At 41.5% G+C, this 288,358-nt stretch overlaps 5 protein-coding genes across 21 annotated transcripts; 4 read left to right on the top strand and 1 right to left on the bottom strand.

Annotated features, from left to right (window-relative positions):
- Positions 1–85,918: 85,918 nt before the first annotated feature.
- Positions 85,919–86,421, top strand: LOC127225578 (ubiquitin-40S ribosomal protein S27a-like). Its single transcript, XM_051189074.1, has one exon. The coding sequence runs from the start codon at positions 85,944–85,946 to the stop codon at positions 86,409–86,411; it is 468 nt and encodes a 155-aa protein (XP_051045031.1). The 5' UTR covers positions 85,919–85,943; the 3' UTR covers positions 86,412–86,421.
- A 2,922-nt stretch (positions 86,422–89,343) lies between these two features.
- On the top strand, positions 89,344–177,321 carry Prickle1 (prickle planar cell polarity protein 1). 3 transcript variants are annotated; one of them, XM_051189724.1, is made up of 8 exons: positions 89,344–89,492; positions 166,042–166,227; positions 167,994–168,107; positions 168,761–168,898; positions 169,472–169,675; positions 171,410–171,596; positions 172,594–173,457; positions 175,104–177,321. In XM_051189724.1, exons 2-8 carry the CDS (start codon positions 166,096–166,098, stop codon positions 175,958–175,960), a joined length of 2,496 nt encoding a protein of 831 aa, XP_051045681.1. In that variant the 5' UTR covers positions 89,344–89,492; positions 166,042–166,095; the 3' UTR covers positions 175,961–177,321. The 3 variants fall into 3 exon arrangements, with proteins under 3 accessions (XP_051045681.1, XP_051045683.1, XP_051045682.1); XM_051189726.1 differs by lacking the exon at positions 89,344–89,492 and adding an exon at positions 158,690–158,845; XM_051189725.1 differs by lacking the exon at positions 89,344–89,492 and adding an exon at positions 158,968–159,087.
- A 9,273-nt stretch (positions 177,322–186,594) lies between these two features.
- Pphln1 (periphilin 1) lies at positions 186,595–263,550 on the bottom strand. 12 transcript variants are annotated; one of them, XM_051189718.1, is made up of 10 exons: positions 263,491–263,550; positions 252,547–252,638; positions 241,796–242,002; positions 238,810–238,871; positions 227,276–227,487; positions 220,140–220,196; positions 216,776–216,855; positions 212,218–212,337; positions 208,690–208,830; positions 186,595–188,961 (listed from the first exon to the last, which is right to left on the bottom strand). In XM_051189718.1, the coding sequence occupies exons 2-10, from the start codon at positions 252,616–252,618 to the stop codon at positions 188,767–188,769; spliced, it is 1,146 nt and encodes a 381-aa protein (XP_051045675.1). In that variant the 5' UTR covers positions 252,619–252,638; positions 263,491–263,550; the 3' UTR covers positions 186,595–188,766. The 12 variants fall into 12 exon arrangements, with proteins under 12 accessions (XP_051045675.1, XP_051045674.1, XP_051045666.1 ...); XM_051189717.1 differs by lacking the exon at positions 263,491–263,550 and adding an exon at positions 263,334–263,443; XM_051189709.1 differs by lacking the exon at positions 263,491–263,550 and adding an exon at positions 263,251–263,398.
- Positions 263,551–263,577: 27 nt separating this feature from the next.
- Zcrb1 (zinc finger CCHC-type and RNA binding motif containing 1) lies at positions 263,578–278,397 on the top strand. Of its 4 annotated transcripts, none has more exons than XM_051189719.1 (8): positions 263,579–263,732; positions 264,715–264,800; positions 266,778–266,806; positions 271,957–272,068; positions 272,365–272,472; positions 276,257–276,369; positions 276,458–276,533; positions 278,211–278,397. In XM_051189719.1, exons 2-8 carry the CDS (start codon positions 264,717–264,719, stop codon positions 278,340–278,342), a joined length of 654 nt encoding a protein of 217 aa, XP_051045676.1. In that variant the 5' UTR covers positions 263,579–263,732; positions 264,715–264,716; the 3' UTR covers positions 278,343–278,397. The 4 variants fall into 4 exon arrangements, with proteins under 4 accessions (XP_051045679.1, XP_051045676.1, XP_051045678.1 ...); XM_051189720.1 differs by lacking the exon at positions 263,579–263,732 and adding an exon at positions 263,865–263,883; XM_051189722.1 differs by lacking the exon at positions 272,365–272,472 and having other exon boundaries at positions 263,578–263,732.
- Positions 278,398–280,890: 2,493 nt separating this feature from the next.
- Dppa3 (developmental pluripotency associated 3) lies at positions 280,891–282,237 on the top strand. Its single transcript, XM_051189116.1, is given in 5 exon segments — positions 280,891–281,044; positions 281,691–281,765; positions 281,768–281,999; positions 282,001–282,066; positions 282,068–282,237. Coding segments are annotated over 5 exon segments (621 nt in total). The 3' UTR covers positions 282,162–282,237.
- Positions 282,238–288,358: the final 6,121 nt, after the last annotated feature.

Raw genomic sequence — 288,358 nt, 5'->3', positions numbered from 1 at the left:
GGGGGGTGTTAAATTTAAATTTGTCAGCTGGTAGCTTAGCAAAGGAACTTGACTTCCTTCCCAAAAGGACAGACAGAAGTAAGACCCTTATCTACTTGGTGGACAAGCTTCTCTTTGAGACCTTAACTCTTGAGATACAGTAGTTAGAGTTACTTAAAAATCCCAACTTAAGCAAGAGAAACAGCTCAGGAGTAGTGCTTGCCTTACACACACACACACACACACACACACACACACACACACACACACAGTGAGGGTATGCAACTAACTTAGTTCTTAGGGATTCAAAACTGTCAAGAATCCATCAGGAAAATCAGGACCAGAAGAAGCCAGGCTAGGCTGGGACCTGAGCACAGGACAGTCACAACAGCTTCAGTAGAGCAGCCAGGGATGTCCTGGGGAAGCTGGAATGGACTTCACAGGAATCCATGCAGTCCTGGCCTCCACTCTCATCCAGCTGGCTCTCCTTTTCAACAAGGCAAATTCCATCGACTGAATCCAGCAGCTGTGGTAGCCTGGAGGCTCCGTCCCATACAATGCAGCAGGCAGGCAGCCAGTTCTGGGCTGACTGCTCTCTGTGTGATGATTCAGCTCTGCCCTGGAAAGGGAACCATGTCAGCATGTGTAAGGTCTCCGGGCCATATGGATCCCTAAATGCAGTCTCTTCACCTCAAACTTCCACAAGAACACCACTGTCATTGAGAGCCTCTCAATTCACAGAGAATTCATTCAGCAAAGGACAAACTAAACTGAAACCTTATGCACATAGAAACTAAAATTTTAATTTATCCTAACAAAGCTGTTAGCTTCCTTGTTGCTGTGACAGAATATCTGGAAAGAACAACTCAAGGGGAAGGACTTGCTTTGCTGAGAAGTTTGAGAGTTCAGTCCATGCTCACTTGACTCTATGTTTCTAGACCCAGGGGCAGAAGAATATCATTATGGCAGAAGCATATGGTCACATCACAACAGACAGCAAGAAGAGTAGAGCCATAATGGGAAAGGGCCAAGGCAAGAAGTAGCACCCAATGCCTGCCTCCAGTGATGGACATTCCCCAACTAGGCCCCACCTCCCACATGGTCCCACCACTTCCTAAAAGTCTATTCACAGTTTTAAATCTATCGTTACACTAAAGTATTAATTTGGGCAAAGCCTTCATGATTCCATGCTGCTGGAAACACCCTTTCAGATATACTCAGAGATGTGCTGCACAGAACTCCCAGGCATTTCTCAACCCAGTTTCACTGACAATCAAAAACACCTGGCCTAGCAATGCAGATCTCTAATCTCAGCCACTCAGAAGCTATAGCAGAAGGATTACAAGGTCAAGTCCTAAATGGGCTACAAAATGATTTCAAGGGCAGCCGGAGCAAAGTAATAAGTTAATGTGGGGCTGAGGATACCTCTAACTGGTAGAGCATTTGCCTAGCCTGTGTGAGGCCCTGGGTTTAGTTCTGAATTCTACAAACAAATAAATATTAACAATCATAACTTCAACCAGAAATACAGCAGTGAATATTGTAAATGACCTAATATTGTAAGTTATCTAAAACCCAAACAGTACTAGGATGGTTAAATAAATTTTAATATGTTCATTTGGTGTCACACAAACAACCATTTTTGATAATCACAGTAAATAAGAATCCCTAGTTATTTCATTTGGTGCAATATAATAAATGGGGAAAAAGAAAGAAAGAAAGCACCATGCAAGATACCTTCAACTTTTTAAATGGAAATAAAAAGCTTATGTGCACATGGAAACAATTTGAAGTAATATAAACAAAACGTTAACCACAATTACCTTTGGGTGGTGAGATTTGTAGTGACTATATATTTTCTTTGTGTTTTCCACAAAAATTCATTTTTGTCCTATTTCTACACTAGGTAAGTGTCTTGGTCAAATACCAAGCCCTTGTCGAATAATCCAATATTAGGAATTTAGAATGGAGAACTACCTATAAAGGTTTTAGAAGAAATAATAGGTAGTAGGTCTGTTTGTCCAAGCTGGTTCTCATTCTCAGCCTGGCTTAAATATTTTACCCAAATACAAATGTAATCTTCTTGGTACATTGGAAGAAGGTAGCTCACTCTTATACCAAGTATTCAAGTCTCAGCCAATCATAAGCTGACAACTATCCAACCAAGATAGCCATGAGCTCCAGCCAGTCCAACTAGCTTTTCACCTCACCGAAATTCTCTGTATGTCATTTCCTTTTCTTTGACTGTTGTCATATATGGTGGTAGGGAGGATGCTTGAGTCATTTCTGGTCTAGATTGCAGTTAGAATTTAGGATCAGCCATAAATTATAGTAAAGCAGATTTGGCATAGTTTTATTTTGTCTTTCTACATGGAACAGTGAGAGAGTCTAGCAACTTATGGCATCCAAAGCTAGTACCAACTGGGTGTGTGGAAACAGTGCCCAGGGTCTGTAGTACACTCTGTGTCTGTGGTGCCCAGCTGAGAGACAAGGCCACCTGTGGAACAGTACTTGAAGAGGGGAAGACACATATTGTTTTTTTTTTTTTTTTTTTTTTTTTTTTCTGTACTTCACTCCTTCTAGTCACATCTAAGAAGCTGAGTCTGAAGTGACTTGGCAAAGGATCCTGGGAAATGTCTTCTGAATGGGGCAACCTCTGATACTGTAGAACAGTCTAGAGAAGGGTGGAAACTACAGGAAGACACCCAGGTTACTGACCCAAAACTGTTGCTTGAATAATAGAACAACAGACACCATGTTTTTCTTCTTCTTAAGAAAAATATGGTGTATACTTTCAAATCTTCTTCCTCCTGCAATTTAGCCACATTTAGTGAAGCCCCTTTTGTTTGCCACAGAGTCATAATAAACATAGTCAGAATGAACATGGTCAGAATACCGAAGGTGTTAGAGGAAAAAAATACAAAATCTATGTTCTAGTTTGCTTTCCTATTGTTGTGATAAATGTCATGACAAAAACCAAGTGGGTAGGGAAGGGTTTATTTCATCACACAACTTGCAGCCCATTATCTAGAGCAGCCACAGCAGGAACTCAAGGCAAGAGCTTAAAGCAGAAATCATAGAAAGCTGCTTGCTGACTTGTTCCCTAACCTCTGCTCTGCTAGGTTTCTTATACAAACCTAACATCCTGCCTAGGAATGGTACCATCCACAGTGGGCTTCATCCTCCTGTGTCAATTAGCAATCAAGGAAATGTCCCATGGACATGCCATAGACCAATCTAATATAGACAATTTTTCTACTAAGACTCTGTTAGATAACTCTGGGCTGTGTCACGTTGACAGGCCAGGTAAGTGGGGACTCCAGAGGTTCTTCTTGCCCCAGGACACCTCACACCATTGCCATTCTTCTTTTTTCATTTGAATTCTACCACCCACCATGACTGTTCTTCCTGTCACACACACACACACACACACACACACACACACAAAATCTACTTGCTCAGCTGTCACCATCTTACAATCAAAGGAAAGTGAACCACAAATGTCATGCCCCCTGTGATATGGGAGTTCTTGTTTACTTTGCACCTCCCATTCATTTTCAATCTTCTGAAACCTTCCAACTAGATCTATGGCTGAAACTGCTCTCATCTTTCCATAGCCAAGGCCAGCAGATCCCATGCAGTACTTTGGTTATCATCTCTCCTTACCCTATTCCCCTCCAGTTCTCTTCCCTCCCTCTGCACAGCTCATTCTCTCTGGTTCACACTTCGAACATGGATGCTTCACATCCTTCGTCCTTATCTGCACACTCTCGCCTGACACTTTCATCTTATAAAATCCAACTGACTTCCATTGTAATCCATGTCTAACTGAGACCCAAGCTTACCTCCCAGAGCCATGGATGTCTTCCCTGACAGTATGCTTGAATCATAAGCATCCTGTACTGTGCATACTCAAGCTCTTCTCCTTTCCTCCAAAACTGATCCTATGTCATCTATCCCCATGAAGGACCCTCTCTCTAAATTCAGTCATATACTATCAGCTCGTTCTTGAGTCTTCCTTTTTGATAAACACTCAGCCTCACCCAATCTACCCTGTCTAATGTTGATCCCATTATTATTGTCCTAAAACCAGCTCCCTGGGCCACACATGCCACATCCAGTGCTTACACTGAACCCTGAAGTGAGCCTGCCTGGATGTGCATGAACCTTTACCACTTGCCATCAGTGTTTCCTTGGGGAAAATGATTTTATTACTCTGTGTCTCAGTTTCTTTATCTAAAATCTGGAGGTTAGAATAATAGTGTCTATGCCACAGTTCTATACAGAGATGTAGAATCCTTTCTGATACATAGAGATTCTCCTCTCAAATGGTAACTGTGATGACCAATATTCATTTCCCACAGCTTCTGAAAAAGACTTTTCCAACTTTTCTGTATAGGATAGGAGCTTTCAACTCAACCCAGACATCCATCTACCCTAGAACACTCTATACTATGTGTCTACTTCTTCCACAAGCCCCGTGAGAGTGGGAATTCCCTTACCAGTCCTACTAGTATCACACAGGACTGGCTCAATGCTCAGTCAATAGTTGTTGTGGGGTAAATGTTGGCAGAATGCACAGGAGGATTAATGGCATGGGGATGGCACACTGTGAACATTTGTGCAAGTATTCACAGTGCCCTAATTGACATATTTTTCTCTAATTTGTTCCTCAAGCTACCTTACACAGTAGGGGTGCTATGATTATTAATTATCTCCACTGTATAAATGCACCATGCACAAGGTTCTTAAACCAGTAAATAGATAGGAGCTAAAGTGTCTACCTTCAAATCACATGACTTCTCACGGCATGCGGGACACTGTAGCTGGGGGATCGTGAGAGGGAGTTCAGGCCTAGATGTGCAATGCTGTGGTTGATGGGCAGAGTCTGAATCCAAGACAAGGTACCAGCCAGTGACTCCACAACAAAGACTACACAACAGGACCACAAAGCAGCAATTTTAGAAATATTTCATCCAGCTCTACCCCTGAATCAACCAGGAACTGTGTTCAACTGTTAGAATCCTCCCATCTTAGATACCTACAGTCATCTTCTCATCTGAATAGAGCCAGGACCATGAATATAGTGGGTCTTACCCTGAGATCCTATTGCATTGTAAGACAAAGAGGAATAGAATTTGAAGCTAAGTTAAAGTCAGTTGACTTTAACTGAATTGGAAAGTTTATTCTGATCCTGGAGTCCTCAGAGTCTCCAGCCATATGTGAGAGGGTTGGGCTGTGTCCAGAATGTGAGGACAGGCTCTAGGAATTGAGTGTAACAGTCCCCACCCCACCCCACCAATGCCAGCAAGAAAACACAGGTCATTTCCAAAGGAGCCAGGGATTGCGTTCTGCCAAAGTGTGTATACACCAGGAGGAGGAACCAAAGGTCCAGTCCAGAACACAGCCTGGCAGATGCCCCATTTCAGCAGAGACCTCAGCTAACCCCTTACCCAGATCCTACGCACACACAGAGGAAGACAAAAGATCTATGTTGCTTTAAGTTACTGAGTGTGTGGTGATTTGTTCCACAACCATAGAAAACTAATACATCGTGTACAATACACTAATACCATTCTGTGTTATAAACCAATGCTCCAGGAACTAAGGCTTCTGGTTTTTAAATCCATGACTTCTCCACAGCATTAGAAAAAACTGCTGTCCAGGTATCATAAGAAGCAGTGGAGAATTGTGTGGGGGGCAGGTAGGGATGAGTATTTCTGTTCATCTCACCTCACACACAGTCCAATTAACCACTGGGATGCCAGACTCTGCGTTTTGGGCTGTGGGAAAGAAAAACAGAGAAAAGGCAACCAGAGAGCTGCCTCCCCACTCAATTATCTCTATTCTAAAGAATTCCCACACAGAACTTCACCTAGACATCCTAAACCAGATGTACACAGCTGGGGCATGGAAGGAAATTGTCACCATCAACAATAGAAGGATCAAGGTTTCCCGCTACTTAAGCCATTCTCTCTAGGAAAGAATGAAGCTCTAAAAGGTTGCCCATGTGACGGAGTTCTCTCATAACCAGGTCTTAAAATATCATAAGCCCAGGATTCTGCCTCTCCAGCCTCAATCGGGGAGAAGCTCTGAGAGGTTTGGGAGATGGCCTGCTGCCTGCTGCTTCTCCAGCTGAGATCCACCCCTTCCTCTCATAGCCATCGACACTGCCCCAGAAGAGAAAGGCAATATAGCACAACTTTGTAATAGGGTTTTGTAGTGGGATATTCACTTTGGCTCCTCCTGTGGCACTGACCACACCCATTGGGGGTGGAGCCAGGGCGGAAGTGACCAGTGGAAGGAGGTCTGAGGAGGAGCCGGGGAGGCTCTCTTGCTGGCTCTCTGAGAGGAGTGCATCCCGTGGAACTTGATGGTGTTCATCTGCCTAGGTTGTAAGTTATTTCTCCCTGAATAAACATCTATTCCGCTTATTTGTTTATCCTGATCCTTATTTAACCGCAATAGGGTTTTGTTTTTAACAGAGGTGGGGCAGAGTGCAAGGGGGGGGGGGCACTGAAGAGAGAGAGAGTGAACAGTGGCAGCCGGGAAAGAGGAAATACTAAGTCTATACAAAGGCTGTAACTCTGAGCCAGTGAGTCTAAGAACCAGACAAAGGAAGAGTTGGAGACGATTTTAGTGACATCACAGAAGCCAACAGATGCAGACCGGACATCTCGAAGGAGAAGGCAGGTGAGAACTGAGGCACTCACAGCACACAGGAGTTCTTCCCAAGGAAACTGGAAAACTGAGTGCCAGAAGAGCTCAAAGGAAACGGTCCATCAGTCACACTCCACAGACAGCAAGAGCCCTTCCGTCCCCTAGATAGGGGAGGAAAGATGCAACCAGCGATTATGCAATAGAGAAACTGGAGGAGACAAGGAAGGCTGGGTAATCATTCATGTACACAACTGTGAAAGCTATCTGGCTGTACTAAATCCTAATAGCTTCACCACTCCATGGGCTGCAGCACTGCAGATGGAAGACAGTTATCATGGTTCCATCAATTACAGACCAGCACTTCCCTAGCCACTAATGAGAACCCTGCGTGAATATCTAGATTTGCCACACTTCATGGACTTTGGTAATCTAACGACCCTAGTTCCTTTAGCACCAGTTATTCCCTCCAAGAAGTAAATACCTTTCATGTGGCAAAGCCTACCCTCACCTACCTGAAAGAATTGATGTTAGCTTCTCATGGGTCTGGCATGGCGTGCTGAGATTTTCAATGTCTTCATGACTCTCTCTGTAAACATATTATCTCTATGTGTGTACACATCACTTGGTAGGCAGCCCTAAAGGTGGTAATAGAGAACACAGAAAGAAATTGCAAAGACTGATAAAGTCAAGCCTTTCCAATAATTATATGAACAATTCACCACAGCAGAACCACAAAATCCAAAAACAGCCAGGAAGTGTTTTGGAGTGTAAGTTTGAGAGTAAGTCCAATACTTAGAAACCTAAGCAGTGTGCTCCATTATTAAAGCTGAGGGAAGTTACCTATAAATGATGATAGCAACAGCACCCACCTGAGAGGGATTTTTGAGGACCAAATGAAGTAATGCCTTCAAGCACTCTCAGCACAATGTCTGGTTTAATAGGCATTCGGCATTTGCCATTACTCTCAGACCTGCCTCAGTTCCTTTTTGGCTATTATTCCCAAGTGCTAAGCTCATTTCCTTCCATGTGAATCCACAGGCCACAGCAATACCCACCAGCCCACATGTATTGCTGAAACAGTGTTCCCAGCCAAGGCTGTACAACCAAGAATGTACAAGACCCTCTGGGCAGCAGCATCATGGAGAAGTATACATAATTGAAAACCAATGACCTATTCAAAACTTGCCATTGATTGAGAAGTACATTTAGGCCAAAAATATGAAGAGCTTGTAAGGTTCAAAACCATTCCCCAAATCCATTATTTACAGATCTAACTCCAACCTGAGCCTGGAAGCCACACGTCTCTACTCTGAGCACTATTGGCTCTATTTCAGACTGCCTTATGGAATTCAACAAGAATTTCCTGAGAAACCACACTAGGGGTTATGAAGAGAACAAGATGGTGGTCCTGCCAAGAATGGCACAGCAGCCTCTTCAGGGAAACAGGACTCCATGGTGCTAAGACTCTGAGTGGAGTGCCAACAGTGTGCTAAGGGCTGTAAGTATTGCTTCCGTTTCCTAAAGCTTGTGAGGGGAACAGTGGGATTGCTTCTAGACTTCAGACCGTGGTGAGTGAAGAAAGATAGCTGGGATAGATGAAATCACATTGGCAAATGTCCAGATGTTGAGAAGGAGACAAGGAGATGAAAAAGAAGAAGAAAGAGGAACTGAGAGACCAAGAAAGAAACAGAAAGACACCTCAAAAGCTGAACATATAAACAATAGAGCTGAATTATGACACACCAGGGTTCAGAAAAAGTGAAACACTGAGAATGCCATTTATCATTACAAGGTAACACAAGTCTTGAAATGGCACAACACCCCCTGCTGTCTCCACCCAAGTCTCAGATCACCTGCCTTGAACATGCTATGACTTCTTAAAGAGAGAATAGCAGGAAGAGAAACAGTAAGAATGGCTCTTATGGGGAAATCCCTCTCAGAAAACATTCCCATTCCTGGGGAAGGAGAATAGAGCAAGAATGTACCAGTCTCTACTCACAAGCTGAGGAGGTAATGATGGTGACTGATGTCATTGTATCTGAGCCTACTTGAAAAGAAAAATGAGCTTCCATGTTCCTTAATTTCTGCTCTGCTCTGAAGTTTCAGTCAGCGCTAACCACAACTTTCTATGAGGCTGAAAGGATGCCTGAGCGATAGAAATGACACTGCTCCAATTTCCTTTACAACCGTGATAGGTTTGGAGTAAATGAATCATCCTGCCTCATTCTGGTTGGCCGTGTAATAAATCACCCCCAAACTGGATGGCCTGAAGCAAATTTTACTACACTCATAGGTTCTGGTGAGTTAGAAAATTGGAGAAAGTATATCATACATGGCACATCTCTACCCCATTCCCCCTGGGGCCTGAGCTAGGCACACTCAAGGCTGAAAGGTGGAGTCATTGGGAGGTCCTTTTACTCTAGGTTGATGTTGGCTGTCAACTGAGATGTTAGAATGTGGCTATCATGGGAGGCAGTGGGGAGACCTGTACCTGCTCCCTGCTTCTTATAGGCGAAGGAGGAAGTTCTCGTGCTATTAAGACTGTTATAAGTATGCCAGCACAAGATAGCAAGCCAAAAGGCAACACAACCAATCAACAAGGTGCAAAGCAAGACAAATCCCAAAATCATACTGGACTGAGAAAGCTCTCATCAGTCACCCATTGCAAAGAGTATCCTGCATCCTCCGCCCACTTGCTTAAAACTTCCACCAAAGGAGAAATCAGAGTTTCTGTTTTAGACATTAAATAAAATAAAACAGCATTCAAGTAGCACTCCACATTTTTTCAGATCTTCACGGCATCTAAAATAACCCTTTGCAGTAATTTTTCTCACACCATTTTACAGATGGAAAAGAAGCAAAATAAAAAGGTATTATAAGAGCTCAACAAATGTACCTGGGAGATTAAACATAGACTCAGAATTTAAGCTCAGGATTTCAGTTTCCTAAGCCTACATTATTTACACACACACACACACACACACACACACTTCAAATAAGTGAAGACAGGTTTATCCAATGGTTGATGACAAATGAAGAGTGTCAATTAATTAAAAAAAAAAAACCAAATGAATGTGTCAAGTATTCAAAAGTTATGTAAACAGTAACAATTCCAAAACTCATTACAAGAGTGATTCCACTATTTTATTGAAGTCTAAAGAAACAGGACTGTGATGAGGTTAGTGTCGATGAACAGGAAAATCTCATTACAATTGAGCCCAAAGGAACTCAAGAGCTGAAAACTCTAAGGGCCACCAGCACAGAGCTATTCAACCAGTGCAACCAGCCCTCAGCACTGCAAAATACAAGTATAAATTGTTCTCAACTGTGGGTAGGTACATCCTACCCACTTTGCCATGACATGTTTGCGTGGTCATATTACTTCCTGATTTCCTTTACTGGTAAAGTAAAGGTAACACACACATTTCCAATTGCAGTGCGCATAACTATCCTCAGCACCGTGTATGAAGGGGCTGGATTTTACCTTTGATTCTTGTGTACTTTTCTTCAGCTACACAACACTGATGAAAATGATATGTCTAACCTAGAATGTGCACAATTCTTTCTCTGCTCTTTCCATCACTACTTCCCAGCATTATCCCAGGAGACATTGGATCAAACATGTGAGGAAAACTATCTAGTGATCTTGCCTCATTTTTAGAACTAATTAAATCTTTCTTGGAAATTAAGTCCCTGAATCTTCTTTTTAACTCAATTACGATGAAAAATAATTTAACCATTTAAGGCAGTGGTTCTCGCCTTTCTAACTCTGTGACCCTTTAATACATGTCCTCGTGTTGTGGTGACCCCCAGCCATAAAATTATTTCATTGCTACTTCATCATTGTAATTTTGCTACCATTCTGAATTGTAATGTAAATATTTGATATGCAGGATATCTGATATGCGACCTCATTGCTGTGAAGAAACACCATGATCACAGTAACTCTTATAAAGGAAAAACATTTAATTGGAGTGGCTTACATTTTCAGAGCTTTAGTTCATTATCATGGTGCAACATGGTGGTGTGCAGGCGGACATGGTGCTGGAGAAGTAACCATGTGTCCTTCATCTTGACTTGTAGGCACCGGGAAGTGGTCTGTCACACTACACATGGCGTGAGCACATATGAAACCTCAAAGCCCACATCCTCAGTGACATACTTCCTCCAACAAAGCCATGCCTCCCAATAGTGCCATTCCCTATGAGTTTATGGGGACCAACTACATTCAACTACCACAGACCTGAAAGGGTTCACAACCCACAGGTTGAGAACCACTGATTAAAGTTGCCTTTAGAGTATAGTAAAGAGATTAACAAGTAAAATTTCTATGAACGAACACAGTCAGAAGAAAAAATAAAATCTTCTGTATGAGCTAGGTGTAAATCAATATGGTAGAATGGCAGTTAGATTTCTGGAGTGCGACTACTTTTCACAAAAAAAAAAAAAAAACTTTGCCTTTCAGTAACCTTGCTTTTCCAGGACATGCCTATAATATTAAGGAGACTGAATGATGGTCACTTATGTCATCTCAGTATTTATAAATCTGTCCCAGATAGGTGCCAGAGAACAGAGACCAATTCAGTTCACATAATTCAATACAATTCTCTTTACTTCTCAGCTGAATAGAGAAATAGTCACTCAGGGAAATTCAGTCTCTGGTTTAAGTGGGCCATTAATGATTTACAAGGGTGACTTTTTTCTTCTAAAGAAAGAGAGATACAGTTTTGCATGGGTTCTCTTCAGGGCTGGCTTTTAAAGCATTGATATGAAAAGTTGTAAAATACTGTTCTTACACAGAACAGGGTTTGCCCTCTCCTTGGATTCCTGGCCTCTTTGCAGTCTGCTATTCACTTCCTTCTTTAATTACTTCTTTAATGACAGCCCACTACCCTTCCTTCTTTTCCCCAAGCCCCTCTGGGCTTGAGTCTGAATCTTCAGTCTACTCTCCTTTGTTACTACATGAGATTTATGGGATATATACCACAAATAGCCACAATTCTACCTCTTAATGGTGGTCCCTTACCAATCACGCCATATTCTCTCTACTGGCTTCCCTCACTTCAGGAAGAGTTTAGTAAATGTTTATAAATGAATAAGTAACAAATTAAACCAGGGGCTGATACATCTCCTTGTCTGAATGTAGACTCTAAATGCTGCTTCAAAACAATACCCAATGTCAGCAAAGGCTGAGCAGCCCACCCCAGTACATGTCCTATGCCTCTTTTCTTGTGTATACACTGGTGTCATTCAATAGCTCTGCAATAGCTCTGTTTATAGCTCTGCAAATGGACAATAGACTACTGCTTTTTCCAGGCACTCACGAAACTTCCAGCACCTAAGAGATATTACTGGGCTCTAGTCACTACTCAATAAACTGATGTTGCCCTTAGCTTTCCATATGAATAAAATGTGTGCTTCCTTGATTCATTGGCCCCAGCATGCTTAATACAAAGCATAACAGAAAATAAGTAACCGAACTGGCCAGGTGTGGCAGGACATGCCTGTAAGCCCAATACTTGAAAAGTTGGGCCAGGAGGATCAGGAGTACAAGGTCATCCTCAGCTAAATTACAAGTTCAAAGCCAACCTGAAGTAAAAGAGACCTTTCCAATAAAAAAGACATCCATATGTAAATACATCACACAAGAAAAGTTACGTATATAATGCCCTTCAAGAGAGAAGACAGAAAAACAAGTATATGATCACAGAAGAAAGATATTAGTAGACCAAGAGCAGTAAATACAGAAAATTGGAAATGCCCTTGGACCACTTTTTTCTGGCAGAGTCACTCAGAGAAACAAACAATGGGAAGACAAACCCATCCACTAGTACTGGAGGAATATTCTTGACATAAAACATGAACCAGGCAGGCATGTCTTATTTCTTCCCAAGGTTGGTCTCATATTAGCAGCGTGGCAACATCTTCCCAGTCATGACTGAGTCAGTTTCACCTCAGCGGCTAACATCTGCAACATCTGGAAAATCTGGAAAATCATTCAGAACATGTGAGGACAAGATTGTCTTAGAGAAGAGAACTCCCCGTTCAACTTGCCTGTGTTACATTCTGATTCCTAGTTCAGTAATGCAGCCTCTTCACAATGGGGGAAGGGGAATAAAAGGGAGGGAAGGGGGAGGCATATGGGGTGAGGGTAACAAAGAGAATTTGAGAATTACAGAGAGGATTTTATAAAGATTAAAATTTCCCAAAGTACTCCAAGAACAGCATTCAAAAATATTCACTGAGATTGAAATATCTTTCCTGACCTCCCTCTCTCTTCCTCTCTCTCTTCCTTTCTCTCCCCCTCTCCCTACTGCCCTCTGTCCATCTGAAGTTGGCCAATGTATTCCCAACAGACTCTAAAGCACAAGGGCCTGGGCAAGCATCTTCCTGCTGTATTCCCACACTTGGGTTTCTTACCATGTGCTCTTACCATAAGATCCCCACTAATTTTGTAGCTTTAACTCTAACTTTGAGCCATCTGTGGCTCTGTGTATGTGTCTGTATAGGTCTACTCTCTTACTTTATTTCATGGGTCATGAACTTGATAAGCCATGTGTAATACACATTTAAAAATTGAGAATCTAGGCAGGCAGTTGCAGTGTGCATCTTTAATCCCATCACTCGGGAGGCAGATCACTCGGGAGGTGGATCTCTATCAGTTCGAGGCCAGTCTGGTCTACAAAAGTGAGTTCCAGGACAGACAGGACTGTTACACAGAGAAACCATGCCTCAAAAAACAAAACATGTAATTCTACACAGAGGGTGAGGCAAGAGACTGGCTGGGGTTTCAGAGTTTAATGAGCAGATCTTCACTCTTTGGATAGATACCACACAATAGCACACAAACATTTTCCCTGCCAGTCCACCTCAGCTGAGGAGTGATACAATGGCTCCCTTCTGTGCAGGAGGGAACTTTAAAGTACTCTAGCACAGCACTTGTCAACCTGTGGATGATGACTCCTTTGGGGATCAAATGACCTTTTCACAGGGGTTGGCTAAGACTATTGGAAAACACAGATATTTACATTATGGTTCATGACAGTAGCAAAAATTACAGTTATGAAATAGAAACAAAATAATTTTATGGTTGGGGTCACCACAACATAAGGAACTATATTAAAGGGTCACAGCATTAGGAAGATTGAGAACCACTGAGCTATAACAAATGTCCAGTGTCTTCCTCACTGGACTGGAGAAGCTGACTACTTCTCAGGCCTCGGTTCCCACTGGCATTTCCTCAATGGAGAAAACATTCCTAAATAGCCTCTGTACAATAAGCAGCCCTCTCCCTTGTCTCTTATTAGGCTCTCTCAGATTTCTTCTCCACATTTATCAAAATGTACAATTGCCTGCTGTTTGCTTTGACTTTCCCAGTAGAATAGTAGCTTGGTCATGAAGGGACCATCACATTTCCAAATTGTAACTGCTTTTCCTAGCACAGTGCTTGGCATGAATTTGACTCACATCTTGAACTGAGTGAAATGGATGTTGAGCTGGACTTTCATAAATGGCTTAGGGGTGGTTCAGGTTTAGCTGTCACCCTGCCTACTGTATGACTTTAGGTAAGTCATTTGCTCTCTCTGCTTAGTTTTCTTACCTTTAAGTAGATGGTCACAAACACAGTAAATTGTCATGAAATGTCTGATGTGATTCAAATAATTAATAAATAAGCATCCATTCTCTTCCATGGAAGCAGAAGAAGTTATGATAATGGTTACATTAACATGGCCAGTGTTCTGGTTGTCTGTGGTTATGTAACACATCACAACAATTATTTTGCTATTGTTCACAGTTCCCTGGAGTTAGGAATTTGAAGGAAGCTCCACTGGGTAAGTCTGGTTTGTAACCTCTCATTTAACCAGATGTGGTTGGATACAACCAGAAAAAGAGAAGGTCCTGAGCAGCTGAATTTGGCTGAATTCTCTAACACACACACACACACACACACACACACACACACACACACACACAGCAGGGCATTTACCCTTTGTCTGGAAAGAGCAGGATCCACTCTAAGTGTCCCATCCAGCATCCTTGCTGTCTATGATCTGACACTGTTTTAGGTCATACAGCATCCTTCTGTTCTACCCTGTGATCAAAATAGTTTCAAAAGCCAGCCTAGTTTTGAGATTAAGAAGAAAGGAAGAAAAGAAGAAAGGAAGAAGCTCTCTTGAACAGAAAGGGCTATAGTGTTTTCACATGCATTTCAAAATGACTGCAGCTCAGTGTCCACAATTTAGACCCCTAACACATGCAAAAAATATTCACTGCCTTGTTAAGGCCTGTATAGTTGTATTTCATTAAGCTATCAGACTGGAGATTTAACATCTTATCATCAGAATCAAATCTCAGTGTGGGTGGTATACACTGGGCACAGTTTGGGGGGTGGCATGGTCCCTTTAGTGTGTGTCCCCCCAATCCAAAGACTAATCCACTACACCAGGTTCTGTTCCACACACCAGCCACACAACAGAACAGGAGAGGCTACACCAGAGCCTCACTTTCATTCACAGAAATGCAAGACATGCATGGCAGTCATCAGTCCACAGGCATCCTGGAATCACCTATACAATTTAGCAGAATCACTGTATTGGGGTAGATGTTAGAATGGGCATCAGTGTTTTAGCAGTACTTTGACCTTGGCAAATCCTTGTGGAAAACAGTGATGGTTTTCTGTGATTCGTAGGATTGTTTTATTGAACATTGCATTGCAGCCATACCATGACTTTGGTCACAAGATGCCTCAGGCACATCTGAAGCTCTTGTATTGTTGTGTGTTGCAAACGATATAATAATGAAAGATTAGAGTCATGAAGACATGTGATCTCCTTTAGTAAGACATGTAAATTAGATTATGGGCCTTGCTATAAGTAAATACTCTGTGCAACTTTCACTAAGTATGCTTTTGTATGGCTGTTTGGGGTCCGTTCAATTTATCAGACAGGCTAGGCTTTCCTGCTGCACACAGGCCTTAAAAGTTCATCTTCAAGCACCTTCTTTCTTCAACAGACCTGTGATACATGATGCAGCCAAGATGTGTGTGGCCAGCTCTTCCCCTAAACACCATGGCTCTGCATCCAAGGGCCGATTCTCTGCCTGTGCTTCTGGTGTCACCCTCTCTGTCTTTTTGTTGTTGTTGTTGTTCTATACAACAGAGTATATTTTGGTCTCCTTCCTGCCTACTTTAGTCCAAGAGAAAAAAGACATCTTTTCATTTTATTCAGTTTCTGGTCTTTTTAGATCACAATTAGCCAGTACTTTTAAAACTTCTCTCATGAAAATTTTCAATGTGAAAGGAAAAGTTTTGGGGAAGTCTTCAAGCTGGGCCCCAGGGCTCCCTATGAGATCACAGCTGCAAATCTCCCAGAGTCGTAGAAGTCCGTTTTTCAGTCCTTGGGATTTCTAGGAAACTTCCCTCTATTTAAAAAGCCGGTGGGGACTGCCTGACATCTTTTTGAAGACCTCAAGTGATCTTCCAGGACAGCTCTGGATGATTTTGTTCCAGGGAACTAACCCTTGAGAAGTTTGCTGGCAAGTGAAATCGCATTAAGAAAATTTTCTTTTCCAACACACTTAGCATTTTTAAGAGTTTGTTCTGAAAACGGAAGTGCATCTTTGGCTCCTCCCTCAACCTCGACCTTAGCCCTACACAGCTAATAGAAAGCAGGGCATGGGCTCACTGCTCCGAATGCAGCATTCCCATTTGTACATTCCTTTTGCCACATCTGCAGCAGTTGGCAGACTGCAGAAACAATCTACCACTGCCCAACAAAGGCCTTCCTCCCTTCCTAACATTTTCAGTCAAGTTTTCCTCCTGCTCCTTCCTTTACAACTGATTCTTCGAGGCCCTGCTAACAATTTCTTCAAAGCACATCTGGTACCTGCCTGCGGCCCAGATGCAATGTGACTTGATGTGCGGTTCCATTAGGGCGGCAGCTGTGAGCTACTATAGAGTCACAAAACCTCTTCCATCTTTCTGAGTGGTAACAAACCTACCCAAGAGGTAATGTTGTAAAAGGACAGGAAGCATTCCAGTCCCCTGCTGTATCTGCAGTCACCGCTTCACAAGGTGTCTCTGACTTATAGTCCTCCTGTGTTTTGACTGTCTCAGCACTGCAACTGGAAAGCTAGGTGGTTTGCGGTATCTGAGGGATGACCGGGACTATCTATGTAGGCTCTTACATAGGTTTGTCTCTTAGCTTGTGATAATGTACAGCATCTCTATTGGGAAAAACAAACAAATTCCTGCCACGTTAAAAAAAAAAAAAAAAAAACCCACAAACCTGACAATCTGATGAGAAAAGAGCACTATCCCAGTAAGTACCAACTGAACTGTTTTCTGTCATTCATTGTTGTATCTCCATTATTTAGTGTGAAATATTATAAAAGATGCTCCAATAAGATAATGTGGATTAAATGCACGAGTAAATGAGAGTATTGTACTGTTGCCTTATTTTGTACATTATCGTATTTATGAGCATTGAAATTTAATATTCTCTATTAAGTAATGAATAGCCAAAACTAAATTTATAAGTGTTTTTTATTCCCTGTGTCAAAATAAACAAACAAATTGTTGCTGTGAAAAAAGTTAGCCAGACCTGGTGTGTCACAGGTCTGTAATCCTAGCTGCCTGGGAGGCTAAAGCAGGAGCATTACAAATTATAGGCTAACCTCAGCAACTTAGCAAGACCCTGTCTCAAAATAAGTGTAGAAGAAAAGCTGGTGATATACTTCTGTGATGTAACACTTGCCTAGAGCATGCAAGGTCCTGAATCCAGTTCCCAACATGGAAAGAAAGGGTGGGGGCAATGATGAATGAATGAATGATTATGAAGAAAAAGTTGACATCATAATCTATACTGTCCTGATTTTTATATCACATATTGAACCACAATGTATGTAGTCATTTAATACACGTAGACCAATGTGAGCAGCACATGGTGCCTCAGAGGCCAAACAACTAAAGGAATCATGGATAATACTTCCAAAGGAAGGCTTGCCTGACCAGAGCATTGGACAATATTCAGCATGGATGTAGCAGCAAGAAAGCAAACCAGCCAATAAATGGCAACTTTGGGGGCCAGGGACACTCAGGGTAGAGGTGCAGCCATCATGAGGAAGAATGGCAGGAAGCAAACCAGCAAATGGCAGCTGAGGAGAGCACCAGCTATTTGGGGAAGAATAAAAGATGTCACTAAGCCCCTCTCACTACAGGGTAGAGGACTCTTGTGTCCTTGCCAAGGTATGTACAAAACCTGGGACGGGTGAAGGACTCAAAGGACTTGAAGGATTAGCAGATTGATGAGGCTAAGAAGTGACTAAACGTGAACAGGAATGACACTATAAAATTGAACTGTATCTTTCCACAACAAATCTCTGTTTGCTGAGGGTTATTTCCTACCCTTGAGGAAAGCATTTGTGTCCTCACTATTCAAAAATTAAACTGCACTGGTGAGATGCTCTCTCATGCGTAGAGGGCTTTGACACACAGGCTTGACCACCTGAGTCTCAGAACACACAGCGGAGGGAGGGAGAGAACTGGCTCCCAAAAGTTGTTCTCAGACCTCAGCAAGCATGTGCGGTATGTGTGTAGCTGCACTCACATATATGTTACACACACACAGAGGTTTTAAAAAATTTAAAGCAAAAAATATATAGAAAATTATCTAAATAAACTATGACATCCAATATCATAAAAATGAGCTGTTTGTGCGTGCGTGCACGTGTGCGTGAGAGAGAGAGAGCAGTGAGATCAGCAGAGCATCCATTGTACTGCAGTTGAGCCCACATGAGCATGGCAATGTGGTGTACACTTGTAATTCCTACACTGGAGATGGAAAGGAAGTCAGGGCAACCCAAGTTCAAGCCCATCTTAGCCCACAGGGACTGATGGAGTCACTGGAAGACACCTTGTGACCCAAGGACTCACATCATTTGTTTCAACCTCTGATCAAAACAGCACCTCCATCAAACCCCCTGTTTTTCCACTTTGTTGCACAACAATCCATTACAGCAGGAGGATCTATCAGACTAGCCATCTGTGCAAGTGTTAGTTCCTGAGATCAATCCATTCATTTGGCCTGATGAAAAATAACATAAAACAATGGCTTCGGGAAAAATTTCCAATGTCCTCATGCAAGTTGGCACCGTGTCATTGTAAAGGCCAGGGGGGTGGTGTAGCACTTTACCACACTACAAATCTTTCCCTGTGAACAAGAGAAGAAAGCAAAACACCAAGTCTTTGAAATGAGGGCCTTTTCCACCTTCTGACATTCCCCCTTCCTCCACAGAATGTAAAGGCACTAACACAAGCAAAACACTTAAGGGTCCTACATACAAGCATCTCTTAGGTTTTTCCCAAGTTTTGCAACTGTAGAGATAGTCTTGGCCAACACAGGCTGGCAAGTGATTCACCTTCTCCTACAGCAGCAAGCTGTAAGAACCAAGACTGAAGAGAAACAGTCTATGCAAGAGGAACAATGCTGATGTGCCAGGCCAGTGCTCTCCCACCAAGCAGCATCCACTACACCAAGAAACAAAAACCCGAATTCTATGTATTGGTCACCAGAAATTTAAAAGAGTCAAGTTTTTCTCTTAGTATTTTGAAGCATGAAAGGATTTAAAGTAGCTTTTGGGTTGGAAAAAGTTGTTAAGAATACATTCTGCTCTTGAAGAGGACCTGAGTTCAGTTTGGTTCCCAGCATCCCCATAACATTGGGTAGGTCACAACTACCCATAATTCCAGCTTTAGGAGACCGTTCTGACCTACACAGGCACTTGCATTCAAGTACACACACACACACACACACACACACACACACACACACACACTATTAAATATTTTTTAAATCTTTTAAAAAGCCATTTTAAATTTTGTGTCTTGGGAAGTTTTCTCTTGATAACAACACTTAGAAAATAAATTTCTGTGAAATAAAAAAAATGGCTAGGTTTCAAATCAACAATGAGACATTACTTAGAATCAAAGTAAAATGGCAAGGAGGGGTTTAAAAAGGAATGCTCGTGTGTTTCTCTCACTACCACATACTGGCAAAATTACTTTTGAAAGTGGTTTGGTAGCCAGTATTGTGATCCATAAAACAAGTTTATACTGTGAGGCCCAGACCTTGCAATTTGGATAATCAATTTGAAGCAAACAACTTTATCATGTATGGAAAGTGATGTTTTCTGTGACATAATTTATAGTTACATGAATCAGGAATTGTTTCAATGTCCCAAAATTGAGGGAATAATTATATAATTTGAGGTTCAGCCAACAATATGGTAATGGTTAAATAAATAGTTGCACTGTTAAGGCGAGAAAACAAAGGCACATCTTTCCCTTTTGCTATATTTGAAAGTGATTATGATATAGTTGTGTTGTTAAGTAGTATTTTCAAACCCTGAAGCCCCACCACGCCCTGGAGAGTTGCAATGGCTTTCACTCTTAAGGCACTTTTAGGAGGTTCTCTGAGACAGTCCCCCAGGGAAAATGATCTGATTCTCTGTGTCGCTGTGTTTGAAACACCGGTTCTCAACCTGTGAGTCTTGACCCCCACAGAGGTTGCATATCAGATTTTTACATTACCAATCATAACCATAGCAAAACGACAGTTATGTGGTAGCATCGAGAAAGTGTTATGGTTGGGGTCACCACAGCATGAGGAACTATATTAAAGGGTCACAACATTAGGAAGGTTGAGAACCACTGGTTTAGACTATGCAGCAAAAACTTGAGAACTTAGTGAAGACGACAGTCACTTCTATGAGTCCTGAGGCCAGAGGGACCATAGTAAAGGAAGATGCCACTGGACTATAACCCCAAGTCAAGTCTAGAGAATGGAGAGGAAAATAAACTGAGGAAATCTTTCTTTATCAATCAAAGTGCCTTAATGGTCATTCTTCATTTTTGGTTACACTGCAGAACATAGGATATCTTGTACCCTGCTGTCTAATCTGAACTTTCACCATTAAAAAATAATAATAATAATATTAAACACCATTTCTTTGCAAATGAGACATCACACATAGACAATATCCCACTGAAAGTCTACAATAGAAACAGAGTCTGCAGCTGCCAGGAGGTGGGGCCTCATCACAGCATCCTCATGGAGCTGAGCCTATCATCTTTGACATCCTTGTGGTCATTTATCGTCTTATTCCTTTGAAAGAAACTTACTAGTGGGTCCATATGCCAGTCAGGTGGTGTCTCTGTCCTTGAGGTGCTCACCCCCAGCCCCTGCCACCATCCCTCAGCCAACAAAAAGAATACACAGTTAATGTGGCTTCCAAGCTGGTTGTCTACCCAAAACCCTTTCAGTCTCCTCTGGCTTCCCCTCTGCAAAGAAAGAAGAGGCTGAACTGCCCATGCCAAGATGTCTACCCCACTAGGCTGCTCACCGTGCCTGCCACTCAGCCTTACTCACTGACAGAAGAGAGCAGAAACTGCCCATTCCTGTGCATGGCCTGCAGCTCACGGTCTCCACTGTGACTGCTACAGCCCTGTGGGCTCAGCCTTAGCCCAGTTCCCACTTTTTAAAGAAAAAAAAATACCAGAAAAGCACTACTATTCACTAAGGTCACACAACTACTTAAGGACAAACCCAAGTTTAACCCCAAGTGTGCAGTACCCAGAATGTTCAATGCCACATTTCATATGGCTCTTGGGTGGTCCCCCCACCCCCGGCCATGTGTCCTTCAGTCCTTTCGCCTTTACTGAAAGCTGGGTAGTCAGAGGAGCATTGTAAAGGACAGACGCTCAGAGCTTAAGGAGCTTTTGCTTCCCATGAAACCCAGGAGTGACACATCCCTTATCTTAACGAATGCCTAAATGTTCCATTCAAAGATTAACTGGACTTGAGGGCTCTAACTAGTGTATAAAGACAAGGCGTCTCCCTGAACATCTACAATGGGAAGCATCTGAGTTAGATTATAGCAAAGCATGTGTTGGGCTATTTTTGGAAGAGGCTGTATATAGGACATAGTTTTCTGGTTATGTCACAGCCTTGCAGGTGGGCCCTCTCTTCACATTCTGGATAAAAATAGATGCATACCTTAGTGATACAGAGACAAATACATACAGTGTCTGCCCTTGGAGTGTTCTAAGACTAGTTACAGAACCACGAAAAGTAGAAATGAATGAAAAAAATCATAATTGGGGCTGAGGAGTTGCAGAGAGCACAAACTTAAGGCACCACACTTACAGTGGACTTAACTGTGCAAGAATCTAACCAAGGGCAGGGCAGCAAAGCCAATCATGCACCAGGACAGGCTTGGTTTCTGTGCCAGGGAGCCTCCATCCTTGTGAAGAAACCACAGCTGGTCTAACGAGGGCATGATAGCAGATCTGTGCTGAGCGGAATACTCTGAACTACACAAGTGCTGCTTGTGGAAGACGACTTAACGAGAGCCGGGATGTGCGGCTTCAGGGTAATGTACCATGCCATTAGGCAACTCGCACTCTCTCCATAGCTATTTGTGATGACAAGAAAAGCACAGAATTGGGACAAAAAAAAATCAAGTCAAACAGTGTCAACTCATATTTGCTTCATTTAAAACAAGTCAGCATTTTTTGGTTCATGGAAATGTTTTGTTTTCCGTTACTCAGAACGTATTTTTAAACTCTTTAATCCCTTTTCTTTTCCAAAGGTTTGTGGTCAATATTTGCCGTCAACATCTGGAGAAACCTGTGCTCTGTGGCACAGGACTTTAAATGAACTCTAACAGTCATAGCAGCATCTTTATCCATTTGAAAGATAATCCATACCCTTTTTCCATGCGTAGGACCAAGTTTGTGTCATATATATAGAAATGTCTTGGCCTCTAGTTTGGAAACCACCAGTTTAACTTTAATTCTGCAACTCTGATCATTTCTTAATTTTCAGTAAGAATGGTTTTGATCTTTCTCTCTGATGGAAGCAATGCAGGGATAGCCTCTCTTGCCTAATACTGAACAAAAAAATTAAAAAAAAAAAAAAAAAAAAAAAAAAAAAAAAACTCTTCTCTGGGCATGCAAAGCCAGTGGGGAAACTCTGCCTGCATTGCCTGTGATGCAGTGAGATTCTAAACATGTGTACCCTGCAGCTGATTAACAGTCCCTTTAATGTGTTCTCTAAGCTTCCGGACCCTCTTACAGTCAGCTGTTCTGAATCTTGATGTCATCAGCCTTGATCTTTCTACGGTCCAGTCTCTGTCAGTTTTGTTCTCTGGACTCAACAGCTACCCCAGAGCTCCAGGCCAATGACCCCCAGCATTGGAATTTTAGCAGACAGCTAGCTAGCTTTGCATATTCAAATGCTTCTACAAACAGGATGGCGTTAAGATCCAGATGATACTTATGGCCCAGCCCTGAGCCAATCACTACAGATGGGGTAGAAGGGCAAGTGTCACCGTCCATGCACCTGAAAGTGGAGAAGCAAGGAAAACTCATAAAGAGGCACAATGGAGAGGGGGAAAACAGGTGCTCCATAGACCAAAGCAGCATCCTTAGTGTACTCTGGACTTAGGTTTTTTGAAGATTGATAAAACAAAATTTTTGGTCTGAAAAAGTTTTAAACTGCTCATATAACTGAAACCTCCAATGCTAGTTTGATCTCTTTCTGGCCTAAAGAAGTCCTAATTGGCTCACATTACTGAAAACTCTGTTATTTATTGGTTTGGTCCCTGGCTCAGCTAGATTCAGGAGCTGAAATAGTCACCAATTCTGCCCTCCTACTCTCTCTCCCCTTCAAGCAGACTTTCTCCACAAGGAAGTCTGTAGGATCTTTAGAAATCTTGATGTATATGATTGGGCTGGCTAGTTTATGCCAACTTCACACAAGCTATAGTCATCTGAGATGAGGGAAACTCACCTGAGAAAATGCCTCCACAAGAGCAGACTGCAGGCAGGCTGAGAAAGCCATGAGGAGCAAGCCAGTAAGCAGCACTCCTCCACCGCCTGTGGATCAGCTCCTGCCTCCAGGTTCCTGCCTTGCTTAAACTCCTGTCCTGGGTTCCTTCAATGGTGAGCTGTGATATGGAAATGCAAGCCTTTCCTCCCCAACTTGATTTGGTCATGGTATTTCATCACTGCAATAGTGACCCTAACTGGGACAGTGATCCTAGCTCCAGAGAAGAGAATACACTTCTCTTCCCCCCACATCAGCCTCCAGAAAAGGTCTCAGAATAGCCCAGCTGGAACTGTGTGTCCACCTAGCATCGGTCATCCTGACTAGAATGTGAGGCTACACTGAGCCCACACCTGAGGGTAGGAAGGAGGGAGACTCAAATCAGCAGACTCACAAAGCATAAGAGAAAGTTTCTTGAGGCAAATTATCAGATGTAAACCAAAATCCAAGAGGAGTGTCAGCAGGGCAAATACCACAGCTGTTGACCTCCAGTCTTCACTGACACTGAAAGGTCACACATCATCGTGGCTGCACCTGTCATTTCAGCCACTGATGCTTGCCTTCCTCCTTCTTTCCTGGATCACCACATTCCTGGGAAGCTCTCCATGGTTACTCTTGCTTTAATCTAGCCTGAAGACCCCAATTTTCATTTTCTTCTAAGGAATGGTCTCTATTCCAGTGTGTATAATGGAAAGAAAGAAAGTCAAGAATGGTAGTATAGTCAGTTCTAGCTGTCAACTTGATACAACCTAGAAATACCTGGAAAGAAAGTCTTAACTGGGGCATGTCTGCAAGGGTTTTCTTGATTGTTAATTGATGTGGGAAAACACAGTCTACTGTGGGTGGCATCATTCCCTAGGTTTGGGACCATAGAGAGGAGAAATCAAGCTGAGAACAAGCAGTAAGTGAACAGGCAGTATAAACACATTCATCTTTAAGTGCTCTTCACTGGTTGCATGAATCCTTACCCATACCTCCCTAAAACAATGGACAGTAGCCTAAAATTGTAAGCTCACTACACCTTCCCTCCCCTTGGTTCCTTTCTGTCACAGCAATAAAAATTAAAAAAAAAAAAAAAGCAAGAGATAACTCCAATGAAAATAAAATCATCTAAGAGTGAGAAGAAATGAAGCCTGCCATTGGGGGTGTGATGGTTTAAGTGAGAATGTTCCCCTTAGGCTCAGCTGTGAACACTTGTTCACCATGTTGTGGAATTAGTTGGGAAGGTTTTGGGGGGGTTGATTTTGATGGAGGAAGTAATCACTTGGGGTGGGCTTAGTAGTTTAAAGACCTGAACCATTTCTAGTTCACCCTCTTTGCTCCACACTTGTGCTCAAAGATGTGAATTCTCAGCTTCATGTTCTGGCCCTCATGCTCACCCCTTATTGCCATGCCTCCTTACCATGATGGACTCTCATCTCTAAGTTAATTTTGGCCATGGTGTTTTGTCACAGCAACAGAAAAGTAACTAATACAGAGAGTGCTGTTAGTTTTAAGGGATTGTGAAAAGCAAAGACAAAATGTTGTGCAAGTAACAGCAGAAAGAGGAGAGCCACCCATAGCCCATTTCTCAGGGTATAGTTCCTGGTGTGGTCATTACAGCTCAGGAGCAGAGAGAGGGGGAGATTGCAATGCACCCTTCTACAATACTTGGTGCCAGTCCTGTGCTAAATTACTTAACATCAGTGCACATGTTCAGTCCTCAAAGTAGCCCTGCCAGCAACTACAATGCTGTCAGCAGGTCAAAGAGACAGTCATCTACATAGTATCAATCTGAAGCTCAGCAGCAAAGTCCAAGTACCAATGCAAGTACCACCTTCTGTCTTAACTCAAATCCTAACCACTTCATTAGGCAGGATTCAGTGATATTTGTAAAGCATCAAGTAGATAAAGTGCCATAGATGAGCATGCCAGCAAGAGGTAGAGCAGAGGCATTGAAATAAGTGTGTAAATGGAAAGAATGGAGCTACACAATGGAGTTTGGAGAGGGGTAGAATCAAGTGGAAGAATCCGAGCCCAGGGAAGAGAAGTTGAGAAGGAGCTAGCTCATAAGCAGAGTCCAGAAATGAGTTCAGGAAATAAGTGAGTAAGAAATGGCAGGACAGATGCAGTGAGGCAAATATCTAAGAAGGGCAGAATCCTAAGGGGAGGTGCTGTAATCTGAATGTGACTCCCAAATTCATATATTGTCACTTAATCACCAGTGTGGTGGCATCAAGAGGTGAAACTTTAAAGAGTTGATTTGTGGTAGGGACAGAGCCCTGGCTGAAATTAAGGCCCTTATTAAAAGTTTGAGGGTGTAGATTTGGTCTCACCAGTGATATACCTACCATATGAGGGACAAGCTGTCTTCTTCTCCCTGACGTGCAGCAATGAGGAACCATTTTGGAAAAAGAGAACAGCTCTCAACAGACACCAATCCTGCCTATTTGTTGACTTTGAGCTACTTGGCCTATGAGAAACAACAAAATCACCAAGCTTCTGGTACTCTGTAACATCGACACAAACAGAATATGACAGAGGTCATGGGGGCCAATCCATAGAGCCAGTAAGAAGTGAGTTTAGAAAAGAGGTAAGGTCAAGAGAGAAAATAGAAGGTGTGTGAAAATAAGGAGAGTGAAATGAAAAGACAATCTCTTCTCCCAGGACATCCCAAGTACCATCAAGCCCTATGTCTTCCACTACAGTAACATTCAGAAAACATTTTAATAAAGAATGTGGTATCAACTTCAGGACACAGACATGAAAACATCCATCAGGAGAATGAAGTGATCTGGTTCAGACAGCATCTCTTCCATATCTATTGGTCCCTGACAGTTTATGAGCTTTCATTTCTCAGACAACGGAAACACCAGATTGGCATTCCCAGTCTGGCCCAGTCAGTGGCACAATCCCAGAAGATGGAACTGCCTTCTCTACCCCCGGAAGGAGCAGAAACTTATAGTACAGGACAGTCCAGCTGGGCATGGGCTGAATTATTGCAGTGAGACAATAAGGAGAGTCCTAGGCTCTGTGCTGCAGGTATCTGGGAGTGCTGGAGTCCCCAAATATGACTGAAGAGCCAAAGAGATATTTAAGTACAGCCTGCTTTTCATCCAGAGAGGTAGGAATAGCTCTCTACAAGGAATTTCTGAAGGAAGGCCAAATGCAAGGCCTTCCATTCAGTTTAGAGGCTGGTTTTTCCAGGGCTTCCAAGTTTACCTAATGTTAGCAATTGCATTAAGTGCCCCTCCCTAGTCCAGTGTTTGCTATAACCTGCATCTGGAGACCCTGAGTCAGTAGATCTACATGGGGCCCAGGAATGCATCTTTTGGTGTGATGGTTTTGAGAGACACTGATGTTTGAAGAGAAAGATGTTCTGCTCCAACACTCTCGTTTCTTTCTTACCCACCTATGCTGGCTTCTAGGTTCCCCCAACTTCTGCCCACCGCATACCCTGTCCTCCTGAAGTCCTAGCTGTTGTTCAGAGTGGAATCGTTAGGCTTTCCCAGTTTGGAATGGGGCCTTCCTCCTACTCTCATCCTGGTATCCTACCTTGGCTTGTGGGTAGATGAGAACTAGACCTTCCAATAACCCCAGAGGTATAAAGCTTTTAGTACTTGCTTAAGATACCTCATCTCTTCAGAAATGTGATCCCACTTCTCTTTTTCCTTTTCATAACCCTTCAGCAATGTGTTGTGTGTATCATCTATTTACTAAAATACATTAAATAAATGAATGACTGAAATAAAAACTTGTGGGGAGTCTTTGTGATGCTTGATTTCAATGAAACAAGATTGGGTAAAAAAAAAAAAAAAAAAAAAAAGGCTTAGTAGCAGTCACAAAAAGAGGAACATGGTATGTACTCACTAATATATGGATTTTAGACATAGAGCAAAGGATCACTAGCTTACAATCCACACCATCAAGAAAAACTAGGATACAAGGAGGAACCTAAGAGATTCACACAGAAGAGGAAAGGAACAAGATCTCCTGAGCATATTGGGAGTGGGTGGTGGGGGTCAGTGAGTGGAGAGGGAATTAGGAGAAAGTGAAGGAGAGGAGAGGAGAACATGTGAGACCAGGAAGATTGAGTTGAGGGATGAATAGACGAGAGCAAAAAACCTTACTCAAAATGACTTGATAGATTTTGATGACCCCTCCTGGAAGGTATCACCCTCCCTGTGGAGTAGGGGGGAGGGGAAGGATTGGGGGTGGGGATAAGAGGGAACTGGGATTGATATGTAAAATAAGAAAAAATAAGAAATATTTTTAAAAGGCTTGGTAGCATTTAGCACTTCCCAGGTGAAATGAGGTGTTTTTTTTCTCTAAGCTGCTCATAAATTACATGACTTAAGTTTATAAGCCATTCCAGTACTACACACATTTAACTGAGAGCTGAGGATATACATAAAAGTTCTCAGAATGCTAAAAAGTATACAAAATAAACGGGTAATTTCTACTTTCCCTTTTAACATAAAGAAACAAAGCTACAGGTATCTTCTGGCACAATTCTCGTATTTATCCAAACTGCTTCAAACTTGTCCTCAATTCATAATTACCACAGAGATTAACATTTTATAATAAAGTTTCTAGTTAATATTAAATTTACTTAAATATACAAATCCAAATATTACATTATAAAGGTAATAACTATTTTTAATATAATTGCTATTTATATAACCTCTTTTATTAGAATACTTTCATATTACTAATTTTGTAACAGGTTAATCCAATATTCCATTGATCACCAACTGTCCCATTTGCTTGCCAGGGGTCAACATTTCGAGCCAGTCCCCAGTTCTATGTTGACATAGAGTCCTGGCTTGCTACTGTGCTCCCCTCTGAAATATCTACTTAATGAGGAAGTAATCACGTGCCCAGGTGTTAGACTCACAAACAGCCCTTACACAACTGGATGCAATTTCAGCCAAAATCAGGAAGTCTACATAAAGGGAGATCTTACCCAGGGGGCATTTCTGAGACTAGGTCTATAATATAGTACCATAATATAAATGCAAAAGAGCTATGTTATGATGGTGACAACATGGTAACAAGCATAAACTGTCATTAAAAAAATGAAGTACAATCAATTTTCCAAATGTTTCTTGATATGCAGATGTTTGGCAATACAAAAGCAAAACATCCGGGTAATAATTAAATGGTTTTGTTGTTGTTGTTGTCACCAAGATGTTTTGCCTTTTATAAGGCTGTATAGTCTAAGGCACAATCAACTCTTCCCTAGCAACACTTCCGTGCTTGAGGTAATAAGGGTCACGGAATCTGAGACATGAGTTGTTTCCTACGCTGTTGGCTCGGACCTTGTATGAATGCATAGCTTGTAAATTTCTTCTGAATGCCCTGCATTCCGATCTCACAAGTGGGGACTTTAAATAGCAGCTTATCATTGTGTCAAAATTCCTCATTGCTTTTACACCAAAAAAAAAAAAAAAAAAAAAAGGAAGAAAGAAGGAAAGAAGGAAGGAAGGAAGGAAGGAAGGAAGGAAGGAAGGAAGGAAGAAAGAAAGAGAAAGAAAGGAAGGAAGGAAGGAAGGAAGGAAGGAAGGAAGGAAGGAAGAGAAAACGTGTATAAGGAAAATCAGAAATCAAGTTGTCCCAGCCCATCACACTACTGTGTATGTCTGTGTATGTGGTAAATGGGACACCCAGTGACCTCTTAGAATTGCCATTATCCAGCTATTCAAGACAGCTGGTACATTTTAAAAGATGAGCTCTTTTGAGTTGGTTAAACAAAGATTCACTTGGAAGAGTTCTGATGCTTCTCTGTTACATAATGTCAGATATGAAAAGCTTCTATGCCTGTGCCCTGTGGTGGGATATAAAAATAGCGTCTCTGCAACTTGATGGGACAAGGGTACCAAAATTGAAAGTATATAACAGGGAGGAATAATGCATGACTGTGCGGCTTTAAGGACGAGGAGGAGAATGAAGCCCTGGGAACTCCTTCTGGCTAGCAATCAGCCTCCTTTCATTCACTTTAATTATAAATAAAGAGAGAAGAAAGGAGAGAAAAGACTGGCAAATGTCTTACCTAGATTAATTCCAGCAGAATGCGACAAAGTGTGTGTCAGACTCGACCGTCGTTAAACCTGGTGTGTAATTATAGCACCATGTCTTGCAGGATCTTGAAGCAATCATTTCCATTTTTCATTCTTGTGTGGTGACTAAAAATTACCATTTCAAATTGCAGTGAGTAAGCCGCATCAGTATGGGATTTTTAAGAAATCATCCAGACCCAAAGATACACACACAAGAGCATTCGGGTGAAGCTGTCTATGGATCATGGCTATGAGACGCTGCTTGCCTACTTTGTTTAGAAGGATGCACAGGTGGCGTTAGAAGATACTACATACCCTCTCTCATTGTCAAGCACGTCATCTACAACAGCAGTCATGGCTGGGCTTGCTGTAACACAGAGCAACACAGCTCAAAGCCCCCCTACCAGGTCATCTTGTCTGCATAGTTTGCTGTTGGCCTCTGCACCTAGAATACCTGGCACATTAATAGGGCCTCACTAAATGCTTTTAAATGGATGGCTAAATTCCATCTTTCTTAACAACATTTCTCCTTCTAAGGGAGAGATCTATTAATGTTTTTCCTAAGCAGTCGTATGGTCAAACGGCCTTCTGACTATTTGTGTTTAGAGCCACAGATTTGTGCTGCTTCTAGCCTTGGCCAAGGATGCTTCTTACTGCAGCGGGTAGAGGTTAACACAGAGAGTCATTGTAGCTCAAGCTCCTGACAATAAATGACTGAGTGCTGAGCCATAGATGGAACATCTACAACAGTCCCTGCCAACCCCCCAACCTCCAGCTCAAGGCTCAGAGAACATCTCAGAAAAGAGGGAAGAAAAAAGGCCAGAAGAAGGGGTAGAGTGTTGTGAAAAAAATGTCCGCAGAACATGGCATGACTGTTGCACACACGGACTCATAGTAGCTGTGGTTACCTACACAGACCTATACAAGATCAAGCCAGTTAAAAATTCTAACATAGAGCCAGGTGGTGGTGGCATGTGTCTTTAATCTCAGCACTCAGGAAGCAGAGACAGGCAGATGTCTGAGTTTGAGGCCAGTCTAGTCTAGACAGCAAGTTCCAGGACAGCCAGGGGTACACAGAGAAACCCTAGGTGTGTGTGGTGGATGGAGTGGGGGAGATCTAGCATGAAACAGAGAGGGGCTCCCTCCCAAGGGCCTCAGCCCTGGCTGAGTAACTAACTATTGGTAGTTGATGGCTGCTGGGGGATGGAGAGTTACTTTTCTTTAGGGGTGTGGTTACTCTAAGGTTTCCCACATCCTAGTGGATGACTACACCACACAGCCATATGAATATGGACAATAGTAACTGGATTCAGTGTGTCTAAAAGATATATATGTATGTATGTATGTATACATACATACATACATACATACAGGGAGACATGATGGGAGTTAGACTAAGGAAGTTATGGGTAGATATGATCAAGATACATGGGATACATGTATACAATTTTCAAAAATTGGAAAAAAAAAGATGATGAGACATCAAAAAAAAAAAAAAAAAGCTATAAAAAACAACCCAGGGATATCCAGGGCCTTGAAGAGCAGAGTGCTAGAGGAGGGGAAAGCTACAGACAACCCTAGTAAAATCAGAGATGCTCACCCATCATAGGAGCTATACCTGAATGCATCTTGGACAGTTTGGGAGATGACAAGATGGCAAGGAACTAGCAAGATTTTATCCAGAGGTGTGAGCGGCCATTGCTTTTAACTGTTTGGCTCTCCAAGCTTCTGGTGTCTGTCGAGGCCATAGCTGAAGTACTACTACTCTAAAAGATGCTGTTCTGTCAATACCAGAGAGACACAAGGGAACCCTTGTTCTCAAAAGACTCCAGTCCAGATTTTCCAGGGCCTGAGAAATGACTCTTTGGGTAGCCATCAACACAAGCCAGAGCCCCAGCCTCTCCAAGTGCAGCTTATCTCCTGCCACAGTTCTCATAATGATGGGCTAGTCTGATATGAATCCATTATGTTCTTTCCACATATATCAATTCTTAGGCTTTGTAGTTGTGTTAGAAGAGATTTAAAACTGGGGTATTAGAGAATTTAAATAACACAAGTACACCAGAATCGCCTGAAATGTGTACATGCCCTTTATAACACTCTGATTCATTCACTGGGTTTAACACAGTGGGGTGTGCTAAAATACCAACAAAATGAGCTCTTTTTTTTTCCCTCTGTGATTAGGAAAAAGCTTCTCCTGAGATCTGTTTAACCTCTTGCTGTGTGCAACTGCTGGTGGATTCCATTAAAGGGCCCATTTGATACTAGCAGAATTCCAAGCAGCTTTGGAAAAGGAATTGTTTTGGGCACTGGGATCCATCCAAAGAGACGGTAGAAAACAGAAAAACTGTGCATCCTCTCCAGGATGCATTTCAGAAGCAGCAGTCGCTCCTGTTTAACGCTAAGTTTACCAATGTCTGACACCACGTTTTCTGTACCATATTTAGTATACCAGTATCCAACATCATGTGGTCTGCTGAATGCTTAACATGCCAATGTGTGATGCCATGTTGCCTGTTGGATACTTATTAGTTTCCACACTGTCCAAGCCCTGTTGTCTGTTGAATGTCAGGATATCCAATGCTCAGCCCCATGTTGGCTGTAGAACCACAGATGTGTGTCTGTCCTCTGAGCTTAAGCAAGAAGTCCCCCTTTGCTACTCAGTAGTAGCCCATCAGCTTCTCCTAATTCTGCAGCCACTGTTTGAGTAGCTTTCCACCTCAGCATTGCACACCTCTGGCTCAGCACCTATGCAGGGCTTGTAATTCAGACACCTATGCAAGGCTTGTATTCTCCAGGGTGAGTTCAGCAGGAACAAAATGTCCCATAATGTTTCTTGAAGAAAACTTGGCCTTTTGCTTAAAGGTTGGTGAGCTTAGAGGTTCTACAAAATCTGATTAAATAGCATTGTCTGTTCTGGAACAATGGAGACTTATTTAACAGTCTCTTGCAACTGTTTGTATTTTTTACTACTGGGTATACTAAGCAATCAGCAACTAAACAGCTATGGTGAATGTTCCAACAACCATGGTGGATACTGGTCCAGCTATCTCACTCAAAATAAATGAAAAGCTTAAGCTTATGCAAAATTGTACATACCTCTTTTCATAATTACCAAAGCAGACAATTCTAGTATTATTCAGCAGACAAGGTAGATGCCCAGTGTATGGAATACTATTTAGTCATTTTTTTTAAAAGGAAAAAAGAATCACTGATATACTGTGGTTGCATCTCAAAGGTATCATGCTGGACACTAAAGGGAGCCAGGATGAGAAAACAGCATACTGTGTGATTCTATTTATATGACATTGTACAGGACAACTGTGTGATCCTGAGAACAGTGGAATGACCACATATCCTGATTATGATGGTGACCACACAAATCTATGCAAGTGTTAAAATTCCTAGGATGTCTTCATGGATTCCTTGTCCCTTCTTGAGGGACAACCTTACCTGGGGTGATAGCTGCTCTGACTTCAACTGATTCCCACAGTCTCCCTTTCCTGGCATCTCTCCTTGTTTAGCCTTTTATGCCAGATACCAATGATACTGTTTATTAATAGAAATGATATGCTAGTAGCTAACATTTGAAGTGCTGACAGCAAAACTTTTCCAGGACTCCCCCTCAATTCTCCATGCCCAGAGCAGGAGCTTGAATGTTGGAGTAAGTATACAGGCCTTCTGTCTATTCCTGGAGACAGGCTCTGGGCCAGCACCATTTATTCCAAGCATAGAGGGACCCAGAAATTCATACCCTGGCCTGTGTGACTCTTGACATCATTAAGCAGGTGTATTTGCTGCGCCCTTGCAACATAAATATATTATCCAGGAAAAAGACACCAGCAACACCTAATAAAAGAAATACTGAGGAAACAGCATATTGGACATGGCATTTGTGGAAAATAGCAGAAAAAGATAAACAAGGACAGGTACCAAGAAAGGGAGACTTTAGGAATCAGCAGAAGTCAGAGCAGACATCATCTCAGGTGAGGTCATTCCCCAAGAAGGGACAAGGTGGCCATGGAAACACAACTCAGTTCCCAGGGCAGTAAGTACCACATCTGCATCACCAGCACTAAAATGAACCCAGCCTTCATCTTTGTCCAGATGTTTGGTCCCATAACTTAAAATTGATTATTTCTGAGTTCCTGGAGGAAGGACCAGCTTATGTGAGCCTGTCCTGGAAATAGCTCTGTAGACTAGGTTGTCCTTGAACTCCTTTGATGCTTTTTAAATGTGGGGGCAGGTTGGTCCGGAAGTTCAGACCCTTCCCAGTCCTTCCGGAGGAGAGCAATAACAGAGGTTTCCCTCTCTGGTTGGGCACAGCTTTTACCAGAGCACATCTTACTCCTCTTTAACAGTCCCTCGACCTGCTTTCTCTCATCTCCTCCCTTGTTGAAAATCCACCTTGTTTTCCTCAGGCAAAATCTCTCAGGCCAGAGAAGAACAGTGCTCAGGGCCCACATTGCTTTTTAATTTTTTAATAAGTTATTTTTATTTTATGTGCACTGATATTTTGCCTGCACGTGTGAGGGTGCATGTCTGCCATGAGGGTGCTGGGAATGGAACCTGAGTCCTTCCAAAGAGCAGCCAGTGTTCTTAACCACTGAGCCATTTTGTCTTCAGCCCCCAGCCCACATTTCTGAATAACAATGTGAATGCAAACTTAACTCCCTAGCTGTTTAAGGTAACTGGATGAAGGTGTCATTTCCTCTGTTCTGGAGTTAGTGTCCTTTTCTAAACTTCATGACCATATCTTTGTTCTTCTTTTTTTTTTTTTTTTTTTTTTTCTAACAGTGACATCAAAACATCTCATTCACTATTACACAGATGCACAAATACATGTCACAGATTCCTTTGTCTCTTATACAATTTAGTACAGGAAGCCATTGTCCAGACAGAAAAGCCAGTGAGTAGACAGAATTTCACCTCTATAAAGTATTGTCTGGGAACTTTTTACTATCAGTCTTTACTGAAATTACAATTTCATGCATGCATGAAAACTCACATGAGAATTTGTAATTCTAAGACTTCTGCACAACTCAGAATCATGGAAATGCTAAGCAGGCGTGAGGAGTGGGGGGGGGGGGGGTGCAGCAGCCACATAGTGTTCTTTTCATTAAAACAGAATTTTTTCAGCAGTCGGAGCGTGGCAGGACCCGAAGGAGGTCCAGCCCTGGCATAGGAGTGCACACACAGCTCTACTGTTTAACACCGAAATGCTATTTATTAGATAAACATTACATTGAAATAGCCCAGGAACATACAAGGCCATTGCAAAAATGAACTCTTTTTTTTTTTCCCCTCCACCACTTATTTCTTTTTATGTTATCTCCTTAAAGAAGGACTTTCATACCAGAGCAACCTTGAGGAAAATGAGACCACAAAAAAAGCATTCATGGTGGTGATATTTCTAGACCTCCATTCTATTCTTTGGGATATTTCTTCTTGAACGTGGGCTTGCTTTCCCACAGCTATGCCTGGCCTCCTGGCTTGCAATGACGTGATGTCTGTGTTGGTGACTTCCCCAGCTGCCATTGGGATAACTAGTGCCACACATTTAAAATAAAGAGCCCAATTCCAGCCTCCGGTCTTTTCACTGTATTCAGGACTCTTTGAGTAGACATTGTTTTCCACTATTTGGGAGATAGACAAAATAAAGGTAGAAATAAAAGCTATGTGCCAAGTGGGTAGAATGGCATCCAGTCCCTCCCACTTGTAAGCCGTGTTTACTGGACAATTCCTGCTCTAATGACTGAGAAAACAGAAGTGATTCCTTCAAAGAGTTTCCAGTGTGGTAGGAGAACAGAACAGCACACTTCCAAATGTGTACCAAAAGAAACTCATAAATAAACAGAAACAAGAGAAATCACTTCCAGAAGAAGATGAAGATGATACACCAAGGGCTCTTTAATGAAGAAATATTATTTGGGCTTAGTCTTAATGACTGGTTGAAAGTGCACAGGGTTACTGTGGACAAATAGAGGAAGGGGCATATGCACACATCAAAAACCAAGGAAATGAGAAGCTCCTGTGTACAACTGCATGACGGGATGGCTACACTTAACAACAATAGCTATGTATGTGTAAAAAAAAAAGTGCACAACCAGATTTACATTCTTTTTAACCATAAAGAGATAATAAATATTGGAGGAGGTGGATATGTTAGGTTTGACTTAAATGTTAGCCCTATATACATGAGTCAAATCATCACATGGTACCTATTAGATACAAGTTAGAAAAAGCTAAGTTTAATTCAGATTTCTAGTAAAGAAACCAGGAAATGAGGTGCAAGTCTGGAAAATGGCATGTAGCCGTGTCCAGTTTGAGTAACATGGGTGGCAGTGATGACCCGCTTTTCTTGGGCTGGGCTTTGTCTTATCGTTGGCTGCCCAGCTCCACCTCTCACCAATGAAAATCCCAGGCTTGAAGGAGATTGTTTGTTTCACCAACCCTGACATCCAAGGGCGGGAAGAAATCCTATTCTAATCTAAAAGATCAGAAGTTAGATGACAACAGTGTCAAGAAAACTGAACTCATGTTCCTAGTGAAGGTGGACTCCAGGTTCCCAGAGTTTCACATTCAGTGTAAAACTCTGTAAGGACCAAGCAGTCTGGTGGGCTGGTGAAGCCTGGACTGAAAGTTGGGAGAGTGAGAAAATTAAGTGTTGAAAGTAGCAGAAGTATTAGATTGGAATTGATCTGTTTAGAAATTATGCCATTTCAAAGTTGCTGTACTTTTGCCAATATGAACATATTTAGGGATAGTATACTCATTTGGAGATTTGCATATTCAAATGCCTGGTTTTGGGGGTCAGCTGCTTGCCTGCATGCGCTTAGGCCCTGCAGAGAGACGGACATTCTCAGAGTAGCCCATGAACCATCTTAGCTCATAGCTGTTGAAAACCAGAGCTGTTTTCTTTTTCTTCTTCTTAAGTTCTTAACTTTCTTTTTAGGCTTCCACTTTTCAAGCTGAAATGCTGTAACAGTACTTGTGCTATAATTTTCTAATATAATCAAGCAACATAGGAAAGCCTGGTTGCTACAGAAGACACAGCTCATCACTGTTCATTCCGAAAGGACCAGGTAAATGGAAAAGGTAAAATCTATTTGTTTCTAAGGGAAAGCTTTCTTCGCTTCCACTTTAAGAGATGATTAATGAGAGTGATTTTCTCGTGCGTTCTGCTGATCTTGCTGAGTTGCCTTTGCTGAATTCAAGTTGAATTTGGGACTAAATAACATTATATCTTCTGGCATCACATGTCCCGCCTCAAATGCAATTACAAGTTTTGAGAGGCTGAATATAAAGAACTCATTTAGAACTGCTGTTCAGGTTATTTACTGTGAACCATACATACGGTTACTCAGAACTATAAAATCATTCAGTCACTAATAGGCCTTTTTTAAAAAAATGAATAAACCTCTTGAAACAGGGTGGTTTTACTTTAATCAGTACCTCCATGTTAAATTTTGCCGTTAGACCCCAGTCGGAAACTGGGGTTTGAGTCTGTGCCATAACAGTGGAGTGGCTCACGGGCTGCCTGTTCACACCGACTCGCTTCTCTGGTGCTCACTAAACTGCCTCGGTGGCTGACAACCAGAAATAGGAAGAACCTTGTTCTCTGCCAAGGAAGAATGACAACTGTCAATCTGGAGCTGCTCTCACAGGGAAGAGCCTGGGGCCTGTGCAACCGGTTCAAAGCAGCCATGATCCCAGGAAGCTTGTCACTAGCTGGTGCCTTCTGTGTGTACTGACCTTGGACTGTGTCCTATTTTGTGCCCCCACTCATCAACCCTTTGTCCTGTGCTTTCCTTTAAACAACAACAAAAATAAATTGCAGATTTTCCTATTCCCTACCACATTTTAGGAATCAGATGAGTTGGGGGTGTGACACAAACGAATGTGAAAGTGGGCAGTCTCGAAGAGTGCCTGGGATTCTGACAGGCAGCAATAAAATGACCTGAAGTAAACGCCACTGCGGTTTTATGAAATTGTGTTAGTTTCTAATATGCTCTTCCTTGAGACATAAGCAAGCGATTTTATTCTTTTTCCATGCACTCCACTCCTGCTGTCAGGAATAAAACAGATTCTCACGGCCTTTATCTACCCGTGGCCCTTAGTGCACAGCTCACTCATATCAGGGTCAAAATTATGAAGCGGGTATATCTTCAAATACACTATTTCTATAAGAAACTGTGAGACTGACTAGTCTGGCTGATAAATGCAAAGGGAATCCATTGCATAACAAAAGGCATCTAACATTTCTAATATTCTAATATTCATGTGTGGTTATGAGGCCCTCACCACATGGACAAAATATTTTCTAATAATGATCTCCCTGAATGACTGCCACCAGGTAACCCTAGTGCAACAGGGTGTGCAAAAGATTCACACATCTGTACATCTTCCCAGTGGGGAAATCTGTTCTCAGTTCTGACTGCAAGCAGAGAATGTTTTCCTGCCAGACAAGGTCTCATACTCCTGTCCCAGTGCTTTGGCACTCAGGACACTGCTTTCTTAAGGGCAACATCAGAACAAAGGGAGAACACTAACTCCCACCACCCCTGTCCATAGGAAAAACAATAGTCAATGTTCATCCAGCATGTTAAATAGCCCAGGGGTGCAAGAACCCATGAACTAAGAGTCAGTGAAAAGAAAAAAAAAAAAAAAAAGACCTGAGGATAATCTGTGATGGTCCTTGACAGATAACAAAATCTCATGAGCCTGGCACAATGGCTACAGAGAGACCAGAACCATTTCCTTTGTCAACGCTTATTTAATAAAGAAACCACAAAGTGTTGTCAGAAACAAAATCAATACAGAGAAAATAAACACTTTATACAAGTAAACAATGACAGGTGCTACTGGAGAAAACAGAGCAGACTCGTGTTTTTAAATTTGGCTGTGAAGGATGTCAGCTAGCTTTCCATGGCTGTCATAAAGTTCCTGAGATAGTCACCTAAGAAAAGAAAAGGTCTGTGTGGCTCATGGTCTTAGAGAGTATGGTCTATGGTCACGTAGCCCCATTGCTTTGGGACATACTTTGACAGTTCATCATACGGGGGTTCATGAAGACAAGCCCACTTAACCTATGGTCAGAAGGCAAAGCAGAAGAGAGAAAGAGGTCAGGGTTCCATAAGGCCCTTTGAGAGCACTGCACCAGTGACCTAAAGAGCTCCTGTTGATGCCACTCTGGAAACAAAGCCTTTGGCCTGTGGGGGTCTCTCCATCTCCAGCCTATAGCAGAACAAGCACACTGATTTCAGCTAAACCCACTGGAAATGGCTCGGTGAAGAGGGGGAGGGGTGTTTGCATTGAACCTGTAATCAAAGACTCCCAAATGGAAGCATTTTGTTTTTAAAGTTCCTGGGGCAAAAAAAAAGGCTACCCTGACAACCATTGTGCTTTGAGTAAGTAAAGCAACAAAAATTGTTTTCTAGCAATACTGGAGGCTAACTGGCCAAGATCAAGATACTAGCCGACTTGGCTCCTGGAAGCATCTCTCCATGGCTTGGAGATGACCAACCTTCTTTCTTTTTGTGTCTTCACATCCTTGTATGTGTCCAAACTCCTTCTGCTATAAAGGGTAGCTATCATGATGGATAAGGACCCGTGTGAATAACCTCACTTCACCTTAGTTGTCACTTAATGGAGTTTATCTCCAAATTCAGGCACACCCTTGGGTACTGGAGAAAAGATACTGGGCTGCCCTGTAGGAACTGGAGCAAGAGGATTAGGGCCCAAATACAAGCTAAGGCTCTTTTGTGATTTTAGTTTGTTCAGTGTATTTTATTTTCAATAATGTTTAGTGACTTATATACTGTACTAACTTAGTTTGTAGCTTTATGCATTTCTTAGCTTTTTGGTAAACTTTTCATAAAAAAAACTTGCAAGTAAAAAAAAAAATCTCATGCTATAATTAATTAGACCCAAAGGAACTTCTTCTATACAGTTAGAATAGCCATTTCAGCATCATTTTTAAATTGTTGGCAGTTAGTAACAACTAAGTAATTCTTACCTCATTGGATGGCATGTAGGCACCTAACTGGTGTCTCAACCTTGCTAATCATTCAAAAGGGCAGCTGCCTGCATCATCATAGGAAGTCAGTACCATATCCCAGGCAGGAGCAATGTATCCCCTTAACTAGCAAAAGGAGGACAACTGGAGGCTTGTTTCCGAAGAGCCTCCTCAGACACTTCCTCCAGTTTTCCCAGGGGTCCAGATGGTGGTAATTCACCACACAGCAAGCTCAGAACCTGAACTAATAGGATGTGCACTGCGCCTACGATACTGTCAAAGTTAAGCTTGCTCTGTAAATGGGGAGCATGTATGAGGTTATCTACAGAAGCACCAACTTCACATCGGTCTGTAGATGTCCCCTCCCTCTCCCACACTGCCTAGCTGCTTCTCCTTCCTTCCTCACTTTTCTTGCTGTAAAGTGTGCCTTTACTTATGCCTATGTCATTCCTACATAACACAAGGTAAAAATAAGTATAAGATGAAAGGGAGGTGGCTTTTTTGGCTTCTTTTTTTTTTTCCTCCCCCAGTTGCTAAAAATAAATGGCCTCAAAAAAACTTGGAGAGCATTTACCAAGCATGGTGAGCAAGTAAGGCTTACAGCTTGCATGGACCCTGGTGAGAGCACCTAATGACGAACGAGTCACCACTGGACCCCTGGGAAAACTGTAAGCAGACCTGAGTCTCCCAGGAGTTGATTGAAGAAGAGGCCCACAATTCCTCCTCCAAGCTCATCACAGTCCTCTGCCCTCCCTCAGTCCTGGCCTTTATCCTACTTGAAACTGTCCATGAATGGGAAACCGAGTCTCCACTCACTATTCCCAAACTAATGAGGAGTCAGGAGAGACAATAACAAAGATAGGGAGGAAGTAAGGAGATTGGAACAGGTAAGGAGACAGGAAGGCTTGTTCCAAGCATCTACTTAGAAGCTCTGAACATGGTGAGCCAGAGCAGTGTTTTCCTGGTGTTGTGTCAGATAGACTCATCCATGCTCTCACAGAGTAAAGCCTGAAAGAGCAAAGACCCTTTCACTGCAGGTCGTCTAACCTCTGGTAGGCCTGGAACCATGACCCCATACATGGCACTGCATCTATGGGAAAAGACACTATGATTTCTCGAAGGAAAGAGTGACTACAGAATGTTTTCTTTTCCTGACCCACAAAGAGAGTCATGTTCCTTGAATCAGCATCTGTTATTGCACCTGGCAAAAGGGACGTGGCAGATATGGTGAAGGGATGGGAAGATGGTCTGGAATTATCTAGGTAAATCCAACCTAATCATGAGAATCCTAAAAGCAAAGATTCATTTCTAGCTGAAACAGGCTAATAGGAGATAACAGACAGATGGCCAGCGTTGTGACATTACTAGTTTTGAAGAAGGCCACAGACTAACAACTGAAATCAGTGAGAAAATGTGTTCTCTTCCCTGAAAGCTTCCAGAACAGAATACAGCCCTCTGGGCACCTTGGTTTTACCCTCAGGGGACTCCTACAGTACCATAAACAATACATTTGGTGCTATTACTAAGTTTGATATAATTTGTTATGGTAGCCATATAAAATGACTACAACTCATTCTTAGACTTTCAACTGTGATAAATACTGAGAAAAAAACCCAAGAAGGGTGTGTATTTTGCCACATGGTTTCAGAGAAGCTCAGTTCATCGCCCCTGGCTCCATTGTGTCTGGGCCAATGGTTAAGTGATCTGTCATGAAGAAGAGTGTGCCGGAGCAGAGCTGCTCATAAAACAGCCATGAAGCAGGAACACAGGAAACAACAGGGAAAAATAGTGGTCCTGAGGCCTTGCTGCCTGGCTCCCTACTTCACCAGCTAGGCCCCACCCCTATGTTCCCACCCCCCCCACACAAAACAGGTGCACCAGAAAAAGACACAAGAGGTGTGCGACTGGAGGGAAGTGTTTCACGTTCAAACCAAAGTGTCATTGAAGTGATACGTAGCCATTTGAGGAACCTAGGAAATCTGAAAACAAGGAAATCGCTTTAAATGGAACAAAAAAAACATCCATGGATCTCACTTACAAAAATAATTTTTAACTTTTTGAAACACATGATTCTTTCTTGAAAAATTCAAAAGCACTGTTAAACATTGTTTTGTTTGTTTGTTTTTATGCTGGAACTGAGACTTTGGCTCTATTTTCTGCAGTGAGATATCCACCCTGCCTGCACCTGTTGCACTGACCACACCCTTTGGGGCGTGGGTACAGGTGCTGGCATGAACAAGGGGGACTAGGTCTGAGGTCCCAGACCCCAACTCGCTCTCTTACCTCTTGGTTAGAGACAGAGAGCATCCAGAGGCATCCTTGGGAACGGGAATCTGCGGCAGTCATCTGTTTCTGGTGTAAGTGATTTCTCCCCAAATACATCAGCCTATCATTTCCCAGATTATTGTTTACCAGGCATCAATTTTCACCCTTTATTTGGAATACAGGGCAACTTTGCTTTCAGATTTTTTAAAAAATGAACACACATCTGCAGATTAAAGTGTTGAAAATAAGTATGACCTGAATTTGAAGAGTAAATGGCTTCTAGGTTGGGGGAAGAGATTGAACTGGCGAAAGATCATCTCTAAAAGAGAGAACACACTGAGTGAGCCACCAAAGGGTTTGGCTTCCACTCACCAAGAGCAAGCAGTGGGTAACCATCTACAATCTTCATCACAGAAAACCAAAGTCTCCATTGTTCAAAGTAATTGGAGTTACAAGAGAAAGAGTAGCTCCAGACTAACTTATTAATTGATCTGGATAGCTATAAAATGTCCCCCATTCCTGAAGTGGCAACATGCTCAGAGTATGGCATGGTAACAGGGAGTCTTTCATGTGCTCCCAGCTGTATGAGACACATAGAGGCTGGTAAGCGCTAGTCCTGCCAGGCCACCTTGTGCTGTTCCTCAAAGAGCACCTGTATGTTTGTACAACACACTACTGTGTTCGGGTCATCTTCTGCACCCGGTGTTTCCTCAATGATAACATCAAAAGGCATTGTAATTTTAAGACCATAAATCCAAACTTTTCCTCATCAAAAGTGGAGTTGTCCTTCACATATTCTTCCTGTATTGTAGGGCTATTTCTTATGACAATTATAATTTTTATAGCAGATTATGTCAGTGGTATAATTAATTATATTACAAATTTTAATTGATAGTGTTGTAGTCACCTATAAACTTATAATTACAGATTGTGTGTAATTTTTATTTTTGAGGTTATAATTTAATTACATTTTCCTCTTCCCTTTCATCCCTTCAAACACTTCCACATACCCCTCCCCAATCTGCTTCAAATTCATTACCTCTTTTTTCACTAATTGTTATTGCATGCAAATATGCATATGTATATAGATATATTGTTAAATATGTTAAAGTATATTATTATATAATATGATGCAAACATGTTGTATTCACTAAAAGACCCATAATACATTTTATCACATTTATTTTCCCATTGTTTTATCTTTTTTTCCTCCAAACCTAGGGACTTGGCATTCTAGTCAAGAGCTATATTTCTGATTGTCCTGTCTTTTCTTTTCCCACCCAATGACCTCTCCATTTAGTAGTCATGGATGCATCTGTCCTGATGCTTGTCTGGCAAGTATCGGGACAGAAAGAACTAGAAGTCACACATTACCACACTGGAAATAACCCTGTTATACTAGAACTTATTTATACCTATGATATTAAGGAGTCTCCCTGTGGAAAAGAGATTTAATTACATATTTTATCTAAAATAGAAATCCATTAAACTCTGTCTCTGGCCAACAGTGATACAGTCTTTGCCTAAACATCATCAATGAACAGGAGTTCTAAGCAGTTTCTTAATAGAAAGACAACTTCTGGGTGTAGCAAGCAACACCTTCTTGAAATCCAAGGCCAGCTTGCCTCTAATTCTATCCTTGTCAATCATACACAGCAGCAACCCTACACTGTCTTCTCCATGCTGTTGCTCAAATACTACAAGACATTTGTAATCTGAAGTGTATAGACATCCTGAAAGAATTTTGGAATTTTGAGATCATAATGTTCTCTCTCAAAGATATGTTGTATGGACATCACTGATAATGTAAAAGGCATCATAGAGAGAGAGCGAGAGAGAGAGAGAGAGAGTTCCTGTCTCTGTCTCTCTGTTTTTATCCCTGTCTCTTTCATCTCTCTGTCTCTGTCTCTCCCTCCCTTCCCCATCTTGGTTTCATTTTCTTGGGTCTGAATCTTAAGATCCTGTGGCCACTGAGGATAGACAAGGGCTTGGGAGTTAGAATTGGTTTCTTCCCTGTGGAGGAAGTCCAAGAGATACACAGTCAATACGGCTGAGAATCTCAGGTCTAGGATGGGTCAAAAAGCAAAGGGCAGGTTGTCTGGTTTTCTATTGCTTTATCTCCATGTTGCCATTCACTTATCTTTATAAAGCTTTAATAGCCTCATCTTGTCTCAACAGTTTCTGGGGATGAGAGAGTTATTCCTAGATGGATTATAGATTCCTTTCGTTGGTAAAGGAAGGAATCGCTCTTATTGGGACGAGACTTATAAAGCAGTTACTAAAGTTAGGTATGGTCTTCTTTAGCACCGATGTTAATCAATTAGAAGTTGCCTCCTGGAGCACAAGTTGAGAAAACATCTGAGGCCACACCCAGATTCATCAGGAATGAATGGTTTGATCACAGTTACTGCTATCAGTCATGATTATGACACAGGACAAGGCAAGTAGGTGAAGGGTGAAGTGTGTCTCTGCACATTAATGCTGGGCTGGACCCCTGAAGGATGTGACTTTTCTTTAGACAAAAGAAACTCTCAGTATTAAGGAAGAAATTATACTAGGAAATCTATTGTTGATCTTGCAACTTCACACTATAATTTCTCCAGGCTAATTGTTCCAACATTTCAGTGTCACCTATCAGTGTGGTCTGCAGATCTTTGGGCATCCTGGTTGTGCTCCATAAGACACATTCTGACTTATGTCCACTCTTCCTAAAACATTATACTCCTTGGAAAGCAGTGGAACAAAATGCATAGTTGGCCAGGTGGTGATGGCACTGGGAGGCAGAGGCAGGTGGATCTCAATGAGCTCTGGGCCAGCTTGGTCTACAGAGAGAGTTCTAGGACGGCCAGGGATTAAAAAAGAAAAGAAAAGAAAAAGAAAAGAAAGAAAGAAAGAAAGAAGAGAGAGTGAGTGAGAGAAGGGAGGGAGAGATGGATTAAGGGGGGTAGGAAGGAAGGAAAAAAAAGAGAGGAAGGAAGAGAAAATGTAAATATTATATACATATTGTAACATGTATATAATAAATATACAGGCCTAAGACCCAATTATAAATGTTCAACATATTCTTGGACTTTAATTACTTTTCAAATGGACATGGGAAAGGAACAATCATAGAACTGAGAAAAATTTAACATTAGCTCTCTTCCTTCAGAAAACCACTCGGTATCATCAGACACAGATGGTCTGCCTACAGGGACCAACATGGCCCCAGAGATGTCTCTCTTAGCTACACATTAGAAATACTTGGAGAGTTGCACCATTTTGTCCTTATTGCTTCTTTATTGATTAGTTCCAAAGTTGGTCAATTAAAATGAGTATTTCTGGGAAAATGGTAAAACAAGCAAATTACTCTCTTGAGGGGCCAGATTAAGTCCTGCCCAATTTCTAACACTCTTCTACCTATCACCTTCACTCCTTGGACAGCTACTCACCCCAGAAAACAAGCTGGTAGAATAAAAACTGGCCATGAGCTAGGAAAATTAAATTCTTCTGGCTCTGCTCTTACCAGACAACTTCTGTTCCCAGCTGAGTCATGAGCCAATACATTCTCATTTATGCAAATTGTAGATGACACTTCCAGGCTGGGAAGATGTAAGAGAAACCAGGTGCCAGACAAGAGCTTAGAGGTGAGACATGTAAGTCAGAAAATGTACTCCTTCAGTAATGTCTAGTCCATAGCTACGAAGACTTGGTTCCGAACATGCATGTGCTTTCCACTATGGAAGAGCATTTGGTACATGTTTAGGTATATGACAAGATAAAGTCCATTTGCTTAAGAGGCCATTCCTTCTTTGATGTGGTTAATTATGGTCTCTTGAGGAATATGCCAACCTTATCAAAACCCATCTATATGGTGTTCTCTTGGAAGCAACCTTCAGTCACTTTACCACAAGTATGGCAGTAAGACAGGTTCTATGTCAATGACTGGAAGGCCGACTGACATATGGTTCCAGTGTGAAGGTGGATGAGTCTCAGAACTAGATGGCTCACTCATCTTTCTTCATCTTCTTTTGCTGCCCATGAATACACAGGCTTTAACTTTTTCTTGCTATTTTTTTTTTCTTCTGTGTTAAAAGCTGGAATTTACTGTTTTGAGAGTGAAGATTTTCCTCTTAGAAGCCAAAATAGATAATGGAAAAAGTTGAAGTTCTCTCTGACCAGTTTCATAATTAGCAGTGTGCCTTACTCTAGCACTTTCTCTCCTATGCATATACTGTGTATAACTCTTGGTGCTGGCTTTTGTTAGGACTCAAAATGGCTTTATGTGAAATTAGTTTTATAAGGATCTTTAGGAAAGGAGGTCCAAGTAAATCTGGTAGATCCAAAGGGGGAAACAGAAAGAGAAAGAAATAAAAGTAGAAAATATGAGGGGAAAAAATATGCCAATGAGTGAATAATTAGAGGAAACCCGAAGAGTTAAGCCACTTACAAAATGAAAAAGAAAACCTCAAACAGTATTATGTTCTAAGTGAAATACAAAGGTATAGCAAATAGGAAGCTGAATAAATATTTACTGAATGAATAACGGTGTTCTTGCACTGTAAAGCCTAGATCAAGTCAGAAATAATAAAGATAGTGACATTTATAATCTTTAGTGAAATTAATCATATATTTCTCATTTTATATTAATGTAAAATGGTACTGAACACTTGTTTATACTGTATATCAAAGAGAGGATACAGGGAAATATATATGGAAAAGCCAACAAAGTGTAGTCATTATAACAAATTAAAGGGGAGACAATAAAGTATTTTTTGGGACGGAGCCAGACTGGAGGAATTAAATACCCAGGGGAATGAATAAACATTTGAGTTCAAGCATGTTCTAGATTCATCCGATTGAATGCTCTATTCATCTGCCAATGACTCTGCCAGAAAATTAAAGATGTGGAGAACTAGACATGGTGGCACATGCCAGTAATTCCAACTCCTCAGGAGGCTGAGGCATAAAGATTCCAAATTTTCAAAAATTATACACAGGGCGCTTTGTTTGATCCAGTGTGTGTGTGTGGGGGGGGGAGAGGTAGCCAGGTAGTAGTCACACACACCTTTAATCCCAGCACTTGGGAGGCAGAGGCAGGCAGATCTCCAGGTTCAAGGCCAGTCTGTTCTATATACAGAGTTTCAGGACAGCCAGGGCTACATATTTTGTCTTGAAAAACCATAGATAGACAGACAGATGGACAGATGGACAGACAGACAGATAACAGACAGACAGGAAAGGCAGGCAGGCAGGCAGACAGACAGACAGACAGATCCAAGGCTCAGAAAATGTTCGAATCACAAACCTCTTACTAATAAGTAGCAGAAATGAATTTCAAACCAAGACTTTGGTCTCCTCAGCCAAGTCTCACTCCAGTTGTCCAGCACTTTCTCCAGAGCGACTTGCTGTTGGAATGCTCTCCCCCAACATGGAATGATGACAATGAATCTCACCTCTCAGAACATGCCACAGGGACACACGATTTTTGTTCCACTCCAGGATTACAGAACCACAGCTGCACATTAACAGGTTTGAGAAATACTGCAAATAGAGGCTATTTTTCCAGAACTCAGCATCACCTTCTTGAGAAATTTTCAAAAATTCCCCCCAAACTAAAAACAGAAAGCTAACTACTTCCCATTAACTCTTACCAGTTACCCACTAGACATCACTCATTAGCCATGAGTCTTGTTTATGGACATGGAAACATTCAGATAGCATGTTGTGATTTGGATAGCATGCTTTGTTTCCGAGAGTTTGGAGCATTGGAAGCTTAGCCATTGGTGGGGCAATACTGAGCAGTGACAGAGCCACTGAGTAGTGACGCTTGGTGAGCAGTAATTAGGTCATTCGTGGGTATTTCCTTGGACATAATTAATCCTGGCCTCTCGGAGCAAACAGTTCCTATAAGTTCATTATGAAGAAAGTATGTCTGGCTCAATCCCAGTGTCTAGCTCAGTCTCACCATGTCCTCCCTCCCACTCATGCAAACTCTTGCCATGATACCATCAGCTATATAGCCCTCACCAGAGCTGCAAAAGCCAGGGCCATGCTCTTGGATCTCCAACACTGTGAGCCAAACACATCTTCACCTATCACTCAGTCTTGAGCATTTTGCTGCAGCAAAAGGACAGATAACTACATGGTAGAATAGAATGGAACAAATCAAAAGAAAGTTGGACATGGGAGAAGCCAGGTTTTTTTGTTTGTTTTTTTATTTTGTTTTTTCAGCAGCATAAATAAAAAAGCCAATTCTCTGCCAAGTGCTTCCTCCCTTTGCCCATTCAAAGACACCAGACAGCTGCTACTAGCCTGTTTCTGTCACTCAGACTTCAAAAACAAGGGGTCTCAGCTCATGCAGTTACACAATGGGGAAGAAGTCTTTTCTGGAGATGTGTTCTGAGTTTTTCGCAGGGTTAGAGTTAAAGTAAGAACAAGATGACTGAGGGGCTCTTCCAGGTATGCCCCTCCCACTCAGCCCCAAGATCACCTGCTCTACACAGCTGAAGCCATGCCACTCTTACGACTTCTAGCTCTACCAACCAGCTACCCAGTGGCCTTGAGAAAGTCACAGTCCTTTCTTTGCACCCCCCCCCCAATAAACTATGCCTCGACTACTTCACAGGGAAACCAGGAGGATTAATTAGTGTTTGTAAGGCTTTGAGATTGCCTAGATGAAAGTGGCTATATGAGTATAAATGATTATTATTATCATCATCATTATTATTACATGAAGTACGGATGGCAGTTTAAGCACGGGGTTACATGTCACCCTGCTGGGACTGATGGATTTCTGGATAAACAAAGAGAACTGTAAGCTGTTATTATCCACCTGCCTTTCCCATGTCTGCTCAGGAATGTATCATCAAGTTTGCCAGGCTGGTAATACAAAAAGAAGGCCTCCTTGGTTCACTAGGGAGGAATTCAGATGTCATGGTAATGACCTGGGACTGTAAATGTCTTGTGCTGTGTGTCTCCGTGATCAAGCCATCCTGCTTCCCATCTGAACTCTGATGGCACGGTTCAGAACCTAGCCTGCCACTTAACTTAATTACCAAGGCAATTCAATTACAAGCTTGCATTTTCTTTTCAGGCATATTGTAAATGAAATTGTGAATAAACGCTGAGAGAATTTTAAATTTCCCCTAGATGACCCCCACTACACAACCACATCAAAGACATTGGGAGTGGGGAGAATTAAGGCCACCTCTGTCCACTCTGATTAAGCTGGAATTGGCCTCACAGCAAGTGTAATCCCTCCATTCTCACAAGGCCGGGTTCTATAGCATGTATGCACTGGGAGAAGTCCCCAGGAGCCAATAAAGCATAGTTGCTTTGGTGACAAAACCAGAAATTGTGAGAACGGCTAATTAAAAGGCACCCTGTGGCTTCCAGAGTCCTGAACATCCTGGAAGAGTCCACAAGGCTTTACAGGTGTGTGAATTTCTCTAAAGGTTCACAGCTTTCAGACCCCCTGTGACCCACAGGATTAAGGTCCAAATGTGTTCCTGGCCATGAATTTTACTCTTTTGGACCTATACTTGTTAGTGGTCCTAAAGTCTTAACTCATGTTAGTCCCTTCATGGAACTGCTTACTGCATGTGATCATGGCTTCCCCTATAATTCCCCTCCCCTGACACGCTGTCATCCTCAGGAATGTTTAAGCCAGTGTGAGCCTCATACCCAAAGCCTGTTTGTCATTAGGGACACTCGGTTACTACAAATCTATTTCCATTTGGAATGTGTGCTCTCCTCTCCAACTTCTTGGCTGTCCCACTTCTCACCCTGCTTGCCCAAGCATCCTTTCCGTGAGTGTTGAGAAGACTGCAGCTGAAATTTGGTGGAGGGAGCTCGAGCTGAGAAAGTATGAATCTTAATTTTATTCCAGATAAGATCTTGGAAACCGTCCATGTTCTCCAAAGCCATCAGTCAGAATTCACTTGGCAACCGAGCACTCCCACAGGCCCCTGCTTCTTTCCTGTGTGATTTATGAGAACCCCTCTTCCCAATAAAGTTGCAAGGACCCGGGAAGCAGCTTCTTGCCCAACATTTTGCATCTGAAGCTCCTAAGCTGAGCCAAGCTTTAAGGAAACATAAGTAAGAGGCAAAAATCAGGAAGGAAATGGCTGTGGAACAGATTCTATTTAAAGGGAGAACATCCTTCTTCAATCACTGTAAATTAATGACTGCACTTTCCATTGATGCAAATATTGGTTCCAATGTTGGCTTGTAGTTTGTTTTAGAAGTGTCATGGCATCATTGAGTAACATGGAATTGTATTATCATCATCATCATTACTATTATTATTATTATTATTAAAACCTTAAGAACACGATGTTGGGAGCCCAGAGCCCTAAACCATGACTTTTTCTTTAAGTATCTACCAATTTCTTACAGTGGCCTCCCCTTCTCCATGGTGGTTACAAAAGCCCCAGTAAGTGCCTAAAAATGTGAATAGTATCCAACCCTATATAGACTATGGCTTGTTACATAGATTCATCTATGGTAAAATTTGATCTATTCATTAATCACAGTAAGAGGTAAATAATGAACTGGGCTTTATAAATCAGTAAAGTTGTCTGAATATGTTCTCTTCCCTCTCTCAACATTTTCTTGTGAGGAGGGGAGAGCAAACCATGCCCTTTTGAAGAGAGGAAGTCAAGGTGGGGGTGAAGCAGGATTTGTGTAGTGTGTTAGACTTCTACATAATGATTACTGGAACACAAGCCCGCAATATCAGGGCAGTATGACTAAGTGACTTTGGTGCAGCAGCAGCAGGTGCAATGTGACACAATGATCAAAGGAACAGTCTACATCCCAAGTGGGTGAAGTGAATTGATTTAAAATCTGTGTACTGTTCATTTCTTGAAAGTTCCCAGTTAATAGTTCAGGATGTGTGTCCAAGCCATGGCTGAGTACATGTAACTGAAACTGGAAAACAAGAACACAGACAGTGGGGGGGGGGGGGAGCAGGGCATTTGTAAAATGAAGAGGCAGAGGGCACGGCTGATCGGCTGATCGGCTGATCGACAGCTCTGGAAGTTTCTAAGAGCACCACTGAGTGCTCTGAAGGTGATTAAGGGACATCCTGCTGAGGCTATTGACCTCCCTGGCTTTCACAAACAGAAAATGTTTTAGGCTAGGATTTGACTTTCAAGTTAAGTAGACAATGTCTTTGCCCCCGACACATCTCCCAACTCACTACATAGCATTAAAACACTCTGATGAGGCTAACCCAGCAGAATTAGAAAAGCTTGGCAAGAACATGGTGAGGAAAAGTCGGGGGGGGGGTTGTTTTGATATTTGACCAAGTAGTCCCCACAAGCAAAGTTTCAGAGACATGAACTCCTGAGGAAGCCAGGAAGGAGCCAGGCCTGCCTCCCACCCCACTCCCAACTGACTCAGCCCTGAGGTCCAGAAGGGAATGCAGAGGTCTCCCATCTCTCACCTCCCCATCCATCTGAGCCCATTTCCTTCATTCCAGACCTATCTTCTGCCCCCACCCCACCCTTCAGCTCTAGAGTTAAACTAAAGCAAAAGAGAGGTAACCGCTGAAGACTCCAAGGTTCGAGGGCCTCATTTATAGATACCTGACGCCCTCCAGCTCCCTGTGTTCTGTGTACCCAATAGAAGGAAAGATGAAAGTGGGAAAAATGGCAGGGGGGGCAGCTTTCCACTCTCTCCTCTACAGCGAAGAAATATTTCACCCCACCCAAGTTCCTGTGCAAATGTGCTTACTTCCTTTCCCATTGTTTCAACTTGAAGAGCTCCTTGCTCCTGCCTCTCCTGCCCATTGTAAGATGGGGGTGGCCAAGCGAGAAGGCCAAATGAACAAAGCACTGTGAGACAAGTATCAATGTATTGCTCCTCATGAAGGATGAGGATCTAAAACGCTTGCCGCTTCAGTGGCTTTTCTGGTAACAGCTCTTGGTTGTTCTTAACTCTTTCTTTCATCCCAACTCCTTTGGGATTAATGGTTACCATGTGACCATTAGGAAAGAAGGAACACAACCCAAGTCTCACATAGACCTTCTCCTCCTGTCCATACCAGGAAACTGCATTTGGCTCACTGGTATCCAACTAGCAAACAGCTGTAACAACCTGCAGTTCCTCAAGGGTCAGAAAGCAAACACAGCAGGGTTTAAGCCTTTGGAATCCACAGCATGCAAAATGGGCTACAATTTAGAAAAATGCAGGAAGTACAGACCAGACTGGAGAATATTACACATGTCTCCATTGACCTGCTCTGGATCCACTCACTAGTTAAAGAACAGCACCTGGGATGCTCATGGCAGAGACTGCTGGGAATTGAAATTATTGTTTCAAGGGCAGGAGAACAGTATTCTCAGCAAGCAAAGCAACCGTGTGCATGTTGGTGTGAGCATGTGAATATGTGTGAGCATGTGTGTGCACATGTGTGTGTTTGTACAGACACACATGATGTGTTATGCTTCTGTGCATACATTGTGTGCACATATGGACCCCAGAGGTTGACATCTGGTATCTTCTTTGGTCACTCTCCACATTATTTTAAGACAAGATTTCTCCCTGGCTTGTAGCATTTGATTTCCAAGGTAACTGGGAAAACTCACTGGCCAGCAAGACCCAGGATCTGCCTGTCTTCAGCCCTAGCTCTTGGATTACAAACACACCACCACACCCAACTTTTATGTGGTTGCTGGGGATTTGAATTCATGACCTAATACTTGCACAATGAGTAATTTATTATTAAACTCTATATTTTTACAAGCTCTGTATGCTGCACTGTAACTGTATGATCATGTTACAATACCCGAGAATAATCAAGTTATTTTTTAAAAGTAACTTTTTAAAAAGTCCTTAGAAAACCAACTTAAAGATTAGGTGAGATAAGGTGACATTTAACAAAGAAGAGGAAAGGTCTCATAGAACAGTATTGGAATTAATAACAAGCTTATTTCATCTGCCTTGTCGTTTGTAAACCAATTATAAAAACCGTTAGTACTTACATTATATATATTTGAACATTAGAGAGACAACACAATTAGATGTAGCCCATTCCTGACACTGGAGGTTTCACTTGGTGGCAAAAGGTGTCTAGCTGGGGCATTCTCTCCTGTTATTTTCTATCATATGTATTTGGGGGAAGGGCTTTTACATTACTAGGTTTCCACATGATCCCTCAAATGGCCCTTAGTGTTAGCTGTCCCTCTGATGTAATTGTTTTTAAAGAGGCTCATGAGAGAAAGATGCCATGTGACAGAGTTCAAGTGGAGGTTGTTTTTTTTGTTTTGTTTTGTTTTTAATTAGGGAAAAGGATCATAAAAAGTAGAAAGGGGAGGGGGAGACCAGCCTCTGGGGACAGGAGCAGGGGGAGAGAGGAAAGAGGGGCTGAGAAACAGAGAGGAGGGGTTGAGAAAGAAAGAGGAGGGTGGGAGGTGGGCAGGGAATGTAGTGGATGTGCACAAGTAATGCTCTGTGGCTGCAGCTGAGCGCACACCCTGTCAGAACCCTAAGGACAGAAATGGAGGATGTCATTCCGTAGGCCGTGAATATGTTTCTCTTATTGGTTGATGAATAAAACTGTTTCGGCCAATGGACAGGCAGGATTTAGCTAGGCAGAAAGTATAGGTGGGACAACCAAACCAGGAGAATTCTGGGAGAGAAACACAGAGTGAGTCACAGGAGAGTCGCCACCGAAGGAGTAACTTACTGGAACACTATGGGTAAGCCACAGCCTCGTAGCAATAGAACCTCCATCTACAGGACAAGCCATTACCGATGCCTGAATACTAACACCCTCTGCGTGTTCCATCCATCACACCCTCTTCTTTCCTCCCCATTTTATCCCCCCACTCCAGTCTCCCCCATATTCCCCTTCCATGGCAGATTTTCCACACTGTCCTCATCCCTTACTCAACATCTAACCTCTGTGATTATATGAATCATAGCTTGCTTATAGAAGACTTGAAAACTGACATCTAGATATAAGAGAATACATACAATATTTGTCTTTTTTGGTTTGGGTTATCTCAGTTAGGATGACTTTTTTTTCCCAGTTCTATCAATATACCTGAAATTTTCATAATTCTGTGTTTTAGCAGCTAAATAATATTCTATTGTATACACATACCACATTTTCATTATCTATTCATCAGCTGATGGATATTTAGGGTATTTCCAATTTCTGATGATTTTGAATATAGCAGCAGTGAACATGATTGAGCAAGTATCTGTACTAGGATGTTAAGTCCTTTGGGTATAAGCCCAAGAGTATATATGGTATAGATGGATCTTGAGGTAGATCTATTCTCAGATTCCTGAGAAACTCCCACGCTGGTCTTCATAGTGACTGTACAAGTTTGCACCTCACCAGCAATGCCTGAGTGTTCCTCCTTCTCCACATCCTTGTCATGTGGAGCTGTCATTTGTTTCCTTGATCTTGGCCATTCTGATTGGGGTAAGATGAAACTTCAAAGTAGTTTTATTTCCATTTCCTGATTGGCAGGGGTATTGAACATTTCCTTAAGTGTTTCTCAGCTGTCTGAATTTCATCTTTTGAGAACTCTCTGTTTAGTTCTGTGCCCCCATTTCTTTAATTTGGGCTACTTGTTTTCTTAATGTCTAGTTTTTTTAGTTCTTTGTATAGTTCAGATAATATAACTGCTATTAGATGCATAATTGGTAAAGATTTTTTTCCTATTCTGTATCCAGTGACTTTGTTAGAATGTTGGTGTTCTTTGTCATACAGAAGTGTCTCAATTTATTAAAGTCCTGTTTATTATTGATTTTAGTGTCTGTGCTATTGGTATTCTGTACAGAATGTGTCAATGTGTTCAAGACTATTTCCCATTTTCTCTTCTGTCAGATTCAGAGTATGTAGTCTTTGGTTGAGGTCCTTGATCCATTTAGCGTTGGGTTTTGTGCAGGGTGATAAATACAGATCTATTTGTATTCTCTACATTCAGTTATATAGTTTGATCTTCACATTTGTTGAAGGTACTGTCTTTCCTCCCATGTGTATTTTTTGTTTGTTTGTTTCTTTGTCAAAAATCATATAGTCATAGAAGTGGGATCTTCAATCAGAATCCATAGAGCAACATATCTGTTTTTATGCCAATACCATATTTTATTGATATAGCTCTATAGTACAAATTGAAATCAAGGATGATACCAACAGTAGCTCTCTATTAGTAAGGATTACTTTAGCCACTCTGGATTATTTCTGTATCCTTATTAGGTTGAAAATCTTATTTCAATTTCTGTGAAGAATTATGTTGGAAATTTGATGGTGATTGTATTGAATCTGTTCATGTTCACTATATTAATCCTACTGACCATGAGCACAGGAGACCTTTCTATTTTCTGGTGTCTTTGCCAATTTCTTTCTTCAATGTTATAAAGGTTTTAATATACAAGTCTTTCACCTGCTTGGTTACTTGTTATTTTGAGGCTATTATTAAAAAGTGTTGTTTCCTGGTTTCTTTCTCAGTTTATCATTTGTATATAGGAAGGCTAGTGATTTTTGCCTGTTAGTTTTGATCCTGCTACTTTGATGAAAGTGTTTATCAGCTGTAGAAGATCCCTGCTAGAGTTTTTTTGGGTCTTTTATGTATAAAATCATATCAACTGCAAATAAAAGTACTTTGATTTCTTCCATTCCTACTTGAATCCCCTTGATTTCCTTCAGTTGTCATATTGTTCTAGCTAAGACTTCAAATACTATATTGAATAGGTATGGACAAGTGGACAGCCTTGACTTGTTCTAGATTTTAACCAAAATGCTTTGAGTTTCTCTCCAGGTTGATGGTGGCTGTGGGTTTGCTGTAAATTGCCTTTATTATGTTGAAGTATGTTCTCTGTAAACTTAATCTTTCTAGAACATTTATCATGAAGGACGTTGGATTTTGTTCGAGGACATTTCTGCATCTAATGAGATGATCATGTAGTTTTTGTCTTTCAGTCTGTTTATGTGGTAGATTACATTTATTTATTTGCATTTGCTGAATCATCCATGCTTCCCTGCGATGAGCCTACTTGATCATGGTAAATAATCTTTTTAATGTGTTGTTGAATCCAATTTACAAATATTTAACTGAGCATTTTTACCTCTATGTTCATAAGGGATATTCAATGATGATTTTATTTATTTGGTCTTTGTGTGGTTTAGATATCAGGGTAATTGTGGCCTTATTTAAAAGATGTGGAAATGTTCCTTCAGTTTTTATTTTGTGGAACAATTTGAGGAGTACTGGCATTCGTTTTTCTTTGAATATCTGGTAAAATATCTGCACTGAATCCATCTGGCCCTGGGCATTTTTTGGTTGGGAGACTTAATCTCTGCCTCTATGTCACTAGGAGTCATGGGTCTGTTTAAATTGCTTACCTGATCTTTATTTAACTGTGGTAGGTTGTATCTATCAAGCAATTCATCCACTTCTTTTGGGTTTTCCAGTTTGGTGGAATACAGAATTTAAAGTATGTCCTTATGACTCTGAATTTCCTTAGTGTCTGCTGTAATGTCCCTATTTTTGTCTCTAATTTTATTAATCTGTCTCTTCTCTCTGTGTCTTGTAGTTAATGTTGCTAATGGTTTATCAATCTTGTTGATTTTCTCCAAGAACTAACTCTACAACTCTACATTTAATGTATTATTTCTATTGTTTTTGTTGTCTGTTTGTTTGTATCTTATTAATTTCAACTCCAAGTTTAATTATTTCTTGCCATCAGTGCTATGAACTTGTCTCTTAGAGCTGCCTTCATTGTATACCATAGGATTGGGTATGTTGTGTTTTCATTTCATTCAATTAGAACAAGTTTTTGATTTCCCTCTTGACTGCTGGCTTGATGCATTTTTAAAAATTCTGTATTGAGTTGTTCAGTTTCTATTAGTTTGTATAGTTTCTGTTGTTAATATCCAGCTTTAATCTATGGTGATCAGATAGGATGCATGGTGTTATTTCAATATTCTTGTATCTGTTGAGACTTTTGTGTCTAGATATGTGGTCCATTTGAAAAGGCTTCTTGAACTGCTGAGAAGAAAGTACACTTTAGAGTTTGGAGAAAATGTTCTGTAGGTGTATGTAGGTTCATTTGATTTATGGCACCACTTAGCTTCAACATTTCTGGTTAGTTTTTGTCTAATAAGTTGTCTGTTGGTGGGAGAAGGGTATTGAAGTCACATACTATGCGAGAGTCATTATATGATTTTAGCCACAATAGTGTTTTTCTTTGTTTGTTTGTTTTTTTACTTAGGTACCCTTGTGATTAGTGCATTAATATTAAGGACTGCAATATCTTCTTTGAATTTTCCTAGGATGAGTATGAAGTGGCCTTCCCCATTCTTCTGATTAGTTTTGATTTGAAGTCTATTTTGTCAGACATTAAAATGACCACACCTACTTTCTTCTTGGGTCTATTTGCTTGAAAGATCTTTTTCCATCTATTCTTGATGTTGATGTGTATTTCTTGTTCCAGACCAATAGATCCTGTTTTATAATCCAATCTGTCAGTTGTTGATGGCAGATGTCTTTCTGTATATATGTTCCTTGTATTGGTTGATGAATAAGACACTGATTGATCAGTAGCCAGGCAGGAAGCATAAGCAAGCAGAGCTACCAGACCAGGAGAAGGTTGGGGAGAGGAAGACAGAGAGAAGACACCAGACAGAGATGCAGAAGGAGTAACATGCCATGGCACTACTGAGTAATCCAAGAGCATGTGGAAATACTTAGATTAATAGAAATGGGTTAATAATTAAGAGAGAGCTAGCCAATAAGAAGCCTAAGCCATCGAACAAACAGTTTATATTAATATGTATCAATGTGTTTAATTGGGGCTAAACAGCTGCAGGACCAGGCAGGGAAGAAACCCCAACAACAGTTTAGATCATTAATATTGACAGTTATCAAGGAGAAAGACATATTTACTGATTCCTATTGATTACTTTTGTGATTATGTGGGTTCCCCCATTCTCTCCCTCTCTCTCTCTCTCTCTCTCTCTCTCTTTTTTTTTTTTTTTTTTTTTTTTTGCTGTTTTGAAATTATTTATTCCTTCCATCTTCTTGTGTTTGATTAAGTACTTCAGATTGAAGTACTTTCCTTCTAGCACCTTCTGTAGACCTGAACTGGTAGGTAGATGATTGCTTAAATTTGGTTCTATTGTCAAATTTCTTTCTTTCTTCATCATTTTTTATTGGTGATCTTGCTGGGTATAGTATCCTGGGTTGGCATCTGAGGTATCTCAGAGGTTGTAAAACATCCATCCAGGCCCTTCTGGTGAAATTTCAGAGTCTCCATTGAAAAGTCAAGTGATATTCTAAAGGGCCTGCCTTTATATATGACTTGGTCTTTTCTTCCTTACAGCTTTTAATATCCTTTCTTTGTTTTGTATATTTAGTTTTTTTATTATATGTCTTGGGAAATTTACTTTCTGGTCCAGACTATTTGGTGTTCCATAAATTTTTTGTACCTTAATAGGAATCTTCTTCTTTAGATAGGGGAAATTTTCTTTTATGATTTTGTTGTAAATCTTTTCTGTGCCTTTTGATCTGGGTTTCTTGTCTTTCCCCTATCCCTATTCTTGGTAGATTTAGTCTTTTCATAGTGTCTCAGATTTCCTGGATGTTTTGGGCCTGGATAGTTTTTATATTCTACATTTTTTTGAGATATTCATTTCTTCTACCTGTCTTCAACACCTGTGAGTCCCTCTTCCATATTTTATTATCTGTTGGTGAGGTTTAGCTGTAAAGTTTGTTTAAGATCTTAAGTTCTTCATTTCCAGTTTTAGTTTTTGCTTAGTGATTCTATTTCTTTTTTAAGTTTTATTTTCATGTATTGAATTATTTTCTTTCTTTTTTATTTAACTGTTGTAGGTATTTTCATGGGTTCATTAAGGAACTTATTGACATCCTTTCTAAGATACTGGAACATATTCATAATTGCTATTTTAAAGTCCTTGTCATATGCTTCAGCTATATTGTACTTCTCAGGGCCTACTGCAATAGAGTTGCTGATTTCTGGTGGAGACATGTTATCTTGCCTGTTCATGTTTGTGTTTTTGCACTGGCATCTAGGATTCTGGAGTTATGATGGGGGTGGGGTGCATTTCTTTGTATCAATGTCTGAATTGGCTTTGTTAGGTGGATGTTCCATTCTTTGGTTTTCGCTGCCCTCTCTGGATCTGAAAGGCAAGTATGGTGGTTGTGGGGTTCCTAGCACAGATTGTTTCTGAGTCAAAGACTCAGTGGGGCCAGTGATGGTCCTTGGTAGAAAAATTGATGAGTGACAGAAAGAAAATGGGAAATAGGCTAGAAGAGGGGGCTGAGAGGGTCAGTGGGAAAGAGTTAAGTAGGGTCCTCACCAAGAGATAGAGCTCCCCAGGAATCCACTATAAAATATTTTTATTTGATGTCTCTTCAAACACATCAACTCTGGGCATTCAGATATTTAGCGAACTAAGGATTTCCCTACTTATATATAGTTTTGTAATCCTATATTATTAGAGCTATAAGAGGATCTTTGTGATCATAGGGACCTTACTATGGAAGCTTTCATCCCTGGCTTATAGAAACCTAATGTGAGTTAAGCCAGTTTCTCATCCAGCTAAATACCCACTGTTCACCTGACATTAAGAATCTAATTACTGGGCTAATAGTTTGGAGTGCTTTCCTAGCACGTGGGAGGCTCTAAGTTCAATTCCCAGCACCAAAAAAAAAAAAAAAAAAAAAAAAAATATGAGTTGCTTTTGGTCTTGTCAGCTGTGCTCATTAAAACCATATAGAAGGGGAGTCCAGAAAAAAAGTCCCCAGAAGTCTGGAAGGAACAAAAACTTTCCGTTCTGCCTTCGTCTCTGCTGACTTCCACCAACATCACTCTACTTCCTTCTCCCCAGATGACCGAATGGTCCAGCAGCTACTGCAGTACTGTTCTGTAGGAACCTAACAACACAGTGAAAACTAATCCGCCTTTCAACAGTTGCAGCTGCAGTCATGACCAAAATGGCTTCCCAGGAAAAGACAAAAAGCATGCAAAGTAACATTTGCAATTTCCAGGGTCAAATTCAGCCTACCAAGATAGAGACCATTAAATGGGAAGAGATGTACAGAGTCCATCACACAGCTTTTCCACCATGGAGATGTGGGGCACACAGGTAACATCAAGAGCATAGTCATATGAAATACAACACAGTAACTGAAAGTGGTGAGTTTTGAACTTTTATCATCTCTGTCTCAATGTAATTTAATTATAAGTTTGCATAATCAATAATGGCTGCATGTCACAAATTATTACAAAATTAGAAAGTTAATCATTTCCATTTGCAGACCAGTATGAACTAGCATACTTCCAGTCCTAGCAAAATAATCTAGAAGCATGGTTTTACAAGAGGCTGGGGTCACATGCCCATTTTCAGTTTTATCTCTGTATCCATAGGGATGTCATGTAGTATTCTGATTGGCCATGTGCCTTAGGAAGGCATCAGACCACCCATGTGTAGTTTGACATTGGGAAAAGTAATGAGTGGTTCTGAGATGGAAAATGAGGGCAAGGAGGTTGGGCCAGGACCTTTCTAATCCTTTACCAACTCAAGGAGAGATAAATAGCATGGACATAGAATTTATTGTGTACTTGGAGAAGATGGTGCTTAATTATTCGTCCAGTACCACAAGTACACAGAGCCCTGTCTATGAAAATCCAAGACTAGGGCATGGTAATTGGCTGGCTTGGAGTCCCAAACATTCAATGAGCCTCAGAGCCAGGACACGGAGCAGATATTTGCAATGGACTATTCGGCCGTATCTCCTTAGGAAAAATACAGAATTCTAAAAATAATTTGAGAAGACTAACAAACACCTTAAAATGATATTTGACCAAAAAATTTAGCATTTGTGAGCTAGTTTCTAGACAGATTTGTTCAGTGGTCTCTTTCTATGAATGTATTATCAAAAAAGATTGGAGATTATTTAAAGAAATGCTGGTAAACAAATAGTTAAATAATATCTATAATTTTTATGTCATGATTACATAATTCATCCTAATATACCTCCTGAAGAGGAGAGAAACAAAGTCTGTAATATAGGGTATTTTAGTGCTCTTAAGTTATATTTTATTGATGTGTTTTCATTGTACATAGTGATGGGTTTCACAAAGACAGTGCCCTTCGAACATACTAAGTACTTTGACTGTACTCATTCTCCCTCCCTTCCATCCTCCCTCCCTTAGGTAACTCACTAGTATCCTTCTGCCAGGTTCCTCTTCTGCATCCATGCCACACATGGAAATGATTTTATGTGTCTCGATAAACATATAGGATCCTATTCTTTATACCGAAATAGAAACGTGTCTGAAAAGACATAACATACTAAAATATTAACAAGGGTCATCCCTACACTGAACAAAAACTGACTTTGTGTCTTTTAACAATTATTATTTTTGTATTTTTTAAAGATTGTTTACATATTCAACCCACTACAAGAACTGAGCCCTGCCTTCAGTCATTGTTAGTCTTGTAATTATCCTTGTTTAAATCCTATAGAAACATCCTGCTGGAGATTGGCAAATAGAAAGGAGGGGAGGGTACTAAATAGGGAGAGGGGCCCATATACCAGCCTCTAGCACCAAGCACTGTTATGTTTAACTCTGTGCGTGCTAACTCTTTCAAGCTTGTTCTAAATTTGTGAAGAGCTGTCTGCTTTGCAAAACTGCTGTAAAACAGCAGAAATGGTTGTCAGCTCGGACTTTATCCAAGAATCCTCCGCTTTCCCATTTCAAGAACAAATTCATAGTCATCAGCTTTTGAATCTCACTCCAAAATGCAGAGCAGAAAATCCAGAAGACCTGGTTTTGATATTTATATGACTATAGGAAATTGAGGACAAAATGAGGTGAAGAATGTGAAATAGGATGGACAACTAAAAATAGGAAATTAATTTCTTCCACATCACTCAAAAGAAAGCTCATGGACATACATTTTTAAGTATATATTTTTTGCCAATCGCAGTGGTTTTTAGATGATCCAAACTCACAAAATTGCATATAAACAATCGCCAAATCAATACACATATCCAGGAGAGCTCCCCACCCAGGTAGAATTCTACAACTCTAGAAAAGCCTTCATTTTACAAGGAAAAGAGAGAAATAAGACAAAACCACAGCTCTTCACAAGTGTTACCTCCAACGCCCAGATATCAATGTTACAACTACTGCTTTGGAAAGAAAACTTTACTTAAAAATGGAGGGTGTGACTTTTGGTCTGGCTCTACAATCTCCAGGCTCTGGGATGTGATGGGGCTGTGATTTAGAGCCTCTAAAGCCAGTATTTTGGTCTGTAAATACAAATAGCAGTGTAGCAACACAATTATGAGCGCAGTGGCTAGTAGAGGTGGGATGCTGAGTAATTATGTGGTGAGTTGGTCAATGGTATCAAACTTACTTTGCAAACTTCAAAATAATCCCTCCACAGCATTCAGTACTGCCTAAGACCGTAGCATATTCTTTGGGGTTTTACATTTTACTATCTTAAATAAATGCAAGCTTCATGAGGGGAGGAACTTTGTCTTTTTGCCATTTATTGCTGTGTCTCCAGAGTCTAAGACAGTGCCTTATTCGTATTAGGCCCTTACTTAATATTTGTTAAATAAATGTGTGAAAGTACCTGTCACAAGTTAAGCCCATAATGAGAAGCAATGTTACTACTTGCTTATAAAACATGAGTGAATATTAAAGACGGTGTGTTCCCAGTAGTCCTGAACTACATCCTACATCCTACTTGTTTTGACTTTAATCATAGGCTAACCTTTACTCATGATCTACTAGATCACCAGAAACAGTTTTTCTGGGGGCCTCCTAAAGTCAACTCACATGAAGAGACTGTCTAAGAAATAAGTCCCCTTCATTAGTCACTTCTGTTTCTAGATGGTTTTCACCTTCGTGGATGTAAAACAAAGGCTCAGGGTGAGATGCAAATGGTATCTCTTCTCATATACTCCTGACCGTCAGATAGCAAGATCTACAGCACAAACGGCTCTCAGCACTGAGTTGCAATTGGCTTTGGATCATGAGGACCACTTTCCTTGGTGAGAATTCTGCCCATTTGCTGCATCAGTACCTAACATTGGATGAAAGAATAAAGATGACATAAGGCAGACCCACTTACATTTTACAGAAATCTAGAAGCAGACTCTGTGTCTCAGGAGCAGCTACTCTAGAACAGCAGGGTATTGTTAGTGCTTGGGACACTCTTTTGTCTAGCACCTCACACAAAGCCTATAGCATACTGTCCTTCATTTTCTTTAATTAAGTAAGCTATTTAATATTCATGAATGTATATCGTGTGTTTGGAGTCAGTCCATCCCCATTGCCCCAATGTTTCCTCTACTCCCACAACCTCATATGCACCTCTCTCCAATTTTATACCCACTGAGTCCACTTAGTGTTGTCTGTATGTACATGGGTATGGGATTATCTGCTGGAGGATGGATAGCCTCTCAGGGCTCAAAGCCCTGGAAAGAGTCACTGTAGCTCCCCAAGTAGCCATCAGTAGTCAATGTCTCCTCAGAAGGTGGGATTTCATGAGCCCAACCCATGCTAAGATTCTGTCTGACTTGTTCTTGTGCAAGTCCTATGCATGCAGTCCCAGCCATTGTGAATTCATGTGTACAACTGCCCTGCTGTGTCCTGGAAACACTGCCGTTTGCAGGAGGGAGCATGATAGAAATGTCCCATTTAGAACTGAGTACACCACACTTTCTGATTTTTCTACATGTTGACCAGCTGTTGGTCTCTGTATTAACCATTGTCTACTGCAAAAAGAAGCTCTTCAGATGAGGATCAAAAGCTGTACTGACTTATGTGTATAAAGATAAAAACTTAGGGTTCAGTTTACTACTATGTCCATTTAGCAGACTAATAGTACTAGGTACTCTAATGGGACTTATGGCATAGTCATCTGCAGTTAATGATACAAGGCATGGGTTCCTTCTTACAGAATGAACTTTAAATCCAGCCAGAAAGTGAATGGTTGCTCCTGTAATACTTATGCCATTATTGTACCAGTGATCATATCTTACTAGGCCAGTTGTTAGAGCTCACAGGGTCTATAGCTGTGAGGAACCCCAGAGCAAAGTTAGCATCTCGATAGCCTTTCCTTTCTTTCCTACAACTCTCTTAGATACTAACATACTGGTAATTTTCAATCCCCCTATGACTATTCTCCTGTTAAACATATGACTGCAACCTCACCCTGAAAGAGTCCCAGCTGCAGGCTTATCGTATAGCAACTTATCTTGTAGCAGAACACCGGCATTCTGCTTAGAAGGACATTCTGCCTCCCGCACATACTCCCTTTGGCCCATTCCCTCATTTCTCTACTGCTTATACCCTGTGGTTATATTCAATAAATGAGACTTGGTCAGAATACAGTCTTGTCTTCATCTCTTGTGTCTCTTGTCTCCTCATTCTTACTCCCTCCCTCAGGGTCCCCATCGGGCCAGGGCATACAGCTATATAACATTGATGATGAATGCACAGAACCTTCTAGCACTATCAAAGCTAACCAGCAAGAATAAATATTCCAGGTTGGTACCCCCTTTATTTCTCCATGTTCTTCCATTAAGTATGTGGCATCTTCAAGTATAGGGTCTATAGTGATTTGATTGGAAGTGTTCCCAAAAGCTCATAGTTTTGAATACATAGGCCCTAATTGGTGGAACTGTTTGAGAAGGATTAGTAGGTGTGGTCTTGTTGGAGGAACTGTGTTACATAGGGCTTTGAGTTGCTGCAGACTGGAGCCATTCCCAGTGTGTATGTGTGCCTCTCTCTATCTGCTTCCTATTTTCAGATCAATATGTGAGCTCTCAGCTACCACTTCAGCACCATGGCTAATCCCTGCTATAGTGGTCATGGACTCCAACACTCTTAAAACATCAAGTCCTGGAGGGTAAGCAAGAGCAAAGGCAACAGTCTGTAATGTTTGGAGGTCTACAGGGTATCACTGACCAACAGCTCAAAAATAGATAACTCACACCTGACAGTCGGCCTTTCATTTTATAGCCAATGGTGTCTAAGGGCATTGTCTCCCCTCCCCATTATAGGATAATAGGATTTAAATCTCTTTTATAAGGGTATAGGTATATATTTTAGGAAGCTTCTAGAGTAGCAGAATGTTCAAAGGTCTTTAGTGTTAGTTATCTTTCAGAGGAAGATTCTTGGTCTGGTTAGCATTCAGAACAGAAACCTGTTCTTAGACAGTGGAAAAGCAGGTATGTGAATAGGGCTGACAGCCCCAGAGATGGACATCACAAACTTAAGAAAGATAAAAATGGGCTGGTTGCAGGGAAATGTAACTAAAAAGGCGCAAATGTGTTTGATCATGTCATCGTCCCTCAGAAACAGCTACAGTGTGTACAGAGAAGTGTGCCGGATAGTGCTTGCAGGCCATCACTGATTTTTTTTTTTCTCAGTTCTTACACTGGGTCCAATGGAAGCCACGCTAAAGTTCTATATGATCCTTACAAGGAAAGTCAGCTGATAAAATATGAGGCATATCCACCTGTTTGTGTGTTATTCCTTCTTTCTACCTTTTTCTGCCTGGAGAGCCAACCTGCTCTGCCCAACTCATTGTTCTACCTTAGAGAGAAATGGTGCCTGGTGGTAGGATTGCTAATAAAAACCAACTGGATTTTTAACGTGAGTGCAAGGAGGGAGGGAAGGATGGAGGAGGGGGGAGGTAATGGTAGAATCCTAAACCAAAGTGAACAATCATAATAATGTCAGTCAATAAGAATTTTTGACTTCTGTGTTTTGAAAGGCAGTTACTAAAAATTGTCAACCGTGCCTCAAATAATTTGTTCTTTGTCATTTACAATAATTATAGCAGAGGAAGGGAAAAACATTAAAATCAAATTCCCCCACTCTGTCCTGAAGAAGCTTCATTCTTCCCTATTTCGGAGGCATTTCGTGAAGAAAAAAAATTTTTTTTTCTCTCTCAGACAAGTACAATTGTCTTATGAATCTTTCCCGTGTATTCTAACTTTGACAGATAATTAAACAGGAGTAGGGAAAGAACTCGTCCAAGTGACAAGCTACTTTTAAAATACCTGAAAGCCATCTCTCATCTCAAAAGTGGCTTCCTCAGTTTCCCTCTTGTCAACATGAGGCAGTAATTGAAGTTGTTGCCCAGTGCAGAGCTGTTAAGAGCCGTGTTCTCCGCCTTCCAAGCAGGAAAAGAACATCAAGTTGCATTCCCTTTCAAACCCAGTGCAGCAGGCGCCTAATAAAGCCTCCTATAAAATGGAGAGCCAGGAAAGGCTGGGAGTTCACAGCTGCATGACAATGTAAGGAACTAAAAGAAGGCCTAAGTGACCCATCCTGCTGGCAAGCTGTAATCCTTTATCAGCACTACAGAAGGTAGAATGCTTCATTTATTCTTAACTTTCTAGAGATGACAACCCAAATCTATTTCATATAGATGGAATGCATCTGGCAATTTTTCCAGAGAAAAAGAAAAGAGTTCAGTTTTGAAATGAGTTGGCATTATTTAATGAGATGGAGAAAATGGAAGCCCATTGGCCAAACTTCCATCTGCATTATTGCAGTGTAGACAGGGATTCCACGGGGGATGTCATTTCTAACTGGCCAGAGGAAACAGCCAAGCAAGACGTGTAAATAACAAGTACTCACACCAACAGCTACAGGAAGAGAGCTGGATGTCTTATTAGCCAGGATCTCACCCAAAGAACATCTCCACTGAGGCACTCTGAGGCCAGCTGCACATTCCAAGTCAAGCCCACCCCTCCAAGGAGTGGGGTGATTTCCAAGGCTCAGCAAATCTCAGACGTAGGTCTTGAAAAGCTAAAGGGATGGGGGTAGGATTCATACCATAAAACACAGAGCTTCATCTATCTCAAGAAATACATTACAAATTCAATTTTCTCCTAGAAATGTCCTGTAATTAAAGAGTCTGCCTATAATTAATCATTATACCCAAGTGGACTGTGAATTATCCTAGCACAGATAATGTCTGAAACATTTTGTTGTGCTATGACAAGTCAGAGCTGTGAGAAAGAAAACATGACAATGCTTGCTGCCACTACCATGGAGCTGGGCTCTATAGGTGATGACAACTGTGCCACAGTGACTGTGAGTGGCAATCAGCCCACCACTACATAGTTCTGTGCGATTTATTTGAAAGACTTTTAATTTGAGAGGGAGCGATGTCCGTGACATCCAGCACCCTTCAATTTGTGTTTTACTTTATTCTCTGTATTGACCACTCTCTAGTTGGTAGAAGGGTGAACCATTGGCTTCCTGTCTACAACAAGTATCTGAATACAAATATTTATTTAGTGATTTTATTTTCAATTTACTTTTAAATTAAAAAGTAATGAGGAGCATTTCTTCCAAGAAGTGTAATAAAGTAAAAGTCTTCATTTGATATGTGTAACAAAGTACAAAAACACTAAGCTAAGTTCCAAATTACACCCCTGTCTTACTTTCACCCATGGCTAGGGACTTGAAGCAATGACTAAACAAAGGTATGTAATGGCATGAAAACTTACATAGAAGAGTAAAGAAATAAGTCGCTGAAAGAGATTACTCCTAGATTTGGAATAGTCTATGCCCAATTCTGACCTTTAGGTTTATACAAAGATTGGCTCTGAGCCAGTGGGAATGGAGCGATCAGAGCCTTTCCTCAGTAAGTCTAGATCTAGCTACTGATTACATGTGTGATGAAGTCATGGTCTCTATAAACTCTACAAAATTATGATGAAGATTCTGTAAGTTTAGGTATGTGAAAATACCATGCAAAATATGAACTGTCTGAGGGAGGATGCTAAAGTGTTACTGAGGGCCCCATTCATCTGAGAGACAGTTAGGACATACTGGCCAATGCCTCACCATCACAACACAGTCTGAGTGGGCTCAGCCTCTCAGAAAAATGTGAAGTTCTGTTAGCTGCAAAGAAGACACATGGCAATGCTGAATAAGGGACCAAAGCCAGGGCTCCAGGGTTGTCTTATAAAGCAAAAATCAAATTTGTGTTTACTATGCATTTTAAGAAGCATTTTGTATATATTAACTTACAGATGTTGATACTATCATGATCATTCCAGTTGAAAATTAAAGGGGGTATGGGGGACAGAATGTATGGTCAATTGATTCAATAGATACAGAAGTCAAATGGAAGCTCTGAGACTCAAAACCCTGTTCCTAACACCTTCCATTCTCACATTGGCATGGAACAAGGAAAGCCTCAAGGGCTGTGTAGCTATGAAGACCTGAGCAGTCCTGGAGACCTGGGGTCTGAGTACAGTGTGCCTGAGGCTTGGGGGCAGAGCTGAGAAGTGGAGGCAGAGAGAAGGGCATTGACTATCAGTGCTAATAATGTAGCTGGGGCCAATCACAGTGCAGAAGAGACAAGAAGGCAGACTCAAGGCAGGGGCATGAAGTTAGCAGATGTAGCGAAGACACAGGCTGATACACAGGGCAGGGATGGCAACCCAGGACCAAGCGCTCACTCTGTTGCAACCCACCATGTGCTGTTAAAGGGGAAGTGGGCAAGGAGAATCACACGACACCATGGAAACGAAGAGACTCCCTTACTGAAACTGACAAAATCAAGTGTTCCCTTTAAGCCAGGCATTGGGGCTCATGCCTATAATCTCAGCACGTTTGAGAGCAAAGCAGGAGGATCATACTTCAAGCCTGGGGCTAGCCCTGGCTAGATGAGACCATCTCAAAAAACAAAACAAGTAATTTTCTTTCTTAGGAAAACATGAAACTACTCTGGGCCCATGCTGAAAGATAAAGCCACTTCCCAGAGTGTACGTCCTCGGCATCATCCACATGTCATTCAAGAGTTGTTCCTCAGGGGCACCAGGATTGCTTCTGTGTTCTTGTATGTAGTAATATGTCAATAACTCTTACCACTCCAATCACTCTTTAGCATTGTACTGTCTAAGGTCATTAAATGAATAAAATCTTAGTTGAGAAATCTACTTAAATCTGTTCATAGAGCATTTTCTTAATTAGTGACTGGTGAGAGAGGGTCCAGCCCATGGTGAGTGGGGCCATCCATTGGTCTGGAGGTCCTGGGTTCTATAAGAAGGCAGGCTGAGCAAACCATTTGGAGCAAACCAGTAAGCAGCACCCTTCCATAGGCTCTGCATCAACTCTTGCCTCCAAGCTCCTAGTCTGTTTGCGTTCCTGCCCTGATTTCCCTCATGATGGACTGTTACCCTGAACTATAAGTGAGATAAACTCTTTCTTCTCCAAGTTGCTTTTGGTCTTGGTGTTCTGTCACAGCAACAGAAACCCGTACTAAGACAGGCTTCTATCCCTCAATTAGCTAGATTCTCTGTGAGGTTAGCTTTGTCTTTTTCTGCCTTACTCTCCATGCTTATCATCAGGCCCAATGTACAGCTCACACTTAGTAAATATTTGACTGACTACACAGTGTGTTCATGTTAACCCCAATGTATACACATTGCAGATAATAGAACCAGTGGGGAATATAAGAGCACAGCTCAGTGGCTCCAAAAATGGTCTTTTCCCTTTACCTAGCAGCATGCAGATAGAGCATGAATAATAAAAACCCAGAGACAGATATTGGGGTTAAAGCTGAAGATCAAGGAAGCAAAGCAGCCAGCCACTGGAGAGTCCTCACCTCTAGCTATGCTCAGACAGAAGGGACGATCCACCGAACCTCAGACTGCATCCGACTGCACTGCTCCTCAGACTCTCTGAGCTCCAGTCTCCTCGTGCCTTATATTCATCTCTAGTGCTGGGATTAAAGGTGTGGGATCCCAAATGCTGAGATCACCTTTGTGTGAGCTCTGTTTCTCTTTTGGAGTGGTTCATTCTTGTGTAGCCCAGGGTGGCCTCGAACTCACAGCGATCTTCCTGCCTCTGTCTTCCAAATGCTGAGATTAAAGGTGTGCGCCACCACTGCCTGGCCTATATGGCTAGCTAGCATGACTACCTTCACACTCCCATATTCAAGCAAGCTTTATTTCTTAGATTATAAACAAAATATCAGCACATGCAGACATAGCTAAAAAGTGAAATAAGTAGGAAAAATCTCTGACCAGCTCTGCTCAATCTCTGGGAGTACATGGGCGCTTTCGAGGAAGAATTTTAGAGAATGGTTTGGAGACCACATATCTAGACCAAGCACTTCATTTTTCAATTGAGGCAATTGAAGCCCAGAGTGGTTACAGTTCTCAGAACTCACTGCCCCAAAGGGCTTTCACAGGAACTGCAGTCTAAATGAACGCCATGCCGTGTTTGCATGTTACCCATTTGGTATCAGTCCAGGTGAAGCTCCTGCTCCCAGAAGTTCGAAATTTGTCTGTGCTCCCTACCTGCAGACTCCAAGCCAGTGGAGTTTCTTGCATGTTACAAATCAGAGCTCTTAGTAAGGAACCCCACTTCTTGCCGCTCTGTTCAATGAATAAAGCTTCGCACAAGCCAAATTTCCTGTCTTCTCTAGCAGTGCCCACTACAAACTCTTGAACATTAGCCTCATCTCGTCTTGAAGTTCAGTGCTTTGCTCTTCCCCCAGTCTCTCCTCCTCCATCCCAGTTGTGCTCCACATCTGTCAAAACACCCTGCCGCCACACGCTCCAAGCACTTACACCGCTCTGAGTGTGTTTGTGGTACTACCCCCCCACACACACACACAAAATCACCCAGGCCTCACTGCAGTAGGATTTTTCATGAAGTTCTTGGCAATCCAAGCCGTTAACTTGGCCCTCCTCCTCCCTCTCCTTCTCTCCTCTTCCTCTTCCCCCTCCTCCTCTTCCCCCTCCTCCTCTTCCCCCTGCTCTTCTCCTTCTCCTCCCCCTCCTCCTCTCCTACTCCTTTCCTAAGCCCTGCTAGGCCTGGCTCATTTGTTACTTTACTACTTTCCCTGGTTCCTACAGTTGACAGAGGGAGTGGGATCATCGGTCATGAGGAAACAAGTAGTATGTTATTACGGAAAATTCTCCTCTACATGAAACCTAGCCATCTGGCAAACTGTATAATGAGGGGAAACCAATGCAAGAAGGGAAAACCCATGAGACCCATACTCTTTTCAGGTAGAGAAGGAAGACAAGAACAAGGAGAGAACCTGCTTGAGCCCATTGCTAGTTAACCCAAAACTCATGTGAAAGGGAGCAGTTGAGATGAGTGAGAGAACCTGTGCCCGGGCCATGTGCAGAATCCGTGTCCGGGTCATGTGCAGAAAAGTGACCAGGCCATGTGCAGAACCTGTGTCCAGGCCGTGTCCAGAACCTGTGCCCAGGCCGTGTGTAGAACCTGTGTCCATGCCAGGACAGAATCTGTATCTGGGCCATGTGCAGAACCATTGACCATGCTGTGTGCAAAACCTGAGTCCATGCTGTGGGCAGAACACCAAGAGTCCAGATCCTGAGTAAAACAGCACAAGGAAAACTTGTAGGAGAAAGACTATATAATGACATTCATCAAGGATACAACTTGTACCTCTGTCTGATAAATAAATGCAATATTTAACTGCCTTGTTCTTCCTAAATAAAGTTGCCACGTGGAAGATATTTAAGTTAGGAGTAAGGAGACAGTTTACGTGTGCAGCACTCGCCTCACATGCATGCAACCAGCACCACAAGATGAATAAAAGTAAATACTGGCATCACCTCCTGTTACACATGTATTTCCAAGAAGTATTTGCCTCATGCAACCTGGAATCCAACATGGAGTCAACGGATGGAGCTGCAGGCGTCACAGATTCCTTCTCATAAAAAGCTAGCGACTGACCACAGAGAAGATTCTCCCACTTCATCTCACAGAGACAGAATGTTGGCACAAGGCAGAGTAAGAATGTGCTTTATGGGAAGCAGACAGCACTGAATTCCCCCAAACTTGGCTCAGACAGGCCGCAAGTTATTTTCTAATAATGAAAATACAAGAATATTTGGGTTTGAATAATAGTCGTATCTGAGTCAGTCAAACCATAAGCGGCACATACGTTATCTGTGTCAAAAGAGGCAAGGGGACTGGTGATTGTTGAAGCAACTTTCAGAGCCCTCATTTCCATCTTTGGTGTGTAAAACAATGATGACAGACACACTTCAAAACATCCTGAAATGTATTTTAGAGATAGATGATCCTGTCTCCCATCAACCGTCTATGTTCTGGGAAGGCTCTGGTCCCACATTTCATCTGCCTGAGAGGACCAAGGTCTGTGTGAAACTCCTAAAGCTGCCTCACATCTTACAAGCTATTTCTAGGGCACAGCAGCAGCACCTGTGGTTACAGCACTCGGGATCTGGAAACTCAAGGTCATCCTCCATTACACCAAACCTTCCAGGGAGACCTTGTCTCAAAGTGCACGTTCATGTGCGCATGCGCGCGCGCGCACACACACACACACACACACACACACACACACACACAGAGAGAGAGAGAGAGAGAGAGAGAGAGAGAGAGAGAGAGAGAACACGCTCTTGGCTTTGTGTTTGTGGCCACATCGTGCTCTTCGTCATTCATTAGTCTCAGGTAATGACTCTGCTTCTCTAACATACCCTAAACTTTCCAGAAATGAAAAAAAGAAAAGTTCCCATTTCCCAGTGTGATGACCGTATGTATATACACTTCTCTCCTTTCCTCTGTGTGTTTACCCTGCTCCTCACAGCAGCAGCTGTTAGCACTGTTGGGCAGAACAGACTACCTGAGTCTCTCTCCATTAAAAGCCACTGATTCACAGAGGTTCCGCCCCCCCCCCCCAAAGAGGGGAGGATGGGTGACTTTATCACATAGCCGAAGCACAGGAACAGAGGACCAGAATGGGAGCAGGGGGCTCAGGGTCTTTCCACACTTGTAACAATTCCCCGGGTTTTTTGTTTGTTTGTTTTTGTTGTTTTGTTGTTCTTGTTCTTACATAGCTGTTCTTTGTCTGTTTGTAAGTGTAAAATGAATGCCTGTGGCTCCCAAATTCAAATGTTAAGGTTTGTTTTGGGTTTTTGGGTTTTTGTTTTTTAGATATACAGAATCCCCCTTCAAAACCCAAGGAAAGAATTCTAATTGGCCCAGCTACACATCTTTAACCTACAGAAATCATAGGGCCTGGTTCCCTTTGAGCTTCCGGGAGCCAACCGTGAGGAGGGAAGTGTTCTGGATGATGAGTGAGTGGTGACCTACTGGAAAGATGGAATGATAGTGACTGCTCGGTGACTAAACCAGAAAAATCTAAGTGGGAGTAGGTATGGCCACAAGCAAAAAGCCAGCATCTTGTTAGATATGAGAGAGACAAAGGGAGAACACAGCATGGAGGCTTAAAGGGGGGGGCTATGAAGGTCAGGAAGAGGTCTGAAAAGAGAAAAGCGGAACAAGAACAGGAATAAACTGTATTTGACATGAAAGCAGAGAGAGCATTGTATGGAGGAGGATCAGCGGGGGGGGGGGGGGGGGGACCAGCAAGGGTGGACGAGGAATAAGGAGGACAACATAGGAGGTAAGAAAACCATTAAAGAGTAATAGATTTCTTAATTTATTATAGCAATAAATAATAACAAAATTTAAAAAAAAAAAAGAGGTATTTATGAGAGCCAAGACTTGAATAATTGTAACTGCAGAATCCCAGCCTGATAAGAAAGAGCAGGCTGAACGGTCCTGGAAGCCACACTTTTTGCCTGTTTTGGAAGATGACCCTGCTGAATTACAGCCCCTACGTCAAGGCTCCGTGCCCTCTCAGATAACTTTCTGCAAATGTTCCATGAGGTTGGGTTAGGCAGTGGGAAGAGGAGGCTTGACTGAGGGGGAGCCAGTGCCTCTCCTCAGGGCTACAGGAAAGCCTGTGTCATCAGCAGAGCCAGCGTCACTGCAATCTGCTTCTTTGGCTATTGTTCCTTCTGCCTGAAGCAAGAAACAGTTTAAAGCAGGCTCTCAGGGGAGACAGCTCTCCTCTTTAACATCTCCCAGACACAGAGTCCAGCGCCCTGGGTGTTGTAAAGTTCCTGTGTGTCTGTTATATATCACCACAGCCACCGTGTCTCCTAAATATAAACGATATGTTGAGAAAACGAAGTGTCCTTGCAGAAGTGAACGATGCATGATGAACCGCTCAAAGCAGGAAGTCTGTATTAGCACTGCTGGGAGAGTATCCCAGGCTTGGGCCTAAAGGCCAGAACTCAGATGTGAAACTAGAGTAGAAGTCTGTTTTGAAGAAAGAGAGGCCTTAGGGTGTCTCTAGGTACCAACATAAAGGCTCTGAGTGTACATTTAACATACATGAAGCATAGTCCCATCCTAGAATATTCATGCCTAAAATTAGAGCCCCCAGAACAAAAAGTCTGCAGCCAGCAGCGGCATTGAATTTAGCTCAGAACAAGTTTGCCAGGTCTCCCACATAAACCACAACCCACTCCCGGGCCTCTGGAACACTGATGTGTCACCTTCTTCCAATCTGTCCCAGAACACTCGTCCTCTATGAAAACAGGGCAATAGCAACACAACCCCCACACACACTTCTCCTTCGCCCACAGCCTTCAATTACAGGAGAGAAGAAAGAGGGATTGTGGGAACAGGACAAGCATGAGCTCACTTAACGCATGATACGCATGATGTTGCTGACTTCAACACCAAAGCCAAAGTGTACAAATGACATAGCTAGGTCATTCAGTAATGCAAAACACACGTTTAGTGTGTAAACTCCCCACGGAGGGAGATGAGCTTCGTGGGTTTACTGGAATTCTTGCCAAAGAATTTTCCAAAGATTAGAGGACCATTTATCTCCAAAGGGAATGCCTTTGAGCTCATCCTCATCTTCCTTGATGGTGTTCATGAAATTTAAGACTACTCTTTAAGAACCATCATTCCTTTCTTCCACCAGTCATTCATTAATTCATCACTACTTTGGGGATTTATTTATTTAAGTCCCCATCACTGTACTAGATTCAAGAGATACAGAAACTGTTTTATATACTGACACAGCTTAACATTACATCACATACCTCTCAGTGAATCCATTATGCCGCTAGTTTTAATCCAAAAAAAAAAAAAAAAAAATCAAATTGTTTTCAGTAAAAACAAAATAAAAATTAAGAAAATTGGCAGTTACCTAGACAATTTCACTTACATTGATAATACTTAGGGCATGAATAAAAACATAATTTGGTGATAGTCTGATAACTTATGCCACTTACATAAATGAATGATCAAATTCATTTACTCAAGAAAAGTCTTCCAGATACCAATGTTGGCACTGAGCCATTGGACCAACACAATCCTACCTTGTGAAGCCTGCAGCATGGTGGGAAAAACAGACAATGAGTGAATGATATGTGAGTGTAAAAGATGTTGAAGGTAATGGTGCACCCAGAAGGAAAGGCTGACGGTGATGCTTGGGCTGCCACTCCTCTTGGAGAGGAGTACTGAGGCAGAGGTCAGTGTAAGGTGAATAATAAAATCCCAGAGACAGATATTGGGATCCAAGCTGAAGATAAGAGAAGCACAGCGGCCAGCCACTAGAGAATTCTCATCTCTACCAATGCTCAGACCAAAGGGGTGATCCTGTCCTCTGATTGCATCTCCAGAGTGCACTGCTCTCCACCAAGCCTCAGAATCCTAGACTGCTGCCTCTCCTCAACATGGCTGGAGAAAAACTGCCTAAGACTGATTTACTTATTCTTTATATACCTCACTAGTGCTGGGATTAAAGGTGTGTTATCCAAGTGCTGAGATCACCTTTGTGCGAGCTGTTTCTCTTTTAGACTGGATCAATTTCATGTAGCTCAGTGTGGCCTCGACCTCACAGAGATCCATCTGCCTCTGTCTCCTGAGTCCTGGAATTAAAAGTGTGCACCACCATTGCCTGGCTCAACGGCTATGAATGGCTTTGTGCTTTGATCCCCAGTGGCTTTATTACTAAACAATACACACCACAGGTCAAAGTGAGACTTCAAGTGTTTGCTCTACAGCGAAGCTTCTCACTTGAGTTTCTGCATGTAGGGATTGAATGATGATAGCATGGCAGGGCAAGAATGAGTCGGGAGCTGCCCTGCACCACTGTAGCTATGTAGCTAAGTTACTTCTCATTTCTGAATGACTGATGGAGAGAAAGGGGGGAAATGTGATAAGAGGGTGACCTTCATAAGTCCAGCAGCTGTAGAACACAGGTCTGTTATTACTCCACTGTAGCCGTCAAGTGCTAGGAGGGTCTTGGCTGGTAGTTACTGAATCTCCAGCATCTTGTGTAGTGCTGGGGACCCAGCAGACCATACAAAAGTATTGATGAATGAAAGACCACTAGAAAGAGGAATGGGAGTTCTTAGATAAAGAGCACATTCAAATTTCATGAACACAGACATTAGCCTTGCACAGTTGTATGTACCTCCTGCCTCTGGGTGTTATGGTTCTGCCACCCAGAGTGACATCACATATACAGTCAGGGTTCAGTCATCCACTCATCCCTGGGAAGAAACTTCAGAATAAAAACTCCTTTCACAAAAATTCTGAAAAATTAGTGGAGAAACATCAATAATTAGCTAAGCAGTGCCCATCACTATGCAAGTGTATTACAAAAACAATCATGTTAAGAGAGAGCAAATGTTCATTATATTATAGTAAGTGAAAAGCAAATTTCACTTTTCCAGGATGATCACTTTGTCAAAATCCAGAACATTTTAAATATTTCTTCAATATTCTTATACTAAGGGCCTAGGAGAGGGCTCACCACAGGCAGAAGTGCTTGCAGAACAAGCCTGACAACCCAAATTCAACCTCAGGGACCTTGCTGTAGTTTTGTAAGCACAGAGTGAGAGAGAATGCTCCGGTGAAGGGATTTTTTATTATTATTATTATTATGGGAAAGGGGGGAGGGGAAGGAGGAGACCAGCCTTTGGGGACAGGAAACAGAAAAGAAAAGAGGAGGGGGCAGACAGAGAGACAGGCAGAGAGCAGAGAGAGGGAGAGAGAGAGAGATTGAGAGAGAGAGGAACAGACAGAGATGGGAAGTGAGCAGGGCCCTTTTAAAAGGGAATGTAGTGAATATGCACAGGTGGTGCTCTTAGTGGCTGCAGCTGAAGGTGAATCCTGTCAAGAACCCCAAGGGCAGGCCCTTACAGATGCCCAAGTAAAATGTTGGATGTGGAGCTTGCATCTGTAATTCCAGTACCACTGTGCTGAGATAGCCAATGGAGACTTGAATAGTCATCAGCTTCTGGGCCAGCTAGCCTGGCTTAGGCTTCACAGAAACAAGGGAGATGTGCCTCAAAGTGGAAGGCAAAACCAACTCCTAAAAGCTGCCCCCTGACTCCCACACAGGTATGCTCCCCACCACACACACATACACACACACACACACACACACACACACACACACACATTGAAGTAACAACATTTTAATTCTTGAGGGCTGGAGAGAAGAGGCAGCGTCTCTTCCAAGGGATCAGAGTTTGATTCTCCACATCTGGAGACTCCTGAGTGCCTTTAACTCAAGTTCCAGGGGGATTCTAGACTCCCAGCCTCCATGGCTACCTGTGGTCATGGGTACAGACCCCTCCATCCACATACATATAAATAAATAAATAAATAAATAAATAGTGACTTTCCTTAGAAAAGAAAACTTCAACTGGAATGGATGTCATCAATACATTGCTCCTTTTAGAGTGGCCTGTTCTCTTCACTTACCTATTCAGATTTTTTTTCTTGTGAAATAATAGCTCTATCACAAAGCTTTCAGCCACACACTGCAGTCATATCTACCATGTTTTGCTCTCTTGCCTGGTTGCTAAGCACCTGTCCTTATGCCCAGCTCCCCAGGCAGGACCTTAGTCATAACTTAAGAGTCACAAAAGGGAGACCAAGCATGTGCTTCCCCAGAGCCTGGAGAGCAGTTGACTCCTCACTACCTAAAGCAAGGAAGACGCTGCTCTACTCATTGAACACAGGAAAGAATGAAAGGTTAGAATAAAATGCTTGAGTTTAATGGCCGCCCTGTCACCATGAGGAAATTGGAACCCATCTCATTTGAATTTAACTGGAAATCTCATCAGTGCTCAGTGTGACTCAGGCCAGAAACAGCCCTAGAGAGCACTGACCTAGTAAACACATAACAGGGCAAGTGCCTCTCCATCACTCCAAAGCTGCTTCACGCTATAGCAACCTTGCCTGCCGGTGTGGGAAAAGAAGACCCGGTGATTTGTTCACAGGTAACTAACTATTTGACTGAAGGAAGAGTGGGTCAGGGACCTGGACCACTATGCACTAAAGATCAGTTCTGCATGGAGACAGTGTCTGGCACAGAATCCTGCCTTTCTCTTCTACCTCGTGTCTGCCACCACTCTGTCAGCAAGAACACACAGGCAGATGAGCAAGAAAAGAGTCTTACTATGTTTCTGAGAAAGCACAATGAGGTCATTGTGAGGGCACTGGTGGGACGCCTGTCCCTTAGATTTAACAGAGGGCTGCAGTTGGTAGAACTGGAATTGCAGGACCTTGTCAGAGTTTGTCTCTGCTGTTGCAAGGGCAATATGGGCCCTTGTTTTGCAGATTGCGGATTACTCCTTAAGAGACAAGCCTTTATTTTATTTTATTTCTGTAGAAATAACCATATGCCTCATTAACTTGATGGACCTAAAGACTATTAAAAACATAAGAAGAACCCAAGGACAGGAGGTTCAGGGTTAGCTCTCACAATGTTTGGGTTTAATCTCTAGCACCAGAAGAAAAGAAATGAAGGAAAGAAAGAAAGAGGGAAGGAAAGAAGGAAGGAGGGACTGAGGGAAGGGAGGAGAAAAGAGAGGAAAGGAGGGAGGGGGGAGGGGGGAGGGCAGACCTGCTAAATTGAACTTTTCTCATTCACTCTAAGCTGTATGGAGGGCTGGGTTCTTGGTCTGCTGCCCTCCCTGAAGGGCAGACTGGTTTTCAGTTTAATTGTTCAACACTGCTTTTTCTGCTTTACTAAATGACATTTTAAATTTTTCTGGCAATTATTGATCCAATGTCAGTTCTTCATTTCGCAGGCAATGATTTATGGCCAGATTGCATGTTATACATTGACTCAAGCCTCTTAATACTTCTCTTAGATTGTCTTTCTGATAGGTTGAGACCCACAGCCAGAGGGATATACTACCTGCATCTGCCATAGCATCACTGCTAATGATATACATGGAAGTCAATCATGACCTCCTTTCAGTTTCAACTTGTACCCAGACCATTTGGTACCAGCCTCATGTCTAAGATGACAAGCTTGGCCAAGAAAACAGAAGGGTCCTTCCTGTACAATTATAGGACAAGTTATACCTTCTGGGAGTGGCTTCTAGAAGCAGTTGGACCTGTTGACCGATTACTGTCTACAACAACACACATAGTCATTTTGTCAAGCTTAGTTAGTTAGCTCTGTCCTGTGTCAGAGTCATGTGATGTGGACAAGGGTGATGCTATAGGAAGCCCTGAATGATGGAGACCCTGAGTGAACATGTGTTGTTTGACATGAGCACGACTATATCAGGGAGGAACCCATGGAGGAAATATCAAAGCCTTCCTCAGGGGTGAGGCTCAGAGAAACAGCAAAGCTTTTCTCAGGAGTCTGAGTGTCTGTGTCAATAGTATGCAGGAGTTGGACAGATGATGGCTCAGTGGTTAAGGGCACTGACTGCTCTTCCAGAGGACTAGGGTTCAATTCCCAGCACACACATGGCAGTTCACAACTGTCTGTAATTCTAGTTCCAGGGGACCTGATCGTGTACATAAAATGTCCAGATAGTCTTTGCCTGAAGACTGTTCCCTACAGAGACTGCTCCCACAAGATTAGCTGAATGCATCTCCTTGATCCAGCTGTGTGCCATAAACCCTGCCTCTTTATTTATATGTAATAACCGCCTCCTTCATGCAACTCCATGCAAGAACTCCACCTCTCTGTGTTCAAATTTATACCATAAACACGCTGAACTTCTGGGTGCCGGAGTTTCTTCATCAGAGAGTCCAGTCCACCTGATCCCAGGTTTTCTTTTTGTCTCTGTGTGTTTGTATTTTCTCCATTCCCTCACTACCCCAGTCAGGTCCATCCATAGAGCAATGTCAGGACCTGACACAACACTAACAAACTGATCTAAAACACATCCCCATTCTGTAACTCAAGGCCTCATTCTGAGACCAAATAAATGATCTTGAAGGACAAATGAGATGGCAGTCTTGCTCAAAATCGAACATGATTAGGAAGTGAAATTAAGATCCCTATTGAAAAAAAAGTAAATGAGGATTTGGGTGATTTCTTTTTAAAAAAGACTTTATGCTAAAAATCTGTGCTGTTTCTTTTTTTTTTAAACTGGGAGCAAATTTGAAGAATTAACTAAGTTTTTCTTTAAATTCTTAAATAGATGAAGCACTGAGAAAAAATAAAGTCCTCTAGACTGTCCACAGATACTTCTGGATCTACTGTCCATTCTTTTTAACAGCCTCTTTTGGTTATTGCTCTGACAAACCTTTTGGGAGCTTAAGAGTTTAAAGTCTTTTGTGATACACTTTAATCACTGAAAGCTTCGAACTTGTCATTTTTCTTGCCTTATCTTGCCAACTATAAAGTGTGGTTCTAAAGTGGAGAACTGAGGGGCCAAGAGTAGAAGGGAAAGTTTTCATGGGACTACATATTTCACCTGTAGAAGGTTGGAACTTATCATGGTGGCAATTCAGAAGACTGATTCTGTCACAATCCCTTCCCAGTTTGGAGTGAGAATTACTGGGTTATTTGGTCTTGTCCAGTTTACTTTTATAATCTCCTTGCCACATCATTGCCTCATATTCTCTTTGGAATTGGTCTAGATACAAATGTCCAAATATACACACATGCAAACACGCTGTTGTAAAATATTTGTGTACACTGTAAAGATGTGTCTCTGCCTAAGGTGCCTTCTGGTTGGCTCAATAAAGAGCTGAAGTCCAATAGCTAGGCAGGAGAGGATAGGTGGAATTTCCAGGGAGAGAGAGGAAGATGGGGAATCTAGGAGCATGCAGATTTTGCCAGAGACTCCGGAGGATTTGGGTGTATATTACAGAACAGAGGAAATCGAGTAATGTGACAGAAGATAGATTAAAAGAGAAAGGTTAATTTAAGTTGAAAAGTTTAAGGCCAAGACAGATTAATTTAAGCTAAGGCCAAGGTTTCATATTTAATATTAAGTCTCTGTGTCGTCAGTGGGGAGCTGAAGGTCCCACAAAAGATAGTCTGACAAGAAAGTTTACTACAACGCACTACCCCCACACATAGTCCAATCTCTGTGCTGAAAATCCTTGGGAAATTTCCACTGTCATCACCTCACATGATCTGTTAATGGGGTGCCTGGACCCAGAACCCATGTCCCCATAATTTGCAGTGTTTTGCTCTTTGTGTGCACTTTGAAGAGGTTTGAAAGTCAGCCAGCTGAGTGCTTAGACTCTAAAAGCACAATCACAAACTGCTTGTACAACCCTAAGGACTACAAACCAAAAGGTATTGTCAAGAGCTGATTTTCATCTTTATTGGAAAATGATGAGTGGTACTGTTTCCGGTCAGAACCAGGTTACCCTGAGAAAATACTCATTTGTGTAGTCTGTTAATGCTCTGCCAGTGCCTTCCTTATCACCATAATGGAAGGTAAAAAAGACACAAGCCCCTGGGCCCAGCATCTTGCGATTTCTACCCTCCTTCTCTCACACTAAACCACTTCTGTGTTCCTAGACATACCTCATAATGTCTCCTCCATCAGGTCCCTCTACCACTGAACCCCCTCCTTCAAACAGACTGTACACCTCTCCGAAATCCTTAGTCAACTTTTTCCTTGCTGTCCCATTAATAATTTGGAGATGTCTCTCATTATAAGGAGAAAGTTTAGATTTATCTTTCTAATAAAATGTGAGCTCACCTAGAAGTTAGAAGGAGATGCCAGGAATCCTAGCACTTCAGAGGTGGAGGAAGAGGATCAGGGCTTCAAGATCATACTTGGCTACATAGAGAGTTCAAGGCTAACCCAGGCTTCATAGGATTTTGCTTCAAAATGAAATAAATACACACAGACTGTATGAGAACATAATTTACCATATGAGATTATACACTGAATAAATATAACAGCAATAATTGGTATTTACTGAAACCAAGTTATCTACAGGTATAAGACAGGGCTTTGAGAGATCTACAAAGCCTAAGAAGTGAGCAGTGGCCTTCAGGAGCCAAGAGGATAATCAGAACTTTAAAGCATCACGGAAGATACATCAAACATTGTGAACATATGTGCACAGTGCAGGTGAGGGTTTAAGATGATAACATGTAGATATCACATAGAGGAATGCAAACAGAACCCCCTCTGAATAAGGAGAGAAGGAACCCCTGACAGTAATACCACCTGCTTCCCTGTCCGTGTTGTGTTCATAAATCAGTGAAGAAAGCAAACTGTGGGCTTCTGCTACATGTTTTAATTTAATTACATTTACTTAGTTAAATTAATTCTGCCTTTAATTTAAAATGTGAGAAGAAAATAGAGTGTCAGTTCAGCTATTAGCCCCTAAGACTCTAATAAAATTATGACAATAGGATCATTTGCCAAGTGCCAGTCACTTAGTTGATGGGTGGTTGCACTATGAGCAACTGAATCACTTATGAATGTTTCAACAACCTTGCTCCATTAGAAAACATCCCCCTGACAGCCACACACCCTCAATTGTCAGGCTAAAATAGCATCAATATCTTCCCATTCTGGTTGTGACAAGAATTTCATTTTCTTTGGCTGTATTTTGAAAAGCACTCCTTTTCCTTTTCCTCCCAATACTTGTCACCCCCATACCTTTCCTGAACCTTGCAGAGCGAATCAGTGACCAAAGATGTAAGCATACTACCATATCCTGATTTCGGGTTTGTCTACATATTTTCTCCCATTGGACCAGATGGGAAGGAGCCCAGATCTGTAACTGATAACTGACAAATTCTACTATCAAATGAAACAAGATTCCATGCAAACTTGCAAAGGCGGAAGATGAAGTGGCAGGCAGAAGGCAGGGCTGCCATTTCACCAGCCCAAGTCACTCACTCAAGGACAATGTATTCCTTTGAGATGCTTTTAGCATCTTTGTGGATCCCTTTTTCTTCTTCATACTGAATTTCTTTGATTTTAGCCAAAATAGACTTTTTAGCAAGAAAAGAGTGGGTTTGCACTCAAAAGTTCTGGACTACTAGTCATGTGACACATTGATTTCCTCCATTTTTCTGTAAGGTTCCTCAAACTTCATTCTTCTGCAACATGAAAAGTAAATTAAGAGGGAAATTTGCTGTCAGAGAACTTATCCTTTGATTGTTGTTCCAATCTCCATTTGCCTTTTAACCTAATAGAGTTAGTAAACTAATTTCCTTTGGGCATTTTGTTCAATCACATCATGAGTGACACATCCTTTTGCTAATGCTCCAGGACAGTCACACAGGGTCACATGGCTAGCAACCTAACATAAAAGGGTAATTTCCAGGCCATCAATGCCTCTCACCTATGAGAAACCACATCCTGCCTGGATATGGCTGTTGTGGGAGCAAATTCCCAGGAGCTGGAGAGAAAGCACTGGCCCGGGCTTCTCCCAACCCCTTGCTACCATTTCACAGTCTTATCTGAATTCTTGCAGTTGGTTTGCAAAACCCAGAAGGGGATTGGCAGCCTATCTCCCCATCTAGTCAGAGTCCAGGAAAAAAGGCAGTGTGAATCTAGCAGTTGTTCCTTTCTTATACTCACAGCCCATAATAATACTATTGGACATTGTTGTAATATTTTCTTACAGTTTGAGTCTTAGTGTCCCACAAATCTTGGGTTTAAGTTGGGGGTGGAAGTAGAACTATCCATACCCAGAAGCCTGGGGGCCTCTGACCTTTATTACGCAACAGCACTCTGGAGGGGAAAGCTGTGGCAGACACCACAAGTTATACTGAAAGATATTTGTGGAATGCCATGTGCTATCTAAAGAAGATCTGCAAGCCTGGGGCCAAAGGGAGCAGAAACAGCAAGAGTCTGAAGCAGGAGTTGGTGTGGTTTGTTTTTGTTGTTTTGTTTTCTTTCTCTCTCTCTCTCTCTCTCTCTCTCTCTCTCTCTCTCTCTCTCTCTCTCTCTCTCTGCCTCTCTGTCTCTGTCTCTCTGTCTCTCTGTCTCTGTCTCTCTGTCTCTGTCTCTCTGTCTCTCTGTCTCTGTCTCTCTCTTTCTAGAAAGGCAAATATACACAAGGCAGCTAAGATCTAGCCTTTCTGGGGTGGAGAAGAGATTTTGATCTTCCTTTCTTCCTTCAGTGAGTTCACTCCACATTCCAGAGTCCCTCGTAGGTAAAAAAAAGAGAAGACAAGACACCTTTAGAGGGTTGTTTCCAGAAAGGGCACTTGAAGCCATCAGGTCACTGTCTTAAGCTTTTAGCATATGCCAGAACTGGACAAAGAAGAGGTGAAGCTCAACAGAGAGCGTTGTAATAGCTGTGCATAAAAGACACATTCACTTTCCCCCTTTCTTATTCTTGCAGATTCACAGGCATGTGAAACTGATAGTGTCGAGTCTGGGGTGTAAATAAATAAACCAGATTCAGGAAACAAACAGGTGTAGTGGGGCATACCTTTAATCCCAACACTCAGAGCTGAAGCAGGTGAATATCTGCTTGAGTCTAACCTGGCCTACATTCTGAATTCCAGGACAGCCAGGGCTTCTCTCAGAACAACAACCAAAAACTCTCCGGGCAACTCTCCAGTCTCAGCATCTCCATTTTGGTGGTGCGGGGCTAGAATTTGGGACTGGAGAGGTGGTTTAGTCAGTGAAGTGCTTGATATATAAGTATGTACATTACAGACTACCAAGAAGTATGTGTTTAAGCAAAGGTTTTAAGGACAAAAAAGAACTTGCTAATAAAGGCAGTAGTGATCTGGGGATAACTTTCCAAGTACCATCAAAGCACAGAGTTCTCTAAAAGCTTGATGCTTTTGAAGAACTGTAAATAGCTGGTACAATTATTGCAAACCCAGATGAGGACAAATAGGAAATCCACATCATTCAAACACGAGTACCTTCTCTCTACTCTGAGGATGATGAGCTTTGTCTAAAATGCATAGGATGTCCACCTTGGACTGCTAACACAGGAACATGCCTCCTAAGCTAGCTGTTCAGTGCCAGCTCAAGATCCCTGTACTAGACTGAGTCTGTGGGTCATGGAATGTTGGAGATTTGGGGAGAACAAAAACCACTTAAAAGCAATCTGACCCAAATGTGAAGTTAGGATGGTCAACACTCCTGAATTCTTGCTTAACTTGGTTCTTTTGTCTGAACTGCTGTGACTTCTTCATCTTCAGGAAAACCAAGAACATTCATAGCATAACTCCTTGGGTACCACATTTGGTGACTGGTGCTGCCACAACAAAAATGACAGGGGGGCTAGCCTAAACAATGGAAATACATTGGCTCATAGTTGAAGAGTAAAGAAGTGTGAGATCAGGTTAGAGGTGCAGTTGGTTTCTCCTAAGACCTGTCCCTCACACAACTGGCTTCTGATCATTTGTTACAATTTGTTAAGTCCCTTGGCTTATAAAATATTGTCACACTCTCCACCTTCACATTTGTGGCTTCCTTCCTGAATACCAGTTTGTCTCCAATTTTCCTTTCCATATAATCAGTCATAGCAGGCATGGTATAGAAGATGAAGGCAAGACAATTAGGGGTTCAAGGTCTTGGATACATAGCAAGTTCAAGGATGGCTTGGGTTACATATGACCCTAGTCTCAGAAAAACAAACAAATACAAGAAAAACTCAATGATATGGGGTTAGGACTCAATCTAGTAGCCTTGACCTTAATTTCACTTGATAATAACTGTAAAGAACCTGTCTCCAAACAAGGCTACACGCTGAAGCAATGGAGATAATGATTTCATCGCATGAAATTTGTAACTACAGCTCAATACACCAGGGTATAACTTTTCTAAAAATTGATATCATTGCTTTAAAAGGATTCTGAATTGATTTACATATAAAAAGTGCGGTACCCTGTTCATGTGACAAGACAAAGAAGAGAGAGCCCCATTAGTAAGAGACCAAGAACAAACCAGTAGTTCACAATGGAGCCTACGTTTGATCTCTTAAACTATATTTTAAAATATATTTTATGCTTTCCACTCCGCCATCGGTGGTGGGACCGCCACCAAGATGCAGATTTTCGTGAAGACCCTTACAGGGAAAACCATCACACTCGAGGTTGAACCCTCGGACACTATAGAAAATGTAAAGGCCAAGGTCCAGGATAAGGAAGGAATTCCTCCTGACCAGCAGAGGCTGGTTTTTGCTGGAAAGCAACTGGAAGATGGCCATACTTTGTCTGACTATAACATTCAAAAGGAGTCTACCCTTCATCTTGTGTTGAGACTCCGTGGTGGTGCTAAGAAGAGGAAGAAGTCTTATGCCACTCCCAAGAAGAATAAGCATAAGAGAAAGAAGGTTAAGTTGGCTGTGCTGAAGTACTATAAGGTGGATGAAAATGGCAAAATTAGTCGCCTTCGACAAAAGTGTCCATCTGATGAATGTGGTGCTGTAGTTTTCATGGCTAACCATTTTGACAGACATTACTGTGGCAAGTGTTGTCTGACTTATTGCTTCAACAAACCAGAAGACAAGTAGTTGTGTATGTTGAATAAATAAAAAGACAGGAACTGAAAATAAAATAAAATAAAATATATTTTATTATTTGCTTATGTGCATGTCTGTGTGAGTGAATTCTTTGTGTGTATGGGTAACGATGGATGACAGAAGAGGCCAGACATTAGATTCCCTGGAGTTGGAAATTGAGGCAGTTGTTAAGTCACCTAATGTAGATGCTGGGAACCAAACTCCAGTCCTCTGAAAGAGCAGTAAATGCCCTTACCTGCCGAGCCATCTATACAGTTCTAATGCACACTGAACTTTAAAATGGTATCCTACTTGTCTTATATCAGGCATGGTGACATGTGGGCCTGTACCCATAGCTCCTCGGGAAGCTGAGTAATGATCTCAAGTTCTTCAAAGTGAGCCTGTGCAACACTGAAAACATTGACACAAAAGTAAAATTAAAAGGTCTGTGATAAAGCTCAGTGATACAGCTCTTGCCTAGAATGCATTCAATCCCCAATACTGCCAAGGAGGGGGTGTCTTTTTCTAATTTGTGGGGTTTTCAATGGAGGCAGGAGTAAGGAAAGGTTGTTGAGAAAAATATGATATAGAAATGTCATCCATAAAATCTTTTAACTAATTGAAAGTTTTCTTCAGCCTAGGAACCCAATAGCTCTCTCATTTGAATATTATCCTCTTTATGGAGGAGGAACTGAGGGCCAATGATGCTAACAACATCCCTTTAGGGTCCATTTGGCAAATGATGGAGCTTGAGATGTAAAATTCATTCTATTCCAATCTCAGACCATCACTTGAAATGCCTGAGTAATTTCTTGAGCATCTTGGTTGAAAACCAAGCATTTGCTACAAAGATGTTTCCGATACATTGCCCAAAAAGGTAGCCCCTTGAGAGAATAGTGGATAACCTGTCTGCACCACAAATAATAGATGCTCTGTTTTAACAAAAGCCTCTGTGAAGTCACAGCTGCTATGATACCCATATCATACTATAACATACTAACATTCTTTCCATTTGATAGGGAGGTCCAAGTGCAGGCTATACAAATATCCTTTTACAAGCCTGTCCCACCCATGTCTCCTGCAGAAGGTGACCCTCTCATAAGACAAGACTGTGGGGAATAACAGACATCATCCTCCAAGCCATCCTTCCAATTCTATTTCACTACATTACTTAGTTTTTAATTTTTGAAAACACACTTCACTTTGAAGCTTTAAGGAGAGAAAACAGACAGGAGTCGAAGATGTTAATGAGAACAGTAGATCCACCCTTTAAAGTATTAATTGCCACTATGCCTGGAAATGGAATGAGTCATTTTTTGCCAGTTTTCTTGGTCAGGAAGGTTAGTTCGTAGCTCCTAATAGAAGTATTTGTATACTTGACAAGATGCAACTTAAGAAGACTTAGCCAATGAAATACTGAGGAGCAAGAAGGCTTAGGTCAGTCTTGCTCAGTTTCTTGTTGTTGCACACGTCACTAACAAATGGGAGGATTTCAGTAGTAACAGCCTTGTCTCCTGTGCCGTCAGGGGCATCCAGGATGTCAATAGAGTCAGAGGTTGTGAACCCCTGTAATAGACCAGGCAAGCAGTCTCTAGCTTTGGCACTTTCCCTCCTCTGCTTCTCCTTAGCTATTAGTACTTCACATCTTCCTAGTCCCTGATTGATTCCATTTTCATTTGCTTTACCAACAAAGAAATGGAAAATATTTGCTACCGGAGAAAGTCCTAAAATGGACAGCTTTGGTTTTTCTCAAAGGGATACAAGTTCATAAACATCACCTCCTTACTCCTAACACACATTCTCTCTCTCTCTCTCTCTCTCTCTCTCTCTCTCTCTCTCTCTCTCTCTCTCTATCTCTATCTCTCTCTCTCTCCCCCCCCCCCTGCAAGATGCTACTTACAAAGCATCTTGGAAGGTTTAGAAGCCATGGAGAGTTCTACAAAGGTCCTGCATTGCAAAGACATCTGTCAGGTTGGCATTACCAGCGGCTTTAGGGTCTGCCCTCTGAGGTCTGGGGTCACAGTGACCACAGTGTGACTCTACGGATCCGGAAGTAGAGAAGGTAAGGAGCTTTGAGGTTTAAGGGGACACAAATGTCAGGGCAGAACTTTCAGCAGGGCTGAGTCCCTGTTGAACTGAACGTGGGCGACTGATCCTGACAGCCCAGCCCTGGGAACTGGGCAGCGTGAAAACACGGAGAATGGCTTGGTCAATGAAAAATTATCTTTATGATGGAATGAAGGCTTTGGACCCTCGCATCTAGTGGTCCGGCCTATGACCTGGCCCCAGACACCGCGGTTCCCAGATGTTCCTTGGCTGCAGCCTTTTCCTTGAGACCATCAGTTTGAGCTTCGAGCTCTGAAATCTCACCTTTTTGGCTGCGGAGCAGACTAAGGCCAGCCTGGGGGGGGATTACACGAGATAGGATCGAGTTCAGGTGGGTTTACCAGGGGTGAGAGCGCCGGAAGGAGTCGAGTTTAATTAACTAGTGTCCTCCTTACCCGCCCCAAAGGAAAGGGAACCCAAATAGGGACCCCGTCAAACTGTTTGATCAGAGGAAATTGGGTTCGCCTTTTCCTCCCCTTCACCCTTCCTATCTCGCAATCAATCCATCTGGATTATTGGCTGAGCCACCGCCACAGCATTAAAAAGGGCATAGCATCGGGGGCGGGGCGGGGCGGGGCGAGGCGGGAGGGGTGGAGACTCGCGGGCCTGCAGACTGCAGCCCCGGCGGGTGCAGCCTGGCGGGAGGGATCGCGGCCCCGCACTGTGCGCGTGGGCGAGCCGAGCCTCCTGCATCCTAGGCGTCCGCGCTCCGGGATTTCGCTGGCGCCCGCTCGGCGGCCGGGGGCGGGGTGCTCTGCAGCGGCCCGGGCTGGAGCTCGCACTCAGCCTGCAGCCGAGCAGTGGCCGGGGAGCCGCCACCATGCCAGCCCTGCCCCGACTGCGCTGACCTGGTACGGTGCGGCCGCAGCGCTCCGGGCCCGGCTGCAGACGCTCCTGGGGCTGCGCACGCGGGAGCGCGCCTGACGCGGAGGACCGCAGCTCCCAGCGCCTCCGAGGAAGATCGCGCGGCCGCAGCTCGCGCGTGGGGTGAGTGGCTCGGAGTTCGGGCATAGGGTGGCGGGGGGGTGTGAGGAAGCGCTGCGGCTCCGGCCCCGTTGTCACGGCGCGGGGTGGGACGTCCGGCGGTTTGGGAGCGCTGAGGGCTGCTGGGTTGTGACTGCGCAGAGGCTGGGCGCCCGGCCCCCTAGTGCTTGCTGCGTGGCAGCCGGGTCGTGCAAGCTCTCGCACCCCCACCCCCGGCGCCGAGACCAGCTGCATGGCCCCGAATCGGGCCACGCGAGAGCGGGGAGACGAGGGTGAGTGGCTGAGGATCGCCTGTCACCTACTGGCGTCTGCGGGGAGGCTCGGCCCCTAGCGCGCCCGGGAAGGGCCGCCTGCCCTGGCGAGGCAGCCGCAGCCTGCCCTCCGTGGAGACCCCACTCTGCACGCAGCTCACCCGTGGGAGAGAAGGGGAGCCGCGGCGTCCTCCCTTCTGGCTGAAAAAAGTTGAAGAAACTAGGTCTGTTAATAATTAGCAGGAGCGGGACTCGGGATGCAGCAGAAAAGCTGTTGAGTTTTCATTGCCCTCTAAGAAAAACAAACGGCATCGCCAACGACTATTGGCAGGGCCGTGTTATTTTTGGGACTTTGGGAAAATTGTCCACAGATTGCGTTCGGGAGACTGAAGGCGGGGGAGGGGGGCTGTACCCGGGAGGTCGCGGGGACGACTGGCACCGCTTTGAGTTCCAGCCAGCCCCGGGAGGACTTAGATTCTTAAGCCTGACGCACTTGGTTCCTGGTTTTAAAACGTGTCAGGCAGAACTGCAGCCACGATCAAGGAGAAGAACGAACCGCGAACCGTGCTAAAGGAGCATATGTAAAAATCTCTGGTGGGGCCCAAGTGCACTTGTGCTGTTTAAAAAAAAAAAATGCTGCATTTGTGGCTTTTAGGGTAGGTTTTATGAATGACAAATTATACTTGAGGAAATTGTATCTCCTATCTGTCCCTGAACAGTTCTGTCTGCCGCCTGGTTTTAATCAGCGCTTTGGGAAGGCAGTGTCTGCGCTGATGTTATATAATTGACGTGGTTCACCATCAGATATTTTTAATGTACTTTTGGAGTGAAGGGGACTTCCATGTCAGACAGGCCCAAGGTGTAGACGAGTGAGGGCTGTTAAGGTTTGCCCTCCTCTAGCTCCAGATGTGTGAGCTCAGCTGTTGCCTGTCACTTAGGTGACAACTGGCCTCCCCCCCCCCCAAGCCTTTGCTGTCGCCATTATCCTCAGTGGAGTGTCAGTGTTCGGCGCCTTCTATTACCAGGAGTGGGACCATGTCCCTCGGGAGGTGTCAGCGTGTTTGACCATCCCCAACAATATGTCTGTTTTTAGAGTGGAAAAGGGGGGAGGAGAAAAAAACCAAAAACCTTGACAGCAAGATAGATACATTTTTAGATTAGGACCAACCTAATCTAAAAATTCTGTCTTAATCAAGACAGCTCCGTAAGGATGACGCAATGTTTGTCGAGCCTTTTTGCCTAGAACAATATTTACTCCCACCAGGGGATTTAAAACTTAAACAGCAGCCATTTATCTTGCTGTCTGGTGGAGCTGGGTTCATTTCACCTCCAATATGGTCCTAACCTAGGTGGCTGGGACAAGAATCTATCATTGTATCCAGCTGGAGCCTAAAGAAAGCAAAACACAGCACCTGCTGGTACCAGAGAGTTCTAAATGCCATCAACTGGCGAGTCAGAAAACACAGAAGGAGATATTCAATAAGCTCTCCCAGGAATGTTTATACAAAGGATTTAAAAGTTAACAATGCTAGGGCTATACAAAAGGCACTAGAAATAAATGGATGTTACCCTCAGTTAAGAGTTAGCACAATTTCTGATAACTCAAAATAAATCATGTCTAGCATGAATGAATTACTCATGCTTCTAAATAAGCCTTAAAAAGGAAGGGAAAGAGGGACAAAATGATGTCCAAAGATGGACAGGTTGATATGAGTGGATAAGGTTAGTGATTTAATTTTTCCATTCTTAATTTGGTACTAATTGGAGAGTTACCACTGGGTGAGGCTGTTGATTCATGAACTTTTTTTTTTTTTTTTTAAGAGAAAACTGCTATATGTCACTAAAATGACAGATTCAATTGGTTCTGCTGGCAGTACCAAGGAAGCTTCAAAGGTTGACTGCTTTTTGTAACCAAGGACCATGGATCTACTTTTCCTTGTAATGAGTCAGCTTGGGTGATGAAAGGAAAACCTAATACAAGCTAGAGAGAAAAAGAAACTTGGTGGTTAGTAGTTAGACTATGATAGAACTGCCCCCATAGTCTCCCTTAGTAGAACTCTGAAAAGACTAAAAGTTAAGGATTTCCAAATGTAAGCTGGGACATAAGTTTTTAAACATCAGGAATAATCTCTTTAAAGTCTACAGTAATTTGTCGGTGGAGCACAAAGGTTAAGCTCTGTAAGTGATGTCTTTAAGGTACTGGGGAGCAAACCTGACCACATTTGAGGCTCCACCAATGTGCCACTGGAGAAATAGAATGAGAATCTTTAAAAATTATTTACCAGCAAGAAACTCTCACACTAACCTACCCTGTATGTTTGAATTATCTTATATTAAAGGAAACAATTTTCAGTCAAGATTATCCTTTATTGGTATTTTAATTACAGCAATTAGTTCCCTGAACAGAGTAGCTTATAATGGATAAATTTTCTATTTTAAAGAAGTAGAATTTTAAAAGTCAAAAACTGGATAGTTCAATTGGTAAAGGGCTTGTTATACAAGTATGAGGACTCTGGTTCAGATCCCAGGACCCTTGTAGAAAGCTGAGCATGGTCTATGATCTCAGCACTAGGGGAGCAGGGCAAGCAGATCCCAGAGCACTCAGGCTAGCCAGCCTAGACAGTCAGTGAGTTCTAGGTTCACTGAGAGACTGTGTCAAAACACAAGGTAGAGAAACATAGAGGAAGATGGCTGACATCAACCTCTGACCTCCATGCAGACACCACACACACACACACACACACACACACACACACACACACACTGATTCTCATGTATGCATAGGAATGTTTATTATGTCATCTGACCAAGATAGACTCCTCCCCTCAGAAAAATAGTTCTGTGTTTTCCCCATGTTATATAAAACAGTGTTCACTGTTCAACACTTATGATTGTGAGAATATTAAAATGGTATAAATCCAGGTGTGATGTTCTACAGTGAAGAGGAATAAGGAAAGTGAATGAGGTGTTTTTTGGTGGGTGGGTGGGTGGATATGCCAAGGGACCATTCTTTATTTTTCTCCTGGTTATTGGATAAGGAATTATGGCATTGCACAATGATGCTTTTAGAAAGTAGGTATGAACAAATGAATGGGAGCAAGGCTGGGGGGCGGGGGGGAAGCAGACTTATCTGGAGGCCAAGTTGTATACTGACTGCTACAGTGTCTCAAAACCTCCATAGCATAGCATAGTTGAGCTGATGCTTAGTGTCAGGGACCAGGATGGCCTGAGGGGCAGCACAGAGACCTGCCCTTCTGGACTCCTCCTTTTGGACATATGAAAAAGTCATCCCTTAGCACCTTGGCAACCAAGAAATGCAAGGCCTTGTTTACAGTGGTGCTGAGCAGAAGTGGAGTGGGCCCTGCTGTGGGCTAGTGTGTGAGCATCCAGGAGCAGTGGGAAAGGCTGGCCAATAGCAGCCAGGAAGCCTCGAAAGCAGCTTTCCCCTGACCTTCTGAAAGAGGTTTGCTTTACAGTTCAGAGCATAGCTGATGTCATGATACTTCTGGCACAGAGATAGAACAAAATAATCAGATCCCTCTCTGTGTGCCAGAATGACATGATTTTTCCACGAGCTGTTCCTGAGCCGCTGGTCCACGGGCATGGGCTGTTTCCAGTTACTTGAGGGATCAGACCTCTCAGACAGTTCAATAATTCTGCCTGTGTCTGTCTGTTTGAACTAAACGCTCATGGTCACATGTGAAGGGACTTCTCAGAGAACACAAAGGTAGTACCACCTTCCGTGATCATTTTCCTATAGGTGAAAATGTCAAGACAGGCAGAAACCAGTGTGAACATTGGAAAACAGCACTGCAAAGTGAGCCAATAGCTGTCATTCACCTTTTTGTAACTCTTCTCCCCAAGTTTTTCCTAGGGGATCTTAAAAATCAACTGGCCAGTTAAATTGAGGTTGCATTTTTCTCCATGGGGAGATCGGAGAGATCCTGTTCATTTCCAGCTTGTTTCATAGTTGTCAGAAAACAAGTGAAGGCTGTGCTGTTTCACTTGGTACTTGGTCCTGCTTGTGGATTTACAGCTCCCACCAGCTTTACTGTACTCTTCTGTTCTCACCAGATGTGCCAGTGAAGGGTGACATTCTGCATTAAGATGCCCCCAGTGCCCGAGTCCCCTTCCATAGTTCCGCTGCCCTTGTTTTATGGAGGGACTGAGCTCACGGCTCACAATTATGGTCTGTGACTTTAGTGACAATTCTGTTTGAAATGTTTCCAATTACACATAAGATTGGCCCCACGCAGCAGCTGCATGCCAAAAACATTTCCTAGTGAGCTCCAAGAATCAGCCTGTGATTGCTTTTAGTTTAAATAAAGGCTATTTGGTTTCCTGTGATGTTTTTCATAACCACCTTTTCCTCCATTTGTGTTGCCTTTAAAAAAAAATTTTTTTTTTTTAAGGCCAATATAGAGTAGCCACCACCTAATGTGATGTGAGCCTAGTTTTCTCCACACCATTTGTTTTGGGCAAACATCATGGACTTAATAATGTAAAGAAACATTGTGTGCCATTGGGTTTCCCCAAAGAAGGGGCAAGGTTATCTGGTAACATATTGTAAGCAGCAATGTTTTCAAGTTTTTCTTCTTTCTTTAGCGACCTATCAAATTATCCTTTTAGTTCATGGGATATCTGATACATTGCCTTTTATTCAGATTATTTCCTTTTGCCTTTTGAAGGACCACAAAGAGCTGTTTTAAACAAAAATACTAAAATGCTAGAGACGTTAAAAAACAGACAAAAGAAGAGACAGCAAATAATTTCATTATTCCATAGCCACCAGTGCTTTCCAGGCGCCTCCTCTGGGGGCTTCCAACTTTCTTCAACACCATGGTGGCTCCAGGCCTCTAATAGCCAGCAGATATATTTGACATACTGAACTTGAAAATAAGAAAATACACAGTCTTGGGACTTGGCTTGTGTGGACTGGGATCAGACTGGGCGGGGCTCTGTTTCCAGAGTAGTTTTTGCCTTCCTCCCCCTGAAACACAACACCCACTGCCAGAGGGGATCCGATGGGTGAGGTGCTGGGCTGGTCCCCAGGAAGGATTTTCACACAGGCTCTTTCACTACCTCCAGAACATCCTGGAGAATGCAGTGCTTCTTTGGGTTCAACAGTAGTTGACTTGCATAAATGCCAACATCTCTCCTAGCACTTTTGGACCATTTCCACCATGCAATAAATAGTGCTGTTTAGTCCAAATCTGTAAATGCCATATTTCATGGAGCCCCTGCGGGAACAGCAGAATCCTGCTGAATCCTGGAGGTTAGGTTACTGCCTAAGTCCCATGTGTGTCCAGTAACTAGGTCTACTGGGGACCTTTCATCAAGTTAGAAGGAGGTGGGCAAGACTGGGCTGAACAAGACAGTGAAAAAGCTTCCTGTGGCTCCTGCAAAGGGTCTTTTTCCTTTCATTCCTTTTATCTTTGGGTGCTGCCTTTCAAGTAAACAAACCTCCTTGGAGGACATTGGTTCAGCTAGAGGTAAAATGAGGACTGTTACTGCACAGCTGAGCACCCAGGCTGAAAGACACACCCATTACATCTGGGCCCTTTGATCCAGAACTACAACTAAAAAAGACTGACCAGTTCTCTGTCCTTGGGAAAATACTGAATGCATGCATGTACACGTGTATATACACACACACACACACACACACACACACACACACACACACACACACACAGGGCATATGTGCAGGCACACAGACCCAGGCATATATGCATGCATAGTAGCCTAATAGTAATACTGGACTACTTCACTTTAGTAAAAGAAAACTGATTGGAACTGTGTTGTATCTGCACCAGAGTCATTAGTGATTTATTATTATTTTAGTTATTACAAGCAAAAGGCATGGTAATCTGAAGAAATCCATAACCTGGTACGTGTAATTGATATCTCCACTTAGTCTGTCTACATGCTTGAATAGTCTAAGTTCCTTGTCTCTGGGCTGAAAGGAGGCAAGATAGTATGGCACTTTGCTTTAAAAGGCCTGTGACAGACCATGTTAGGCTTCATGTGAGAAGTCTGCCCAGAGCACACATGCTGGAACACTTGTATAACCTCTGTCAAGAGAAATGACATGTTCGATTCTTCTGTGTCTGTGTAATTAACAAGTATGGGTAGTGCTTGGAGTTTGTGCACATTACATAACATTTTGAAGAAGATAAAGTGAGGTCTGAAGTACACGTAGCCGCAGATGTTTCTTATAGAACTTGCAGATGCGTTGTGGGAATTCTGCCCCGCGTTGTTTAACTTAGCTTTGTTCATTTCAAGGATTGTATGAGTAATTCCACCGAGCTGCCTCAGCTCCCATTTGCACACAAGTCTTGAGCAATGGGCTGAAGTGATGGCTTGACCCCTCACATTGTTCTGAAATGCTTTAGTCTCCCCCCCCCCTTTTTTTTTCTTTGTGACTATGAAGGAGGGAAGAAAATATACATAGATGTTTAACTTAACCCATCTATGTTCCCGTTGTGGGCCGTCTATAAACGTGACCAGCTAAGCGGGCTAGTAGCCAAAAATATGTCCTTCAGCCCTGCCAAGTGTGAGAAAGGCAGGCCAGCTTTCTCCATTCTGAAGGATTGGAAAGTGTACTTTCTTAACCTTCCTTTGAATTGTAAGGACTTAGCCAAGAAAATCGTTTCTTTCCCCTCCTCTTCCTGACCCATGGAAAGCAAACAGCAGTGCTGTTGGGATGCGCTGCGTGCGCTTTGCACAGCTGACTTGGCCGTGTGAAGAACAGGTGACCAGGTCGTCAGAGTGCCATGAGCCTGCTGGGCTTTTTGTGATTGTGCCACCTGGAGACACTGGCTTTTTTAAACAATTGTTCCAGTGATTTTTGAGAGACGATTTTATACACGTGTCGCCGCCTTTGTTCTCGAGCAGGGATTCGAGGACGGACAGCTGGGAGTGCACGAGGAACAACCATGCAGAAGAAGACTGTTCCTCTGAAAAATCACAAAAGTGGGACTGTAGGCCAATAGCTGTGTGGCGTTCAGTTTCTCCACACCTCTGGGCTTCAGTTTCCTCATATATACAATGATAGAATTAAGCTAGATCGGCATGGAATTAATGAATTTAATCATAAACACCTGTGGAACCTTGTCATCGGACAAATAATGCAGAGAGATTTTTAAAGGCGTGCGTGCATGCGTGCGTGTGTATTTCTCAGTACTGGATATTGAATCCAAGAAAGGATGGACCTGTGTGGGTTCACCGCTAGCCATGCCCCACCCAGCCTTTGGAACCACTGAATTAGATGGTGTCAGAGATTCCCTGTCAGGACCACAGTTGTGCCCGTGCCCCACAGCAGAACTCTATGCTGTGGCCTTTTTTCTTTCACTGTCCATTCCCATCTTCGTGGTCCCTGTCTGCCCCCTCCATCTTCCTCTTCCATCCCTCAATTCTGAATGGCTACTTTGATTCTATCTCTGACAAACTCTTGTAGTGTTGCCAGGGTCTCCGCTGTAATTCTGGTCCAAGGTGAGCTATGTCACAGGGGAACCAGATGCCTACCTCTGCCTGGCATTCACTGCCAGCCCCTCAACAAACACACATGCCTGGTGTCAAAGAGCTTTGTGAAAATATAACTGAGTTATGGTTCCCAGCAATATACCAGCTATATATTTTGTCGCCTTTTAGGTAAACTATCTCCGAATTTAAAACAGTTAACATAATCGTTCACCAATCTGAAAAATGACAAAGTAAGTATATTATTTTACTGTACATTTACCATGCTCCAAGGCCTACTTATTCTAATTTGTTCCAGATTAGCAGTTGGCCCATTGTTTTAAACTTGGAAGAACTCTACCTGAAAGGGTATTGGGAAACTGGGGCCAGGAATGCATCATATTCCAACGTACAAGTTGTTCAGAAAATTTGCATACTGTTGAAAAACAACTTTATCCTATGGTTTTCTTATATCATGAACTCCTATAGTTGTTTATTAAATAAATTTCAGGTTTTGTGATCATAAAAATAAGTCAATTTAAGAATTATTACCCAAATGTAACACTATAGAATTTTAAAAGCTTACCTGACAAATTTTGAGTTCATTACAATTTTATTTACAATTTTACATCCTACTTTTAGATATGTGACTTATAACATCAGACATTTTAATAAAACTTTATTAATATGAGTTTTTAGATAAACATGTATACATAGAGACAGGTCTGCCCTTTCAACAGTGGGAATGCTGGTTCCCATTTCTAGTTTTCTTTAAAGATTTATTTTTATGTGCATTAGTGTTTTGTCTATGTGTGAGGGTGTCAGGGCCTCTTGGGACTGAGTAACAGACAGTTGTGAGCCGCAGTGTGGATGCTGGGAATTGAACCCATTTCCTCTGGAAGAGAGGCCAGTGCCCTTAACCCCTCAGCCATCTCTCCACCGCCTTTCTATTTTTTAAGATTTATCTCCTTTTCATGGGGGCAGGCAGGAGGAACATGGATATGTACACATGCAGGTAAAGTAGGTGTAGAGGCCAGAAGATGGCCTCAGCTCCCCCTGGAGCTAGAGCTGTTGTTATGGGTGTTGTGACACACATTACATGGGTGCTGGGAACCATGCCCAATCTTCTGGGCATGTACCCCTCCTAGCCACTGGACCATCCCTCTAACCCAGTCCTCATCTCCTGGACTAGTGGAGCAGTCTTTAAACTGCCTAATTATAGTTATTTTTATAGCCAGTAATATTTTCATCCTTGCTCAGACATAATTCTACATATTTTCCATGACATGAAGTTCTTGATAACCATATCTATGCTGTGCATAGAGGCTCGCATCAAAGAGTCTCAATAAAATGTAACAAATACATAGTGTTTTTCCTAATTGTGATGTCTGAAAATGTTCTTTTCAAGCATGAGGAAATGAGTGATTACATAGTTTTGTGGAAATTGATTAATAGGATTTGTCGCCCCTCTGATTTCTTTGCCTTTTCTGTTTGAAATTTTGGTTGCCTGTGTTGTTACCCAGTATGGCCATTGCTTCAGACATACACAGGCTGCATAGAGCTTGAAAAGTCCACTGTTGCGCAGGTGACCAGCAGGCATAAGTCCCTGGGTCCCTTCTCTGACACAGTGAATGAATGAATGAATGAATGGTAGTCCACATCACTAGTGCTTTGTCTGCATAGCAAAAATCAAAGAGGATGCCAGATGCTTTGTTTGGTTGCTATTGTGTTTTTAATTCAGTTTAGTTTTCTTTATTTTAAAGAGGCTTTTAAGCTCCCTGTTCTAAAACCTAACCTTCCAGCATCTCTTGCACTTCTCACTGTGTAGGTATAACCAACCAGTTACAAAGTCGACTTCTGCAGCACCTTGTCCTGTCAAATACACATAGCATAATCAAATATCCCAGGGCCTCAGTAGACATCTCTACACTTAGGTTGTTAACACAGTGTAATTGAGAGCTCTCACTTCGGGTCATTTTGTGAATGATGCAAGGCACTGAACACAGGAAGAGTTAAGCCATAGCTAACATCGTTGAAGGATCATTGGGAGAGCAAGCTAGGGCTGCCTTCCAGTATCGCACAAACCTTTGTGTTTGTGGGTTTAGCTCTCCTCAGGTTTCACAGCTAATCCTGTGTTTGTGCTGTATTCCAAACTCCTATAAAAAGGCACACAGGATAGAAGCTCACTGTATCGCTCATGTCACTGCCCAAGGGATCAGAGACAGGTTACAGAAACAGAAGATAATCTTTCTCATCCATGGGATCAGAAGGGTATCCCTGCTCTGGCTTGGGAGGCCCAGCAGCAGCATCGCTCCATTCCCCAGTACCACCCACCACCCCTACTTGTGACACTTCTCCACAGTCCTATAGACCTGTCTCTCTGCTTTCTTCTCTACAGCCCTGTCCCCAGCTCAGAACCCCTTAGGGAACATGGTAGGTACTCAGTAGCCCTGAATGGAGTGAATCCTTGCTGTAGTGCTCAAACAAAAGCTTCACTATGATTTCTTTCTGATACTAAGGCTTTAAAGTTAGCAGATGACGTCCTTGCTCTACAAACCTAGTCCTTATGGACCATTTTATAGATAACATAAAGACAAAAAGAGCCAAGATTGTTGGGTTTTTGTTGTTGTTTTTCTGAGTCTTTCTTGTTTGGGACTTAGGTTGTTTTGTTGTTTTTGTTTGTTTGGTTTGGTTTGGTTTAGTTTAGTTTAGTTTTTTGAGACAGGATTTCTCTATGTAGACCTTGCTGCGTTGAGTTCTACCAGTTCGGTAGATGAGACTGGCCTAGAACTCAGAGATCTGCCTGCCTCTGTCTCTCAAAGACTCGGATTACAGGCATGGGCCACCACACCTGGCTAGGGTGTTTTATTTTACAGCTGAAGTTTCTGAGAAAAGTCCCTGTCATTTAAATAAAGCTAGATGGAAGGTAAGAGTGATGGGCAGGTGCTGGCCACCCCTTTCCTCCACCCCACAGTGATTGATGAACTAGGACCATACAGCAGGGAAGAATTTGGTCCTCATAGATGAACATCTGCAGGAAGGAAACTCCATGGCCTTCCTCTTCGTTATGAGCCACACTGCCTACTTAGGAGAGAGATGGAGCAACATCTCCAGACAGGCTTTGGGGCTTCTGAAGGATGACAGGCTGTCATTTAATCTTGATCTAAATGCCATGGCTGAAAATGTAATCCTCTAAGTGATCCCATCCAGCTTGCTAGGAACCCTAGTTGCTTGAGTTATTATTTTAATGTCTCAGGTTCCACCAACTAATTGGCAGTGGATCAACTCTTTAAGGAGCCTAGCCAACTTATTTGTCCAGAAATGATCATGTTTTAATTTGACACTTTTTTTTTATAACTATAGTAAGACAAATGCCTCCCAAGTGCAAAGCACTTTTAGATATACTTTATGCATATTTACTCTGGCTTTGTGGAGGGGGCTTTCCCAAGGTTAATCCAACGTACTGATGAGGAATCCACTTTGGTTCAAGACTCCAGTTGCTAGGCAGCTGTGGCTTGGCAGTTCCTAAATAGAGCATGACTGCAGTTGAGGTTTTCAAAAGAAAGAATAGCAGGAAGATTGAGTGAACATCACTGTTGCTTACCCAACATGGTTGATGTCTGTGGTCTCCTGCACGTGACTGTCCTTACACATATATGTCCTGTGTAGGAAATGCTTTTAAGTGACTGGTGACACTCACTAACTTGGGAGTTGGATGCGTCAATTGACTCTCTAGACTTCTTAACTCTATTCTGCCTCTGTGGCCTCAATTAGAATGTGAAGGTCATAGAGATATTTTTAGTTCATACTTTATTTGACTCCAAAATACCAGAGTTAGAGGCTGTCTCTTCAGGGGGCTGTATGATAACTAGCAGGTTTGAAGTGGTATTTAGTAGTCATCACAACCTGAATGGGTGATGAATTATTTTACAGTCCATTCAAAGATACTCCTATTAGCAAGGTTCAACTTACAGTTTTATTCATTCTTCCTTGTGGCCAATTCCAAATCTGGAAATTGCTATGTTTTGAAGAGCTCAGAGATATATTTACTTCCCAAACCCAAAAGTTGCTTTAAATAGGTTCCTTACAGTACAGTATGATAGCGAAAGATAAAATAGAACTGGGTGGTGGTGCACTCCTTTAATCCCAGCACTTGGGAGGCAGAAGCAAGTGGATCTTTAGACCTCTGTGAGTTTGAGGTCTATACAGTGAGTTCCAGGGCAACCAGGGCTACAGAGAGAAACCTTGTCTCCAAACACATAAAAAACAAAATAAACAGAAAAGCAGGGCTGTTAAATAGAAAGTTACCAATGCAATGTGTGTACAACAATGACTTCCTTTTCTTTAAAAAAAGAAAAAAAAAAGATAACTGTGAGCATTGTGTTCATCATGAGAACTATAGAGGATTTAAAGTATGGACCTTCTGAATGCAGTGCCCATGTATATTTGTATAGTCACATAGTAATAATAGCTATGTTTAAAATGTCCATGCCTTTTGACCAAGGTTTGATTGGTCAAAGTAGCATTTGATTTGACTGGTAATACCTTTAAGAACCCTGGTTGCAGTCTCATTTATTTCACAGGTGCATTAGGCAGACGTTAGGGTATGCAGTCAAATCCCATCTGTATTGTGTTAATCCTGGTCAGTACAGGTTGCATATGTGACTAGACCCAGCTGAAAGTACCATCTAATACATCATCCTTAGTTTAGCCATTAACTTTTCAGCAGATCCTTGGGACCTCCAACGCCCATCACATCCTAATGAGGCCAGGCTCAATCATAAGCCCACACTGGGAAGCATGCAGCCAGAGTAGCAGAGTCTACAAGCCTATTGGCGTAGCATCTCCCAGCAGGTTCCTAAGTGACTCCGATGTGCCATGTAACAGGAAGGACTCTGTGAATGTGACATTAATAATCACCAGTTTGAATCTGGGTCACCTCAGCCATGACTCAAAGATCAAACACCGCCCAATGGTAATGAGTGTGTGAAAGTACAGCAGAAAGGCACCGGGCTTCCTAATGACACCTTTACACCTCTTTAGAGTTGTTAGGGGCATAAGGGAAATCAAGCCGTCTGAGCCTTCGGTCTGGAGGCCAGCCCTTCAGGGTATAGCTAGCACACTTTCATGGGGACTCTTGAGGGATGTCACAGGACTTCTGTTGTCCTAGCTCCTTAAATGGTTACCCAGACCCTTTCATCTTTCCCTGACCATGCCGTCACATCAGAGCATCGATGCCTATTTTGCATATTCTCTTGTCATCTTGTCTTTTTTCTGAAAAGGAAAAGTATACTATACTCACATTTGCATGTTAGCCTTTAATATTTAACATTGCTGTGTGTATGTCAACTTGGGGACATGACTTCTTTGCAATGTGCCTTTATTGTTGGGTTGTGTCGTTCCAGGCACAGGGTAAGGCCCCTTGAACAGGAGTGAGTGTGTGTGTGTGTGTGTGTGTGTGTGTGTGTGTGTGTGTGTATACATATATTTATATACATACATACATCATACTAGCACCTGTGTGGGTGATGGAAAGTGTCAGGAAGGAAGCAGAGGTTAGCTGGGTCTGAAGGATGAGCAGAAGTCGGTTATGTTATTAGAATGGGAGACTGAGTCATTGTAGATACTAGACAGGGATACAGAAGATGGGAGAGAAACATGAGGTCCTTGAGTGGACAGTCCCTCTATGTGGCACCAACTTTGATTTTGTTGTTTATGATAAGTTTACCCCTCTGTAATCAGTCAGCAGTATCAACTCAGCAGTAAAAGTTTGACAGCCTTTCCTCTGAGCTTTTCTTTCTCACATGTGGCAGCCTTAAGCTTATGAACAGGCTACTTCCCCTTACAAGTTGAGAACAGCTGGTCCTGCTACCAAGTATGCACACACGTGTCCTTTGTCATATACATGACAAAACTCTTCATGTTCACTGAGAGGTTTGAATCTCCCCTGGGAAAGCACCAAGGGATACAGGTTATGCTTCGGGGATGTTAGTCTCTGATAGAGATTCTATGGACTCTAAGGGCTGGGCAGAAAAAACCTGAGTGTCACAGACTAGCCTTAGATTGAGATTTGCTATGTTGCTATCTCTGTTTTCATGAAACCCCTTTTAATGTTAAAAAAAGAAAAACAAAATAAAACAAAAAAAGAACCTTACTGGGGCTGAAGAGATGGCTCAAAGGTTAAGAGCACTGACTGCCCTTCCAGAGGTCCTGTGTTCAATTCCCAGAAACCACATGGTGGCTCACAATTACCTGTAATGAGATCTGGTATTACAGATCTGCCCTCTTCTGGTATTCAGGCAGACTACTGTATACATAATAAATAAATAAATAAATCTTTTTTTAAAATGTACTGAGTATAAATAGTAAACAATAGACTTATAGGAGATTAGGAAATGAACTGCTTCCTTCTTTTCAAGCCACTATGAGTCTTACTATGTAACCCTGTCTGGCCTGGAACTCATTATTTAGACCAGGCTCACAGAGACCCACTTGCCTCTGCCTCCTGAGTGCTAGGAGTAAAGGCGTGCACCACCATGCCCAGGTCTTCATTGGTTCATATTACTGAACTCCTTTTTTTTATTGTAATTTAGCAAAACAGGCTTCACAAATTACAATTCAGCTCTTAAAATAACAAAGGTTGGGTGGTGGTGGTGCATGCATTCAATCCCAGCACTGGGGAGGCATAAGTAGGTGGACCACTGTGAGTTCCAGACCAGTCTTATCTACAGAGCAAATTCCAGGACAACCAAAGTTACACAGAGAAACCTTGTCTCAAAATAAATAAATAAATAAATAAATAAATAAATAAATAAATAAGAAAGATAAAATAACAATATAAACTCCTATATTTCATTTGAAAGTGAATCATGTTCACCTGTCTGTTTTGAAAGGTAAACTCTTAGAGCTATGGTCCTTCAATGGGGAAATTTAAGTTTTTTGCTTAACATTTTAGAATTTCTTGTCTCCTAGTTTCTACTGATCTTGTTTCCAGGCAGGCTGGCATGTGATAAATATTTTGTAGCATATGTGGCAGAACATGCCAATTTCAAAGAGCTTTACAAGCTTTAATTAATTTTCCCAGCATCCAGATGCTCTTGGTTTATTGATGGGAAATCCACAGACAGCGGGGCTCAGACGTGTTGCCTGAATTCAGCTAGCAAAGCGGTTTTCAAACTTTGATGGCATCATAAGAGGAGCCAAATACTTCATGCAAACACCAGACCACCTGGAACCCAGCATATAGAGTTAGGTTGCCATGCTGGGGGGCAGGAAAGTGGTTTGTGTCAGGCTTCATGTTCACCCAAAAGAAAACCCCTCCCGCGATGCTAGTCCAAATTGAATTTCAGATAACAATACCTTTTTAGCACAAATGTACCCTAACTATTGCATACTGAAAATTACTGTTTATGTGAATTCAGGTTTAATTGGACATTCTGTGTTTCATGTGGCAACCAACTCCAAGCTGGTGGCTGTAGCCACTCTCCCAGCTCCATTGTCTCCTGGACTGGTGAGGTTCCTGTATTCCTTGAACACATTTGAAGGGCAGGAGCAGTCTGGGCGAATACTGAGGAAGAGTGAGCAATGCCTTCCATGTCCCTGAAACTCTGGTAATGTGCCATCAGTGCACATGATATTTTGAGGGTGATTGCTTTCACTTCCCTTTCTCTTTCCCTCAATCAGATCATTCGGTCCCCCAGTCTTTGGCAACAGTGTTTGCTGTCTCCCTTATGTGGAAGAACTCCTAGGAGTAGGCAGAGCCCAGCCGGTGATGAATGTGTGATAACAGGTTGCTGGCACCGAGCAAATAAAGAGATGTGAATAGGAGCTGTGGGAATGGTCCTAAGGTGACCATGACCGAGGTCAGGGGTGGGACTGGCTGTCATGGAATCCCCCTTGTCTTTTGGTCTGGATGGCAAAGGCCTTCAGAGGCCCTAGCTTGCTCTCGGTGTTCAGCCATGTGTGTCTGTTTTCACGCTGCCACATCTTAAATTGGGCTTTGGAAGTTGTCCTCATTTTTCTAGCCAGCTACTCCAGAGTATTTTTATTTATTGAGCCATTCGGTTCCTCAGTGTGAGCGACTATGGAATGTTTATCAGTCCAAAGCCACTGTGTTTGTTTTAGGGGAGAAACTCCTTATTACCAAGGGGACTCCTTGATTAGTTGCTGAAAATATTTTAAAATATAGAAGAGCTGGGAGGCAGTGCAGCATGCCTTTAATCCCAGAGGTAGAGGCAGAGGCAGAGGCAGAGGCAGAGGCAGAGGCAGAGGCAGGCAGATCTCTGTGCATTCAAGGCCAGCCTGCTATACAAAGTGAGTTCCAGGACAGCCAGTGCTACACAGAGAAACCATCTCAAAAAACAAAACAAACAGCATAGAAAGAAACGGGGGTCCTGGGATTGCCTTAGGTTTGCTGTTCTGTATGGATGACTAGCCAGCTGTGAAAGAGTTTGTCTTTAGCTATGATTTATTCTTTGTTAGATGCATTGATATGGTGTGATTTAATTCTTTCAATTTTTCTCTGTTTTTCCAGAATTTGTACTATAAGCATGTTACTTTTAACAACATGGAAAGGAAATATTTGAGATCTAGTTTTATCTACTTTCTATGTGTTACTTATTTGCAGTGCCGGGAATCAAACCCAGGGCTTTGTGCATGCCAAGTAAGTACTCTCCCACCCAGCTACCATAAACCATGCCCCAGACATTTTCAGCAGCTGTAGATGTCAATCCAAAGTTGTAGGTGGCGATCTTCTGGGATGGAGATCTTTTCTTTTTTGCCTCTGTTGTTTGTTTTGAAACAGGGTCTCACTGTGTATCCCTGGCTGGTCTGGAACTTGATATGCAAAGCATTCTGGCCTCAAACTTACAGAAATCCTCCTGCCTCTGCCTCCTGAATACTATCATTAAAGACATTCATGACCACACCATCTTGCAATGTTTATGTGTCTTCCTGGCGTCGTTGTTATGTGAAACCTGCTCAAATTGTTCAAAGTTAAAAATGCATGTCATCTTCTTCGATTTATCCACCACAGAATTGTTGAGATAGTCCTTCATGTCATAGGACGAGGCAGTGGTTAGAAAGAACAGGAAAGGGGAGGAGAAGCTACAGGGAAGGCTCTCTTTCCTTCTTTAGGACGTGTGTGTGTGTGTGTGTGTGTGTGTGTGTGTAGGGTGTCCTTCCAGTCACTCTGGGGACGGGAATGGCAGGCTTCAAAGTAAGTACAAGCTCCCATCTCAGGCTGGCCTTGAACTCACAGAGATATGCCTGCCTAGACCTCCCAAGTGCTAGGATTAAAGGTGGCCACCACCTCCACCCAGTCAGTGATGTGGACCTTTAAGCCATCAAACCCAAAGCCTAAACCCAGGGAACTTGTCTGCTGCATCCACGGAGGCCAGTGCCAGGCAGGCCTGGCTGCAGACTGAGGCCAGTGTCTGGCCAGTGTTTGGTGTGACCTCACTTGTGCAATGGCTTCCCTTCTATAGGCTACTTTCAAGGAATCTATTTTTCATCAACTATATAATACAAGCTACGTGGCCATTTTCCTTTTGTCTCCTTCTGTTGTCTGCTTTTAGCTTTTCTGTATTCTCTTAGAAGTGAAAATAGCCTGTAATTTCATTCTGTGAATTCCTCCTTTAAAAACTGTCTCCCCCTGTGTTTGCACACCACTCAGGGGACAGTGCTTCCTGGGATTTGCCTTGGGAATCGCCTCAATGTGTAACATAGTGCAGGGGAGGCTGAAATACATGAACTTTCTTCTCACTCTGATATTTATGTTGGAATGCTACAGAAGCATGGGGGGCATGTTTCTCTCCGTCGGCGGCTAGATGAAAGGAGAATTTGTTGGGCAACTTGTGGGGGATCTGTGTGACAAAGCCTATTACCCTAAAAGGTTGCATACTTGCTGGGACAACTTCCTGAGTCAAAAATAAATGCATCCAAACTATTTCATGTTAAATATTAAGCTATTATTATTGATACTGACTTGTAAATACTCATGAAAATAGTCTCCTAGTCATAAAAATAATTTGATCATTGAATAAGCATAAAGGAGACTTCTAAAGGATTTGCATAATCACAAATAAACTGGATGTTTTGGAGAGATAGCTGTGCTGTTCCCAGTTGGCAACTCACGGTCCATAAGCTGGAGAAGTTGGATATGTCTCCCTCTGCTGAGCTGACACATTTGATTTAAAACTGGGGCTAGGGGCTGGAGAGATGGCTCAGTAGTTAAGAACATTAGGTGCACTTCCAGAGGTCCTGAGTTCAATTCCCAGCAACCACATGGTGGCTCACAACCATCTATAATGAGATCTGGTGCCCTCTTCTGGCCTGCAGGGATACATGCAGACAGAACAGTATATACACAGTAAGAATACAAAACTTGAAAAACTAAAACTGGGGTCAAAGTTTTTTAATATTTTAGGACGCCTGTGAATTTGATCACAAAGACACTTCATGACCCATTTGGAAGACAATCACTTAAGTAAGAGCTCATATAACCATTTAACAATGCATAGTAAAACATAGGTCAGAGATGACTCAGGAAAGGGAAGTATACAAATTTAATCCCAGCACTTGGGAGGCAGAGGCAGGTGGATCTCTGTGAGTTGGAGGCCACCCTAGTCTTACAAAGTGAGTTCTAGGACAGCCAGCACTGTTACACAGAGAGACCCTGACTTAGAAAGGGAGGGAGGGAGGAAAGGAGGAAGAGAAAAAGGATTAGGTGGATGCAGCCACCAGGTGTCTGGGCACTAGTCTACCTCAACTGGCTTGATGAGCTCATGAGGCTGAGTCCATTAGCACGGTGCCACCAAACACTACACTGGGACACCGATGACAGATGATTCACAAAGGAATGCCCTGGTCAGATCCCTGCAGATCTCTGATTTCACAGTTGGCTTTTTAGCTTGCAGATATAGCAGCCAGCAGACTTTCCAAACGTCATACCACTCATCTTAAGCATGAAGACCTTGATAGAATTGTGTGTCCTAGGATTGATCCATCTGTTATTCCAGGGACTGTGTCACCATGGAGAAGTCAATTTGTCTTGTTTGAAGGGTCATGTTTAATTGCACAGGTCAATGTTAAAAAAAAAAAAAAAAAAAAAAAAAGTTAAATAACTATTTTTTACTTTTAGTCTGTGCCTAGCATTTTGTCCAAGACAACAGAACAGTGCAATCAATTTCCTTAATCAATACAGCTGGAAACATAAGCATTCGATATACTGTGATCTAAAACCTGAGTTAATGAGCGCAGTGATAGACCGACCGTAAAGTGTTTATAGAAATCCTCCCACAGCCAACAGGAAGAAATGAGGCGCTAGGTGGCAGTCTTTAACTAGAAATGACCTTTTCTAAACCAAGAAAGCCCAGAAGTTCCTACTTTTGACAAAGGAACATGGCTTCCTAAGCACATCTAAGAGCAATGTAAAGCTTTTGCATTTTGTTTTTAAAAATTAAAGGCAATTCCTTATTAACACTATATTAGGTCTCTTGCTGAGCTGGTTTTGTTACTGAATTATTTTAGTGGCTGCTTTAGTGCCACATTTAAAGAAGGCTAGCAGAGAGTTCTTTTAGGCATTAAAGCAAAGGAGGAATGGTAGTATGCCTATAAAGTGGTAAAAGTGTGTACCTCCTAAGAACTAAGAATATAGAGGGAAAGTCTTATGAAAAAATACACAGGATATATTTAAGTGGAAAGAGAAGGTTATGAAAGGATATGTATAAAGTGGTTGTTCTTTGGGGAAAAATAATATATATTCAACTGTGTTTATGTACTTGTCCTTGGCAGTCTCTGGCAAACAGGATTAAGGATTTATTTTTCTTTTTGGTCATATTTACTGTTAAAATAATATGCTGGGGGATATATGCTGGACATAGAATTCTACGCTTGGGAGTTTGGAGACAGTAGTTCAATTTTATCCTCAGCTCCACAGCAAGTTTTAGGCTAACCTGAGATACAACAAGACCTTGTTTAAACAAACAAACATGGCTGGGGAGATAGTTCATTTGGTAAAGTGAAAACATGAGGACCTGATTTGATCCCCCCAAACCCATGCTTTAAAACACACACACACACACACACACACACACACACACACACACACACACACACACACACTGAATTGGCGGCAAAAGAACTTGTAGTCCCACCTGAGGAAGCAGAGACAGGCAGACTCTCTGGAACTCCATGACTACTGCAGGCTAGTCTATCTGGAGAGCTCCTGGGCTAGTCTAGTCTCTTTGGAGAGCTCCTGGCCTCCTGGCCAATGAAAGACATTGTTTCAGAAAGCAAAAGGAATCTCTCTTTCTCTCTCTCTCTCTCTCTCTGTAGATAGATAGATAGATAGATAGATAGATAGATAGATAGATAGATAGATAGATTTATTTCCTGGCTCTCTCATGCAGTGTACACACACATATCTCATCGTTTATTTCATGCTGATTTATATAATGCATCTTCATTTTCTTTATGACCTTGAAAAGGTGCCAAGGAGTGGGGTGGAAGTGTTTCTTCCCATGCCCCTTCCCCACTGCTCCATCCTCAAAGCACACCCTTAGAGAAGCACTATGTCAGTTCCTAGGCTCATGTGGCTCTTTCCTCCAGACCTTGCTTTGCCCACAGCTCCTGCTTTGCTCCAAGGTGGGATCCACTAGCTTGGGGAAGGTCCTTACTCCAGGGGCCACAAATCTGTGTCCAGGTTCAGGGCTGTGTCTCCACAACAGAACTGCTCCCTGGAGGTAGTAGCTGAGTTCTGCAGATAGGGGTCTTCAATTAACCTATAATGTTTTTATTGCTGTCTGACTGTTTTCACCTGGGTGTTCATGAATAATGTAGATCTCTCTAAACTCTTATACTTTTTGTTTACTTCCAGTTTGCTAAAGCTAATGTTCTTGTCCCCAAATACTAATATAACTTAGTCATACAAATTAAATATAAGTTAATCCCCTGTGCCATAATTGAATGGTTGCTGTCTGTTACCAGTAGAGTTGAACTCTATATCTTGTTATGCAACAGTAAGCATATCCTTTTGTTCTTGTTTACATTCCACTAGAAACTTTTGGAATACAATCATTGAGACAGCAGTGCCCCACCACCACCACCAAAAAAGTCCCCAAACCTAAATCCTTCTACAACAGAGTCTTTCAGATACATGTTAGTATAGTGGTAAAGTTGACTTGAAGCTTGAGAAGTGTTAGTATTCATAGATTTTAAAATATGACCCCAAGAAAGATATCAATACTGTTAAGAAACATGTTTAATTATGAAAAAGATATGACTGATAAGTCAAATTTACTTATTCTTTTATTTGTTTGCTTGCTTGTTTTCCTGAGATGGGGTTTCTCTGTGTAGCCCTTTCGGTCCTGGAACTCACTCTATAGACCATGCTGGCCTCAGCTCAAAAATCCACCTGTCTCTACCTCCTGAGTGCTGGGAATAAAGGCATGGGCCACTACTGCCTGGCTGGCCTGAAAGTTTGTGTAGTTTTGGCCTTGAATTTACAGAGATCCACCTGCCTTTTGCTTACTGAGTGTGGGATTATAGGTGTACATCACCATACTCCACTCCCTAATTCTTGTTTTTAAGATCTCTCCCAGCTGGGTGGTGGTGGTACACACCTTTAATCCCAGTACTCTTGGGAGGCAGAGGCAGATGGATTTCTGTGAGTTCCAGGCCAGCCTGGTCTACAAGCACTACACAGAGAAACCCTATCTTGAAAACAAAATCTCTCCCCTAAGTGCTTTCATTCAGAATTCACTGTAGTTAATGCTTTATCAGTCAATTTCAAGTACATTCATATCTTTTTAAACTTCCTATAGTTCTAATATGTATTATTATAGCCTGACTCTTCTTCCTTTTTAAACATTGACATCTTATAACCTCAAATTGACTTCTGTGACTCTTGACATGGTCTCTAGTGAGTTTTCTCTCCCCTTCTTTTCCACTTTGATATTACTGTATTAGCATATACATGTGTCTTAATTTTTTCTTAAGCTCTTGTTGTGAAGATTAGTTACATTTTCCCCAGGATATCTCTAAAGGCTACGTTTACTGTGACACGCTGTGGTTTGAATTTCCCTTTTTAAAGACAGGTTCTCATTCACTAGCCCCAAGTTGACCTAAAACTTGAGATCCTCTGCTTTAAGTTCTCAAGTCGGGGATTCTGGGCATGTGATTTGCAATTAAGAAATACCTTATAACTGGATAATATTCTGGTCTTCCAGTGATGCGCCTTGAATACTAAAGTACATTGTAGATATTATACTTAAGCTAACACACACCTTTAATCCCAGCACTTGGGAGGCAGAGGCAGGCATATCTCTGTGAGTTCGAGGCCAGCCTGGTCTACAGATTGAGTTCCAGGGCAGCCAGAGCTACACACAGAGAAACCATGTCCTGAAAATAAATAAACAAATAAATAAATAACTGGGCCATTAGTACTAAAAACATTCTAAATGAAAACTAATAGAAATCTCACTTATACTCTGGTAAATTTCAAATGAGTATTGTAATGTGTATTTTCTTCTATAATTTAAAACATGTTATCTTCTAAACCTGTGGTTTTTAAGTTTAAAACAAAATACATTAATTCTAGGACAGAATGGAGTTAACTTCCTACAGTATGTAACGCATCCACTGAGGATAAATGCCACTAATTAACTACTGGTACAAAACTCATAAGTTAAATAGAGTTCTAAAAAAAAAATAGTATTCAGGAGAAAGCGGAGTGGATAATGGGAGACTTGGGGAAACTAAGGTTAGAGAAGTGACTGAGTGGAAAGCCTTCTGGAAGGACAGTGCCTGGCCACTGTTACTTCTATTGTGGGGACTTTTAAAATGGGTCTTTTTCTAACGGTACACCCAACACATGGAAAAAGGGAAAGGCTTACTACTGGATATGTAGTCTTTCCCTTCTGCAGTAGCAGGTGACAGTTGGTTATTAATGGGCTAGGATGGGTGTCTGGTAAGTCTTAACCCTAGGCTCTTCCTTCCCCGACATCATCATCCTAATAGCTTCAAAGGCTTTCTGGGGCTTATCTCAGTTTGATCTTGTCAGCAGTGTGACCAGTGCCTCAGGGAAGCAGGGCTGACATAGCCGTCTGCAGAGATTTACATGATTTCAGGCACCTCAAACCCTAGACCACTTCTTTGTTCTTTTTCAGGACAGAATTCTCCTACTATTTTTATATGACTAGTCCATGCGAGCAGGATTACTACTTTTGTCAGAGCCTCTGGTATGGAACTAGGGCTCTTGACCTGCCACAATGGGGAACATTTTTCCTCAGATGTGCATCCGTACTTGTTCAAGTTCCCTTCTGCACGGTGATAGCCAAGTGTGAGATGACCTTCAGTGATGAAGATACTAGCTTTAGCCATTACAAGGCATGAACGTAACTAACTGCCTAGTCCAGGGAAACATGCAGAAGCAATAAACACAGCCCTTAACAGGAGACAGTGAACCCTCCTTCCTCCTTTCCCTTCTCTCTCTTGTCTGTGCATCCTTTGCTGTCTTTTTCTCTGACATTATTTCCACACTAACATGTAGTCTTGAACAATAGAACTAGTACAAATTTGAATACACATTTCAGAGACCTTGAATACCTAAGAGTTGAAAGATAGTTCATTTAACTGGATTTGGGGTTTTAATTCTCCTCTTTGACTTTGAAGAGATGGTTCCTGTTTCTTTCTTTTCTGGTGTATTAAGAATTGTGGACTTGAGAGATGGCTCAGAGGTTAAGAGCACTGGGTTCTCTTCCAGAGGTCCTGAGTTCAGTTCCCATCAACCACAGGATGGCTCACAACCATCTGTAATGAGATTGGGCCCTCTTCTGGCCTGCAGGTGTACATGCAGACAGAACTCTTATACATAATAAATAATTTTTAAAGCATTGTTGGAGACACTAATTTTGTGAGATGTCTAGGGAACCTGAAAGCATCATTTCATCTGCTGGTGGTTGTGTATGGAGTAAAGAAAGCCCTGCAGCCTGGGCAGCAAGCTTCACCCATCTGATGTGATGTCCCCACTGTGGAAGCTGTCCTGTGGGTAGAATCTGTACCAGAGCCAACAAGTAGGTCAGTTACCTGTGCTTAGTAATGGTACCAGGGTGGCTCCCTTAGCACGGAAAGTCATAAATGAATTTTATTTTTGTCCATGTTAATGACAAAGGTACAATTAAATAACTTCATAACAAAAATACTCCTCTGAACGCAGGATCTCTGACAGTTCAAATAATATATTGCTGCTTCCTAAAACCACCAGGAAACAGTTTGGGAAAAATGAGCAGCTGACAGTAACAAGGAGGGGAAATGATTTCCTGATGGTTTTAATGTGTGGATAGCACCCCACAGGCCCCAAACTCTTTGTCCTTTGGCTTTCAAGTTCCTCCCCCGCCCCCACCCCCACCCCAGGCCTTTTGCAAATTCTTTAGTACTCCCAATTTTTTATTTTTCTATTAAAATTTCCACTCAAAATTGCAAGCTAAAAGCTATGACCTCTTGATGAAAATGGAATACAGTCAGTCTTGCAAATGGCTACATTGGGTTAAATGCCCTTTAAAAAACAAACAAAAAAGTCCTGCCTCTTTACTGGCCATTGACTGACTAAAATTTACTAATTCGGTATATTCACCATCACCATTTCTGAGTAGATCAGCCCTGGGCTGACTTTTTTTTTTTTTTTTTTTTATCATTATCCACCATGTATTTCAGCTCTTTGGAAGAAAATGAAGCTATTTTAAAGAAAATAAGACCATAAAAGCCTAGAAAGAGCACTTTATTACTTAGTGTGAGCAAACTTTTTTTTTTTTTTAAACAACAGTGTGGCTTTGTAGTTTAGTTACCCAAAGGCAACAGGCAGGCTGCTCCCAGTGAGCCTGTGGTCCATCCAGCGCCCACTTATAGCTGGCATCTGCTGGCCAGCCAGGGACCCAGGCAAGCAGCGTCCTGTTGGAGACCTTAACTGCACTTTCCACTACAACCTTGGAATTTTCCTAAGGCAGTTTCACAGCTGGAATGCTAAGGAAGGTTTGCCCTTCAATAAAAATGGCAGTAAATCTTAGAAACATTATGCCTTTTTTTTTTTTTTTGGTTGTTGTTGTTGTTTTAATTAAGGTGGTATTTCTCTACTAAACCATTAACAAATTATTGGCTGTTCTCCACCTTTTCATTCTTAATGGTAATACTGGACAAAGAATAATTGTGAAGAGCTTTTTGCATGTCATAAATTATGATGATGTAAGTATGTCGTAGAATATCTTTTTCATGAAAGTGTGCATGTATGCATTCATCTAAGGTGCAGTTCCTTTATTGATTATCCTTTATCCTTTATTTACTAGCATTGCTTTGTTATGAAGACGGGCCGTTTGTGTTCCCAAACACCACTGACACACATTTCTTCCAGGCAACTTGCATGTGGCATGCCTTTCTTCAGGCTTCAGAGACACGACTGTGCTTGGAAGCCTCCTTTGGAAGCCGTCACACTCCAAAATGCCACTTACTGAGCGTGTAGAGTTTCTCTTGAAGAGCTGGTTTTCATGACTCCAGCCTGCTATTAGAGCAGTCTAATCAAATCCTGAATGTGACAGTCTTGTACTTTAAAGTGTCAACGCTGTTCCTTTTACTTCTTGATTAAAAAGAAAAGCTGTGGTATTTTGGAGGGAGCACCCTACCGTGTGTTTGAGAAGCTTCCCATATAGAGAAAGAAATTTCACAGGGTTACATAAAACAACCATGAAACCTAAAATTTTGATTTTGATAACTCCCACAGAACCCTCGGTATTGTAATAATTCCTGGCTCCCTGCATTGTGCACAGAAGATGAACAGGGGACTGTTTCCGGTTCTCCTGCCTCCAAAAGAATCTTTTAAATGGATGTCTTTACCCTAGAGCACTGCAGGGCAAAGTAGACCTATCTGCTGCTCCAGTGCCGATCAGAAACACGAATTGTCTGAGCTTGCAAATTATTAGAATTTTCAGTGGATTCTCCCAATTGATTTAAGCAGTTCTGTTAGTTTACCCATCATTCATCCATTTAACCAACATTGCTTCATACTTCTCATCCCTAGGGCTGTTCCCAGCCAGTCTACAAAAGGTCAACTCCAAATGTGGAGGCATTGAATATACTAGTTTCAAAGTGGATTCAACTCTTCCAACCCCCAAAGCTTAGCATAGGGTGAGCTTCCCATTGCTGAGAGCCCCAGGTAGAACTGCAATTTTGGTTTGTGACCCACCTTAAACCATAAGCTCTCTGAAGGTTAGGCAGTGTCTCATTCTAGATGGGACATCCAGCATATAGTAGGTGCTTGGAAACAATTACTGAATTTAGCATAAGGGCATTTGTGAAGTTCATTCCCATTTACAAAAGGCAGTTTTCTGTGTTGTGTGTTTTAATCCTCCTTTGTAGCCTGATAGGCAGGTGTGTGTGTGTGTGTGTGTGTGTGTGTGTGTGTGTGTGTGTGTATATATATATATATATATATATATATATATATATATATATATATGAAGACTACAAGGAGGACTTACAGACATCTTACACAGCTATAGAAATCAGTCATCCAGTTGCTTGATGAAGATTTCTGTTTTCTTTTTTTTCCACAATAATTTATTTTACTTATTTTTTCAGATTTTTTATTCTATGTGCATTGATGACTTGACTGAATGTGTGTCTGTATGGAATCCCCTGGAACTGAAGTTACAGACAGTTGTGAACTGCCACATGGGTGCTGGAAATCAAATCCTGGTCCTCTGGAATAGTAGCCAGTGCTCTTAACCACTGAGCCGTCTCTCCAGCCCGTGATGAAGATTTCTAAGACCGACAGGACATTGTGGCACACACCTTTAATCCCAGTACTCAGGAGATAGAGGCAGGCAGATCTCTGTGAGTTTGAGGCCAGACTAGTCTGCAGAATGAGTTCCAGGACAGCCAGGACTACACAGAGAAACCCTGTCTCAAAAATAAAAGCAAACAAAATTCTATTCCAGGACAGTCAGGGCTATCCAGAGGAAACACTGTCTCAAAAAATATAAACAAAAAAATTGTAAGACTTTCTTCATATCAGTTCCTGTCTCTGCGTAAGATGCTGTCTGTGACACTGGGCTAGCTCAGTGGTTGCAGGCAGACTGTGGGAACTGTTCCTGTAACATAGGACTAGTGTAACTTCTTAACAGAGATGCTATGAAGATGGCAGGAACCCCCTATATGAGATGCTTGCACCCCATATGGGTAATTAGTTATTTATTGGCATGGTGGTTGTGGGCATGTTTTTGTTTATTTGTTTGTTTTGTTTGTTTGTTTGTTTAGAAAGAGCAAAAACAAATGTAACTTGAGGGACCAGATTTTCCCAGAGTCCTGCTCCCTTAGGGATGTGATAAAGGCTGTAGCTTTTTTGTCTCTGCCTAGGTTAGAAAACCCCATAGAAAACCCCAGTTAGTGATTTCTGCAAGCAGTTGCTTAAGGCAATCTTGTAAGTGGCCACTTAAACATAATCAATAGGGCTCTCTGTGTGAACCATAGAAAAGAATAGGATTGTATTCAGCCACCCAGTAGTGTGGTAAATGTTTGCTTACCTTCCAGGGGGAATTTAGAGACACTGTAACATTACAGACCTAACCCCAGGCTGTTTATAAAGAAATCATATTTGGTGATTAAATAGTGAAAGGTATAATTCTTTCTACTCTCTGGGCCCTTAGAATAATAGAAGGTTTCTATGTATAGGCATTAGGAGGGAGGCCATCACTCCTGCTAAGCAACCAAGTAACTCAAGAAGAAAATGCTGCACAGAAATAATTACTCAGGAGGGATCTGGGGGTTAGCTCTTAAAAGTTGTTCTTTAATGCTACCTTGATTTCTTACTGCTAGGATGTTTAGAATGTAGTAAGCCATGAAACACTGTAACAAAACATCTTCAGTTCTGACCTCTTTTGTCTTTAGAAACATTGAAACATCAGAATAATGATCATTGTGCCCCTTACAGGAAAATTCTCTGGGTGGGACACAGAGATGTGAAAGATTTTAAACTTTAAAGATGGAAATAAGAAACACACTGAAGTGTGTTGGTGGCAGATGCCTTTAATCCCAGTGCTGGGAAAGCAGAAGTAGATGGATCTCTGTGAGTTCTTTGTCGGCCTGATGTATATAGTAAGTTCCAGACCAGTTAGGGATACATAATGATTATGTATATTACATATGTAGTCTCCACTCCCTTGGTAAAACATCAACACAATCTCTCAAGTATTCTGATGAAGTAAAATGCCCAAGCCAATATATTTCCACATGAAGAATGTTTTCTGCTTCTTATCATTTAATAGTTGGAAAAGGTAGTTGAACTAAGCCTCCTAACAGAACCTGTGTGTCCTGTGGGAATTTGGAGGCTTGGTGGAGGGTTTCTTAGTGTTACCCACGTGAAAAGCCACACTTTCTGAAGCAGTGGGCCCGCCAGCATGCTGTGTGTCACTGCCTGCTAAGCTACTCCGCCTGGGGAAGAGAGCTGAGACCTTTACTCAGATGGACTTGTCCTCACACTGGACCTGTGGTAAAGGGAACTTGAGCCCAGGTTCTAGAGGGAAAATTAACCACCTCTGCCAGGAACAGAGTGTGGTTTTCTGCTAGTAACATGTTCACTCCCTTTATTCTCTTGGCTTAGTGATGACTTTCTGTCTCTGTCTCTCTCATTCTGTGTGTCTGTGTGTGTGTGTGTGTGTGTGTGTGTGTGTGTGTGTGTGTGTGTGTGTGTGTGTGTGTCTTGAGAAAGGATTTCTTCCTGTGGCCATCCTGGAACTAGCTCCGAACTCCTTGAACTCACGAAGGCCATCCTGCCTCTGCCTCCTGAGTGCTGGGATTAAAGTGTGTGCACCACCACCGCCCAGCCAGTGATGAGTCTCTTAAGTGCAAAACTTTCTAATCACAATCTTCCTTGTCTCATATGAAGATTTTTGCATCCCTGAGGGTTTCTGATTCTTATTTTGTGTACCTTGTGTACTAGTAGAGTCAAAAGGTGGAGGGGGAAGGTCGCCGGGGAGGAGGGGTTCATCTTACACCTTTGGAAGTTACCAGCCTCCTAGTCTAGCCTCGTCTTTACAAGATAATTAGGGAAACTTCCTTAGTCCTCTTGAAAATAGTCTCCAGCTACGACTTGAACATTTTTTTTAATAGGCTTTCATTTAATTCTGAAGGTTTCCTCTTTGAAATTATAGGCTATTTTTCTTCTTCTCTGTTTTTGTTCATGTTTTCTGATGCTTTTCCAATAAAAGCAGTGACTCCACCATCATGGGCACTTGGCTTCCCAGGGTTACAGTATACAAAGTAAGTATCTGTCCTGGGACCAGTGAGATGGAGCCGTTTGTAAAGGTCCTCGCTTCTGAGCTTGATTGACCAGCGTTTGGTGCTTGGGTCACACAAGGTGGAAAGAGAGAAACAGGTCCTAAAAGTTATCCTTTCGCCTCTGCACCAATGCCACACACACATGCACACACACACCCCAAAAAAATGTTTAAAAAATAGCCCTGAAGTGAAATAAAAATACCTGTATTCAAGGAGACCATTCCAGTTTTCTGGAAATGATTTTTTACCGTGTTTACTGAAATTGAAAACAGTGTCTTCACATATATTCTCCATACACGTGCTCCTTGCCACTCCCCACAGCTGCCCCAGGCCTACTTCTTATCTCCTAGTGCTTCTCAAAAGGAGAGAGGAAGGGCTGGAAAAATGACTTTGCAGTGAAGAGCAGTGGTTGCTCTTCCAGAGGACCTGGGTTCAGTTCCCAGTACCCACATAGCAACTCAAACCATCTGAAAACCCAGTTACATGGGATCTTACATCCTCATACAGATGTATGCAGGAAAAACACCATGCACATAAAATTAAAAATCATTTTTAAAAAATTAAGGAAACAATGCCTTCTCCTAGGTGGGCACCCCCTACTGGTGATTGTTGGGATTGACTGGCAGGAACTGACGGAGTAGAATAAACCATTGATGAGTTGTCTGATCCAACAGAGTAGAATAAACCATTGATGAGTTGTCTGATTCAGGTTCTGCACTCAGTACTCCTATAGATTATCTTTCTGAGTTCCAACACCGTGTGTGTGTGTGTGTGTGTGTGTGTGTGTGTGTGTGTGTGTGTGTGTTTGTAACTCAGGGAAGTGGTGATTTCCCCCATGTTACAGAAGCAGACAGAAACATAATGACATTAAATTGCTTTCTTGAAAGTACAATTGTAGTGACTGGCTAATGGGGTTTTTGAATTTGGGATGATTTTATTTGTTTGCCCATTTGTTTTGGTTGGTTTAAGAATTTTGTTTGGAGAGGGTTGTTTTGTTTTAGTTTCTGTGTGTTTGTGAAGGGGGTAGTAGGGATTGAACAATTGGTTAGTAAGTATGTGGTCTCTGATTATGAAATTAGCTGGCTGTAGCACAGGACTCATTTAGAAGCAGACAGTCCACTGGCTTCAGAAGGGAAGTGGCCAGATGAACATCTGCTCTTCCCTGGGGCCACACACACAGCTGCAGCCCCTGGCTCACACATGCATGCTGCTCTCTGCTAGGGTCTCCTCTCATTCTGGTTATTTGCTGTCGTACAGAGATGAGACCCTCATTCTTTGCAGGTGGATCAATATTTACAACCGTTGGGGAGTTGTTGGCTCCTTGTTCTTCAGGCTGCTGTGTAACAAAAGCCTCCTGTCTTCCCCAGGCCTCTCCCACATCTGCTAGCAGAACTGTGGTCAGTCCAAAGGAAGTCTGTTTGCAGGGCTTACAACCATCTCCCTGTTTGCTAGAAAGGCAAATAACTCTATTACACATTGGCATCAGACCCAGAGGTAGTCGTACCTTCTCATTGATAGTGGACGTTCATTTTTTTATCTTTCTTCTCACGATCACCTCAGCATCCTGGTGTGTGATCACAGTCACTGTACAATTATAGCTATTTCAGGCACTGCACACTACAATTGAAGGTTAGATAGGTACATATTAACAGGGTGGTGTGAATAAGTTAAAGAAATAGAGATGTGATCACAGCATTTTTAAATTAATGAATGTGATTTGGCTTTAATTATTTAAAAAACCATGTATGTCTAACAGGCTTCCTCAATCTGACTTTTTTGTGCTGACCATGGCACATTTTTCTTCAAACAGTTGCAGAGCTCAGCTTTATCGTTCAGCAAGCACATGGTCTCTATTAATTCTCAAGGAAAGTAAATGATTACAATTAGTCCAATACTCAAAACTCAAGGTTCCTGGAGTTTCATCTTATTATTTCAGGCATGAATCCATGTGTCAACCTCTCTCTGTCAGTCATGCTGTCTGTCCCTTGGCGTTCCCAAAGCTCAGCTTGGTGAACCTTAGTTGCCTTCACTGGCTCTAAGTATTTGAGTGTTACGAGTAGTGATATCTCAGTTTAATAAGGATCAGGATATTTGTGAGTTTCTTTGCTTCTTGTTTTGGTGGCTCAGTAAGTGTGCAAATAATCTAGATAAATATGAGTACAGCTAAAGATTGTTCAAAAACTGTTAATTTTGGTAATAAAGAGGAGATATTTCTCTCTCACTCACTTTTTTTTTTTGTTTGTTTGTTTGTTTTTCTTTTTTTTGAGACAGGGTTTCTCTGTGCAACTTTGGATCCTGTTCTGGAACTTGAGTTGCAGACCAGGCTGGCCTCAAACTCAGAGGAATCCGCCTGCATCTGCTACTCAAGTGCTGGGATTAAAGGCTTGCACCACAACCAGCAAGCTAGGGTATTTCTTTTAAACAAACACTATGCATGCCTCAGGTCTTAAGTCAGAAAGGTCACCATGAATTCAAGACCTGACCTATATAATGAGTTCAAAGCCAGCCTGGCCTACAGAGCTGAGTTTAAGAATACCCTGTGCTACCAAGTAAGACCCTGCAGTGGAAACAAAATAACACCACAGATGCTGTTCTTCCTTGTCCTATGGCAACATGCATAAGGTGTGAAAACTATGGAGACTAACCCCATTCATATCTCCCCATGCCTATAAACTAATGTTTATAGCAGATTTCTCCCCATTTGTTGGCCTTAACCAAATGACACCACTTTCATTTTGAAGTTTAGTCATACTTAACAAATGTCTATATAGTTGGGTGATCTCCAGTTACAGCCAGAGAAAGTACCAAGTCCAAAACTGAGTTATTCATGACACCTGTGACAGAGACACACAGCACACTGGAAGATACCAAGAGAGAATGAAAGTAGGAGTATCGCTTGCACTTAAGCTAGAAGATGAGACATAACCAATTGTCAGCATGTTGGCCCCAAAGCTGGGAGGGTCAAGGACTACTCAGGAAATTAGATGTTGCCAAGGGCACATTTCAAGGCAGAGTAGGACCAGCTAAGATAGGCTGGTGGGCTGGGGCCAGTTAATGATGCCTTTCAGTGCTATGTGAGAGGGGTTCAGATGTTATCGGGTGGGTATTTTCCCTGTGGGAGCAGTCTGGAGGATGGAGAGATTAGAGGAGGTGAGACCAGACTGGGAAACAAGTAAGTAGTCTCCTGCAGAAGTTAGAAAGAGTGGAGTCCTACATTGTTTGCAGGCTTTTAGATAGCCACACATCCCATGAGATAGGACTGGGAAGGAAGAGTCACCCAGGTGGAAATGTCCATATGCCATGGCAGTCATGGGTCTGGAGCGTAAAGGAAAGACAGGACCTGGAGTCCCAAGTATCCCTGCACTGAGCACTCTGCACATGGCTTGGGGGACCATCAAAATGAGCTTTGTAGCAGTTGGTCTCACCTGCTGTCTCCCTTGGGGTTAACTTTGTTTCACAGGGGTTCGGATTCTTCTGGAACTTGTTTAGTACAAGCATCATGGCTTCACATGGTACATACCTAGAAAATAGGGCCTGCCGGGGTGGGTGAGAGTTATTGATTGCTGTTGCTGGTGATGTTCTTCTTCCGGCTTCCTGTGAGGTCTTGAATTTAGGAATGTAGGAGTCATTCTCCTGCCAAGACCAAAGGCAGTGTCTTCAGACACCCAGTGTGTGTCTTTACTGCTAGGTGGGGTAGAAAGGGCAGAGCCCTCTTAGCAGCGGTAATGATGACTTCCAGCTTGCTCCCCTCCCAAGCCTTCTTCCTAAGGACCAGCTCAGAATCCACCCTTTCCTTTGAACTTACCTCCCACAAGCCAGCCAGCCTCAGAACCCAGTAATGTTGATTATTTTACATCTTGTATTTACCACTCAGCGTTCACACCTTGTAGAGTTAGTCATGCTGGTGTATGCTGATGCTTTATTGTCCCCCCAGGTAGAAATTGTCACAGAGCCCCAGTTCTGTTTTCCACACTGTTTTATGTCTAGAAACACATAATAACTTGTGGTAATAGTCTAGGGTGACCTAAAGTATGTATTTTTCTACTTCACATACTATAGATATATAACCTTGATCTTCCCATAAATAAACATATAAACAGCTACCTTTATGGTATATATTAATGTAAGAACATAGAAAGTGAGGCTATCTAATCCCTAGCTTTTAATCTAAGTGGGCCTTATAATGGCAGTTCATATTATTTGAACACAATGTATGTTATTCCATGCAATAGTTTATGTTATTCCATGGCTAGGGATGTGGCTCAGTGGTAAGGCACTTGCATAGGTCCCTGGGTTCAATTCTCAGCTCTGTCAAAAGAGTAACTGAAAAATAAAATAATGTCATGAAGTATTATTTTCCAAGCTTTGAAGACAGGAAAGCTGGGCCTTGGAGAAGTTGAGTGACCTATCAAGAAAATCATAGATATGAAGAAACAAGCTGGAATGTGGGCCAACAAGGTTGAGTACAACTCTAAATTGTGGGGTTCCGCCACTCACAATACTGCAGGCACTCACACATTTGTTGTTTTACACATCTGCCCAAGAACCTTGCAAGTACCTGTTGTTAGGGTCCTTTACTCATGAATGAGCTGAAATTTCAAAACTAGATGTAACACACTTCAAGGTTACTAAGTCTAACAGCCTCCCAGCCCTTTCCTCCTGAGTAGAACCTCTTCCCAGTACATGCTGCCATGCCTTGGCTGGAAGTTTGGTACAGTTCCTCACTAAGATCTTTCCATTTTAAGGGGCCTGTTTTATTATAAGACCAAAGTTTATCGTGGAAATAACATTACAGGGGTGAAAACCATTCTCACCACTGAAAGTGAACTTCATAAATCTTCTGGTTTCTCTGTTAGTAAACATACAAGCATTCTTCGAACTTGGAACTAATTCAGAACAAAACTTGGTATATCTTGTCAGAACTACTTAATAAGTAATCAAAGTAAAAATGAATGTCTTTTGCTTTTCCTTTATTGACTAATAGTTGAACTAAAAGTTGAAATGCGAGGCAAATAGAAGGCACACAGCAATGAAACAGAGAAATGGGTTCTTAGCAGGCCCACAAAAAACTTGTAACATTCAGCCAGTAAAACTGAGCTTTATGGCCATGGAAGCGAGCTTGTAAGCAGTCTTGAGTACTGTATATAAGACTCGTTTTCAGGCTTCTAATTGAAGAGGCTAGGATGATGTCTCAGTGGATGAAGCACTGGCTTTGCAAACACAGAGACCTGAAGTTTATTCCAAGAACCTGTGTAAGTATGCACATAAGTAAAAATGTACACCAATATGCACATGGTTCTCATCTCATCTCATGCCTGGAGGCTGAGGCAGGAGGATCCCCGTAATTACTGACCATCTACCCTCATTGGCGAGTTGTAGGTCCAAGAAAGATCCTATCTGGATGAAGGTTGATATATATGGTTGCTGACTGAGGTTGATACTTGAGGTTGTTTTCAGTCAGCATCAAGTCTGGTGAGAAGTGCTTTCCATGGAATAAATCTACCTCACTAGTCAGTCACATCCACTCATCTAGTTTTAATTCTTCATAGCATATCATTGTCTACCAATGATTAGCAGTCCATTTTTAATTTAGCATATTATTTAATTTTGCCATTACCAAATGTGTTCTGGGCTGGAGATATGGCTCAGAGGTTAAGAGCATTGGCTGTTCTTCCAGACAGAGGTCCTGAGTTCAATTCCCAGCTACTACATAGTGGCTCACAATCATCTATAATGAGATCTGGTGCCTTCTTCTGACGTGCAGGCTTACATGGAGGTAGAACAGTGTATATATAATAAATAAATAAATCTTTATACAAAAACGAATGTGTTCTAAGGCATAGTGGTGAGCTGCGAGTCTCTGCAGAGTATTCACAGTTTATCCTGTTTGTTTTGCATCAAGCTTTGAAACTCCTTCAGGCAAAGGGCACTATCTGAGCCCATGTGACTCCAGGGAAGACTGTCCATGTATTTTCAGGCAGGAGGACTCAAATTGTTTTCTGAGGTCAAGATTATTCTTTTCTCCAATTCAGGGTTAAGAAAGTCCTTGAGAAGGTAGGTGTGGTGACACGTACTTTTAATCCCAGCACTTGGGAGACGGAGGCAAATTATCTCTATGAATTTAAGGCTAGCCTGGTCTATATAGAAAGCTCCAGTACAGCCAGGGATATATAGTGAGACTCTGTCTCAAAAATAAAAACAAACAAACAAACAAAAAAAAAGAAAGAAAGAAAGAGAAAAAAAGAAAGGAAGAAAGGAAGAAAGGAAGAAGAAAAGGAAGCTCTTGGGAGTCAGATATATTGGTGTGTGTCTATATCCCAGCTACTTAGATAGCTAAAGAAAGATGATCACTTGAGCCAGGAGTTCAAGACCAGTCTGGACAATATGACCTGACACCATATCAGAAATGAGGGATGGAGGGAAACACAGAGGAAAGGACATCAGGAAGGCAATGATTGACAGGCATTGTAGAATGGGTGTTTAGCTTATGCTGGGTTTAAATCCCAAAGACCAGAAAATAAATTGCTTGGAAGATTTGGTAGCGTTTCTTCTTTTAATATGTTAAGTTTTTAAGTTTTCCAAGAACACACTGAAAGCAAGATACAGATAACCAATTCAATGCACATGACTTTAGGACTGTATGTACTTCTGTGTTCTGCCATAAAGGCCTTCAGATTATAGCTGGGCTTTGTGTATTTGGATCATTCAGTGGCATTCAGCAAATGCCTGATGACTAATTGCTGTCTGATACTAGTTGCTGATAAAATCCAATAATATAGCCCTGGTGGGGGGGGGGTTCCAATGGGTGGGGAACTATTTTGCTCTTCGTATCAGAGGTAGCTACTAGACTTACAAGTGGCAGCTCTTCTCCAAAGCCTTTATCACTGGCTGTTTAACTTTTAAATATGTGTGCACAAGTTATTACTCTGGTAAAGATAGTAAGGCATAACTAGTCTGGATGGACCCTCCGGCAGCCCCTCTTTAGCACCCTAGTTAGTGCCTCGAGCCTGAAATTGTAATGCAACTCCTGGGGATTCAAGTGGCAGAAACTTGGCCCCATCCGACCCTCAACTCAAAATCTGAATGGTGCAGGAACATTTTAGTTGGCATTGATGTTAGCAAATACAACAAAAATGAGCTACAAAGTGCAAAGGTCAGTATAGAAAGGTTGCAGAACAGGCTGTGGATAGCTTGTGGGATAGAATATGAAACAGTACCCCATTATTATATGCACAGTTTAACTGCATACTTATTGCATGCTTTTTCCTTTCATGCCTGTATCATAGAGAAAGCTGGTGGGCACCAATATTATCAGATGAGCTTCCCTACTTGTGTGGTCAGTGCTTAGGTTCAAACCCAGAATCTCACGTGTGCTCCTGCATAAGAGAACTACCATTGCGTTTCAACCACAACCCTCAATCAAATTCAGTTCATTGGTGTGAAGCAATGTGAGGTATACAAGGAACCTCTACACAGTTTATGGGGAATATCTTGGTACATATGTGCCGCTATAACAAAATACCATAGATGGAGAGGTTAGTTAAATGCATCAGTTTATTTTCATTGGTTTGAGACTGTTAAGTCCAAGATCAAGGTGTTGGAGGATCTGGAGAGGCTAGGGAGCATCTGTCATTTCAGTTCATAGATTTTCTTCATTTTCATGCTGAGTCCTCAGATGGGGAAAGAACAAAACTTCCCCCAGGGATGTTCTCCAAAGACACCACTTCCAGCCATGAAAGGGCTGCTTGCCTGACCTAGTATCTCCTACAGCTTCACTTCTAATGCTATCTGATGAGGTTTCAACATGAAACACTGGCCACACCGAGGGGCTAGTGGAGTATGTTAAAGACACAGTATAAACAGTTATATCTGGAATGTCGGGTAAATCTGGATCTTCCCAGTGGTCAGAATCATTAGAAGGAAAACGGAGACACTAGAGTACAAAGAGACTAGGGAGATATACTGACCAAATACACATGCACCATTTTTACGGGAAGAAAGTGCCTCTATTAAAACATTTTTAAAGTAGATGTGTGGTATTTCACACCTACAAACAACAGCATTTGGGAAACTGATGCAGGAGGATTGGAAGCAGGAGTGTTAAGGTCAGCCTCATGCAGGAAATGGATACAGTTGGTCCTTTGCGCCTGGCTGGACTGCCACCACTGCCACTTGGCACCTTCATCAGAGGCTTCCAAACAAAAGGTGCTCTTTCTCACTCATGGACTGTGGTGAGTGGAAACGAACATTCTAGCTTAATTGTCTCAGTATATATTCTAGTGATGGAGCACTGAAAGCACACAGCATTCTTTCATTTTCCTCTTTTTTATTTATATTTATTTACTTATTTTGTGGCAGGTCTCGCTGGCCTGGGACTTGCTGTGTAGACCAGGGTATCCTGAAATTCAGAGATCTGCCTGTCTGTCTCCAGAGTGCTGGGATTAAAGGCGTGCACTACTATGCCAGCTACCTTACTTTGCCCCATAAATACTTGGTTCAACTTAAGGAAAACTTTCTAAACAGAAACACAAAGGAAAGATTTTGTTTGTTTGTTTGTTTGTTTGAGACAGGGTTTATCTGAGTAGCTTTGTAGAGCAGGCTGGCCTCTGCCTGCTGGGTGCTGGGATTAAAAAGGAAGATTTTTAAAGGAAAGACAGTAATGAATATTTTATGTCTAATGAACCATGATCAATTTCTTACCTGATCTTATGATATTAGCATTTGACTCAGGGTGTGGTGGCTCTCATGCCTTTAGTCCCAGCACTTGAAGGACAGGCAAGGACAATCTCTGAATTCAAGGCCAGCTTGGTCTACACAATGAGTTCCAGGACAGTCTGGACTATACAGAGAAAGCCTGTCTCAAAAAACAAACATAGCTAAATTATAACAATAGTGTTTGCTTCAAAATTGGCATGCATAGCTGCTTCCTTAGTATGTGCTAAGTACCATATGGTCTATTCAGTGCTCTCAACAGTCCGGTCAGAAAAACTCTTGTCTTACAGACCGTGAGTTTTCCCATAGCCTGTTCGCTGAGATGACTGAGTAGAGAATTTGTATCAGGAGGCAGCGGCAATCCAAGCTTTCGGCTATCACTCACTGCCACAGCCTTCCTATCACAGGGGTTCCCTCTTTCTGGAGAAAGATGTTTTCCTCTAGCAATATTCCCCAAGATGACTTAGAGCTGTGAAGAATCTTAGAACAGACTTAGGTCATATAGAAAAAAAAAAAAAAAAAAAAAAAAAAAACAATAACAACAAAAACAAAACAACCAAAATAAAACCTATTGCTTTAGCTTTTAAATACTTCCATCATCTTTTAATGTGCCAAATACCATCTTAAATTAAGTCAGAGATGTGCAATGTGTAATGTATAACCCCAGCTTAGCTTGGGGTGGGGGATGATGTTCCTTTCACCCTGACTAGAATGCCAACTGGGAGAGCTGTCAACATTCTAGGACATTGGATTGTAATTAAAGGGCTCTGCCCCATTTCAACTTTCTCAGAAGCCCGAGTTCAGAGCTGGAACTAGAGCGTAATTGACATTTCGTTTAGTCCTACATACTCATGAAACTTGTTTCTCGATGCTTTCTAATGAACACATTTAAGAAGACACAAGAGGACTCGTCCCTTTTTTAGCTTAATATATAGAGATGTGCCTCTTTATAAAAACAGCCGACTTCCTAAACTTGATCTCAGAATTCTTCATTCATAACTAATTGTAAGCAGTAGGCACTGTGATTTATAGGAAAATAAAGGCTTACTTGGGGGAGATAGCTATCGTGAGAATTGTAGGGTGTCTACTTATACCAAGAATTCTGCCAGCATCAGAAATATGTCATTTGCTTTTCAGGGCAGTGTGTGTGTTGGTTTGGAAGACAAAGACAGGAAGTTTCTGATTGCGTTTTTCAGACAGTATTTAAGCATTGCCCAACTCTCATGCAGAACTTGGTTGTATGTGCGTCAGGAAGCAGCAGCTGTCATGCATCTGTATTTTTCCCCACTGCTGTTAAATTATTTTAACTATGCTCTCGTATCATTTTGGACTTGTTTTACTTATTTGCCCTCTGTAGTAGTCAACGAACTCCAAGGTAGGAAGCAACTCATCTTGTTTGTTACTTTTCTATACTTTACCACACTAGACAACAAATCACCATTGACTACTGGCTCTTTGTACCTACATTTCACAGCAATATTTCCTACTTTGTTGACTGCCTGTTCCAAAGGAAGAGGGACATTGTTATCCTAGTTGCTTGAACCCTCAATGATCATATAATGCAGGTTGTCAGAACAACCTATCTACACTGGGCTTACTCATCTAGCCTGTCTGCCCTGAGTCTGATCTATATCAGGTCTCTCCAAACCACTTCTGCAGAAAAAGAACTTGGTTCATTCAGATGAGAAGCCCTAGAGCAAATCTGTTACAAGTGCCATAACTTGTAACCAAGATTACCTAGAACCCACCCTCCATCTCCACATCTTCTTCCTCCTGTAATTGCCTCTTTCTCGAGTGCATCATGCCTCGTGGAAGCAGCTGAAACTTGCATCTTTTCAGTTGTTCAGGAACATTCCAGAGTTGAACTCAGATGCCATCAGCCATATGGTACCTCCAAGCTAATTTCTGGTAAAGGAAATGGGATTGTAATTGCTTAAGTTTGAAGGGTCACTGTGATCAACCTCAAAACCAGGCCACCCATGGGAGTAAGAGACGGCTTCTGTCTTAGTTGTTTTTTTATTATTATTTCTATGATAAAGACTATGGTCAAAAGCAACTTTGAGAGGAAAGGGTTTACATATCCGGTTCACAGTGTATCATTGAGTGACAAGTCGGGAACTCAAGCAGGGAAGGAACTGAAACAGAGACCATGGAGGAATACTTCTTCCTGGATTGCTCACTTTGCATTTTTATGTAGCTGAGAACCACCTACCCAGGAGTAACAACTCCCACAATGGGCTAGGCCCTTCTGGATCAATCATTTATGATGAAATGCCCCACAGGCTTGCCTACAGGCTAATCTTAAGGATTGACTTTCCCTCTTCCTAAATGATTCCAGCTTAAGTCAAGTTGGCGAAACAAGTTAACCAACCACAGAGTTTCCCAAAGACAAATTATAGAAGAATAAGGAAGCTGAGAGGTGGTGGCATATACCTTTAATCCCAGCACACATGAGGCAGAGGCAAGTGGATCTCTGTGAGTTCTAGACCAGCCTGGTCTACAAAGCAACAGGCTCCAGAGCTACACAGAAACACCCTGTCTTGAAAAACTGAAAATGCTGATAGACAAAGATCATAGGAGCATAGATAAGTGTCTGCTACAGCGCCTTATCCTATTTTATATTTATTATTTTCTCACGGCAACTCCTTTAAAAAAACTGTTCATTTCCATAGCTCTAAGGACCACAGGCATTAGGTTAAAAAAATGAGGAGAGGCAGTCTACCAGTGGAGGGTCAGAGTCCTGACTCGTGTCTGACTCTGACTTCACAAATCATGACACCTTAAACAAGAGAGCAACTTCACAGGTGGTTAGTAATACCCACCTCCAACACACCTATGGCAAGCAAACCCTCTATCATGTGGGAAGCTCATAACGTGTGCCTGGCCCACCAAACATGCTCACATGCTATGCTAGGTCACCTAGGGGGCTCCCAAAGATTCTGTGGTTTGGTTACCTTCACACCCTTCCCAAACCCTCCAGGGCCCCCTCCATCTTACCTCCACAAGCACTTACTGCTCCCCATTCTGGTCTGTCTTCCCCATGCCAACCAGTTCCCAGTGTCCGTGAAGATTTCCCAGACCTTACCTAACCCTAGGTCTATGATTTTCTTCCACAGAAACCTTCTTTTTCATTGTTGCTCTCCCCAGTCTGTAATGATCTGGTAATTTTGTGTGGTTTTCCTAACTAGAAGTTCCTCTTATATTGTTAGTAGGGTTTGGGCAAAGATCTCTTAGTAAGACAGATTGCTGTGATGTCGATGTTTTCTGGACCCGTTTAAGGGTACTTGGGACTTTGTTGAAGCTGCACTGAAGATTGTCTCAAGAGCTAGATGGCTAGTGATGGGGTAATATTACAAGAGGATTGAAGAACAAAGACAGGCTGGTCTTGACCATAGGGCCCTTTGGTTAAATGGGGAGGACTATGTGTGTCCCATGAACAGATGCCAAGCATGTGTTCATGATAGTTTAGTCTCACCAATTCAAAGTAGATCAAGTCTACAGGCAGCATTTTTCTACACACACCCCCACTCTCTCTCTCCTTCCCTCCCTCTCTTCTTCCCTCCCTCTCTCCCTCCTTCCTTCCCTCTCTCTCCTCCCTCCCCCACCCACTGCAGCTCTGTCTCTGAATATGGGATCCAGGGGGTATTGGTCATATTACCTGTTTATTGTACAATTCCCCCAAGTACGTTGAATGACCACATTATAAATAATGGCTATTATTGCTGTCTAGACTTTACAAATGGCTGTTTAACAGGCAATGAAATAATTTAGCCACAGTTCTTATAATTACACACACACACATTTAAGGGGCAAATGTTAAGGCTCATGTTCAAAATACAAATCTTGTTCACAGTGGTGAATTATTCTTTGCAGACAGTGAATACTAGTATGAAACACAGAACAAACACGCCTCAGTTTTTCAAGGATTGGGCTTTGATTGTCATCGTAATTCCAGTCCATGCTGATTGGAAAATATTAAATTACATATCTATTCATTAACTTCAGATTATTGCAGTTTTTTATAACACTGTAGACATTTTGACATATGCCTTCTAGATTATCTTCTATTATGAATTTTTAAAAATGGCATTAGAATCATACTATAAATATGTTGTATAAACTGTTCTTAAAATTTAAAAATACTGTGTGGTGTTTGAGTTGGGGGTGAGTATAGGGGAGTGTGAGGTGTGTATGAGGTGTGTATATGAGTATGTGTAAGTGTGAGCTGGTGGAGGTGTGTATGTGTGTGTGTTTGCTGTCAACCATGAGGACATGAGTTCTCTTTCCAGGACCCCTATGGGTGGAAGGAGAGAATTTCTGACCCATGAACCCGTTAAAAATAAGTAATTAAAAACAAATGTTTTGGCTTTTCATTATTTAGTTATCTTTCTCTTTTTTTCAGAAAGGTATGATTCCAGTCATTATCCATCGTTCATTTTACTTTGGTTCAAAACCATCAGTTCAGTTATACTCAAATAAATTACAACTGGCTACCACTAAGTTGTTATTGAAAGTTAGCCCTGAGTTTTCCTATATGAATTGCAAAGTACTAAGTCAGAACTGCGTGTAATTCTTCTGAAACAAGGGTTGGCTAAGTTGGTTGACCATCAAAAGTACAGCATACTAACAACATGTGACTTTCCAAAATTTTCTGATTTGTGATATTGTATAATAGGATGTGAACATAAACAGTAATTTACCAGAGGCCTGGCGTGTTTGACCTCTCTGTGTAAAAGCACAAGCCAACACTCTTAGCTTTGTTTAGTATTGTGCAATTAAAAGCCAAGCCTTAGACCGTGCAGCAGCTGTCCATGTGTAGTGTTCTTGTAGTGTTAGCTGGAGAAAGTACATTGCAGTTTCCACATAAGTGGCCAGCAGAGCCTCTGAGAAGTATTGCCCTTGCTTGCTTACAGCTTCTGCTTTGTTCTCCTCTCCACTGTCTCTGGCACTCTCCAAAGTTGCTGGGCTCCTTCTCCCCCCTACCCCCTGGGTGGTGTTAAAGAATTGCTGATTCAAGAGGTAGAGCCCATGCTTGACTTAGAGACATAGTATTAGGAAGGATTTATTGGACCTAACAGAAAGTTGAATATAATTTAAAGGTTTGTTTGCATTTCGGAAGCACAAAATGAAATGTCTGGTTCACTGTCTGTGTTTCATTTGAAATAATGAGTTACATTGTCTAACAGTGGAGGATAGAAAAATAAAACCTGCGTAAATCCAACTTGGCAAGTTCCTCCTTTTCCTCTAGTTTTCGGTCTAAAGAGTTTGAATATTCAACCCAGTCCTTAGGAAGCAGAAAGTCTGAGCTTGATTTTTCCCTGAGTGAAGAGGCAGACGAATCCAAGGGAATAATATACAGAACTGTGGGTAAGAAAAGACTCTGCTTGGCACTGTCCTGAAGATGTGGCCAAAGGCTTCTTGGAGTCACTGTAGAGCTGGTGATGTATGATCACAAAAGTTAGCTCTCTGTACAAATTGTCCCATCTGATCGCAAAAGAGGCTTTCCCGGTGTACTAATTTGAAATCAGATAGTTCGGAGCTTTGCTGTTATGGTTTGGGTCTTGCTATGTAGTTCTAGCTGGCCTCAAACTTGGAGCCACTACTGGGGTGTGCCACCTTACCCAGATGACAAATGTGCCTTTGGTGAATGGCATCTTTTGGATGCTCTCTAGTATTCCTTTCAGATAATATACAGAGACATGCAACAGGTGATATTAGCCCATGATATTTTCAGACTTCAATCAGATATAATAGCAGTGGATCCGAAATGGCTTGTGTTCTGTAAGAATCACATTTTCTTTCAGTAGCATTTTGAAATTAACAACAAAAATTAAAAAGGTGTGGTTGCACATGCCTTTAATCCTAGCACTCAAGAGGCAGGAGCTGGAAGATCTCTGTGTGTTCTAGGCCAGCCATGGATACATATGAGGATGTGTGTGTGTGTGTATAATATATATATATATATATATATATATATATATAAATATATATATATATATATATATATATATAAATGTCTCAGTGCTGGGGATTGAACTTGGGGCCAGTCCATGCTAGCTCAGTGTTTAACTGAATGATACCCTCAGCCTCCTTTGATGGCATTTAAAGGCGAGAACAGATAAGTCATATAAACAAGAAGCAAGTGCAGGCACTTCATCCTCATTCTTGGCTTACTGAAGCTCATTTCCCACCAGTTAAGTGGACAGGCAGCGGCCTCACTGTTAGTTAGATGTGTAAAACACTTTTCCTAAAGGCCATTCATTTCCATGCTTTTTCGCTTGCATATGTAATAAATAGCTTAGTTTAACTCCATATTAAACATTTGCCATTGGCAGGTCTGTTGCTCATCAGTGACACAAAGTCCCAGAAGAACATGTTTAATTGAAGAATGAAGACTCCAGAAAAAGCTTCCAAAGCAGTATTTTGATGACAAATAAAATTCAGTTCAAGGCATCTAGTTTTAAGGAGCAGGTATTTTTCCTAATTAGAAAGAAAATAAGAAACCTGCCACTTATTCTAGTATAATTCTGTAAATATTTCCATGTGTGATGCCAGAGAGAAAAACAAAAAACAAATAAAAATCCCTGAGCCCAGTGCATTCATTAGAAAAAGGGGAAAGAAGAAGGTAGAAGGGGAGAGGCCATTTTCCTGGAGGCTTCCTCAATCTGGAACTTGGAGATGCACTATCTGTGGTTTCCTCCTGAGAACTGTTTCCTAGTGACAGGGAGAGGTGTAATTATGAAAGGTAACAGCACCATGCAAAGTGCATCACCTACACAGTCCCATCAGCTCTAGGATGATTTATGGACTCAGGTTATTATTATTATTTTTTTAACCTAAAGCATGTCCAGTGAACCTTCCCAGATATATTTGAAAACTTGTGGTTAGTCAGGTTCTGTCTGATCATAAAATACAATATTTTTCTTATAATTCAGTTAATGGAAACATTTTGACCTTTTATTATTTATTCACTTTGTTTTCTACAAAATAGATTTTTTTTTCACACATGTATATAATGTATCTGATCATCCCCGATCCCAGTCTCTGCCCTTCAGCTCCTCCAAACCATCCTGAGCCAGTAGTACATTGCTATGCAGCCCTGGCAGGTTTGGAACTCTCCATAAGGACAAGTTTGCTCAAATGTAAAACAGTCCTATTTCCTCTGCCTGCCAAGATTCAGGAGTAGACCCCTGGGCCTTGCACACTTAACTCTTTTGTTAGTGTAGCAAACTTGACAAGTTAAGATTTTTTAAAACAATATTTTAATTATGAAATGGCATTCAGAACAGGGTGGTGATGGCAGACACCTTTAATCTTAGCACCAGGAGGCAGAGATAGGCAGATCTCTGAGTTCAAGGCTAGCCCGGTCCACACAGTAAGTTCCAGGACAGTCAGGACTACACAGAGAAACCCTGTCTCAACACCTTCTTCCAAAAAGAAGTGGCATTCAGACAATATAAAAGCAGACTCTGCTTTGTGGTTTGTTTTTGCTTGAACAATTTGCTTGTGTTCTCTCCTGGCGCTCAGGGTTGAACTCGTGGCTCCATGCGTGTGGAATGCACACTCTGCTGTTGAACTATGACCTCGGTCCCTGAGCCTAACTTCAGACAGGAAAAAGCATTTGTTGCTCTTTTGTGAAAGATCAGTTATTCTCAAAACTATGAGCCCTCTTTGAGCCACACAAATTGGGAGCTTTTCATTTTATTTCTCTAATTGGGAGCAGAAGATAAGACTTTGGAATTTGAGTGAAGTGGTAGGAGCTGGAACAATGACTAAGTGGTTAGGAGCACTTGTTCTTGCAGAGGATCCAGGTTTGGTTCCCAGCACCCACATGATGGCTCACAACCATCCTAATGCCAGCTCTAGGGATCCAAGACAGTATTCTGCCTCTGCAGACACAGGTAGTGCACATGGCACACATGCTTACATGCAAGCAAAACATTCATACACATAACCAAATTTTTAACAAAAAGCATTATGTGCATGTAGCTATAGTAGACTTTCCAGTGCCCCATGTTTAATGTGGTGCTTACGTGTAGATGTACATACTAACCACAAAGTGATCTCAAGTAGCCGATACTCTTCCAGATAGCAATACATTTTTATGTTTTTAGTTTTTTCTTTACTGGGTCTCATGTATCCCAAGCTAGCCTAGAAGTGAGTAAGTATATAAGAGGGTAAAGTGTTCCTGATTCTCCTAACCCAGCCTCTCAAATATAAGAATTACTGGCATATGCCTTCACACCTGGCTCTATGAATACTTAAAAAAAATGCTTATATTTTTGGTTATGAGCCTAGCCTTTAATGGCTGAGCCATATCGCCAGCCCACCCCCCCCCCAAAAAAAAAGCTTACAAAGTCAGTTTCCCGGTGGCATTTTCATGCAAAAAGGTTTGGTTAACCTGTCTCTCCCTCCCCCATCTCCTTGCTCTCCAGCTCCATCTCTCCCATCCCTACTTAAACCTTTCCACCCAGTACTTGTTCATCATATCTTATTTTAAATCCCCCCCCCATAGTGTACACCTTTAATCCCAGCACTTGGGAGTCAGAGGCAGGCAGATCTCTGTTTCAAGGACAGCCTGGTCTACAAAATAAGTTCTAGGACAGCCAGGGCTACACAGAGAAACCCTGTCTTAAAAAAAAAAAAAAAAGGACGGACAAAGAATATCTTTCCTTTGATTTCTATCATGTTTGTCTCCATTTTGTAAATGAAGAAGGCAGAGCACTTTGCTCCCAGCTAAACAAAATGAAGCAAAGAGAATTTGCTGAGCACAATACAGTGCACAAGCCAGGCATGCCTGGGGTCTTCACAGACTCCCAGAGAGTTGGAAGAGGCCCACCCTTGGCTTGGAAGGCCTGTGGAAGAGTTTTTTTTCCTGCAGCCTAAGAGATGAGTCTTGACTTCTTTTCCACTGAGGGAGAACAGAGGAAGCGGTTCACCTGTCTTGCATCTTTTCTCCCTTGTCCCAGGAATCCCAGCCGCCTTCTCTTCTCCTTTATTAACTGTGTTACACATGTATGTGCTGTTTCAAATTACCCGTGTTGCAGAGTTAATCTTAGTGGAAATAAAATTAGCTTAAAGATAGGAAGTACTTCTGATTAATTCAACAAGGCCATGGTCAATTCAATTAAAGTGTTAAAATTCGTTTCAGAAGAAAGGATGTTTAAGATCATAAACTAATTCCACATAGTTGATCTAAGTACTCACTGCCTTCCTGGGACAGTGCTCTGGGCTTTGAAGATAACTACTATTTTTTTAAAATGCCTATTTAATAAAAATGTGCTTCAGAATACTGTATTTAACATCAAAGATCATTACCATGAACTGTGTGGTTGACAGTTTTAATTTCACTTAAGTATGGGATAGGTGAGTCTTACTAGATAGCTTGCAGACAGATAAAAATTGCAAGTATCCAAATCATGTTATGATTGTGTTTCTAGCTGACTTTCACCCATACTACACAATGTCTCCCTGGATTTTTACCCTTTATTGCAATTGCTTTAGACATGGGTAGGCTTTATCACTGAAAATGACTAAGGACTAATGAGAAAATGGAACGCAAAGTTTGTTTTCCACAGAAAAGGCTACCAAAAAGTTCAGGATCCCCTTAAGATCAAGTTTAGATAATATCTACTTTAAAAGTAATTTTGTGGTGGTGATGTACACCTTTAATCCCAGCACTTGGGAGCAGAGGCAGATGGATCTCTTGAGTTTGAGATCAGCCTGGTCTACAGAGCGAGTTCCAGGACAGCCAGGACTGCAAAGAGAAACCCTGTCTCAAAGAAAAATAAATAAGTAAGTAAATAAATAACTAAATAAAATAACTTTAACAGTTTCTTAATTGAGAGAAAAAAAAAAATCCCAAACTGGCTGCGGTACCATATACCTGTAAATCCTGGCATTTAAGTTTGAAGCCAGCCAGGGAGGTATGAGTGTAAGCACAGGTACATATCTGTAATCATTGGCACCTAGGATGCCATGAGCGTTAGCCTGACCAAGATCCAAACCTGGTTATTGTACACAGACCTCTCAAGTTTCAGAACTTGTGTCTATTAAAGCCACATTTTCAGGTACATATGCCTTCTCTTGGCACATCACGTGGTAACTCTATTGGTTGTGTTTTGATTTCTTTGGAAACTAGATTTATAATACAAACCTAAACTCCAAGACTGAAACATATGCACCTTGAATTATTGAAGTGAATGAAAGAAAGTGTAGAAAAGTGATACCCTTTGATGGAAGCTGTCGGAGACACATGTGTTTACATCTGTACTGTGCAGAGTGGAAATGGAAGTCTGGTAAACCTGATTTTGCCTGGGATATGAACGAACATAAAAGAGCAAGTGAAGTAGTTGTGAGAGTCACAGCCCCATAGTTTATGTAGACAGACACCATGCATGAACATCCCCATGGTAAAGGAATGGGGACAGACTCAAAGATGCCTGGCTCTGCGTTTTAACGTATAGCTTGATTTCTAATGTTATGGCTCCTAAAAGGTATTTTGTTCATAACTACCTTAAAACTGAGCTACAGGAGACTGGAGAGATGAGATGACTCTGCAGTTAAGAGCACTGGCTTCTTTTTCAGGGGATCCTGGGTTAATTCTCAGCATTCAAATGACAGTTCAGAACTTTCTGTAATTCCAGTTTCAGAGGATTTGATTGATGCCCTCTCCTGGTCTCTTCTGGTACTAGGCACACATGTGGTACACATAAGTTGGATGTGTCCTTCGTTTTCAAGCTATGCAGGTGCACCCAACCCACCTTCTCCTTGTAGGGGTGTTTCCTTGCCTGCCCACAGGTTTAGAAAGCTCTGTGTGGGGGATGTTCAGGGCCTGGAGAGACGGCTCTGCAGTTAAGAACACTTGTTGCTCTTCCAGAGGACCCAAGATTGGTTCCCAGCACCCATGTGGGGTGGCCCACAACCATGTGTAACTCCAACAGCTGTGAAGTGGCTGTCCCCTGAAGGTGAATGCATACATGTGGTGCACACTCACAGATCACATGCATACATGTATGTATTTTTGTTTGTTTGTTTGAGAAGTTGGCTTTCATGAGCTACAGCTCAGTGGCAGCGCATGTGCCAGTATGCCAGCACTGGAAAAAGATGTTGGCCAGAGAACTGTCGGGACATCATTGCCAATGTCCTGAGGACTTTGAAGTTCGTCATTCCTACTTCAGACCTCAAGGACTGCTGCAAGTGTCAGACGGTCATGGCACGAGGCATGGCATGAATTAGTCAAGTTTTATTTTAAACAAAAAATGATGCTAAATTCCATCTTGTAGCTTCTATTTAGGTGACTTTAATTTTTTTAAGTTGTAAAATTGGTGGACAGATGCAGGGGACAAATATAGGAAATTAAGGACCACTGAGCTATTTTTGACAGTTTCAAATTAAGTTTGCAGCTGTTGTTAGTGTCAGAACTTAAATAACTTTGCTCTGTTAAAAAAATAAATCCAAAACATATGGATTTCAGCAAATTCTATGTTTATTGTTGGTGCTTATAAAGGAAAGGCACTTGAGTCAAAAAAATGAAAAAGTTCTGAAAACTGTGAAAACAATCTCCCTTGTTGGGAGGAAACTGATGCCAGTATCATCAAGCTATCTGTCCTCAAAACCTTCTGATGCTTCTGTCTGTCTGTCTGTCTGTCTGTCTGTCTGTCTGTCTGTCTATATATCTCCATCCATCCATCTGGTTTATCAAGACAGGGTTTCTCTGTGTAGCCTTGACTGTCCTGGAACTTGCTATGTAGACCAGGCTGGCCTCAAACTCAGAGAACCATCTGCCTCTGCCTCCTGAATGCTGGGGTTAAATGTGTGTGGATTAAAGGTATCAGTCCTCAAAACCTTCTGATGTTTTGAATTTAGAAATAAAAGTAGTCTCCTTGATAATGGAGCAAAAACAGTTTTGAGACCAGGTTTTGATTCTGTTGTTTTAATGATGCTTATTTTACCATATTATTGTATGTGTGTTCTTATATGTCTTTGCATGTGTACGGAAGTCAGCCACAACTGGGGAATGTAGTTCTCTCTTTCTACCAAATAGGTGCTAAGGATCAGGCTTGGCAGCAAATACCTTTGCCCATCTTGCCAGCCCAATTGTGTTACTTTTAGAAACAGAAACTGAAGTCTTCAAAGATGTTCTGATTCTCAAGCTTTTGGAATGTAGGACCCTCATATGTGCTGAAGGAAGCCCATCTATGGTGAGAGATCACCTTGCAGACTCCCAAAGGAGGTGCCCCTCTCTTCTCGAGTCCATATTGAAAAGTGTCTTTCACCTGCTGAGATGCCTTCTTCCCCCTTGCAGTCAGATTCTCAAGAGCAGCAAAATGTCCTTGAGGCAGGAGAAGGCAGTTTGTGGCCAGGTGGTGGTGGTGGTGTATGCCTTTAATCCCAGCACTAGGAAGGCAGAAGCAGGTGGTTCTCTGTGAGTTCAAGGCCAGCCTGTTCTACAGAGCAAGTTCCAGTATCCAGGATAGGCTCCAAAGCTACACAGAAAAACCCTGTCTTGAAAAGCCAAACAAACCACCACAACCAAAAACCCAGCTTGAAAAAATGCCTCACAGAAGCTTGAGAGATTGCTCAGTCAGTAGTTAACATCCCTTGTTGCTCTGAGGGAATTGTAACATATAATGTCTATGAGAAAGGAATAACTGCAAACAAGAACAGGGCGCCACAAAAGAAGAGTCTTCATAAACAACAGAGGGCTTACAGAGATAAAGGTATGCATTATTCTGCAATGGGAACTCCAAATGCTTAATTTGGGGATCCTGTGCTTAGTTTGATAAATTGCATTTTCAAATTGGGAAGAAATACATGAGAGAAGAAATGGACCACTGTTCACAAGAACTCTTAGAAGGTACACCACAGTAAATCTCTTAGAAAGTAAAATATAAGCAAACAGAAATGTATAGTGGGAGCATAATAAGAAAATTGAAGTATGGCCCCAAGATCCATCATCTAAATAAAGGGAAATGGAGGAATGAATGTTGGCAAAGATATTATTCCAGAAACATGTGTTAACAGGAGGATATGGATTCACAGATTAAAAGGCCCACAAGGTGTCATGTACCTTGCTTGGAAATAGGCTCAAATCAGCATGTATCTTCAGAAAACACTAGAATACTGTGAACATGGAATATATACTGGGAACGTGGAGCGATTACCAGGAACACTGAGTGTCCTACAGACTTTCAAAGATTGGGGGAAGAGGTTTCCTGTAGAAAGCCAAGGATCAGAATAACAACATAGGAAGCTAGGAGATAGTGGGATACCTTCAGAATTCTAAGGAGAACTCAGTTTGGACATAGCAGTAAATATAAGTATAATTTGAGGTTAAAGACAAAGGGGGTCAGCGAGATGAATTAAGAAAGGTGCTTGCAGCTGGGTGTTGGTGACGCAAGTCTTTAATCCCAGTACTTGGGAGGCAGAGGCAGCTGGATCTCTGTAAGTTCGAAACCAGCCTCATCTGCAAGAGCAAGTTCCAGTACTGTCTGGAAAAGCAAAACAAAACAAAAATTGCTTGCTGCCAAGTGAAAGACTTGAGTTTGATCCTAAGTTAGGATCCATGTGGTGGGAGGAAAGAACCTAAAGACTATCCTCTAACCCACATACAACATGTGCCATCACACACACACACACACACACACCTTCACAGATAAGTAACTATAATGTTGAAAAGAAATAAAGGAATGTTTAGATATACACAGTTTTACCAAGTTTTTCTGATTTCCATGGGATGGGGCAGATGACAGAGTGCATGAGGAGGGAGGGAATGGAAACAGAATGTCAATGCTCTCTGGAGAAGTGGAGGTCACTGCTAAGGAGTTAGCTAAGAGGCAAACAGACCTTCATGTGGGAAAGATGGAAATTGGGAACACAATTTTCCACAGCAAGACTTTTCTGATTGTTTGCTTTTTAAAAACATGATTTTACATTTGAAAAGGAGAGGCTAGAGGATAGCAGATAGAGTCCAGGATAGAGGATGCATTGGGTGAACTGAAACTGTCAGTGTGATAAGTCCTCTAGACTGCACAGAACCCATACATGGTCCACATCTGGTCGGAGCTCATCAGCTTCAGAGCTTCCCCAGGAGTTTGTGTTGGTGTATGGGCCATAGTGGAATCATTCTTTTGTAACAGTAATTAAGCTAGATTTGGGCAACTTTTATTATTGACAAGGGAGTTACACATTTACAAAAACAGTAATGTTTCTCCTTCTACTAAAGGACTGTAAGAATATAGGACAGCTAGAGCTGGGGAGACCAGTTGATCCGTAAAGAAACCCACATAAAAGTTTTGGATCACCAGCACCCACATAAAAGGTGGGTACAGTAGCATGATCTGTAACCTATCAGTGCTGGATTGGGGTTAGAGCTGGGGCATAGGTGGACATCTGGAACTCATTCATTGACCGACCAGTCAACCTAGGTGAGCCAATGAGTTCCACAGTGAGAGACCTTGTCTCAAAAATAGGACAAAGGGCAATCAAGGAAGACACTTGACATCAACTTCTGGCCTACACACACACACACACACACACACAGCTACACGACACATGCGTATACCACACATTTGCACACACACACCAAAGGGAGGCAATGAATATGAATGAGAACACTTAACTGGTGAAGGATTTAATAGTTTCTTGGCACACAGACATACATACACAGAGGAAAATATAAAGAAAATAGAAGACGTTTTAAGTCCCAGAATAGAAAATGTAGTTTTAGTGGCAAGAACCTGAACTAATTGCTTTTATGAGATCATAAATGTGTTTTGATTTGGGGGAATGCCATGCTATTGAACTATTTTATTGTGGCGATGATGCCTCGAAGGATTTTGAAAATGCCGAATGAATTTTTCAGTGTTACAGTCTTGGGGCTGCTGTACACACTTCAGTGACTAGCTTCCTAATGCACAATGAGATTGTATTCATGTTTTATTTTATAATGATTTTTAAAGGAGACACACTAAAGCTCTGAAGAGGGAGAACAATGTAGAAATGAAGAAAACATTAAAGCTACATAAAGAAAACAGGGTAAATTGCCTATGGACCAAGAACAGCTCTTACGTGTCCTCACTTGGCAGCTTATCAGCCCTTTGCAGCCTTTCAGCTAACAGATACTGACTGACCACTGTGCGTAGGTGCTTGTTACCCACCATATCAGTGAGCAAGTCAGATCAAACTATTGCCTTTGTGAGCTTATCATCCAGTAGGTAAGTTATGTATAGGAGCAGACACTAAACAAAAAGGCTACCCAACTTGCCTCCTGCGTCATATGTAGATAGGGACTGTATAAGTCAGTAACCCCAGAAAGGTGTAGAACAAAGGTCAGGGAAAGTAGAGGATGCAATTCTCAAGGGGAGGGGGAGGGGCATAGCATGCATATGACAATCTTGTCATTTACTTTAATGCAGGACATCAAAACCAGACTTTGCTCACATTAGGCACATGTTCTGTATTCAGCTACACCCCAAAGTCCTAAAATTATTCCTTGACAAAAATAAATCTGTCAGTTTCTCTGGGAGTTTATTTTGAACCCTAGATTTGGTTTAGGAATAGAGCCCATCCCATCAAGCCTGCAAGCACAGGACCGGGAGTGGAGGAGAGAAATAGGGCATGATTAGTTAGCTAGCGCTAGGATGGCTAGAGTGGTGGCAGGAAGGTGGAGACGTGCATCCCGTCCTTCCCTTAACAAAGGAGGGTGTTTGCTTGTTTATAAAAATCCTTGGTATCCAAGAATGTACAAGTCCTAGCTTTGAGGGGAAAACAAACACCTTGTAAGTAAACTTTGATCCTAAACAAATGGGGCTCCTCCCTGACGGCCTCCTGCTTACAGAGCCATTGTCTGGACATCCTGTGTGTGGTGTCTCACATACACAGAGTTCTCCAGGCACTGGGGAAACCTAAGGGTAAGCCTGACAGTGGATATCCACATCCTTTCCCTTGTGGACTATAATTTGAGAAAATAGGGTTTGGATTTTTATTTGTTTGCTTTTCCAAGACAGTTTCTCTATGTAGCCCTAGCTGTCCTGGAACTCACTCTGTAGACCAGGCTGACCTCAAATTCAGATTCACCAGTCTGTGCCTAAATGTGTGCCCCACCAGTACCCGACAGCAAAAACCTACCTTTTGAGAGTGTTGGGAGTAAATGGTGGTTAGACAGACATCTCCCCTTGTTATTCCAAGAGCAGAATCCAGTGCCCTTGACTGTCCTGCTGCCTGGTCTTTGTCCCAGGCAGGATGAGCTCTCAGAAGCTATGCATACATCCCAGCGAGGGGTAAACACCACATCCTCTAGGCTGGGCTGCCGCTTTTGAAGTGTGGTGATCCACCATTGGTGCCAACTGGAGGAGCCCATTGTTTTACAATGGTGAGACCTGAGAAGCCTGCTGATAAGGCTTGGGACCCTGGTGTGAAAATGACCCTTTGAACTGGGAAGAGTCCTCAGATAAGCAAGCCACAGCATTGTTGTCATAGGCCACATTTTATTGGAGCTCTTAACAGAGCAAGGCATGCAAATAATGGCATTCCAGGCCTGCCTGCACAGACTTATTTTAAGGATGCCCAAATCCAAAAAGGCCTTTGGGAAAATAGTCCTACATTAGAGGAATAAAATTATATATATATATATTTTTAATCCATTATGCCAGAAAGAAAATGCAAATGCAGTGCATTTATAGGCTTTCTTTTTTTCTCAAGAAAATGTTATGCTTTCTGCTTTGAAATTATCTTGATTATTTTCCACAGCAAATGACATGGGTGACTTGTTAGAAGGAGCCACTGGGAGGAAGGGAAGAGGTCTAACAATAAATGGAAATATTTTCCAAGTTGGCATTTCAGTTATAAGTGTTCTGTATCTTGGAGAGTCTCAGATTGCACATCCGTCACTCAGCCTTTGTCCACTGCCTGTTATGCTCAAGCTGCTGAGCCGGTGTTGAGATGAGACAGCAAGCACAGCACACTGGTACTGTCCTCAGAGTCAGTCTCCTACCGGAATGCATCCACAGTCAGCACACACTTTAATATGAAGAAGGAATACAACAGGGTTGGGGGTGGGGTGGGTCATGGCAGGGGGTGCTGGACCATTTAGATGGCACATTCTGCTCGATGTTGGAGTTTCCTGGAACTTTATTGTGAAGTATGTTTTAAATTCAGGGCTTCATTCTTCTCTTTCCCGCAGCCTTTTGGGTGTTGGTGTGCTTTGTGTCCAGGGTGCTTCCCAGCTTTCCCTGTCTGAGCCTAATGCATCTCTAGAGAGTCTCCCACAATAGAATTTTCCATTCCAGACTGAGAAACTGTAGCTGAGATGGAGAATTTAGGGTAAATGCCATCAAACTTTCATTTGGAATTGGAAACTCTCATGACAGAGAGCCAGTGTGGCCTTTCACTGGCTAAACTGGAGCCAGGGCCAGCCACTCTGAGGTGGCTGCACTCCCAGAGAGAAAACGCAGTTGCCTGAGTGGAGCAGTTGGCTTTAGCCAACTCCAGCATGTAGCCCTGGCCTCTATATACCCCTATATACACCTGCTCTCTGTTCTTAGCAACACAGTGTTGGCTAAAGTCATCTCCTGCATGTGCCCTGCCCTCCATTCCTTGGTTTTGTAAAGAATTCAGGAAATTCCTGGACTGCCAGTCTGCAGACCTGAGCAGACCACCTGCCATTTTGTGGATTAGAAGCACAAGTCCAGTTAGTGGCAGAGACAGAACCAGAAGCTAAGGCCAGCCCTTCCCCTCTGCCAGAGAATCAGTTGAGACGGAGGACTACTGTCTCATAAGGACCGGAAGCCACCCTCTCTGTCTGCCGCTTCCCCCTCCCCCCCCCCCATCACTCTTTCCATCTGTTTGAAACCAGGTGATTCTGCCATGTTCCCTGAGTGCTCTGCCCAGAGCAAGTTTCTCTCCAGACGACTGAAGTGCCAGATCAGTGGTTCTCAACCTTCCCAATGCTGCGACCCTTTAAACAGTTCCTCATGATGTGGTGACCTTTAGTTCATGGCTGCTTCATAACTATAATTTTGCTACTGTTATGGACCATAATGTCAATATCTGATGTGCAGCATGACTTATGTGCAACTCCTGTGACCCCCAGGTCGAGAACCACTGCTCTTCTGGGAAAGGAACACTGTCTATGAAGCAGTCCTTTGTCCCTCCTCGTTCTGGGAATGAGTGTGCGCTTTCTGATTCAGTACATGTATAAAACTTGGGCCCAGACCTATAAAGGTTAACCTTAGTGTTGCAGGGGGCGATTTACGACTTTGTCTCAACTTGCTTTTTCTTTTTTTCCCCAACAGTAGCTTGTTTGTGGGAATTACCTTGTGTGTGATGTTCATATCTACTTGACTTTTAAGCCAGATGTTCAAGGTGGTAATAGACAGTGCTCCAATAGAGAAGTACACTGGGCAAAGATTGTTGCCCTGTGCTAAGGTTCACCCTGCCTTTTATCATCTAGATCTCCTATAACCATGGAGGAGATCCCTTACAAAGATGCCACTTCTCTGCTGCGCCCTCCTTCCTCCCCAGAGACATAGTCTCTGTACTTGCATTTTCCACCGTAACCATTAGAACAGATTATTTTCATGGGCTCTTAGAATTGCTTCAGTCGTGATTAAATGAGCTCTCTCTATCATTTTTTTAAAGATTTATTTGCTTATTGTGTATACAGTGTTCTGCCTGAATGTATGCCTGCAGGCCAGAAGAGGGCACCTGATCTCATTACAGATGGTTGTGAGTCATGTGGTTGCTGGGAATTTAACTCAGGACCTCTGGAAGAGCAGGCAATGCTCTTAACCACTAAGCCATCTCTCCAGCCCTCCCTATCATTTCTTTATCCTACAAACTTGTAAAAATTTACGAGTGACAAACTGATGGATTGATTCACATGAGGCTCATCACAGCTCATATCTTGACAGAAACCATGGAAACAGGCACTGTATGTAACCTTAGCCCACTGGGTATCCTCAGATAGGTATAGATTTTGTTCTCTGGCTAAAGAGCACAAGTTAATACTGTCAATTGAGTGATTGAAGCCAGCTATAAGTGTATGTCTAGTCTGGCGCATGACTGACCATAGCCATCTTCTGTTTTCTGTGCATTAAATCAACGCAGATGCTGTGGCTTTGTAAATGTCAGTCACCATCATTTAGGCTGTGCTGTTGGCTCATTGTGGTGCTGCCTTCAAAGACGGCATGGTGGAGATTTGAGGTTAGTTCTTCTAGAAGAGTCTTCCTTCCAGTAATAGGATAATAATAGCTCCAAAATTATTACATGCAATAAAACAAACCAGGCCAAGCAAGAGTATGTCGACTGGTATAAGAAAGGCAGAAGAGATTATAACAGTGAGGAGAGGTAGAATCAGAACCAGATGGACTCATTTGTCAGTGGTCAATTTTAGGGGAACAGCAGTTTGTGCAAGCAGGGGACCTTTTCTATCTTCCATCCAGAGAATATGCCCCAATCCCAGTGAATGGGTGTATCCCGATCCAAAAGGTTCCAGACCTCTTTCCAACTTTTCTCTGTGAGAGTCATGTGTTTTATTGCTTGGTGCTTTGTGTTTATAACTTGATCTGCTCAGTATTTTCTCCAAACACTCCCTGTCCCCCAAATGACAGTGACCTACATGATGTGTGCCCACTTGTCATTAGTGAAGACTCGGCTATGTGTCGATTTGTCATTAATGGAGACACTAATGAATGAAGACTCTGAAGTCAGAGAGAGGCAACACTCGCCTAAAAATGGATGATTTGGTGGCAGTTTCTTGTTTTGTTTTGGTTCTGCTTTGTTTTGTGCTTTGTTTGGTTGGTTAGTTGGTTGGTTTTGGTTTTTCCAGACAGGCTCCTCTATGTAGCAGTCTTGGCTGTTCTGGAACTCGCTTTGTAGACTAGGCTGGCCTTGAACTCACAAAGATCTTCCTGCCTCTGCCTTCTAAGTGCCAGGATTAAGGACATGTGCCACCAGTGCTTGGCTCAAAATGGAGTTTATGCCCAGAGTTGGGGGCACCTGTAGTCCCAGCTCCCTGAGAGGCTGAGGAGGGAAGATTGCTTCAGTTCAGACTGGAGTCTAGGCTATGTAGAAAGAAGGGAAGAGCTAAGCCTTTTTTTTTTTTTTGCCTGTGGAAACATTAACCGAAATACATTAAATATTTTTTTAAGTTGACTGAACTAAAAGCCAAAGGTTTACAAAAAAATGATGCTGGAGGAAAAAAAATGGAGCTTAGTGGAAACTTCAAAGTTAATCAACAGAACTTAGCTTCACATGATGTCTGCGTTTCTAGAAAAGAGGGGTAAAAATAAAATTGAAAGTGCTTTTAGGGGGCTGTCAAAAATGGAACTTTATGCATAAGAAATGTGTTGAAATTGCAGAAGCTGCATAAGTAAAATTAAGCATTGCCTGTCTCTGAATTGGTCGGCTCAGATATTAGATGATAAAGTGGCTCTGATTTCTAAGTCTCTCATTTCAGGGTTTTTTTTTTTTTTTCAAACATTTTGGGAAAGTTCTGAGCATTAAAACTGGGGGAGATGGCTCAGAGGGTAAGAAGCTCTTCCACAGGTCCTGAGTTCAATTCCCAGCAGCCATATGGTGCATTATAGTCATCTGTAATGAGATCTGGTGCCCTCTTCTGGTGCAGGCAGAACACTGTATACATAATAAATAAAATTTTAAAAAAAGTATCATAGGCAACATCAGAAGAGCAGTCTTCCTAATCCTCTAAGGAAAGGTTGCCTTCCACTTGAGAAAGGCATTCATTTTACAGAGATAAGTGAAACTCCTTAGGCCATTTATGTCTGCAGATATGTTTCAGAGGAGGATGAGATTCCTTCATTGATGTGAGGGCTTTGTGAGAAACAGGAAGACGCGCTAGGAACCTGAAAGGATTTTTGCAGGTATCAGTTACAGACAGAAATTCTGCAGATACTCTTGGCTCTTATCCTGCACGTGTTCCACTTTCTTAGAGCTGGTAACGAAAGTTGATGTTGTGTGTAAATCAGGGGTCCCTAAGCCAGTCACAAACTGCACTTGTCTGTGGAGAGTACATGGAGTACAAATGTGTACCTGTGCATCACAACTCAGACTTACTGAGCGCATGGGATACACTGGAGACTTCTATGTTGTATGCTCTCCTATAGCTAGCTCAGAGAGCATCTACTACTGTCTGATCATCAGCAATAAAAACAAAACAAAAAACCTTGATGGGGAGTAGTGGCACATGCCTTTAATCTTAGCATTTGAGAGATAGAGGCAGGCAGATATCTGTGAGTTCCAGGCCAGCCTTGTCTACAGAACAAGTTCCAGAACAGGCTCCAAAAGCTACACAGAGAAACTCTGAAAAAAAAAAAAAAAAAAAAAATCATATCACCTGTCACCTATTAACACTTAGAATTTCTAAAATCCACACTTGATCTTTTTATGAAAGTTTTCTGTTTTGTTTTGTTTTGTTTTCCTTTAATTGAGACAGTCTCATTCTAGCCCAGGCTAGTCTGGAATTTGCCATGTAGCCAAGATTGAGCCAGAACTCAAAATAATCGCCTTGCCTCAGCCTCCTGTTAGATTCCACTCTAGCTCAGTGGCCATTACTTACGGGTGCATGTAGATGGGCCTTCTCTTGAATGTTCAGTGTGGTGACCTCTATTAGATCTGCAGTGTGATATTCTGTTTGGGGGAAATTCCAGGGATTTTTAGTGTGTCTTAATTTCTTTACTACCTAACACTCCAAAGAACCAATTTTCTTGTGTAAACCAGTGTGAGGAAGTCTGAACTTGCTCACCCCAGGTGGGAGTAACTGAGCCAGGGCGTCCCTAGATAAGTAACAGGTGTGAGGTATTGCCAGCAGGCCCTTCTCTTTGACAGCTGAATTGAGCCATAAAAGTTGGGAATGGTTTCTGCAGGAGTTTCTGCAGGAGTCCAGGTATAGATTGTTAATCCTGGGCTTAAAATGTGCTGATCTCACATGGGGCTGTTTATAATGAATTTTTATTGTGTCTCTTATCTTTGGCCTAGGTGAAAATGTTCAGATTGCCCTGTAAGTCAAAATTAATATAGCTTACCATTATCCACGGATTTAACCTCTTCTGTTTGCTTTTGAGTAGAATCAAAGTTCATCATGATCATATGTTTCAATTTATGTTTTAAAATACTACAAGATGGCTAGTCCCAGGGATGAGAATTCTTCCAAACGTCTTAATTTCAGTGTAACTGCGAAGTCTGCACGGTCGTCTTCTAAACTGGATTTTGCTTCAGAAAAGCAAAGCAAAGCAACATGTGGTTTGTGTGTCTGCTACCCTCCTTAGCCTGGCTTGCATTAGGAAGCTGTGGGAGCTAAAATCAGAAAGCTCTCTACAGAAAAGCCTTGCAGGCAAGGAAGGACACGCAGTGAGAGAGATTGCTGAATCCTTCCAGGAAAGCACAGTCCAGTCTAAAGTGTGGGTCCTTGGTAGTTGGGAGTAGAGAAAAGGAAAAGAAATAATTTTTAAAAAGTCACACCTAGGTAGTACCACAGTTGAGTAGATCCCAGATTTCCCCTCTGAGAACCATCTTAAAAACAAACAAACAAAAAAAAAAAAAAAAAATCCATCTTAAAAGGAAAAGAAAAATGAAAACCCTAACTGTCCATGATTCCTAGGCCTTCCTCTACATTAACTACTGATCCTCAACCACTCTGGAAAAATAAAAATAGGGGCTGGTGTGATTGCTCGGTGGTTAGAGTACTGGCTGCTCCTCCAGAGGACCCAGGTTTGATTCTTAGCATCTACGTGGTGGTTCATTTTTGAGTGATAGGTCCATCTGAAGAGGCTGTTTAACCGTATAGAACCTTTCCAAAAAACAAAACAAAAAAACCAATCAAGTCACTTTACATCCTAAGATGCAGTATGGCATGTACATAAAAACTATCCTATACACCACACTCAATTGCTCCATACTCTCCGGCACACTCTCCCCAAAAGTAGAAGGCTGGTGGGGTAGCTCAGTGGTTGGATCACTTGCCTAGCACACAGAAAGTCTAGATCATACTCCAATGTAACACCCCACACTCACACAAGGCAATGCATTTCAAACATTCCTGGGATCCTATTAGATCCTACTGGAAGAAGACTAAAAGCCTCAGAAATGATTGGTCATAGCAATATGGCACATTCTGTCAGCAACGTTGTGGTCAGTCTTAAGCAGCCACTAGAGTTTATGGGGAAGGCAGTGGATTCTCCATGAGTCTACGATCCCAGTCTTTGCTGATCTGTTGGGCAGCTTGTGGGCAGAACTGCCTGTAGGCACTGCCAGACAGATTATTGAGACTGTTGCTGTGTTGCTGCTTTATTCCCCTTCCTTTTTATTGTCACAACTGAAGAACTGTAGTTGTTTTCCTGGGATTTTTTTTTTTTTTAAAGAATTATAGTCCTATGACTTGAACTCTAATCAATTTTATCTGACAAGTTTGTAAATGACTGCATTATTTCAGTGTCTTTGGCTTTCAGGAGGTCATGTGAGGTAGCAGAATGGGTTATACAGACAGAGTCTCAATGGAACAGATCTTGAGGTCTGTCCCTTGTTCTACATCATCTGCCTTTGCATTGAGGAGGTGATGGGTGAGCCACTGGCGACATGCAAGAGTGATATCTCAGTGTGAACATAGGACACACTGACACTGGCTGTCACTAAGAGGCAACAGAACATCTGCCATGCAGAGATCTCAATAAGCCAGTTGTGTTGTGTTTGAATAATCAGATGTGTGTCTTCAGAGATTGGAATGGCAGAGTCACCTTCAGAAATTCAAGGAATCTCCACTGTCAGGGAGGCATTCCTAGTGTTATTTGCCTTTGAGCTACACAAATGTTTGGTTCTGCAGGTCAGCAAAGTAATATATCACCAGTGAGCCCTAAAGGAGGCTGACAGTCATTGCTTTATTGTTGACTGAAGGAGCCAGGCATTCAGATGTCTAGAATATTCTTCTATGTTCTAGTGCTGCTGCTAATGGAAAAGTTAGGGAAGGCAAAACATTTTACTTAGCCATTTATCAGTTCTGCTGTGCGGGGGCCCATGACTTTTCCCAGTGTCTTGGGGGCAGAGGCGGGCAGATCTCGTGAGTTTGAGGCCAGCCAGGTCTACATTGTGAACTCTGGTCCCACCAGAGGTATATAACACACTGTCTTGAAAAACAAAATCTGCTTTAGAAATAAAACACAGTAGCTCAAGAGGATATGAGAGTCAGATTTTGTTTTGTTTGTTTTCAAGACAGGATCTCTCTGTGCAGCCTTGACTGGCCTGGAACTCACTCTGTAGACCAGACTTGCCTCAAATTTACGGAGATCCACCTGTCTCTGCCTCCTAAGTGCTGGGATTAACGCTATGCACCACCATTGCCTGACTAAGACTTAAATTTTTAACCTAGGCTTCTCTACTAACTAACCAATACATTTGAGTGACATTTCTCCCTTTACTTATTTGTAAAATGTGGAAAGTAAGATCCCCTTACATTGTTACAGGACTGACTGACTGCGTAGGATATAGCTGCTCCATGAGGGGAAGCTCCAGTATGAGTAATGAGAGATCCATTTGACACTTGGGTTCTTGCTCAGTCTATCACTAAGATAGTGACCCCACATGATAAGCCCAGAATAACTCCACTTCTAATACATGTTTGATGCCCCATATTATGCTTAGTCTACCATGGCCTCTAAGTCACAAACCATTCCCTGAAAGGAAAACCCTGTGCCAGGTCCTCAAGGCTCACCATAAGGAAAAACTCCTTCTCTACAAAGGGTGTGAATGATGGCTGAAGTTCCAGGTCAGCCAAGACACCCAACAAAAAGCATCTCCACACTGAACATCATTCACATGCACAGCCATCATTCCTTCTCAGAGCCCCTTCTCTTTCTCCACCGACACCTTCCACCCTGCCCAGTGGTCATGCTTTGCCGCCTCTAAGTAGGCTCACTTCAGCTTTACTGTGTGAAGCCCTGTGAGACTGTTACTGGTCTACTGTGGCTTTGCATCTCCCTGTTGCATCTGGAAAAATGAGTTCTCAGTGTAACCCGTACCCAGCTGCTAGTGGTCTGTCTACTCGTATCTTAAAGTCTTGCATCTCAAGCAGAGGCAAAGGGTGTTGGATTAATCAGTTGCACACCCTGACTCAGGATGTGGAACTCTTGCAGCCTTCTGGGAAAGAGTCCACCCTGCTGCCTGGCTTCTGCCCCTCACCTAAAGTAGCCATGTTAGCAGGTCTCCTTGCCATTGCATCTTCACTGAGCACTGGGAGCTCTCCCAGAACAAGACACTGTGACACACACCACATGTGCACACACCAAAAACTTCTACATTGTAATTGACTTAGATTATTTATTTGTTTGTTTGTTTATAGTGTCTGTGAAGGTCAGAGGACAGCTCTATTCTCTCAAGCTCCATCTTTCCTGTTACCTTATAGAATCCAAGGACTGATTGCAGATTGTCAGCCCTAATGAGTGCAATAATCTTGCTGGCCCAACTTTTTCTCTTCCTCCTCCTCTCCCCTTCTGCTTCCTTCTTCTTCCTCTTCCTCTCCCTCCCCTTCCTCCTCCTCTTCTTCCCCTTTCTCCTCTTCATCCCCCCCTTCTCCTGCTCCTCCACCTTTTCCTCCCCCTCCTCTTTTGGTGCCAGAGACTGAACCCAGTGTCTCACACATATTAAGCAGGATCTCCATCAGTGAACCGCACCCCAGCACTCACTTTTTTTGAAAAGTCCAAGTGCAAGTAGAGACTAGCAGGTATACTAAGGTTTATATGAATACTTAGTGTGCAGGTCCCACATCAGTCTGTGGAGGAATCACCGGAACAGGACAAGTCATTCCCACTCAGCAACTACTAATGTGTGCCAGCCAGCACATCTGGGGGACCAAGTGAGAGGCCATCAAACCAAAGCAACAGGACCTTGCAGAATTCTAATGCCAACTTAGTGTTGAGGAAACTGATGGTCCAGATGAACATAGGGAGAAAGGAAATGCTGAAATAATTTGGGCGAAGACAATGACTTATCTAGATGAACTTAATGTGATCCCAGAGCATCAGGACACAGCCACAGCTCCTAAATTAGTCTCCACTGCAAGGTCGCCCCTTATGCTCCCACTGTTGCAGAAAGGGCCTTGACATCTCAGATAAGGTAAAGAACTGGGATAGAATGCTCAGCTCACCTTGTCCTTCTTAGCAGGACGCTTCTAGCTGCTTGAAAAAAATTCTTTGCTGATGCCCATCTGAAAATACCTTGGTTAGTTAAGGCATTCAGTCACAATGTTCAAAACGGCCTGCCGGGTTTTCGACTTTCTTAGCTGGTGGGGAGATGAAATAGCAAACACAAAAACAGATGATGCAGGAAACTGTTCTGAACAAGTAGTGCATGACATAAGGCTGCAAGCATTCTGTAAACTAAAATTTGTCATGAAGCGCCATTACTTTGGTATTTCACTTAAATGTAGCTGGATGGCAGACTAGACCAACCACCACTAACACCACTACTACACACACACACACACACACACACACCAGTGCTGTTTTGGCCTCTGCTGTGGGGACTCAGTTGGGTAGGTCATCTTCATGGACTTTGTTGACTTGAGGATGGTGGGCCAATCTCTTAAATGGTGATGGGCTGGAGCTCTTTACCCTATGATATGTAAACATTATAATTCATTTTATTGTATGTATATGAGTATTTTACCTGCATGTGTATGTGCACTGTACACATATCTGGTGCCCTTGGATATCATAAGAGGTGGGAAGAGCTCATGGATCCAGAATTACAGGTGGTCGATAGATGCCACATGGGTGCTGGAAACAGACTCTGAGTCCTCTGCAAGAACAGTCAGGGCTCTTAATCACTGAGCTATTAAAATATAATGCTGTATTATATTTTAAAGGACTTGTTTTATTTTGTTGTTTGTTGTCTTTTGAGACAGGGTTTCTCTGTATATAGTCCTGGCTGTCCTGGAACTTACTCTGTAGACCAGGCTGGCCTCCAACTTATAAAGATCTGCCCACCTCTGCCTCCCAAGTGCCCTGCAATGGATGCACACCTGGGTCTGCCTCTGGCCTCACTTTCTAGTACCTCTGACTACCCAGGCTGTGTGTTGCCCCTGTGCCTTTGGTGGTTTAACGTGGTCCAAAGCTATTCTTACTTCAGTGCCCCTCAACTGAGCACCCTGACCGGCAGTGTCCCAGTGACCTCTCTTGATGTCTTGCTTATTTTATAAATATAATCTTAAAATGGTAGTTTCAAGCCAGGAGGTGGTGGTGCTTGCCTTTGATCCTAGCACTGGGGAGGCAGAGGCAGGCAGGTCTCTGGGTTCGAGGCCAGCCTGGTCTACAGATCAAGTTCCAGGACAACTAGGGCTGTTACAAACAAACACAAACAAACAAACAAACATGGTAGTTTCAAGTGGGTCTTCCCTCCCCTAAGAAGGATGTCAGCACTATCTCAATATTTTGCTGTGTGCACTGTAAGTTCGCAGTTAAACACTGTGATCATGATGCCTAAATATATCTTGGATAATGTGCTAGGCTACATCCCCTTCAGTACTTCTTAGAAGGTTTCTCCTTAATCTCGTCACATGGTAGTAGTTTCTTAGCATCGAAGTGTAAAGATGTTTGTAATAAGCCCAGACCCTGCAAAGCTGAGACAGATGGAGGTCAGAATCTCAGTGAGGTGACTTTCTCAATTACGCTGGACACAAGTTTGTTTGTTCAGCATGCCTTTGGGTGTGAAAAGAAGTTTCCGAGAGTAGTTGGGAGCAAAGGGCAGAGCAGGCCAAGGTGGCTGCTGGTTTGCACTAGCTATTACCCAAGCAAACATCAGGTAAGTCATCCAGGTCTGAATTCTTCACTGGCTGTGCTGGTATCTCCCAACAGGAGGCCTCTCAGCACCTCCCTGGTGATAGCGTCATGATCAGCAATCAGACTCTTAGATTAAATAACAATGAGAACAGAAGCCACTAGAGCTGATGGAATGCTGGGAGCGGGCAGCTTGGCATGGACGAAGGTGGGGTTTGTGTGTGCAGGGTGAAGTAGGACGGAGTTCCTCAGAGCTATGCCACTCCTGTCTGTTTCCATGTCAAAAAGAACAAGAAAAAAAGTGGTTTGTGCTCCTCCCCCAGAAGCTTTAAAATTGACCTAACTCAGACTCAGCCATTTTAGAGATGGGACACTCATTATCACAAAGGCTAGCCTTGGAGAAGTTAGCCTCTGGATGACAAACCCCTGTGCACCATGGTACTTTGAAGTGAAGATGGCCCCACTCGGTGGGGTGAGGGTGAGGTGGGGTGGGGTGGGGGTGGTAGCTGGGAGGTTTTGGAGTCGTAAATACAATGGGATGGAGTATAGAAACTGTGGAAGAACAGTGCTCTCTAATCATCATGCTTTAAATATAATCAAAGGGTAAAGAAAGTAATTGGAGACCTTGGGAAGCTGAAACTTATCATAAACCTCCATAAATGCCCCTAACTCCAGAAAAAACCTCGCCACCTGCCTCCCAGCCCTTCCCTGGGGTGGAGCAGGCTCAGCTAATAGGAACGAGAACTTCCAAATGCTCAGTGGTCTCCCAGGCCACAACAGAAACATTTGGTACCAACTTGCAAGGATAGGACAGCTTACTACAGTTATTCCTCCAGCGTCTGTCTGTCTTATTGATCTGGACAAGAATTGTGAGTGAAGCCGGGCAGTGGTGGTGCACACCTTTAAGCCCAGCACTTGGGAGGCAAAGCAGGCGGATCTCTGAGTTCAAGACCTGTTTGGTCTACAGAATGAGTTCAGGATAGACAAGGCTACACAAAGAAACCCTGTCTCAGAAAAGAAAAAAGAAAAGACTTGCGACTGAGTCTACAGATGTATGATGATTTTGGGACTTTGTACATTGTGAAAACCAAATTGCTGCCCTCCACTATGCCCCTGCTGAAGATTAAAACCGTACTTATCAACAGCCTCTCAAAGCTAGGTGAATGAGATGGCGATGGCATAATGAATACTGCAGCCAGTTATCTCTGTTTACTGTTTTAAAAGACTTCTAATCAGAAATGTACTGGTCCTGATCACTGGCATTTCATTCTTAATGCCTTTAAAATGTTTTGAAATTAAGAGAAATACAGCTTTAAATCTAAGAAAAAAGTCTGTGCTTGGCTTTTGTGTGTGCATGCATGCAAGGTGTGCTCACCTGTGCATGACCATTTGGAGGCCAAAAGTTGATGTTGGTTGTCTTACATTTGAGAAAGGGTCTCTCACAGGACCTGGAACTTGTGGTCTCAACCAGACTGGCTGGTTAATGAACCCTGGGATTCGTGTGTCCCTCTCCAATCCCAGCACGGAGGTGCATATGTGCACAACCACAGCTGGCTTTTTACATGTATGCTAGGGATCCCAATTCTGGTCTTCATGCTTGCACAGCAATCACTTTTACCCAGTGAGGCACCTCCCCAACCCAGGGAAGTGTTTTGCAAAAGAGACCTCAAGGTCACTGTAGGCAGCTGGCACCAAGGTTTCCTTATAGCCTGTACTTTATCTCTTTCTACCAGACTCGATACACTGGCATTTGACAAAATACTAGCTTTTTGTTCCCCTGACCTTGTCACATTTATTCTCCTAAAACAACCCCATACACAGGACAATGGCTTAAGGTTAGAAATGGTGTTACTTGGATAAGGGTATGGACCTAAAAAGAAAACTGAGAATCGTTTATTCACTTAACCCAGGCTCACTGCAATGCTCTGATATGTGCAAGGCACAATGCTGTTTCTACAGGACAGAAGACAATAGTGCCGTGACCAAACAGGCACCCAGTGCCAGTTGGTGCTAAGTGATGTGAGGCCAAAGGAGAGGGTGATGCTTAGAGTTAAGTGGGAAAGAAACCCTTGGGGTGGAGGAAGCTAAGCCCTGAGAATTTCTTAGTTTCCTTTCTCAGCCCCCTAAAGTGTGATCTTCAAGTAACTGAATTGTCTACCTCCCTGAAACAAAAGGATGCCGGCTGGGGGTACGCCCTCTATCTGCATAGATTCACTGTTGACAATGGTGATGCTTTCAGACCAGGCGAAAAGTCTGTTTCATTCAGATTGAAAGTCAGTAGGAAGTTTCTCACTGTCCCCAAACTGCCTCACTGGCAGAAACACAATAGACAGTTGACAGTACCTGTTGGAAATGTGGCAAAAGGTATTTACAAGTAGTCACCTTGGAACACCCCCTCAGTGGCTACATTTAATACCGATAAGCCTCACAGGATGTGGTGGGAGTATTTGTGTCAACATTCAGTGTGAAGCTAGCCCCCTTCAGAGAAAGGCTGTTTATGGGGTGGGGGAACAGGCCAGTTTAGAGTGTGATGTAAATCAATAACCAGTTGGACATATGTTCTGTGGATGCCATTGGCTGATGTCTTCCCTGAGAAGCTCAAACAGAATGAAGTAGGGAAAAGGAAATTTGAGAAAGGTGTGGTGACACACTCTGCTAATCCCAGCACTCGGGAGGCCAGACTAGGCTACACAGCAAGCCTGAAGCCAGCATGGGCTGTATGAAAAATACTGTCAAAAATAAAATAAAAACCACACAAGCAAACCAGCAGTCTGACTCAGATAAGGATACTGTGATGATTTTCACAGATCAACCGGGAAAGGTGCATGTATTGGAGATTTTTCCCATGCCCTCAGACCAGATCCTTTTTGTGGGAATGGTCTGGAAATGTTGAAGCCACTTGAATCACAAATAATGATTTGTGATGTCTGAACTAAGTGTTTCCAAACTAATCTAGTAGCAGGACTTTTTGGTCTCTGCCACTTTAAAAAAAGTAGCAGCTTTAAAAAACTCAGCTTGTCCTCGGCTGCCTCGAGCTGCAGCAGAGATAACAGAATTTGGCCACACAATTATTTACTTGAGGGAATCTATTTATGGCAACCCGTGTATTTTTAAATCACGGCTACAATAGGCCATTGTTCTCTATATAAATATATAAATAAATATATGCTGCAAGATCGTCATACCGAGGCTTAAATAGTAGAAACTGTTAGCTCTTACAGTGCGTTTATTTACTAGCATTTTAGGGAGGGTGGAGCACCTATTGTTCGTCACCCCTTCTCATGGCACCACACACACACACACACACACACACACACACACACACCACACCACACCACACCACACCACACCACACCACACCACACCACACCACACACCCCCTAGGAAGGCTGCCGTCCTGATTAAAGCTTGTAGCTCAGGAGACTCTTGGGCTTCTGCTGATAACTAATTACTAATGAACATTACTAATTGTATTGCTTTCTGGGCTCGCTTTGAGCTCCAGGTTTTGCTCCTCTGAGCACTCTCTGCAGACAGCTGAAGCCAAATTCCTCTTTTAGAGCCCCTAAAAATAACAGAGAAATAAGATTAACCTGAACGTGCGTGGGGCCGCTAAAGTGCTTCGTGTGCCTGACTCCTTTGCTTTTGCTGTTATTGACTGCTTAAAAAAAAAAAAATCTCTGCTAAACCGCAGGAATTGCTTTCATTTAAATGCAAGGAAGTCTTAAGCTGGGAGAATTCGTATGTTAATGAACCCTTCGGAGTGAGAACTGGGTTAAACGCACCATTTGCTGGCATTGTTATGGACAGCATGGAGATGATTTGTGTTAGCGGTAGCCTTGTGGGGTTGGGGGTATAGCGCCGTGGCGGAGCGCCTGCCCAGCGTGTGGGGTCCCGAGTTCGAGGCTCAGCACCGCCCCCTCGCACACTGGCCAGCTCCTGTGGCCGCGCGTGCACCTGCAGGCGGGGGAAGTTTACAGAAGCTCTCAGGGGCGTCTGCCGTGCGCCGCTCGCAGTCCTGGGCTGCCGAGGATGGAGTGCGGCTGGCCGTGGTGCTCCCGCTTCTGGGTAACTTTCCTAAGAATGCCGTACGGGCCGGCGGGCGGGCCCCGGTGGACACTTGCCAGGGGACGGTGAACGTGACAGTTCCTGGAAAGCAGGCGGCGCGACGGGCGGCCCCGAGCCGGAAACTACCTGGGGGTGGAGCGCGGAGGGTGCGAGCCTGTGCTCGGGAACCCGGGCGTGGGCGCGAGGCGTGCAGGTGCGCAGCGCTGGCTGGGCGCGAGCGCGGGGCAGGGACAGTGTGGACCGGACCGCGGGGACAGGATCGCGGGCGTGGACGCTGGCCTCCACCGCGCTACCCGGGCGCGGGGTAGACCGGGACGAGGCTCCCCCTTGCGGCCAGAGCCACCGCTGCTGCCTGGGCAAAGGGCCGAACCTGCTCCGGGGGTCTGGATGGCCCCGCCGGTGTGTCCCCGAAGACGGTGACAGCCTTTCTTCTAACCCATCTTGAAAGGCTCACGTTAATCCGTATACGGATAAAACAGGCGGTGTGTGGCGCTTGTTTTCACGACTCTAGTCTTGTCGCATACTTATGGAAGTGTTTTCTCGGGAAACACGTTTCACGAGAGCTGTAAGTTTCACAAAGGGGACGTTGTTCCTGGAGCCAACAGGTGACGGGGTGAAACCCGAGTCTGTGTGTATATTGGAGTCAGGTCTGGCCGCCGTTTCCTTGGGCCGCGCCGAAAATAGAAATTTTTTAAAAACCAGTTAGAGAGTGACGGGAACACTGTTTTGAGAAAATGTGTCCCCCACTGTGGAAAATGATGGTCTGGTAGACATCGCTTTTCGGGATTCGTCACAGGCTACAGCATGCCAGCTTAGAGCTCTCCAGAAGCGTCTCTGGCAAAGCACCATGCCTTGTCATGGGATTTCCTCCTTTTGTTTAGCAGTCTCTTACCGTCCTGGAATGTGTCTATGAGTGAAGTTAGAATGCTGTGGAAGAGGTTCTCATCCCCTCTTGGAAAAAAACTGGATAGTATTTTGGCAACGGTGGCACATAACAGCTGGGAAAATGGGCAAGTTGGGTGGAGGTTTAACCTGGAAAATAGTGGCAAATGCCACCGCTTGCTGGCATGAAGTGATTCTAGTAAAGGAAAATTGCATTAGCAACCTTCTGAAAGCTTTGTTAGGCTTGGGTTCTGGTAACAGTGATTTTTGTCCCTAGTAAGCCACAGACTTGGAGTGTTCTTGGGGTGTGTAAAAACTCTAAAGAAATTATAACGTTGTGTGTGGGTGTTTACTGGGATCAAATTTTGATTCCAATGCTTTTGCTCACTCTGGATTCATTTTAAATTAAGGACGTCATAAATGGAAATGTGCATAAACCGTGGAGCTGTGTAACTTGTGCTTGTGTTTTGAGATTAGAAGCGTGCAGTCTTCCATATTACTGGATTTTTGTTCGGTTACCTTTAGTTGACCTGTATGCTTTAACCTGTTAGAGTAATTTTGAATGAGGAACCTGGAATGACATACTCTGGCCTAGCACTAGGCCTTGCTAACAAACAGATCAACAAAGAAACTGTTCAAGTTTGTGACTCACCAGGTCGCACTTAGCAGTAGGGGACACCTAGGGGAATTTTACCTCAAATCACTGTCTGCTCAGGTAATCAAAAAGTTTCCTAAAGATACTGTACTGCCATGGTAATCTTCACATGGCAGCTGGTGTGGAACTTTATTGGGAAATATTGACAATTAAAGATAGGATCTCAGACTCCATGGAGGCATTGAAACTGTCTTAAAGATTTATTTTATGTGTGTGGGTATTTGCCTGGATGTACATATATGTGCACCACATGCATGCCTGGTGCCATGGATCCCCCAGAACTGGAGATACGGACAGCTGTGAGCTACTATGTGGGTGCTAGGATTTGAACCACGGTCCTCTGGACTCTTAACTAATGAACCATCTCTCCAGCTCCTGGGTAGTTGTTTTTAGATCTGCATAGTTTTTATGTGATGTGGTGGAGTTGGTCCAGGAATATTATGACTGACAGGAGCCAGAGCAGAGCTGACAGGATTAAAACCTGCAGGAATTGACTCCCTTGGACCTGCACTCCCCTTCTGAGCTGCCCTCCCATCTCCAGACTGTACAATCTCAAAACTGTAGCTGCTGTTCATTTCCCCTTCCCTGTTAATTTATTTTACTTTCTTCTCCAGAGCCACCTTATATAGGCTTCTGTAGGAAGTAGGTACCCCTTCCCAGGATTCTTTTCCTCTTTCCTGGCCATCATTTTCAGTGTCCACCTTCTTGGAAGGCTGGAAACGTCCTTCTGTCATTCCCCATGGTGTCAAGGTTAAGTCTCCAGCCTGGCAGATCCGAATCTGTTTCCCAGGAAAGACCACTTTCTCCACTGTCGTTTCTGGAATTTCATGTTCTATTGCAGTGGTTCTTGTGACCCCATAGGGATTGCCCATCAGATATTTACATTATGATTCATTAGAGTAGCAAAATTGGTTGTGAAGTAGCAACAAAATAATTTTATGTTTGGGGTCACCACCACAGGAGGGACTGTATTAAAGGTTAAAGCCTTAGGAAGGTTGAGAGCCACTGGCTTAGAGAAGTAAAGGCAAAGGCTGATTTTTACATCTCAAGGTCAGTGAGAACACTACCGGTCAGTTGTCCTATGTAGAATAGAAAATAAAGTGATGGCTAATGACCAGACTAGCAGAGGTGTGTATGTGGGGGGTGGGGGAGCAGAGCTGCTGGGTTGACAGACCTTCATGTCCTGAATGCCATCAACAACTCCTGTGCTGATGGAGAATGTAGGCCCTCACTGTAATGCAATCAATTTGTACTTTTTTTTTTTTTTTTTTTTTCTGTTTTAGTTTTTCAGAGACAGGTTTCTCTGTGTAGCCCTGGCTGAATTCTCACTTTTAAGCTTTGCCTCATTATAAAATATTGAAAGCAACAAATTTTAAAGATTTCAGAGTTGTTGATTGTGGGCAAAAGGGTAAGGCTACTTAATAACAGACAACCTTGGTGGGAATCAAAAACATGAAAACAGTGAGCCAGGCACTGTGGCAGACACCTTTAATCCCAGCAGTCAGGAGCCAGGGACAGGTGGATTTCTGAGTTTGAGGTCAGTCTAGTCCATACAGTGACTTCTAGGACAGCCAGGGCTTCATAGTGAGATCCTGTCTTGAAAACAACAGCAAAAAAGAAAATCCAAACAAACATATAAACACAAAAGTAGGGAAGAAAACACCTGCAGGAAGTTTGACAGCACCAAAGGTCAAAGCCGGAACACTGCACCGCACACTGCACCGCAGCCCTCCTGCTGGAGTTGTCCCAGCTACACTCATTCCCAGTGAACAGCTTCCAGGTTGCCCAGCTGGATTCCATCTCCCATTTCTGGAACTCTGACGCGTGTGCACTTTTCACTGTGCTCAAAATGAAAAAAGTCACCAGCCACAGGCCCAGTCCTATAATTTACACACAGTCTGCCACTAAAGAAGCGAAGGGTATATATAACAGAATTGGGAACCATTCCTATCATGTTGGCTACATTTACTTAAAATTCTGGCTCCTAAGGGAATGTCACTTGCCTCCTTTTTAATTTTGTTTTAAATTTTTATGTGTATGGGTGTTTCGCCTGCGTGCATGTCTATACATGTGTGCCTGGTTCCCAAGGAAGCCAGAGAGAGTATCAGGTTCTCTGGCACTGGAGTTACCAGACTGTTGTGAGCCACCATGTGGGTGCTGGGAATTGAACATGGGCCCTTTGGACTGGTAACAGGTGCCCTTAACCACTGAGCCATCTCTCCAGCCCCAGTTGCTTCCTTATCTAAGTACCCCCCACCCCAAACCCATCAGCAGTGACCTTTACTCATAAGAATGAGTGAATGGGATGAGTGAATCAAGAGAAGGCCCTGCATTGTGCCACTGAGTGAATGAGGTCATACTCTGATTTGTGGACAGGTGTCCTTCATACGCTAGCAGCTGTGTATAGTTGTTGCTGCACCTAAGACTGTTCCATAGATGGTAGACACACATGCTCTGTGTGCGCTCACGGCACATGCTATGTCCAAGTCAGTGTGGGAACTGGTAGAAGCTGCCTCCAAGGCTGCTAGAAGTGATGACCAATGATTTCTTACAATGTTTGCCTTTAAGAGACTAGAGCCCGCCAGTGCTGTACAACATAAGTAAAGCCCGGGGGTCAGCACCTGTCTCCCTTTGCCATTAACACCTTCCTATTCCAAATGTCAGTGACATCCCCCTGGAACAATGCAGTAGAAAGTTTGATAACCATGTATTCAGAGAATTCCTTCCTGGTTGCAGTCTTCAGTAGCCGTAAGCCACCTTCAGAAAGAAAGCAGCTTAGTGGGTGCCCTGCAGAATGGAGTCACATCCCCCACGAGCTGAAGTAGGAACCAAACTCAGGCTCTCGACAAAAGGGCAAGTGCTCTTAACCATTGCCTCATCTCTGACCCCACAGTTGCTGGTTTTAAGGAGACAGGCCTCGGGATGTTTGAGTCATGAAAGGCCCCAGATATCAGAACTCAGTTTCCCCAACACTAAACACCAGATCACCCACCCAGAGAATTACTCTTGCCTCTTGGGTCAGATGTTCTCTTGATTGAGAAGTCCTACATCTGTAGGCTCTGTGTGTGGTTCTCTTTAAATGGTGAAAGTAGCTAGCTAGTCTTCAAGAACGAGGGGCGTGGAACTGTTAACACTTTGTATGGCGTAGGTAGGCTGTGTGGAATACGACCATGCTAACCCCTAAAACAGTATACCAACTCTACCAACCTCCAACTTATTTCTCATCCAGATGGGCCTGCCCCTAAGGCTCCGTGTCCCTGGACAGCTGGCCCTGAGGCCCAGTAGGTGTTGAATGAGATAGATACCTCCCAGGTCACACTGCTTCATATACTACTTAAACATTATAATGCTAGTGGTAGCAGGTAAGCTGGCCACCCTACTGGGCACCCTTGGGATGTAGATGACTCTTGTTTTCCTGATATGAACCCTATATGTCGTCAGAAAATAAGTCTTCAGTGTAGTGTGTGAGAGGCTGGAATGAACCTGTGAGAGTTTAAGAAGTGACATTTCACAGGGATCACCTCCATTAGGATGGTGACCCCCCCCCCATTTTCAGAGAGTAAAAGAGGATTCAGATCTTGGGGATTCAGATCTTGGGCATTCTGCATCATCAAGCAAGTTTAGAAAAAAGTTGTCATAATTTATAGTGCCTTTTATTTTCTCCTTTTAAGATCGAATAACGTTTAATTTTTAGTATTTATATATTGTGTCATTCTCACCCTGCCCTACCCGCAGCCAGGTTTGACAACAAATGCTCCTATTTCAAAATTCACATTAAATTGCATTAAAAAGTCCCAGGTTTCCAGGCAAGCATTTGCGACTTACTAATTAAAGTCTCAATCTCTAGGCCTCTTCCTTTGGCCCAGGGAAGTAGATCTTTGATTAACACATCCCCTTGTATTGAAGGGTGGGAGGAGAGAGCCTTGCCTAAGATGGAATGGTCTACACCTGCGTGAAATGACAGGGTCAGGAGGTGATAGCCTCCTGATGGTGGTGCCAGAAGTGAGGCCGCCTTCTCTTGGGTCGGGGTGGACAAAAGCGGGAGTTTACTGGCTGGGGCAGTATCTGCAGGGTCACCCTTTCTCCCACCCATTTCTCCCTCGGAATGACTGCAGCCAGGAGACAGGTGCTCCTCCCTTTGTGAGCTGGTCAAAGTGTGAAGTTTAATATGTCCTTGCTTTATAAAAGAAGAACTACATTTTGATGGCCATGTACTTTACCAAGTGATTCCCCCCAACACTAAGTATTTAGTGTTGATTGAGAGAGTTGCTGAGATGTGACTTCACCCCAGGCTGGAATTGTTTAGGAGTTCAGCCTTTCTCTCAATCGTAAGCAAATGGGAATGAACATTTTCCAAGTCAGAAGAATTCCTTATATCTGACTTTGGCTTTACACCTTCTACAATTAATTTGCTGTCCTTGAGCCCTCCTTTCTCTGAAGTGGACTAATTGAAATTTTCTTTATATATTTTGACATATAAATTATTTTTAAAATCAAAATATATACAGAAAATTGGAGTTGTGAAGGTTCTTGTTGTCTTTCTTAGTGCTTTGGGTGAGGGATGGTTTTTAAGAACTAGAAGACAAAGAGACAATACACAGTGCTAACAAAGCTGACATCCCAGAGTCAGAATCACTGTTTGACACCTTTATTGTCCTTTTGCTGAGGTGGCTTCCCCCCCCCCCCCAAAGACTTAACACCTCACTCTGACTAATAGTGAGCTGGTTCCATTTCACACTCAATAAGCACTGCCTAACTTTTCAGTAAATGTTGGTTGGTAATGTGATTAAACATCAAGTCGCCAAGCTGAACTTTCTTGTGACGTAGTGCTGTTTTCTGTATTCCTTTACTGTTTGTTGAGGGAATTCGCTGAATGACTGCTTGACTTGATCCCTTTCTAATCGGTGTGTAAATTAGGTTTGGTGCCATGGATTAGAAGTTTCAAATGTGTGGTTTGGCCCAGAGGATCGACTCTCAGCAGGCAGTACTACCTGGAATGGAAAACTTGCTTAGGAAATATGGGACACTGAGCAGTATCACCCCAGCCATCTTTCTGGATAGCTGATGGTGGGTGAGGCAGAGAGCCCAGTTCCCAGCATGTCTTTCTAAAGTCTTAAGACCTCACAGGATTTCACTTGTAGGGAAATTAATCAGCAGAGTGGTTTTCTTGAGTACTTGCCAAATGAATCATGAGCAAGGAGTATCTTTTAAAGACAACAGAGACCTCTAGCTTGGTGGCCTTTCTTCTCTGGTTAAGAGGATCACTTCCTAATCGTTTGAGTGGAACTGGGGCTTAGAAGTGACTCCAGCATTTGATCCCTTTCTCTGGGCCCAACAACATGTAAACAGCTATTAACTAGATAGACACTCTTGGAAGGGGAGAATTTTTACATTTCTTTCTCCTATGTCACCCACAGCAGCCCTTGGTGGATGTCCTGTGACCGAGAAGCCAGGTTTTAAACCTCATTATTATGCCTTTGGAGATGGAGCCCAAAATGAACAAACTGGCCTTCGGGTGCCAGAGAAGTTCCACATCAGACGATGACTCTGGCTGTGCGCTGGAAGAGTATGCCTGGGTCCCTCCAGGCCTCAGGCCCGAGCAGGTAGGAACCCAGCTGTCCTCTTTGATTTGCTTTCCAGGGATACTGTTTGGAAATGTGGTTCCTCACTTCTCCTTGTCTGGATTTGCTTTTCTCGGTTCAGTTTGGTTTCTTAGTCGAAGCTTCTTGTCTCTGCACTCATGGATCCTGTCGTCCCATAGTAGCGCTCTGCTTCTGCTGTAATTAATGTATAATGCAGGGTACTGCTGGTTTGCTTTTTAGTACCCTCCTGAGTCACTCTCCAGGCAGAAGGAACTTAACTTCAGTTGGATTTTTTTCTTTAGGTGGTGGCAGGGAGTGGTGGACAGGGTGTGTATTTTGAAATGTGGTCTCTCTGTGTAGTGTCCTGGCTTGTGTCCAACTCTCAGAACTCACAGAGACCTGCCTTCCTCTGCCTCACAAATGCTGGAAGGGATGTGCTGCTATGCCCAGCTCTTAGTGTTTCAAAACTTCAGTAAGAACAAAAGGAAATAAAAGGGCTGTCTCCTGGCCAGCTCTCCCTCTCTGTAGAAGAGGGATGAAGTGTTGCCAATAAGTTCAGCCTTTGATGAGAACAGTGGAGACTAGAAAAACATCAGTATAGCACTGTGGTAGGAACAGTGTGTGCCTATTTCTTTTAATTCATTTAACTTTATGTTATGTGTATTGGTGTGAAGGTATGAGATCCCATGGAACTGGAGTTACAGACGGTTGTGAACTGTCATGTGGGTGCTGGGAATTGAACCCAGGTCCTCTGGAAGAGCAGCCAGTGCTCTTAACCACTGAGCCATCTCTCCATCCCCCTGTATGCCTCTTTTTATTTCCCAATGTACTTATGATGACACTATCAAAAATTGTTGATAGATCTTATAAAGTTATCCTTTAGAATAGACGATCCCAGTCTGATGTCTGATTGTTGAGTACCCTATCTTGGAAGGTGGGAGGGAACCCCTTTGAGATAGGGTACCCTTGTATATTCAAGACCCAGTGCATAAGTGGCTAGTGACAGTAAGGTAACAGGAAAGCTGCTAGAGCCACACAGGAAGCAAAGGTATGCTGGCATAGCAGTGAGGGAAGTGGGATTTTGACAGACTGTCTTTTGGAGAGAATCCCTTACATCTTAGATGGTGTTTGTAGAGCCGATGGCAGCAGACAGGTCCCAATGTCCCTGATGTCTTCTACTTGAGGCCCTTTGATTCCATCTCAGCATTGTACCTTTAGGAACTGATGTTCCTAAAAGACAATAGAAACATGAAAATGGTGTTTCCCTTTCAAAGTGAGCTAACACCAGCTCTGCATGGCTCTTTTCCTGCTTCCTTGGGGGAACTGAAGCTGGATACTGCAGATACCACCAGTGGAAAGCTTGTAAAGCTGACAGAGAACCGTAGAATTCAGAGAGAAAACTGAGTCTGCTTAGAGGCTGGATCTTGGGTATTTGTCACTTGAGCCTGTGTGGTCATTTACAGAATTCACCCAGGACTGTCCCTTGATCCCTCAGCTGACCTCTGCAAGACTGGGGAACAGGAACCATAAATGTGTGCATTTGATAGCACATAATTTATGATGCCCTTAATTGTCACTACAAATTGCATTCCTGAGGAGCAATTTAGCAGCTGGATGCTAGTTGATGCTAGCAGATGCAGGTTTACACCACTGCTGAGTTGGCTCAGCTGGTCCCCTCATTAGCTGCAGGGGGCCAGACCCTGTCAGGAGGGAAAGGTGAAGATGGGCAGGCTGCTCAGACCTTCCTTTTGTGTATTGATGGCATCCATCGTGTGCTGCTCCCACAGATTCAGCTTTACTTTGCCTGCTTGCCAGAGGAAAAGGTCCCTTATGTTAACAGCCCTGGGGAGAAACACCGGATTAAACAGCTCTTGTACCAGTTGCCACCACATGATAATGAGGTAAGGTAACAGGAGGAAAGCTAATTAGTAAAAAGAAAATAAACACAAGCATCCAGGAACCCCAGCTCTTCCATGGCTAGGCCTCTCTTTAGCCTTTCTTAAAATGTTACCTTAACAATATAGCTCCCCCCACACATACACACTTTTATTTTCTTTTAAGAGAATAGAGAAAAATAGCATCACAGTGGGACACTTCTCACAAGTTGGTTTTTGATGGTGTTTTCAGCCACCCACCAGTTATGGGGAGCTTTTCCTTCCATGTGCAGGATGAGCACTTCAGGGTAGTTCAGGATTGAAGACCTGCAGAATGTGGAGTGAAAGTGGCAATTACCTAGTTTCGACCTTCTGTGGAAGGTCTTTCTTGCTGATACAGACTGCAATCAGTGTGGCCCTTTTCTAGAGACCAAGAGCTATTTTACTTTATTTTTTGAGACAGGGTCTGTATCACGATATGTAGTCCAGGCTGGCTTCAAACTCCTGGAGATAGACAGGTCTTGGTCCCATGGGTACTGGGATTAAAAGCATGAGCCACCACACCCAGCTGAGGGTTTGAGCAGGGCAGCTAGGTTTACTGTTGTACGACTGGGAACTCTAGGAATGAAAAATGGTCATGATGGCCTCCAGCAGGCACCTGTGTTCTCTTTCCTGTGAAGGTGCGGTACTGCCAGTCTCTAAGTGAAGAGGAGAAGAAGGAGCTGCAGGTGTTCAGTGCACAAAGGAAGAAAGAGGCTCTTGGGAGAGGAACCATTAAACTCTTGTCCAGAGCAGTGGTGCATGCAGTGTGTGAGCAGGTAGCCCTTTCTAGAGGGAGTAGAGGGTGGGTGAGGGTGGTGTGTGGGTGACCCCAAGGGTAGCTGGTGGCTGGCATGGATGCAGGATGCACTTCTGAAGGAAAAACAAAACAATTTCATAACAATGCTTGCTGTCTGCACTGCTGTGTGACATCAAGAGTTAGTCTGTTTGAATGACACTGTGCCTTGTAGGGGGAGGTGACCTTGTATTTAAAACATAGAGAGATAATGAAGACATTCTGATCCCTTACTAATGGTTCTCAGTAGGAAAAAAATCTGCAGTGGGAACCAGGGAAGCCTCTACAGTGGGAAGCAGCTCAGTCACAGTGACAGAGCTAGGAAGAGTGGCTATGTAAGGTGTGATCTAAGGTTAGATAGCCATTTAATCACCAGCAGTAGACAGAAATTAAAGCTATCCTAAAAAGCAAAAAAAAAAAAAAAAAAAAAAAAAAAAGAAAGAAAGAAAGAAAGAAAAACAAAACAAAAAACTTGTAGTTTACTTAAAATCAAGAAAAGTTGAAAATCCAGCAATTTAAATGAAGGACCATTTTAATTTGAAATCTTTGTCTTTAGTGTGGATTGCAGATGAATGGAGGGGAGGTTGCAGTGTTTGCCTCCCGAGCAGGCCCTGGAGTATGCTGGCATCCGTCCTGCTTTGTCTGCTTCACATGTAATGAGCTACTGGTCGACCTCATCTATTTCTATCAGGATGGAAAAATTCACTGTGGCAGGCACCATGCAGAACTGCTCAAACCTCGATGCTCAGCCTGTGATGAGGTAAAAAAAAAAAAAGAAAAGTTCACCCCTTAATGATGGAAAAAAATAAATCAACAGCCAATATTCCACTGTTCACAACTAAGCAAAATATGTGTCTCCTGCTTTTGTTCTACATGGATATTTTTAAGATATAACTGCCCATTCACAGTGGAATTCTATGCAGCTAATAGAGGGCAAGCAGGTGCTTTTGTCCGTGGACAATGTCCCTAATGAAACATAGGGGGGGAAACGTTGCAGAAGAATATGTAGAGTATGGTCTTTTTTGTGTTGTTTTCCAATGTAGGAAAGAAAGAACTCAACTGCTGTATACAGTTAGCAAAGGTTAGACAGACACACCAAAGTCAGTAGAGAGAATAGCATAGGATGGATGGCAGTGTAAAAGGAATTTCTTTCTCTTACATTGTTATTCTTTTATAAGGATTTTGGTATTTTTTTAGTGGTCTCAGAAGGCTAGGCAGGCCTCAAACTTTACTATAAGCTGAAGTGAACTTTGAATTCCTTATTCTCTTGCCTCCCCCTTCTAAGTGTTAGAATAATAGATACGCACCACGATGACCAGAACATCTTTAAAAGTCAAAAAGAAACTATAGACAACCTTGTACACCTTTCTTCTAGCTACCTGGTGCTAGTGTCTTCCATAACTGCACTGTGTCTAGCAAGAGCAAGAATTACCATTCATGCAAGAACCTGCTTATACCTATGGGCTTTACTTAGATTGCCTTTAATTTTTCTTTTTGAACCATCATTGAATTTATTTTAGGTCTTTAGGCAGTCATATAGGAAAAGGACATTATGTGACTCCCTGTAATCAGGGTTCCTTCTGTGTCTTCATTTTCCTCAGTCTGGAACAGAAGTTTTCAGTTTATACATCTACACATATATTTCTTTAGTAAAATATAAAGATTTTAAAGTCCTTAATGTGCAGTTGGCCCCCATGTCATACAAAGCATTTCTTATACAACTGTTCATACAATTCCAGTCTCACTGTGGCTCTGTGTTCACACCAGTGTTACGAGTTGTTTTCCAGTCAGCCTTAACCCCTGAGCCATGACTCCAAAGCAGGAAGGACAGTTTGGGCCTGGACATCCCCCTTAACCAGTAACATGCTTTGTTTCTGTTGACACTGTCCTGACTTCCGGGCACTCCCAATGGCCCTTCACATTCTAAACCCTGTCCTCAACTTTCTCCTGCAAACTCAACTGGTCTCTTATTGCTAAGTTCCAGGAGCAAGAGCTTTACCATGCTGGGTTTGGTGGCCTCTGGGGACACTTTGTCTTTCGTGTCCCACCTCTTACTGTGCATGCCTTCTCTTCCCCCCTGCCCCCCCCCCCGCTGTGAGCTTTTTCTCACTTCCTGCACTTTGTTCTCCTCTCCTCACTCGTGGGTCTTGTCCAAGCAGCTGTGCTTGCTCTCACCATGTACCCAGGCCTATGCAGCTGAACAGTGGTGAGGTATGTGCTTGTTCCACTGTAGGATGCAGCCATGTTCTAGCCCCTCATACACACTCCTCACCATCTCCTCTCACCTAGAGGGTCACCACAAAGGATACCTCCAACAAGAATGTCACCACAAGATGAGCCCCTAAGATGGTACCTGCAGCAGAGTGCTTGAGCTCAGGCGTGAGAGCCATGTCAGCTGCGCAGAGTGAAGGCTTGTCATTGAGATATGCTATTTTTCTCTTTCTTTTTTTGTATGCTGATCATTCATTCTGTGGTTTTGCGTTTCTTTTTAAAGATAATTTTTGCCGACGAGTGCACAGAAGCTGAGGGTCGCCACTGGCACATGAAACACTTCTGCTGCCTGGAATGTGAGACGGTCCTGGGGGGACAGAGGTACATCATGAAAGATGGCCGCCCTTTCTGCTGTGGCTGCTTCGAGTCACTCTATGCTGAGTACTGTGAAACCTGTGGGGAGCATATTGGTAAGTGTCGTTCCCACCTCCTGTCTGCCTTGTCACACAGCCACAGCCACCATGATTATCCACAGTCTTGCCTCTTTGTGAACCTTTGTGAAAATGAAGGTATAATTTACATGTGTTGGCGCACACAGCACTTCAGTGACTGTTAGATAAATGCTGCATTCTGATTATTCACAGCATTGAACACAGAAGCAGCGAGCACTGAGCTGCCGGTCTGGGGACGTTCATTAAAGTTCCCATGAGCCTCTGGGAACTTTTTCTCCATTGTGGCTGGGGGTGGGGGTAAAATCTAGGGCCTTATGTATATGAGGAAAGTCCTGGTCACACCATTTTTCCTATCTATTAACACATCTGTTTCATGTGTGTTTGGGGTTAAAGCCTTTCATTGAAAACATACTGGCAGCAGTGAGCCAGCAGCAGTTGGCTGACACTCAGAGCTTATGGACTACTTGTATCTGCTCTAGATAGTGGTTCAACCATCTGTACCAAGCCAAAAAAAAAAGCACAGAAATGCAAAAGCCATGGCACTAAACACATCAAGTGCAGGATACTTTATTATAGAAAGGGCGAAACCAAAGGGTCCCTTTGTATGGCCTCAGTGAGGAATGTGTGTTGGTCAATTTAAATCTTCGAGCTGCATGTCTGTCAATGGCCATCTTATGGCTATCAATTTTTGGGGTTACAAAAATCCTTTGAAAAGAGCAGTTGAGAAATACATTATCTACAAATAGGGAAGGTTAACACTATATGCAACCCACACCTGAGAAGGCCAAGACAACACCGAGCCAGATGTGTGGTGCATGCACACTTGTAGTCCCAGTACTCAGACTAAGGCAGGAGGGGCGGAACTCAAAGCCACCCTGGGCTCATGGCTGGCCTGGACTGCATAGTGAGATGTTATCTTAAAACAGAGCCCACAGCATTCCCATCACCCACAAGTCCCCTCCTGTGCACTCCTTGCTCCAGCACCTAACTGTTTTCCTATATCTTTTTAAAATAGGCGTGGACCATGCACAAATGACCTATGACGGGCAACACTGGCATGCCACAGAGGCCTGCTTCTCCTGCGCTCAGTGTAAGGCCTCTCTCCTGGGATGCCCCTTCCTTCCAAAACAAGGTCAGATTTATTGCTCCAAGACCTGCAGCCTTGGTGAAGATATGCATGCCTCTGATTCTTCCGACTCTGCATTCCAGTCAGCCCGATCCAGGGACTCGAGGAGAAGCGTGCGCATGGGCAGAAGCAGTCGCTCTGCAGACCAGTGCAGACAGTCTCTGCTCCTGTCTCCTGCTCTGAACTACAAGTTTCCAGGTCTTAATGGCAATGCTGATGACACCCTATCTCGGAAGCTGGACGACTTGAGTCTGTCCAGGCAGGGAGCAGGTTTTGCCAATGAGGAGTTCTGGAAAGCCAGGGTAGATCAGGAAGCCTCTGAAGACCCAGAAGAATGGGCTGAGCATGAAGATTATATGACACAGCTCCTTCTCAAGTTTGGTGATAAGAGCCTCTTCCAACAGCAGCCCAATGAGGTGGATATTAGAGCCAATGAGCACTGGATACCTGACAATATGGTTAAAAACAAGCCTGAGGTAAAGCCAAATCACCAGGGCCTTGTCAGTAAGAAGTATCAGTCTGATATGTATTGGGCACAGTCCCAAGATGGGCTGGGTGACTCTGCCTACGGCAGCCATCCGGGCCCTGCCAGCAGCCGAAGGCTGCAGGAGTTGGATCTGGACCATGGTGCTGCAGGGTATAACCATGACCAAACCCAGTGGTATGAAGACTCCCTGGAGTGCTTGTCTGACTTGAAACCAGAACAAAGTGTCCGGGATTCTATGGATTCTTTGGCATTGTCCAACATCACAGGTATGTCTTCCAGAGATTGTGGGTATTTGAAAAAGCAGGCACTAAAAGGTTACCATTGAGCACCAGTAGGGGGTGTATTATTTAAAGCTCTGGACCATCCATCAAAGATGTTTCCTTTAAATGCCAAAGGACAGTAGAACAGCCATGTCTGTGAGGTGAGGACGCACGTATAATATTCTGAACATAGCTTGTGACGGGAGAAAACTGACTTGGATAAGGATGTCTGTGTCTGGATTATGGTTTAGAAAGTCTGTATTTAGATTATACTATATGAATTTTAAGATACTAAAATTAGCCTGAGCATGTTATAAATTTATAACTTAAAAAAAAAAAATCCTGGATCACCCTATGGCAAGAGATAGATAGCTCAAAAAAGAAAAAGAAAAAAAAATCTTGTTTTTTCTCATTACAAAATTATACTTTAGTGTTCCCAAGGCAAATTCTTATTTATCCCATGCTTTATGTTAAAATGACCCTAAGCTGTATAAAGTAGATATTACTACATTTTAAATAGGAGTAAACAAATTGTTTGACAGCCAAGTAGCCGATGTTACCCAGGTTTTGAAGGAAAGACTGGCATAAAAACCAGCATGTTTTATGAATTTCATATGGATGCTTGCTTAGGACACAGGAACACTGCATGTCTGCCCCTAGTTCAGACTAGTAATAGCCAGTCCTTTATATTGTATATTGCTGTCAGATAGTCAGGAAAGGGCCAGTGTTGTCTGCTGCCAGAGTGGTTTGTGCAGAAGGATGAGCCACTGCCCCCTCCTGGCTCATCCAGGCAACTAAGGCAGCATGGTGGGTGAGATTGAGCTTGACCCTGTACTATGTTACCTTGTCACCCAAACCAGGTACAATTGGGTGGAAGTTGAAATGTGAAAGGCATGGGCCGGAGGTGAAGCTCAGAAGTACAGGAAGAACTTGACATGTGCAAAAACCCTTGGTTTAATCCCAAATGCTAAAAGCAAAAAAGTCAAAATGCCAGAATAATGGTGCTGAAAAACAAGTTATCTTTAAAAAGTAGGGAGTTACAGTCTCTTACAGGAGCCTATCAGGGGCCCATACCTGTCTCCCCCGGAGCCTATCAGGGGCCCATACCTGTCTCCCCTGGAGCCTATCAGGGGCCCATACCTGTCTCCCCCTATCCTAGATCCTTAGAAATGTGAGTAAATCATATTGTAACAGAGATCATCGGTCTTGGTTTAGAAACATGAACAATCTGGAAGTGATCTATTTTTCTGCCATTCAGGGAAGCAGCCCCAGACCACCTCAGTACAGCTGTGTTCTGCTATGACTACATACAGCAGGCTGCTGGGCCCAGTCTAAGGTGAAGATGACCCCCCACTCTGAAGGGGCTGACAGACATTCAGATGAGAACAAGTGGCCTCAGAGCTTATGTCTGTGACTAGGGATTACTTTGTGCTGCTTGCACCATGTGCTAGAACAATCTTTTGGTTCCCTGGTAGCATTAACAAAAGTTTACACATCTCAGTTGATAAACAATACACAATGGCTTTCCAAAATGTCTTAATTAATTGACTAGATCAGAAATTTTCTTGGAGATGCTTTTCTACATCACATTTAACTGTTGTGAGGATGTTAGAACTTGCTAGAATCAGATCATATTTTGGGTTCTATTGCAGGGGCATCAGTGGATGGAGAAAGCAAGCCAAGACCATCTTTATACTCTCTCCAAAATTTTGAGGAGATGGAGGCAGACGATTGTGAGAAAATGAGCAATATGGGAACTCTGAATTCTTCCATGCTGCACAGGAGTGCAGAGTCCTTAAAAAGTCTGAATTCAGAGTTATGTCAAGAAAAAATCATGCCTGAGGAAAAGCCAGTACATCTGCCGGTTCTCAGAAGATCCAAGTCTCAGTCCAGACCACAGCAGGTCAAGTTTTCAGATGACGTCATTGACAACGGGAGCTATGACATTGAAATCCGGCAGCCTCCAATGAGTGAAAGGACTCGGAGACGAGTGTATCACTTTGAAGAGAGGGGATCCAGGCCTCACCACCATCGCCACCGGAGAAGCAGGAAGTCGCGGTCCGACAATGCCCTGAACCTGGTCACAGAAAGGAAGTACTCTCCCAAGGACAGACTTCGGCTGTATACCCCTGATAACTATGAGAAATTCATACAGAATAAAGGCGCCCGGGAGCTCCAGGCATACATGCAGAATGCCGATCTCTATGGCCAGTATGCCCATGCCACATCTGATTACGCCCTGCAGAACCCAGGAATGAACAGGTTCCTGGGGCTCTATGGGGACGATGATGACTCCTGGTGTTCGTCCTCGACGTCCTCCTCCGACTCCGAAGAAGAAGGGTATTTTCTTGGACAACCAATCCCTCAGCCTCGGCCACAGAGATTCACCTACTATACAGATGACCTTTCTAGTCCAACTTCTGCACTGCCCACTGCACAGTTTAGTCAGAGGACAACTAAATCCAAGAAGAAAAAGGGACACAAGGGCAAAAACTGTATTATTTCTTAACCAAGTAGACATGGAGATTGTTTGTTTAAAATTTAGCCATTTAACCCGGGACTTTAGCCTTTTATTCATCATAGGAAAGTTGCTAAAATAGTGTAAAGTGCTTTCTTGGCCTATGTAAATGAGAGCCCTACTGCTGTTTACAGTCAGATTAACACACAAAAAGGGGTGGTTTCCTCCAGTTGTCCTTTGTGAGTGGTACCAGAATAACACACTGTCTTGTGCCTGTGGCGGGTAAATTATGGCTGCTTTGGTCTCTAGTCCACAAGAGGACACCCCAGACACCGCTACCAGGTGATTGGACAGAGTGCATTTTAGAAGACAGGATAGCCACCTTTGTGAGCAATAGTGCTTGTCATTAACTCAGTCAAGTTGGCTCAGGTCCTGAGTGGTGTCGTGTTGTGAGACGTGCATGTCACCATGATGACCTAGCTAACACCGTGTGTCCCATTGTGTGAGGCGAACCTGTTCCCCTTCAGCCCTTATTAGCCAGGTAAACATTGCATTATCTCCAGCTACAGATTGAAAGGCCTTGCTATTTATATGTAGTATGCCATAGACCTAAGTGTATTCCTAATTTAACGGTGCAAATATTAATGTATATACTGTACAGTTCAGATTTTAAAGCTGATATTTTTATATCCCTGAATTGCAAGATGTTTGTTACACTGCCGTGCTAGATTCGTTAGGGAACCAGAAACAGCATTTATGGGTGAGATGATGGCTTGTATTTTAGTCAGGGTTTATAAGTTTAGACAGTCAATATATTGCTTAGTGATGAAAGTTGTTTTGTTTTTTTTTTTTCCTTCAATATTAAAAAAGGCTCTGTATGCATGGTGGGGCTATGTACATACTTGTTACTGGGGCCCTGTTAATCTTACAAGTGTTATTTATGGGTCAAGCTTTGTAAACTGTATAAATGTAAAAACAAACCCCACACATACCTCTGGAGTAGTATATGGTGAAACCAAGGAGAAGCTTGCTGTTTGGGTGTTCTTCCCTGGGCAGGGGGAGGTCTCTCAGCAGGTCATATCATCGTCCATACAAAGAGATTTCTCTAACAGGCTGTGTAGACTTACTATGTAAAGAGAGGTTATTTCTCCTGCCCTTCCTTCTCTACCAACTGGTTGTTGGCCTTTAAAAGCAATCCTGAAAACTGAGTTTCCAGCTGCAGTAAGAATAATGAGCCAGAGCACAAGTTCACGAGGCTCTGGCTCAACGGAAAATCACGCTGGATTTGAACTTATGAGCAGGTAGTTTGGTCTGTGCAGTTCTTGCATTCACATCTCAGTCCTAACTGAAGGTCCTGGTGTCACCCTGGGCCTTTTCAGGGAGGCGTTTAATAAAGACTTAATAAATGACAACTACCGCTCTGAGTGTGAATCTTTCATTTTGCTTCAGTACCCAGGCATGGTTTATTCCATAGTCGTCTTACCACTAACAGATCTTTGTTGAACCCCAGACTTGGGGAACACTCTATTCAGTCTTGAAAAGACCAGACAAGATTCCAGTGGGTAAACCTATGGCCAGCATCTCCCACCACTAGCATCCATCCCCAAAGAGGGCAAGTGTTCTGCAACCCTGCAACAGGGAGACCCTTGGCTCTGTAGCTACACCAGCATCTACTGGGTCCTGGACACACTGAGAAGAGGTCAGTATGAAAATGAAGATTATGCATGGCATAAATCCTTCAGACAGGATCAAACACAAACGCTAAAGCTTCTTTCCATTCCTCGTCTCCAGAAATAAACAGTATTCAGTTTCAGTGAACACTGCAGATGTTCCAGACACAAGTGATTTCTTTAAGATTTCTAGTGGAAGGCTGGGAGATGGCTCAGTGGTTAAGAGCACTGACTGCTCTTCCAGAGGACCCAGCTTCAATTTCCAGTACCCACATGCACAACTGTCTGTAATTCCACTTGGAGGGGACCCGGCACCCATGGCAAAATATCAATGCACATAAAATAAATAAAAGAGAATTCTAGTTGAGGCTGGAGGTGTAGCTGAGTGACACGGTGTGCTTACTACGCACAGGGCCCCGGGACCAGTTCCTAACGGTGGTGAGCACTACCTTGTAACAAGCTTTTCACTTCCCAGGGCTTCATACTTCTATAACTATTTAATGTTCTATTTGGTGATATCCTTGGATTTCCACAAACATATCCTACAGTGGCACATATGTGTACACACTGAACATCAAAGTTACAGGGGTCAAGCCTACGTATTTGAAGCTGATGGCTTCTACCAGTTTTCCTACAGGGATCCATATGGTTCACACACTGTATGAGAATGCACGTTGACAGCTTTCTTGGTGTTGAAGAATGTGGGCTCCTACACTGCAGTAGCATTCTTTTAGAAATGACCATGGCACTGAGTAACCTTACTCAGTCAGGCTAGTGCTGAGTAGTCTTGATTTGCCCTTCCCTGATGACTACAGGTAGGGAACATTTCTTTAAGATAAGAGTTTCTCCTCTTCTGAGAACTCTTTAATTCTATGCCTTATTTTTAATTGTGTTATTTGTTTTCTTGATGCCCAGCTTTTTTTCTTTTTGTTTTTTCAAGGGTTTCTTTGTATTCCTTTGGAGCTTTGGAGCCTATCCTGGATCTAGCTCTGTAGACCAGGCTGGCCTCACTCAAGCCCACAGAGATCCGCCTACCTCTGCCTCCAGAGTGCTGGGATTAAAGGTATGTGCCACCAACACCGGGCGATGGCCAGCTTTTTGAGTTCTTTATATATTTGAGATATTAGCCCTCTGTCAGATGTGTAATTGGTAAAAATCTTGTCCTATTCTGTAGCTTACACATAACACCTTGTCAGAATGATGGTGTCCTATGACATACAAAAGCGTCTCGGTTTCATGAACAATTAATTGCTGTAAGACACTTACGTTGAATTATGTATGCAAGGTGGTGGTATCCTGTGAACTTTGTTAGCTACATGTACACCAAAGAGCACATGTGCACTGGGGTCAGGATTTGAACCAGTACTAAAATGACAACCTTTTTTATTTCTTTCAACAATTCTGAGTTCAGACTGGAATGACTGGCTTCAAGCCCTGACCCTAACATGTGCTAGGTACAACAACTTTAGGTAAGTTGTAAGTTCTCTTGTCACTGACAACAACAAGCCCTCACTGGGCCTGGGCTTCATCCCCAGCACAGGAAGAACAAATAAATTGTTCACAGAGCGAAGTATATTACCTTCCTTGGTGTTTTATATAATCTTCAACATACTAAACCTGAAGTACATTTGAAGCTATATTCAATATGGTGTAGCATATTCTACTCTACAATAGTGGAAAGGTTTGTCTAATGAGTAAAAAAAAGATGCTTTAAAACCTTAGACAACTGGAGTACCAGTCTGGAGTTTTAGAACATCATCTGTGGTGAGGCACTCAGCAGACAACATGCTTTTTGGAAGAAAGCAGGGTCTGCTGTGACACAGTGCACATTAGGCTGTAACATCTGTCACTGTCACAGCTGGATGTGCACTGTAAACTCAGAGCCCTGGTAAGGTCTTTTATTTATACCATCGGTTCCCCTTAACCCAAAGTCAGCAAGGATAATGGCAATGTAGGACACATGGAACCTACTTAGGCCAACACTAGTAAAGCTTAGCTTTGGATGTTAATTGACAAAATTACTAATGGCAATAAAAAAGCTTCCATACCAAGTAGTCACACAGCAATGTGCTTAAAGACACTTACCCTAACCTCACCCAACAGCTCAATGCAGGGACCAAGGTTACTTCTATCAGTGGCTTCACACAAACAGGAAGGCTACACTATTGTTGCTCTTAAGCTTGGGAAAAGACAAAAATGAAGATGAGGTACCTCTACTGCCCTTAGGTTCCCCAGTCCAGGGCAGCATTTTCTCTGAAATTCCACAGGAAAGACTTAGTTCAGACACTAAACCACGAGGAGGCGGGCCAAATACATCCATTCAACTGCCATGGAAAAGTGGAGGAGTATATGCTGGGAACTTTAGCTGTTGGTTCACCCTCACCCCAAGCTGTTTTTTCTGAATTTACTGAATTTACTGAATAGGATAGGATAATATCAGGGCTCAAACGCTGGCAGGAAGGGCATGAAAAATATGTACCATATGTAGCCCAACCTTGGTCTGGCAAGCAGAATGTGGCCTTTGGTCTCAGCACCTCCAGCTGTAAGGACAACTAGGTGGCTGGCTGCCTATAACACTGACTGCTGCCCACCACAAATCCTTCAGAGATGAAAGATCAGCAACCCACAAAATGACAGCCAAAGAACTGTCAGAACCTACCTTAGAGGCTAGGGTGTTACAGCAAAACCTGGAGGAAACTGACAGCACTGATTCTGGCATTTGAGCAGAGTTCCTCCTCAAGGGTATCTGGCTGGCAGCTCATAGAGGTTAGGAATCTGAATTGGCTTGGAGCTAGGAAGTGGTTGAAGACTGAGACATCAACATACTTTGGCAGAAACACTACTCAAGTAATTTCAAAATTCATTTTTAAAGCAACAAGCTTGATGCAATATCCTTCACATTCCTCTATAGCCTACCTTCTTTCTGTACAGCGGAGATGTGTTTACTCTTGATTACATTTGTAATTGGAGGGCTGGAGCTTTGGCTCAGTGGTTAAGAATACTCACTGTTCTATCAGAAGACAAGAGTTTGGATCCCAGGATCCACAACAAGAGGGTTACATATGTGTTAACTCTAGCTTCAGAAGATCTGACACACTTCTGGAACTCTGGACAAACACATGTACCCCCCCACACACACAGACACAATGTTTAATGAAAAAAGTCTGTAGTTGGGACAGACCCCTGTAGATGAACAACAAAAAAAGATAAGCAAGTGTATTAATGTGCTCAGAAGAAAAAAGGCAACTCAAAGCAGTAGAGAAAGATTGTACCTTAAGTGGCATTTCATCGAGGAAAAATACTAAAAGAAAAGCAATCCTGGACTAGAGAGATGGCTCCAAGGGTAAGAGCACTGTTCTTCCAGAGGTTGAAGTCAATTCTCAGCAACCCCATGGTGGCCCACAACCATCTAATAATAAGATCTGGTGCCCTCTTCTGGCATGAAGACATACATGTATACAATAAATATTTAAAAGAAAAGCAATCCCAAACTTGAGAAGTGAAAAATGTTGAAAATAACTTATATGAAAACATACCACAGATTTGGGGAAAAGGTGATGGCCAGGGAGGTCACAGACCCTAGTGGGAATCTATAGTTGCTGTTTTGCAAAATGAGGATGTTCTCAACAAACCACCTTCTAAATGATATGTAAATGCCCAGAGTGGTGCCAGGTTTGATCAGAGAGGCTTCTTTTAGCAGTGGGCAATGGTAACTGGAGATACTCAAAGTCATGAGATGACCCTGAACAAAGTTCAGAGAGTATCTATCACAGAAAACAGATTAGAAAGGATGGGACAGAGTGTCGTGACAGTCTGCTGGGCATGCCAGAACATCAGACTTTTGAATTCTCAGCAGATCTGACTACCTGCACAGACCCTTGTCATGAAGTGTGGAAGGGCCCATGAGGGTCTATGAAGATTAATAGGGAGTTTAAGGGCCTCAGGGGTTTTTTTCTTACTGGTATTGGTCTATGCTCCTGTATACAAATTCTCATCCAGACTTCTGTAAGAAATCCTAATAATAGTCATTGCCCCCTGCCGCCTCCTACCCCCCCCAAAACACACACACACACACGCACACGCACATGCACACACAGAGGAAAGACTAGTGTTGTGCCTACCAGGCTTCCTCAACCTCCAAGGAAGTGACTCCTGACTGCAAAAGCAAAAGGTTTTTATTGCTAAGAACTGAACTGGCTGAGACTTCACTATCAGAAGTGCGAATTCTTGCAAAGCGTTTTTAAAGGGAAAGGAAGGTTTGAGACTGCTAGTCTCAACCCATAAGGTTTCCAAGGTTACAGAGATTTCATAGAGTACAAAGTTTTTACAAGGCAGGATTGTTTAGCGCACCTGCAAGGTTAGGGGGTTTTCGTTCTTTAGAACCCCGGCGTGCTCAGTGACCTTGTCCTTAAGATAATGGAGAGCGGGGGAGAATGTACTCTCCAGTCAGGGAGTTATCTATTGCTCTTTCTGGTTTTTCCTTCTTGCCATGAGTCCCGTATCTTTTAGTTATTAATTTTCCCTCACATTCCCCCCTTTGCTATGAACCTTAGACGCCCAATCTTGGGTCTCTAGTAGTTAAGACTTCTGGTGGGTTTTGGAGTAGAGGTTAGTCATCTTGTCCCCTATATATGTTAGCATCTCAACCAGGCAAAAAGGACGACATATTTTTTCTGTGCTACTTCCAGCTGACTTTTGGGGGTGTTGTCTGGGGCTCGAGAAGGCTGAAGTGCTAGTCAAAGGTAAAAAAGAAAAGGGGGAGGGGGAATTAGGAAATGGAATGTTTATCAGAGACATTAGTTCGCAGACTCTGTTGAAGATTCACATCAGCTGGGCTGATTCACATCCACAGCAAGTCTAAGGCTAGCAGTCTTTAGGAGCAGGCTGTAGTCAGTAATTGATGTTCATCAGCCAGAAGCAGAAACCTGTTGAGTCATGTTTAAACTGGGAACAGAAGTTAAAACTTATATATTTAATGGGAACTCTTAGGCCCAAAATTTTAGTGATCAAGAAAAACAGGAGTCCCAAGACCAGGGAGAAAATCCCATCCTCAGGAACAGCCAGGTGAGATAACAAAAGCTGTACTTTTGGAGTCCTTTTGACCTGTGAGAAGGGGATCCAAGTTTTATGACTTTTGATCCTCTGAAGCGTATATGAACTTTATTATATAAAAGGACAAAATGTTTTAGATATATTATCATTACCAATCTGTACTGAAATCCATATTATAGAAAAAGTAGAAATTGGGTATCTGTAAAACAGCAGGAATATACTTATACCTTTGTGTCCTAGCAAAAACTATAGATTTGGGTTAGAAGCTTGCACAATTTTTTTTTTCTGTCTAGAGAGAGCCAGGTATGGATTGGACAGCGGTACCTTAGGCCTGATGAAAAGCCCTTTATATTTATAGTTAGATGAAAACCAAAATAAATTATAAAACCTTGAGCTTGCGACTGAATAGCAGGTAGTCACCATTGTATTAGCTTATCATAACATTATTAAATGTTAAGTTCTGAATTTTTATATTTTAAATTATTTTATATCTTTAAGACTTATATGTCTTTATATTTTTAGAATTTTATTTAGGAACCATATTAAGGCAGCCTAATACTGCCAAACTGAAAGTTATGGCTAGCCTAGCCATCAATACTACCAGAGATCTGAGGATAAATTTTATGTAACTTTTGAATCTATTAAAAATGACAGGGACCAGTCTATATACAGTTAGCCAAAACCAAGTCTCTATAGTGTTGGGGGCAGAAGTAAATTTTTGCTCAGTCCATAAAGTGAGAGAGTCTCTCTCCTCTCTCTCTCTCTCTCTCTCTCTCTGTGGAAGAGGGACATGGAGAAGACTGACCTTATTCTGTCTAGGCAAAGGTGGTACAATCAATTTTCCAGTACCCTGCAGCTTGACCACAGTCTAAGCCGGGCCCTGCCTGGCAGCAGGCATCACATTTGAGCATCTTGCTCACTGATCAGTGTTGTCACAATCCGTGGTGCCTCTTAATCTTCTTTAGAGACCTTAGGTCACTGTCAGGATCTGGGATTCTCTGTCTGATATAAGCTTCTAAGTTAACATTGTAAATGTCATATTCTGTAGATCTCTGTAGTATTAGAAGTCTGCCTAGGTAGATCTGAATAGACAACTTTGTTTTTAGTTACTTGTTTTAAGCTTAACCTTTGAAAACATATAGGTGACTGAGTAAAGTTTGTCCCCATTATTAATTATTAATACATAGCTTGATTATTACCAACAGTTTATATATAAGAATGGCTACTAACTTATCTTTTTATAATATGTTTGTAAAACCATTATCACCTGGATGACTGTTAAACTTATGTTACTAATTCTCAGTGTTACTAGTTTTAACCTTTTAGCTTTAATTTTTAACAGATTTAGCCATAAAACAATTTTATCTGAATTTAATGACCAGAGCTCAGAGATAAATTTTGAGCTATATCTATAAATGACTGACTACTGTTAGCATTAGACAGTATAAATATTTAAATTATTTTTGTTTTAGCTCTGTTTTTAACAAAACTTACATTTATTTATACCAGAAAACACAGAACATTTTAACAAGTACATTTTTTTTTTTTAATTTCCCTTTAAATCTTGAGCCTCTCTGCACTCACCATTCTCTCAACTGTTGACTCCTGTTGGGGTTTACCAGCTCTCCTATTATTATTATTACTACTACTACTGCTACTGCTACTACTACTTGGGGGTCTGGTCAATCCTTTCTTCTGTTTCATATTTTATTACCCAGAGAAATAGAGTTATACTTTTAACACTTGAAGCTCCTTCCAATGTTCTCTGTGCTGCTTTGGTGTGTTTTGTGGACTTCTGAATTTGCAGCCCTATTTGACCTATCTCTTACATCCATTGTTTTATAGTATCTTGTCTTCTTTGTATCAGACTGTACCAAGCCTGCACATAGCCATTATATCTATATACCATTTATTTTGTTAGTCTTCATTTTTTAGTTGACATAAAAATCTTTATCAAAGTCATCCCCCCATCAACCCCTGCTCTCGCCACCCCCTGTACCTGTATTACTTTCGCTGCAGCCCATGTGCAGCCACTGCCACCTGCGCAGGGGAGGGAGGGGCTGGGTGCTGTTCACCCTGGTGTTCTGCTTTGTCACCAGGCTGTAACTTCCAGGCCTGGGAGCTGATGTGGCAGGAAATTTTATGACTTTACATAGGGAAGGAAGAGGTCTGTCCTATGTTAATTTTTGTCTGGGGTAGCATCCGTAGAGGAAAGACAAAGGAAAAATACACCACACAAATAAACGCCATAGGTGAACAAAGGGCCCAACACAGAGACTTACATATACGAGGTTCTCTCGGGTTCAGATGGCCCGACTCCCCTGTTTCCACAGGAGGGTCTATAATGCCAAACACAGTACAGATGGGAGATGGCCTTCCCAGTAGAGTGACTCAGTCCTTGACCGAGTCTTCACCCTCAGATGGCAGGTTAATCCAGCCCTTGGCTGGATCCCTGCTTAGATGAGAATTTGAGGTGCCCCCCAAATTCTCCAGGTCTGACCCCCTTTAGTGCGTCCACTGAGGTGCTACTGTATATAGATACAGATGTCCACTGCTGGACCAGAACGAGAACCTTCCTCTATATATTTTTTTAGATAGACAGTCAAGCAGACAGACTGACAGACAGAACACTCACCCTGGCCAGGTGCTCAAACTTTCAGGGGTCCTGGGAGGCTGGGGGAAATCTGGGACTCCCATATCTTTTAGTTATTAATTTTCCCTCACACTAGTTGAGAAGGGATCAGCAGAAGCAGGAAAATAGGGAGTAATGAGAAAAATATGAGTAACATGCATTATATATATAGGAAAAATAAACTTATTAGGTATAATTAATATAAGCTAATTTATGTACAGGAAGTCACTGCAGCAGACACCTCCCAATCTTTAGACAGGCAAAGTAGAGAAAGGGTGGAGAGGGTAGGTTTGAAAGAGCTTTCCTGTTCTTGGTGGGACAGGGTCACCAAACACTTTATTCAAAGGTTTGGAGAAGGGTTTAACAGGTACACATGACCTGATGTCCTCAGCAGGGGAGATTTTCAAAGGCTTCCCATTATCATCAAGTTTCTTTCCCTGTGCTCATGCACACACACAGCTAGACTTGGACATTCCGTCTTCAGCTCATTTCCTTCACACTCTTCATTGTGTATCAAGTCACTTATTACCACCAGCGTCACAGGACTGAGACACATCTAGTGGGTTATTAGAAAAGCACACTTCTGGATGTCTATGAAGCTTCTTCTAGAGAGGTGACATTAAGGGTGAAGATACTCCCTCAATGTGGTGTCTAGAGGCTCAGGAGGAAGGAAGAGGCCCACAAGTGTAGACATCTTGCACCCCTACCCCATGCTTCCTAGTTGCCATGGGGTGAGCAACTTAGCTCTGCTCCAAGTTCCCCACAAACGCACCATGAAGTCTTGCCTCACCACAGATTCAGAAAGAGTGAAGCCCAGTGAAAGTGGACTAACACACCTGAAACCACGATATAAAATAAACCAGCTCTCCATCCCTTCCTCCGTTTCTCTCAGGTACTTGTCACAGCAGTGAAACCTGACCATGGCCACACAGGTGCATGCTGACCGTTCACTATTGCATTTCCTTCTGAATTTCTGAAACTTCTCAGTCTGAATAATTTCTATTTCTGTAAGACCCAGGAGTCAGTCACGTTTCACTCAAAGGTGGAGACACTTTTATGTTGACAATATCCTCAACATGCCCAGCTGTGCTCAGAACAAGAGTGACAAAAATAGCAAGGTCCTTGCTCTGCAGAGTGACAGCTCTCATGAAGGACTTTTTTCAGTCTTTAAGTTCTTTGAATCAACAAAGCTCATAATGTCTCAGTTCTCCTCTTCTAGCCAGCTGTTGAGAGGTGAACTGAACCATAAAGGGTTATCATGCAGGCAGAGAATACAAAAGTTTACTCTTTAGTCACACATGCATGGGGAGAAGGAGAGAAGACAAGTTAAATATTTAGTATTGGTTGCTTTATTTTGCATTTTTAAAGTTCACAAAACCTTTACAGTATCTGCCTCCCCCATGTTGATCATCAAGGCTTTATAGTAAGACAATGAAAATGGTATCACACAAATTAGGTATACTCAAAAACAATGGATAATTTACAACCATCTCTCTAAATCAAAAAAATTTACAAAATACATATTCTAATATGCATATGAATTTACCTGCCTTAGACTTTAAAAGGCATTAAAAAAAAAAACAAAAATAAACAAAACATTTAACACTGACAAGCCTACAGAATAATGCTGACGGCAAGCTAGAAATAGCTTCAAATGCTGAATGTAATTTGAGGGAAGGAGATTGTTGGTTGGACGTATATTTAAATAGTACTATTAGTAAGGTTCTCTTTTTAATGAATTTCTACCAAATGAACAATTCATTTGCCTTGGTAGCTTCTCAAATTTTATAGTTATGCTTGTTGATAACTTGATTAAAGGAGCTGGAGGTTAGTGGGAGGGATAAAGGGAAAGTAGCATCAGTACTTATCTGTCTTTCTCAAGGAACCAGAGTTCAGTTACAGCTTCCACCAAGGGGGCGCCCATTTATAAAAGGTATGTATAGAATCTCAATGCCAAAAATAGCTCCAAGTGTTTTCACATAGGAAATGTGAAAAAAAAAAAAAATACGTATATTCACACATCCATTGTAGGGCTCATGAAAAAAATTATTCATTCTGCTATTTCTACATTTAATATAATCTGTATGTACTTTGGGGGTATCTGTGTAGACATCATCAATGGAGGCCACTAAAAGTAATGACATGCATGGCAGCTCACACCTGCAACCCAAGCTATCGGGAAAGTCGACGCAGGAAAAACCAAAAGCTAAAGACCAGGGCAAGAAAGTTTGAAGCCAGTCTAGGATACACAGTAAGGTCCCGTCTCAAATAAAAAAGGAAAAAGAACAGAAATGAATGAAAATGGGCAAAAAGGATACTGAGCATGGTGGCACATGTGCTTAATGCTAGTCTATACAGAGGTTTTCAGACTAGCTAGAACTATACTGTAAAATCCCGACTCAAAAAAAGGTAAATAATGAAATAGGGCAGTAATTAAAATCATGATTTTTTTTTAAAGGTACCTAATGTCACAAATTATGTGTTTTGGCTCAGTGCTATGCTGGAAGGGACCAGGAAATGAGTGGGATGTCTTAATTGTCTCTTCACTTACTCACTAGCTTACTCACAAGGTGAGGGGAGCTGTGCTGGCCTTGATGTTTTCTGTGTTGTTTCTATGATAACACTTGTGAAGAGGGAGATTTTCTAAGCCTACAGAATCGCGAACATGGAAACTAGCAGAGAAATCAGTTGTTTAATCACAAGCACAAGCTCCTTGTCAGGCCCCACTTTGAAAAAGAAAGGACCTAAACAAAACTCTAGGTTCTTGAATAGTCTTAAATTTTAGTACAGCCACTAGGAGGGTTTCTGAGAAATCAATTTAAAATGCATCTCAGATTACCCCTCCTATCAGTCTTATCTATAATGTTGTTCAGAGAGAGCAGTCAGGAGTTTCACCTCATAGGAGAGATGCACCAAGTTCACTGACTTGAGAAGAAGGTTTTGTTCTTATGTGTCCTTTATAGATTTAAGTGCTTCTTTCTTATGTTAAATAAGAATTCTTCTCAAAACCAAATCTTAACATAGCAAAGTTCTAATTCATTAACACAGCATATTTTGATGTTGCCAAGTTACAAAGTTGAAGAAAAGCAAGAAGCAAAGTCAAACTCAATGCAAAATGCTAATAGTGCCATGAGATACAACCTGGAATGATCTGTAACTACAAATTATACTCCCGAGACCAACATACCATGGAAGACTATTGAACATGTGTTAAGTACAGAGAACTGCTCTCCAGAACTGCTTTTTCAAACACTAAAAAATTAATCGAACATTATTTTGGGGAGGGAGGAGGTGTAAGAAGACCGGTTTGAATATTCTACACACAGGGAAAACATTTTAATTGAGATACTTTAAAAGCTATTGTAGATGTTTATTTGATACTAGAAATGTGGTCAGCTATCATAAAGTTTTCTCTTCATCACAAAATAGTAAGGATTTAAACAATCCAAGGAGAAGAAAATCTAGAAGCTTTAAAAAAAGTTTTGACTTGGGCACTAATTCTTCTAAAAAGAGTCTCCAAAATCTTGAGTAGAATTATCATACTCGGTAATGAAATGTTTCAGTTCCTCAACACATCGCTCACCTATTTCATGTAAATTCTGCCTCAATGCAAACTGTATAGATTTTTCTAATGAAGGGTCTTTTTCAATCAACATTTTCACCACCATCCCGAAAGTTTCACAGTCTTGTCGGTAAACCTAGAATGGTAAAATACATTTTGGTTACTATTACATTAATTAATTACTTATTTAAATGCTTGGCTGGCTGAGCTGTCAGAACTCTATGACGCTGAAATCTAGAAGGGAGACATAATAACATGGCTGACCCTCCACAATATAGGCACACTACTGCTGGAACATGTCTTGGATATCTGTTCACAACAGAGTAAGGACAGACACACGGAGACACCCATCACTGAGAGTAGAAACATGGCAGGCATCTGGAGCAATGTAGCCTATCTACAGGGTGTTGAACCATAGGATAAAGGAGGTAAGAACAAAAGCAAGGCAAACAAATCACTCATCCATTTGTTAAGAAGGAAAAGGCTAGACAAAAGTGGTCACACCTTTAGTCCCAGCAGTAGCAGAGGGATCTCTGAGTTGGAGGCCAGTCAGGTCTACATAACAAATTCCAGGTCAGCCAGAGCTACATAGTGAGACCCTGTCTCCAAAAAAAAAAAAAAAAAAAAAAAAAGAAAGAAAGAAAGAAAGAAAGAAAGAAAGAAAAGAGGAAGGGAGGGAGGAAGAAAGGAAGAATGGGGGGAGGTAGGAAGGGAAGGCCAAGCCTCTGACTCCTAAGTGCTAGGGTTAAAGGTGTGCACTATTAGCACCTAGCTACATTTTATTTTTCTAATGAACAATAACATACCACCACTCTTCAAAAACTGATTTTATTCATCCTAAAATCATATTTGAGATGCACACGAGCTTTACCACAGGGTATGTGTTTTGTTTTTTAAGTGGATATGTACACATACTGAGTGTGGAAGTGAGAGGACCACCTCTCCCGCCTGTTACATTTTATAAACACAACTTGAAACTGTCAGAAACCTATTTCTGAAATCTGTTCCACAGTAAATCCAATCCCTCACAGGAAGGGTGTAGCTCTCTATAGCAGAGCTTGTTTGCTTATGGTCCCTAGATGGAAACACATCAATAACCTGCAGGTCTGATTGCTACAGGCCACACAGGAAGACTCTTGCTGATGTTGTGCTTGGACCTCATCAAAGTAGGAAGCAGTTCAGTGTCCGGGTGGGGCTCATACATACTGCACAGAGAACTAAATCTGTCAATGGAATGAAAACACCATCCAAACCGATTACCCTTTCTCTCCTTTTAAGAGTTCCAGTAGATTATATCTTTCACTGAAATGGTTCATTTTGTCTAATTAGTCACTAATATATTTTCTAGTGACTGTCCTTGAAATCAAATCATTTGTGTCTTCTTTATTTTCCAAAAGTGGTTACTGTGGTAGCTTGAGGTTGTTTCCATGTTTATGTGTATGGGTGGTGGGGTACATGCTGATGAGCACAGGTACCTTCACAGTCTTTATCTTAATGGCAGTGTTAAGAACAAAATTCCCACACAGGACTTCCAGGAATAAAATCTGGTTAATAACTATGCTTTCAGATCAAACAAAGAGTTTCAGTTGAATATTAAGGATATTTTGGGAAAGCAAACTCAATGGCAACTTTGCTCTATTTATTAAAATTGCTTGTCAGGGCCAACCAGGTTGCAGACTTGGTAGAGTGCTTGTTGAGCATGCATAAACAGTAATGCAGTGAATAAATGAACAAACACAGCAACGTGGTAGAGTAGGAACAATACTTTTACTCTCTTTTCCATGTGGGGGGAGGGCACACAAAATTAAAGCTAAATAAGGTGTGGTTAGCACATGCATTCCAAGTCTGGAAGACTCGGGGAGGGGCACGATTCCTGTATTAATTATCCAACACAACTATTTCCTCTGCTGCTGCTGCCTCATTTCATATCATTTCCTTTAACCAAGCTCATTTGCTTAAAATACTGTGTCCTGCTTCAATAGGGTCACATCCTCATGACAGAGATAAACAGAGGTAATTTAAATTCAGCAGTTAGAGGAGAGGGGAAGGCAGAAAAATAGTTCCAAGCGTTGGCTTCTTAAGTTAGGAATCACAGAAGGCAGTTGTGAAAACCCCAAGTATTAGTGTAACAGCACATTTCTAGGCAAGTATGAGCTCTGTGGCAGACAGTTTTTTGTTTGTTTTCTTATAAGACTAAGGGTAGGACCCAAGTCTACCTACCACTGACTTAAACCTCCAGCCTAGTAACATAGTTACAAGCAATACATGGGTCAAAGTCTGAAGGGAAATGTTAAAACATTCTGAATTAAATAAAAATAAATGTCAAAATTTGCAAAGGTACATCGGGCCATGGTGGCACACACGTTTAATCCCAGCATTTGGGAGGCAGAGGGAGGTGGATCTATGTAAGTCAGAGGCCAGCCTGGTCTACAGCCCATACCAAGGCAGGCTCCAAAGCTACACAGAGAAACTCTTGTGTCCAAAAAAAAAAAAAAAAAAAAAAAAAGCAAAAAAGCAAGGGCAACAAGAACTGTATTTAGAGTAGTTTATGACACTAGAAAAAGAAATGAAATTCAAAGTAACTGTAAAAAAAAAGTAAAACTACAACATAAAACTACAAACAGGAAATAAGGGTTAGAGAAATGGCTCAAAGAGAAGGCTGTGTTAAAGAAGCACAAGCATTAAGGTCTGAATTCAGACTGTCCGACCCAGCACCAGTTAGGCAGAGACAGGAGGGTCCCCGAGGCTTACAGAACAGCTGTTCCAGGTTAATTAGTGAGTTCCTGGGAAAGTAAGGGCCACTGACAGATGTTCAATGATTAAGAGTGTTTACTGCTCAATTTTGGGCTTTGAAGGTACCTGTGCTCAAGAGCATATACCCCACCCATACACATACACATGGAAACTAAGCCTCAAGCTACCACAGTAACCACTTTTGGAAAATAAAGAAGACAAATGATTTGATTTCAAGGACAGTCACTGGAAAATAAATTGATGACTAATTAGACAAAATGAACCATTTCAGTGAAAGACATAATCTGCTAGAACTCTTAAAAGGAGAGACGGCGTAATCGGAACAAGTCACACCCACCTCACAGCACTCAAAGAGCAGACAGTAGCAGGTGCAGGTGTCCCACTGGAAATTCTACCAGCACTTGAAAGGATGGAGTTTTTAGAATCCCACAGCCACCTCTTCTAGAAAACAGAGCTAGAAGTGCTCCCTAACTCACAAGACCTATAATAGTCAAATCCACCAGCTCCAAGATAGAGACTTTGGAGTTCAGTTAACAATACAAGCAATACTGGTTTACCAGTCACATGAATGCCAAATACTAAAGAGAAGAACACTTGCAAGGAGAAAGGTTGTTTGCAAAAGTTTCTGCAAATACAGGTACTGAAAACCATAAACAGAAATTAACCTTTTAATTAATATTGATCCTTTTAAATTGGTAAAAATGATAGCCCATAGATGTTAAACACTGCAGACAAGTTTAAACATCTAATTTGGGTCCGCAGAAATACAAAAGGCATCAAAATTATTGTAGCTTATGTTGCTTCTAGCATTGTATTACTAGAAAAGGATGTAGAGTGTCTTAGGGTTTCTATTGCTGCAAAGAAAACAGCATGACTAAAAAACAAGTTGGGGAGGAAAGGACTTACTCAGTTTATACTTCAACATTGCTGTTCATTATTGAAGGAAGTCAGGACAGGGACTCAAACAGGGCAGGATTCTTGAGGCAGGAGCTGATGTAGAAATCATGGAGGAGTGCTACTTATTGGCTTGCTTCCCCCGGCTTGCCCAGTCTGCTTTCTTATAGAACCAAGGACCACCTGCCCAGAGATGGCTCCACCCACAATGGACTGGACTCTCCACCATTGTTAACTAATTGAGAAAATGCTTTACAGGTAGATTTCATAGAGGTTCCTTCCTCTCTTCTGAGGACTCTAGCTTGTATCAAGCTGATACACAAAACCAGACAATACATAGAGGTTGCTAAAAAATAGTCTGAATACAGAAATCTCAACTACTAACATTTAATATGCAGATGAAATTATTATAATCACAAATTCTAGCACATAGCCTACTATTTATGCACATATACACATACATATGTACACGCATACACACACACTCACATACCCCAAAGCTGTAAGGGCCAGTGTGTGGCTGGTGGTATCCTAGCATGCACAAAGCCCTGGCTTTCATCTCCAGTACCACAGTGTAAACAACAAATACTAAAAACTAAACAATAGTTCTGAAAAGAGAAATGTTTATCTGTGAAGTTTTTGTGTTTTATATAAAGAAGACAGTCACACCATGACAGGTATATTGATGTGTTCAGAAATGAAGTGCACTGTGATATGCAATATACTGAGGTATGCATTAAAACTAAATGTACACTTCTTCATTACCCCTTAAACAGTATTTTACATTGAATTATGTACTGCAAGTAATCTAGAGATGTCATAAAGTATATGGACTATTATGGCAGAAGGTAGGGAGGGGAGAAGAGATCATTTTGGTAGCAAGCAGGGATCAAAAAAAGCACTGAGACAATGTTACCCATTACAGGCAGTAACCTGACATACAAAGAGCAGGTATGTTTAAGGAGTACTGACTCTTAGGATCTTAAGTTTGAAAGTGACACTACTGATAGACTAGGATCAAAATGGATTTGAAACACACAGCAAAGGCCAAGCTTATACAAAAAAGAAAAATAAACAAGAATCAAACAAACAAGAATTCCATCCAGGGCTAGCAATGCAGCTCAGATGGTAGAATGTTTGTCTACCATGGTATAAAACTGGTCTTGATTAGCACATTCTCCTTTTGCTTATCTTCCATTTCACTACACGAGTGCTGGGCTTACAGATGTGCACTACCATATGTGGCTAGTATATGGGGTCTGAGTGCCAGGCTTACATGTGGCTTTCTGTACAGGGTCTAAGTACTTAACTCTGCAGAGCTACCTCACTGGCCCTACAGCCAAGGATTTTCTGTAGAATCTGGGAAAGAAAAATGTATGTGTTAGTTATGCCTATTTGTGTAAGAATTGCTAATATCACTCAACATTTCTGCTTATAATAAATTGAGGGCAGATAGTAATACAATTAAATTGAAATTCTACAAGAAGCCCGAAGAGCTAATCATCTTTGCCATATGCATTCTCACTATATAGTACATTCTATGACATGGGATTTAAAAAAAAAAAAAAAATTTTTTTTTTTTTTAAATTTTGTTTATTTACTTACTTACCTATTTGTTTTTCAAGACAGGGTTTCTCTATATTGCTTTGGAGCCTATCCTGAAACGTGCTCTGTAGACCAGGCTGGCCTCAAACTCACAGGGATTAAAGTGCTGGGATTAAAGGCATTCACCACCAACACCTGGCTTAAATGGGATTTTTTTTTCAAAGTTGAGCTGCTGGTGTAAAACCTGCTTTTTTTGTTTAATAAACTCACTAGGACTAGAACAATGGATAAATTTGGAATAAGAACAACAGGGAAATCAGAAATAAAACCTTTTGTTTAGACTAGTGTCATTAAATATTTGATTGGTTCAAATAAAATAAGGGTCAAAGCCTACCTACCTTATCGTGTGAGGCATAAGGAACAGCAGACACTCATTTCCTCTTTAACCTTCCTCTCAATGAACTGCCATGTGCTTGTGGAGATAGAAGAGACACAGAGGTCTCATATAAACACATTCTGGAAAAATATATTAAACTACTCTCATGTCCAAACATATTTCCAGGATCATATGATAAAATACTAACTTTAAAATAACGTGGGCTTCACCGTGAGCTCAATGTATTTATACTGTGATATTTAAAGTCCGTAAGTTACTACTTGTAACTAGGATTTATTTTGAATAAACACCAATCATCTGTAAGTTAACTAGTAAACTAGGCTACTATTTTAAAAAGCAGTATTTATAAGTTTCCAGAGGTATCAATCCTATTGGTGAAAATGTATTTGGCTATGAATCCTTAATAACTTCTGGCTCTGCCATAGTATGAACAGATTCTAAGCAATATGACACTGTCCATTTGCACCATTAATAATGGACACAAAGAGAAACATTTTAAGAAAATAAGATCAATGAGTCCAGCCAGGATTTATGTCAAACAGCTCAGCTGTTTCCCCACAGTTTCTTTATTCTTGGCAAACTATTAACAAAAGCTCTGTACCTGTACCTATACTGCCTGAGTAAATTCTGCCACAAATGTGCTTGTCTACCTTTTTGACAGTGTGCTCTATGTCATTGGAGCTGCAACTGGAGTTTTGTTTTTAGCCAACAAAATGTGAATGTTTAGCTGGAGAAACATGATTAAAGCCAAGCACTGCTCTTCCAGATGACCAGAGGGCAAGCTCTGGAGATTGCTGGTGCTCACGTTCGTCCCTCTCTCTGTACATTGATCCAGGAAAGGTAGCTTATCAAGTGTAGGTATTTGTAAGCCTGACTATGGGAGTTTGATCCCCAGAACCCCTGTGAAGATGGAAATAGAGACCCTGAGTCCAGAGTTGTCCTCTGATACCAACAGGGACGGACACTCACTCCTGCCCATCCCACACACTATGATGATGGTGGTGGTGGTGGTGGTGAGGACGGTGACAATAACAACAATAATACTGTAATGTGGGTTTTGTTGGTGTTGATTTATTAAAAAGTTAATGTTTTCTTTCCCTTTGGGAAGCCTTGCCTGATGTATTTTTCTGTCTAGAATTTTTCTTTTTGGCTTTTTACACAAATATTATTTGCCTTCTTAAAATGTTTTCTTCTTAAAATATTTAATATGAGGGTGATATTTTCTTTCCCCCATTCTTTAAATGCCTTTGATCGATGTCTAAGGCTGAGTTACAGGTATAAATTTATTTTTATCACTTGCTTCTTTAATTCTAAACCATGGAACCTGATCATACAGTTAAAGGTAAAAGAGTTTGTAACTCTTTAATGAAATCATGAGCTTCGCTAAGCCAGTGAGCATTTTTGACTACTTGGTACCATGTAAAATATTTTCACTTGGTCAACCAGCAAGGTTTACAGCTTGTTAATTAAACAGTTTGGTTTACCCTGTCTACCCTTACTCTCAGGGTGCTATGAATTGTTGGAAGAAGTCCAAAACTTCAATTATTCAATTCCCTGAGAACTGCTTGGATCTCTCTGGTGAGTTCTCTATCAGCACATAACACACAGAGTATTCTCAGTCATTCTTCCCACGCCGAATTCAGATGCCGATAGGACCCCCTCCTTCCTATCTTGTTTCCCTCTGCTATTAGCAGAATTGCTTCTTTCCAGACTTATCTTCTTCCCTGCTCTGCTCTCCTTCACTCCTGGTCTCAAGAAAGGGTTGCTCTCTAAAGTTATAAACTTAGCCTTTTACTTCAGCAATTACTGTTGTCTTCAGTTTCCCTCCTAACCCATAGACAGAAAGTCATTCTCCTCCAGACAGCTCAAATCTAATCCAAGCTCTCTGCATGAAAAGGAACCAAGCGTGTTTCTATAGCTAAACTAATCTGTCCAATACACACTGATCACAATATATGCCCATGCTAAAAACCCATTGACAAGCTATTCTGCCTATCAATAGACTTTAGATAGTATGTTCCTCCTTTAGCATTCCAGTTGTTCAAAAATTCACCTCCAACCCACACACATTCATTATGTAACCACCATGGGGTATTTACTCTTTTTTTCTAACAAGTTTCAGTAAATCCACTCTATATACACACTGTTCTCCTGTTTTCCCCTCTAATCCTTGTCAACTATGCCTTTTACCTTGTGTCATCTATACTAAGTTGAGGAGTCAGGGATGAAAGAGAGCACTTCTTCCTGCTGGACCCTTTAGTGTAAAATGTAGACATAAGGAGCCTTCCTGGGTTCTGAGTTGTTCTAGTGAGGACATGTCATATTCCCTGGAAATCCACATGAACTTGAATTTTTAAATACAAACTGAAAACTCCAAATCTTGTTCTGGCCTGAGCTGATGTCCTTCTTGTATCAGCTTCCCGGGAGCTGGGATCACAGGGGGAATTCCAAAAAGCAATGTTTTTTGCTGTTGTTTTCTCATTGGTGGTAGAAGTGGGGCACATTTGGGATCAGACTAAGGGCTGGTCCAGGCTGGGCAAACACTTTACCACTGAGAAACACCCCTACATTTGTCTATCTCTTTAAAAATCTTAAATTGTAGGTTGTCTTGGTTAGGACTGGCTCTTTAAATCTGCCTCTGATTTACTGTTTAATCCATACATAAAGTGTTTTTCTTTTTTTTGTTTACGTTACATTTTATTTAATTATAAAGGAGGGGCTGCAGAGATGACTTGCTGGCCTTGAAGAGGACCCAGGTTCAGTTACTGGCCTCAGCCATATTGAAATAAGTTTATGGGGCTATGTACATATTACATGCAAATAATGATTTTTTTTTTTTTTTTTTATGTCTCTGTCCAGGGCTCAAACACTTAAGGGCTCTGAGATCCTGAAACCAATCAATATTCTTAGAATAACAAGGCATGGTTATAAAGACTTTCCAAGGGAATTTAAAAAAAAAAAAAAAAAAAAAAAAGGTTAAAAAACAAACAACAAAACAGCCACAAAAGAATAAGAGTAAGGGAGGAAACAAAAACCCCAAAACATATCAACAAGAAAAAGGAGCCAGTGAGGTGACTCAGCAGATGAAGGCACTAGCCACTGGACTCAGTAACCTGATGTTTGATGCCCAGGGCCTGTATAGTGAAGATGGTTAACTCAACAGACTGTCCTGATACCCTTCCCCCACCTACAGAGAGACAGATAAAGCAAACCTGAAAACATAATCACCTCTCCCATCTCTACACATACCAGATATATTACCTTTCAACAGAATCACAATTTTTAGTGCAATTTTGCATCTTCCATAAAATACCAATGGACTCACACTGTATTGAGTGTGGAGAACACATGAGAGTCAAGTCTGCTATTTCCAAGCATGAAAGCCATACATTAAACAACTGCCAAAAGAAGACAGCAGGTGTTATATGTGATTATTACATCTTGAAAAATAAGATCGCACATAAAGAAGAAAAATAAAGGAAGAGTTTTTTTTTTTCTTTAAATTAAAAACAACCTTATTTTACATATCAATCCCATTTCCCTCTCCCATGCCTCCCACCAACCCCCATCCCATCCCTCTTCTACTGCATAGAAAGTGTGAGGCCTTCTATGGGAGATCATCAAAGTCTGTCACATCATTTGGGGCAGGGCCTAGGCCAGCCCCTGTGTGTCTAGGCTTAGAGAGTATCCCTCTATGGGGAGTAGGGGAACAGTTTATTTTTAAGAAGGGAGAAGCAGAACAGAAAATTCTAAAGAAGAAATAATTTTTAAAACAATAATGTATTTATTTGTATTTTATGTTCATTGGTGTTTTGCCTGTGTGTATGTCTGTGTAAGGGTGTTACAGACAGCTGTGAAATGCCATGTGGGATACTGGGAACTGAACCAGATCCTTTGGAAGAGTAGACAACACTCTTAACCACTGAGCTATCTCTCTAGTTCTGGAAGAAATAATTTGTAATGTTATGGGTTATACTGAGATAAAGAACAGAGACAAAGAAAACTAGATCAGAGTTACCCAGAACAAGTAAGTTATTCCATAGTAAATTTTTACGTTTTGAAAGATTATAAATGAGAGGAAGAAAAAACAGCAAAATAAAACAAAAGGGCATGGAGAAAACAAGGTGGGAATTAAAAGAGCAAGCCAGGAATGGTAGAAGGCTGAGGCACTCCTGAGCTCCAGAAGGAAAGAGCAGAAGGCATAGAGGCAAGAGGTCCAAGGGCAGACACGGGTGAGTGTAGCTATAAGACAATCCCAAGAAGGAATCCAAAAGTAATCCAAAGAAACAGGCAAGGGTCACTCAACACTGGCACAAGCACTTGGGATTTCCAGTATAGCGAGGGCTTTCAGAGACTGCTGGTCAATTCTGCTACAGAACCAGTACTCACATATGTGGAAAGGGACCCAGAAAAACTAATGGAAAGCAGTGGCAACTAGATTGTGCTTTATGAATGTCCTTAATGTTTTATTTAGCAACAAATCAAACTGCTGACTTAAAATAGACAGAACTGAATGGCACAGTAATTTACACCACCAGAGAAAAGTCTTCCTAGAACCCTGTATAACTCTGGCAGTGAGTGCACCTGGCCTGATCTTACTGAAGCACTCACCAAAACAGTGTTTTCTGCATCTCCTGGGGCAGCATCTCCAAGGATAAGGTCTGATTGGACTCCTAGTACCTGGTACCCCTTTAAAGCATGGTTCTTGTCAATGTTTGGAATGTATACTGTCTTAGCTTATTATGGACTTATGCCAGGTAACAATTGAAACATTACAGACGGAGAAACTTAATTTTGATACTTCCAATATGAAAAACTATCTCATACCAAGTTAACCTTTTCTCTTCCTGGCCCTCAAACCTGACAGACAGTAAAGGATAACCTTGAATTTCTGAGCTGCCTACCTCTACCCCCAAGTGCTCAGATTGTAGGTAAGCACCATCACACCAAGTTTAAGGTTTGCTGGTGCCTCAAGTATGCAGGAGGACTACTTACTACTGTGTTATATCCCTACCCCAACTACTTCTCTTCAAATGAAAATGTTACCCCTACTTCAGCAGTAAGTTCCTGTAGTAACAACACAAACAAGATTTAACTGGTAAACTATACATTTCAAAAACTTTAAGATTTGGCCAAAATAAATTATTTTTAAATATTTTAGAAATGTAATTTTTTTTTCAGAGGCAAATCTTGGGAATGTGTTTTACTAAATCTATATGCAAAGTCTGAAAAAGTGGCTGGTAATGGATTGTTAAATACAACTGAGTAGACTTGATGGCTAGACAAGATAATACTGAGGGAGAACTCTACTTTTAAGAACATTTGTAACTTAATTTGTCTGATAACAAGGAAAACCAGAGAATGTTTCTATTATGTGAGGTAGGCTAAATGATTCCTTCCTACACATACAACAATAGATAGAGCTTCCTCTATTTGAGACGTTTCATTTTAATCTATCACAAACTAAAAGCTGATTCTTCTCCATGTCCACAACTCCCATTCACATTTCCAAGACAACTGTCTATCTGCCTACCCTTTATTTATGGACTTAGGAGCTGGTGCGAGGGCTGGGACTTACCAAGCTGTGGACAGGAACTTCAGACAGACACTGTAACAGGAGACACACTCTGATAAACTGATCTTGTACCACAGAATTTGAGTTCCACTCATAAGAGAGAAGCACTAATGACTAGAGTCCAAGAGGGTTTCTTCAAAACAGTTATTTTAGTATAGGATCCTTGTACCCACTAAGAAAGTTACAAATTAAAAACACAATTCTACTATCAAATGTGAAATAACATGCAACAGAAGGTACAAAGGATTGCACATAGAGCTCAACAGCAGTGTACCTGCTTGGTGTGCAAGCAAGAGTCTGGGTTTAATTCCCAGCACTACAATGAAACAAATCAAACACACCTGGTTTATAGACAGAAAGAACAAAAGCTTTGAACATCAAATACGATTTAAAAAAGAAATGTCAAAGATTACCTAGTCTGACCTTTGCAGAGACACTAATAAAAAGCACAGTCAAAAAATGGCTAGAATGTGGAATTTAAAGCTAAAAATTGATACACATATTAATATAGTTTTGGAGCAGAATAAATAATATTTACCTATCAACTAATGCCTCAGCCAAAAGCAAAATGATTTCTAAATTAACTTGATGTTTCTTATGCAGTTGAGCTCCTGGATAGTTATGGCCTACAGTCATAGAACACATAACTGGGGCTGTTACTAACAGATAACACCTGCCTCAATGAGAACAAGTATGCATGCTTACTTATTTATATGTATGTATATGTACTGATAGGTAGATATAGTCTGAATCTTTTCAAGTTAAAAAAAAAAAATCAGACCATCCAATTCCCTTCATCAAATGCTTCGGAGCACACACTATGTTTTATGTTTAAGAACAGCATAGTACCCTTCCTTAAGATGTTTCTTCCTTCAAGACAAGACAGGTGGTGGTAGCACACACTTTTAATCCCAGCACTTGGGAAGCAGAAGCAGATAGATCTCTGAGTTCAAGGTCAGCCTGGTCAACTGAGTAGGTTCCAGAATAGCCAGACCTACACAAAGAAACCTTATCTCAAAAACAAAAATAATGTTCCTACCCTCACCACATTCAACTAGATATTATCAAACAAATATACAATAATCAAAATTTAGGTAGGAAAATAAAGTTTCATAAAGCAGCAGTATTTTAGGATTTATGACAGAGCCAGGGGGGTTAAAGTAATTCAGAGTTCCTTCTATTACTATTACAAAACAATAAAAGGAAAACATTCTACATACATGGGGTCCCCTCCAAACAGTAATTTTCTTTGTTGAGAATACCATTAACAATGCATTTAGGCCAAATAGAGGATATGCCTGTCATACAAGCCATTGCCTCAGCCACAAAAATTTATGTTTAGCCTATACAAGACATAAAGGATAAGGGGTTATTTTCAGCCACATTCCTACAATTGTATTGGTTTAGATTTTATAAATTATATTTACTAACTTCAAAAATTCACAAGTGATTAGTATATGCAAGAAATTAAGAATTATCTGCAGATTTATATACAGCAATTAACTTTTCAGCCTTACTTGTACATAGTTTAAAGTGTAATAATGCGGACTCAAAAATCTATAAAAATGGCTTTCTAGAAAGCTCCCAAGCACTCCAGTGAACTCTTAGGCAGTATTTAATCTATTCAGTTCTTCCCTACTGGTGCTATGTAGGTTGCTAGAGCAGAGGGCAGACCCAGTTGTAGAACCAGAATACAACATTAACAACTAGGGCAAGATGTGCCCACTGGAGAAAGAGTGACAGGACTACTGTGAGGTAACCAACTGTTTTCTGGCTAGATTTGAGGTCTAATCCACAGGAGGGAATACCTGGTACTGGATACATACCAAAGCCCAGGGCTGGGGAAGTCAAAGGTATCACTACTTTTTGCTACATTGTTATAATGTGATTGGTATTAAATGGTTGCTTATGATCAAAGACTAGAGCTGCTGTCCACTCTCTGGCTGAGAAGTTTCTTCCTGCAGTGAGGAGTGACTGGAGAGGCTCTACAATGGCCAAAATACTGAAAGTAAGTGATGTTACATGCTTGGCTATAAATAGGACATCTATATCACCGACTCCTAGGCTCAGGGAATATTACAAGAGAGAATGGAGCAGAGTATTATGGAATGGAATGACATTTTTATGATACAGGATGTCCTTCTGTATGCTGCGAAAATGTCTTGCTAATTAAGCTGATTTGACCAATGGCCAGGCAGAATAAAGCTAGGTGGGAAATTCAAACAGTTATGAAAAAACAGAAGGTAGAGCAGAGAGACGACATGTAGCTGACGCAGAATTAAGACGCCGGAACACTACCTGAAAGCCACAGTCATGGGCTTATTATTAGAAATGGGTTGATTTAAGAAATAAGAGCTAGCCAATAACAAGCCTACACCATCAGCCAAGTAATTAGCCTCTGAGTGATTATTTTATAAGTGGCTGCAGAGACCTGTGAGTGGGAGAGAAACTGTTCCAGGGGACCAGGGAGACAGAGAAAAACATTCAACTACACTTTTAGGCATGGCCTGGCCTTTGTACTTCTAGAATTCTCAGTGGGTGTGATCACCCTGCACAACTGGGACCCCTAGATATTATGGAGAGCTCAGGAGGTCATACTCCCTGCAAGGATTTACAGACAGCAGATGCTAACGCAGGAGGGAGACACAATTTTTTTTTTTCCTGATGTAGTCATTGTTCAATTGCCTTATCCATGTTCATAAGTGACCCTAACTAAACTCACCAACTCACAAAGAAATCAACTCTTTTCCTTATAAGACACAATTCTAAGTATATGACATGCACAGTATTAAAGTAAATCCTTAAAAAACTCAGTCCAAATATTTCCTTTCTTGTTAAGTGAAGATAAGCAATCCCAGAGAAGCTCACTGGTATGTCACTCTGTCCCGCTGTCGGTTACACCACAGAACCAGACGAACTATTAGGACACAATCTTCTTTGTTTGCTTGTTTGTAGAGACAGGGTTTCTCTGTGGCTTTGGAGGCTGTCCTGGAACTTGCTCAGTAGACCAGGCTGGTCTTGCACTCATGGAGATCCCCCTGCCTCCGCACCCCCCCCCCCAGGTTGCTGGGTATAAGGGCGTGTGTCACCACTGCCCATCTAGGTCACAGAGCAAGCATGTGTCTTGGTTTTGAGGTATTCTCAGTCACAAATTTGTTTCCAAACAGCAGCAGAAATAACTGCTGAGCACAGTTTATCCTCTGTGCAGATAACTACCCTAGTTCATAACACTTCCATTCAAAAACCTTCAGAAGTGTGATCTGCCTGGGGACAGCAGAATACTACACAAGAGCTCTGACCTGAATGATAACCCTTAGTGCACTTCCCTTCTAGTACCCGGAAACTGCTGGGCTGAACTTGTTAGGAGGTTCATTTCTCAACCTTTACATTTTCACATTTAAAACACAAAGGGTTTAAATGCAATATACTCAAGTGGACTATTATTTCTTTGCATTTGTTTCTGTATTCAATTTTTAAAATTCATTAACTACATTGAATATGTTTTAACCAAATTAACATGGCTTCAGTGAGCCAACCTGCTCTTTGGAAGTCAGATATAAAAATTTACTATTACACACAATGTGACAATGCAACCCTAGAAAAAATTACACTTGTAGGAACTTTACCATAGAATTAAGACAATGGTAAAGGTGTATAAAGTAACTCATGAGGCCTTAGACTGACCTTTTGATGATAACGTTCATCCATCCAACCTGGCTATCTACAGGCTGTCACTGTGCCTTAGGCCATAAGGGAACTCTAGTACCGGTCACCCTGGCATCAACTGCAAGTGGATGCAAATATGAACATGCAATGCATTTCCCAAGACAAACACCACAGATCTTTCAACAGCAAGCAAGTACTGTGTGAAAACGGGAATGAAACTTAAAGACTTGGGAAGTCATGGGAAGTTTCTAAAATAGAGCACTAAACAGCAGTTTTCTCAGGCCACAAGCTCTGGAAAACTACAGCTTCAGTGTTTCCGTTAGATTGCTTTATCTGAATACTTAGTAAAAGATTCCTGCTGTTCAGCATGTAAACGTGCTTATGTTGAATGGTATCACTCCTGCCAGGTGGTGGTGGTGGTGGCGGCAGCGGCAGTGGTGGCACACACCTTTAATCCCAGAATTTGGGAAGCAGAGGCTCCTTGTGAGTTTGTGGTTAGCCTGGTCTACAAAGCGAGTTCCAGAACTGTGGTGATATATTTATTGTTTATGATCTAATAAAGTCACTGTAGATCAGTTTGCAAAGCCAGTCAAACTAGTTAGCTAGTGGCACACACCTTTAATCCCAGGACTCAGGATTAAGGGGTAGATGGATTGTAATTAGTTCAAGCCCACCCAGGGCCACAGGAGATTGAATCAGTTTAAAAGTAAGAGAGCTCACACCTCTAATCCCAACACCAGAGAGGCTGTCCTTGAACTCAGAGATCCACCCATCTCTGCCTTTCAAGTGCTGGGATCAAAGGCGTACATCACTCAGAAAATATTTTTTAAAAGTCAAGTATATCTTCTTTCTTTATAGACTATTTTTCCAACCATAGATTCCTTTGGGTGTTTGTGTGTGCAAGCGAGACACATACCACGTAGAGGTCAGACAACTTGGTTTTCTCTTTCCATCATAGAGTGTCTGGGATCAAATGATCTGGTTATCAGCCTTGGCTCAAAGAGCCTTTATCACTGAGCCATCTTGTTGACCCTAGAGATACTTTCTTATTGTGGTTAAGTCTACATCATAAGACATCTGAAATTCTCTTAACTATATTCTATATTTATCACAAGCATGTGTATATCAACTTTTTGTCAACACATCTGTATGTTGAGGAACACTGGTGAAGTTTTCAGTTAGAATGAAACATTACACAGCATTGTGTCCTGGCTTTCAAATGCCATGCTCCTTTATGTCATTACCTAAAATGTGGTTCTATGAACACACAACTGTCAAAATCATTCAACTCAATATTTAGGTTAAACATCTTATTCGTTCATTAACTGTATGCAACTTTTGTAAGCTACATAACATTAAGGTTGTTTCCAGCACATAAGAACTAACATTTAACTAAAAAAGTATCTTTACCTAATTATTTTATTCTAAACACAAGATGCAGAATCAGGATTAAACAGGAATGTGTGAAAAAATTCAAATCTTAACGGTCCACTGAGTAACACCCTTACTCAGACCTACTGAGTAAGAACATGACTTTTAATGAAATACTCAAGTGACCAACAAGTGTTTTTAAGCACATAAGAACTAACATTTAACTAAAAAAGTATCTTTACCTAATTATTTTATTCTAAACACAAGATGCAGAATCAGGATTAAACAGGAATGTGTGAAAAAATTCAAATCTTAACGGTCCACTGAGTAACACCCTTACTCAGACCTACTGAGTAAGAACATGACTTTTAATGAAATATTCAAGTGACCAACAAGTGTTTTTAAGGAGTTCTGGTACCTACCAGAATTTTTACAAAATTTAAAACTTTACTATGCAGGGACAACTCCTTGGACTTGGTTCTTTCGCCTTCACATGGGTTCTGAAATTGAACTCAGGTTGTCAGACATGTGTTACAAAGCACCTTTTCCCACTGAACCATCTCCCTGACCCTCCATCTTATGAAATAGCATCTGAGAATATAAAGCAAGAACTGTGGCTTTGAAGGTAAACAACCAGAGGCTCTATTTCCTCTGTAAAACTAGTTTTATATATAACTGAATTCTAGCCACTCAGCAGCTATCTAGATGAGTGGCTACAATACATGTGTGGTAGTTTGTAGGACATCTCTTAGTCTAGGGGTTGATGACAAACATGTGAATTAATGAATCCCGCATAACCTTAAGGACTACATCTTTTCAGAACTAATAAAAGGCCAGGAGAAAGTCTAAAACTTGTGCTCTAAACTTAGAACCCAGGAAAGCCTAGGAAAGTGGACCAATAATTTAGCATGGAAGATGGAGCAACCTTGGTTAAGGATAATTAGTATACTCGAGGGGAAATGAGAATGCCTAGGATCCAAAGCATAAGGAAGCCAAAAGAGCTAGAGTAATAAAATAAACCATACCTAACACAGAATGCTGAAGAAAAATGGGATGGTTTGAAACTATTCATCTCTACAACACTAAGACAGGACTGAGTACCTTCTGGATGGAGAAAGTATACTAGCACTCTCCTATACTTAATTCTAATCTGAATCTTTTATTTTTATAAAAAAAAAAAAAATCGCCAATACCCTTAAACCTAATAAAATTCTCAAATGTCCAGGGATGACATAGTGACAATACATCAAAACTGTATGTCCCTACACTGAGGTAATTCTGTGACAGTCTACCCCATGTACCTGCTTTTAGACATTAAGAACTGCTACACAGTGGTCACTATGAAATTCTGAAGTGGAATTTTCATTTAAACTATAATATTGCCTCAGTTTTAAAACCCAAGGGGAGCTAGAGAGACGGTTCAGAAGCTAAGAATACTGGCTGTTCTTTCAGAGGAACTGGGTCCAAGTCCAGCACTTACATGGTAGTTCACAACTAAGTGTCCCTAACTCCGGTTCTAGGGATCTGATGCCCTCTTCTGGCTTCTGGTGGCACCAGGTATGCATGCAGTGCATAGACATACATGAAGGCAAAACACTCATACACATAGGCTAATTGCTATTGTTCATTTAAAATATTTTAAACAATTCATGTCCATGAAAAAGAATAATATAAAGAGGTATTACTGAACACCAAGATAGCTATCATCTTGCTTTTCAGACCTTCTATCCATTGATATTTAATACTTAAATTAGAAAAAAATCCTGAAGAGTATTTCCTCTATTTAAAAATTAATAATAGTTTTATACATATATTTATTATCATGTGTTAGCTAAATTTGGGGGATTCTGACCTTACTCCTTGCCCAGGTGTAAAAGCAAAGTCTCTAGCAGAGACCTTTTCATGGCAGGATGTACTTCAGACTTATCAACTTATTGTTCTTCTGCATCCATTTCCCACAAATTTGGATTACAAGTACCTGTTACCATGCCCAGCTAATATGTAACTTTTTCAGTAACAATTTTACTCCTTTACTCCTCTAGTTAACACCAAATGTAGTAATTCTGTTTTCTTCCTTTATCCCCACCTCATCCCTTTTCCCCTCCTCATCCTCTTACTGTCTTTTCACTCCCTCTGTGACAGAGTCTCTGGCTGGCTTAGAACTCAGAGATCCTCTTACCTCTGTCCCCGAGTGCTGGAACTAAAAGTGTGAAGCATCATACCCATACCAGGCTTCCTTTATTTCTTGCCATCCTGCAATAGTTTCAGCATGTTCTACTAGTGGCTATTTTGTGTGCTTTAACAGCAGCTCTAAAGAGTCTCTCAAGCTCAAACATGTAGGTTTCCATAGAGAGCTATAAAGATTGGCTTCATGCTAATTTTCAGTATCATCAAGCTAAATTGTATATCTTACTGATAACTTTCTCCCAATGAAAGAGACCAGCTATGAATAACAGTATGAAGAAATAGTGAAAACATTCACAAATGACAACACAAAACACTTAGTATTTCAATCAAGTGTTTCTTACAGTTACATTGTTAAGAGAACTTGTCCTTAAAAACACTATAGAAGGGTGGTGCTGGCCAGCACACACATTTGACCCAGTGCTCAGTAGGCAGACACAGGCAATCTCTGTGATTTCAAGACCAGCCTGGTCTACACAGCAAGTTCCAGGCCAGCCAAAGTTACACAGAGAAACCATGTCTCAAAAAGAACAATAATAACAACAAAACCCCAAACCCTACAACTTCCAGAGGACCTGGTTTCAACTCCCAACACCCACATAGTAACTCCATTTCCAGGGATCTAGCACCCTTTTCAGACCTTTGAGGGCACCAGGCACACATGTGATACACACACACACACACATTTAGGCAACACACTCATATATAAGAGCTCACAAAATAAAAATTAATAAATCTTAAAGAGAGAGAGTTTCAACTTGGGAAGAAAGAGAATATCACTAAACCATTTATGCTCTTAAATAACACCTAGATCACACCTAATTAGGAATGAAGCCTAAGCGAAGTAGGTAGTAACATAAGACAACCTCTGATCTTGAACCACTCAAAGTCAAGGTTATGACCAAAAAGCACTTTTCTGAGTCTGTCATACATGACTTACTGCTTAAGTGGTAGATATAGCTACCACTAAACAAGACAACATCCCTGCTCTGTGAAGTCTCTGCTATGGTAAAGAGAGACAAGGAAGCAAACACGTGTCCAGTAAATTTAAAGGCAAAAAAAAAAAAAAAAAAAAAAAAGCTGATGTAGTAGCTCCCAGGAGTAGCCCAGTGTATGGGAAACAGGAGGTGGCAAGATTTAAAAGACCGCCTCAGTTCCATACCAGCCAGGGCTACAGCATGAGGCCCAATTCTGAAACACAAAGAAATTGCAAGGAGATGGAGACTGGTACATCTTAGGTCTTCCTGACTTGCCAATGTAGGCCACTTCATTGGTTCTAGACTAAGGAGAACTGTCACAGAAAAAAAAAGTGGGGGAGTCCCAAAGAACACCCGAGGTTGTCTTCTCATGTCTACACATATTCAATGGGAATTTTGGAGTTACAAGAGGAAAAGACAAACCAGTTTATCCAGCACGAATACTTAAGTGCATAGTGATAGAAACCAAGAGCTCTGTCTACTAGAAGAGTGCGTTCTTACCTGTTCAATCTCTTTGGTTTTTGATGCAATGGCTTTAGAGCGACTGCTAATCTGGTTGTCTTCATACAATTCTGTGCCATCTGTTGTGTTTGACTCGGGTTCTTCTATCTGATCGATAAATAAGGGTGCCGTGGATCCCGTCTTAAAAACAGAGATAGTCCTTAGTTATTTCTTAAAGAACACAAGAGTATTTGAGATGGCATATGTGGTCACTAACAGAAGATTATATAAAAGGAAGTGCTGTTTAATTTTAAGAAAAGAAAATATATAATGTCATAACACATAATGAGCATATGTAATGAAGACTGGAGGATATTATTCTACTTTTCTGAATTTTTGATGAGACTAAGCCTTCCAACATTTTAAAATATGATAAATACATAAATACAGAATAAGATACAGCTAAAAGGTTTTGTCCTGTGACTATTCCTTAAACATTATTCATGGATTATGAACCACACAAGAAGAAAAAAATCCAATATGAATGAGAGCACAAGCTCACACAAAGGAGCTCGGTAAGAGAGGGCATGGGAACACACTCCACCCTCACGAGAGAAACACCTTGCTCCTTTACTCACAACCATTAGAAAGGATGTGACAAGGCAGCAAGGATTAACCCAATAGTGAGTAAGTAATCCAGATTAGTCCCAAACAGTGATGATGACTGCCTTCAATATGGGAAGTGTACATGATCATACTATGTTGTAATGTATGAAATTTTCAAAGAATGGAAAATGAATAAAAAAATTAAAACAGAGCAACAGGAAGGATTAAGGAAGAATAATATAATGGGGCATAAATATGATCAAAGAATCATATATGAATAAAAATATGTGAATAAAAAAATGGAAATCCTTTCATATAATTAATATGTACTAATAAAAATTCTCCATTTTAATCCTTTTTAAAATAATCATTGAATTGCTGAATTTAATGATACACAAAGTAAAAGATTCAAATAAAAACTGGTCCTATGAAAAAAATTAAAGAGTAACAAATATTTTGCCAGATTAAACAAGAGAAAGAAAGGAAAATCCAAATTAGTAAAACTAGAAATGAGAAGGGAAACATAACAACAGATACCTAAGAAATTAAGAAAATCATAAGGATATACTTTTTAAACTCTGTTATATTAGCGGCTAGACAGATGACTCAAGGGTTAGAAGCACTGAGTGTTCTTGCAGAGGACCTGGGTTCAATTCTTAGCATTCATGTGTGGGAGTTACTGTAAGTCCAATCCCAAGAGATCCAATACACACTTTTGGCCTCTGCTGATACCACACACATACACTTAGACAAAAACTGTCACTCATAAAATAAATAAATAAAATATGCCTCTAATATATTAAATTATAAAAATATTAATTAAAAAAGAATAAATTTCTAGATACATATAACATACCAAAATTAAACAAAGATGAAACAAACAGCTGAAATGGATCCATTACCAGCAATGAGATCGGAGAATAAAAAGTCTTCCAACTAATAAAGACCCAAGACTAGATATACACAACTCAGAATTCTATCAGAAGAATAGTAATACTACTAAAATTATCCCATAAAATGGGGGGGGAGGGAGTCTTCCAAACTGTTTTTATAAAGCCAGTATTACCTTGGTACTAAAACTAAAGACAAAAAACAAACAAACAAACAAACAAAAACAACAACAAAAAGCTAGACTGATGTCCCCGATGAACAAAGATGTAAAATTATCAACAAAATATTGGAAAACTGAACTTAAGATTATATCAAAATGATTATTTATCATGACCAAGCTGGCTTCATTAAGGAAATGTGGGGATGGTTTAAATTATGTAAATTAATAAATATTGTTCATAAAATAAATACCTCTAACACAAATGACACGATCATCTCATTAAGTGCATCCTTTCCCGATAAAAGTCCTGGTGACTTTACAGACAGAGCACACCTCTAACACAGTAGAGATAGTCTGTGTAAACAAACCTATTGCCAGACACATGGCGTTAAATGAAGAAAAACTCAGTGTCCCATTAAGATCAGGAATAAGGCAAGGGTGTCTACTGAGTACACTACTATTCCATGTAGGGCAGCAAGACAAGCAAAGACTATAAGAGATACAAATAGAAAAAGAAGTTAAATTATCCTTATTTGCAAACTATATAATTCTGTATATGCGCTCGGCCTGTCTTCTTAGACTCCAGGACTACCTGCTTTGGGGTCATGATGCCTGAAAAGAACTTGTCTATGCTTCAAATATTACCACGTACTAAGAATAACAGCTTGATAAGTTCCATGCATTTACTTAAGTATACTAAAAATATCTGTTATTGCCCTAAAATAACAAGAAAACTTTGACCTGTTTAAGAGAAAATTAGTATCTAAATGACAAGGCAGCATTTCTCATCTCTCTCGCTCACAAATAACAAACCAACAAAAGGAAAAAAATCCAGATTCCATAAACATGTTTTTCTGGACTCGACTGTCCACACATTTGACTCATGCAAATTATATAGTAGACATCTGAAAAATAATTATTTTATCATGCATGAAGATATGGGATAGTATACTATTGTTATACACACTTTTAACTTCATGTATCATAAGACCTTCCAAGAGGATTGGAAACGTGACAGGCAGGTGTTATGGAATACCAGTTTAAGTTTCTTCATGCTGTGGAATATTATTTAATTATGCAAATATGTATTGCATTATTTTATGTTGTATTTGTTTAGCTCTGTAAATCTGTGTTACTTTGCCTGCCTAAAACACCTAACTGGCCTAATAAAGAGCTGAAATGCCAACAGACAGGAGAGGGATAGGTGGGGCTTGCAGGCAGAATAGGAGAAATCTAGGCTCAAAAGGAGGAGGGCTAGAAAAACAGAAGGAGAGGTGGACTCCAGGGGTCAGCCATCTAGCCACACAGCCAGCCATTGTATAAGAAGTAAAGATATATAAAATAAAGGAAGCTAAATAGCCCAGGGCAAAGCATAGTTAAAGAGAAATGAATAAGTTAGAAAAGTTGGCTAGAAACAACCAAACTAAGGCTGGGCATTCATAAGTAAGAATAATTCTGTGTACTTGAGAGCTGGGTGGAGGGCCCCCAAAGAGTAAAATAATAATCAACAATAGACAGGCCCTCAATTTGATCCCCAGACTGCAAAAGGGCCGGGAGAAGCAAAGCAAAATTGGGAAGAAGGAGGGAAAAAAAAGGCCTCCATTAAAATCACCCCAAAATATACTTTTCACACTCCACTTTGTGTTGTAAATTCAATAACCTATAAAGGTATTCTTTTCAAGTACCTGTTGTTGAGGTATAAGAACAAAGCAAATACATTTTTCTTCCTCATTTTACACTGCCTTTTTTTAAAAGGTAGGATCCCAGGATGACCTGTGGGATGCTCTGATGATGACCGTGATGATCCTCTACTTGCATCCCTAAATGCTGGGATTCCAGGTGTAGGTAGGGTACTACCCAAGACTTCCATCCAGCTTAAAATACAGATGAAGCGTTCAGATGTGAAACATAAAGGTGAAATTAAATCATACCTCAAACTCAGAAATCTCAGTCAAGTTATTTTCATCTGCCTTCTCTGGCTTTTCATTAGCCCACTTGCTTGCAGCCTCAGCAAGTTCCTTCTCAGTTAGCTGGCTAGGTTTGTCTAACACCTAACAGAAATAAAGAGACATCTTTGTTAGTGTTACTTAAAGGCCTCTACCATCAAGAAGCAGAATGAACTGAGAGTAAATATATTTCCTTTTCACTCCTTCAAAAACATTCAGCAGAGAGCCATGCAAGACAACATATGTAATCTTAGAACAAGGAAGGCTGAGGTAGGAGAACTACAAGTTCCAGGCCAGCCACAGCTACACAGGGAGTCACAAAACTCAGCCCAGAATCCTTTAAGTAGCAATTCCTTTAGGACACATAGACTACATACCACTCACAATTTCATTTGCATAAAACTTCAAGCCCACATCTAAAGGGTCAATGCAAAAAACAGGACAAATTGGACAGGCAGTGGTGGTGCTTGCCTTTAATCCTATCATCAAGGCAGAGGCAGGCGGATCTGGCTGGTCCACAAAGTGAGTTCCAGGACAGGCTTTAAAGCTACACAGAGAAACCCTGTCTCGGATGAAAAAACAAACAACCAAGCATCATACCTATGACATCTTTTTATCGTTAACTATGTCCAAATAAAATAAAACAATGGTTAAATTTTATTACAGTAAATCTGTCTCAAAAAAGATTTATTGCTTATTTTGATGTGGGTGTGTGTGTTTCTGCCTGCCTATATGCATGTGCTCCACTGTCCCGAGGCCAGAACAAGGGAACTAGATCCGCTGGAATTAGATTCACCGAGAATTCTGAACTACCATGCAGGTAGAAGGGATCAAACTCTGGGTCCTCTAGAAGAACAGCCAGTGCTCTTAACTGCTAAGCCATCTCTCCACCCCTAAGGTCAATTCTTAATGCATGAGAAAAGCCCAGATACATCATCTTTATTATCTGTAGTAAATTATAAGTCACATTCCTTGCACAAGAATGTAAAAACTTAAATTTCCTTGTTTTGACATAATGCTACTTTCTCTGACCAAATACGATATAATCAAAGCACAGGCTTTGGAGCTACAGGCAAATCTTGGCATGCAGTGTGGTTTAAATCACCTGTTAGATGGGACTTATTTCCTTTTTTACAAAGCACTTGTGAGAATAAAGATAAGGAGTATAATAATATCTGGTCCTTTCTCTTTTCCATATTCATTGCCATAAATTTATTATACTGAGACTAAGTTGGAAAAGCTGAATGAGATCATGGAGGAAACAAAGACAAAGAAAAGTCTTTCGGGCTCACTCACAATCCCAATAAGGGCCTTTGTTGTGGATGAATGAGTGAAGCACACAGCACAGATTCTAAAGCCTATCTTCTGAACCTTTATGGTAGCATTCTGATTCCACCCTATTTCCTAGAACAACATTCACCAATGAGACCCTGACGCCCCTACCTCTTACTCCTCTAAGAGTGTGTCACTGACTACCAACATCTCCCTCCTTAGAGGGAGGATGATGGTCTGTCTGTGATGATCAATCTTGACTGGCAGCTTGAAGGGATATGGCATCAACTAAGAAATATGCCTGTTGGGTTCATAAGGCTGCTTTCAGTAAGGACTGACTGAGTGGGGAAGACCTGTGCTCACAGGGACTTCAAATAGGTAGCCCAGATATGCAGAGGTTCAGGGAAAAGGTAATGCTGCAGCTGCTGTCTTCCATGGACATCTGAACCTGGTTTCTCTGGACTTCCATGCCAGATTTAGTATTGGCAATTTTCCAGTAATCTTTCAGGCCTTAGCAATGGTCTGGAACCACTCAGGCATCCAGCCTAGTGGACTGAGCAGCTCAGGTTCTCAGCCTCTCTAGCATGCTGCCAGTCAGACTACCCAGCCTATTAGGTAAACCAAGGTAGTGCTCGCTTACCTTTTATAAAATGCACACTGCACTAGTTCTATCCAATACTGCAGTGAAAATAAAAAGAGAAAACCACCTTGGCAGTACTGGTGCACTGCCATGAATGAAGACCTTACACAGACCAAAGAGCACTCTGATAGAACTCCATGGAAGGGATCCAGGCAGGCCTCCTCACCTCGAATTAAGATACAGAACAAAACAATTTGTTTAAACTCACCAAATAAATACGGACAGAAAGGGCTATATGAGCTTCATCTATACCTGATTAAGCTATCCAAAGGACAGGATGGCCATGGGTTATATTTAGAGAGAGAGAGAGAGACAGACAGACAGGCAGAGAGAGAGAGAGAGAGAGAGAGAGAGAGAGAGAGAGAGAGAGAGAGAGAGAGAGAGAGAGAGAATCTGTGTGTGTATGTACAGCATTGTGTGAGAGAAAATATTTTGCTCTAAATATACTTGACTATTTTGACTTAATTATTCAGAGAAACTGCAGGACTCTGTAAACCCAGGAAACCCAAAAAGCTGCCTGTTGTTTTATAGCAAGAAATCAACAAAAGCAAAGTGAACAAAAGCTATAAAAAGAGGCTTTCTCTAAGATACCGGTGACTGCCTAGGAAATATTTTCACAGGACACTTAACCTACAGAGAGGCCACCACAGTGGTCTTCAGAGACTTCCACCTGGGAAAACTGGTCTGCACAATATAGCTTTGGTGGCTAGAGAGATGGCTAAAATGGCCAAGACTGCATACTGCTCTTATAGAGAACCTGAATTTGGTTCCCAGCACCCATGTGCTTGGCTCATGAAATCGCTTTTAAGTCCAGCTCCAAAGGGTGCAAAGTCTCTCATTTGTGACACTAGCACTCAAGTGCATGTACCCACACACGCATAACTGAAAAATAATCTTTTCAAAAAGAAAAAAGGCAGCCAACCAAAGTAAACCCTAAGCTTTCCTGCCTTTGTGTGCTGCAGGACACAGGATCAACGAGGGGCTGATGCTTGTGTATGCTCCCATGCACACAGACAAATTTTAAGATTTCTTTTTTACAGATTCTCTATTATCAGCTTATATCACAAATTAATGTTATTAATGCTTCAGAAGACAAAGAGAAAACTTGAAATGTACCTCCAAAGTATATTGCATAGCCAATAAATAAGCTTAAATCTCTCATTTCAATTCTCTACCCATCCAGACAATTTTGTTTTTATCCCTTAGGTTTGTTTATTTGTTTTTACAACAGTCTCACAATCTGTAGCCAAGGTTAGTTCATGTTTATGCAATTTCTTTGTCTTAGCCTTTGAGTGCTGGGATCATGGGCATAAAATGCAGGCATACCTTTAATGCCAACACTCAAGAGGCAGAGGCAGGTGATCTCTGAGTTCAAGGCCAGCCTGGTCAACAAAGCAAGTTCCAGGACAGGTTTCAAAGCTACACCGAGAAGCCCTATTTCGAACACCATCACCTATCCAAGAAAATAATGCATACTTAATTTCAAGAGAGTTATAGAGCAAAACCAAGCTAATGACTTAGGAGTTCTTGTAAAATATAAAGAAATCCTACCATAGGATTTTTTCAATCTGTTCATCTGTTACTGAGTGTGCTTCAGCACATGGAACTATTTTCTAATGGCAAAAAATAAACTCTGAAAAAATATATTCCCAAAGCCATAATGTTTGCAAGAAAAAATCCTCAGCTGAGAAGCTAAACTAAGAACTCAGGAGGCTGTTGCAGGATTAGCAAGACCAGCCTAAGCTACTACGTAGTAAGATCCAATTTCAAAAACAAATTTAAATACACATTTTTCAAAGAGCTGGCTTTCTAGGGCTGGAAAAATATGTCAAATGTCTGCAAGGGCAATAACCTCAAGTCCACTCATGCCACAAAACACAGCAAAAAACAGCCCGACATTTCTCAATTCTTAGAGGTTTGAGAACACAAAGTTCTCTTTTCCTCTCAGAAAGTGCTATCCCCACAGACCAACGGCAGACTGGCAGGCAGTAAGTATTGCTGATAAAGTAAAAAACATTATTAAAAAAGAAAAAAAAAGTGGAAGAGTAACTGAAACAAGCAGGGAAAAAAAGTCAAGGACTAATAAAGGTAACTAAGTAAAGACATACAGCTCTATCTTTCCAAAACAGTTTGAGATGGTGGCAAATATGAATAAAGAATGGTATGGGAGAAACATCTACCACTTGGAGGAAATTATTTTTTCTTCTGGAACTTTAGTTTCCTATAGAACTGAGATTTAAAACTAACTATAGAGTTTCTGTTTGGGTTACTTGAGAGGACATACTACATATCAAGAATAGAATAGTTTTAAATACATGTTAAGCTTCTACCTATGCCCTCAATGCCCCAAATAAAAGCAAATCCCATGAATACACACCCTGTCTAACTATGCATTCCCACTTGGATATGGTGAAGATGAGCAAAGACTACAGCAACAAATACTAACCTTACCAAAACCTATGGAAAAATATCAATGAGAAAAAATGATCATTTATTTTGGCCTCTATAATATGATATGATGACTTAAAATTCAAGCTTTCAATTTAGCACCATGGGTACACATAATATTTATGCTGGGCAACCCATTATCTGTACAATGTAGTTCTACTTAACTTTAGAAAAATAACAAACCTTGGATGAAGAAACTGCTGAAGAACTTGAGGGTGAAGTATCTCTTGATGTTTTCAAAGACTGGATGGACCTCTCTTTACCTACATAACAATGGCAAGAAAGAATAGACAACGTGAAACAGCATAAGATTCAATTTTCTAGCTTACATGTTTCCAATTAATAAGGAAAGCCATATATGTACTCTAATACTGTCAGTTCTCACCATAGTACTATATAAACATCTAATCTACCTCTCTCAGTAATATCACAAAACATTAAAGTAATGTAGAATAAAATATCCTCTATAGCATCGATGACACACCAATGCCAGTTAGCAACTGTAATCATGGAAATGCTAAAAAGGGCTAAATACATTTTTAGAGGCTCCACAAGCTTCCTTGCTACGTCTAAGCAAGTTCTATAGACTTAGGCTTCTAAACACCTCAGGCGGTATTATATAACACTTCTTCCCAAGGTCCTGAAGATAGCAAGTCACTCTATACCAGTAGCTGTCAGCCAAGGGCAGTTTTGTCCCTCCCACCCTGACATTGGGCAATATATAAACCATATTATATCATAATATAAACACACTGAATGTTATTACAGTTAGTATGTAGATACCACAGGGCAATCAGTTAAAAAGCAGTCCAAAGAGTACTATACACAGGAAATTTAGCAGATAGTCCCAAAACTTTCACACTATTGAAAGGAATTTAGAAACCCATTAATTCAGAGCACTGATAGAGAACCTGGCATAAATGATGTTAACAATTGTTTGTTTAAAATAAATTTCTATAAGATAAACTCACCATCATTAGTTACTTCATATACTCACATAATGTTGCATGGAACCATTTTTAGCAGAAACATAAGCCAGAAAATATATGAACATTATTATACTAGTAAGTTCAATAACCAAAAATTTATTTAATTTTAGTTTTTTAGTTAGCTAATTAAACTTTTAATGTCAGATTAATCCTATAATCTTAAATTCTGGAAAACTAAACATACAAATAATACAAAGCTGTTCTAGAAAGTGGCCACACAAATGCTGCTAAAGCCTAGAAAGGGGGAGAGAGCCCAGAAAGCAGGCAATAGCAGAAGCAGACACCACGTCACCTGCAGAGTGCAGCAATGCCAGCTTTAATCAGAGGTTCCACAAGCTTCCTGCCATAGCTAAGCAAGCTCTAGAGACTCAGGCTTCTAATCACCTCCATATTAAACACCTCTCCCCAAGGTCCTGAAAAGGCCAGTGACTCTCAGCCAGTGGCAGTTTGTCCTTCCCACCCTGGCTCTGGGCAAAGTGTAATGTGTAAAAACACTCTTGATTGTTTTCAGTGATAGAATACTTGGCATATAAAACCACAGGCTGAGGATACTGTGAAGACTTTTGTATGGGGGATAGTCCCACCCATCATCCTTAACTATCATCCAGCTCCAATGTCATTGAGGCTGAGGGAGAAACTCCTATTCTTAAATTTAATGTCCCAATTCTGAAGTTTCAACTGTTTTTTGTAAAAGACAGAACTTATGGTACCAGGCTACCCAAGGCTAATAGTGAGAACCTATTATTAAAATAAATAAATTACTTGGTGAAACAAAACAAGACAACCCTGTTACAGTCATCATGACACCTTCCAATAGCCAAGAACATAATTCAGTTATTCCTTACTGTATTCCCAATGCATGTGGCACATTGTTTGCTGCATTGTAAAGTCTGTCCTGTTGCCCAAAGCTCCTAGAGCATGGTTCTCAATCTCTGAGTTGAAACCCCTTTAGGGCATCACATAGCAGATATTCTGCATATCATATCTACATTATGACTCATAACAGCAGTTATGAAGTAGCAACAAAATGCTTTTATGGTTGGGAGTCATCACAACAAGAGGAACTGTAGTAAGGGTCAGAGCATTAGGAAGGTCTATAAGCCCTGTCCTAAAGGAATAAGTATCATGAATTTAGATGGTTTACATAACCTGAGAACTTAAGAACACATGTAAGTACTCCAAGTCAAGTAGAAAACCAACTTAATTTTCACACTGAAGTTACAATGTCATCTCCACCCTGTTCTGCTAACCAGCACAGTACAAGCTAAATAAAGGCATAATTATGTTAGGTAGCTAGTTGTACATGAGGTCAGAAGTCAGTTATTATGGAAGAACCTCTTTCTCGTTGTAAAACTAAGAACTAAAACTGGCAAATTCTTGATTTTGGGTCCAAGAATGGCATCCATAGTCCCATCTCTGGCCCTGAATGAAGTCTGACATTCTGACTAACCACACTGACTGAAAATCACTATGGAGCTAAAGTAGACAGACACACACCCTTTATTCTCTTCCTTAAGAGTTAATTCAACCTGTGCAGTGGTGGTGCACACCTTTAATCCCAGCAGTGGGTGGGTAGGTGGATTAGGGTTAGAGGCAGGTGGATCTCTGTGAGTTCAAGGCCAGCCTGGTCTATAAGAGCTAGTTCCAGGACAGCTTCCAAAGCCACAGAGACCCTGTCTTGAAAAACCAAAAAGAGTTAATTCAAATGGGCTTGTCAACAGAAAAACACCCTTCTGGGTAAATTTTCTGTCCTAGAGACCTTAGAAATAGCAGAAAGATGTCTAAATAAAGATGAGACAATGTTCCCTTTGGCCATCCTCACCCTTCAAGCATGTTCCTTCCAAGTCTGTAATAAACTCTACGTATTATCGAACATACTACCTTGTTTGGTTTGTCTCAACTGTTTTCAAGATCACAAGGATAGACCAGAGCAAAACCCTGGTGTCAATTACACATTCAATTTTAGCATGCACTAGTTGGAACATGAGAAGAAAAAAAAAAGTAACACACAACATTGACAGAAAAGATAACAAATCAACAGCTGTCAATCTCCAACTTTGCTTTACAAACAGGACACTGCTATGGTAGCTATGCCAGCTGTGACCAAGCAGAGCCCCAGAATCTTCCATGATTTCAGATCTTAGTGGTTAACATAAGCAGACACCAACCAATCTCAGTATGCAGAAGCAAAAGATGGCTGAAGGCAAAGAAATTATTTCTCACAAACACTCATTTATAGCTGTTTCATAAATGAGTGGACAAGCAAGAAGCGAGGGACAAAGACGTAAACAAAGACAACAGCAAAAACTGCAAAGTCAGTAGAAATCTCTAGCTCCCTCTGCCAACAGACTCATTATTCTATAGGCTCTATCCTCCTGTGGCGGCCATTCCTGACTAGAAATGGCTGGCCTAGACAACCAACCTCCTGGCTGTATTGCTATCCAACCCTAGTGACATACTTCAGAGAGTAGTAAGATACTTTCCCCATTTCAATAATTTCTCAAATCAAACTTCCCACCCCTTCAAAATTCCAAACCAAAACCTACTTCCAAACTCACCTCTTCCTGGATTTGCTTCATTCTGTCGTTTGTAGGAAGCACCAACATGCGAAGACTCTAGGGAAAGGTGGCAGGGAGGAGTTAACACCAGCACCTCTGTGCCTGGGAGGAGCAAGGTAAGAACCCAGAAGTAGGAGCAAAGAGAAGAGGTACTTCTGAGCACTTGCTGGTGATCCTAAACACCTCCAACCCCACTGCAAGCTGAGCTGCCCAAGCAGCCCTAACTGAGGAAAAACCAAAACAGAACAGTAAAGAAGCAAACCTTCTGTGCACACTGCAGTGGTCACTCAGAGAACTAAAAGACAACAGTGGTTCCTAAAAACCAACTTTTTACAGAAGAAATGAATATTATCTAGATTAATAAACAGATGCAAAAAGAGATTTTGTATGAGCCCCTGTAAATTACCTAAAAACCGGTCTAGTAAAAATATCTTACCACAGGAAAGGAGACTAGAGTTCAGAATCCCAATTACACACTCACAGGCTGTCACCTACTCAGAACTACACAGGCAACCCAGAACTCACCCACAACTGTGTGTAATAAGAAAAAGCTTTCTTTTCCATGTATCCAGCTGTTTAAACACCCACAGCTTGCTAACATCTCCCCATCAGAAACCAGTAACTTGCATTCAGAAACCATGTACGTTCAATTACCTGGCCCTTCGTGTGGACACACAATAAACTGCATGTCTTCCTGCAGGTCTCCTATCAGTTTGTTTCTCGATTATAAACTATCAGAGAATACAGAAGGAAGACTGTAATTCCTCTATTAAGTTTAGCTAAGTGGAAGTGTGAGGAGAAGAACCAGCCAAGGGTAACATGAGAGGATATATAAAAACTTGATGTGCCTAAGTAGTATCTATCATTTAGCCATCCAAGAACCATAAGGTTCACATTCAAAGATGTGGGACAGGATCACATATCAGGCAGGGAAGGAGGGTGTCAGTCAGTTTACTGGAAGGTAAGTCACAATCAGAAATAAATCACAATGCCAGGAAAGTTTTTTTCAATAACAGGTTTACCAATACTCTAATATTGCGATACCAAAAACTTACTGATTCTCTTTACAAAGTCTCTCATACATGGATTTTCCTCAGACACAAATTTATGGCTACCATCCTGGCTGAACTCTTCATTATGCTATATTTAGAATTTCAAAACACTGTTAAGATTCTTATAGAGACAGACCAAAAACAAAGGGTCCCAAATAAAAAGCAGACTCCCCCACTATCTAACCATCAAGACCCTAGCTGCTTGGTGCCTAATGCAGCAAACTGCTATGAAATTCCTAATAACTCTTGAGCTTTTCCCCAAATGGCCTGTCTGGTAATAAGAAACCCCTCTATAATAACAGGATCTTTGGCTTGCCAACATCTTATCTACCAAAGTGGCCCAGAAGGCAAGGTCAGGTAGCTTCTCTTCACCTCTATAGAATGATTCTCCTCTTGCACAACCACTGTGCTCCTGACCACATTCTTTTCTACAAACCCTCTATCAACTCTGGACTGATAAAATGCCCTTTCTCCTTAGCCGGTTTTTCACCCATCAGAATACTTGGGTGGCCTAGCTAGCGAGCGCACTCCATGCTCTCTTTAGCATTTCTTGACTGGGTGTTTGTGGTGCCAGGGGGAAGTAGCCCCCAAAAGCAACTGAATTAACTCTGGCTGGATTATCTCTCCAGTGAGATCCCAAGGCTTCTGGGCTCTAACAGGCTCTAAGATCATAGCTTCAAGACACCCCAAAAGAATGCTTACATATATACCTCATCAAATCAAATCAACTATCACCCCCTCTAACCTCTCAGTGGAAGCTTCTTAAGTTTTATCAGGCCAAACATTGGGACCAAAGTCCTCCAATTTCTAGTTGAGCCTGTTTTTATCAGCAAGCAAATTTTTCAGAATTTGTGATGTATTTACAAAGACTGTCTTATCTGTAGCCAGGCCAATCCTGAGCAAATGAGAATGTGTAGCTTCTGGCGAACAGATTTTTAATAATCACCAGCTTTCATTTCCAAGATCAGGTAGGAAATGGGTGTGGCCTACTCAAATTGAAGTATTATCTCCATGCAGCCTTATGCTCTCCATTTACCAGGAAAGAAACGAGATCTAATTTAACGCTTAGAGATGGCCCACTAAGCTTCCACTCAAGAATCAATATTATTGGTCCACTCTTTTCCAAATTTGCATCTTTACAATCTAGCATTACCCCTATCTATAAGGCAGACTCTATATAGTAAGCCTTCCTGGGGCAGTCCTCACACTAGATCCAGAGGCTTACTGTCCCTGGGACAATCAAGAATGTTACTGACTCACATTTTCAGTGTAATCGCTTTAATATTAACTCAGGAGAACAGGTCTATCTTTAAAGCCTCCCACAGGATAAAAGGCCACTACAGCTGTGTGCCCCAAATCAATCAGGTCCTCCTCATGTGTCCAGTTGAAGTCAAGTGTCACTGTGGATGCCTCTGTCTAGAATTAAGACTGCTCAATTATATGCTCCAGCATCCTGAATAGACAAACATACTGGCACATCTGTATTTACTGCTGCATTATTCCCAAAGCCAGAAAATGAAACCAGCCTACACCTCCATCCAAAGATGGATGGATGGAAAAAGAAAGCACAGTACCTATGTGCAGTGAAATTGTATCCAGCTGGTAAAAAAGAAATCATGACATTTGAAAGAAAATGGGTGGAACTGGAAACCATTATGTTAAAGTATGTCAAACTCAAAGAGGCAACTACCAAAGTCCAAGAGAAAGGACTGTAGGAGCCAGAGGTTCGGAAAGACACATTTCCAGACATCAGGGCCCTGACACACAAGAACTTTTCACAAAACCTTCATAAGACCAAGACTCCAAAACTCTAGCATGGATAGGAGTTTACATCCATAGCTCTTCTCCTTGATGTGGATAGAAACACAATTTGGCTGCTTCCAGTCCCTGACACCTTGACCTCCCTAGGTTTAGACTGAAACCTCAAGCTCTGCACTAAAGTAAGTCCTGATTCCTCCAAGTTGCTTTTTACCAGGGCATTTTATCACAAAAAAAAAAAAAAAAAAAAAAAAAAATGAAACTAAGACACATGCTGCATGATACACTGGATGCTCACAGGAGCAGTGAGTCACAGGAGCAGTGAGCCATAGCAGGCAATCAGCCATGCTGATCACAAGGACTAACAGCTCAAAGTGTAGAGGAATGTGTTTGTAAGCTATAAAGCTCAGCAGGTAAGGTAAATAAGTAAATATATTACCACTTTTAAGACATAATTCAACTTGTAACTGAAACTGGTGCTATTGTAAGTCAAGGAGAATTTCCATTGGATTTACAAACCAGGTATAAAGTATTTTAGTAAAACTAAAAGCTGTAGACATGACTTAAATGCACTGAAGAAATACTAAGTCCTATAAGGGTTTGATGGTATTTGGTGACTCCTTGCATATAATAGCTAAGTATACATCTAATACAATCCCTCAAACAATACTTTCTTCCTGAGATAGGATTTCCTGCTAAAAGCAAAGATAAATGTAAGCAGTTTCACCCACTTTAACAACCACTGTTCATTCTTGACAACTCCCATGAGAACAAAGGATACTTTAGAAAATCAAAACCTGAAAACATTAACGATGATGAAGTTATGGGGTATGTCTTGCAAAGTACTATAACTCAGGGCAATGCTTAACAAGCAAGAACATGTCAGATATATTTTAATTCAAGAAACAAACACCACAACACAGATATTATACTGGGTTACTCTTTGACGGTAGAAGCTTTAATGAAAATACAAAGGAATGTCACAGATGACAAGGAATTTTGAGGATTACAAGAAAGATTTTAATGAGTGAAATAACTAGACTAAGAAGGACAAAAATTGCATATTTGCGCTTATCTGTGGAATCTAGACCACAGGGTATGAAAGTAGAAAGAATACCACCTGGGAAGAACAAGGGGATTATGAAATGGGAGACAAAGTGGGGCTGAAAAGAGTATGAGCGAAGTATATTATAGACATGAATAAAAGCACTGTAGTATAGTTAACATACACTGATTTAAAAAAAAAAAAAAGTAAAGGACTTTGAAGAATGGGTGTGAAACCAAACTTGATGGTTCTGGTGTCATATTTAATGCTAAACAAATTGTAAATGATAAGGAGATGAGGAAAACCAGGCCACCCTTCAGTGTTAGCAATGAAATTTGCACAACCAAAAGACTGAAAATGATGAGCTCACAGCTGTATTCAGATCAACACCACTAGGAATCTGAGACAAAACTTCAAAGCACTGAAGTCAATCTGAGGATTTGAGCACATGCACTCCCACAGAACTCAGAAGGCAGAGCTAGGAGGATAAGGAGCTCCAGGCTCTTGCAGCAAGCTTGAAGTCAACCTGGGGTATGGGAGGCACTCTCCCAAAGTAAACAGAATGAGAGAAAAATCATTTGTAATTACATTGTAATGATTAAAAATCATTTGTAATTGGCTTGTAATTACAAATCTTGCCTGTCCCGACTACCTGAGTGCAATTACACAGGACTCACACAGTGGAAGAGAGCCTGCTCTCCCCAAGCTGTACTGACATCTGTACAATACACCATGACATGTATGCACTTGAACATATACATACACAGCAGATAAAAAAATACAATACTACTATCAATACAAGAACCTTAAGTCTGGGAAAAGATGGTTGCATCAGTAATGTCCTTACCTCATAAGTTTAAGGACCTGATTTGATCCCTGGTACCCTTGTAAAATAGCCAGGCACGGAAGCAGGGAGAAGGTTCAGTGAGTAAAGGCATTTTCAGCCATGCCTTATGAGGTTAAGTTCAATCCCCAAGAGCCACACAATGAAAGGAAAAAACAGACCTTTTTCAAAGTTATTGAATGATGTCTACACATGTCAAAATATGTGTGCAGCCTTCCCCATACTCTCCCAAACTAAATCCCTATGCTCTGCTTAATTTATTTATCACACACTGTGTTCTTCGATATTGTTTATCACTGCAGATACTAAAGATGGGACATCCTGAGATCCTGACCAACACCACACAATGCTTCCTTTCTAATTCTACAGTCTGAGCCATTGAAGCCCCAAAGTGGAAACTGGAAAATGCTTCCCCAGAAAACTCTACTTTAAGCCTGGCCCATGGGAAGCTGGGACAGGAGGACAACAGAAAGCTCAAAGATGTCCTGGGATGTACAATGAGGTCAATGACAGCTTAGGATAATAGCTAAATGTGTCTCAAAACACAAATAAAAATTTTGTTTCATAAACAGACAAAAAAATGGGGCTCATTTGCCATTCAATGGCTACCTTTAATGACTTTACTAGGTGCTATCAAGTAAAACTCTCATTTCCATTACTATTTTGTTTTATTAAGACTTCATTACCAGCTGTCAAAGATATTTTTCCTTTCCCCCTAACTGTTAAGACAATTACCTTTAAGCTATGCACACCTGGAAGGGATGCCGGAAGTTAAAGGATATGTGGCTTTTGATATGTAACTCTACTCATGATAGCATTTAGTAGAGTTAGTCTATCTACTATCTTAAAAGCTTTTTGGGATTGGGGTGTCTGCCTTTGGGGATCAGAAGGGGAAAAGAAAAGAAATAAATGCACACTAACACTAACATTTACAGCACAACTCCCAGTTTCTAGAAGTTTCTTAAGCTATAACAGTGTACACTGCTCTTTGTTTTCATTTTTCAGGGTTTTTGTTTTATTATTTTTTCAGGGGCTGGAGCGATGGGTCAGTGGTTTAGAGGGCTTGCTGTTTTAAAGGACTCCAGTTCAATTCTCAGCATGCATATGGTAGCTTACAACAATCTGTAATTCTAATCCTAAAGAATCTAATGCCCCCTTCTGGGCACCAGACAGACACAGACATAACAAGCAGTATTGTTGCCAGAGATTTGTTGTTGTTGTTGTTGCTCCCAGAGCACCAAAGGAGTCAGGCACATTCAGCTGGCCAGGGTGAACCACTGAATTTTCTGTTGGACACACAAGAGAATAAGGAGTGGCCAAAGGAAAGGCACAGAGTTTTTTGAGTGGGAAATCGTGGAGAAAAGAGGTTGTTGATCTTTTCTCCATCACTTGTTGTGGATCTATCAGATTTTACTCTAATATCTCCTGACCATGTTTTAATAAAACAATAAAATAAGCCGCTTTATTTGGCATCCAATGTGGGGCGAGATCATGCAGTGACATCCACCACACTACCCCAGGTCACAAGGAAGGGCTTTTCCTGCTGCAATCTCCCCGCAACACAGTGTGTCTGGTGCTCAGACATAGGAGTAGACAACACGTCCATACACATCAAATGAATTAATATAAAAAATAGAACTTTATCTGTGTTCATGTGTGCGAACACTGGCTTGGATATGTCATGGCACACATGAAATTCAGAGAACAACTCTGGATGCTGGTCCTTGCTTTCTACTTTGTAAGAGATGTCTCTCCCAGTGCTGACTACAGTATACAACAGGCTAGCAAGTCTACAAGCTTCCCTTTGTATAGGAGTGGAGAGGCTGGCACTATCTGTCTTTTTTCTTTTTTATAGGTTCTGAGGGTCAGAACTTGTATACAAACTGCTTTTACCCACACCAAGCCCTCAAATGATATTCCTTCGGCCATCATTTACACACCTGTATGCAAAAAGATATTTTCTGTGAAGCTTCACTGCTTTGCAAATAATAAACGGTAGTTTTACAAATAATAGACAACTTACAGATATTTGCTGAACACAAGAACCCAACAACATCTATCCAGAAAGACAACATGAGGCCATGCATGGGAGAAGACAGCAAAGGCTGTTAATGTAAAGCTCAGATTTGGACTACTAGGAAGTATGGGAGCATATTGACTTTTGGACTTGATAAAAAGGGTATCTTTTACACACTGATGAATTCAAAGATGAATTGTCATGCAGACTCTAATTTCATACAAAGAATTGAGGAAGGTGTGCATATGTACTTACTATACAATTCTGTCAAGATCCCGGGTGTTTCAAATTACTCAAGGAAAAAAAACACCTCGTCCTACATTTCTGAATCAGTCTGACTCAGTACGCTCTTATTGGTGGAGTCTGAAAGGCAGTCTTGAAAACACTTCAGAGAAAAAGAAACAAGAAAAGCAGACTTACTTCGATGCTGAGATTGGTGGAAGGAGTGCGTCCTGCTTCGTTCTGGAGAGTAGCTTCTACTGCTGAGACTGGAGCCAGATCTGCTGTGTGGGGACTCCTTCCGGCCTACAGGTGACTCTCTGAAAAAAGGAGTGTCCCTTTTATGGGGAGACCGTTCTCTTGAATAATGGGAAGAGTAGAAACTTTTTCTTCTAAAGCCATCTCTCATGTCCCTTTGAAGAAAAAAAAAAAAAAAAAAGTTAATTATATCCTCTACATCTGAATACACAAGTGGCAAAGATCTGATTACACACTACTCTATCCTGAAGTCTTGACTCCCCTTTTATAACAGTGACAAACGAAGTCAGTTAACAAAGTGAAACCAGCAAAACATGACTTAGTGTGTACCACTTTTCACAGCCTGGGGTAGAGCCAGATTATTAAGTACAAAGGTACTTTATTCTAAATTGTGAAGAAACAGACAGTCTCTACTAGTCCCAGAAACACCTAGGAATTGCAATTTTTTCCAAGAAAAACAGCTCATGGTATCACCTGCTAAATAATAGTATGTAATGGGCATCTCTCACGCAAAAGCTCTGAAATATGAAACCTATATTCATTAGCACAATGCTCCCAGGGTTTCCTACTCTGCCATATTTCAAGAGTTCACACCAGAGATGTTCATCCAATAAAGTTTATGTAAATGTTTCAAACAAAAATCTGAAAACTCCTTATCTCAAGCATCTCAGAAGAGAAAGTTCACTTGTATATACTATTGACTTTTATCTCCTAACTCAGTAGCTAGAGTGTTTTTTCATGGCTGTTGGGGAATAGAAGAAACTGGTGGGTAATGGCCAACGATGCCACCAAAATCCTTTAATACCCAAGAAACCAAAGCCATACAAACTAAGGAGCCCCATCTAACCCAAAGGTCAGCAATTGCAATCCTGTCTCTGTTAAGTGGTTATTCTACAATCTGTGTCCTCAACACACACACTGCTACGAGGCCTATCTCCTTTATAAGTCACTATGACTTTTGCAAATCCAACTTGTTTATTAAGCATTATCAATTCAAGTAAACCTATTAATAAGGTATTAAGCAGGGCTGAGGATACAGGTGATTTATAGTGATCACTCTGCATGCATGACACTATGGTTTGATACTAGTACTGAAAAAAGAAAGGAAAAAAGAGGCAGGGGGGAAGAAGTCAAAAACTTTATACAGGAGAAACATCAAAGTATATCAAACTTACTAAATAGATCAAGGTATAAACCTCTATAAAATATAAAAAGAACAAAGAAAGGAATAAAAACAAACCTATAAACAGAATGCTCAAAGGAGTTTAATTAATTTAAGCAGACTTTCATTAAGTAACAATTTTCTTTTCTGTCTGTTTATTTTTGTTATCACTGATCACTGTTGTTACAGGAAGGGTCTTATTTACTCTTAGTGCAGGCTACTATGTACAGCAGTCTTCCAACTTCAACCTCCAAGTATTGGCATTGCAGGTGCCCACCACCATGCCTCCCAAGGCATAGTACCTCATACAGACAAGTGCTGATACAAACTAAGGGCATCGATTTTATTTTACCTGTCTTTCCAAGTGCTAGAGATCAAACCCAAAGCTTTTTCTGAAAATAACTTTGGACCAATTAGTCTGAAAGTTCAACTGAGCGCTAGCTTATCAAGTGTCTAAATATACTGCTCTACAATTTCCCTAGTAAAAAGTAAAAGCATCTAAAGTTCATCTAATGAACTCATATGAAGCACCAATACTGAAATAAAGCACTTCAGAATCCCAAGATAAATAAGTCAGGTTCATACCAACACCTCCAGTCAGTCAGTAGATATGCTACATATTCAGCTGGTCTTAAATACTACAGCCGGGTGGTGATGGTGCCTTTGATTCCAGCACTCAGGAGGCAGAGGCTGGCAGATCACTGAGTTGGAGACCAGCCTGGTCTAGAAGAGCTAGTTCTAGGACAGCCTCCAAAGCCACAGAGAAACCCTGTCATGAACGAACCCCCCCCCCAAAAAAAACCAAAAACAAACCAAAATAAAAAATAAAAAAAAAAACCGTACCATAGACCCAATGGAGAACCAAATCCACCACAGGTGCTACAGGCCCCTGCTAACCACTTAACTCTGAGGACAGAAAGAAAAGGTGATGATAATCACATACACACAATACATGTAGATGTAGTCAGGAAGAGCACTTTGGAGAATAAAGGGGGATTTATGTGTTGCAAGGAATAAATAGTGGTAGCTTAGAAGGAATGATGACTCTAGCTAAGCATAAAAAACACAGGATGCTGATTCTCAGACTTCTACCATGACTTATTAGTGAAATGAGAAAAGCCAACACTCTGAGAAATGGGGATGGGCTGAGATGGGATGATTCACATCTGGTTGGAGTGTATTAAGTGTGAAGTACTCATGCAATACCTAGGCAAGCAACAAAAGACTTTACCACTTTACACTTGGATACAACAGAGCAGGATTTGGATATGTGAGTACAGATGGGCAAGAAAAGGAAACTTACTCCAAGAACAATGAAGTTGGTCTACTGAAATCTAAGGGCCCTTATTGATTGCTCAGTGGGAAGAAAAGTAACAGGATCCTAATCAGGGAAAGCACCACCTGCTTCTTCCTTTGAAGCTAGAGTTTCCAAGTTCCAACACCAGAGGGCAGTCAAATCAAAGCTCAAGTGAGCAGTTAGCTTCTTGGCCTATTCACATCAACCAATTTCACACACAACTACCTATTTGGCAAGTCAATGATTTGTCAGATATATGGATATGAATATGTACATTACTTCATAGGCACTGTGGAAAACTGACTGGCTCTAGGGAGGTTTAGCATTTCCTCAGGATCTGTGATAGGATTAATAGTAAATGCCCAAGGGGGCTGGTTCTATAATATATAAGGTTTTCTGGGGGGGGGGGGGCAGTGGCAGGGATGGATATTTGGTTTCTACATCATGACCACAGTCCATCATCCAGGGAAGTAAGGGCAGAAAACTCAAGGCCAGGACCTGGATACAGGAACTGAAGCAGGGACCATAAAAGAATGTTGCTTACTAGCTTGATCCTCATGGCTTGTGGGCCTGTTTTCTTCTTCCTCCCTCCCTCCCTCCCTCCCTCCCTCCCTCCCTCTCTCTCTCTCTCTCTCTCTCTCTCTCCAAGCTTTTATTTTTTTCTTTTTATGTTGAAAATAGATTATTCATGCAGTATATTCTGATAACAGTTTTCCTTCCCAACTACTCCCAGAACCTTCCCCACTTCCCCACCAATCCAAATTCACACACCCTTTCTTTCTCTCTCCCATTAGAATACGGGTAACTAAAAAATGAGTAAAATGGCCGGGCAGTGGTGGTATACACCTTTAATCCCAGCACTTCGAAGGCAGAGGCAAACGATTTTGTGAGTTTCCAGGCCAGCCTGGTATACAAAGCTACACAGAGAAACTCTGCCTTGAAAAAAAAAAAAAAATTGTAGTAAGATAAAATAAAAAAACAAACCAGAATAGGAAAAACAAGATTTTTAAATCAAAGAGAAATTACAACACATATAGATGCTGAGATTCACATTCACATACACAGAAAGCCCATAAAAACAAAATAGGAAGCCATATATAAGCAAAAGGTCTATAAGGTTAGAAAAACAAAATGCCCAGACAAAGCACTGGGGGGAGGAGAGGGGGAGAATGACACCTCCAAAAATACCATTGAATTCGTTTTATGTTGGCCATCTTCTGATGGGTATGAGGCCTGCCCTTAGGTGTGGCTTGTTTCCCCATTGATATTCTTTAAAGAATACTAATTTTTCATTTGCAAGTAGTTTATCACCTGGAGACAGCTTAAGGGTTGGGGGTGGGGACTAATAACCTACTTTCTTCTCAGCATTGGGACCCCATCTGGCTTAGACCTGCGAAGATCTGTGTGCTGCCAGTGTCTGTAACTTTATATATGTCAGTCTTGCTGTCTAAAGGCCTTGCTTCCTTAGTTTCTTCTGGCCCCACTGACTCTTAAAACTTTCTGCCTCCTCTTCCATATGGCTCCCTGAGTCCAGAGGGAAAGGATTTCACGAAGACATCCCACTTAGGATCGAGTGTTCCAAAACTGACTCAGGGCTTTGAGTTGTTAGGATGAACACATGAAGTCTTGGGTTCAGGCCACAGCACCACATGAAACATAACTGCACACATGTGTAAGGTGTAGGCAGGAGGCTCAGGACAGCAAGGCAACATGGTGGAGAGAGCCAACTCTCATCATTTGTCCTTTTATCCCCAGACCCCTATAAGCCACCTGTGAGAGCAACAGACACAAATCTAAGGAGGCTTCTTCCCTAGCCACAGTAGAACCTACAGGGGGGCCCAGAACTCCGCATTCTGGATTATGAACTTCAACAATGCTTCCCTGGACACCCCTGCTCACAAATTCCTTTGAGAAGAACTGAGATGGGGAGCTAACCATACTAATGTCTAACAGAATGTCCACAAGCTAGAAAACACAAATGCAGAGCTTGGAACACATGCCTGCCAATTCCCAGAGAAGATTCTAGGTTTTGACCATGCCTGCTGAGAGATTTAGCTGAAACATGCAAAAAAGAACTGTTTCAGCATGTAGTTTCAGAGATGGGCAGGTGTCATAGTTTCAGGGCAGTCTGTCTTCTATAAACATCTTCAGAACAGTATCACCCAGCAAAGGAAAGAAAATGCTAAACACCAAGATCGTCTGCATTAGCCTACTAAATATTAGAAGACCTTTACAAAATAAACTAGTAAACAGTATATGTAAGAATCTAAAGGGCTTGTAAAAATATATAAATGAGCTGAGTGTAGTGTACACACCTTTAATACCATCCTAGCACTCAGAAGGCAGAGGCAGACAAATCTCTGAGTTTAAGGCCAGCCTGGTCTAGGAGAGCCAAGGCTACATAGTGAGAAAAAGACACAAATTTATGCTGACCTTGACCTAATTCTTTAAATCTGTTACATCCTAATTTTATTATAAGACCATATAACTAAAGGGCAGAAAATGACTGCCAAAAATCAACCCCATTCTATCTGAGTCAATAATATTTGGTAAAGCATCAGATGTTCCTTTAATACAAAGGAAAATGAAGTCTAAAATATTTTGAATTTCATGTAAAAGGTGTTTGAATAAAAAAACCATTAGTTGTGTAAACAGAAACGAAGGGAGCAGGTGGTGACACACCTGACATACAGATAATGACCCATATCTCTACAGGGAGGAAGGGAGGGAGAGAGGGAGGGAGGGAGACAGACAGACCGACTGACCACCAAGCAAAAGAAAAACCTTTGGATATTCTGAGTAAGTCAGTGATTTTGTGCTGGGCTGAACTCACACTTATCTTTTTTGCTAGATGCAGTCCACTGGCTATAGGTTAGAGGAATTAGAAAGGCAATATCATAAAACAGCAACCTGTGCAGCCTGATATGAAATTGAAAGTACACATCACTTTAGGGACTGTGGGAGCAAATGTACATATAACCCATATCTAATCATGAATAAACATCAGAATTTATGGAGAACATGCCACAAAAATAATTTGGGGCTGGGAATGAAGCTCGGTGGCAGCATGCCTGCTTAGCGTGTGAGGCCCTAGGCCCAGTCCCCAGCACTGCATGTAATACTTTTAGAACTATCTGCCCATTGTTCATCTTGCGAAAAACAGGAGCTCTAAGGAAAAAGTTGGTCCAAACCGAAACAGTTTACCTTAAAGGAAACTTGTGAACCCATCCCAATCTTTCTATAGCACATTAGAGGTATTGTTGGAGACATTAATAAGACTTCAAGTAGATAAATACTGAAGTCCTCTCAATTGTCTTAACAACTTGTCTAAAATTTAAAACTTCAACTGTTCTTTAATTTTCTTCCTACAATTCAAATAATCATTATGTGTACTCCACTGGATGGGAGGAAACTTAGCGCTGACAGGGCTTTCTTACACACTCACAACACTACCAATACACTTAACTAGCTATACCCCTTGCTTGGTGTATGATGCAGTTAACTTTGTTCTAAAGCAACTGCTTCTATCCCCATAGTCTTTCACTGAAGGAAATCTTCCATGTACCCACCTGACACAAAGAACAGCCAACAGGCACAACCAGATAGATGGTGGGCAGTAAAAGCTATAGCTTCTGTGATTAAAATGTAAGCAATTACTGCAAACACCCAGACACCATGAGAATACAGGGAGATGTGAGGGTTAAATCTTACTCCAGCGTGCCTTCCTTTTCTGCACAAAAACTACTTTCTTAACTATGCATAATTAGTGATTGTTTAGAGTGCATAATTTGTTTTCTAGCATTATAAAATGTAGGCTACATGAATGCAGCACCTTTTTACTCAGAGGCTAAGAATAGTATCTAGCATAAACAGATATACAAACAATGCAATAAACAAAGCATATACAGTGAACTCCACACATAAAAACATAAATTCTATCTTATTTTAATGCCCATGAACTAATTAAGAAAACTTACTGATGATGATTGATGATAAATTATATGATCAGAAAGTAATTACAATATATCAAGATCAGACCAAAATAATCAAAAGGCACCAGAATTACGGGATACAGTTATAGCAGTACATATAAAGGAAATTACAATTTCCTTTATATTAACAAGAAAGAAAATAGAAAATCATCAAAGTTAAAATTAATCTTTTACTGGAAATATGCTCCAGCTCTTTACAGAGGCCATACTGCCATCTGTCAGACTAAACACACATGCACCTTGACAGTCATCCAAACCTCCCACCTGACCAGGCCTCTTTCCAGTCTGCTTCACACGTCCACCTCACTCCACCTGCACCGGCAGCACTGGCCTTCACTCTAGACTTTTGCACAGATGCTTTCTTTCTAGTACTCCCATCTTTTAAGGCTATTTTCATCCACTCAGCTCTTTATATTCTTTCATGTTATCTTTAGAACCAGTTTACTGATTTCCAATATTTAAAAAAAATATTTTTTTTACAGAAACAATAAATCACACCCTAATATTAATAGAAATGACATCTTTATGACACTCTGTTCAGTCACATGGCACTCCACTATTAGTTAGGTCAACCAAAATAACAGGCCATTTCGTTCATTATTCAATACACTTCTCAGGCTAGGGCACTTAAACTATTTTCTATTTTATGCTACTGACAGCCGATTTATTAATTGCCAATTTTCTAGCATTTCCAGTAGCCAATAGGTTCCCCTAGACTTTTGGCAGAAATGATCAGTAGTATCATGTTTAAGTAGTTTTCCTGCTGTTTTTTTTTTTTTTTTTTTTTTTTTTTTTATCCTTTAACTGCCTTATTTTTGCTTCTTACTGTAAGAGCTGATGTAGTCACTAGCATGATCAGGACAGGGAGAAATATCATGTGCACACAAATGTTCTGCCAGCACCACTCAGAATAGCAAATGCAAGGCCATCAAGTCAATGGCCTTCTCTTCCATCTGTGGCTGCCTACACATTTTATATAACCATGGTGTTGAGTGTCACCAACTCTTCTGTTCAGTGCCTAATTACTGCTGCTGCTTCTCTTGGGACAGTTTGCTATGTATCTGGATATTCTTGCAGCTGTTTGCCCAACTTTTAAATGCCCAGGGCTACTGAGCAGCTTTTATAGCTGGTACAGAGACAATCATCTAAGTCAAGGTGATCACAACACTACTGTGAATTAATTACTCATTCAAGAAAAAGAGAAATGGTTTGCTTTCTACTTGCTAGACAAGGTTGTAGTTCTAGATAATGGATTCCTTAACTACAGTTCAGCTATGTATGCATACCCACCGTTCCTGCCTATTGTAGCACACTCTAGAATTTGGAGTGGCTATAAGAGGCACTCTCACACTAATCCCTCATGTGACTACTGTATTATGAATAGTAACTGACTTGCTTGGATAGAATGGATTTTTTAATTTTAATTCTGAAATCCATGGAATTGTGGTAATTTACTCCTTGCCATTGTAAAGGAGGGTCAAGGAAGCCTGGAATAACTGGGACGGAAGTATTGGCTGCTCCTTGCTCCTAGGGATGTCTCCCCTCTCCTCCTCATACCATCACATGTTGCTATGATATGGCTGGTACAAACAATGAGGAAAGTGGGGGCCAATGAAAGGGTTGAATGAGAGCTCCCACCACTTTAAGGGCCTCTCCATAACCCTAATGGGAGCTGTCTCTCTGTTTCAACAAGTGTTGTTGTTTGTGTATCCCTTCCATGCCCTGTGATGTCTCCTCCCGTTAGCTTGTTCTCCAGAAGAAACTTTGCTTCTTCTACCCTCATTCTGACTTCTCCCTCCAGTATGCTGCTTTCCAATCTTCTTCCCAGGACAAACAATCCTTTGTTTATCACACAGAAAGAACTTATGGTACCCCTCACCTACGGCCCCAAAAACAACTCTCTATGAGCCTGGGGTTCTTTCCCCTCACAGTTCATGTGATCTCTAAGGGACTGTGTGTTCCTCAGCTTTTCTTACTGTGACAAATACATAAGAGAAAGTAACTTAAGGAAAGCGACATCTATTCTGGCACACACCAAGTAATACACTTCACCCAGCAAAATCCCATTTCTTAGCTTCTAGCACCACCCCAAATAGTACCAGCACCTAGGAGTCATGTGTCCAACATATGAGCTCATGAGGGCTGCTTCATATTCCAAAACCAGCACTGCATCCTAGCCCCAAACAGGCTCACTTCCATCCTGGAAGGTAAAAGTTGTTCAGTTCACTTCCAAGAGTTCCCCATAGTCTCACTTGTTTATTTGTTTTTGAGAAGGGTTTCGCTATTTAGTCCTGGTTGGCCTAGAACTCACTATCTAAACTAGGCTAGCCTCAAACCCAGAGACTTGCCAGTCTCTGCCTGGGGTAAAGGTATCTACCACTATGCACAGTTACAGAAGTTCTAGCATTGTAAAAATGACTAAGAGCAAAATCTCTTTTGTGACTCAAAGCAAACTCTCAGCTGTGAGCCCTAGTAAAATTCAAAAAGTAAGTCACACACTTCCATTATATAATGTGTTGTGTGACTTTTCCTTACATGCCCCAGAAAAGACACTGATGACCAAACAAAACAAAAGTGAGCATTTATTGAGGACTCAGGTTACTTACAAGAGTGTGAGTACCTCAAGTAGTTGTATTACCCCAAAGCCCACTTCAGCAACGGTGACAACTCACAAAAAGCAATGCCCCCAGGGCTCCCTGTAGGACTTACTTACAGTGAGCTCTACTGGGCTCTTTTGGCTGCTCAGCCTCGATGATGCTGTCCACTGCATTTATAATAAAGGGGAGGAGCTTTGTGAATTTTGCCACTATCTGAGTTTCTTTCTTGAGCCTTGTGCCACTAGTTTCCTGAGCCTCTCCCCTCCCCCTAGAAAGAATGTTCCAATTCATAGGAAATAACTACTCAGTACAATGATAAACAGTAAAATACTCATTCCAAAAGAAAAAGAATAGCAAAGAACTGAGCCAATGCATGCCCAAAACGTCAAATCCTACAGCTCCATGTACTGCATTCTAGAGTATCAAGTATCATGATATGGACCCCCACAAAGCTTAAGCAGCCCTGCCCCTACAGCCTTTCTCATCCCAAGTCCTATCTAGTGGGCAGCCTGTAGCTTTCCAGGACAAATGTTCTACAATACCAACATCTCCAAATTCCTTAGCTATCAACTGCAGCTTGGGCTTCACACACCGATTGCCCTCTATCTAGGGTGCCAGTGCCAGCAGCTCTGACGTTGCCATATACTGCCTGGCCTCCTATGGTTTCCTCTGAAATCTTCGGTGGAAGTCTCTATGGCACTTCCATTTTGCCTGTCTAAAAAACCAATCATGTGGATAATACCAAGGTCAGCTACCAGCTTAACCAATAGCTGGGCCTTCCACCCCTAGAGCAGCCTATGTGCCTTAACAGTTAAACACAGGAAAATTCGCAGGTTGGGAAAGCTAATTCCTGAGATGATCTAAGGCATTTTCCTTATTACCCAAGTACTTGGCTTTTTAAGTGCTGAGGATATGACCCAGGGTCACAGGCATACAAAGAAAGTGATCTGTTTGATGCTAGAGGTGGTTCATCATTTAAGAGCACCTGCTACCCTTGCAGAGGGCCTGAGTTCATTTCCCAGGACTCACATGACAGTTGACAACCAACTATAACTGCAGTTCCAAGGGATTTGACTTGCTCTTCTGGCCTTCTTGGGTATCAGGAATATATGGGGTACATAAACACAGGCAAAACATTCACATACATAAAATAAAAACAAAGGTTAAAGAAGGGTAAAAGGGGGTGCTTTACCACTGAAATGCATACCCAGACAATGGTTTCTTTATCACAGCTCAGATCTCTTTATTAGCTACACTTTGCTTGGTCTCAACTTCTTCATATATATTTACTTGTTTTCTCAGCAAACTACAAACTTTTAAACCTCCCACTATGCTTTTTGCTCAAATTCTCACTGTAAACTTGGATGTAAGAGATCATTAATAAACATACCCCAACCTAAATATCAGGCTGTCTTCAAATTTCTTCCAATACTTGTCTATTATTAAATATAGCCGATATAGTCTCAGAATATGATCATAATGAGACAAGGTTTTGCAACAATGTAACATGCATGAATGACCTCTAGTGAAGTTACAGAGAGTATCCTTGGTTCTGTATGACTCTAATGAACCGTCCTTACTTACACCACACTACCTGGTTATCTGTATGCTGAACCACAGCCTCTTTAAGCCCTAGCTAGACGCCATAGCTGCACAATAATGAAAGTGCTTCCCTTTATCTCCAAGTGCTGAGAATTTCTTGTTGGGTAAGGCTGAGTTACCTTACCCAGGTAAGGTAGAACATCATTGCAATGGGAACATGTATGGAAGACTCACTTCCGGTATCTATGAAGACCAAAGTGACCTAACTTTCTCCACTCCTCCCAAAGTAGCACGATCAGCTGAGGACCAAGCTTTCAGCACATAACCTACTGTGGGGAGCATCTCTTGGTCAAATCACAGGTCTCAGGAACCTACAAAATGAAAGATAGCAACACCCCCAAAAGTTGTCCTTTGACCTCCATCACAGCACATACAAACCTCACTACATACAAATATACATATACACAAAGAAGTGAATAAATAAACAAAAGATAATTCAAGTCATAAATAAACACCACTAGAGAAAATGCCAACAGCAGATATTTTGTTTGGTTGAGAAGTTTTCAAAAGGCTACTTCTGGAAAAATAAAAACTGCTTTACTTTCCAGTTAAACAAAACTATACCTCATAATTCACAAACATTAAGAATTTAACAATTTTAAGACTATCAATATTATCTTAAAATATATATTATCAGTTGAAAAACGCCAACAAATGAGGAACAGCAGTTATTAGCTACATCAGTCACAAAGATATAAATAATGCTTTCTTTCTGCTTTTGAATTTACACCCTGATGAAGCCTCCAGCTACACATCTGATGTCAGAGTTCCACAGCATACATCGCAGAGAGTCCAAGATCAGAGTACTTATTATTTTTATCTTTTACCTGTATTCAGGCTGTCGGCTTGTGGAATGATCATCTCTTGTCCATCTGTAGCCAGAGTCATCCTGTAAAATAAAAAAAATTTAATTTGGTTTTTGTTACCCTATTTTGAATAGCCTCTGAAGTAAAATTAGAATGTGGATAAATATACGTCTTTAGGTATTCCTGGACTTACAAAACATAGTAAATAAAAGATACAAGTCATCAAATTCATTCACTAAAGAAGACTATGAACCTGAGGTACCACTTACCTGAATTTTAAAAAATGCATTATTCTCTTGGTAGACTCACACAGACTCAGTGCCTAACATGACAAGAGATACTTGCTGTCTGAGGACAAGAACCTAATTGTGACAAGTGTACATACACTGTCCAACCTTTTCAATTGCTATGCTCCCTCACCAATGTTCAGGGTCAAGTTCAAGGAAGAACGTGGTACTCTTTCCTTTTTTTCTCATTTTCTTTTCTCATTTATCACTTGATAAGGACATAATCTAGCAAAAATTATCACTGATAAACAATATTATAATATCTGATACAAAATTTAAAATCAAATGAAGCACATTTGCACCTCTAAAACACATGTGCAAAGAGAAGTTGCTAATCTTGCAGAGGACCTAGGTTTGGTTCTCAGCATCCAAAGGTGGCACACAACCATCTGTTAGTTCCGACATCCAAAGCTCTCCTCTGGTCTCTATGGGAACTGACACACATAGTGAAGATATGCATGCAGGCAAAACACCCATAAAAATAAAATAAAAATAACATTTAGGCTTGGCATAGTGACACATGCTTTCAGTCTCAGCACTCCAGACACAGAAGCATGCAGATCTCTCAAGCTCAATACCAGTCTGATCAAAATAGCAAATCCCAGGACAGGTAGGCAGACTATAGAGAGAGAGACTCTGTCTCAAAAATCCCAGAGAAATAAAAAATAAACACAACATGCAAATCACTTACAGTAAGAGAAACTTATTTAGCTAAAATATTAGTTTTCATCTTCCTCATTGACATCACAAACCCAACACTTGTATAAATAAACTTTGTCTATATTTTCCTTCTCAATGTTAAATAAAAACAAGAGAAAATACTGGACCCAGTAGTTTAAGTAAATTCTAGATAAAAATTAGTGTTGGAAAAGTTGTAAGGACCACAGGTATACTAGTCATTTATGTAAAGAGGAAAAAAAAAAAAAAAAACAGTTAAGTCTAAGAACAAACAAGTTTTTATATTAGTATGGTTTTGTCTTGTGGTGCTGCGGATTAAACAGAAGACTGCTTGGCATGCAAACCAGGGATTCTCACCCCTGAACTGGCCCAGTGCAGACAATCTGGAAGAATGAAATAAAATAACTGTGCCGTGGCTGAAACACTACTATAAGCTTTTAGAAAAAAATGATGTTCATGAGGTTACCAAACACAAGCAAAAACTAAACTCACCAAATGGCCACAAGAGTTTCCATGAAAGGGTACATGATGCTTTTGCTATATGACCAAATCCTTTCTCCCCGAAACTACCTAAAGGATAGTAAAATACTATCTCTAGTACAAAATTAATGCTTACTTCCCAACATCTAGACCATTCCTAAAGGAATAGCATGGCATTATAAATAAGCAGAGTAAAATCCAGCAATGCCAGAAAGAAAGCTGTAGCACTGCAAACTTAAGCAACAATCACCAATCCACTAAAAAGCCCTATTACCACTTTAGAATTATCAGGGTTCACACTATGAGGGACCATGAAAACTGGATTCCCATACATGCTAACCCTCAGGAAATCACTTACCTCCATTTCTTTAATTGCCAACATGTGTTCAAACAGCACAGTGTTTAGATGTATTATATTGGCTACCATGTCATACATTATGGGGAAGGAAAAAAGGGAAAAGGGAGGCAAATAGTCTAGAAGAGAACTATTGTAAATCTGTAAAGTCTAGGACATAGCAATTGCTTCCAACACTTTGATAAATTATCAAAACCTTAAATACCTACTTCTAGATTATCAAAAACAAATTGATAATCTTTTCTTTTGTTTTTTGTTTGCTTCTTTGGTTTTTTTTGTTTTGTTTTGTTTTTTGTTTTTTGTTATTTTTTGAGACAGGGCTTCTCTGTATTGCTTTGGAGCCTGTCCTGAAACTAGCTTCTGTAGACCAGACTGGCCTCGAATTCAGAGATCCGCTTGCCTCTGCTTCCTGAGTGCGGGGGTTAAAGTATGAGCCACCAACGCCTGGCCTCATTGATAATCTTAGTAGCTAACATTTTAAGCATTTACTGAAAGAATGACTTGACTGCATTCTAATCTCAAATAGTAAAGACCGTAAAAGCAAACAGACCTTAAGAATTCTAACAAAAATGATAATCGATAATCAACTTAAACCCACCTCACCCACAGCATTTTTCATGTCAAAAATGCAGCAATTATTAACAGGGACACGAAGTGACAAGTGTTGGCCATCTGCACATCACTATCAGTAAATCCCAACAAGTTTAAAGTAAAAATGCAAACGAGGTATGGTCAGGCACACACCACAGCAGAGAGTGCTTACCTAGCATGAGTGAGGCCATGGCCTTGTTGCCCAGTATCACACAAAAAGCAAGCATGCTGGAATTAACATCTCTTAGAGCTACCTAGGGCACCTACTCACCATCCAGCATCACAAGATTCTTGACTAGAAGTACCTTCTGGAGCTATATCCGCAGTCAACAGCACCTAGCTGGAATGGAAGCCAACCTCTAAAAACCTTGCACTACAGCATCCAAGAAGCTGAGACAGGAGACCAGCAAGTTCCCAGCAAGTCTGACCTGTATAGTGAGACCCTATTGCAAGAGGGAAAGTGGGTGCTGCAAATAAAACCAAGCCAAGCAACACAAGAACACAACACAAGCAGCAGGTGTCCATACTACTTCCAAAGCCTGCATATGAACTTTTGGTTACATGAATTTTAAACTTGAAAGAAAGAACAATTAGTACACGGGGGAAATTTACATACTCCTCTGTGAGGTGGGCCACTTCTTCGATCATGAGAAAAACTGCGGCCCTCGTCACTTTCTCGGTAATCAACATGACTGTAATATCTACTGTAGCCTCCTTCATCAGGTCTGGCTAGCAGAGGCGGTCTCTTGTCTAGCAGAGGCGGTCTCTTGTCTAGCAGAGGTGGTCTCTTTGGCACAACATTAACTACTCTATGGTAGCCATCCTAAAACAGATAAAAAGAAATTTAGAAACATCACTAATTTCTCTATTTGGCTTTGGAAATGTTTCTTATAAGCACAGGAGTTCTTATCCATAATTCAACAGAATAAATGTATAAATGAATAAAAACACACTAATGAAAATGTGAATATAAATAATAACATCCTCATATAGATTAATGGAAATAAAAATTATTTAGTGAAAAAAATGCATTCAAAATAACACACAATACAAAATGACAATCATAGGTTAAGAAAAGGGGTCTGGAGATAAGGCTCAGGGATAAAGAGCACTTGCTGTTTTGCCAGGGGATATAGGTGCAGTTCCCAGCATTCAGATGGTGGCTCACAACTGTAAAACAGTTCCAGGGAATATGACATCTTCTTCTGGTCACTGTGGGTACTGTACTCACATGTGCACATACATACATGCAAGCCACTTGTACATAAAATAAAAATAAATCCAAATAATAGTGTAAGTAAAAGAAAAGGTAATTTTAACAACAGCCAACAAACTACACACAGTAGGAAGGTTACAGCAGCATTATTATTAATGATGTGAGGACAGCACCATAAAAATGCTACAGCGGTGTTATTCCTAATGAATGAGGACAGTACACTGCTTGGTCTACTGTGCTTAAAATATTTTATGTAACTATTTAAACAGGGCTTGCATTAATAAACCAACAAGCAGTGAAGACTGTATAATGAACTAGAAAGCTTTTTTTTTTTTCCCAGAAGCTCAGGAGAGCTTTTAGCTTTTTAAATTTGCACATAAAGCTAATCTAAAATTAGAATTAATTTCCTAGGTAATATACTCTTGAAATGTATTAACTTGGTTGGGGTAGTAAAGGGCTACAACTGCTCTTTAAAAGGACCTGGTTCAATTCCAGCACATGGTAAAACTCAGCAGTCTAGAACTTCAGTACCAGGGGATTTAATCCCACTCTGGCCTCCTTGGACACTACATACAAATGCTGCCCAGTCTTATTACACACAGGCAAAATACACATACATATAAAAAATAAAATGACTTAAAAAATTTTAGTCACTAAGTTCTGTGGGATATGAGGAATTAGATGGAAGACAAATCTGTCCTATGTTAATAGCTAATATGATATAAAATTATTAGGGTAGGAAGCAAAGAACTATAGTACATGTGTTGTAATTTGATCTAAGCCATCCAAGGAACAGCCACATACAGATTTTCAGTTTTAGTTTTTTGAGACATGAATTCACTAAGTAATCTAGGATGGCCTCTACCTCACAGTCTTTCTCTCTCTCTCTCTCTCTCTCTCTCTCTCTCTCTCTCTCTCTCTCTCTCTCTCTGTGTGTGTGTGTGTGTGTGTGTGTGTTTCATGGTAGAGACAAGAGTGAGTAGCCTGGAACAGCAATCCTCCTGTCTTAGCCTCCTGAGTGACAGAATTACAGGTGGCTTAGCACACACACAATAAACAATTGATTAATTTTTAAAATGAAATAAAAAATTTGAAGTTGATTTTTTAAAAAAAAAAATCTTAGTTTTTAAAACTATGGAAGATACTTTCATTCTAGATGGTTGAATAATTTGACACACAACTATATTATACTTTCCACACAAATTTAAGTATCATAGTTAAGTGAACACAAATTAAAGCATTACTTGAGACTAGGGTGACATTCATTCAGTTGCAGAGCAAGGGTTAGCATTCATAAGGCCCTGGAACAAAACATTAAATATATGTCAACTTATTTTAGTACAAAACATTACGGCTTTTATTTATTTGCTATTTTATTTATTTTATGTATGGTGAAAGAGGTCTACATGCTTGCCATAGTTTGCATAGTTTACCATAGTCTGCATAGGTCAGAGCTAATTCTCAACTTCCACCATGTGGTTTCTGGAGATGGATCTCAGTTATACAGGTTTGGTAGCAAGTATTTTACCCACTGAGCTATCTTGATATCCTACAGAAAATATTTTGTTTAAATTTAAATTATAAGGCCCCTCCTTAAACATCTTTATCCTTTAGAGACAATGGAAATGTTTTCTTACATTTGAAACATGAATAGTGGATTTACTTCAGGAAAAAAAAAAAAACCTCTCAGGAAGGGAGGAGTGGTCAAGAAAACTGGCTGCTATTCTAGAGAGCCTGGGTTCAATTCCTAGTACCTACATAGTAGTTTACAGTAATCTGTAACTCCTGTTCCAGAGGCCTCCAACACCCTCTTCTGGCCTCTTTAAGCATCAGACATGCACACATGATGTGGTCTGTGGTCACAGACATACATGCAGACAAAACACTAATACACATAAAATAAAAAATTTTAAATGATATTTAAAAAAAAAAAAACCCTGGGAGAGGAAAACAATTATGAATAAAACACAAGCAACCAAAAGTAGATAACTGCTACTTTCATACTTTCATGACAATACTTTGAGAGTTCTTTATCTTGCCTACTTTTAAATAATTGTTTTGTTTATAAAGAGTCAAACACAAGTATAACATGGTTATACATGCCAGCAATCTCAGCATTAGAGAGGCTGAGAGAGAAGGACGGAAGTTCAAGGCAATTTGGACTACATAAGATCCTGTCTCAAAAATAAATAGATGAATAAATAAAGCTAAACAATAGTCAAGCACAAGACCACACTACACTTTCAAGTGCAGCTTGAGCTACAAAGCAAGCCCTTGTCTCAAAAAAATAAAAAAGAAACAAACAAAAAAAACATACTAACTACTGGCAAAGTACCACAGTACAGAAACAGCAACATTTCCTACCATAGTGAATTTACAATCTGAATGTAACCATAGAAACCTTGCTGGCCTTACTATCCAGCTCCTGGAAAAGCAAGTTGCACACAGTAAGTACCCCATACAACATGAAACCTGCCCATCCTGTAGAAATGCTTGCCTAGATGAGCCCAGGACACTGAAATTAGAAGAATTCAAGGGGTGTAAAGAACAGCTCAGTTGAGATCAAGGAGAAAGAGCTTTATTAAGGAGCATAAACACCTGAGTGATGCACAAGATCAGGCTGACAGAAATGACAAAGGCAATCCAGGACTAGAAAATGAAATTTAATAAAGACATAGAAAGAAATACTGAAGGGGACTCAAGCTGAAATGAAGGAGGAATCAAAAAATGAAGTAAAACATTTCACAACTAGAAAACTCACAGAAAAGACTGACAGTCTGAATCAAGCAGAAAACTGAACACCAGGCAATCTAGATCAAATAAGCAAGGAATATGACAAAGAAATTAAAAACATAGGAAAGGAACACAGAGATATTTGGGACACCATTAAAAAAACAGAACAAAACAAACCTTTGGATACCGGCATAGATGAGGCAAAGTAATCCCAGGTCAATGGCATAGAGCAGATCTCCAACAAGACCACAGAAGAAAATTTCCCCAGACTAAGGACAAACACACCCATATAGATACAAGCAGCACAAAGAACAGCAAACAGACAAAACCAGAATAGAAAACTCCAATAGAACATCATATTAAAACACTTAAGTATACATAATAAAGAAAATATTTTGAAAACTGTAAGAGAAAAAGCACAAGTAACATATAAAGGAAACATGAAAATAACAGCTGATTTTGAAATAGAATCTTTGAAAGCCAGAAGATTAATACAGTTCAAGTACTAAAAGTCTATGAAAGCAATATAAAAACACCAAAACGATTGAAGGAGAAAGAAAACTTTTTACATAATCCAACTCAAAACTTTGGAAAAACAAGAACAAGCCAAATCCAAACACAGTCAATAACAAGAAATAACAAAAATCAGAGCTAAAATCAATGAAATAGAAACAAAACAACATAATCAATGAATCTAAGAGCTGTTTCTTTGACCCAACTAACCAAAAGAAAGAAACAACAAATTAACAGTCAAAAATGAACAGGGGGGAAAGAGTATATGGGGAAGAAAAGGAAGAAATGTTGTAATTAAAATAAAATCTCAAAAATAAACAATTAAAAAAAGTTAAAATACATCCTCAAGTAGCTCTACACAGGGAAGTACTATTCAATTAAAATTTGAACCTCAACAGTCTAGAGTTTAGTTTTTTTGGGGGGGAAGGGAGTGATTGGAGTATTTCATTTGTTTTTTGTTTTTCAAGATAGGGTTTCTCTGTGTAACAGTCGTGGCTTGCAGTCCTGGACTCACTTTGTAGACTAGGCTGGCCTTGAACTAACAGAGGTCTGCCTGGCCCTGCCTCCCAAATGCTGGGATTAAAGGTGTATGCCACCACTGCCACACTCTAGAGTTTAGTTTTTGACGTATGTAATTTTTCCATTGAAAAAAAACTCTGTAAGCTGAGTATGGTGACCCACATCTTTAATCCCTGCACCAGCAACCTGGTCTCCATAGTAGGCCAGGTATACACAGTGAACTCCAGGCCAGCCAGAGCTACATGAGATTGTCTCAAAAATAAAAAAATAAAAACAAATAAAATCCAAAATGCACTTGTACCAAAACATGTTAAGAACAGAAGCGAAGACAGGTGGTAGTGGCGCACACCTTTAATTCCAGCACTCTCCGGCAGAGGCAGGCATATCTTTGTGAGTTGGAGGCCAGCCTGGTCTACAGAGTTTGTTCCAGGACAGGTTCCAAACTACACAGAGAAACCTGTCTTGGAGGAAAACAAAACAAAACAAAAACATACAAACAAGCAAACAAACAAAAGAGAATGGAAGTGAAATGATAGGCATAGTGATTTTCAAACAAAAAATACTGAGAATCACATGGGTAAATTTATATAAGCATCAGCCTCGAACAGATCAGTGATTTAACTCACGTGTCTAGGATGTGTGAGGCCCCAAATTCAAATACTACAAAACATAAAGAAAACTAATGAAACACAAAAAGAATAGGAATTAAGTTAAAAGTGAAGGTTTTGAATAAAATGTCTCAGGATCTATAAATAAGAACTACTACTCAACATTACATTCTGTAAGCAGTGCTATACAAACAGCATGTAAATGAATTACCATGTGAAACACTCTTGACTTTTAAATTGAAATGGGGAAAAAAGATTACAGAATTATAATTTAAGCACATTCATATATGAGACTATTTGGAAACAGTAAGTCCCATGCAATCCCTATAAAGCCTCAGATATAGCAAAATCAAGTTTTAATTCACCAAAGAATGTTTTGATTGGCTAAACAGGAGCTGAGAAAGAGAAGTAGTGACAGAAAAATATTAAGATTACAAACTTGTAATCTCAGCACTCAAGACTTTGGGCAAGGAGACACAGGTAAATAGCACACACACACACACACACACAAACACACACTCACACACACACAACACAGACACTGAATTAAAAACTGAAAAGAAAGCTCTGTCCTCTTTACAATTTGTATCAAGGCTGGGCATATTAACAAAGCAGTGTGCAAACCAAACAACTACCACCGATGGGTGAAATTTCGTGAGGTCAATATGGATTCCGTCACTGCATATGCCTGGCAGACAAGCTTTGTCTTGGGGTCCTCCCAGTAGTGATCAGGGTTCGGCCTCCTTTGGCTTGTTTAGATGGTTCTATACAGGAACTTCAGGAGATACACTCTTGAGCTCAGCTTCTGGCCATCAGTGCTATTTGTGAAGTTTATCCACGTTGCTGTACCTGGCAGCAGGCTACTTACCCCATTGCCAATGGTTCTCAATCTCCTTAATGCCGTGACCCCTGTGTTGTGGTGATGCCAAGCATTAAATTACTTTGTTGCTACTTTATAACTATAACTTTGCTACTGTTACTAAGCATAATGTAAATATCAAATGGGCAGGATATCTGATGGTGACCCATAGATTGAGAACCACTGATTTAAACAGTTCATCTATTCTCCTGTTAGACATCAGGCTACTGCCAGCTTGAAGCTCTTAGAAATGGTGCTTTTATAAGCAGACATGCAATATGATTTTTAAATAATGTTAGATGATCTCTGCTTCATAAGCAAAGACTTTAGAACTTTTTTTTTACTTCTATGAACATGTGCATATGCCACTTGAGTACTGAGGGCAGAGACCATCACACATTCTGGAACTACAGTTACAGGCAGTTATAAGCAGCCTGATGTGTCCTCTGGAAGAACAAAAAAAAGTGCTCATATCAAGGAGCCATCTCTCTTCTGCAAATTCAGTGAAATCCTTTAAGTCAGACATGAATATAAAACTGCTTTCACAAGGCACGTGACTAAGCACCGTTCAACTCTGGGACCAGGGATTTGAGGGAAAAGGAAAAAAAAATGGAGGCCAACCTGTGATGGTGGGGGAGAAAAGAAACTACTTTTTCTTAAATAAAAACAACACAGCAGCACAACAGCAGAATCTATTAACTTTATTGTTCAAATCAGGGTCGAATGAGGTGCCCCTCAGTTGCAAGCATTTGAAGAATATTCATTTCCCAGTTGGTGGTGCTGTTTGGAGAGCCTTTACAGGTATGACCTTGCTGGAGGTATACCACTGGAGGCAGGCTTTGGAGTTTAAAGACTGCCATTTTGTGTTTGTTGTCTTCTCTCTGTTCTGTCCTTGCAATTAAAGACTGAGGTCTCAGCTTGATACTCCAGCCACTATGCCTGCAACTTCCCTGCTATTACTGCCACTTCTATACTTTGGAATCCTTTTTAAAAAAAAGTTGCCTTGGCCACTGTGCTTTATCACAGCAACAGAAAAGTGACTAATACATCAGGTTACAGCCACATTTATACCCATCACTAGTTTAAGTCAAAGGTGGCTCTTGATATTTAGCCACCTACTGATATAGCTTAGGCCTTAAATGTCACCCATTAAATGTCTGGGGTAAAGCCTAGTGTCTGTAGGAGTCTTCCTGTCACTGGGAATGTGTCCTCAAAGAGTACTGCGGCACCGTCTTAACTCTGTCCCATGCCTATAAGGTGAATGGTTTGGGTCTAGGACACACTCTCATAATATTCTGTCTTACCCAAAGTCAGACTCATCGTGGAGTAAAACCTCCAAAACCACAAGCCAAAATAAGTGTCTTTCTTAATAAGCTGATTACCTCCAGTAAGCCTTAGAGTAATGCGGTAACACACCTACTAAGAAGCAAGTATTACCAAATTATAAATTGAGGTTTTGATCTGGGTGTAGTTGCTCATGCCTGTAAGCTCAGCACCTCAGAGCTTAAGGCAGGAGGACTACCCTGAGTCCAGAGTCAGCCTCATCTATACAGTGAGTCCTAAACCAGTCTGAACCAGAAAGCACCCTGCCTCAAACAAAAGAAAAGCCAGGAGGTGGCAGGTGCCTATAATCCCAGCACTTTGGAGAAAAGGCAGCACGAACAGGAGTTCAAATCCACCCTCAAGTACACAGTAAGTTGGAGCCCAGCCTGGGCCACACCTGAGCCTGTCTCAGAAAGCTAAAAAAAAAAAGGGGGTGAGATTTGACTGAGGTGGTTAACTGCTTTTACTGTTCTTCAAGAGGACTGAATTCACTTCCCAGAAACCAGGTCTGGAGGGTTACACCTGCCTGTAATCAGCTCCAAAGGCACAACACCCTCTTCTAGCCACCCCCACACACATGACACTAATGCTTACACACAAAAAGAATAATAAAATACATATTTTAAAGAATATTAATTTTTTTATACCTTAACACTTGTATTCTAACCTCAATAACCTCAGTCAGGCATCATTCCGGGTGTGATAGAATACAGTCTATAAACCCAGCATTTAAGAGGTAGAGGTAAGAGCATCAGGAACTCAAGCCCAGGCTCAGAGACATAGAAAGTTCAAGGCCACCCTGACTTACAGACAACCGTGTCTCAAAATCAGTGTTGGGGATACCCTGAGAAGTGTCTATAAACTTTACCAGAATAGTAAAAAGGCAAAAAGATTAAGAACTTAGGTTACATTTAACTAAAATGTAAGTATCTACAAGGCGAAGGGGCAATTTGCAAGAGCCCACTAAAGAGCAAAATGTACTGAGAGCAAGGCAAAGGTTCAAGTCACTCACACAAAAAGTTAGGTTCACAGGGGGAAAAAAAAATCTGAGTACTAAAAGAGAAATATAGGAATAAAGGTTTCCAAATCAGTAAAGTGGGGCTGGGAATAGAAAAGACCCAGCTTCTCTAATAGCATAGAGAAGGAAGAGGAATGAGCAGGTCTGGCCAGGTGTGTGTTTCTAAAGGAAGAACACTTCAGGCTCCCAATGAGCACAGCCGGACAAGGAGGAAGAAGAGATCCGTCCAAAACATCTACTCTGATCATAAGCACATAAACTTAGCTCCCTTCCTACTTACTGATGCTGAAATTCTACTAGGGGTGGGGGGGAGTGAGGGAATGACTATTTTACACACACACACACACACACACAACACACACACACACAAAAGGCATAGGATAAAACAACAGTTGTTTACATTTTACTCTAAAATGCTTATTCAATAAAGACTTCCATCAATTTTTCCCCCTTTCTTGAGGTGTTTGAGATCAGTCCAGGGGATCAAACATGCTAAGGCAAGCACTAACTGAATTATATCCTCAGCCCTTCAATTCTAATTCTTAGACTATCATTCTGTGACCAATCAATACACTGAACTTCACCCAGAATGCTGCCATCCTGGGAGCACCATGCTCTAAAACAACAATTGCTCATCCTTCCACCAAAAGGTGGCCTTAGGCCTCCAGTAGCTTTTCCTTGTTCCTAAACCACCACTTCTTTTAAGCCACTCCCCTTCTCAGGTCTCTCTTTTTAATGAGGTCATTTAACAATACATTAATTACCTCAATGATTCTGAGTATGATTCTTCAGTGTCAGTCTTGGGCAATCACTCATCTTGCAATCTGAAATCAATACAATCTGCTTTTCCAATCCACAATTAAGTCACTCAGTGAAAAAGCACACAGTCTGCATATCAATCAATGCCAAGCTGGTAAAATTTCCAAGGACTATAGGGGGGAAGAGAACATTTTTTGGAAGCTATCTCATAGCTATGTGACACTTAATGTGTATCATTTTTTAAATCCTCCTAGGTGGATCATAAAATAATTTTGTCAAATTTAAAGAAGGAAAAACTTACTAGAAATAGCCTCTAGAACAACCTGGGAAGCATGGCATGATAATTATCAAGTCTGCCCATTCTAATATAACGGGCTTCCTCATTTGTTTTTCTATCTTAAATCATTTTATATCAACCCAAGCTGTAATTCAGGCCAATGAGTGACAACCTTGCAAATGACACTGTTCATCGAGGTGAAGTATATGATCAGGTAATAAACTGTCAGTGTCAGCTGGGTCTGGTTGCAGTCCTATAAACTACCTGAAAGGCATCAGGATCACAAGGGCAAGGCCTGCATAGGACACACAGTGAGTTCAAGCCCAAGCTAGGCAATTTAGTAAGACCTTGACTCAAAAAATGAAACAGAGGGTGAGGGATAGGGCTCAGTGTTTGAGTGCTTGCCTAACATGAGAAAAACCACACACACAGAAAGCCCTAATATTTTAAATAAAAAATACTTAACAAGTATTTGTCTTTTGTGGTAAACAAAATGTCTACATATGAATACAACCCTACTGCCCACCCGGTGGTGGTGGCAATGCACGCCTTTGATCCCAGCACTCAGGAAGCAGAGGCAGGTGGATTTCTGTGAGTTTAAGGCCAGCCTGGTCTACAGAGCAAGTTCCAGGACAGACTTCAAAGCTACATAGAGAAACCCTGTCTTAAAAAAACAAAAACAAACAAAAAAGAATATAACCCTAATGTCCCAATGTTCAAGATAAGTCTGCAGAAGATTAAGAGCTTCTTGACCTCCAAACCTTTCCTCAGTTTTCCATGCAGAACTCTGAGGAGAACAAAGCCACTCACTTAATAAATGTTGAGCCCCTGCTACAGACTAGGACTAGATACAGTTCTGGTGTGAGTCAACAGCTTATCAGTAACTCTCAGAACAGAGACAAGGAGACAGATAGAAGATGCGAACCTCAGTACTCTCCTCAACCTGCAGGCTGCCTGACCAAACAGAAGCATGCCAGCTGAAGTACTGACCAGGGTAGCAACATGCTTCTAGTCCAGAGAGATTGACCTCTAGTAGAATGCCATACTAATCTATAACTTCATTTTAATTAATTAATGTTTGTTGTTATTGTTGTGTGACAGGGTCAGACTGTGTGGCCTGGCCTAGAACTTGCTATGAAGACTTGGCTTGCCTTGAATTCACAGAAATCCACCTGTTTCTGCCTCTCAAGTGCTGAGATAAAAGGCACGTGACGTACCATGCCAGTCTCAATTTATTAATATTTTAAGGAGACAAATGGCAGCCACAAGTCGAAGCAGATGTTCAACATTTCTTTGTCAGTGCACAGTACAGTATTCATAAACATTTTCCTCCACAAACAAAATCTTTGCTCTAGAAATTTAAGTACAAAACAAAGCTTTTGCTTTTTACTTAAATAAAATATTACCATGCATTCTCTGGCTTTTAAAAAGTGAATTTGATCTATTTCTCCAGCTAGGCTGGTAAACTTCTGGTATCTGAAGATGCTGGAGAAGACAAAATGATACAACAGGTTAACTTTCCTCCACAGAGCAGTGACTTACACTGGCATGGCTCCTAGGGGGCGCTCGTTCTCTCGGAAGCCGTTCGTAGTCATACCGTCCCTCAGACCACATCTCATCTCTTGTGGAAGCCACTAAAGAGAAAACAAAAACAATTCTGGGTTGTTTGTCAGGAAGTAAGAGACAATAAAGAAGCAGATGGCTGTCAAGACACCTGGAAGGGAGCAAGTGAGGAGAGGAGGGATGAAAGCAACAAGTCCTCCTAGATGAGTTTCTAAAAAATGTGTGCACATGTATATGAAGTCCTACCTTCCTTCTGTTTTAATGAAACCTCCACCAACATGCTGGGTAAGAGTCATAAACCACACACAATTTCTTCATTGCCCGACAATTTGAAAAACTAGAAAAGATACCATTTGATGAATAGTTTAGAAAGCAGGCTAGCATGACTACTCCAATTAAGGCTGGCCTCAAACTTACTATGTAGCCAAAGCTGGCCTGGAAATGGCAACCTTGTCTCAACCTTTCAGATCACTGGGATTACAGGTATATCCTAACATGCAGTGCTCCAGTGTGAGTTTTCTGTTATTTTTTAAATTTTGTATTAATTTGTTTGTATATACACACATCATGCCTGGGGCAAGTACGCATTACATACATTCCCCAGAATGTGTATGGATGTCAGAGGACAATTTTCAGGAAATCAATTCTCTCCATCATGGGGGTACCAGTGATTAAATCCAGGGCCTCAACCTTGATGACAAGTGCCTTTATTGATGGGCCATCTCACAGCCCTCTGGTTTAGTTTCTGGCCTTAAAACTGCTGACCCTCCTGACATGGCACCCCAAATGCTGAATTATAGTAGTGCACCACCACAACCATCAGTAATCTTTAATTCATCAAAAGACATGCTGGACATATCATAAAAATCTGATCAAGAGCCGGGCAGTGGTGGCACACAACTATAATCCCAGTACTCAGTAGGCAGAGGCAGGCAGACCTCTGGGTTCCAGGTCAGTCAGGTCTAGAGGGTCAGTGTAAGGAGCATGCAACCAGACAGGCAGAAGACTGAGAGGAGATTAGGAAAGTGAATGTAGGCCCCTTACCCAACTACTAGAGATAAGAATGAAGGAAAGTATGCATGTGTGGCAGAATGTGATAAGCAAGGTATTTAGAGACTAGCTCATACCTGAGATGCAGAACCCACCATGACTATTTGAAGGACATGTTCTGGAACTCTACTCTGCCTGAGAAGCCAGTCCACTAAGCTGAGAGTTGCCAGATCTGATACCAGAGACCTTGGTGGAATCTTGAGATATGGAGAGTCGTGGCCCTATGCCGGACAGGTACCCCAGTTGTGAGTGGCTATGGTCCCTAGGATTTTGCTTTTGCTTGTGTATACTGCTCTGATATAAGTGTGAAGTAAAATATATACTCAAAGCCAACTTGCTGAGTCTGTCATCATTCCTCCTGGGTTAAAGCCTGGTAAGTGCTCATGACAGTGAGTTCCAGAACTAAGGTTACACAAAGAAATCCTGTCTCAAATAACCAAACAAAAATAAATAAGCAACAAAAAACCAGTTCCAGACCAGCTTAGAGTACATGAGACTCTTGACAAAGAATTAAGCACACTAATGTAAACTGATAAAAAGGAGGGATACCTGTAATGGAATCTGTTAAATCTGTGAAATAGCCTTACCTTAGGAGGATTAAAAAGCCTAAAGTGCACCCTATGGTATAGGCCTGTCTTGGCCACTCAGAATTGCTTGAACACAAAGTTCAAGACTAATCTGGTCAACATTAGCAAGAGATTATCTCAAATAGGGAAGGAAGTATATATTGGCTAGTTTTATGTTAATTAGGCATAAGAATACTCTGAAGGGGGTGAACCTCAATTGAGAAAATGCCTCCACAAGATCCAGCCATAGGGCATTTTCTTAGTGATTGATGCTGGAAGACCCAGCACACCGTGGGTGGTGCCATCCCTGGGCAGGTGACCTAAGTTCAGTAAGAAAGAGGGCTGAGCAAGCCATAATGAGCAAGCCAGTATGCAGAACCCCTCCATTGCCTCTGCTTCAGCTCCTGCCCCTATTTCCTTCCCAGTTTGAGTTCCTGTCCCGAGTTCCTTCAGGGATGTGGAAGTGTACACCAAATAAACCCTTTCCTCCTCAACTTTGCTTTTGGTTATGCTTTTCATCACAGCAACCTAAGTAACCCCAACTAAGACGAATTGAGCAAGGGGTATATTCGCATGAAACTCAAAGGCTAGCAGAGTGCTCTCCTACAAGGACTGGGCTCTCTGAGGGGCAGCACAGACAATCCAAAAAATGTCACACTACCAAACTGCAGAAAGGAAATGCTGATTTTCCTTTGGAATTTTCTACTTATCAGTTTGGAAGATATATTTACTACCTCAGATATTAGAATTACTCTAAGAATCAAAAACCATGAAAAAGGGATCTCTAATCAAGCTGGATCATGGGATTAGGCTGACTTTTTTTGGGGGGGAGGGGAGTGCTCAGCTACATCTCTTGTTCAACCTGGATCTTGAATTAAATCACAAAAAGGAACAGAGGAAAAAAAAATAGGCATTAGGGAAGGAATGATGATAAAAGCACTATAGAAAATATGTTAAAATTGCTTTCAATTCAAATAATACCCTGCAATTTTCAAAGTCATTTAGAAGCATTCTTAAGTACAGTAATCTTTTGATTAATGGCATGTGTTGCTTATGACATTATCCAGGTTTGGCAATCAATCCATCCCACAACCAATCAACTACACAGACTCATGACAATAAACAATCCTCCCCCATTACTGGAGTCTCAAAAGTACTCTACAGCCTAAAGAGATGGCTCAATGGCTGAAAGATCTTCTCACTCAAGAATGAGGAGTTTGGATCCCATCACCCACACAAAAGCCCAATATGACTCACTCACTCATGTAGCACCAGTAACTGAGGGGACAGAAAACGGATCACTGGGTGACCTCCAGGTTCAGTAGGGGACCTATCTTAAAGGAACAAGCTGAAGTGTAACAGAAAACAACACACTCCTCTGGCCTTTGCATACCCAAGCACACACATATGAATACAATAAACAGAGGGTTTTTGTTTTTGTTTTGTCTTGTTTTTTAATTTTTAAAAGCAGACAACAGGAAGGTGCAAACTTCCTTTAGAAATGTGCCAATAAATTGATTCCAAAATGTAAGAACCTCACTTTTATGCAAAAAGCAATACAGGGTATAAGTAATAATGTCTGTAGGTCAAGTCCAGAAGGAAATAAGCCCCTCCTTAAAGGACTCCGCTGAGTGATCCCAAGCCCTATGTAATTTCCATGGAGAACTGGCACTGTGAGTGAAAGTTACAAAAATTTGAAAAAACAGACTCACAGTTAATTACCTTGTGTCCAACCAAATATACTCAGTCCTAAATCAAAATGATACAATTCTTTTTTCATGTTATCCAAACTGTTTGTCCTGAAGCTTAGGCAACAGAAAATAACTGCATTATAATCTAGCAGTTCCACTCATCTTCAAGTGTTTTCTTCTCTCCCTGTGTATCCCTTTCATTTTTTACTCTAATCTAGCTATTCTGATAGCCAGCCAAGAGTTAATGGAGAGAAAAGTCCTCCTTAAGCTTATATTCCAGATAAGCACTAGGCACTTGCATTTGGCAGTGTCCTTTAGCATGCTCTCCAGACATCTCTGTAACCTCCTCAGCTTTTACCTGAGTATTTTAATGTCACTCAACCAGATCCTGCAACATTGCTTTCTTCACAATACTAATCATCAAAAGTATGGTATGATTTACATACAATACTGATATCTTAGTTGGGGTTACTACTGCAGTGATGTCTCCATAAGATCAAATAGTAAGCTTGCCTGTATGGCATTTTCTTAATTAGTGATTCACCAGAGGGGGTGGGGGGTTGGGGGGGGTGATGTATGTGGAGCCACCTCTAAGCTGGTGGTCCTGAGTTCTATAAGAAAGCAGGCTAAGAAAGCCATGGGTGGCAAGCCAGTAAATAGCACTCCTGCACAGCCTCTGCACTAGCTCCTGCCTCCAGATTACTGCCTTGTGTGAGTTCCTGTCCTGACCTCCTTCAATGATGAACAGTGATGTGTAAGAGTAAGCCAAATAAACTCTCCCTCCCCAAACTGTTTTAGTCACTGTGTTTCATACAGCAATAGTAACCCTAAGACACTACCCAGGCAGCATTATTATAAAAACAGTAGGTAGAACCACTATGTTGTTCAGTAACTTCCTCAACAATTCACACAAAGAATGTGATCATTAGAATGAATTTATTTGTGTTATAAAACCAGTTCTCAGGCGGGTGGTAATGGCACACCCCTTTGATCCCAGCACTCGGGAGGCAGAGGCAGGCAGATCTCAGTGAATTTGAGACCAGGCTAATCTGTAGAGTTCCAAGACAGCCTCTAAAAGGTACAGAAAAACCTTGTCTTAAAAAAAAAAAAAAAAGAAAGAAAGAAAAGAAAAAACCCTTTCAATAAATGATTGGACATTTCTTCTTCCATCCTAACTTCCTTCTAAAGAATGTGGCCTTAGCTGGGCAGTGGTGGTGCACGCCTTCAGTCCCAGCACTCAGGAGGCAGAGGCAAGTGGATCTCTGTGAGTTCGAGACCAGCCTGATCTACAAGAGCTAGTTCCAGGACAGCCTCCAAAGCCACAGAGAAACCCTGTCTCAGAAAATTTAAAAAAAAAAAAAAAAAAAAAAAAGAATGTGGCCTTCAACTCAACATACCCCAACAGTTCTTCACACTTTTTCAGAGACCCATCTCACCTCTGGTCTTCCCCATTTCGATCAATGAAACCCAAAGACTCAAATCAGAAACTTGAGTAATAAAACTCAACACCTGTCACATCTAAACATTTACTCCATCCAGTTATTTCTAAGACTTCAACAAAGCACAAGTACCTAAACTTCCCACTCTGGTTACCAAGCATACACTGCATCATAATCTCTACTCAGATTATCTCTGAATCCAGTCTATGTTCAAGATGCAGCCCAAATGCGAACCTTTCTTATATTCTCCCATAGGGCTAATCTAGTTTTTCTGGGCCCCTCAAAAGACCCTACAGTACTATAAAACAGTCCCGTATTGTATTCAACTCTTCTTTCTTAATCATCCTCCCCCTGCAACGGCAATGATATATACCTATATTGCTCCTCTGCTAAGGCAGAGGAAAGCACTTTTTATCAAGGATAAATAGTTCATATGACAACCCAGGAGTCATTCTAGGAAATCTTAATACTAGAGTAGTTGATACCTTTAATTAGTCAAAAAATTTCCTGTGAGCACTATTAAATTATGAGTCTAGCCACACTTTTTATGGTGTCAATGACATTTCACTTTTTAAAAAATATTTTATTTAACTTTATTTTATTGGTGTTGGTGTTAAGGTGTCAGATCTCCTAGAAATGGAATTACAGACAGTTGTGAGCTGCTATGTGGGTGCTGGGAATTGAACCTGGGTCCTCTGGAAGAGTAGTCAGTGAGTGCTCTTAACCACTGAGCCATCTCTCCAGACCTGCCATTTTATTTTTTAACAAAAGATATGGATGAGAAACTTTTAAATCCCACATCAAGTGAATTTCAATCTTGCTGCACACTAGCATTATCCAAGAGTTTTAAAAAGCAACACTATCCAGATCCTGTCTTTTAAATGCCCAAGATGCCTTTCAAAAGATCTATTTGCTTTCAAATCTTAAACCCATCTCAGGCTAAAATCAACAGATAAAAGGGAGAAATAAACATATCTCTGGCATCTATACTGAAATACTAAGGAGACGTTCAAGGGCTAACCTGAAGCTAAAAACTGAAAGACTGCTCCTAGCAGAAAATGTTTACAATTCCAGACAACTAAGCCAAAAATCATTTCTAGAATATAATTAAAACTCAGCCAGGTGGTAGAGGCACATTCCTTTAATTCCAGCACTCAAGAGGCAGAGGCAGCTGGATCTCAGTGAGTTGAGAACAGCCTGGTCTACAAGAGCTACTTCCAGGACAGCCTCCAAAGCCACAGAGAAACCCTGCTTCAAAAATAAATATGTATGTATGTATATATAAAGTTAAAAATCTTTGGGAAAAAAATGTCACTAACTAAAATGGTCACCAGCAACATCCCAGCTAGAATTCCATGTTGCTTAGCACTCAACAGTATGCTAGCTGTGGATACAGTGAAGCACCCCTTTAATCTCAGCTCTGAGAGCTCTAGGCCAGCTAGGGTTACAAAGTGAGAGCTAGCTTTAAAAACAAAATGCTAGGTAAGACAACTTTTAAGAAAGCTAAGATGAAACTTTTAGAAATTAATAACAATAGGATGCTGAACGAGCACTCAAATGAATAGACAATACTGAACAATAGAATCTAAGATAAGGAATGATTCTGACAGTATCTGAAAAAGAACTGACCATGGCTTCTCAGCCTTTTGACTAAGATAAAGTGAAGAACTGACCAAAGGAGACCACACGACAATGATAAATAACCCTACCTACTCAGATATCGCTCTATAGACCAGGCTGGCCTTGAACTCACAGAGATCCTCCTGCTTCTGCCTCCCAAGGGCTGGGTTTTAAAGGCGTGTGCCACCAATGCCCAGCTGACATTTAAACTCTTCACTCACACTATCCTAGTGAGGGAGATATAACCCTTCACTTTTACATAAAAAACCTCTGAAGCTCTCAAAAACTGAAATTCTAGTGCTGAGCCTGGAATACCATCCCCAATCCTTCCCAGCATTATCACAAAAGAAGCAGGCAAGCAGAGAGAATAGGTTCCATGGCATCATGGAATGATAAAGTCTAGACAAGATATTCAGTAGAGGCTTTTAACCTTGGGAATGAGTGGAGGAAGGATGTCATTTCAGAAGGTTAATTTTTCAGCATACAAGATAGATTAGAAGAGGAGGCAGGAGGCTATAACAAGATCATGGACTTTTTTTTCAAGATAAATTATATAGTTTAGGAATGGAGGGGGCAGAAATTTGACATAGAGCTTCACTGTGTAGCCCTGTCTGACTTGGGACTCATGGATGTCCCACCACAATTTAGCACCTTTAAAGTACTTCAATCTTACTAGTTTCACAAGTCACACTACACTTTTTAGGCCAGGTGTAGTAAGTAATCCATTACTCCATATCTGTAATCCAAGACTCCAAAAGCTTCACCCATGTAGCCAGCCTCAAGCAGCCAGAGTTACATAGAAAAACCCTGTTTCAAAAAATATGTAAACCACAAAACCTTAGTTGAGACTAGATGGTGCTTACTGGAGTATAGAAGACCAGCAGAAGAAAAGGATAAAGACAGGTTAATGAATGGGAAAGTTACAGCTAAGTAGGGCAAGAAGGCCTCAAATTCCATTGTATAGTAGAGTGGTTATAGATAACAGTAATAGTTATTGCACTTCAAAAAGTCTACAAGAATTTTGCAAGACTTTACCATAAAGAAATGGTATTTGAAGAGAAATGTTTATTATGACCCAAAATTATGAAATACATGTATTTAAGCATTAATAATATCCCAGTAATATACATATTTGTTTTAAAGAGTTATTATTTTATGTGTAAAATAAAAATAATCTACAGGGCACAAAAATTGTAAACACAGAGAGGCACAGCTTATCTAGTTTGTCAACAATGTAATTTCAATTGGTTACATTTTTTCCCTCACCTGCTACCTTCATATTATGAAGTGTTCTTGATTTTAATTTTAGGTATATTACACCCATTATATGTCTCCATGTATCACATTCAGATGAAGTAAATGAACAAGTCAGACTGGGACCCTAACAGCTATCAGAGTTTGATGATCCAAGAGCTCCTTCCTTGATGGCTTTCAAAGTTATTTATCTGTCCTGAAAACTGCTCTCTTGCCTATTAAGCCCCATCTACATCAGGTTCTAGACTGAATGACATATTACTTATATTTAATGAGTAACATGTGGTCTTCATGTGCACAAATGTGATGAATGAAGAACACAACTGTGACAGAAGCTTTTTTGAAAGAACTACACCTTATACTGAACCTACAAAAAAGGTTGATTAACCTACTAGAGTATCACTGAGTATAGAGAGATTGGAAAGTTACAGGCCTGAAGCCTAATTAAAATTTACCTTGGGCTATCTTTAGCCCCCAATACGACATCCCTTGCCCATCTCTGTGTTTAACCTATCAGTCTTGGGACTAACAGGAACCTTTGCAAAGGTATTAACTTGAAGACCACTAGCTTCCACCAAACAAAAGGCTAAGAGAGTTGTCAGATGACATTGAAGGACAACAGCTGAGATTTCCCTACTTTGCTGTAATGCACCTACCTGATGTTCCTACCTTAGAAAAAAAATGACTCAAATGACTGTTATCAAAACACTTTACCATGTTAGACCACAGAATTCGCAGTAACTAGAATCTGTGTTTGCAGGCTACATTCACTAGTACTTGCCGTAATATAATCTCTAATCATCAATGAGGCATCTTCATGTTAACAATATATTTAGCCAGGTGGTGGTGGTGCATGACTTTAATCTCAGCACTTCAAGAGGCAGAGGCAGGAGTATCTCTGAGTTTGAGGCCAACCTGGTCTACAGAGCAAGTTCCAAGACAGGACTGTTATATAGAGAAACCTTGTCTTAGAAAACAAATGTATACACACACTCTTAAATTACTTTTTGTAAGCCCCACTTACAATGTAAGCATTACGTACTTAGGAAGAGATTCTTAATTGTCCATTACAAGTGATAAATCAAATTATATAAGTAGACCAAAATATCAGACATTTGCCTGTGACCCAAGTCTTCGAATCTATATGGGGCTTAAGATCATAACTCATCAGACTCCTTTCATTGTCATAAAAATGAATAGTCTACCAATTGCTAGTATATATTCATGAGTGGCTTCCTTAATCAAGAATAGGGCTGGGCAGTGGTGGTGCATGCCTATAATTCTAGCACTCTGGAGGCAGAGGATCTCTATGTTTCAGGACAGCCAGGGCCACACAGAGAAACCCTGCCTCAAAAATAAATAAAATATGGTATGTACTCAAATGTAGGAATTTGGTTGGTTAGAAAGCTAATTAAACTTCCAGATTTCAAAAAAAAAAAAAAAAAAAAAAAAAAAGGAAAGAAAGAAAGGAAAAGCAAAATTTATGCCAGGTGGTGATGGTGCTCACCTTTAATCCCAGCACTCAGGAGGCAGAAGCAGGCAGATCTCTGTTGAATTTGAGACCATCTATCTCCCAAGACACAAAATAATGAAAGGAATTTGAACTGTTAAGCAGACTGGATGACCTGACCATACTGAAATCACACCTCACAAAGGGCATTCCTTACAGCTAAGCAGACCACCAGTTCCTGCTCCCTACATATTCATTAGGCAACTACCTTAACGGCTAAGACTACAAAAAAGCTTCATTCCAAAGATAAGCAAAACAAACACATCCTCCCTCACAGCTTAACTTAAGTGTAAAGACAAAAAACAATTAGGAAACAAATGACTCGTGCTAGGAGGGAAATAGGAGGCAACTTAACCCTACCTACTTTAAGAATTTATAGAGGGACTACTCCAAAATAGAGCACTAAGCCTGAGGAAGGGAAGTAATCAACACCGGAGGGCTGAGGCAGAAGAGGATCACCAGTTCCAGGCCAGTCTGGGCTACACTGAGAGTCCCTGTTGGGGTTGGGGGTGGGGGTAAGTAGAAATGGGAATTATATTAATGGAATGAGAAAGAAGTGGGCAGAGAAATCATAGGACCAAAAGAATGAGAACTTAGCAGGACATTGGGGTGGGGGGATTTTAAGGAAAAGCAATCGAATTAGGAAAGATGGAGCAACAGCCAATCTTAAAACACAGGTCTCACAAAGCGAGTTCAATTTAAAGGCGAAAGCTACACCTCAATCAAGGTTAGAAAATAAAAGGCAATTTCAAAATAAGGCTACATGTGTGAGAGTTTGGCAAGCAACGATTGGCAAAAAACGATTCCAGGGAGCACAGAGACACTGTGCTCAGGGGTGAACTGAGGAAAAGGCGATGATACCCCAAGTCAAGGGGAGAGGGAGCACACAACAGCAGGAAGTGAAATGAAGCATAGAAGACCAAAGGGGCTTACATCTTGGGCGATAACCAAGCACAACCGGGATGTGAAGCATGGTAGTTTTGGCTGGCCACAAGTTTGCCAAGAGAATTAGTCCCAGTGGTCCCTTGGTGGACGCCAAGGCATTAATATTAATGCCTCTCTCAAAACTCTGCTGCGCCCTGGATGGATTGCACTTCGTCCCTCCGCTTCCGTCAGGATTGATTGTGCAGGCTTCAGGGCAGGCTTTGGGCTCCGGGCTGCTGACACGCAGGTTCCCAGGGAGTAGTTACAGGCCTGGTCTGTGTGTGCTGGTGGGTAGAAGTTAAGTATAAACTACCACGCATTACTTTCTGATTTCTCTGTAGAAATGAGCGGCCTATAACAACCTCTTAAAGAATAACCAGTGAGTTCCCATTCCATATTTACAGGGAGGAGAAAGAAAGGTACCAAGAACTCAACATCTGTCCATGCCAGTACTCAAGAATGGGTCACTCTGTGAATCCACCTCTCCCCACGTTGGCTTTGTCTTCCCAGCCACACTGAGACTCCTAAACAGCAAGTGGGCTACTTTTGCACTTTTTCTCAGTCTCCGAAAGTGCCTACTAAGGAGCTGGGTATGTCCAAAAATAAAAACCACAGACTTCCTGACTGACCTCAAGCCACTGAAGTTACCAAGCTACTGCGTAGTCCTTTTTGCATCTTAAACTGCTAACGAGAAGCCGAACCTGTGTCTTACACTCAAGACTTTGCTTTCCGCCCAAATCCACTGAGTCTCTCCAGGCTCCACCACGAGCGCAGAATAATGCACACCTCCAACGCGGCAGGAAACGCCCGCCCGGCCACCCGCCCGCCGCATGCGCCCCTCGCGCCTCTGGGGAGAGCAACTCGCTCACCTACGCTCCGCGACTGCCGCTGAGTCCCGCGAAGGCAGACGTCCGCCCTCGCCGAAGGAACTTCCGGCGCGAGCAATGACGTCGCCGGGCGCGCCAAGCTCGGGTCCGCGCTCGCCCCGGCTTCGGAGTTACCGGAGAAGTCCTGCACCGAGCTCTGGTCGTGGATGCTCGCCCCGCAGACGGGAGCTGGGGGTGAGGCCGCCACAGGCTCACAGCCTCCGCTCACGGCCGTTGCGCTGAAGGTAGGCGCCGACGCCGCGGCCCCGCGGCCCCCGCGCCCCCCGCGCCCCCCGCGACCTCCGCGACATCCGCGACATCCGCGGCCCCGGATCCGGGGACGTCCAGCCCACATCGCGTTTCTTCAACCAGAGAAACTTGGAAAGTGGCCAGCAGGTGTTGGATACCTGAGGTTTCTAAATAATCCCTCCAGGCGGTGGGCGTGAAACTCTCTTCCGGTTAATGCGTCCATTATCATTCGTGTAGCAGATACTTTGTTATTCCAGGTACTCTGGAATCCTGCCGACACCTGCCCTTTTTAATTCAAAATTTAGGCCGAGTACAATTTTCCCTAGTAATTTGCAGCTGTAAGCAGTACTGAGTTGACTACTGAGCATTCTTATAAACACACAGGTTAATGTCCATTCAAAGCACGTAGTTAATATAGTATAATAATGCCATTTCGTAAATAGGTTAGGCACAGAATTTAAAATGCTAAAGTACTTTATCAAAGTGTGAAACTAAATTTCCCGCGGAAAATCACTCGGGAGAAAAATAAGAAGAAAATAGAGAAACAAGTACCCAAAATTAACAAAAATGAGGCTGCACCTGTAATCCCTGTAGTTCAGACAAATGCAGGAGGTTGAGAATTTAAAATTAAGAACAAAAAGGTGGGATTGACAGGTATCTCTTTGGGAGGTGGTCGGGAAAACTATGGAGTATACTTGGAAAGCATCTTTTTGCTTTCACCCTATAAAAATCGTAAAAACTAGCCTTGTGGCTTCTCCAGCTCTTTAAATCGCTCCTCTCCAACCGCAGTGCAGCACTAAAAGGTTTACATCCAATGCTTGAAAGGGATTATGGTAATTTACACCCCACCCCCACAGAACCTACTCTAATCTCTTTAAATGAATGGAGAGTGTGGAGTTCAGCCTTAATTAAATCAGTGATTGCCAGTGTTTGGTTTTATTTGGAATAAAATTTCTGATGGTTTGTTTTCCGTTTTAGAAATGAGTGGTGGCTTGGCTCCAAGTAAGAGCACGGTTTATGTATCCAACTTGCCCTTCTCCCTCACGAACAATGACTTATACCGGGTAAGCTTTACTATCAGTACATCTAATAAATTCTCTCCTTAAGAAAGAACGTATAGTTTAAGCAAATTACTGCTCCCTGGGAAAAATTTCCCCCCACCCCCCAGGCAGGGTTTCTCTGTAGCTTTGGGAGGCTATCCTGAAACTCAATTAGTAGACCTGGCTGGCCTCAAACTCACAGAGATCCACTGCCTCTGCCTCCCTAGTGCTGGGATTAAGGCATGAGCCACCACCACCTGGCCCCTAGGGAAATTCTTAATAGATAACTCCTGTAAATTTTAGTGAAAAATAATTAGAAATTTTTAATTTCCATAGAGAATTTACACTGCTTTTTGTTTTGTTTTTGAGGCAGGGTTTTCTGTATAGCCCTGACTGTCTTGGACTGCTCTCTGTAGACCGGCTGGCCTTGAACTCAGATTGGCCCTGCTGTCTCCAGAATTCGGGTTTAAAAGTGTGGACCACTACTGCTTCTATATAAAGAAAATAATATAAACAGTTAGATGTGTGCCTATGATCCTAACATTCTGAAAGAGGATCTAAGCTAGCCGAAATTATAGCAATATACTATCTGAAACTTGACTAGCATAGTTACACATTCCTGTAATACCAGTGTATCAGAAGCTGAGGTAGGAGGCCAGACTGGGCAATGTAGACCCTATCTCACAAAAGAGAAAAGGTAAAGAGGCATATTAAATTAGGCTGGAGGTGAAATTGTAGACTGGGTGGTAAGAAATAACCTTAGTTAAAAGTTTACTAGGGGGTGGGGTGTAAGTCCTTGGTAGAGTGTTTGCCCTGCAGTAGGGGGCTTGCCCTGGGGTAAAAGGCTTGAAAGGGTAATATAATTAAACTCAGGTCCCCTTGCTTTACAGGACTGATGGAGGCAGCTTCTCTCTGAGATAAGAACCCATTAAAAAGTTACAATTAGATAGGAAGTTGCTGGGCCTTAGGATCTAATGTTGCTAACAGTGACGCAGAACTCAGCATTTCATTGTTAAACTGCATGTGATAAGATCTTCTAAAAGCCTTTTCTTCAGAATGTTATTTCTAAGCATTAAATAATAAGCCAAAACTATAAATGTCTGGATGTTCGCTGAAACTATAGAAATGGCTAAGTTTGTTAGGATGCATGTAGAAGTACAAGGGAAGAAAAGGCCAGCTATAAAGTCCCACCACTATATTAATGATGGGATGAGGACAGCACATATAGATGCTTTGTGGCATGGGCCTCTCTCAAACTCATGGTCTTCTTGCTTTGATTTTCTGAATACTAGGATCAAAGCCATTTACCAACACTCCTGGCTGGAGATGCTTTTTTCTTTTTTATTATAGGGAGTTTTTGGGAATATATTTATTTGGAGCTCTTGTCTGTCTTTAAACAGTTGATTGTTTGTCATTGCTGTTGCCTGGCAGTGGAGGTGTATGCCTTTAATCTCATCACTTGGAAGGCAGAGATAGGAGGATCTCAGAGTTTGAGACCAACCTGGTCTGCAAGAGCTAGTTGCAGGACAGGCTCCAAAGCTACACCGGGAAACCTATCTCAAAAAACAAACAAACAAGTCATTGCTGTTATGGTATTCTGCAGCACAGGATTAGCTGGAACTCTGGTGGGGTTGATAGTTCCATAGGTAAATCAGGAATTTAGCTGCTACCTAGTGTGTATGCCATAGATCTTGACATGTTGGTATTTTCTTTTTCTCCCCACCCACTCCCTAAGGGGAGGTTAGGAACTGAAGCAATGAAACTGTATTATTCTAGTCATATAGAAATGTTTCTTTGGTTTGTTGATTCAGAGTTTTGTTGTGTTGGCCAAGGTGGCCCCTAAAATGTGATCCTCCTTCTCGGTCTCCTAGATGTAGGAATATTTCTTGTAAAGCCTGAAGGCTGAAATTTTTCACTAAATATAACAGTCTGGTCAGTATATACAATCAAAGTATTTAATTTTGGCAATATTTTAAATTATTCTGTGATCTTTTATTTCAGATATTTTCCAAGTATGGCAAAGTTGTGAAGTAAGTATTTACATTACAAGATACTCTGTTAAATAAAAATACTACTGTTAACCTTTTTATAACATTTAGTTATTTTCCTGACAGTTTTAAATAACTATGTTTTGTAAAGATGTAATAGTTTAGTAGTATTGTTTTAATAGTGCTGAGAGCTATCTTCAGGGCCTCAGGCTAAGAGCATTCCTAACCTATGAGCTACATATCTAACCTGGAGGTTTTTGGAACTCATTCTCCTGCAGTGTAGAGATTAGTTGGAAATGTCTGGGAAAGTGGAGTACATTGGCATTACATTGTCTCAGTGCTCATAGTGGTGTTCAGCCACTGTTAAAATGGTGTCAGATATCTCTACAGCCAAACCTTTGACCTGGCTGTAGACATGCTCCCTACCTTATAAATTGACCCTCGAAACATTCTTAACCTCTGTTGACCTTTGTATAATGGGCTATCCCCCAAGCTACATAGAGACCAACATTGAACCCAGTCATAATTCCTGACTAAGAAGTGCTGTGATTTCAAACCTATCTGTGGTTTTAAACCAGTAACCACAGCAACATTTTTTATAGATCCTTGGAGCACATCTTGAGGACTACTTGAGTCTGTTTTACTGGGCTACAATCCTTGTTGCTCTGAGCAAATTTAATTCCCTCTGTTGTAGACCAGTTTGATGATGTCCTCCATCCAATAGGGAATGAGAGCAAATTGAGATAGCTAGACTAAAATCTGTAAATGAACATGACAGAAGAAACTTAAAATAAGATGGTTACATAGAAAGGCTGTCCATCCTTGAGAAACTACACAAGGACTGGATGTGCAAGAAAGCTGTGGGGGGTGGGTAGCCTCCATGTTTTCAGGATAGTGTCTGCTTCACAGTGTATGCTAGAATGAGCCCCTCATACTTACCCTACATCTGAAAACAGTGCTACAGATTTGGTTGTTTTGTTTTGAAGTCCATGATGTGATTTTTTTGTTGTTGTTGTTGTTTTTGTTTTTCTCTTAACAGAGAAGAGATCTCTGTGTGTGTACCCTATTGTAACTAGTTTACAGTGTCTGTGCCACTAAACTTTGTTTTCCTGAGAGTACATATGCTTTTATCTTCTTTCTGTGGTGTTCATTGCCCAAGCCTGAATATAATAGTGGCTGAGTGTCCAAATGAATAACCATGTAGGTGTGCCCTTTAGGAAATTTTGTATGTGTATGTTTTTGTTCCAGTATAATGAGTAAAATACACAGGTTACAATGGTAGCATTAAGTAGATGAGGCGAGGCATTATTTATAATAAGTAGGTAAAGGAGAATCTAGTTAAGAAAGAGAAGGAATTTCCATAGAATATATTAGGACAGATACAGGATTTTAAACTCTGTAAATCTGGCCTGTTTAAATGAGCAGGGATTGAGAATTGGAAACAGAGAGAAAAAAAATGACCGTAGACTCCCTTTGCTGCCCCAGCCTGGTGCCACCTCATTGTTTCTGAGTAGAAAGAGCAATGAGAGGTAAGAGGGGGAGCCAAAAATACTGAATTCCAGAAGAAGTGCCAGTCATGGAGCCAACTGTTGCGTACTGCTGTTACTCCAGTTGTTTAGAAGGCTGAGGCAGGGAGATAGAGATGTCAAGGCCTGACTTACACAAGAAGACCCTTGTCTCAAAAAAATGGCTCACTTTGTGTTGAAACCTTCACTTAAATCCCATGACCTACTAGGGCCACTGTGCCCTGTTTTTTATTTAAAAACAACAAAAACAAAAACCTGTGTACCTTAACCATTTGAAAATGATTTTTTTAATAATTCATAACTTTATTGTATGTACATTGGTAAGAAGGTGTCAGATCCTCTGGAACTGGAGTTACAGACTGTTGTGAGCTGCCATGTGGGTGCTGGGAATTGAACCTGGTTCCTCTGGAAGAGCAACCAGTGCTCTTAACTGCTGAGCCTTCTCTTCAGCCCCGAAAATAATTCTTACGAACTGCTGAATTCAGTTTATAACTAGTAACAGGTCAGTGTTGACAACTCCCTAGTTATTTTAGATGTTTTATTATAAATTGTTAGCCAGTGCGGGTATCTGTCTCTGGAGGCCAGGGGTCGACATTGGGGGTTACTCTCCAGCTTTTAAAGATAGTTTTATCACTAGAACTGGAGATCATTGGTTCTGCAGTAAACTGCAGGGACCCACCTGTCCCCTGAGGTGACAGAAGCACACCAAGAAGCCTGGCTTTTATGTGGGTATTGGGGATCCTCACTAAACTCAGGACCTTGTGCTTGCACAGCAGGGGATTTTCAGATTGAGCTCTCTCAGGGTTTTGGCTGGCTGGCTTGTTTATTTGTTTGTTTTTCAAGATAGGGTTTCTCTGTATAACAGCCCTAGATGTCCTGGAACTAGCTCTGTAGACTAGGCTGGCCTTGAACTCACAGAGATCCACCTGCCTCTGCCTCCCAAGTGCTAGGATTAAAGGCGTGTGCCACCACCACCCAGCTCATTATCTGGCTCTTGATAAAGCCAATGATTAGAGACCCTGTAACACAAGAAAATTACATTCTGTAACCAAGGCATGGAGAAGTAAGAGCTTTTGCTGAACTCTAGGGAACAAGACTGGTTATTGATACAGACATTGGTGAACAAAGGGAAAGGGGCACTCTGATATCACCTCTCCCATTTTACACTCTAGTGTTTCCAGACACAGTAAATATGTTTTGGTTTTGAACCTAGCCTTTAACTCCTGAGCCAACTCTCCATCCCAAGGCACAGTAACCTGGAAAAGGGTACAAAACAGACAGACACACTAGGGAGACAGATTTGGTCAAGCCTTTTCATCCTGTTCTAATGACCTGTCAACTGCAAGCCCAAGTGAAGAGTCAATATTTTCTGGAATTGTGTTCTTCGGGTCACTGAAAAGTCACCTGGACAACTAGTTTCCATCACCCATTCAGTAGAGATGCTGTCTGCATAGAAGCTATTGGGAGAGAGAAAATTCATTGTCTTGACTGTGATCTGTAGGTAGAATTTTTCTGTCCCACCCCATCCTATAGCCAGTAAGTCCCCCCCCAAAAAAACACACACACACACACAGAGGCTTATATTAATCATAAACTGTATGGCAGATGGCTCAGGCTTCTTATTGGCTGGCTTTCTCTTAATTATTAACACCTTTCTAATAATCTGTGTATCTATCTCCACATGGTTCTAGTTTAGAGAATGCCTGGTTCTCTTTCCTCCTTGACAGCTATAAGGCATCTCCTTTGTGGCTCACTCTTTGTGCTCCTCTTCCCAGAATTTTTCTAGTCTGGTAGCCCTGCCTCTACATCCTGCCTGGCCATTGGTCAAAACAGCTTTATTCATCAACCAATAAGAGAAACATGTTCATTGCATACAAAAGGACATCTCCCATGAGAAGGACCTCCAGAATTAGTGGTTTTAAAGTCAACCAAAAGCACATGCAGCTAGGTTTTACCTTAGTAATAAAAATATAAACTATCTAGTGAAACTAACATAACCCCCATCTTTTGTTTGTGTGTGCACACCCTGGCATATGCACATAGAGAAGACTGGAGGACCTCATGTGTCCTAGATCTACCACTCTCTACCTCACTCCCTCAACACAGGGCCTCTCACTAAACCTGAAGGTAACTGTTTTTGCTAGGCTTACCATTTTGCTAGGATATGCCAGTTTCTGCCCCGCAAAACCGAGGGTATAGGCTTGTGCAGCCATGCCCACTTTTATATAAATGCTGGGAATTCAAACTCATGTTTCTATAACAAACACTGTTACCTGCTGAGCACCTTTACCCTCTTTCAAAAAAAGATGATTCCTTTATCCATGCGTACCATCCTTGGTGTTTCTACTTGCTCTGTAGCTTGTATTCTCTTGATTGTGTAAATGTAGGCATGTATATGTACACATTGTTTTTATAAGTTGTTGCTGAATATTTGTATACTGTGTGAGGATGTATTGCTGTGACTGGCGTAATAAAAGCTGAGAATCCAATAGCTAGGCAAGAGGTTTAGGTGGGACTTCCAGGCAGAGAGAAAACTCTGGGAAGAAGGTTACCAGCCAGACACAGAGAAGAAAAGGGTGGTACAAGATGGAAGAGAGGTAATGCCATGTGGCAGAATGTAGATTAATATAAGTTGGTTAAGTTACAAGATCTAGTTGAGACAAGCCTATGCTAAAGGTCAAGCTTTCATAATTAATAAGTTTTCTTGTTGTTGCTTCTGAGCTGGCAGTCAACAACAACAACAACAAAAAACTTGTTACAGTCTCAGGCCAGAGAAATAGCTTGGCCATTAGGAACACTGAGTGTTCTTCCAGAGTACCAGGTTTGATTCCCAGGGGCACTTGATACTCAGTCACTACATAACATGGTACACAGACAAACATGCAGGCAAAATAAAATACCCATGCACATAAAAGTCTCAAGTAAATAAATAAACAAATAAATAAGACAAGGTCTCGCTGCATACCTGAAACCAGTCTTCTTTCAGCTTGGCACAGTCTTCCTGCCCTAGCATCCTGAGTGTTTGCATTCTAAGCATGTGCCACCATGGCAGATTCAAGCATTGTTCTTCTAAATTACAGTAAATGACATGTGGTTAGCAATCCCTGTAACCTGGGGGCAGAGGTAGGGCTAAGTACCGCTAAACTGGAGATTCTTTGAAATAGAAACACTTGGATCTAAAAACACAAGAAAAACAGTAAATCATTTTGCTCTCTGTATACAAAAGAATGCCTCAGCTTGGGTTTTGAGTTTTGCAAGGGAAGAGGACAGGCATTTTGATATGCAGTTGATAATGATGGAGCAATTGTGTCAGCCTGTCTCCCGACTGGACCCTTTCAAGCTCTGACTAGCTCCTACTTCTAGCTGTGCTCTTTTGTATTCAGGGTCATTTTCTCATTTCTGTTCTCCTTGATCCCTCATGACTTTGAAGAGCTGGGTAGTTTAAATCATTCTGGCCTCAAGCTTGCCAGCCAAGGATGACCCTGCACTCTGGTTCCTTCTGCTTCCCTCTGCTGAGTGCTGGGATCACAAGCATCTACCACCAAACATGATTTTTTTATTTCTCTTTTCAAATTTTTATTATTTAACCTTATAAAAAATAGTCTTGAGTTCCCTGAGTAGTTACAAGTTTTTGTCTTATTTTTAACTGATTCTTTGTGCTTTAAGGGTTACTATAATGAAAGACAAAGACACCAGGAGGAGTAAAGGCGTTGCATTTATTTTGTTTTTGGATAAAGACTCTGCTTTAAACTGCACCAGAGCAATAAATAACAAACAGGTAAGCCATTCATTTCATCAAGGTTGTAACCTGGAAGACCCTGTGTTCATCTAAACCAAAACCTAAGGGGGTGCAGGGTATCATCAAGTCTGATAAGTATCTGTAACTCAGGAGTGACTGACTACCTTTTGGAAAAAGATGTCAGCATTGTATTGGATTATTATATTGTAAGACTTTAAAGAGAAAATTATGGCATAGAATTATCACATATTTATTATAAGAGTTGAAGAGACAGTATCTGATTACTAGGTCTTGGTGAACCACATCCTCTGCATTTATATTTTTCTCTGATTCAGTTATTTGGTAGAGTGATAAAGGCAAGCATTGCTATCGACAATGGAAGAGCTGCTGAGTTCATCCGACGGAGAAACTACTTTGATAAATCTAAGTGTTATGAGTGTGGGGTGAGTAACCCTAAAATTCATCAGTGACTCTTCTATAGTATAAAGTTGCCCTGGCCAGCGGGGCAGCAACGAGGGCCTGAACCCCAAAGGACCTGAAGTAGAGGACAGGACACACGAGAAACTGGCAGCAAGACAGGCTTTCTGATCAAGCTGAAAAATTTTATTTTTCTCAAGCATGTTGTATAGTGGTTAGGGTGGGAAGCTAGGTAAATCAGGGATTCAGAAGGGGGGAGGTCATTGCCTGGTAACCGGACCACAGGATGCTCTTAGTCATAGGTCACTGAAGGTGAGCAGGATATCGGCTAAGAGGAAATGCAGGTAGAGATAAGCAGGTTGTTAGCAGGGGAAGAGGTCTGGGTGTTGCTAAATACCCTAACTGCATAAGGAGGGGTTACCAAGTAACCTGACTGCATTTCCTGTAAGCCCTCAATTCTACTTGTCAGGAAGTTGGGGAGGGGGAGAAGGTAGATTGGGACTGAAGGTAGCAATCTTCTAACTCAATGGGCTATTCTAAAAACAGGTTGGCAATCTCTAAGGCTTATGCCATGATTGCTCCCGGCTTAAAGTGCTCTTCATATTAGTCTTTTAGTGGTGCCCACAAGGGGCAGGGGGTACACAGGGATGGGAGGGGGACATAGGACTGCAAATGTCCTGCCTATTATATCACTCCCTTTTAACAAGAGTCTTTGAACTCTTATCTATACACACAGAATGCTGGTGTTACAGGTACATATACAACCATGCCTAGCGCTCTCTGCTCTCTGCTCTCTCTCTCTCTCTCTCTCTCTCTCTCTCTCTCTCTCTCTCTCTCTCTTCATGTGAGGTATGGGCATTTAGATCTGATCTTCACACCTGTGTAGCAGAAACACTCTTACCTGCCATGTCAACTCCCCAGCCTCACCATAGTTTTGTTTTTGTTGAGATTGGCTTCTTTGAGACAGGTCTGATGTAGCACAGGCTACATGTAGCATGTAGCAGATGATGGCATTGAATTTAAGAACCTCCTGTCTCCATCTCCTGAGGCTTGTCCCACCACTTCTAGTTTATGAATTACTGAAGATCAAACCCAAGGCCTTCTGCTTGCTAGCCAAGGACTCTACCATCTGACCTAAACCCCCAGCTTCTCATCAAAATTTCTAGCTGGCTAAAACCAAGTTATGAAAATGATTTTACTTGGAGACTATAGACTCATCTGAGTAATCATCATTGAAATGTAGTATTCAGGGGCCAGCAAGATGACTCAGTGGATGAAGGTGTTTGCCATGCAAGCCTAATGACCTGAGTTCAATCCTTGGAAGCCACATAAAGGTGAGAGATAACCTAATACACAAAATTGTCCTCTGACTCCACACTCAGGCATGTCCATACACATACTGGTATAGAAAGTTTAAATGAAAAAATGGTACCTAATGATACTTGAGGTAGGACTATCGCCATAGCTGAGTGGCAGGAAGATTGCCTGGCATTCAGTCCTCAATATCACAAAGCAAGAAACAGATAAGAGAATAAAAATATTTACAATAGGTATTAAAATAATTTTACTAGTTACTAAGCCTTCAAAATTGTTTTCTAAAAAAGTTAGTAAATTTCTTAATGTCCTGAAAGATTTTAAGCAACTAATAATTTCTGTTAATTGGATATTACATGCGTTTTGATGTTGTTGTTGCCACCCAGTGTTTAAGCACCACAGTTCACTATCAATATTATCATATGACCCATCCTCTAAGGTAACAGATTAAACTTCTGTTGTAATTGTTGGGATAGGATTGCACGACGTTCCCAAGACTAGTATTGAATTCATGGCCTGGAGTGATTCTCCCATCTCAGCCTTCTAAGTAGCTAAGGTGTCCTGCACCAAACCTGTCTTAAATTTTTAATGCCAGAGAATTTCAATCTAAGTCTCAAAGCCGTCAATTCCTAAAAATGACAATAAGAAATGCTTAGACAACAAATCCAGAAGTATTCATGGAGAGGCAGAAAGAAATGGCGAGTCTTTGGAACCCTCAAAGCCCACCTAGTAACACATCTTCTCCAACAAGGCCATACCTTCTAATCCTTCCCAAACAGTTCCACCAGTTGGGGACCAAGCATTCAAATATATGAGCCTTTTGGCATTCTCATTCAAACACCACCTCTTTCCAGCTGCCACTCTTTACCCCTCATGGCTAAGAAAATGTAGTAAACAACTAGAAAGGAAGTGGATATGACATGAAAGCATACTAATTCAGTCAGTTAATTTTGTTTAAATCCTGTTAAGAGATTATTTTGAAAGTATGGTCAAGTCCTAAGTTGTGTTTGTAAAAACAACAGTGCTGGCTGAACATAACAGCACAAACAAGCCTAGAGTCCCAGCAGTCAGGAAGGTTAGGTAGAAGGACATCCTGCGCAGGGTTATCCTGAACTCTATGGGGACTCTTGGCTAGCCTAGGCCATCCTTAGAGAGCTTCTCTCCATTAGGTCTGTTTGTTATAACTAATACAGGTCATCTGAGAAACGCTAAATGTATGAATCAAACATTCCTTTTGATTTAAAGATTTAGACAGATTTATTATTGTCATGCTTTGTACATTTTCATTATTTATTGTTTTGGATCTTTGAATTGTTTACTTTGTCTCATTATGTAAACTTAGCTGACCTGAAACTCATTGAGAGACCAAGCTGGCCTCAAACTCAGAAAGTTCTTGTCTGTGTCTCCCAAGTGCTGGGATCAAAGTTGTATGCCACCTCACCAGAGGTACTTCTTATTTTAAAGACATTGCCTCTAATGCAGGCTAACCTCACACTTGTTATATACAGAAGATGGTTTAAAGCTCCTCTCCTCTGCCACTTCAGCATCTAGGGATTACAGATAAGAACCACCATCCTTGGTTTACCTGTTACAGGGGAGTCAAATCCAGTGTTTTAAGTATGCTAGGGCAGGCACTGTAGCAACTGAAACCTACTCTATACATTTTTACAGTTCTTTAACTTCCTCCTAAAATTCAAACTCTTTACATTTACATATCCTGATCTTTCCCAAAGTAATCTTACTAGTAACCTTTTCTCTAATGATAAGCATTAACACCTTTTGGTACCTTTTGGATTCAGCCATGTGCCAGTACAAAAGACATGTTATTTAAGGCATTGTCAAACAATTTTTTTCTCCTGTTATAATCTTGGCTCAGTCTCTACTCCTCAAGTTAACATACTATTTCATGTAGTTTGGTTAACTAATGTACAGGCACTCAGAGCGCCTGTGTTTTACAATTCATTATGCTACCTCATTATAATATCCCTGCTCAGAAAAAGAGGGTGATAATATGAACCACATATGTAAGGGAAAAAAAGCAAGAAAGGAGTGTAGTGCCCCAGCTCTGTGACTGCCAGGTGGGTGCTCTGCTCCTGAGCTGTATCGCCAACCTCTGCCTGTTTTAATGCTGAATATTCAACAATATCATACAGGTTAATAGAAATAATTTTATCCCCATTTATCAAGCTAATCTCAAATTCTTGTAAGAGTTGATGACCCACTTTTAAATTTAGAATTATTTTGTATGCTGAAAGCTGAGATTTAACATGTTTTGAGCAGAGAATGCTTCTGTGCTCCCTAGTTACCCTGCAGATGCTAGCAGTTAGAGCATCACACACTCACCTCCTCTATTGGAGAGGGACACATTTGGTCCTGTGTTCCCATAGTGAGAGTATTATTCATGGGATTCTGGCCTCTTGATCGCAGGGTCAGGGTAGGTTTCTGTCAGTAACAGCAGCCATAGTTTTTCTCTTTCTTCTTACTATGAAACAAAAGGAAAGCGGACATTTAAGTTATGCCTGTCCTAAAAACATGCTTGGGGAACGTGAGCCTCCAAAGAAGAAAGAAAAGAAGAAGAAGAAGAAAGTTCCTGAACCAGAAGAAGAAGTGTATGTATAGCATGCTCACTAAGATGTGTTGTTTTGCCTTTTTACTGTGAGCTGACTGCATCTGAATTCTTTTTCTTTGCTGACCTAGCGAGGAAGTAGAAGTGAGTGAAGAAGAAGGGGAAGACCCGGCTCTGGACAGTCTCAGTCAGGCCATAGCATTCCAGGTACTGATGCTTTACAGGGACTGATGGCTGGGGACATGGCTCAGTGCTGGACCACTTGCTGGGCAGAGCAGTGGAAGGAAAGGAAATGGTGTGACAGTGTGGGGTTTTAGTGTCCCAGTTGATTTGTTTTAACTGAGCGAAACTATAGCCTTTAATTCTGTCTGCGTGGGAGGCTAAGGTGAAGAACCATGTGAGCCTAGAAATTTAAGACCAGCCTGGGGAGACCTTTCTCAGAAAGGGGGGCAATATAAGTAGGTATGGTGATCCATGCCCATGAACTCAGCAGGGTAAACAAGAAGATGGGTTTGAGCCTAGCCTGGACTACAGAGTGAAACCACATCTCCAAAACTGAATAATTTCAAAAAATGTATAAATAACACAAGGCACTGTGGTTATAATTTATATCTTATATCACTGTGTTGATCATCTTGTAATGGCAATGTCTGTGTTTCCCTTTCACCTTGTAAATTTGAGGCAACACATCATTCTGACATCTTTATTTGAATGAAACGTTCTCCTTTGTTCTTTCTAGACTGTAAGGTCCCATGTATTTTCAGTATATTATTAATGTCTAAATTACAAAATTGGAAGTATTGCATCAGCTCTGTAGTTCTCACCCTTTCTAGTGCTGCAATCCTCTAATACACTTCCTCATGCTGTGCTGACTCCAACCATAAAATTATTTCATTGCTACTCCATAACTGTAATTTTACTACTGTTACGAATCATAATGTGAATATCCGATATGCAGGACAGGATATCTGATATGTGATCTCTAAACAGTCAGGACTCACAGGTTGAGAACCAGTGTGTTAACTGGGTATGTTATCATGTAATACTGGCACATGTGAAGTAGAGACAGGATTAGGGGTTCAAGAACAGGCTGTGTAAAACTATTGTTTAAATTAAAACAGCACATTGATTAAAAATGTCTTTAGCCACCAGGCATTGGTAGTGCTTGCCTTTAACCCAGCTCTCGAGAGTCAGAGGCAGGTGGATCTCTGTGAGTTCAAGGCCAGCCTGTTCTACAGAGCTAGTTCCAGGACAGGCTCCAAAACAATACAGAGAAACCCTGTCTCCAACAACAACAACAAAAAACAAAAAACAATGTCTTTAGCTTACATAGCAAAAATCTTTAGAAAGTGCCTAGGATGGAGCTAATCCTCATATTGCACACTTGAATTCTCACCTGAGAAGGTTGAGGTAGAAGATCATGGGTTCAAGACTAGCCTGAGCTACTACCTAACAAGTTCCAGGCCAGCATAAGCTACATAGTGAAACCCTGTGTCAAAACAGACTGGAAAACAAAAATGGCTAGGGTTCCGGGATTCAGCTTAGCTGTTAGCATGCAAATGCTGTGGGTTTTGTCCAGCACTGCATAATCCTGGGTGAGGATGCAGCCCCAACATTATGGAAGTTGAGGTAGAAGGCTCAGAAGTTCAGAGTCATCCTTCTGCCATAAAGAATTCAACACTTACCTCTCAGGAGCAGTGGGTGGGGGCGGGGAGAAAACTTCCCTAAGGTAATTTTGAGTAAGACCATGATGGGGACCAATTTGTCAGTGTGACCTAGGAGGGTGGAAATTATTTGTGTTCTGTTTTTCCATGGTAATTCCTTTGAATGAACATAATGTGCCATAAATAACTGGCTTTGTTCTGCTTCTGAATCATATTACAGCAAGCCAAAATTGAAGAAGAACAGAGCAAGTGGAGACCCAGTCAAGGGGGCCCCTCAACCTCAGACGATTCTAGACGGCCAAGGATAAAGAAAAGTGCATATTTCAGTGATGAAGAAGAACTTAGTGATTGAAACTGTATTTATTTTGTAAATATTATTCAAATAAAATTGTAATGTACAAAATGCAGCTGTGGACTAGGTTTTTTTGTTGTTGTTACTGGTTTTTTGGGTTTTTTAGTATTTGAGTAGGTAAGAACACTAAAATCCAAATAGTTATTTACTATAATGTAGTTCAAAAGAAATTTTGTAATTTTGAAATACCATGTTTCTAACTTGCCTTAGCACAGTGCAAATATTAAATCTGAAAAGCCAATATCTAAAGTGTTCTAAACTTTTAACACCAACATGATGTCTCATGTAGGAATGTGAAACTCACGAACAGCACTGTTAGAATAATGTATAAAATCACTCTTAGACTATAGTGCAACATAAGTGAATTTTGTGTTTAGACTTGGTTCTTTTCCAGATATTTCTATGTGTATGCAGTTATTCCAGAATCTGAGCAACTGTAGTCCAATGCATTTCACATATGGAACACTCAATCTGCACTAAAGTCAGAACTTGTTAGTATAAATAAATTTAACACTACCAACTATCAGAAGTGGAAGGGTTGACAGTTAAGTACTTTCCATAATGTAATGTAAAACTTTTTTATTTGTGCTTATGGAAGGACTTGTGAAAACAATTTAATCTCTTAAATTTTTGCCTGCACCATGCAGCAGGCCTGAAGAAAGGCATTCAGTCTCCTGGAACTGAAGTTACAGGCGGCTGTGAACCACTGTGTGGCTGCTGGGAACCAAACTCAGCCAGTACTGTTAACCACAGAGTCATCTCTCTAATCTCTCACTTTTAAGTCACAACCTGCATAAAGACCAAACAATTGAATGACCTATTGTTGATGTTAGAATTTTTAAAGATGGTGCCTACAGCTGTCAACCCACTGAAGTAAAGCTTTGCATGGGGACACATCGAGAAACAAGCCTGGGCTACATACTAAGTTCCTTTTTTGATATAATAAACAGATAGTAAATTTGCTCTAAAATTCTTAAAACTAAAAACTTGCTGATTTGACTGTGGCCTGAGAGCTGCTCCCTAGCAGTAGGCACTGGTTACCCATCTCCTTTCATGCCCATCCATAAAAGAAAAGGGAGAGAGTTTTATCTTTTCTGTTTTTCTTCCAGTCTTCCATTTCAACATTGTTACATTTGTGTTAAATATTTATTGCATTTGAAGCAGGAAGGGTTATAATGATGTAAATTTTTTCATGTCATGTATTAAATTTCTTTGTATTTATGACTAAATCTTTCCAAATCCTTTATATCTAGCTCTATAAAAATGGTATTGTGGAATCTAACTTTATTTAAATTTCTAAAGGTTGACTTAATAAGAATTCCCTCTTTTTAATATTAAAAGCATTGAAATGAAAGTGTTAACCATCCACTATGGAGGAATATTAAAGCTGTCAAAAGCCAGACACGGTTATACACTCCTGTAACCCAGCAGTTAGGAGGCTGATGTAGGACCATGAGCTGAAGACCAGCGTGGGCTACATAGTGAGACTACTTCAAAACAAAATTATCTTCCAGATCTCAATAAGGAAACAGGGCAGAAGGATGGAGCGCATTACTTCCAGCTCGCCCATTAATTAGGAAGCATACAGTGAAAACTGAAAGCATTGGGGGCTAAGGCAGAAGTTGAAGAGTCATGTCAGCTAAGCTGCATGAGGTCTTATTTAAACAATTGAAAATATACACAAAAATGTAGCTTATAAGTTAGTATCAAATGAATTCTATTCTTTGAACTAGAAATCTTGCCCTATTTTATTCTAGAATGCCAAACAGAATTGCAGATCCAACATGATGATGCACACTTGTTGTCTCAGCACTCAGGAGGCTACAGCAGGAGAATAGAGAATTTAAAGCCAGGACCTAAAGGCATGGCTTAGCAGCTAATGTTTCTTGCTGTTCTTTCATAGGACCTGGGTTCAGTTCCCAGCACCCACATGGCAGCTCACAGTCATCTGGTACTCCTGGTCCAGGGAATCTGGTGTCACCTGCTGGTCTTTGTAGACACCAGGCAAAACACTCATACACAATAAGTAAGAAAAACAGTGAAACTGGAGATGGAGGGGGAACTGGGGTTGGTATGTAAAATGAAAAACTTTTTAAATTAAAAAACATAGTGAAACTGAAAATGAGAAATGTAAGGAGTACATTTATTTAACCACAATAGATGTCACCTATATGAAATATCTAATTGCTTGAACTACATCATTTATGACCTTGCTTCTCTCTCCCTCTCCGTCCCTCTTCTCTCCCCCTATCCCTATCCCATACACTGAAGAAATGAGTGCTGGTGATTAATGCTTGCTGCTCACACAGAGGACCAAAGTTCTGTCCCCAGCACCCACCTGTGACTCCAGCTCCAGAGAAATCTAAATTAACCTCTGGCTATGGTGGGCACACACACATACACTTAATTTTAAAATAAATGAAACGTCTTAAAATCTTAAAAGAACAAATAAAAGAAACTGAAAGTTTTGTCTACATGATAATAAAACTTCAATACCAGGACTGGAGAAATGGCTTGGAGGTTAAGAGTTAGTATCTAATTGCAATCCATGGCACCAGATCTCAGCAAACTTGGAGTAGAAATTAACCCTGAACTGGACAAAGAGCATGTGAAGAACCTACAGGCATCAGAGACCTTCCCTCTAAGACTGGGAATGAGGCCAAGAAATTTATTCTCCAATTTTCAACATGGCACTTGTGATGGTAGGCAATCCAATCTACTACGAAAAAAATTTCAAGAAACCTACAAAAAGTTAGCAGAACTAATACTAATAATGTGATTCAGGATTGAAATGCAAAAATGAAAACAGAACAGGGTCAGTAAGACGACTCAGCAGGTTAAGGTGCTTGCTGCGAAAGCCTGGCAACCTGAGTTGTCCTCTTACCTCCACACATACCCCCCCCCATACACAACATTTTTAAACAAGAGAAATTACTTGGACAAAAGTACTATTTTGCACACTGCAAAATGCAACCACTACTAAAAGAAATCTTAAAAGGTCAAAATGAGAGGGCTGGCTTAGAACTAAGGGAGATCCACCAGCCTCAGCCTCCCTAGAACCGGGATTAAAGGTGGTGGATCCCACACCCAGGCAACATTTCTAGGGTTTTTATCCTGGGTTAGTATTAACACAGCAGGCAGAGTAGTTAATATGACAGCACTTGCGTTTAATCACTGCCTTATTAGCATTAAAGTAGACTAGAGGCTTGCTTTACTGGACTTTAAAAAGAAAACAGATCTCATTGTTGGCTCACTAACCCACTGCTAGTGAGTTTGGGTTCCAGTCTTCTCCAAGACCTAGCAATTTTGTTTGGAGTTAGCATACGAAGTTTCTGCCCATCACCATAGAGGAACCATCAGAAGTGTTGGGCCCCTTTGTGAACCCAGAACCTCAGACAAGCAATGAACAAGATGAACAAGACCACTCGACGATTCAGAAGTCTCACAGCCAGAAATGTTATGGAGGGACCTGAAAGAGCTGACTATCAGCCCCAGTGCCAAGAAGCCTCCTCATCAGTCTGTACATCGTCACCATCGTCACCGTGACATCATCTCAACAAGGATAAAACCAAAACCGGTTGAGAACAAAAGTGAAACAATCTTGAGAAAGGTCCAAAGTGCCTTTCCCAGGAGACAAGTCCGCACATTGCTGTCTGCAGAAAGATCCTGTAGCAAGGATGAAAAGATTTATTCGGACTGAGAAGAAGCTAAAAAGTCGTAATGGATGTGCATGAAGGTGAACCATTCAGATGCCTCTGCACTTTCTGCCTGTATCAAGGATGGGACCCTTCTGAGAATGCTAAAATAGGGCAAGATTAGGACAGTCAATTCAGGGCTACATTGTATACTGCCCTTATCTGCTGATAGTGCCATGCAGCAGATTAAACTGCACAGCAGTGAGTTCTGTGATAGTTTTGTTTTGTTTTGTTTTGTTTTTTCCTGGTGCTGGGTGATCTCTTTCCACACCTGTTATGTTACCATTAAATGATAGAGAATGTGGGAAGCATATGGATGACCCAAAGAAGCAAGGGTGGGCTTTAGAATCCTCAAGTCTGCAGTTAATAGCAATAGAATTTGGTTGTTTGGGTTAAAAAGTAATAATTGAAATAGGTCTAGTTTGCAGAAATTTGTAATAAAAGGCAATCTTGCTATCTTAATTTTTAGTAATAAATACACCGAACGAATTAAAGTAGAAAAAGAAAGGTCAAAATGAATGGAAAGGCACTGCATCGGTTCACAGATTGGAAGGTTTGTTATGATTATAATGGTGGTATCCCCCTGGTTAAAATATAAATTAATGTAATACTATTAAAATTCTAACAGAATTATTACATTCAAGATTGGCAAATTGATCCTAAACATGGAAATAATAATAACAACAACAACTGGCCAAAAGCAGTCATGAAAAGACCAAAATTAAATGGTTTACCTGTCTAGTTTTAAAATCTCACATAAAGCAGCAGTTGTTCAGAGACTAGCATAGGCATAAAGATGGACAGGCTGGAAAAACAAAACAGCCTTTTGCCCAGAAATGACATAGCTATAGTAAAACCTCCTGGCCATCCAGGAGGGAGACATCCTCATCTGCCAGGACAACCATGCAATGACATTCAGCAGGACGCACTTGTAAACAAAGCTTGAGGGGATTAGAGAAACAGTCCAGGCTCCTGGTAGGGCCCCCAAGGGCCATGCCTTATGATAAAACCAAACTCTGAGTAAGGACAAGTCCAGATTGACCCATCCTATTAACAGCTATGGCAAGCAGAGGCAGCAAGATTGCTAAAAGCTTGAGGCTAGTCTGCTTCACGTAACAAGTTAGCCAGAAAGGGACACACACACACACACACACACACACACACACACACACACACACACACACACACACACACACACACACACACACACACACACACACACACACACACACACACACACACACACACACACACACCAGGAGGAGGAGGAGAGATGCTCTGCAGTTAAGACTGCTTGCTTCTCTTTCAGAAGAGTAGAGTTCAGTTCCCAGAACCTGTTAGGGGCTCACAACTTTCTGTAATTCCAACTCCCGGGAATCCAGCGCCCTCTTTTGGCCTCCAGGAGCATCAGCACACATATACACACAGACACATAGACACCCAAATAAATGAATATTAAATTCCCAAAACAGACTGATTCTCAATAATGTAACTGCTGCTGCTAGAATAAAACTCAACACTGTTCATAGGAAGATGTCAGTGCTCGTAAATGCCTCATGTTATCCTCTGAATCAATTACTAGGCACATGAAAAAACTGACTAAATCACCTAATTGATGATGCCAGTCATGAGTACTTTGGATTTTTCTCACCAAAACACGTAAATAACAATTTTTGGATGTTCAAGGTAAAGAGCAGAATAAATCCCTAACTTGGTGCTGGGGTGCCTCCCTCCTCCCTCTCTCTCTGCTTCTCTGCCTGTGCCCCTTCTACCCCTCCCCAACCCCACCACCTCTGTTTTCTCTTCTGCCGTTCCTGTCCCCAGAGGCTGGTTTCCCCTCTCTCCTTCCCTGTTTTCCCATTCACTTTCCCCCAATAAAAAATACCCCTTCACCCAAGCTCTGTTGCATGGTGTTTTTCTCTCATGTGTGCTTTTAAGATTGATCTGGTAGCCCAATTTCCCCGGACATGCAGCAACCTTGCTTTGGTCTTCTAGGGGTGCAGTGACAAGCAGGTGCCACCCTACTACCCACCCCACTTTTCTAAGCTTAAAAACTGGAAATTGGAAGCCATATAATTAACTCCCTTCTAAGGTGCACTGAACCCTCCTCTGAGTGCTTTTCAAGAAGCATAGCTCTCACCTGTTAATGCTCTAACAGTTCTAGAGACTCAAAAGTCTCTACCTCAGTGTTGGACTCTTAAGAAAGACCATAAAGTTTCCTAATCATAAATTTTAGAGAGCTGAAGATACACCTCACATGGTACAATATTTTCCCAGTGTGTAAAAGGTCCTGGGCTCAATCCTCAGTACCACATAAACAGGTGTGGTGGTGCACACCTGTAATTTTAGTACTATTGAGGTGGAAACAAGATGATCAGAAGTTTAAAGCAATCCTTGGTGAAGATGGAAGTTTCTGTTCCACCAGGTCCCAAAGTCATTTAGTCCCAAATAAACACACAGAGGCTTATATTAAATATAAACTGTTTGGCAGGTGGCTCAGGCTTATTTTCTAGTTCTCTTAATTATTAACCCATTTCTATTAATCTGTGTATCTCCACCTGGTCTGGGTTTACTGGTTGATGCCCTGGAGAACTATCTTCCTGGTAGCTACATGGTGTCTCCTCGAGACTCATTCTCTACATTCCTCTTCCAGAATTTGCCTAGTTTGATAACCCCACCTATACTTCCTAACTGGCTACATCCTGCCTGTCCATTGGTCAAAACAGATTTGTTCCTCAGCCAATAAGAGAAACATGTATTCACAGCATTCAGAATGTCAGAAGGACCTCCTGCATCACCTTGACTGCAGAGTAAGTTTAAGGCAGACTTGGCAAAAGACCCTTACTCAAAATTAATGAATATATACATCAAATAAATTAATAAATATTAAAATTAAAAATTCTAATTATCCTTTCTCTTCTTACACCAAGCTTAGAGCCTGAATGAGAGCAGGAAAACTGGTACTATAATAATATATCTTATCTAACCCAGAGAACTCATTCTCTTTTTTTTTTTGATGGGGGCTCATGTAGTTCAAGTTCGCCCGCCTCAAACTCACTAGGTATCAGAACTCTACCTCCTAACTGCTGAGATTATAGGCAGACATGTGACACCATATCCAATCAGTCTATTTCATCTCAACTCATTGTCACAATACAAATAAAACTACCTCAATCCCTTTTTCTACATAATCAGTGTACTCCCTGGGAGTTAATAACTTTGCAGTTCTACTACGACTCACCATCTCTTTAATTCTCTCACACTTAACATGGAATACTTAAATGACCAAAATCCTGTTTTAAAATGTTATCCCTGAGTGACTCTTCTTTCAGAAGCCTACAGTTATTGCCTATGGTACATCTTAGTTTCTGAGTACCTCTCTTTTCTTAACCCGCATGCTTAGTTTATATAAAAATTTTTAATGATGGGGTTATGGTGGTGCACACTTGAGAGGCAAAGCACGTGGATCACTCTGAGTTAACTCCTAGCCTGGTCTATATAGCTAGGTCCAGACCAACCAGACTACACAGTGAGAGCTCAGCATATATTGAATTTTAAAAGCAAAAAGCAAACAAACATACTGGCTAGCCTTGAAATTCTTTTCTTCATCAAAGTGGAGGGCCCAGTTTTACCTGAGTTGAGGTCCATAAGAGATAAGCAAACCTAGGCTGTAATCCAACCACATGGAGCTATGCTGCCGTCTGTTTCCACGGCTGATATCTCTTTCAGGGCTTATGTGGGATCCTTCAGGAACATTGTTGCCTCAGGAGCCTCTCATAGGCAAGGCTATTTATACTCATGAACCATTAAATAATTTAAACTTTTTCTTCAAACAAACAAAGACAACTTCTGAGATGAAAAAATAAGCTCCATTAAATACCTATTAGTGACTGTACCTTTGCTTTCTTGTTTTTAAAGGCACTTTTAGTGTAGTATATGCTTGGTGATTACTGTGTTCATTACTGTTTTTTTTTTTTTTTTTTTTCCTTTCTTTCTAGACAGGGTATCTCTGTAGCTTTGGAGCCTGTCCTGAAACTAGCTCTGTCTGTAGACCAGGCTGGCCTCGAACTCACAGAGATTCGCCTAGCCTCTGCCTCCGGAATGTTGGGATTAAAGGCCTGAGCCACCACTGCCTGGTAATGACCTCCTTCTTACAGATTCCTATCAATGTGGACTGTTGACCAGGCCCCTGGCCAGCAAGGCTAAATCTCTGAGGATTAGAGGATATTCCAAAGATCTGCATGGAGTACCAGGGAGACTACAGACTTTGAGCACAAGAGCAGTGAAAACTGTTTAGCATCTCAAAGTGGTGGAGTCCAGGAGAATAGAGCCTAAGAACAAGGCAGACTAAACTCTCATGCAGGCAATTTATACTCTAAGGGTCATGAAAGTTCTCATGAGTTCAAGCTGTGCACAATCACAAGGACAAGCTGCATGTGGCAAAAGCATGTTTTTCCCTAGAGAGGTAAACAAATAACAATAGCCAGCTGTAGCACATTATCTAAAGTAACTTCTCTCTGATCTGCTACATGTGGGAGGGGCATGACAGGCCATTTCAAGGACAACTCCACGGTTTTGAAGATCACAAGGCTCTTGTTTTTTTGTTTTTTTGTTTTTTTTTGTTTTGTTTTTTTTTTTTTTGAGTTTTCTCTCAAGCACTCAGAATTCACCTTGCACAACTTCATCCCTACATAAACAAAACACTTCTTGTTTTTATTATTACAGCAAGCAAACATGAGGTGACATTTACAGCTACCTTAGACAAACACAAGAGCAGTGATGAAAGACATCGAGTGATATGTCTTATCATCACTGGTTATGCGAAGAAGCCAAGAATACTCCTCTTAGGCCTTTGCCTTCCCCACTGATGATGTGGATATGCTAGGACTCTCCTTTCATGTCCTTGCTTTCAAGCACATCCACTTATCATAGTTTATGTAATCTTTTCTAGAAGGCCACTGTGTGGGAAGGACATTCTGTACTCTACCCCATCCGTAGTTCACTGTAAGTTCACAGCTTTCTTGTACCCGCTGCCACAGAGGACCCTCTGATTTCCCAGCTCTTCACTATAAGTGTTACAGCTCTGGAGGGAAAATTATCTGGGCACACCTGTATGGCTTTCACAGTAAAAGTAAACAAAGCAGGGAGCTCTATTGTGACACTTACCTAGTAGAAGAGGAGAGACAAATAGTAGGGCAAGAAGAGGATAGCTGGAGATGTAAGAGTGTCTTAGTAAGCAGAATTACACAGGTAAGAGGGCCCTGAAAGGCATTGCAGGAAGTATGCCCATATGGTGGGCAGTCGAAAGGGCAGAGAAGAGTCTTTCTTAAAATGTCAGAGAGATCTTCAGAGGGATTTTGGCAACATCTGTGAATTAAAAGTTTCTTCATCCATCCTAGGACCTATCAAGTTAACAGTCAATTCTAGCCACCACAGGGCTGGGGATGAAGCAATGTATGGAGCTTGCCTAGCATTCGGGAAATCCTAAGTTCTATCCTTATAGCAATACATAGAGGTTCTGGGTTCTCCACTTATTATTGTCTGTGAAGTTTTTGTTGTTGCTATTCTCAGTTCTGAGATCAAACCCAGGGCGTTTTACATACTAGGCAAATTCAATCCTCCTGAACTTCACCTTAAGCCCATCCATCTCTTTGTGGGTATGAAATGTCATCTTTGTAAGCCCCTTGAGCCACACAGCCAGGCCCTTGACTCAAGACCCTCCAACTGCCACGTTCCACCCACAGAACACTCTAATTGTCCTAATGGCTGGATCCTGGCCCCACCTACAGAGTAAAAGCCCAATCCCTAGACTTGAAATCCCACCAATCCTCACCCTGGAAAGCTTCCCACCCCTTCCCCAAGAAATTCTATATAAGTCCTGCCCTCTGCTCAGTTCTCTGCTGCTTCTCACCCACAGCAGCCACCCTCCTGTTTTTTTTTTTTTTTTTTTTTTTTTTCTCCCAATAAATCTCTTGTGTGAGGTCTGTTGTGTGCTTATGTTCTCTTAACAGCTTCCTGTATTTGAGAACTTTTATTACTGTATTGTGTGTGCCTGCCAGCAACAACTTTTTGGAGTTGGTTCTCTCCCTCCACAATGTGAATTCCTAGATGGAACTCAGTTTATCAGACGATAAGTACCTGTACCCACTGAACCATTTCATAGGCCTGTTTCCTGAGAACTCCTATCTAGAAATTTTATTTATTTATTTATTTTTGTCTAGAGGACACAGTTTAGTATTTTTATAACAGGCACCTACAAATTTCTTTTGCTGAAAACTACCGACTTCTTACTTGGGCTCTCAAGCTGACTGAGGGCAGGAA

Source organism: Phodopus roborovskii, unplaced genomic scaffold, assembly GCF_943737965.1.
Source record: "Phodopus roborovskii unplaced genomic scaffold, PHOROB, whole genome shotgun sequence".
Taxonomy (NCBI): Eukaryota; Metazoa; Chordata; class Mammalia; order Rodentia; family Cricetidae; genus Phodopus; species Phodopus roborovskii.
Note: the sequence above shows the minus strand (reverse complement) of the source record. Positions and strands in the feature narration are given on the sequence as shown.

Bases quoted from the DNA above. Each gene is read 5' to 3' on its own strand.
- LOC127225578 (XM_051189074.1), top strand. From the start codon at position 85,944: ATGCAGATTTTCGTGAAGACCCTTACAGGGAAAACCATCACACTCGAG.
- Prickle1 (XM_051189724.1), top strand. From the start codon at position 166,096: ATGCCTTTGGAGATGGAGCCCAAAATGAACAAACTGGCCTTCGGGTGC. The intron at 168,899-169,471 runs GTAGCCCTTTCT...CTTTGTCTTTAG, and splicing joins TGCATGCAGTGTGTGAGCAG to TGTGGATTGCAGATGAATGG. The intron at 173,458-175,103 runs GTATGTCTTCCA...GTTCTATTGCAG, and splicing joins GGCATTGTCCAACATCACAG to GGGCATCAGTGGATGGAGAA.
- Pphln1 (XM_051189706.1), bottom strand. From the start codon at position 262,670: ATGCTTCACATCCCGGTTGTGCTTGGTTATCGCCCAAGAT. The intron at 238,872-241,795 runs GTATGTAAATTT...TTTATTTTACAG, and splicing joins GTGGCCCACCTCACAGAGGA to GATGACTCTGGCTACAGATG. The intron at 216,856-220,139 runs GTGAGTTTGGAA...ATTGTTATGTAG, and splicing joins TGAAGCAAATCCAGGAAGAG to GTAAAGAGAGGTCCATCCAG.
- Zcrb1 (XM_051189719.1), top strand. From the start codon at position 264,717: ATGAGTGGTGGCTTGGCTCCAAGTAAGAGCACGGTTTATGTATCCAAC. The intron at 272,069-272,364 runs GTAAGCCATTCA...TCTCTGATTCAG, and splicing joins GAGCAATAAATAACAAACAG to TTATTTGGTAGAGTGATAAA. The intron at 276,534-278,210 runs GTACTGATGCTT...ATCATATTACAG, and splicing joins GTCAGGCCATAGCATTCCAG to CAAGCCAAAATTGAAGAAGA.